This window comes from Ahaetulla prasina, chromosome 4 (genome assembly GCF_028640845.1).
Source record: "Ahaetulla prasina isolate Xishuangbanna chromosome 4, ASM2864084v1, whole genome shotgun sequence".
In the NCBI taxonomy this organism is placed as follows: Eukaryota; Metazoa; Chordata; class Lepidosauria; order Squamata; family Colubridae; genus Ahaetulla; species Ahaetulla prasina.
The window spans coordinates 33869720-34125950 of NC_080542.1; the positions used below are offsets into that span (position 1 = coordinate 33869720).

The window sequence follows — 256231 nt, forward strand, 5'->3', positions numbered from 1 at the left end:
CAGCGAAGCACCTAAGGATTTTCTGTAAGTCAAGGTTGCTTGAGTGTAATATAGGAGGAACGATTTGTGTATTGCCCTTAGTGATCCAATTGGGATTGGGCAGGAGCATGAAGATTTGGGCTTGAATTCACATGTGATTGTCCTTAGTCCTTCATTGGCCTTTTGTCCATGAAAATAAAGCATCTGAATTGGCAGGAGACTAAAACTGCCTCAGTGGGATTTTCCTCTGCAGCATAGTAAAAATATCTTTCCAATGGTGTACAGCTGTGTCCATGGCATTTGCAAAGGGGCAAAGAGAAGTAAATAATACGTGGTGCAAATGATGCAACATATACTTTATAAGACATCATGATGCAAGTATATCATCTGTATGTCACATGACACATGTTTCAACATCATGACCCAGTGGATAGTGCTGGCTATATCATTGTTAAGAGGAGAGGTTACTTCAGCTTCTTTGTTTGTAGATGGTATCAGGCACAGTTAGCTGTAGTTCCAGGGATCAAAGTATAATTCTTTGAATGGAAATAATCTCTGTTCTGGCAGAGCTGCAAGGTCACTTGGAGACACTGTCCAAAAAGTATTATTTCAGTCCATAAGTCTCTGTACTGCTGTTGGCTAAATGGTTGAAATGGTCAGCATTTATATGATTTGCTACTCCTGGACTTGCTGCTCGCAGGGTCATTCATAAGTATCCTTGGTTTGGAAATAAATATTTTGAAGATACATAGGATAAAAAGTAACATAGGATGGGAGGGTGCTGTTGGTTGGTTTTTTTTTTGGTTTTTTTTTGCTATGATCTCTTCTCCCCTTTTCCCTTTTTTGTTATTTTTAAATGAAAGGATAAAAATTTAATTAATTCAAACCCTGCCTTTCAGAATGGAGGGATTTTTTTTTAGCATTGTCTAGCAAAACCAATAAAAACCCAGAATTTTTTTAACCATCAATCAAGCATTTGTGTTGGTGGGTTTGTGTCTTTAAGCGTCCAGGCAGAAGATGTCGGGGGGAGGGTTCTACAGAGAATTGGAAAACAACATACCATATTGTTTGCTGAAATTGGAGGACACATGAGGATACACGGTTGCACATTATGTGCACACTGGCATGCCAACTTGTGCACTCTCATATGTTCTGTTGAGTGTGCCTATTTTACGTATTCCTACGTCAGTTCTATATTTCTATGAAAGATAAATTGCTGGATATTTTTGTAAAATGTGTGAATATTTTTGATGTTTTGAAGACAGTGCAATTTTAATGTAATATGGATGGAAAGCAGAAAAGAAAAGCTTTATGAAACAAACCAAGCCCTATGCATTTGTTCTCTAGAACAGGCAATATAATATGGTGGAGTTGTATACATTTCTCTGTACATCATATAGGTGACTTCCCATGTTGACAAAATACTTCAAGACATTCTAGTTAGGAAATTAGAATGAAGTATCTGCATAGCTAGCTCAAAAAGTGTTCATGAATAGTTCCTTATTAAACGGGTGTAAAGTGGCAGAATTCAGCTTTTATTAGCCACTTGAGTGAAGAGGTGTAGAGAGGGCTAACTGATGTTACAGATGACACAAAAAACAAAATCCCTCAAAGCAAAATGTTTTTGACAGGTTAGAGGAAGCATGGTAGATATAATAAAATGAGAGAATCACAGACTTCTTAGAAAATAAATGCAAAGTGGAATACTCATTAGGTAGTGATACTTAACTGCAAAGTGAACAGGAATCCATGCTATAATAATGACTGCAAAGAAATGTGTTTTTACATTGTATCAGAAATAATTCCTAATCATAACAGGTAATTGATTCATTTTACTCTGGCTGAACTTCACCTTGAGTACTAAGAATTAGTACCTTGAATTAATACTAATTTTTGGCACCCTATTTTAAGGATTCAGAGAAATTGGCACATATTTACAGAAGGACATTTGTAATCAGATTTAGAAAGTAAATCCAATGAGATAAGTTGAAGAAATGTTTGCCCCAAGAAAGATGGAAGCAATAAAATAGCCCTCTTTACAATTGAAAAGATGCCACCCAGAAAAAGGTCAAGATCTGTTTTCTGTCATTCTAGAGTGCCATTATATAATGGAATCACCTTACAGGAAACACATTCCAACCATTCTTTTTTTAAAAATACTAGCGGTTAGAGAGTAGAGTGAATTATCCAGAATAGTAGTGTGTTCCACTGGTGATTAGGCAGATATTTTTCTGGGAAGTTTTAATTTGGATTCCTGTGTAAAGCAGGGAGGGCCTGGATTCAATTGCCTCGCTGGTCTCTTCCAGCTGTATTGGGGCCTGCACATGTAGTGCATAATAGTTTTATCTCCTTTCCAGTCTTTACACTGCTTTTTGGCTGACAGACCATCAATACATTTTTTAAAATAATAATAGTTTTTACACCCATGTAAATAACTTGAGCCTGCTTGTGTAGGGCATAGTTGGTCTTAGCTCTCCAAATGCGGACTTGGTTCAGTTTAACTTTTATGAAAAAGATGTTCTATCTGGGGAAAAACAGTAGCCTGAATTAATTGTAAAATCGTGGGATTGGCCTACCTTCGTTTAGCTCTCCTGCTGCTTTACTGATTTTGGCATCCTATTTTAAGGATTCAGAGAAATTGGCACATATTTACAGAAGGACATTTGTAATCAGATTTAGAAAGTAAATCCAATGAGATAAGTTGAAGAAATGTTTGCCCCAAGAAAGATGGAAGCAATAAAATAGCCCTCTTTACAATTGAAAAGATGCCACCCAGAAAAAGGTCAAGATCTGTTTTCTGTCATTCTAGAGTGCCATTATATAATGGAATCACCTTACAGGAAACACATTCCAACCATTCTTTTTTTAAAAATACTAGCGGTTAGAGAGTAGAGTGAATTATCCAGAATAGTAGTGTGTTCCACTGGTGATTAGGCAGATATTTTTCTGGGAAGTTTTAATTTGGATTCCTGTGTAAAGCAGGGAGGGCCTGGATTCAATTGCCTCGCTGGTCTCTTCCAGCTGTATTGGGGCCTGCACATGTAGTGCATAATAGTTTTATCTCCTTTCCAGTCTTTACACTGCTTTTTGGCTGACAGACCATCAATACATTTTTTAAAATAATAATAGTTTTTACACCCATGTAAATAACTTGAGCCTGCTTGTGTAGGGCATAGTTGGTCTTAGCTCTCCAAATGCGGACTTGGTTCAGTTTAACTTTTATGAAAAAGATGTTCTATCTGGGGAAAAACAGTAGCCTGAATTAATTGTAAAATCGTGGGATTGGCCTACCTTCGTTTAGCTCTCCTGCTGCTTTACTGATTTTGGCATCCTGTATTGCTACTTGCATACAGATCTGGAAGAATGTGTCAACAGAAAAATACACAAATACAGGGTTTAATTTCTAATATAGCAATGCTAATTGAAATGGTGTATACACTGTAAACATGTGAGTAATAACAACATTGTTACCATATACGAAATTGAAGTAAGCAAGAAATGCCCAACAATTTATAAGACAACCATAAGCCAGAGACTTGATTGTTTGTGGTAGGTATTCAATGTGATATTTGCACTCTCCCAATCAGAAACAGCAAGAATACTAGATAGCCATACACACATGTCCTAGCATTTGAGTGTAGGCAACATGTATTTTTAAATTTTATAATACCCAGAAATCTGATCTCTTACAGATAACAATTGAGACTGATCCTTGAGCTGTTAAAAGGAAGGCAGCAGACAAATCTAACACCTAACAAATCTAAATCCAGTTTGTTGGCCATTGAGCTATAATTTTATAAGACATTTTCGTAGATGTTTGCAGTTTAAAAATAAAAGTTAATTTTAAATTGTGTATAGTTAGAAGAAGTGGCTATTTAGTAGTAAAAATAGAATAAGGTAAGAAGACAATCCTACCATGAATTTTATTTTTAAAAGCAATTTTAACATGAGTTTTGATTATTTTTTTCCCCAAGGTAAACTGCTTACAGGATTTTCCCAAACTGACCTCTTTAGTAGAGCCTGAAAAGCAAAATTTTTCATAGTCTGATAGATTGCAGTCCTTCTTTGTTTTTTCCTTTGTGAGTTAAATATATTTTCCCCTGAACTTTAACATTATTATAAAATGGCGCACGTAAACTGTCACCATTTCAAAATAAAAATAGGTTAAGTCTTATCATTTGGGATGGTGTAACACCTCAACTGAACTGACCCAAAATGCATCTTGCAAGTCAGCTTGTTTTCATTTGCCTCTTAAATACCCCCTACGAGTCAGAGGGAACCCAGTCTATGCCTCTTTCTAATACGATCTCTTCCCAATTCTTAAGGACATTTTTTCCTTGCTTTGTAATGGCTTCTGAATATTTCCTTCAAAGTCATCCCCAGGCTCTCTACACTAACAGCAAAATGAAAGACTAATAATATGTAAAATAAAACATGGAATAATAAAGCGACATGTATTGAGGACATTTAAAAGTGACCAAATTGAGTTGCTGATGGGGATGGGAATCTGTCAGTTCGCCTTGGATCATGACTTCTCACAAGATAAGACTGTTGGACCAAGCTGAAATACAAATGTTACAGGAGGAAGACTTTGCAGTAGACTGAAAAAAGGTATGGAGAATAAATAGACAGACTGGAATAAGAGCTTAATCATTGTTGGAATGATTAAGATGCTGCCCTAAAAAAAAGAATTAAGCTCTAAACTTCCAATAGGCATGAAAGCCTACTTGATTTCAGCCCTAACCAACTCAGAGTGGTGGTTGTGCTGAAAATAGGTGGTAGAAGTGTTATGCTTTGTTGCCTTGAATCCTATATAAAAACTGAATGCTAAAAATAATTTGACAAAGTAGTTTGTACCAAAAGAGCTGCCATTGCAAACCTGAGCATAAGGAAGTTCTCACCGTGACAAAGACAAGGAAGGCCTCGGAAAAAACCAGAGATTTAGTGGATGGATTAAGTGCAGGGCTAGTCTAGAGCTAATCAATCAGAACAAGGATTTTATTTCAATTTTAACAGTACAGTACAACTTTTGATATGTATTGAGGGACAGTCCAGAAACTGTTTTCTTAGGTTTCTCACTGTAGGAATTTAGAGAATATAAACAGGCAGTGCCATTTACCAATGAGTGTGTAAAACAAAACGAGAATTGGTTAACAGAAAAAAATATTCCTGAAGCAAAGGGGCTGTATTTGAATCCAGGGACATTCAAGTTGTCAATTGGCCTTCACAGTTTTAGACAGCCATCAGTTTGTAATGGTATTGCTTTTGAGTTACAATATTTAGTCCTAAATTTGTTATACCAAGATAATGGAAAGCAAGTCATGCCTGCCATGAGCCAGTCTAATCAGAATTTTGCCATGTATGAGGTTGCCTAAAATTACCAGCCTTTGCAACTTTGTTCCTGCTATGTTGGAGTGGGATTATATCCTCAATGTCTTGATGGGATGATGGTAGAATTACTGTAACCTAACTTTCCTGGAAGGCTCTAGACTAGACTAGACTCCAGCATAAGGAAAATTCAGCTTTTGTTATTTCTATTTAATTCCTGCAATATGACCTATAGATTACAGCTAAATGTCACAGAAATTCAAATGTGCACTTTTTTTTTTTTAAACAATGGCTTTTTGGCAGACTTCTGTATACAGTTCTGTAGCATGTTCAGCCAAATAAATGATTGGATCTCTTGTTGGGGCCTAAAGACAGGGAACAGAATATCCAAGTTGTCTTGAGCAATATATCAGTTTCTTCATTTTAAGTTTGGTTCAAGTGTAGCTGCAAACAACTGTTATGAAGCATTTGAGCACAGTAAAAATAATAATCCAAAAACACTCAGATGAGAAAATAATGCTTTTGGGGAACTTGGATCCTAGGAAAAGGAGATTTCCTGCATTTCTTTCTGAGTCCTATGACAGCCTCCCACCAAAACCTCTGCTGAATAGTAAGGTTTTAAGTCTTCCGAAATATTAACAGGAGGGGCATCCTGAACTTGAGAGTCCAATTGTTCCAGAGATAGGGTTGCTACCACAATTCAAGTTCCTGAATTTTAAGAGTTGAACACCTACATTTTCTTCCTGTTGGCACATTTTATGTGAACAGTTTCAGCCAGAGAATATGGTCCCAAAGATAACAATGATCTTAGCATTTATAGGTAGAAGTAAAGGTTCCCCTTACACATATCTGCTAGTCGTTCCTAACTCTAGGGGACGGTGCTCATCTCCATTTCAAAGCTGAAGAGCCAACGCTGTCCGAAGACGTCTCCATGGTCATGTGGCTGGCATGACTAAATGCCAAAGGCACACGGAATGCTGTTATCTTCCCAACAAAGGTGGTCGCTATGTTTCTACTTGCATTTTTTACATGCTTTTGAACTGCTATGTTAGCAGGAACTGGAACAAGTAAAGGAGTTCACCTCGTTATGCGGCACTAGGGATTCGAACGGCTGAACTGCCGATCTTTTGATCGACAAGCTCAGCATCTTAGCCACTGAGCCACCATGTCCCTCTAGCATTTATGAATGCCGCTTATTTATAATAATACAGTTAATTAGTTAATAATGCAGGGTTATTAATGAAGCCCCTTTCAGACTTAACATACATTGCTTTGCTAAGTACAAGATGTGATGTTGGCCTGGTGCTCCTTCTTACTAAATATGGTAGGCTAAAGTTAGTTCTCACTTTATCTTAAAGTGCAACAAGTGTTTCTTCCCATATTTCTCTCTTATCTGTAAACAAATCCATAAAGCCTTGTCATTTGAGTCCTGATGTCAACAAAAGTCCATTAAGATTTACCATAGACAACAACATATCTAATTTTACCTTGACCAGCTAAACCAACTTTATATTCCTTTTACTTTTAACAATCTTAAACATTAATTCTTCAAATAATGTCCTAAAACTTGATTTTATTTTTTTTGTCCTTACAAAATTCTTCAAACTTTTAACAAGCCTCTTTTGTAAATCCAAAATAAAAAGATTATCCAGATCACCCTCTTTTTTTGTATATTTCTTTTAATTCCTAAGATATCAGCTGCTGCTTTTGTATGTCCAGTCCAGCATCTTTTTCCATATCGTTCTTATAGTTTGACATTTTTAAATCCACTTTCAGATCTATCTCAGTCTTGTCTGGTAAAATTTACTCCTTTTCCGTAACATCAGTTAAACACAGTCTATCTATAAAGGTAGGTCTTTTAAAAATTAATTTTTGGATCTATTTAAAAATACCTTTCAACATATTGAATGTTAAAATATTTTGCTACATTCTGTATTAATAGTGAATAGTCGAATTTAAGCAATTTCCTTTAAAAATAATTTTTATTTCCTTCCGGTTCTCTCTACTGTCCAATCTTCAAACTCCCATGCAATCATGTTTTTTAAGATTCAAATCAAAGGTATTTTCCCATGAGGAGGATTCTCAAAGTTAATTCCAAATCTTATTTCAAGTTTTGATCGTTAGTCAAGGATCAAAAGAGAAAAAAATACCTTTAAATTTGTATTTAAAAGGTATTTTTAATTTGTATTCTTTAATTTGTATTCTTAATTTGCTAAGAATGAAAGGAAACTTATCTTATTTCAAAAAACCTGTTGATCCATGGGTTTCTAAAGCTGAAAAGTAATTAAGAAGCAACATCTGAAAGCAGATAGAAAGAGAAATATATGAACCCAATGTTCTTATAGGCACTGATCATGGGTTGAGCAAGACAACTCCTTTGTCTCCCAGAGCTCTAAAGTTGCTGGAGACCTTTGTCTTCCAGATCTCCTCATGAGGAGCAGCTGTAAGGAGCACTGGTGAGCTACCTTGTCTGGAAAAAAAATTACAAGCAGCTGGTCTATTCATTGGTTGTTCATTCCACCAGGTTTGCTGGATCCGTTTTTAACAGAGAAGTCTTCAGTTCTCCATTTCTTCTGCAAAAGTCTTGCAGAGAGATTTCCTCTGATGTAAATGTAGACCCAGGCACAGTGCCCCCCCCTCAGCATCTAGTTCTGGGCTACTCTCTCTCTCTCTTAAACTCTTTGCACAGGGTAGTCTCACCTACCTGTTACTTGTTACTAGAAGGTGGGGAAAATAGGAGGAAGGATACTTGGTATGTTTGCCAATTTGAGTTATTTATAAAAATAATATAGATGGTTTACAAAAAAAAAAGAAAAATAAAACTCATAAAGTGGGACGCCATCACTGCAGAGTTTTTCATCCTGGAGATGCAATCTCCACTGAAAGTCATCAAATATTCTTGATAGGGCTGGTTAGAAATTAGTGTGGCTTCGTACCTCAATCCACAATCCAAGGAAGAGGTAAAGCTTCTTATATTTAAACTTGTCAGCTCAAATATTGGAATGAACTCAGAATAAATTTCTCTAAAAAGGTGTTGGAAGAAATATCCATCTGGGTTCAGTTCCAAGTGGGGACAAAGACACTGGAAACATGGAGGCTGCTTGGAAAGATGGTTTAATGGTGGCCAGGATCACATGGCTTGAGATCCTGAACAGAAAAGGGCTGAGATCCTGTGTGCTCCCTGGCTTTATGCTTTTTCTGAGCTTTGAACTTTCTGGGGCACAGGAAGAGTATCCTGATTGGTTGTCAAACTCCCAGGTGGTCTAGGGGTCTTAGTTAACATTGTAGGTTGTCCCTCAAGCTTGCCTGAGCCTTGCCATGTGGTGAGTTTCTGTTCTATTGTGTTGCAGATGATGGTCCATTGACAAAGGTGGGGGAAATTGAGTGAGCTGGGCTGAAGCCTTAATTGCCCATTGACAAAGGTGGGGAGAATGAGTTTCTACCTCTGACCCATTGACAAAGGTGGGGGGGAGTCAGGAAGCTGCTTTGTCTTTAAAACATGTTTCTCCATTTCTCATCCAGGGAAATATATTCTGCCTTTTAAATATTTTCTAAAATATTTCATTCTTCTAGGAGGGGGGTGGGTGCTAAACTCATACAAAGGATAGAATACATAGCCTGGAATAGGTGATTATTTCCCCATTTTGGTACCATAGAGTTTATTCATACCTTATCAATATGATCAGTTTCTGTTCTATTTCTTCACATAATAAATCAGTTGTATGCAATAATATTGTGTGACCCAATTTCATTGTTGCCTTGATACTCATTGATTGTTGGGCAATCAGTCCATTTCCATTTTAATCTATCTACTATATAGTAATACATGTATATATATTTAGACTCAAAATTACAGAGCATGTGAAAACAAGTGCTTCTGCAGAAATAGCTTGCTGGCCTCTCTGTTTCTAGTAGACATTAATGCATCCATGTGGTAAACTGAGCTGACACTCTGCTTATAGATACACCCTGCATATAATTCACATCTTTCCTTTCCTTACCCTACAGGACCGAGGCAAGGGAATCCATATAACAAATCTTTATCTCTTTTTTTGCTCTGATGAATGGCCTTTCTTATTTTCTCCCCCAATGACAGGGAGACTGACATAATAGTGGCATTGTTGTGCATTCTCTTGTCAGATACCACAAAATTCATCAAATGTGTCAATTCTGAATGGAGACAGTTTTGACAATAGATCACCCCCTCTTGTTAAGATTCATAAAATTGACAGTCCTGGAATGTCTTCCAGGAACATTGGACGTTGCCTAAAGAGAAGTAAATTAGATACTACAGTTAAAAATTAGCAAGGTTTTGTTATGGTCTTTTCCCCCACCTCCATTTCTTTATTGAAAATTTAATGCATATGTTATATAACTTTTCCTGGGATTTGCAACTGGCAGCTGCTTTATCTGGAGTCAAACCATTAGGCTAAAATAGATGCTTTGTGGTTCAATGCTTGTGAGAATCCAACCATTATCCTTGTAGGGTGTGTCAATCAGCCTATCAGCTTGGCTGACAGATTCAGCATCACAAACATTTTTCCCTCTGTCTTCAAGAATCTTTGGAAAGTATTAAAATTCCAAGCGAAAGAGCAGCATTTTTCTGTAGAGTAACTAAATGCTTAAAGAGTGGCAGAAAATGTGTCCTTCCCTGTAAAGTTAAATGAAGAGTGATGGGGACTGTGATCTAAGAAGGTATATACTGGTTAAGTGGGGAATAAGAGAGAAAGGTATCGCTATGTTCAAAAGAAAGAAGTCAAAGAAAAATAAAAAAGTGCAAGAAAAGAAAAAAACAGTAAAGAAAAATAGACAAGAAAGGGAAAAAGATAAAAAGAAAGTGGCTTCCAATATTCCTCTCAGCAGGTATAAGTACCTACAAAACACATGTTAATCTCTCTCTAACATCACATTACTCTTCTTTCTTTATCCTAGCTAATAATCAAAACCATATTTTTTTAATTTTTAAATAAAAAAGGTTTCTGAGGTTTATACAGTTTACTAAGCCAATTTTCCATTATTATGCTAATGCTTAAGCAACCAAACAAACTGGATTCATAAATCTTGATGTGGCTCAAAACAAAACTTAATAATACGTTTATAATGTGTGCGGATCTTAAACTGACTTGATTAAGCATGACTGAATCCAATCAGAAAGCCCTAGAATGGGGGAAATGAAGATAAGGGGGTACAGGAGAGTGGATCCCCTAGAAGCATTTTGTTCCAATTCCTGTTGAGATTACTCCATAGGAAGGGATTTGCCATTTCAGGAAACTAATTACTGCAATAACCTCAGGTTTTCTGATAAAGTGCACTGTTAGGATATGTCCTGGAGCAGCATGTAACATATCTGTTTGTTCCAGGATCCTTCTCAGTGTTCTTCCTTAAATGAACAACACCAATATTAACTGGGCATCAAGGAGCTTTTAATAATAGACACGGGATGATTTTATCTTTCTGGCATAGGGACTCAGGTGTTGAATGACTGAAATATGATGCTCTCCCATGGAGAGTGGCAGCTTCATGAATTAGAAAACAGGTATAAGTTGCTCAATTGGCAGGAGGGGAGGCATTTGTGTGAGCAGAAAGTAGGGACCCCAAAAGTTGAATTCTTCTGCAGGCTAGCATTGTAGATTTTGTTGACTACTTGCATATTTTTGAGTTCATAAGAATACCAAAGCTCTCCCTACCCCCAAATTATAAAACTACATTTTTGTCAATAATTTCTGCATGTGTATGGTAATAACAGTTGGGAGACATTTCCAGTTCCAAAGTGGGAGAAAGGCTCTGAAATAAAATGAAAGCTGGAGGCTGATTGGAAAGAAAGGTTCCGTTTATTGATGAAGCAGAACCACCAAACACATGTGATTCTGGGATAGCTGATAAAATGGAGTTTAGAGTGGGTGGGTTTTATACCTTCTGGATTCCTATGGGGTCATGTAGGGGTCATGGCTGACAGTATAGGACAAAGGAGAAATGCAAATCCTAGGTATTGTCTGTGCTAATTTTGTCAACCTTTGGCTTGATGGTGTTGGTTTATTGTGTTGCATATCTGAAGTTTCTGCCTGACCCAGTCTTACTGAATGGATTACCAAATCTGCATTTCTATAAACTGGCCTCCTCAGTTTTCGCTTGGGCAGGTTTTGCTTGGCTGGTTTCTGCCTCCCTTAAGGTACTTCCCACCCCCCCTCCCCAATTTCTCCTGTAGGAGAAATATTCTGTCTTGCCTTTTTAATATTCCCCAAAATATTTCATTCTTCTGGGGTGGGAGGTCTTTCCACATAACAATGACAATTAATTCTCTTTGGCAGAATGGGATTGGAATATCTGGATCTTTCTCTTGCAGTTGGGTGGTGCTGAATTCCATTTTTTAATATTTAGAACAGGGGCCTGATTAGATTTTGGACAATATCCCTAAGTATCTTAACTACTGGTACTAGAGGCCTAATAAACCAATCTTCTCCAATCTGGCATATTTCAATTGTATTTAAACTGCAATTGCATACTCATAGCTGGAGATGTTACTTAGGGAATTATGAGGGTTAAAATCCAATCTCTGTTGTCAGCACTATACAAGGGAGACTGGGCTAGGAAACCAACTCCTCAGGAAGAATAATATTATACTGTAGGTTATGTAGTAATTACAGAATCATACAAATCTCTCATGTCTCAGTGAATCAGGAAGAGGATGGTCCAAGACTCCCCTGAACTCCTCTCTCAGGACTTAAGGAATGCATTTGTCCTTATTGTTTATTTAACAGATTCTGGATATTTGCTCCAAGGTCATCTCCTGGCTTTGGGTAGCAGAATAGGACAACTCACCATGGCCAACTTGTCATAGAACAACTTGCCGTGAGGAGAGTTATCAATTCAATTTAATTATTTAAAATAAATTTAAAACATTTTTTAATTTTTGCCATTCACATTTCATTCTGTTCCTCCTTTTGCATTCTTTCTTTAATGATTCTTTTCCACCATTTCTTTGATACTAATGTAATTCTTATCCATTTGATACCATCGACCATGGTATCCTGCTGCGCCGGTTGGAGGGGTTGGGAGTGGGAGGCACCGTTTATCGGTGGTTCTCCTCCTACCTCTCTGATCGGACGCAGACGGTGTTGACAGGGGGGCAGAGATCGACTCCAAGGTGCCTCATGTGTGGGGTGCCGCAGGGGTCGATTCTCTCACCCCTCCTGTTCAACATCTATATGAAGCCGCTGGGTGAGATCATCAGTGGCTTTGGGGTGAGATACCAACTGTACGCTGATGACACCCAGCTGTACTTTTCCACCCCGGGCCACCCCAGTGAAGCTGTCGAAGTGTTGTCCCGGTGTCTGGAAGCGGTACGGGTCTGGATGGGGAGGAACAGGCTCAAACTTAATCCCTCCAAGACGGAGTGGCTGTGGATGCCGGCACCTCGGTACAGTCAGCTGCAGATGCGGCTGTCTGTCGGGGGTGAATCATTGGCCCCGATGGAGAAGGTACGCAACTTGGGCGTGCTCCTGGATGGCCGGTTGTCCTTTGGAGACCATTTGGCGACCGTCTCCAGGAGAGCATTTTATCAGGTTCGCCTGATCCGCCAGTTGCGGCCCTTCCTGGACCGGGATGCCTTATGCACAGTCACTCATGCCCTTGTTACCTCTCGCCTGGACTACTGCAATGCTCTCTACATGGGGCTCCCTTGAAGAGCACCGGAGACTTCAGCTAGTTCAGAACGCGGCTGCGCGGGTTATTGAGGGAGCGCCTCGAGCTCCCACATAACACCTATCCTCGCAGACTGCACTGGCTACCTGTTGCTTTCCGGGTGCGCTTCAAGGTATTGGTTACCACCTTTAAAGCGCCCATGGCTTAGGACCGGCTATCTACGGGACCGCCTACTGCCGGCTTCTATCTCCCATCGTCGATGCGCTCCCACAGAGAGGACTCCTCAGGGTGCCGTCAGCCAAACAGTGTCGACTGGCGGCCCCAGGGGAGGGCCTTCTGTGGGAGCTCCAACCTGTGGAACGAACTTCCCTCGGACTTCGACAATTACCTGACCTTAGGACCTTTCGCATGAACTTAAAACTTATTTATTTCATATGGCTGGACTAGCCTGATTTTTATTTTTATTGGATGGGTTTTTAAAATTGTGTTATTTTACAGGGGAGTATGTTTTTTAACATTTTGGGCATTTAAATTAGTTTTTTAAGGGTTGTTTTAAATTATTGTGTGTATTTATATTTTATCTGCCTGTTCACCGCCCTGAGTCCTTCGGGAGAAGGGCGGTATACAAATTAAAATATTATTATTATTATTATTATTATCCTGCACTGGGTTTTCCCTCAGCATGTTGGCCACAGCAATTTGGCTGCGGCAAGTTGGGTATGGCAACTTGGCCATGGTGAGTTGGGTGTGGTTGTGTTGAATTGTCATAGATCCATCTGTAGTGGAAATGGATGGTTGTGGAACCCTGTACTATCAACTAAATGAACTTGGCAATCCTATAAACTCTGATACCTAACATTATTACCTTTTAATTTTATAACACACGTGCTAGTCAGCTATGTAACTGGCTGAGGCCTCACAAGTGTGGTTAGGAGCAGGCCCAGCATCACACATCTCTGCATATGCTAATAGGCCAAGTGGACAACTGAGACAGGAGGAAGAGATAGATGCACTGCAATCGATTGTAAGGATGGGCAGACTGCTAAGCACCCACATTTTCATCATATGATCGTAGGAGCACCTGCAATTGACATAATTTCATGTAAATCCTTTCATTCATCACGATCGTAATTTCAAAAAGTCGTTGAATAAACGTTCGTTAAGCAAGAACTACCTGCTGTTTAATCTTGTTTAACTTTTCACATTAATTTCATCTAGAAAACTTTCCCTGATTGGCATCTTCCAGGGAAACCTGCCACTTGGGGATGTGGGGATTTGTATTCCCAAACTTTCTGAAGTTTGGTGGTCTGAGATTGACTAATCTAGAGTCATCCATATTTTAAAATTTATCAAAATTTATTTCAGTTTGTCACAACAGTATACACAAACATTGTCATAAGTAAAAAAACATATAATGAAGAATATATATATATATATATATAAGTAAAGAATATGCATCAGCTATATTAATTTGATATAATGAAGGGAACAATAGGACAGGAACGGTAGGCACTTTTGTGCTCTTATGCATGCCCCTTAATTTTAACCTCCTCCTGATTTTTCAACATTCTTCATTAACAGTTTGCTTTCCATTGCATGCTGCCTTCACATCACATGCCTGTCTGTTTACAAAATTATTTCGTTTTCTGCTTTTGTAAAATGCACTGAACTATAAAATAACCAGGCAGATTGGACCCACAAAGCATGCTATGTCACAAACACATCTAACCTAAGATAACAGGTTTAATTAAAATTAGTCAATCATGTGAGTACATCTGTTAGATCTTTATCTGACCTGGTGGCGCATTTTGTGAACATAGCTAGCACTGGGAATCAAAGTTTCAGCAGCAATCTAATTCAGAACCAAAGTACAAATTACACAAACATTTTTGTGATAAACCCACTGCATTTATGCCAGGAAAGTGGTGCGTTTAGAAATGATTCAGTAGCTGCTTCAACCATCTGCTTTTTGACTTTCAGCTGCTTTCTTCCAGAGTTATTATTCTAAATAAATTAGATTTGAGGTGTCTTGACTACAAAAATTTAGAGACAAATATGAGATAGCAGCAAAGACAGAAAAAAAAAAGTGATATAATTTGAGAGAATTTCTGTCAGTGACTAAAATCACTCTTAGCATTAAGCCATGGCTTGTTCAATGAACCATAACTGCTTAACTTTATATAGAATAGAATAGAATAGAATAGAATAGAATAGAATAGAATAGAATAGAATAGAATAGAATAGAATAGAATTTTATTGGCCAAGTGTGATTGGACACACAAGGAATTTGTCTTGGTGCATATGCTCTCAGTGTACATAAAAGAAAAGATACCTTCATCAAGGTACAACATTTACAACACAATTGATGATCAATATATCAATATAAATCATAAGGATTGCCAGCAACAAGTTATAGTCATACAGTCATAAGTGGAAAGAGATTGGTGATGGGAACTATGAAACGATTAATAGTAGTGCAGATTCAGTAAATAGTCTGACAGTGTTGAGGGAATTATTTGTTTAGCAGAGTGATGGCCTTCGGGAAAAAACTGTTCTTGTGTCTAGTTGTTCTGGTGTGCAGTGCTCTATAGCGTCATTTTGAGGGTAGGAGTTGAAACAGTTTATGTCCAGGATGCGAGGGATCTGCAAATATTTTCACGGCCCTCTTCTTGATTCGTGCAGTATACAGGTCCTCAATGGAAGGCAGGTTGGTAGCAATTATTTTTCTGCAGTTCTAATTATCCTCTGAAGTCTGTGTTTTTCTTGTTGGGTTGCAGAACCGAACCAGACAGTTATAGAGGTGCAAATGACAGACTCAATAATTCCTCTGTAGAATTGGATCAGCAGCTCCTTGGGCAGTTTGAGCTTACTGAGTTGGCGAGAAAGAACATTCTTTGTTGTCCTTTTTAATGATGTTTTGATGTTAGCTGTCCATTTGAGATCTTGCGATATGATAGAACCCAGAAATTTGAAGGTTTCTACTGTTGATACTGTGTTGTCAAGTATTGTGAGAGGTGGAAGTATGGAAGGGTTTTTCCTAAAGTCTACCACCATTTCTACGGTTTTGAGTGTGTTCAGTTCCAGATTGTTTTGGTTGCACCACAAGGCTAGTCGTTCGACCTCTCGTCTATATGCGGATTCGTCATTGTCTCGAATGAGACCAACCACTGTTGTGTCATCTGCGAACTTCAGTAGCTTAACAGATGGATCATTGGAGATGCAGTCATTGGTATACAGAGAGAAGAGAAGTGGGGAGAGCCCACAGCCTTGGGGGGGCCCTGTACTAATTGTACAGGTATTTGATGTGATCTTGCTTAGCTTCACCTGCTGCTTCCTGTTTGTTAGGAAGCTTGTGATCCACTTACAAGTCTGTTCCGGTACCTGTAGCTGGTTTAGCTTAGTTAGAAGAATGTCTGGAATGATGGTATTGAATGCTGAACTAAAGTCTACAAAAAGGACCCTTGCATAGGTCTTTGGAGTTTGGAGTTTTATAGTTTGCTAAGCCATAAAACATACCTTGTAAAATAATAACTGAGTTTGGAAAATACACACAAAAAACCTACTGTGGTACAGTGTCATATGATACTTTATTTTAAAATATTCTAAACTGTCTAAACTAAAGGCTTTTCTCCTATAAATTCATGCAAAGGATTAATCCTTAAAAATTAATACCACTGGTGTTGGTCAAAATGCAAAGATGCTCATTTGCAAGGTGATCTGGTATCTGACCCCTAACTTTTCATTTCTGATACATTCTGCTTTGAACTGGTTTCACTCATGCTATTGATCATAATTTACCATTGGTTTCTTACTGCAATGCAATGCAATGCAATTGCCATTCCATGCCACACCACGCCACACAATATTATACGATACATTTTTGTAGATTAGTCATCTGACAAGATAAAAAATACAAAAATAATACAGCAAAACCAATAGGACATAGTCATAATTAACTCTGGATAAACCATAACTGTCTATGTGTACGCACTCATTAAATACTAATCATGGCTGACAAATCCTAGCCTGGTTGGCATAATATGAATCAAATCAAATTACATTGTAACTGAGCCATAGGTATATGGCACAAATAAAAAGATGCCAAGGTAACATCATGCAAAGGACAGAGATTTTGGAATATGCATAATTTGTGGAATGTTATCATGGTGCTTGTTAGTCAGCCACCCCCTACCTTTTCTTCTATAGATCCTATAGACTAAGCATAAAGTATAAACCAATGTTTCATTTTATTTATTAAATTTTTATCCTGCCTTTATTTATTGCAACTCAAGGCAGTGTGAGTATTGCTCCTGCTCCTCCTCTTTTTCCCATAATAACTAACATGTGGATTAAGATAAGAAACCGTGATATTCTTCTTAAAAGCAGTACCTCTACCACTGAAGGCCAACTTTGGGCGATTAGTGGACTTCCTTGTGTACATGGTTGGTTCTGTAAGAACAGGATACTGGAACAAGTGAGCCAGGACGCAATCCATCAAGGCACTGACTGTGTTCTTCTGATTGGCTCAGAGTCACTTAGCTAGCTTCCATGCCTAAAATTAGAACTCACAACCGAATCCAGTACGTTAATTGCTGCCTCACACTGGCTCTCGACAATATACTGTATACTTGTCAATTATATACCATTGCCCCTTAATTTATAATGAATTATATAGGTACAATCATTTCACGGTTAAGAAAGTTAATTTCCATGGAAATATCTGCTTAAGATTGCATACTTCGTAAGGAGTATCCTCTATTGAAATTAATTGGGCAAATTTTACTACACAATGTCCCTTTTGATCGTTTGTTTTAATATTATCCTATCTAAACTTTTAAGGGAAACTGGTCTTTGTCATGTTCCATGTTCTGCTGCAAAAGTATGAGACATTTTTAGAATTAAAAGTGTTCCAACAACCTAAATATAGCAGAACAAAGATAAGTGGCTTTAACTGCGTCTGTGATTAGTCTACTCCTACTCCCTGGATTAATCCAAGGACCAGTTGCTAAACTACAAGTGTTAAATATAAATAAAACCAATAGATTTCCCATGGGCATTCATTGAGGAAGGGGGCTAAATGCATTTTTAAATCTATTTCTTGATTTTGGAACAGGAAATTGACAGAACAGACAGGTAGGGTCTGATTTCATAACAAATAGATATTACTTTGAGGGTCAGACTGCAGGCTGCTATAATCATGCTTCTAAAATAAGTATAGCTTTTCTTTTTATTTTAAATACTTATTTGAATCACTACCTTGTTCCTCTTTTGTTCTTTCACAAATGTTTCCAATAAACAGTTTTTCCGTCAAAATAAAAGTTTATTATCCAGATTTACAATCCTTTTCCATCCCCCCTGATCTCCTTTTTCAAAAATAATACTTTACAGCAGAGTTTTTATGTCTCAAGCACTTTAAGATGTGTGGACATCTCCTGGAAATCGCATTTTGAAGTTAGTGAAGTTGAGAAATATCGCTTTATACTATCATATGACGTAATAAATGCAAAGTGATTCATTCATCCAGGCTGATATTCTTTTATCACCATACATACTCAATATGAGAATAGGTATCCGTGATCCATTATATCAAACATGGGTTGAACAGGATTGCCTCCGTTGCGATGAGAAATTTAATGAAAATGAAAACAGTTGGTCACAAAGTATCTGTCTGGAACCCTTTCTAGAATCCTATTAATTTAAATAAGATGCTAACTAAAGAAAGTGATACAATAGCTTTCCTCTGCCTGGTTTCTTCCATAGGTGCCCCTATTCATGCTCAGTTCCATGTGAACAATGTAGGATGATCCTGTACATCTACAGTTGGAGATCTACAGGACAGTGCTGTAAGAATAGGCCACCAGGCAGGCACAAAATGAAGGCACAAGTATCAACAAACTTGGACGAATGTGAATTGGGGAGAAGTAAAAAACAAATAAACATTAGTAACAGTCCAATGAAGACAGTGATTGAGGTTTCCAAGGTCAAAATTGCTGTCTCATTGCAATCAGCAACTAAGGCCTTAATCAAACCAGGCATTAGAATCCTAGGAAGACAAGTTATACCTGAAACCGATAGGGTCCGTCAGGTATCTGGGGTGGACCTGTGGGAAGAAATAACTCCAAAGGGATCAAAGAACGATTGGTCCATGGCAAAGAACTAATAGGAATAGCCACCAATTCCTAATCACACCACTATTGCCAAGAGATGTTTGTTTGTTTAATTTATTTAGCCAGCTAGCTAGCAAGCAGAGACCAGGTCTAACGTGTGGCCTCCATTGTGAGTCAGGCCAGAGATAATTTGAGTCAGGTCCATGGTTGCCATGGTTCCATGAACTCTCAAGCTGCCTCGGAGTCTGTGCTCAAAGATAATTGAAATCCCCCAGGACCAAATCCCCAGGGTACTCCATCTCCAAATTGGCCATGGATTCCAGCAGCTTTGATAGGAAAGTTGACTTGCATCAAAGAAGTTCTGATTTTTGCAGCCCCATTTCACAAACAATGCTTCTTCGTACCTGGCAATCTGCCCATGAAAGCTACTAAAGTTTCTTGGATCATGATTGCTACATCTTCAACTTGAGCCTGGCTCATGGTTAATGCACAATACCCAGCTGAATCCATATGCAAGAGAGGAACATCTCCTTCCCTTCTAGGCCGAGCCAGATTTTGCTAATCTAGACAAGGTCAGCCCTCTGATTCCCAGTTAAATTGGGAATCAAGTTTTACTGAAGGCTGACTGTGCATTTAAGCAGCAGAGCTAAAAACCAGGATCTCTGGAATGCTGATGGCCAGGTAGTCCATAAGGGACTGGACACATCGAGGCCACCTGCCATACCTGCTTCTACCTGTCGTTACTAATAACCTGACTACTGTTTCTCCTCCAGCCATCCAGTCTCCCGCTCCAACCAAACTACACACCATACCATCAGAAAGGTACATACCGGCCACAGACATGATTCTGCCTTACACACAGCACTTCGTTATCTAGGCACTAGATAAACCACTCACATTCAACTATCCAGCCACTCATTGCCTCTCACTCAGATGAAGGAAAAGTTACCCACAACCCACTGCTACAATCCTTGCTCTCACCCAAGAGGAAACAGAAGCATCCCAAGGTAACAATCTCCCTCCAATCATAATGTTGCCTAGGATTTGCAGAATCCCTTCATTTTACATTTTCAAGAAATATTCTTACAGTTTACATAGGAATCTTAAGTGATATAAGAGTCTAAAGAGTCGTAGGCCAAATATCTGGAATTATACTGCACAGTCTGATTTTTTTAAAGTTTCCCCTCTGTTCACAAAAAGCAGCTATATTTCTGTCTCCTTGACATCTTATAGAATACAATCAAAGTGAGTGAGTACAGAGAGAAAGTTGGGCATATATGTGAAAGAAAAATATATGGAGCGTGGAGAGAGAATGGAGAGATAAGAAACAGAACAGTTTTATATATCTCTGTGTTGTGGACATTTGCAGCAACGTTCATTGTCTTCCTTTCTTAAGCTATTTTAACGACCACCTGATTTTTCTGCTTATGAGCTATTGATGGGTCTTTGATTTCTCTGCTTTTTGATCTTTCTTTGATCTTCATACTAGGTCTTATGGGACAATTTTTCAAAATTGCTTTGAAGTAGAAGACTAACCTCTGACCATCATCCGTAACAAGATAACCGTAGAAGCTAGCAGGAACCTTGTTCCTGAATAGGATACCTCCAGGAAATATATATGGTTGTATACTGGATTGGGAAGCTGGAAACTGTACCAGGAGACAATGCCAACTCACATTTGTAAGAATGTGAAGAAAATTGCATTGATGTAAACCTGAAGTCACCAATAATCAAACTTTCTAAGCTATACTTTGTGCACAAGTGCGCCTTATTGCAAATATTAGGATACTTAGACAATTTATTAAAAAAACAGTTTCATCATTTTACTGGCCAAATGCATTTAATGTCAAGGCCAGTAGAATGTTAACTGACAGCTGAATCTCAGAAGCAGGAACATTTTCTAGCATATCAACATTGCTAAATGAATTTGTGGCTTCATTTAGTGCTCTAGAGTTCATGCACAATGCAGGAGGGCAGCATGAAAAATTCCTTAATATTTGATTGATTATGTGCCATCCAGTCATTTTTGACTCCTAGCAACCAGATAGATAGATTTTCTCCATGGCGATTTATCCCTAGCATGTTTTTTCATGTCTCCTTGTGTGTTCTATGCCTGGCATAAATATGCATGGTTCAGAGATGGAAGATTTTTTGTTTGTTTGCCCAAACCTATATGCAACTAATGCTAACAATCATATTTACTTCTATTACAAATATACCAATCAATGCCTCTTCCCTCTTTTTTTGCCTAATATTTTGCTATTGAAAAAGAGCCATTTTTTTTGCCCTGGATTTAGTCTATCAAAGATCAACCAGTGAGTGCTGAAAACAGAGAAACCAAGGTATAAATACGTTTCTAATCTTACAGAAAATGCCACTGCTCCAGTTACAGGTCTCTGATTCCTTCCTCCTCTCTTGTTCACTCAAGTTGCCTGTTGTTCTTCTTCAAGGCTAAAGTCCAAGGAAGCTCTTAGCTAATCACTTGACAAAGAGCTCTTTGTGATGGGTTCCTCTGGGGAAATCTGACTCTCTTCTCCCATCTATAGAAGCTGACAAGGATCTGGAGCGCAGGAGCATAGATCTCCATTTCTTTTCTGTGGGCTTTGCAAGTGCGCAGCAAGAATAATTTCTGTTGCAGGCCTCTTAGAAATGTACCTCTTGTTTATACCTGCTCTTTTCTTCTCTGTTCATGGGGCTGAAACATCCAAGATTTGCCCCCATCTATGCTTCTGCTATGAATCCTCCAATTTTGTGGACTGTCACAATCGGCACTTGGCCCATGTTCCTCACGGCATCCCTCACAATACATGGATGCTGAACTTGAGACACAACAACTTGAGTGTGCTAGAGGTAGGCTACTTTGATGCTTTGTGGTCTTTGAAGATCCTTCTTCTGTCCCACAATTCCATTGCAAAGATTTGGCCCCAGACATTCACGTCCCTGAGTTTCCTGGAGAAGATGGACCTCAGCTACAACCTGCTTGCTCGCTTACCACATGACTTCTCAAATGAGTTGACCTCCCTGAAGGATCTTAAGGTGGCCCACAACTGTTTGATAGCTTTGGGTTTTGAAAGCTTGCAGTATATGGAGAACTTGGAGAAGCTGGACTTGAGCCACAATCTGGTCTCTTCGATTGAGAAAGGGACTTTCCGAGGACTCTCCAGGCTCCGACATCTCTACCTTCAGTCTAACAGGCTTACAGTTATCTATAATGGCTTCTTTTTTATGCTGCAGAACCTGGAAGTTCTTTTGCTTAACAGGAACAACATCAGCTTCATTGAAGTGGAGGCTTTCACTTCCTTACATAACATGAATTTTCTGGCTTTGACTGGCAACCGGCTCATCCACCTAAAATTTAAGACTTTCCTGAATATCCAAACAGTCAGCACCCACATCCAGCTGGCTGGTAACCCATGGGCCTGCGACTGTGATCTCCAAAGGGTTTTTGGCAAAATCACGAGTGTTCGGCACCTTCATGTGGATGATTATGAGAACCTCACCTGTTTCAGCCCTTGGCAATTAGCTGGCTTGCCTCTTGTTTCTGTGGACAGTCAGCTCTGCATGGCAGAGACAGCCACTGTCTTGGTGATCACAGTCACTGTCCTGGTGACAGTGATCGCTGCCATTGTGATGGCAGAAAGGAACAGGAAGAAGAATCAGGAGAAGAACTGGAATGAATTGGAAGGGCCTTTTGACTCGCAGGAGAAATAAGACAAGGGGCAAGAAATAGTCTTTTGGTGGTTTTCAAATGTTGTTTTACTATGATTCTTTAAACCTGATCTAAAATTCCAAATTCTGCTTGGTTTGTTTTTTTGTTTTTTTTTAAGTCAACTTGGCTAAAATTCCAGATGTGCTGGAATTGCTCATGGCTCCATGGGCATCCACAGCAGGGGCAAGAGATGTCGCGTGCATGACGACATCATTGCACAAATCGTGTACTTTGCATCAGTCATGTTGTGCCTATTACATAATATTTTTTGTGCTTTCTATTTATGTATTTATTTGATTTATATTCTGCCTTTCATTCAAGGTGACAAACAGATGTGTTTTCTTCTCCTATTCCCTCCCCAACAATAATCCTATGTGCTAGAGCTAAATGAGAGAACAGCTGGCCCAAAGACACCTGATAGGGAATGGCTTTGAAGGACAGGAGGAAGACCTTCCGCCAAGGCAGCAATCAGACAAGTGGGTCTTGAGTTTATCCCCAGAAACTAATTTGAGAAAATGTCTCATAGAAGCTTCTTTCTGATTTACACCAAGATAAATGAAGGGGAGGGAAGCACATGCAGAGTTGCAAGTTTTTGTTGCTATTGCTGTTCCAATGAAAGTAGTTTTAGACCTATGGAGCACTGGTTTCTTGGTCTGCTCTACCTTATAGGCTCTCACCCAGAGATCTTCCCTGATAAGGGTGGAGTAGAGCCCGGGTTTGTTTTCTTCCGTACCTTCCCTAGTATATCACCCTTATTTCTCTGTGATGCGAATTGTGCTAATATGACGACATATCATGTCATCATGGCTTGTACTGGATAATTGGTTTTGGATTCAATGAACGAATGAACGAACACATCAAACGTTTGTTAATTATGGCACTTCCTGGAGAGAAGGAGTCTTACAACAATTATTTGTGCATTGGCAACCTCTGGTGGAGAATTCAGCAATAATGTAAGTATATTATGGAGCTGCCTTGAAAATGCTCTCAGAATTTCAGTCAGCTACAGACGGTGTTGGGGAAGGGACAGCTAATAGCAACCATTTTTTACTCTGTAGTCGCTTGACACTAGTGCTCTGCAATCAGCACTGCTGGCCCTTGCCACATTTTTTGCCACAAGCTAAACTCAAAAGTGCTGCTTAGCCTTCAAAGCATTTTAAGGCTTAGGCCCAGGTTATCTGAAGAAGCATCTCTTTCCCCCTGTTCTCCTACATGGGCTCTTCTACCATTAGGCAAAATCTCTGGCAGTTGCCCATTTAAAGATATGAAGTGAGCGGCACCTAGTGGGGAAGAAGAGTTAGTGCAAGGTTAAGGTTTTGGACTAGGAGTAGAAAGCCTCAGTTTCTAATCTTCCTTCAGCCACTGAGGCCCTTTCTAGATGATTTTGGCTGAGTCACTCTCAGCCACCTCACTTCACAGGATTGTTGTAATAGCAAGAAATAGGAAGAAAGGCTATGCATGTTGCCTTGAGGAATGACTAGTATCATGATAGTTCTCATGATCAACTTCTTTTCTCTGAATCAGTTATTCCTGGGTATATTGGAATATTAGTCCAACATACGCGAAGAGTAAAAAGTTGGGAAATTTTGACTGGGAGCTAATGATATATTATTATTTAGCTCCTGATATGAACACACCAGCACCTATTTGATCTTCCCTAATGTAGGGTGGGCTGAGAAGTCCAGTGTCACCTCACAAATTGGGAGTCAACTATGGTCTTGCTGAACCCTTGGCTAAAGCGGACAGTACTCGCAAAAAGTATAATATAGATGACTCAGGGCTGTTCTTGTACCTACCCTGGCAACAGGGTCTAAATCTTCATTGCTAAACTTCCCCATCTGTTTCACAGGACCTCAAGACCTCAAGCCCCTGTTTTCCTTCCCCCATCTCTTCCATCACTGCAAAACACTGGCCACACATTGAAGCAGATTTCCCCCCCCAGCGCTTCACTGATCACAAGCACTGTGTTTCTGGAAACCTCAATTTTCATTTCCAATCGTCTTTTGGAGGAAATTGGAAACTGAAGAGGCACTCAAGCTCTCCCTGCCGATAATTGGAATTTGTAGATATACAAAAAGGTCAGTGACCTGGTTCCTGAAATTAAATGCAAAATATATTCTAAATTGTGCTGGCTAGAAGATGTACTTCAGGGACCCGGTGATGAAAATAGGAAGGGCTTGATTGATGGGATGACAAACACTGGCCAAGTTACAGTAGAAATATTTCTACAGGTTTTCTTATTAAAACCAACGTTCTGAAGGGTTGTTTTTGGTTTGGTTCAGTGTTTTTCAAACTTGGCAATTTTAAAATGTATGGCCTTGAACTCTTAGAATTCCCTAAATACCTTTGCTGGCCAAGGAATTCTGGGAGTTGAAGCCCATCTTAAAAGTTGCTGTGTTTGAAAAACTTTTTTAGTGTGTTGAGTGAACCTGACCATTTGTGACTCCTTAATTATGAAATTAAGGAAGGGACTTAATTATGAAATTATGAAACTTCTTAATTATTAATTAAGTCTTAATTAATTAATTAATTAATTCTTAATTAAGTCCTTAATTATGAAATTATGGAAGAGACGCGGTGGCTCAGGGGCTAGGTCGGCAGCTCAGCGGTTCGAATCCCTAGTGCCGCCGTGTAACGGGGTGAGCTCCCAGCTTCTGCCAACCTAGCAGTTTCAAAAGCACGTAAAAATGCAAATAGAAAAAATAGGGACCACTTTGGTGGGAAGGTAACAGTGTTCCATGTGCCTTTGGTGTTGAGTCATGCCGGCCACATGATCACGGAGACATCTTCGGACAGCGCTGGCTCTTCGGCTTTGAAACGGAGATGAGCACCACCCCCCAGAGTCGGCAACAACTAGCACGTATGTGCGAGGGGAACCTTTATCCTTACCTTTAATTATGAAATAAACCATAGTAAAATATCCATGGCTTAGTATATTAGGAGAACCCAGCCGATGTCTATGAAATCTGCGCAAAACTGCAGAACAAGCCCTGATCCACAGAGTCTTAGCTAGCATGTGTGTGCCTCTTCCAAGGCTTGCCAAGAAAGAAATCTGGATAGAGGCTTCGCTTGTTGATATGCGTAGAAACTCTGCAAAGGTGTAGATTGCAAAAATTTATTGCAAAACATATGTCATCTGTGGCCTGATGTTCTTTTAAGAGTGCACCATTGAAAATAAGTAGCAAGTCACGGAAAGTGAGTGGTTTTGGGGAGCAAAAAGAAATAGTGGCTACATTTAATGAACAGCTAACATATCCTTAGTTAGAAGGGCCATCTTTTCCCAGTCACATTTACCCGACCCAGCAGAGCAGAGAGGAGAAAATACTATGGGCCTCCTCTCCTAAGGAGGTACATCTAGCAGGGCCAAGAAGAAGGGCCTTTCCATGGTGCCTCCCTCCCTATGGCTCTCTCCCCGTGGAGCATCATGTCCCCCACTTTGTCATTCTTTTGCAAGGGCGTGAAGACCTCCTGGCTTTGCCAATAGGCCTGGGGAACCCGAAGTGGGATGGAGCCCATCAAGTGGCTTATTTGATTGACTGATTGTCAGGGGAAGTCGAGGTTTATTGCTTTTTATTGTTTTTATATTGGGTTTTCATCTTTGTAAGCCATCAAGAGTCATGGAGAATGGGCTGGGCGGCCATAAAACTTTAAGAAAGTAAATAAATACATGAAAGAAAAAGCAATAAATAAATAAATAATAAAATCCTCCACTCCTTCCATTGCTGCCTCCAGATACCAGGAAGTGAAATGATGGAAAAATACAGCCAGATAAAACATTGTCTGCATCTCTTTAATGGATGCCTGCCTGTTTGCATGGCAGAAAAGCTGATACTCCCACCTCCTATCTTTTACAGTGACCCTTTTGGAATCTGCTTTACAGGTGGTCTTTGACTGAAAACCATTTGTTTAGTGACTGTTGGAAGTTGCAATCTCATTGGAAAAAGGGATTCAATGACTATTTTTCAGACTTACAACGTTTGTAGCATTCCCATGGTCACGTGATTAAAATTCAGACACTTGGCAACTGGTATGTATAACAACTGTCCTGCCGTCACAGGATCCCACTCTGCAACTTTCTGACAAGCAAAGTCAATGGGGAAGCCAGATTCACTTAACAAACATGTTACTAATGCAACTGCAGTGATTCACTTAATAACTATGGTGAAAAAGATTGTAAAATGGGGTGAAGCTCACTTAACAACTGTCTTCCTTAGTAATGGAAATTTTGGGCTCAGTTGGGATTGTAATTCGAGGCCAACCTGCATAAGGACTAAAAAGGAGATTTGAATCTCCATTTCTTCCTTGAAGAAGGAAGAATCCAATCCAACAGTATCGCCCTATTTATTATTTATGGTTTATTTCCTTGGTGACTAGATGAGTAACACACTCTGATCTCCACACACATTATATCTTGCCAGATTATCAATCCGCATCCTGGCCTCTCTCTTTTTCAGTTTGTGTTGATCTCCGAGTTCCTCTTCTGGAGAGCTATAGGGGATGTGACTTAATATTGCTTAGTTGCAGAAATTGATGAAGTTAGCCAAAATGGTAAAATTGACCACCTTGATTAAAGAAAAGAACATAAGCGCTTTTGTTTCCACATGGAGACAGCTTCTGAACTTCGTGCTTGATGTGGAGAAGAACTAAACTTTGACTTTGGGTTTTACTGATTAGACTGATTGGTCTTAATAGAAATCACTTGTTTATACTATTAGGAAAAAGTAAAAAAATGTGATTTGATGTCAATGCCTTATTTTACTGTAACAGAGAGAGTCGGAAGTCAATGCTTCTTTTTCTTTTTTTTTCTTATCTTTCCTCCTTCCCCTTTCCCTGCCCACTTCTTTCCTATTTGCTTTGTACTTTGTATTTTATATTACTTTATAACTCAATAAAAATGTTATCTGAACTTAATATTGTTTGAAAGCAAGGAGTATGTCTTATGGAATACATCTATGGGCACTGTATCTTGCTCTATAAATTCAAGATCAGAGGCACACTTGATAAAGATATTTGTGTCATTTGGTTATCATCCAGATTTTTCTTTTATGTACCAACAAGAGCATCTGAGTGGATCTCAGTGTAAATATAGTGCTCAAGGGCTTGCATTACAATGGCTGGATTTTTAAAAATATCCTTGATTGATTGATTGACATGAAGTCAGAGTTGACTTTTAGTACTCCCATACTGCAGGTAGATTTTCTCCACGATGATCTATCTCTAACCTGAACTTTTAGGTCTTCTAACAGTGCATCCATTGCCACTGTAACTGAATCCTTCCATCTTGCAGCTGGTCTTCTTCTATTTCCTTCCACCTTTCCCAGAATTATAGATCTATCTCAAATAGGCTGGGTTTTGCGTACTGTGCCCAAAGTACAAACTGAGGCCTTGAATAAGAGGAAGTATCCTTACCTGAGGAATAATCCAGTCCAAATCTCACTGAAAGTGGAACATCAGAAAGGAGAGCAAAAGTCTTGACAAAGATCTCTCCCAATTAATATCTGGGCAGCAGACTAAGCAGGAGGGCCATAGATCACAAATGTGTTGTCCCAGAAAACCGGTTCTGCCCAGTGTGCAATGCCCAATGAAACTACACATCAAAATGGAGATTTTCAAAAGCTTTATTTTGCGCAAAAGAAAGAACACATAGGGATCACTACCACTAGGCCTGTGCAAAGGCCACTCCTTCAACAGTACAATTTTTATATCTATTTCTCCATAAGCCCTCCTTAAGACAACTCCTGTTAAGTTATCCAGCCATTTTTTAACATTGCTTAACTTGCATTTGAATTATCTGGCAATAATCAGCACTTTTGCCCCGACTTTTTCCAGTAACAAATAGCATACCATGCCATAATTAGTACATTGCCCCCTTCAAGGTCCTCCTTTCAAAAGTCATTGCCTTTGACATGTCTGCAAAACCTATGCATATATATATTTCAATATAATAACCTATTCCCTGTACTTGTGACCCTCAATTTCCCTATTCAGGTAGTCACCTTGTTCCACAACTACATTAAGAGCAAGCATGTTCTGAGATTTTTTTTTTACTAATTAAGCTGTTTCCATTACTTCTTATGCACTAGCAATTAATTGGAAAATGTCTGCAAATAATAATTTCCTACAGAGATTAGGTTTTTAAGGGAGGGGTTCTCATGGCCTTTCTTTCAACTGGCCAATTATTCATTGTGTCAAACTAAAGAAGAAATTAAAAACTTGGTTAGGGTGGCTGGATTGGAAAAAAACAAAGAAATTCCAAATTCCTAGTGCTAGCTATAAAAGGTATATTATTCTACCCAGAAGTTTCTAGACTTTCTTTTTCAGCTTCCCTGACCACATTCATTTTAATGCTTGCTTCTGAAGCAACATTGTCAAATGTTATTAACACTTTGCATTACAATTACTTAAAACACTGTGAAAAACAAGGATCATTATGAAAGAACATTTCAGCTGAGTAGAATGGGGTACTCAAGGGTCTCTTCTTAATAGAGCTAATTCTTCTCCAGCTTCCATTCGCAGCATCCTTCCCACAGTGATGGCATGTTTGATGTTCGATCTAAGATTCAAATTTTATCCTGGTTTAATTTCTTCTTTTTTTCTCCCTGCCTTCTTATACCTTTAACTTGAAAGCTAGGACTAGGGGAGACAAAGATTCAAATTCAACCCAGTTAAATTTGGATGCTGTTCAACCAATCTGTTTCATAGCTTAGCCTATAAAATTGCTGGAAACCTGAAATAGGAAGTGAAGAAGCAACTTTGCTGTCTGGAGATTCTCTGGGTAAAAATGAAAGAAATATCCACCGAACAGGAGACAGCATAATATCCGCTTTTTTCATGATTTCTCACATTTTGAAAGCAAGTTGTAAGACCTGTCACAAATGGTTGTAATGATGATCAAGTCCATCTAACCACAAAGTACCAATTGACCAGAAAGTAAATGAAGATGCAACTTCCCCTCCCCCTTCTTATGGAGAATTATATTTTCAAACAAAGCAATGCCTCTCACATCATTTAATTGTATTACTCTATTTTACTAGGTGTTCAAGAATATTCAAGAATAAAACTATAGCTGGCAGAGGGGGCTGCAATCTTCCCAGAAAAAAATGTTCCAGGAAAAAAATTATAACTCCATACAAAAGTATACTGGGAGGAACGATAGGGAGGAACCATAGGGTACTGTCTTTTGTAAAGTTCCTGCAGACTTTCACTTCAATCGTGTTCACTCTTAATAACTTTGCTTTTGGAAAGAGTAAAAGCATAGAATAACATTCATATTACTCATGGTTTATTTATTTATTTATTTATTTATTATTTATTAATCAAACTTATATACCGCACCATCTCCCGTAGGACTCAGGGCGGTTCACAGGCATATTAAAAGCAATATAATAAATAAACATTTAAAAACCCAATTAAAACTAAATATTATAATAGCCAGATCACTAAAAACGGTAAAAACCGATTAAAAACCCCATTAAAATTTAGCTAAAACATTTTATTCTTAGGCTAGTCCAGCGCGCTGAAATAATAAAGTCTTCAGTTCACGTCTGAAGGTCCGGAGGTCGGGGAGTTGTCGTAATCCCGGAGGGAGCTCGTTCCACAGGGCAGGTGCCGCCACAGAGAAGGCCCTCCCCCTGGGGATCGCCAACCTACATTGTTTGGTCGACGGCACCCTGAGGAGGCCCACTCTGTGGGAGCGCACGGGTCGTTGGGAGGCAATCGGCGGCAGAAGGCGGTCTTGAAGGTATCCCGGTCCTAAGCCATGGAGCGCTTTGAAGATGGTAACCAAAACCTTGAATTGCACCCAGAAGGCTACCGGTTTTGCCTTTCCATGCTTCATTTTCTCATTCTCTTTCTCTGGCTCCTTAAAGACACCAACAATAAGCTAATTCCTTCCACTGGTGAATTGTTGGCCAAATCAATTAATCAGAATAGAGCTGGAAGGGACATTGAGGTCTTCTATTCCAACCCTTTGCTCAAGCAGGAGACCCTATCCCATTTCAGATAAGTGACTATCCAGTCTCCTCTTAAAAACCTCCAGTGATGAAGCACCCACAACTTCTGGTGGCAAGCTGTTCCACTGGTTAATTGTCCTCACTGTCATGAAGTTTCCCCTTAATTTCAGGTTGCTTCTTTCCTTGATCAGTTTCTATCCATTATTTCTTGTCTTGCCTTCTGGTGCTTTGAAAAAGTCATCCCCCTCCTCTTTGTGGTAATCTCTCAAATATTGGAATACTGCTATCATGTCCCATCCCCTCCACCCAGTCCTTCTTTTCTCTAGACTAGCCAAACTCAAATCCTGCAACCATTCTTCATATGTTTTTGTCTCCAGGCCTTTAATCATCTTAGCTGATCTTCTTTGCACTTTTTCCAAAATCTCAACATCTTTTTTGTAATGGCGGTGACCAAAACTGGATGCAATATTCCAGGTGTGGCCTTACTACTTTTTTAATGTGATTTTAGGCTATTTTATTCTTAACTTCTGGGTAAAATATAATTAAACACAAAATAAGGCAGTAGTTTTCAGAATGGTAACGCTGCTACTCTTCTCAAGCTTTTAATTGTTCGCTTATGGATATTCCTAACTCTAACCTTAATTTTTAATAGATTTTTACAGATTAAGCCACTGTGCCAGATGCATGCAGTTGGTTCTTGTGAGAGAAACTTTGTAAATACACAATTACAAGTTGTTTTCAATTTACAACCATTTGTTTAGTGATCATTTAATATAATATAACAACAGAGTTGGAAGGGACCTTGGAGGCCTTCTAGTCCAACCCCCTGCCCAGGCAAGAAACCCTACACCATCTCAGCCAGATGGTTATCCAACATTTTCTTAAAAATTTCCAGTGCTGGAGCATTCACAACTTCTGCAGGCAAGTCATTCCACTTATTAATTGTTCTAACTGTCAGGAAATTTCTCCTTAGTTCTAAGTTGCTTCTTTCTTTGATCAGTTTCCACCCATTGCTTCTTGTTCTACCCTCAGGTGCTTTGGAGAACAGCCCAACTCCCTCTTCTTTGTGGCAACCCCTGAGATATTGGAACACAGCTATCATGTCTCCCCCAGTCCTTCTTTTCATTAAACTAGACATACCCAGTTCCTGCAACCGTTCTTCATGTTTTAGCCTCCAGTCCCCTAATCATCTTTGTTGCTCTTCTCTGCACTCTTTCTAGAGTCTCAGCATCTTTTTTACATCGTGGCGACCAAAACTGGATGCAATATTCCAATATTCCATTTAGTTACAATGGGACTGAAAAAAGTGACTTACGATTGTTTTTCACACTTATGATTGCAGCAGCATCCCCAATGTCACATGATCAAAATTCAGACCCTTGGGAATGGATAACTCTCAGATATAGAAGATTATTGTTTTTGGAAAGTCATGATCTCCAATTAGGATGGCATGCCTTTCTATGGTTTGATAAAAATAAAACTTATAGATATTTTCAAAGACATTATGTAAGAAACACCCTGTATCTAGTATGGGAAAAAGGGAAAGCAAATATTTATATGAAAATACCAGTCTGGCTTTCAACAATGAAGTATTTATACATCCAAATGTAGTAAATCTGGAAAAAATCTTAACATATAAAGATGTTTTGAATGTGGAAGCGGAACTTAAAACTAAACAAGGGTCCTTGAGTGGCTCAGACTGCTAAGACAGTCTGTTATTAACAGCAGCTGCTTGCAATTACTGCAGGTTCAAGTCCCACCAGGCCCAAGATTGACTCAGCCTTCCATCCTTTATAAGGTAGGTAAAATGAGGACCCAGATTGTTGGGGGCAATAAGTTGACTTTGTATATAATATACAAATGGATGAAGACTATTGCTTAACATAGTGTAAGCCGCCCTGAGTCTTCGGAGAAGGGCAGGATATAAATGCAAATAATAAAAAAAAACCAAGAATTGCAGAATCAAGGTGTTGACTTAATATGGTGGCCGCATATGCAAATACGATCGAGATATGAGAAAGATATCAAGACAAGGCTTTTATAAAGAGAAAACAACTTTTGATCAAATAATATTAGTGGTAGATGAAAAGTTAATAAAGAAAATATACAACTTCTTATTAAGCTTAAAAATGGAAGATGAACAGGTAAAAGAGACAAGGATAGTATGGGCAAAAACTTTTGGATACGCTATAGAATTAGACAAATGGCAAAAAAATTGGGAAAGAAACTATAAGTAGACAATGGCAACTTCTTACAAGGAAAACCTATATAAAATGTCCTACAGATGGCACTGATCGCCGGCGAGATTAGCAAAGATGTTTAAAAACGTGTCTGCCAAATGTTGGAAATATAATCAGGCACAAATTATCGAATGTGGTGGATGTGTGCAAAAGTAAAAACATTTTGGACAAAAATACATACATGATTAGAAAAAATGTTAAAGCAGTATATATCCAGGGATATTTTTTGTTAGGTATAGTACCAGAAAAGTAAGATAAAGGGAATATATATTTAATATTACATGTTTTGACAGCAGTAAGAATTGTATTTGCACAGCACTGGAAAAATGAAGAAAGAAAGAAACCTACTGAAGAAGATGCAATTAGAAAAATACTAGACTGTGCAGAAATGGACAGATTGACATTAAAGATAAAAGAAAAAGAAGATACAGAATATTTTCAAACATGGGACTTGTTTTATCAATGGTTGAATAGAGATAGAAATTAGGAACTGGAAAAGTTCTATTAGGTAAGCAAACTGATCCAGACAATACACTGTTCACAAAGCACTTATGTATGTAAAGAGAATATGTATAAACTGTTTAAAAAAAACCAGACATTTGGCAACTGGCATTTATTTATGATGGTTGCAGGGTCCCGGAGTCATGTAATCACCTTTTGCAACCTTCGGACAAGCAAATTCAATGAGAAAGCCACATTCACTTAAGAATCATATTACTAACTTAACAACTGCAGTGATTCACTTAACAACTGTGGCAAGAAATGTCATAAAATGGGAAAAACCTCAACAACTGTGTTGCTTAGCAGCAAAAATTTTGGGCTCAATTGTGGTCATAAGTGAAGGTCTATCTGTTTAGAAGGCGATAAAACAGAAGGACGGGGAAGTCTCCATAGATGTGAGAATAGTTAGACTTATTTGAGGAAATAGGTGATAAAACAAAAATTTCCCTATAGCTGCCTGAAACACTACAGGAAGAAAGTTTCCCAATCTTTGTGTTTTTGTTCTTTTAGTTCAAAGAACATCAGAATGTTGAAAATAAACATAATTTGGCAATATTCAGGTAGTACTTCTGTAGATTCTAATGTTTTATGTTTATGGGAAAGGCCTTACATGGTTTTATTGTTGCCAGAAACAGAACAGTGTTTTTTCCTATCAGGTCTTTGGTCTTGGACTACACACACACACACACACACACACACACATACACACACACACACACACGTGTATATATAAAAGTAAAGGTTCCCCTCGCACATATGTGCTAGTCGTTCCCCGACTCTAGGGGGCGGTGCTCATCTCAGTTTCAAAGCCGAAGAACCAGCGCTGTCCGAAGAACCAGCGCTGTCCGAAGACGTCTCCGTGGTCATGTGGCTATATATATAATAATCAGAAAATATATATAATAATATATATATATATATATATATATATATATATATATATATATATATATATATATATATATATATATATATATATATATATATATATATATATATATATATATATATATATATATATATGCTAAGGATCCATGGAAGTGGGGGGGAGGGAGAAAGGATTAAAAAAAATATTATGGTCTCTCATAAACCGACAGATTTATTATGACAAAAACCTTGATAGCATATTGCAATAAATCTGTTGTTGTTGTTGTTTTACATGGCTCAAATCTCTGTGTTATTTTGCCACAACAGACTTGCCTTGCAACCCCTCTGGAATTTGTCATATTAAACACACACACACACCCCACAAATGGGAAAATTTCAGGCTGACGGCTGAATGGATGAGAAGCTACCAAGGTGTGAATAGGAGAATATCTCAGTGTTTTGTATTAAAAAATTCAGATAGATTTAGCTCCATCCAGATAATAATCTCTTCCTCAAGAGATTATTTTTCAGTTTGGAAACTCCTCAGAGATTGTAATTCCACTACATTTGAGAGAGAACCAAAAGAGGAGTTTTAAATACTCAGGTTTACATAACTTGGTACACTTATCTTCTCCACCCTACAGTGTCCCCCAAATACAACAGCCACCAAACATCCTGAAGAACAACACACTTTATAAAGACATAAACACGGATTGATTAGGACACATTTCCTTAAATGCTTAGAGTGGGCTGCAGTCATCTGCTTATACTGAAAAACAGCAAGAGCAACAAAAATTGGGAAAGGGCAGAACAAGGGTGGAATGACAAAAAGGAAGGTCTGAAACATTTCAGTTGGAGTTTAAAATTATTGTTCCCATGTAGAGACATTCCTGACACATATTTAAGCCTAAATTAAATTGCTTCAGACTGCACTTTTTGCATGTCATTGACACTGAATCCAAGTATTTATATTTTTTTATTCCTTTCCATCCAATTTTTTAAAAACTTATTATTGGTCTGGTTTCACACACCTTAGCTGTCTGTGTCTCTGAGGCTAGAGTTTCTTCCTTCCCTCCATCCCTCTCCATCTCTCTCTCTCTCTCTCTCTCTCTCTCTCTCTCTCTCTCTCTCTCGTCAAGATGACCTGACTGCATAATCAAAACTCTGGCTTTGTTTTTTTTTACATGCATGTGCCCTCTTGACCTTTCTGATTCCCCTATAGATGCACTTGTTTCTTCAAGCTAGCCTCATGCCCATCAGTTAAATGTACAATTATTTATCTCTTGATTTTCCTTGTTTTTGCAAAGAAAAGGACTGGGCTTCAAACATACAGGCACTTTTTGATCTTTCTACCTGATCCGTGGCACTTTTGCTGGTGCCTCTAATGAAATGATCCAGTTTAATCCAAATGATGCTCCTCAAAGTACCAGCTCCCATCATTTACAATCAGCAAAGCTTGCTGGCTAAAGATGGCGAGACTTAACACTTAGCTTAATCCAGTTGAAAGGCATAAAATTGGAAGTTCTTGTCATGGACATTATTTTCTTTTGAGGGAGGCAAAATTATACCCCCAATCTACCAGTGATTTTTGAGGGGCATTTAGGACCCACATTTCTCTTCCCTCATCTACCTCAACCAATTTTCATGAGAATGGAAGAGACATGCAGTAGGAACAGGTGTAGAGGTTGAAGTTGGCCTGGAAACAAGACAATGGAGGCTCACATCCTCCCTTGACTCATCAGATGGCTTTACAGATGGGATAATTCTAAGTATATATATAAAAGTCATGGGCAAACATTATGTTTCCCAAGGGAATGCTGCAGAGACTTCTCTGGTAGTCTGTGAAAAATTCCCTCCCCACTGCTTCATTTACTGTGATTTTGTGTGGCCTTTGGCTGAAATTGTTTTTGGTTTTTTGGGTTGGATGGATCCCAAAATCTTTTCATTCTACCAAACGGATAAATAGGGATACGTCAATTCTGGAAGCAGAGTATTTTCCCTTGTATTAGTAGTAATGGAATAGAAAAGTTAAATAGCATTAAATGCAAGAAAGAATGGAATGCAATGGAATGAAAAATTCACTTCTAATTCAAGAATTTAGAAGCATTTTCAGCTCTCTTTTGGGTGGCATATGAAAAAAGGAGTCCCAGACTGAGTGGAGTTTAAATTGAATTTAAGTTGAATGGAAATTAAATTAATTCAGTACAGATAGTATGTTGAGTTTCATTCATGTACTAACTTTTCCATTCTGACACAATCAAAATCATTTAACATTAGACGTTCAGGAGGCATTTTTGCCTAAAAGGATTACTTGCTGGCAGGGTTGTAAGAGAAACAACTTCTCCCCCACCAGCCTTCCTGGGATTCCACATTGTTTATTTTACACTGATTCAGACAAACAGGGTTACACTTTATGAAAACCATTTGTCCCTTTGGGGAGGGATTAAAAACTGACTTTTTTTGACATCACCAGAGTCTCCCATGCAATTCTCACCATGAGGAAAGACTTTCTGTGAGATAACCTTAGCTGCTGCTGCTGCCTGATTCAGCAAGGCTCAGACGTCTGCCTTTGGGAGAACAAAATACCGTCAAGTGATTCTTATGTTACCTCACCACTGGAATCCTTTATGAGGTTTATATCCACTTAGCCCTTAGCAGATGGCAGCTTATCCCAGGAAAGCTACGCAGGGTGAGACTGGTCCATGGTTGGATGAAATATCATGAGGGATGGCCAAGACTGGAAAGGCTAGACTAGGAAGTCCAAAAAATCCCAGTTGGAAGCAATAGCTAAACCACTTCCATATGAGGTCAAAGATGATTCCACACAGTCACTAGGAACTGAGACACCATTCGAAGGAATCTTCACACTTTCCTAATTTAACCTGAACACCCAAACCAGCCCATTACCTCTGAAAAGTTCAAAGGCTGAAATTGTGAGGAATCTCCCAAAGGAAGAAACTTTACACCCAGGAAAAAGTTCACACAGTCATTCCCAAATCCAACTTTTTTCAGCTCAGCATCTTCAGAACACCCATGAAAATAACGACAGGAATCTCATCTCACCCATCTCAAGGGCACCTCTCGGAGGAGACGGGCTTATTCCCCAGCTGTGGAAACCTGCATACACTGTTAGGAAGATGGAAAAGGAAAAGTGAGGAAAAGAAGACATCAGAAAGGAAAAAGAAATCTGCAACAGTTAGGCTGACACTGCTGCAAAAGGGAAACGTTTGATCGTAGTTTCATCTGTAGCTATAGTGATCGCCATGAGGCATAGATGAGGCTACCTGTTTCATCTACATTGAGCATATTTAGGTGCAGGAATCAGATGTTATTCCATGCTGTGATTCTTTGTGACTGTCTGAACAAGTCCCTGCATTTTTCTTGGCAAGATTTCAGAAGAGATGTGCCATTGCCTGAGACTGAAAGAGCGCAACTGGCCCAAGGTCACCCAGCTGACTTTATACTTAAGGTTGGGGGGGGGACTAGAATTCATGGTCTCTTGGTCTCCAGCCTGATGCCTTAGCCACTACACCAAACTGGTTCTTGGTGTGCTATGGGGTAGTAATAAAAAGTGAAAACAGTAAGTCTTCTGTCACCTTCAAGTCTGAATTAGACCTAAGCCAAGTATAAGTAGCAGGCATTGATAACCCTTCACCCCAGTAGGCTTGTCTGGCAACCTCCGGTAGCCATTCCATTTCCCACAATGCTCCAACATAGACTTAGCTCTTGGCGTTGGCAAACCCAGTTGTCTTGTAAATTCAAATGGCCACCTTCTCTTTGATGGTCTCCTTTTCTAGGGCAGATGAACAGAGGCCATGGGTTGGTCTCCAAATCCACAGTGGGATTAGGGACATCTAAGTGCTAAGTCAGCCCTGACTACATTTGGATCCAGAGGCTTTAGGTTTGAAGAACACTCCCTATCTTCATTGCCTACAACAGGAATGTGTGTTGAAATGGCAGCTACTAAGTGTAAAGAAAAAGATCAAAAAAATCAAATAACCAGGACTCAAAATTCAGGCCAAAGCACCAAGCAGATGATGATCCTGATAGTTTTAAAGACAAAAATGGGGGCAGAGACATATGTTTTGAGAGGATCCTGAACCAGAAGTGCCCATGGAAGAGGGCTAGTATCAAAAAAGTCAAGAAGGTGGCTTCAGTAACATGAAAACCTTCACTTTTGATTTCCAACACCATTGGTCAATATAGCCAACAGCAAGAGATGCAGGGAGATATAGCTTAGCCGTCAATGGAGAGCTCATCTTACTCAACCCAGGCACATCCCACATACCCAATTCTGTAACTTTGCCAAGTAAAATAGCAGAACTCAAACTTGACTCAGGACAACATTTCCCAACCCTTCTGGCTTTGCAGACAGGGGAGTGGTGGGAGAGAGGATGGTTCTGTATGAGTGACAGGCACACTCAGCGCAACTCAGTTCCATTAGAGCAAGCGTGCCCATCACTTGCACAAATGGAGCTTCATGTGTGTGTTCACGCCGCTTCCACAGCCTGGTTCCAAATGAACCACGGCTCAGTAGTGGGTCACAGACCAAGGATTAGGGACCCCAAGGATTAAGGACTCTTATCTTTTTATATAACCCCAATAATTATCTTTGCTGCAAGAAAGTTAAGAAGGTATCCTTCTCAATATTGAAAGGCTGTTTTTGCAGAAACATGTCTGTACCATCATAGTTTATGAGTTCCTTGCTTTTAGCACTGATTCTTGAAAAATAAAGGATCCAAATTTCTGAAGCCCAACAGTAATCCTGCTGCATGCCTGAATCCCAGAAATGTTTCCAGGACCCAATGCTTTAGTTAAAACAATGAAAGCAACAGTACACCATCATGTTGCAAGGACCTCTATTTTCATATTTGTTTTTTTCAAACCTGCCTCCCTGCTTTTGCCTGCTTCCTGATGTGCGTAAAATTTGCGCAGCTGTTCAGATGGAGACAGAATGACATCCAGAATACACATGGAAGTATTTTTGCTTTATAATACCTGTTTCCAGTCAATTTTTCCAAAGAGGAAATCCCGAAAGGAACACTAATAAACAAGCATGCTTCAAAAGGAGGAAGGATAGAACTTAAAAAGAAAAACAAAACGAATAATCTATACGTAACAGAATATAGTTTTCACCTGACTTTCACCCACTATATATCCCTTCTTACCACACCACTTTATTACCAAGTATTCTTGATTGAAATTATTTTGGTTTTTAAACTGTAGTTATGAAATCAAATTGGCATAGCAGCACAGATCAGTTTTGTCAGAATCTTCTTCCTAACAACATTGTGAAAATTTTAGAAGTTTAAAATGCAACCTGTTGTCTGTCTGCTCTTTTAAGAGAAAAGCCCTGAATTCATTTTTCGTAACTTGGCAGGTAAATGATCCTCCAATCTTGCCCCTAGGGTATGCAAGAGTTGAGGTCTCTGTTGGAATTCGAGGTTCCCAGTGGACCGAGCCAGGAGCTCTGATTTGGTTTTGAAGGCGGCCAACTTCAGCTTTTCACCTTCCTCCTCCATGTTGCAGACAGAACTGATCTGCTGGATTTTCAAGAGGTCACCAGTGCTGCAAGCTTTCTCAACACTGGTGGAGCAAAGGCTTGGAATACCTCTCTGGAGATCCCCCTTCCCAGTACAAAGCTTCTGAAATTTGCTGGGAAGACGGTTGCTTTTCTCTTCAAAAAATTCGAGACAGTCAAGAGACGATATCTTTTCCCGTCGACTCCTATGACTCCCAGTAGGGGTGTTCAGAGGTGATGGGAGAGCCAAATTCTCTTCTTGCTCTTTCACACTATAGGGAGGAGTTGGAACTTCAAAGGTGCCATGAAATTGGGAATAATCCACACGGAAAAAGCCATCTTCCAGTGACATTACAGGGAGGAACCTGTGGCCCCAGAGGACTTCATCCTCGGTATAGGAGGTTCTGGCTTGGCATGTCATTCCTAAGAGAGGAAAATAGTAAAGGAATCAAAGTTAACTTTGTAAATTACAATGCCATTCAGACTGGTTTTTCAAAGGACTTTTGTTATAACCCCAACTCTGCTTTGTGGGAAGACACAATTATCCTTGTGGATCCACCTAAAATGGACGGAGCTAAGTAGGGTCTACTTGGACATATCTATATTCATATTTCTTTGTTACCCATCTTAAAAGTGTGACTCTGGGCATCGTACAATAAAACCATAAAATCAGTAATTACAAAAATCACTCTATAATTAAAACATTAATAATATTATAAAAAGTTTTTTATTTATTTATTTTATTTATTTCATCAAGCATGTATTTTATGACAGACTGGGAAAGAGCTTTAGATATTACATGTAATTAAACCCATATATTTAATATATGAACTTCCTTCTATATTCTGTACTGAGTGGAAATGATAGTACAACCTGGGCAGGAATTTTTCCACAGCTCTTCCATAAGACTACCTGGCCAACTTCAGGAGCCAACTCAGTCCACCACTTCCCAAACATTTTCCTTTAAAATGGGGAGAAACTTGTGGCTTTCTACATCCTGCTAATCTGCATTTGCTTCCCTAGTGCAATTTGTGTTCAGTTCTGGAGCCACTGATCCACCTGTCTACCCTTTCCAGAGGGGCTAAATAGCTATTATTTTCCTGACTGCTTTTTCCTCCCTAACTTCTTGCAAAATTGCTGTTTACACAAGACACAGACATACAAGGTCATACTATTTCATATATTGATTAGGACATCACATTCTCATTAAAATAGCCATTCTCTTTTTTAAAAAGTCAAATTTGAGATTTCCTACATCTGCACAGAGAACTGACATTTCTTTTTTCTTCTCCTCTGGCATTACAGAAGACAACAAGATTGTGATTTTCTAGTGCCAAGGAAGCCACATCTAAAAAAGTAAGATGGGTGTTGCAATTTGCCTTGGCCAGAAATAATGTAAAGTCTTGGGGAACTATTTTTAAGACTCTTTGAATTTGGGGGAAAGGAAAACTCATTGTATTTGTTACAAGGACTCTTCCTGGAGCTCCTTCTTGGCTTTGTTCTTTCCTTGTTCTCTGCTCAGATGTGATATAGCCTGCTTAGCTGGATGTGACTTGTGTAATGTACAACCCCCCAAAAGCCTTGAGCAAGGGACCCCATCAAATTGTTACTAAATTGTACTGATTTAACCTAAAACTGGGTGGACAGCCATGAGTTTGATTGCTTGTTTCAAAGGCAATCAGGCAGAAAACAAACACATTACTCTGCCTCAGCTACTCCATTTTTGCTGAATCTAAGATGTCCTTCCAGTTTGAAAGATGTATTTTCTGGAGAGGAAAAAAAAATAATACAGTAAGTTTTAATGCAACAGAAGGGGAAAATCATTAAATAAATTACTGAAGAAGAACATGTGCTAACTGAACATAATTAAGCAAGCTGAAATGAAATGAAATGTAGCTTTTCGTCCGAGCACCAGACATGATTTTCTAGTGGGGAGGCCCAGGCCCACAACTGTGTTGCCTTCAACCGAAAAAAATGCTGCATGCCACTAATCTAGTCATTCTGGCAGTTTTGCTGTATTGTTTGGCTCTATATAAGCTTTCTCCTGCCTGACCTGGAGCTGGGCTCCCTTTGTGCTTACCTAGAGAAGACACAGCTTTGTGCAACCTTAATCTGGTCAGGAGATTCATTTGGTTTGGATGAAACTGGGGAAAAGCTTCATCTCTTACCCATTGTACTTGCTTCTATTATTTGAACAGAATCACTGCACTGCATGATATTAGCACTGGAATTCTTTTTTCTAAAAAGAAGTAGCTATTAATACGCCTTAGGCTGTTCACAGTTTAGCAAGTAACAATGAAGGCAGATTTAGGAATATATGCCATGATTCTGTGACAGCAGTTTGTGACTCTGTTCAAACAATATACAATTTGTTTGTAACCACACACAGGTAATCCTCGACTTACGATCACAGTGGAGCCCAAAATTTATGTTGCTAAGAAAGGCAATTGATAAGTGAGTTTTGCACCATTTTACAACCTTTCTTGCCACAGTTGTTAAGTGAATCATTGCAGTTGTTAAGTTAGCAACACGGGTGTTAAGTGAATCTGGCTTCCCCATTGACTTTGCTTGTCAAGAAGGTTGCAAAAGGAGATCACATGATCCCAGAACATTGCAACCATAATAAATGTGAGTCAGTTGACGTCCAAAATGTCAGAATTTTGATCACATGACCATGGGGATGCTGCAGTGTTGTGAAAAACAGTCATAAAACACTTTTTCAGTGCCACTGTAATTTTGAACGGTCACTAAATGAACTGTTGTAAGTCAAGAACTACCTGAACACATTCAGCAGTTGAGGGCAACCTACATGCATCAATGCAATTTCCATTTGGATCCAGCTGTGAAGGATTACACCAGATCACAAAGATATGCAAACACTTTTATTTCTTCCATGATTCGCTTTGGATGTGAATGAGAAAAGTTTTATTAGCGCCAGTTGTTCAATGCCTAGCAGCCTTTGTGGCTAGTGCATCCCCTGAGCTTCATGTATTCCAAACTTAAAATAACCAAATAAATAATAATTACACACAAGGGCCATATAGATTCTCAGCCAAGAAAAGTTAAACCAGGCAATCTGTACAAATTATGCAAATTAAACACTGTAGCATCTTCCATTATTTTGCATAATATACTGTACTATGGTTCCATTTTTTATCACAGGTTCTTTTATTTTTTAACCGTTTATAAGGAGGTTTTTTAAAAACACAATTATGACATAATGTGTTCCACTCTGTCAATTGTAAGGAAAAGAAACAGCAAAGCACTGTTTTAAGTGAAGAAACTCACCCTGCACTGCTGCAGATTTTATTACACTGCTTCTCCTGCTTTTGAGATCATGACACATTTTTAGGTGGATTTCAACAGCTTCAGGACTAGAAATTTGTGTTATAAATAATGGAAATGTGTTGACTGCTCTGATAGCTGGATTCTGAACTCGATTCTCTGCTCTATATACCTTCCTACATTAAAGCATTGGCGAATCCTGAGTCCTTTCCAAACATCACTGGTGGCAAACTCAACACAATGCTCTGCAAAAGAATAACCATGAAGATAATCTAAAGAAAGTTAATTGCTATATCCCACCTTTATTATGTACAATTTCAGGCAGTGTACATAATGTTCCACCTCCAATTTTCCCCACCACAACCCTATGAGATAATCCAGAAAGGAAGCATACCCAGATGAACTAATTCTACTTTTATTATAAGGCTGCATTATTTATAATTTTGCAAATCTGAAAGCACATTTCTCCTTGATTATCGTTACAGCCCGAAAAATTAGAAAGGGGGTTCCTTCTGGAATGCTTGCTGGGCCCACATTCCTTCTGTGGGTTAATGCTGCCTCTTAGCTGCCCATACCTTTTCCTTTTCCCCATTGCTCAAGGTCTCACCATTACAGATGGGTTAGGCTGAGGGAGAATGCCTGGCCCAAAGTCACCCAAGCCAGTTTTTATGGTATAATGGCATTATGGAAATGATCTTGGGAGACAGGGGGAAGAGCTGCAGATGATTAGGCAATGATCGGACAAATGACAGCTGAATCTACAAAAGGAATGGAAGCATCTCTTAGAAGGGACCTTCCTTCCTTAGTTTTTTGGACTGCAAAGATGAAAAGGAAGGATGTACTTTCGGATTTCCAAGATTGATGTCAATATTGTGAGGTAGTCCAGACAAGAAACAGACCCAGAAATGCTAGCTTTACTCTAAGTTTTACATTAATAGAATCCTGTAAGTCTGAACATACAGATTTAAGACCTCCCTCATATTTACAGTCCAATAAACTAGGGATGATCTCTTCTGACATATTAGCCTTGCTCTCTTTCCTTCTGTAGGCTCAGCTGCCCCTTATCCGACAATTGCCTTGGATCTGCCAAAGTTGCTTTTTTCAGGAGGCAACTGGACTTTCTTGTTTTTTTCTTTTGAAGATGTTTCACTTCTCATCCAAGAAGTTTCTTCAGTTCTGACAGGATAGTGGGGAATGAAAGGATTTATATTCCTTGCAGACAGCTGGTCATTTGCATCTTTTTAGAGGGTCGTTGAAGTACTTGGAGATTTATCTGTGTCTTCAGGGTCACCTGAGTAGGTGCTCCTGGTTCCTGTAGTCTGCATTTTTTTCTTCTGGAAATCCATTCCTACTTCCACACCACTCAAGGGTATTCATCCCAAATTGTATAGCTAAAAGGCTGTAGAAATTCTCAGTCATCCAGATCATGGTTGTCCCCACATACCATTAATAAACCTAAAGAAGGCCTAGTTCCTGTTTTTCTAATCCAATACTTTAACCCTTACACCAAAAGTGGGTTTTTACTGGTTTGCCCTGGTTCGGGAGAACTGGTAGTGGCGGTGGCAGGAGGCTCCACCCACCCACCCAGATGTCAACAAAAATGCTCTGCGCATGCGCAGAAGTGCCGCACGATAGTGAAGTGAGTATGTGCACCCCCATGCTACCGATAGGGAATCGGCAGCCGGGATTTGAATCCCATTTCAGCCTTATACCAAACAGTTTCTGTGTCAGTTCTGTTTCAGTTCAACCTTTTCCATTCCCAAGATGGTCCAGGACTGCAACTCCCTGAATCCTCTGAGTCTACACACATTGGCTAGGAATTGTTGTGCCTCGTCCGCTTTCCCTGCAGCCGGGGCCTTCTTATCTGCTTCCAAACGCTGAGGAATGTCCTAGCATGCCTCCCGGCCCCAGCCCTGGCTCCATGCCCAGACAGGCTGAGGAAGAAGAAGACCTCCAGCCCCCAGCCCTGGCTCCATGCCCAGGCAAACGGAGCAGCTAGACCCCTCCCCTCCCCCACAGCATGTGAGCCTGAGGAAGGTCAATTACCAACAGCAGCAGACTGGAGTGACCCTCGCTTCATGAGAATTGATAAGCGGCGTCAACAGAAGGAAGGGAGGGGCAGGCCTGGATAAGTGCTGAGTCATGGAGCCACACCCCATGGCTTATATAAAGGATCTGCTTTCTGGCATTCTCTGAGTCAGGCAAAGTCTACCTTATCTTGCTGAAATCACTTTCTGGTCTCCTGCCTGCCTTGAGAACTTTGCTAGGACTTTGGCAGAGCTGCAGAGGCACGCCTGATTCAGATTTCCCTGACCCGGTCGTCAGCGGAGGAGTGGGACACGACAGGAATTCTGGATGTTGCCACATTGAGAAAAGTGGCTTTAGTCCTATTTCTTTCAGGAGAGTTAAAGCATAACTAATCGTCTAACCTACAGAAAGGTCAGGAGAACACCATATGGCAATCTAGGAGTGGGGAGGGCAGAGAATTCATGCAAGCATTGTGTTTGTACCATTCATCCATCAATTCTAGTTTGTGCAAAGGTAAGTAACAACCTGTGTCTCCATTTGTTGATGATCAATCCCTCAGTAGTTATTGACTTAGCTCAGTTTATTTAAGTATGTTTCACTAGCCCTGTCTTCTGTGCTTAGGAAGTGCTGAAGGTAAAATACACAAATGGATACAGAATGTATATTCAGAGAAGTGATTAAGAAACCCTTTTAAACTCCTGGGGTAGCAAAATCCTTTATCTCAGTATTTTGTTCCAAGCAGAGCATGGACCCAATGCCTGCTCACTCTGAGAATTCTGGGAGTTGTAGTCCTAGATCAGAGTTGGCAGGAGAACAACAGTGTCCAAGGATTTCTACCATTTCTTGACTAGAAACAGCTAGAATCACACTGATAAACTCACAAGAAAATCCAAGATCCGAGAATAAGTAATACTTACTAAAGAAAGCAGGAAGCCAATACTAAAGAATGGTAGCAATTAAAGGTACAGGTAGTCCTTAGTTTATAACAGAGCCTGCTAATTATGGTCATAAGTCATAACTGTCATAAAGGAAGCCACCACATGAATGACCTGATTTTACAACCTTTTTTATGGTGATTGTTAAGTGAACACCACAGTCCTTAAGCAAACCTATTGTTCACCATGGGCATTTTTGCTAAAAACAGAATTAAACACTGTTTTTTTTGCCAAAAACATTGTACATTGCGATAACATAAATAAGTAATGTGAGTATAGCTACAAATAGTTGTAAATGCAAGGTGGTTGCCAAGCACCTAAGATGCAGTCATGTGACTGCGAGGGCAGATATCCAGCCATGGGAACTTTGGAGCCAAGTTGTAAGTATCTTTGAAGGGAAAGCGTTGAAACTTGAAACAGTTGCTAAGTGAACAATCTTGTCAAGGGCTATCCATGTGGAAAAATTATCCTTTTTTTTTAAATAAAAGGAGGTTCCTATGATTAGTTTTTCATTCCACCTTAGCTTGGCTTCCTTTTTTTGAGTGGGTTGGCTTGTTTAAATCTGGCCTTTGCTTGTGATAGACTCTAATTCATTCCTGTTTTTGCCTGGCCCTATGAGAATTAACACAGTTTTGGAACAACTCCAAGTGCCACAAAAGCCACATGTTCATGATATATCCAACTATAGATAGTCCTCGAATTATGACCACAATGGAGTCATAATTCTTAGCAATTTCCATTGCTAAGACAGGCAATTGATAAGTTGAGTTTTGTCCGATTTTACCTTTTTTTGCCCCAGTTGTTAATCACTGCACTTGTTAAGTGAATCATACCATTGTTAAGCAAATCTAGTTCCCCCCACTGATTTTGCTTGTCAAAAGCTGGCTGGGAAGACTACAAATTGTGATCACATGACCTCAGGATGCTGCAACCATTGTAAATATTGTAAATTTTAAATTAAATTAAATTAAATTGTAAACATTGTAAATATTGTAAATATTCCATTGAGGACCTGTATACTGCACGAATCAAGAAGAGGGCCGTGAAAATATTTACAGGCCCCTCGCATCCTGGATATAAACTGTTTCAATTCCTACCCTCAAAATGATGCTATAGAGCACTGCACACCAGAACAACTAGACACAAGAACAGTTTTTTCCCGAAGGCCATCACTCTGCTAAACAAATAATTCCATCAACACTGTCAAACTATTTACTGAATCTGCACTACTATTAATCTTCTCATAGTTCCCATCACCAATCTCTTTCCACTTATGACTGTATGACTGTAACTTGTTGCTGGCAATCCTTATGATTTATATTGATATATTGACCATCAATTGTTTGTAAATGTTGTACCTTGATGAACGTATCTTTTCTTTTATGTACACTGAGAGCATATGCACCAAGACAAATTCCTTGTGTGTCCAATCACACTTGGCCAATAAAATTCTATTCTATTCTATTCTATTCTATTCTATTCTATTCTATTCTATTCTATTCTATTCTATTCTATTCTAAATACATATCCATTGCCAAGCAACTGAGTGATCATGTGATCATGGAGATGCTGTAACTGTTCTAAAGTGTGCAAATTGGTCACTTTTTTTCCAATGCCATTGTTTGAATGGTCACTGAATGGAATAATTGTAAATTGCAAACTACCTGCAGTCATAATTTCCTATCGTTGCTCTGCATTTCCTTCTGACAACTCCTAAGATTCCTTGCTTCCTGGCCATATTGAATGGAGTTGATTGGAGTTGGTTCAAAATATCTGGAGGGCAACATCTGCCTTCTCAGAATTTAGGGCAAAATGGCCTTTCAGACAGAGTTAAATCTATAGTATTTGGCCTCTCTCTTTTTAGGAATGTGTAAAACATCTCAGAAGTTTTTGTCCTAAAGGCTGTAATAAAGAATTGTTGAAAATCTCAGAATAGTTGAAAAACATTTATATTTTATTATACCTTTATATTCAATATTTAAAATAATATTTATATTGCCCAGAGTCACTCTGTGAGGAAAATAGGCAGTTTCAAAATATGATAAATAAAAAAATATGATATATAAATCATAAGAAATCCTGAAGGAAAATTTATGCACAATTTTAAGTCACACAATCATTGACGGGGGTGGGGGGGAATTATGAGTGTACCTTGTGTCAGGAAAACTGTGGGTTTTTTTTGAATTTGCCCTGTTTTCTTGATAGGTTCACTACTCCTGAAGAAGAATATGGTATATTAGTATGCTGTACTTAGAGAAAAGTTCAAACCACACCTAACCAAAACCTATTTATTTTCTAAGATAATATTCAGACAAAAAGTATTGAGTAATTATTCTATCTTGTCTTCATTAAGGACAAAGTTCAGTAAGAAAGCATTGGAAAACAACAACAAAAAAATGATTGTAACCATGTGGTTACAATTGGAAGATGATAATAAACCAGCATAAAATCCTGGAAATGCTAAAATGGTAATCAAGAATCACTAGTACACCCCAGCATCTTTCCCCATCTGATCCTCTCTACATGGGCTGATTGGAAGTCTTCTATTCCAACCCCCTGCTCCAGCAGGAAGCCCTATGCCCATTTCAGACAAATAGTTGTCCAAACTATTCTTAAAAACCTCCAGTGTTGGAGTACTCATAAATTCTGGATGCAAGTCTTTTCTAATGATTAATTGTTCTAACAGTCAGGAAATTTCTCCTTAGTTTTAGGTTGGTTCTGTCATTGATTAGTTTCCATCCATTGCTTCTTGCTCTGCCCTCAGGGGCTTTGGAGAATAGGTTGACCTCCTCTTTTTTGGGGCAGCCCCTTAGATATTAGAACATTGCTATCATGTCACCCTTATTTCTTCTTCTCATTAAATTAGACACAACCAATTCCTGGAACTGTTCTTTGTATGCTTTAGCTTGAAATCCCCTAATCAATTTTGTTGCTCTTCTTTGCATCATTTCTAGAATCTCAATATCTTTTTCTAGTTGCTTACTTTCTAGGCAGTTGGCCAAAAGTCCTGGGTTACAAGAATTACAGGAATTGTGGACCTTTTACCCATTAGGGCGCCAGGTTGATGAAGGCTCTCATTGAGTCATCAGCTGCCAAGAATGACTTCTCATAGGGAACATCTCGTCCTCCAGCAAGGACAAAAACATGCAATAATAGAGAAGGCAATCTTTTCCCAGCAGTTTTGCTACCAAGAGAGTAATAAATAAAAAAAATGGGAATGTACAGTAATCAGCAAAAGAGCTTTCTTGTGTCTATCCACTCATTTTAGAGGTACTCTATCTTTTAATAGGAGCCATTCCAAAGAACAATCATTCCTGCACAGATTCTGCAGAATTTGAAGGCAGGTACTGCAGCTGAGCTGGCAGCTGACATCTGGAGGCAGCTGACATCTGGAGGACATCTAGAGTAAGCCCTAGAATAATTTACAACCCAGTGGGGAGGGAGTTTCTTCCCCTTCTTGTCTTCAAAGGCAAAAGGTCCCTTCTATTTTAACAATGGTAAATATGTCAGAAATTAAAAAGCATCTACACACTTTTAACGTTGCTTCATTAAATAGGTGCCCCTGAATCAGAATGGCTGTACTCAGTGGTGGGATTCAAATAATTTAACAACCAGTTCTCTGCCGTAATGATTTCTTCCAATAACCAGTTCACCAAACTGCTCAGAAAGTTAACAACTGGTTCTCCCAAAGTGGTGCGAACTGGCTGAATCCCACCACTGGCCGTACTTCAGGTCACATAATTAACTTTCAGTACCAGCTGTGCTTGTTATTTGAGTCTTGGGGCTCAGCACAAAGGACAAAGGTTCTCCACTATTCTTAAATGGTGAGTATAGGATGGATGGGGAAGGGTCATCCATGACCTGCATTTGTCATAAGGCATGTAAAAGAAGGGAGGGGGCTTTCATTCCATAGACATGGCCACCTTTTTGACTTTTAAAAAAATATTTCATTCACTCACTGCAAATGAATAGATTGCCTATCCCACTTGTCATTTAAGGCTGAACTAAGGGAGGACTAATACAGGGCAGCAGGCAACCGGCATCAAAAATGCTTAGGGTTGATCAAGGTATCATGCATAATGAAGCAGCTCCCTAAAGCAGAATGTAGCTGGTTTAAAGACTGTAATAAGGCCTTAAATTTTTCTCATTCATTTGTTCAGCTAATTTTCAATGGTGGCGTTTCTGATGATGTTACTTAGTTCGGTAAAGAAATGTCAGGAAGAAATCCACCAAGCTCAAAGAACACCAATCATCCCACAGTTTAACCTTGAGCTACAAATTCTCTTTTATTGGTAACTTAGAATTCCCTGTCTTATAATTGAGAAACTACAATTATGCTATATGGGGGAGGAGGGAAAAGAGAGATAAATCTGAGCCAGAATTCAATAATAAGATGAATGTACTTCTAATATAGGGCATGTCTTAAAGCAGGTGAAAGTTTTCATATAAAAAATACTATTTTGGGGCAAGTGGCAATAGCTTTCTTTCTCAGTACTGAAGAAATTACCATAGTCACAGATAATGCTAAATAGTTTCCAAGATCAAAGGTTGATTTCCAAGCATGTTGGAATCCACATGAGGAATCTTAACTAGCTCATAGGTAAAATATATAAACGGTATTCACATAATAGTTCTCCACACTAAACTGAACTGTGATTTATTTAATTAATTGAATTTTAATGGTCTACCCAAGACTCTTAACTATGAATTGTTATCAGGGCTGCTTTGATATTTCTTTTCCAGATACACCAAATGGACCATTGCCTATTAATGTGAATAGCCTTGGGCTAGATGTCCCAATGTTCACTGAGCTTTGTAATAATAAACAGTAAGAATAAAAAAGGAAGAAGAAATAAGAATGTTTCTTATATACTTCCCCACTTGACAAATTAATTATTGGGGATGTGCATCAGATTTGCATTGAAGAAATGCTAAGAATGTGGTTCCCATTTCACCTCTGCCCTAACACACAAATAATTGCATTAGGGAAGTGTTAGCTCTTTGAAGTAGTCCAAATAAGAAGCGCAACTATGAATACTAACTTTACCATTATTGTAAGATTACATTTAGAGAATGCTGCAAGTCTGAAAGTATTTCTCTCGTCTTTTACTTTTACTTCCCATAAAACTAGAGAGAATCTCTTCTGAAATCCTACTATGGGCTGAGATACCTTTTGCATGACCGTTATCTACTTTGCATTCTTCCTGTTGTTTCTCACAGTTGTTCTCACATACCATTCCAGAAGTCACATCTGTCTCCCTCTTTCCATATCTACAATAACTTTGCATTTACTTTCAAGGTATCATAAATAGAAAACGCAACATGCTTGGAAGTAATACCCCCAATATTAAATTTACATAGGTAGGCACCTGACTGCATCACTTACCCGTGGTTTCAACAATGCCTTCAAGGATTACGACAATTTCAAACTGCTCACTCCTTAGGGATCTTTGCGAGAGGGCAAAAAAAGGACTCTTATCACTGATTTCATGACAGATGGTTAGAGGAGAAACGAGGAACAGTTGGTCGGCCCCAGTTCCAAATCCAACATCAAGCTCACATTGGTCTAGTGGCAAGAATTCACCTTCTGGTGTCTGTCGTGACTAAAGATAAATGGAATGAAAGAGAAATAATTTCAGCAAATTAAGAACTAATTTTGCAGCAGCAAAAGGGAGGGAACTCTTTTCAGTAATATTCAGAGCACTTTGCAGAGTGCAGAAGCTTGATAAAAATTAACTTGAGAAATGTTAAGGTAGAACTTAATGGAAAAATGGATTTTATTGGGACAGATTTAAAGTCAGCCCCCTTCTACAATTTACTAAGCAGTTGGGATTAGATTTCCCATGATTCAAGACAGGATCCATTCCTCCAACCACAAGTGATAGGGCACATCATCGTCATCATCATCATCATCATCGTCAGCCATTCAGTAATATCAGACTCTTGGCCACTCTATGGATAAGCAATCTCCATGCTCCTCAGTCTTGCACCACCTTGTTTAGATTTGCCATGGTCATTCTGGCATTATCCTTTATAGTGTCTAGGCAGAAGATATGAGGCCGGCCCTTCTCCTTTTTCCTCTGATCACTCCCAGCATGACTGACTTTTCGAGTGAATCAGCTCACATAAAATGGCCAAAGTATGACAGCTTCTGTTTGCCGATCTTGGCTTTGTGATATTTTTGGTGAGGTAAAGTGATAAGCAGATCACCTATAAACAGGCATTCCTGTGGATTGCCTAATTTGGTCGCCAGTGCTCTATGCCCCCTATTTGTTACATGGATTAAAAAATAATGGTTTCCAAAATAATTTAATTCAAGTGCTCTGAGAAAAAAAAATCTATCTCTACATCTATTCCAGCCTTCTCAATTTCAAATGCCCTCTAACTGAATTCCCAGCTCGAAATTCCCAGCAAGGACACATACCAAAAATACATAAAGATCCTCAAGTTTGGGGGAAAATGAGTTAGATACATTCATCTCTGAAGTTACCAAGCTCATTAGACCTCAGCTGAGTAGGTCATGACAGTTTATCCTTTCTTCAGATTTGAAAGAACCTAACATAACATAACATCAGAGTTGGAAGGGACCTTGGAGGCCTTCTAGTCCAACCCCCTGCCCAGGCAGGAAACCCTACACCATCTCAGTCAGATGGTTATCCAACATTTTCTTAAAAATTTCCAGTGTTGGACCATTCACAACTTCTGAAGGCAAGTCGTTCCACTTATTAATTGTTCTAACTGTCAGGAAATTTCTCCTTAGTTCTAAGTTGCTTCTTTCTTTGACCAGTTTCCACCCATTGCTTCTTGTTCTACCCTCAGGTACTTTGGTGAACAGCCTGACTCCCTCTTCTTTGTGGCAACCCCTAAGATATTGGAACACAGCTATCATGTCTCCCCCAGTCCTTCTTTTTGTTAAACTAGACATACCCAGTTCCTGCAACCGTTCTTCATATGTTTTATCCTCCAGTCCCCTAATCATCTTTGTTGCTCTTCTCTGCACTCTTTCTAGAGTCTCAATATCTTTTTTACATCGTGGCGACCAAAACTGGATGCAATATTCCAAGTGTGGCCTTACCAAGGCATTATAAAGTGGCACTAACACTTCACGTGATCTTGATTCTATCCCTCTGTTTATGCAGCCCAGAACTGTGTTGGCTTTTTTAACAGCTGCTGCACACTGCTGGCTCATATCTAAATGGTCCCTGCCTTGTAGAAGGTAAATGCTGACATTACATGTAGGGGTAATTATGAGAATTAGCAGCAGCAAAGTTGAGATGATTGATTTTAGGCAGGAATTTAGGATGGTAACCCCAACCCAGTCATTAGATGAGCCACTTCCAGCAACATGAGCTTTAAAGCATTGCCTTAAGTACAATTAAAGGCAATAAGAACAGTTGGGGAGTGTAGTCAGGGGTGAAATCCAACAGGTTCTGACAGGTTCTGGAGAACTGGTAGCGGAAATTTTGAGCAGTCGGAGAACTGGTAGCAGAAATTTTGAGTAATTTGGAGAACCAGCAAATACCACTTCTGGCTGGCCCCAGAGTGGGGTGGGAATGGAGATTTTGTAATATCCTTCCCCCAGGAGTGGGGTGGGAATGGAGATTTTGCAGTATCCTTCCCCTGCCATGCTCACCAAGTAAGACCATGCCCACCAAGCCACGCCCACAGAACCGGTAGTAAAAAAAAAATTGGATTTCACCACTGACTGTAGTTTAGTAGCAATACCCAGGGTGGGCTGACAAAAGATATTCTGCACCATCTCATTAAAAACAAGAGCAAGTTAGCTGAATGAATAACTTCTGACTGAGGGCATGATCGTAACAGCCAATAATGTGTAGGTTACATCTTAGGGATGGTCCAATAAATGAGCCCAGATATTTGCAACCCAGATCTGATAGCCCTCACTTAGAAAAATTCAAGAGGACAAAGAAGTGGAAGATTTAGTTATAGCAATATTTCTCAATGGCAGCAACTTTGAGATATGTGGACTTCAGCTCCCAGAATTCCAGCATGCTGGCTGGGAATTATGAGAGTTGAAGTCCACACATCTGAAATGGCTGAGGTTGAGAAACATTGAGTTACAGCAAAACTTTATGTGTTCATCTGATTGTAAATTCTGGGTTTTAAATGGGATTACAAACTGGGTATAGCATTCACTGGCCCTGTGCTCATTAGTAGGACTAAGCAAAGGTTACTTTCAGACTAATCTTGGAAAAATGCCTTTTTTGATAACAGGGCAAGCATAGCAATAGCCTTTCCCTCCTAGACAAGTAGACATGTTTTTGCTCAACCATGATTTAACCATACCGCCTGAATTCACACAGCAAATTAAAGAAAAACCACAATAATACAGACCACATGGATTGGATTACCACAACTTGCACATTTGTACATGTTTTTCTATGGCATGCTAAGAAAGATTGAATTAATCTTATTTGCACAACATTGAAAAAGCGAGGAAACACCTACGGAAGAAGACATAATTTAAAAAATATTGGACTGTGCAGAAATGGACAGATTAACACTGAAGATAAAAGAAAAAGAAGATACAGAATACTTTCATACTTGGGACTTATTTTATCAACAGTTGGACAACAGAGGTTGGACAACAGAGGTTGTGTGTGTGTGTGTGTAGGATTGAATTAATCTGTATTCATAGATATGACTGCAATTTTAAATAGAGCAGCTAATGCTTCATACCCAACAGTTCTTTTTTCATCTGTTTAAATAAAAGGACTAGGCTTACATTTTATGCTAAACTATTTTATGCTTTTATTACTGTTGAGTCACTCATTTGTGCCACACAAATCCAGACACCTATTGGAAACGATGTCTGCTATCTGTGAGTGTCTGGATTTTTGTAACCCAGAACCAGCAAGCCTATTCGTTACATAAACCACAGCAGGCTACATTCACAGACCATACATTACAGTTACAAACCATAATGGATGTATTTACAATACATTGCAAAGCTAAATATAATTTCCTGATACGTTGCGTGAACCCTCTTTTGAGTATTTTGATGACCTCATAAGTTTTCTTTTTCTTCATTGATATATTTTCCAAGCATCTAAGGAAAATTCTCCTTTGGGCTCCCTCCTTCCCAACTCCTTTTTGCCACTCCACTGAGTAGAAAAATCAATCACAGTAAGCCATAATGTGTTTCTGTCTGCTTTTGACTTAGTGCAATGAGTAAGCCCAGCCATTCTGGCTATGAATCAGGGTATATTGCTTATTTCTAAATACGCATAGGAGAATGGCATAGCACTAGGTGCATCCCCTTCAAACCCACCAGAACTTCAGGTGAAGCTATAAATTATTGGAATCTAATGCATGCCTCCTAAGAGTTAGATATTATTTCTTGTTTTTACAACAATTTTTATTGTTATTGTTGGCTGCCTTGTTTAATAATGTTTTGCCAGTCTTATGAACAGTGAACAGCTCAGTAGCTCATCTAATCTATAGGCAGGAGCTTGCTTGGTATTGTTTTTTTTGCTCCTAACGCAAAAAAATATTACTGAACAGATGTGAGATCTGCCTGCTTTGTTTTATGATCTCTGATTAATACCACAACCCATGGTTTAATGCAATTTATGAATGTAGCCTTCTTTGGAAAGATCCAGCTTCTCCATGAGAACAATTGAAGAATTTGGGTGGAAAGTGCTCTCTGACACCTGACCATCAAAAGCCTAACCTCAGAGCCTTTTCAAGATATGATAAGACATCCCAGGTTACTACTAAACAGAACAAGGAGGAACAACTCTGAGTTGCTACGTATTTAGGAAATGCAGGATTGGGAGGCTGAAAGAAAGCATTAAATCCTAAAATAATTTAAGGCCAAAATCTGAAATGATTAATTCTTATTTTCTCCATACTGTTATGGAGCATATGCTGAAGTGAGCTACTGTTATTTAGCTGGTTGCAGAAATCTAGAATGCCATGAAATATCAGCAGGGTTACTGTGCCTATTTGCCACCATTGGTGATCTTATGGGTTTTTTTGCCTAACCTGCAAACTAATTTCTTTACAGGATCTGAAATATAAGATAGGAGAGCTAGCTGAAAGATGTGTCTTGCTTGAAACTCAACATTTCACTTTCTTTTAGAATCATTTATTTGAGATAGATAAGCTACAGCATTGCTTCTCAAATTTGGCAATTTTAAGAAACATAGACTTCCAACTCGCAGAAATGATGGTTGGCTAAAGAGCTCTCTTCATACATCTTAAAATTGCCATGTTTGGGAAACACTGAACTGTAGTTAGCTTGAGCTGACAGAATGGCAGCCAGTACAATATCAAAACCATACTTTTAAATATATTCTAGAGCAGAACATTAACCTTGATCTAACTGGCACGAATGCCTATGCCACCTTAACTTTTCCTTAAAAGGTAAAGGTTCCCCTCGCAAATATGTGCTAGTCGTTCCCGACTCTAGGGGGCGGTGCTCATCTCTGTTTCAAAGCCAAAGAGCCAGCACTGTCTGAAGATATCTCCGTGGTCATGTGCCCGGCATGAGTAAACACCAAAGGCGCATGGAAAGCTGTTTCCTTCCCACCAAAAATAGGTGGTCCCTATTTTTCTACTTGCATTTTTTATGTGCTTTCGAACTGCTAGGTTGGCAGAAGCTGGGACAAGTAACGGCAGCTCACCCCGTTATGCAGCACTAGGGATTTGAACTACTGAACTGCCAACCTTTCGATCGACAAGCTCAGCGTCTTAGCCAATTAGCCACCGTGTTCCTTAAACTTTTCCTTACGAACTGTTAAAGACACAGGAAAGAAAAGATTCCAGATCTTTTTCATTTTCTCTGGAATGCTGGGTATTAGAAACTTGATCCTTACATTTACTCTGGCATGTTAGGAACTAGAAACTTGACTTCTAAACACTGAAATGCTCAGATTGCTCAGTTCAGCTGGGAAGGAAGAAATGCACCCCCTGTCTTGCATTTGACCTTCAAATGCCACCATTGGAATCCAGCTCTAGGAAGTGCTGAGATGCCTGCTGGTGCCAACTGCCACAACTTGCCTGCTGTCAAAAGTCTCCAGCACTCACCAGGGATTGCATTTGATAGTCAAAGCACTTGGTTTGGACTGGGGCCACAAGTCAGAGAACAACCCGTTCCAACACGAGTGACAGCTTGAGGCACTTCCTACTCTTATGCCATGGCTACAGCAGGATAGGGAGGAAACACTTCTTGCCAGGAGGAACAAGGGCTGGCTAGCTGCAGATTTCCTTCAAATGCCACCCTCCAATAAGAGCAGACTTTGGAATTCATCCTGAGTTTTGTGTGGCTGGTTCAGTTTGCAAAAAGAAGAAGAAGAAGAAGAAGAAGAAGAAGAAGAAGAAGAAGAAGAAGAAGAAGAAGAAGAAGAGGAAGAGGAAGAGGAAGAGGAAGAAGAAGAAGAAGAAGAAGAAGAAGAAGAAGAAGAAGAAGAAGAAGAAGAAGAAGAAGAAGAAGAAGAAGGAAGGAAGAAAGGAAGAAAGAAAGAAAGAAAGAAAGAAAGAAAGAAAGAAAGAAAGAAACCATGTTCAGTTTCACACCTTGAAAGGTGTGACCCGGGCAAGATAATTCTTGTCATGGGGAAGGATGAGATAAAAACGTTATACACTGCTACAAGTATCTTGTATGTCAAAACAAAAAGATAAACAGCAACACAATATTATTAGCATTACCCTTTATAATAATTGGCATACTTTTATTACAGGACATAGACCAGCACAATGCTTTTGAGAATGCCAGTTTTCTTCCAAATCCATTAAATGTTTTTATGGCGGGGTGCTATTTGTTATTCTATGGGATGCATTTTATGACCAAAATTTGATGCGAAATGAGTATGGACTGAAACAGAGGGTCAGATTATTGCCATTGAAAGTAATAGGATGTCATCACTAACTGATCTTATTGGTTTCAGTAGGGCTTAATTACAGCTAACTATTTAAAATGCAAATATATACATGTGTAGTGAAGAGTGATGAGCCGGTCTGGTGTAGAAACTGGGAGACTGTGAGTTCTAATTCTGCCTGAGATTAAAGCCAGTTACTCTCTCTTAGCCCTAGGGCATAGGCAAGGGCAAACTATTTATGGAAACCTTGTCAGGACAACTGCAGGCCCTAGTCCAACGGTCTCTAAGAGTCAAGACAGACTCAAAGGAATAAACAAACAAACAAAAAAGTCAAGAAGGAACCCCAGGTAGTTCACCAGGATTCATCATGGAATTTAGTATGTCAAAAATTAACTTGCAATGAACAAGAAATGGGTAACCATTAGGGCCTATTAGAGCATGTGAAGAGATAGTCCTCAACATATGACCAGAAGTAGTGGTGAAATGAGTTGCACCCAATTTTATGACTTTTTTTTTTGCCATGGTTGCTTAGCAAATCACTGCAATCATTAAGTGAATTATATGGTCATTAAGTGAATCCAACTTCACCATAGACTTTCCTTGTTGGAAGCCACATGGGAAGTTTGCAAATGGCGATCACATGACCCTGGCATGTTGCAACCTTTGTAAATGCATTCCCCTGGTCAAAGGCCTGAATTTTGGTCAAGTGACCATGGGGATGCTACAATGGTCATAAGGGCAAGCATTGATTGTAAGTCACTTTTTTCAATGCCATTGTAACTTTGAATAGTCATTAAATAAATGGTTGCAAGTCAAAGATTATGGGGGAAAGGATACTTAATTTTGTGTGTGGGTGTATGTAGTATCCATATATTATTACAATTTCTGCAAATATGGATTATTAATATCATGCATGGGAATTAACGTCCAGATTTTTCTGTGTCACTGTGGTTTCAGAGTATTCAAAATTCAGTATTTATTGGCTTGCACTAGGCTCTGGAAAGATATTATACACAAGTTGAAAGCTTGAGAGTGTAATTAGTGTTATACTATTATCATTAAAAGAAAACTCTAAACTCCCTTGAATTGTCAAAGGTCAACGTTTCTACTGATGCTTTCATTTAAATAGGGTTATTTTTATTACAATCAACAATCAATTTATATGCTTTCTTTTAAAATGTTATCTGTCTTTTTTTCATCTGGGAATAAAATGTACTCGGCTTGATTTTCTGAAAAATATTGAAGCAGCAGAAAGTGCATCCAGATTATTATAAGAACAAAAGCAGCCATTTCTGTAATGCTAAAAATTCCATTTAGCAAGAACTGCCCACCATTATATTTATCATATATACCTCATTTGTACATCAGTTGTAAAAACAGTGAGACGCTTAAAAACAGACCATCTTTTTACAGGTTGGATGAGAGACCCAAACGATAGGAAAATAAGACACAAGAAGTACTTACGTTGCTGTCTGAGGAAATTAAAAAAAAATCAAAATGGAGAGAGGCATGATTTGTACCTAATTGTTTTTGGTTAATTGGAAGTCATCCTGCTGAAGATTTCAAGTCTTGCTGGCTTCTGAAATGGTGACTATTATAACTTCTTGTGTCCATGCATGTTTGCTTTGTACAGCATTGCACAGGGCACGAAAAGATTAAATCGATATAGCTGCAGATTTTTTTTCCTTTCTGTTTCTTTCTCTGGGGGCTCCTCTTTGTTTTCCAAAAGCAGCAGTTCTAGACACCCTTGTCTTCACTGTAGGGGCAATAAATTGCTTACAAATATCAGAATTGTTTTAGTTCTTTTCTTCTTTTTGGGTTGGAAAGAAGTGCATTGCACTGAATTGTTATATTGCTGTACAAGTAAATAATAGTTACCCTACAACTTGCTATGATAATGATCTGTTTGGCAGGTTCTGCCATAAGGGTAATTTGGTAATCTAATTCTATCTTCATTTGATTTCTCAGGTACTGTAGATTTATAATTGACTGACTTGGATGTAGTTTTAGACTCTGGATGTTTAACACCTTCTTCTTCTTTAGATGGTATTGTGTGGAAGGCTACGTTTCTACCCCAAAGCCCCAGCCTAATGTTAGTTCAAATAGGAAAGTTGTTTCTTTCATGCTACATGAAATTATGGCAAGGAGGAAGTATATTTTGAATTCCTCACCGCCAAGGACAGACCTGCCTGTAGAGGTAAGAAGGTATTCATAAGTAGAAATATTCAATTCCAGAGAATACTGAAAGGTATTCACTGTGTTTGGTTCCACAGTGTTTTCAGTGTTATTTTTTCTCCTGGCTGCTGTTCTGAATAGTGTTTGCTCCTGCTGTTGTAGAATGCTCCTGACCTGGAAGAGAGTGGGTTGGGTGTAAATTGGTTTGGGTGAGGGCTTCTATGTTGAACAGATTGTCAGGGATGGCAGTTCTGGCAATAGCACCAGTCGCCTGCAGGAACGGAAAGGGCTAGAATTTATTCTCTCCAACTGGTGGGGTCAAAGCAGAAAGCACTGGCCATTTATTGGCACTGCAGATGTGCACCAGCCAAGGCAGCAGAGGAAACGTGGAAAAGCATACTGCATGTGCTTAAAGACATTCTTCTTTTTAGCATGTTTTCTCTGTCTTTTAGAGCTGGCTTTATAAACATTTTGGACTAAGCCTTTGGTTAAATCAAGCAACCCAAATTCAAAAGCATAGGGCATTTGTGATAGAACCTTAGCACGTTCTCCTAATTTTTATTTGTATATTAGCAAAACTGATAGGCTACTCAGTAGCAAAGTTCATCAATGACTTATGGCAGCTCAGATGTACTTGCAAAAATTCAATGAAATTTTCTAACTTGATTGCTTATTGAATGTTTGCTGGGTTCTAAAGTTCGTTGGTTTTTAAAGAGAGAAGTTGTGAAAAGCTGCAGTTATTGAAATTTATAAAATATACCCTGATCCAATGAACGTTACTGGAAACAGTTCCCTAATAAGTGCAAAAGGCCACAATTGTAAGCCTGTAGTCTCTAGTTATATCCTCAAAATTAAATATCCAGAGCAAGATCTGGAAATGTGTGTGTTTTACCAAATATCACAAAGCGTATATTTTAGTAACAGTGAACATTTATTATCCTTGGGGCGTCTGCTACAACTCCCTAAGCCTATTTCAGCATCTTTTTTAGAACCCATTTATTCTTGGTTTAATATCTACTGATGTGTATTATTTATAAAGCAGCTTTCCTTTGCCACCCACTATTATGTATGAAATACGCTTGCCTTCTCCGACAGTTCTTTGTTTCTCTTTTGCAGAGAAGGAAAAAAATAAATAGCCTTAGAACAGGAAGATAGATCTGAAGCTTAAAGACAGGGCTTTGCTATACCCTAGAGCAGAGCTGCCAAGATCTGCATGCAAGAAGATAGGAAGAATCTTACCCACCATGAGCCTCCCTCCCTTCCAGGGAATCCTTTCACCCACCTTAATGAGTTTGCAACGGATCTGGGCTGAGACCATGTGGCTGTTGCGGAGGTTGCCCACCCGAAACATAAGGCAGAGTTTTCCATCTCGCTGTGAGATGACAGCAGCCCGGCTAAACATTAGTGTTTCAGCACGTTTCTTGGGTTGAGACATTTTGATGAACATGCATCCGATGAGGAAGGCATCTACCACAGAGCCCAGCAGTGACTGGAACAGAAAAAGCACAATTCCTTCTGGGCAGCGCTCAGTAATGTAGCGATGACCGTAACCAATGGTGGCTTCTGTCTCAATGAAGAAGAGAAAGGCTGAGGGAAAGTTGTAGACATTAGCCACACATGGGCTGTGTCCTGAACTGGGGCTCTGGTGTATATCTAGGTCCCCACGCAAATAAGCAATACCCCACCACATGGAGGCCATCACCAGCCAAGCAACAGTGTAGGTCAGTAAGAAAATGAGAAGGTTCCAACGCCACTTGAGGTCCACCAGAGTAGTGAAGAGGTCGGAAAGGTAGCGACTGTTCTCACTGCCTAGGTTGCCATGCTGGACATTACAGCGGCCATTCTTGTCTACAAAGCGCTGCCGTTTCCGATGGGATGGTGCAGCCACCACTGCCTGATAGTCATCTCCAAACTTTCTTCGCACAACTGACATCCTGACGAGAAGGAGATTTCCTTACACTCCGTGTGGTTAGTAGTAGAACGAAGGCTGGTCTCAGTGTGGAAACTCTGTTGTTTCATGCAAGGGGCCCAACATAGGCAATCATTAGCAAAGCAGACGGAAATGGTGGTCTCTTCCACTTGGCCTGGGCAGTTGTTGAAGATCAGTGGAGTTGAATCTAGAGAGGTCTTTTCTGTGCCGCTGCCTTGGGTAATTGCCAGATACCAGCGCAAATAAAATCCAGATGATTGTACAATCTTTATTCAATTATTGAAAACATTGTCTTAGGAGAAGATGATGCCAGGGGCACAGAACAAGTAAGGGACCCAACTGGTTTGGCTGCTACTCTCTTATGATGCCAGTGGACTGGCACAAGAGCAGGATAAGGTCAGCTAATTGGGGACCTCCCATTTGCACATTTTGAGTTGTCGCTAGCCAGCTGTCTTGCAAGGGGTGGCTTCCTTCTGGAACGGCACAGGCTATCTAGCACAGTCTTTATAAACACTAAGTCTGCAGGCAACCCCAGCAGGAAGCCAGGCTTTGCAGATATGAGTATGATGGTGTAGATAGATGCTTTGGTGGTGCCCTCTTGGGTTAAGCTCTCTAGCCCCGGGATCAAACTCAGCCAGATTCATTCGCCTTATCGGTAACCGGAACTGGGATGCGGTAACCAGCCTGCGCTCGGGTGCTTGGCCGCGGCAACGTCCTGGATAGAGCCGACGGGGTACTCCCCAGTTGCAAGAGTAACTGCTGCTCCGGTTGCTTCTTTTCTTCGGTGGTTCTCTGCCCGGAATTCCTGAGGGACGCGTGTCCCCGTCTCGCGGATGGAAGTTCCCTTCAGGCGGCACTTGGTGAAGCACGGGGCTTCCCAGTCGAGTCCCGCGGATTTGAGCCCCGCGACAGCACAGCAAGAGGAAGGACGGCGGCTGGGTGGATGAGCGAGCGAGGAGAAAACCTCGTCTCCTGACTTACCCGAATCCTGCTTCCCCTCCTTCAGCCGCTGTCGCGGCGCGCTTGGAGTACCTCTCTGAAAAACTTCACCTTTGTGGTCTTGCCCAGCTGCGGCGGTGGCGGCTGCAGCGAGCGACAGGTCTTGGGCAGGCAAGAAATTGGGAGGCAGGCGCTGAACGAATCTCAGGTTGTGGTCGGAAGCTCCGAGAGAGCCCACGCCGCCGCCTAGCGTCCGCTGTCACCGCCATCCACCCGGGACGCCCCTTCTTGCCCCTTCTGGCCGCTGTTGGGTCTCCGCGCCGCGATCATTCTTCCCCCACCGGCAAGGCGCGTCCGCAGCTGTCGGCGGCCTCCAGTGGACGTTGATGGTAGACGGGCAAGGGGATCCAATTTTTCCGCCCGATCCCCGTGGCTCTCGCTGCTGCTAGTGTTGAAGGGAGCCCGTAGCTGAGACGGGGGGGCGGCGAAGAGCGAGATCCGTGGAGCAGCGGTGAGTCATGCGACAGAACGACACAATGGCTCAAGCCCCGTGCAAGAACGAGAATGGAGAAGTGGAAGGAATCCGAATTACTGTCCGGTTCTCTTTTTTCCCTACCCAATTCTGAATTGGAAAGCGCAGCGGGAGATTCCTTGAACGGGCTGTTTCTGGGGCGGGGCGAGGGGGGGGGGAAATGAAAGATGGCTAGGACTCTTCCTTCCATCCGAAGAGTTCAGCTTGCCAGGATCGTGGCCGAAAGCTTCGGAGCATGAGCAGAGCAAAAAAAGTAGTGGCACTAGAGCTGCCACCTGTCTGAACTTAAGAGGTCTGTGTATTGTCAGTATGTGGATGGGACTGGAGGAGATACTGTCCTACCAGAGAGAAATGCAGCTGACATAACACACCCCTGTCCAGTTCCTGATCTTAACTGTGGTCTCCTGTATTATTTTCTTCTGCCAATCTTTGGTGAAGAGCATCTGCTCTACATCTCCAGCTCTCTAAACATCATTTTGCATCCCACAATTCCACAAATGCAAGCATCTTTATGCATTTTACAAGCAAAACAAACTGCCATTTCAACAATGCGTTGAGAGCCACTATATCTTTCTATAAGAGAGAGGATTATAACATTTGGCAATCTAGTTTTGCTTTTAAGTCACTCAAGTAAAAAGGGCATTAATCCTCTGATCCAATTAAGCTGCTGCTTGAAGAAATGCTTCAGTTCCATTATTTATTCCGTTTTATTCCCTTAAGCATTATAGTTGGATACAATGTAAAATTATTTGGGGGGGGGGATTCAGCCATTTTTAGAGGAAAATGATATTTTGGAGGGAAAAAAACTGTTTTGGTCCACGAAGTGTGCAAGATGTCTTCTAAAGTATAAGAATAATTTTGCCCATATTAAAGGAACATCTCTAGATTGGAACTTCAAATGAACAATCTAACATTTGTGCAAATATTTATATCCACAAACTTATGACTGCTGGGCTAAGGGCCACTTACAGAGGAAGATTGGCTAGAAGTCTTTAACTCTTTCTCCATTTAATTTTCCTGGCCAACATTATTTCCGTAGCCTGTTTCCGTCAATCTCATATTCCAATTTTAAACACGGATAGGTCTTTGATGCTAGATGTATAAAATTCTTAGATTCTACTTTTGCTGGGCAGAATCCATGAGGATAGGGGGAGCTTAAGCATTTACAGGGTGGGGAAATGATGTGTAATAGGGGTCAAACAGTTGCTTAGGAATACAATGAAATGGGACTCTGGCAGGTTAAATAACCTGTTTAAGCATCTGATGCTCCTCACAAGAGGATCATGCCATATTTCTCTGACATATTTTTTTTTAAATAGAGAGAAGACTGGGCTTAAGAGACGAGAATGAATTGGTAGTAAGAACTGAAGGCCTTGTTTAGTGATTCTACAGTAGTCCTTGATTGCAACCCTTTGTTTAGCTACTGTTTGAAGTTACAACAGTATTGAAAAAGGTGACTTGAACTGGTCCTCATACTTACAGCTATTTCCCTGTGATCAGAATTCTGATGCTTGGCAACCAGCACATATTTACAATGGCTATAGCATCCCAGACTGATGTGATCTTCATTTGAAACCTTCCCAGTCAGCTGCCAACAAGCAATGGGGGAAAGTGGATTCGCTTAATGACTGTGTGAATCACTTAACAACTGCAATGGTTCACATTAACAAGCACGGCAAAAAGGATCATAAAGTTAGGTGTGACTCAACCACCTCGCTTAGCAATGGAAATTCTGGTCCCAATTGTAGTTATAAGTTGAAGACTACCTATATAAATGTTAAAAAATGGATTGTACAGTGAGTCTGCCATCGATCATGTTCAATGGTTTTTTAAAATATAGTTTAATATATCTTTGTTGTTTTTATTTGCATTTTGTTTATTGTGTTTTGGGGTTATTTTAATTATTGTGAGCAACCAAGATTCACATGCGTAAGAGGGGTTGCTACTTAAATTAATTAATTAAATAAATAAATAAATAAATAAATAATGACTATGAAAATTAAGTGTTGGGCCCTTTTTATGGTTCCGACTATTGCTTATTCATAGCGCTCTTTGGAATGCAAATTGCTCTGAATGTTGCCAACAGAAAATTGGCCCAAATATGGTATTGCAAACTGAATAATGGGTATATCTTCTGCTATGCTGGAGTGATTCTTGTCAATTACTGTTTATTCCTTTTCTGTTTTTTATTTTACCCTCAAAATAGTTAAAGTACAAATTTCAAATTTCAAAAAATTTGTTGTCTTTCAATAAACAACAACAAACAGAAAAAAGCACAAAACAAGACATAAAAAGTGCATTAAAAAAAAACCTAATACATTATCCACCCTAATTGAATACTGATTAATATACTTAATTATACTTTATATACTTAAATATACTTAATTAATATTAGTTTCCCAGTCATGTGAAACAGGTTCCCCCCCATATTTTTAAACTACTAAATCTATTTGCAAGTTATTAGCCTGTTATCTACAGTATATACTATTTTAATGACCAAATAGTTAACAAGAACAATAATAATAAAAAATAAGATTAAAGTTTCAAAACCCTTTGATATTGAAACTGTTATTGCAATCAATTCACAAAATTTACTATAGCCAAGTCATCCCAAAAAACAACATAGTTTCTTATGAGCATTACTTATCTATTGTTGTCTGGTTAAATATCATAGGACCAGTTTCCAAAATCTGTCTACCTTCCAAAAAAAGGTCCAGATGAAATTGTTTTCCAATTAAATGTTATAAATCCATTCCTCAATTTCCTTCAGACTTCTCAAGGAAAGCGAATTTATTGCTTCTGCACTCAATTATTGTTTATTTATTTACGACAATTGAGGAAATTATGACTTATCACAATGCATGAGCAATGGATCAAGTCTCACATACTGCTTTGGGGCATAGAACAAGGATTATCAGTATCACAACTGGCTATTAAAGATATGAAAATATCTCACTTAGAACTGAATTAATTTTTCAAAATTCCCTTAGCTTTAACCGAAAAATACATTTTAATTATAATTATGTCATGTCATGTTTATTTTTTGCTGGTTTTTTTCACTTTTTATGGTGTTCTTTTATGTATTCTTTTTTGTTCTCTTTGACAATGTATGTATTACCATCACTATATTTTTTTTGATTATCAATTAAAAAGAGAGATGAAAACGTCTGACTCTAAATTAATTAGTTTTTCAAAACTTGTCTTGGCTTTAACTATAAAATGCATTATAACTATTTTCCAGCTTAAAACGTCTGAAGGAATCACATTCACATTTTCTCCCACCATCTACTTCCAAAATGTATTAGTTTCTTGCTTGCCAGCAGGGGTCCCAGGAGTATGGAATGAACCAGGATCCCTAGCTCAATCTAATTTCTTTGCAAATCAAGCCAGCTTTTCCCTGGAGGAAACAAGATCAGCAAAAGATCAGAAGAACTGAAGGAAACTGAACCTGCTGAGACATTAACTTTCTCTTGTTAACCCTTTGGAGTCACCTGGGTATTCTAGAACCTTTATAGTATATTTGATTCAATTCTAGAATATGTGGTGGTTCTGTTAAAGTAGGGAGAAACCTAAGCGACACATCTAGCATTAGCTAGGAAGTGCACTGCGACTTCTACCTATCTGATTATCTTTTATTTTATTCTCTTATTTCCAAGATTCTTCTCCATAATCCTGTTCATTGATAAATCAGCTAGAAATATAGACTAAATAGTGGCCAGGGAGATCATCAGTAGAAAAAAATTGTCTCGCATTTGCTATTTGTTCCTCTACTTCATGTTTCTTCTTGCCTGAAGGGACTGTTTTTCTTCCTCTCCTACTTCATATATCCTAAACTCTCCAAATCACCTTTGTCCCTTCATTTTGCCAGTTTAATTTCATATTTAAAAATTGGGCTCTTATTTATGCCCTTATCCAGTAAAATGTAATCAGTTCTGTTTATTTTATCATACAGTAATGTAGGCATTTTTATTATTCTACAAAGTATGTCAGTCTATCATTATGGTTCATCTCATAGTCAGCCAGATGTTCAGAGTGGATTTGGCATTTTGTTCAGCTGTTGAGTCCTTCCCAAGGACCTGGAATGGATAGATCTGGATGTTTGATGAAGTTACAAATATCATTGCAGGATGCAAGCTGATCCAGGTAAAGCTGTCTTTTGCAATTGATGGTGAATTTGTCAGTGCCGATGGTATTCAAGTGGTGCTCCAATTGTTTTGGGATTGTACCCAAAGTACCTATTACTATTGGTTCTACCTTTGCTTTCTTTTGTCACAGTCGTTCTATTTCTATTTTCTGATCTTTGTATTTTTAAAAAAAATTTCTTCAGTTCCTTCTCTTCTCCTGTCTCCAGGTACTGTCATATTCACTATCCAGTTATCATTATTATCATCATATTCTAAATTGAGGTCTGGCATTAAAAAGCAAGGCTATGGATGCATTGTTATTTTGATTATAGTACATTAAAGGAATAGACTTCATAAAATTTGAGTAATGACTCAGAAACCCTATTCTAAATGGACCAGTTTGTGAAAGAGAAGGGGAAGATGAGTAGCATCTTAGAAAGCTTCCAAATTGGATCAAAGATATCAATTCATAATGAGACAAAATAGATATCAATAACATGACTTAAGATTATGGGCAAGATCACCAAAAGTATCAGCTGCAAACCAAGTTCTGTTGTTCGGACTTAAGAGGTATTTAGTGACATGGCCTTTTGAATTATGATTTTAAAATTGGGGGTGGGGGGTGGAGAACCAATTTAAAAACACAGATCTGGAAACCTCCATACTTAAAAAGCATGCGAGTGAGAAGCACCTCCCTGCTCACACAAACAGGGACTTTGTGTGAGCAAACTCTCTCTCTCTCCCTCCCCCCCCCCCGTCTCCCTCTCCCCCTCTCTTTAAAAAGGAGAGGGTGAATGGACTGTTTGAAAAAGACTGAAGTAAAAGTCTTTGCTAAGAATGTTATTACTCTAAACAATTTTCTAATTGAGATTCTTAAATTACAAGTAAATAATAGATACAAACTCAAGGTAAACCGCTCCAAACTCAATTGCAGAAAATATGACTTCAGTAATAGAGTGGTCAATGCCTGGAATGCACTACCTGACTCTGTAGTTTCTTCCCCAAACCCCCAAAACTTTACGCTTAAACTGTCTACTGTTGACCACACCCCATTCTTTAAGAGATCTGTAAGGGGCGTGCATAAGTGCACCTGCATGCCTACCATCCCTGCCCTAATATTCCTTTTTACTTACTCTTTTCATGTATCCAAATCATGTTTATACTTGTTATCTTATATATGATTGACAAATAAATAAATAAAAAATAAAATCAATTATAGGATGATGATGATCTTAAGACACAGTATGTTTGGGCATATTTTGAGGGTAGCTTCTACCCTGCCCACAATAATTTCTACCAACAGCCCCACTCCTCTTTGTAGATCAGGGCAACATAGGCATGTGTTATAAGCCACAATGACTTAAAAGCGTAAGGATGCAATAATGAAAATTTATTTTACATCATTCGACTAACAATGTTATGGTACCCATGATGATACTGTCCTCTTATCCCCCCCCCCCTCATCTTGCCTGATAAATTCCCTCTGAGAGGAGGTGCCCTTTAAGAGAACTATGTTACTTATTCCCAAATTAAATGTAGCCACACTGATTATGGATTCAGGGACTAGAGGCAGGCTTAGAAAATTAGTTTTAATTCTGGTGTCACATCCCCCTTGGTTTTGAATGTTTATATATTTTGTTCTGTTGTCTTTATTATATTGCAAGCCTACCTGGAAAAGGCCTCGGCCTGGAAAACATTTAGTGAAATAATAGCAGTCATTATCTCGAGATCAGGTTTGAAGCTCAAAGCCGTATGTCTTGGGGAAAAAAACTCAATAAAGTGCCCTCTTTCACAAATACTCAAAATATACACTTCAAATGTAGTCCAGTGAATAAGAAGCACAAATCCATCTAATGGAGCCACAGAGACTGACTTCTTTTATGTAACTGCCTTCTTTTTTAGGCTTAGACGATTCCCTAAAAAACAGACCAGAATGGCAAGATATTGATACACAGTTCCACATAACAAAATATTACCTGGCTGGTCATGCTTGACATTTTTCTAAAAAGTCTTTTGAAGAGACTTTTATGGGGAAGTCATTTCAATCTATTTCCCTGCAATCTCTTAGGTGCAAAGGATATGAAAGTTTGTGCATGATATATCTGTACTGACTGATGAAAGATTAGCTTGAGATTGCTGTGAGATTTCTGTGTGCTTGCATTTTGCTTTTATTCCCAATTTTGGTTTCCCTGTTTCAGCTAAAGGAGAAAAAAAAAAGAAAAAAAATGTGTTTTGAGTTTTGTTAGCATTTTTCAGCTTTGTTTGAGTCTGAAGATTTTGATTAGGTTGAGCCAAGCTTATTACATTTCTTATTCTTCAAACATCCCAAAATATTCCTGCTGGATTTATTTGTTGCAACAGGCCACGTTTCTGGAAAGTGCCACCCTGATTTCACTCTTGCTGGCTTCATCCATTATACCAAACCATAATGTAATGTTTTGGTTTGGGTATAGCTGCATTATGTGTGAAGATAGCTACTGTATTTGAAAGCCAAGGCATATGTTCCAGCTTTGCTGGCTGAGGAATACTGGGAGTTGCAGTCCACAAGTCTTAATGTTGCCAAGGTTGGAGACCTCTGTTTCAAGCTATTGTAACTTGTTCTGCAAATCAGAATTAAAACTAACTAGAGCTTTGCACAATCAGGAACTCAGCTTCTGTTTTTGTGCTAATGAAGTTATTCTCTGTCAAGGAAACGAAATAAATTACTTTATTGATTAACCACATTTTCTTTGCTATCTTATAACTGTTTCCATAAGCTAAAGATTTTAAAATTGAATCTGAGTTCCATTATTGTCCTTAATGTGTGGTGCAATAATGGCAAGTTGTCAATAATATATATTTGGCATGCATGTGTGTATTAGTTCCATGAATTTAGTAAATAAATTTCATTAGAAAAACCTTCCATTTTATGAATTCTGATCTTTGAGGTATGCTGCACTGTGATGGAGTTGTTATTGTTGTTAGTCGCAAAGTCATGTCCGACCCATCGTGACTCCATGGACAACATTCCTCTAGGCCTTCCTGTCCTCTACCATCTCCAGGAGACCATTTAAGCTCACGCCTATTGCTTCAGTGACTCCATCCAGCCACCTCATTCTTTGTCGTCCCGTTCTTCTTTTGCCCTCAATTGTTCCCAGCATTAGGCTCTTCTCCAGTAACTGTGATGGAGAGGCAGCCCTAAAAAGACTCTGCTAGGAGTAGAAAGTATTCTCAAATCTGAGAAAATGGGTTTTTGGAGGAAAAGCACTGCTGGCAGATATTTAAATTGTGAGCCCCCATATAGGAAAAAAAAACATATTATGAATTATAGTGCTAAGCCACACAAACTGTTAGGAGTCGAAAGAAGCACGTGATCTACTCAGGAAACAAATCTAGTAACCATTACCAGCATTGAAAATTGGTCTGTAATTGGAATGGCTTTTTACAGAGTTCATATCATGTTTTGGAGTGTTTTTAGGCAGTTTTTCAAATTTGACAACTTTAAGAAAAGTGGACTTCACTCCAGAATTCCCAAGCCAGCATGCTTCAATTCTGGAAGTTTAAGACCACACCTCTTAAGGTTCCCAAGTTTGAAAAACATTGTTTTACTGTAAAGGCATCTCCTTATGCAGAGAACAATTTACTAATCTAATCTGGCAGTCATTGGAGCATGAATGGCTGTGACAACAGCATTTAAAAAAACTGTGACAGGGATTTTGGAGTCCTAGTGGACAACCATTTAGATATGAGCCAGCAGTGTGCAGCAGCTGCCAAAAAAGCCAACACAGTTCTGGGCTGCATAAACAGAGGGATAGAATCAAGATCATGTGAAGTGTTAATACCACTTTATAATGCCTTGGTAAAGCCACACTTGGAATATTGCATTCAGTTTTGGTTGCCATGATGTAAAAAAGATGTTGAGACTCTAGAAAGAGTGCAGAGAAGAGCAACAAAGATGATTAGGGGACTGGAGGCTAAAACATATGAAGAACGATTGCAGGAAATCGGTATGCCTAGTTTAATGAAAAGAAGGACTAGGGGAGACATGATAGCAGTGTTCCAATATCTCAGGGGCTGCCACAAAGAAGAGGGAGTCAAACTATTCTCCAAAGCACCTGAGGGTAGAACAAGAAGCAATGGGTGGAAACTAATCAAGGAGAGAAGCAACTTAGAATTAAGGATAAATTTCCTGACAGTTAGAACAATTAATCAGTGGAACAACTTGCCTCCAGAAGTTGTGAATGCTCCAACACAAGAAGTTTTAAAGAAGGGATTGGATAACCATTTGTCTGAAGTGGTGTAGGGTTTCCTGCCTGGGCAGGGGATTGGACTAGAAGACCTCCAAGGTCCCTTCCAACTGTTTTTGTTGTTATTATTGTTATTATTATTATTAAAAGTGGAAAATGCAAAAACATTTTGGACTATAGAAGGATTTCTTTTCAGAATTTTAAGTAACCAAGTATGCTGCTGCATGAACCTAAAAAAACCCTATGTTTTCCAAAATAATTGGCTGTGAAAGACAGGGTCATCTTAGAATGAATGAGACATATTACTATAAACCCAACAATTGGCTTTTCTAATCTTCCTGAAAAGTGGGGCCCAGTATTGTTTAAATTCAGGATTACCTAATTGTCTTTTGGGTAAATACAATACTGTCCAAGACACACTGTTTTAGGCATTTCTGATTTTTTTACTTCCAATTCACATTAACATACAACACTGTGTTGTCGTTGAGCATGGTGTTCTTTGCTAGGATGTGGGTGTTTGTCTGTTGTTCCCTTATATCTTCCCCTATTGTCCCCCTAAGACATACTGATTCGTCTATTTTGTTTCCAAGGGGATATTTAGTTCATAATCCCATTGGCACTCATCTGCTGAGTCTGCAACAGTAGGGATTAATGAGGCTTTTCAAGGAGTGTGTTATAAATCTGCATCAAGCACTCTATGGAAGGAATTGTCAAAACAAATGGGATCTTACCATGACCGGATGTTAACATTTTGCATTTGGTTGTCAAATTCATGATAGATAAGCAGGTCCTGATGGAATGAGGCAATTTGTTATTTCCTCCTGCAGACTCAGATGCGCTTGTGATTAGATAAGTTCAAGAGGAACTTATAACGAAGTCCTAGATCAGATGATTCTCTTGTGTAGATGATTCTCTTTTGGAAATACATAAACTGAACAATCAAGTAATGACAATAAAACTAATTACCCCCCCAAGAAAGTGATCAGTGATTAAAACAGATTGGTTGAGAAACACGTTGATATACCAATAGTCCTTGGCCAATTTAACAAATCCAATATATCTGGAGGGCAGAGTGTTAGTGAAGGCTGCTCTAAGATTATACACACAATATACTCAAGGTTTTATCCATATGTTCCCTTAAAGATTCCACTCCTTTGGCAGTACAGAATATAAAGATATTGTCTTGCTTTGACTAGAATGGAGCTTTGCAGGGGAAAAGAATTTAACCAATTGGATGGAAGTTGCAGGACCCTGGAGAGCTCCATACATTCTTGCTTCAACTAGCATTAAGACTTTTTATCGTTAGACTTCTATGCTGCCCATCTTGCCAAGGCGGCTGGACTTTTGCCCCCTTTTCAACTGCCAATTGGTAAAGGATGAGTGTTCTTAAAAGAGTTAGTCTCTGCCTGTGGCCTAGGGCTTTTTTTCCTGCCTGCTGGCAAACATTTGCAACTACTGAATATGAGATCTATAAAGCCTATAAAGAATGGAAAATTTAGTGAGGACTGGCCAAACCTTTAGTGGCTGGGAATTGCTTGTAACAATTTTGGGGAAAGTAGGCACACAGTTGATGGAGTCCATGCAAAATGGGTGGTGCTTGGATTCCCATTTTCTTTTTCATTTTGGAGAAGCATTTAAGGGTGTTTTTAACTTTATTTTCAGTATACTCCGTAGTTGCTGTATTTGTCAAAATGAAAGGACACTGTTAGTTTCTTAATTATTGTGTTCAGAGGAGAGATAAAAAGACACTAAACCAACATTCACAGGTTGTCCCTCTCTGACTTAAGGAAATCTGATTGAAATCATGCTGTCTTATATTGATTCCAGGTCAAAGGTTTTAAGCAGTAGTCAACTGACTAGCTATGGGTATATCTGTTTGTGTTATGGAAAGAGACACTCAGAGAAGGAAGTTCCATAGCAAAAATGGGCAGAGGAATAGAAATACCTGCTTCTCTTATTTTTTTCCTAAGAAGCCAGTAGTGCATATCATTGATTTTAGTCTTCCTCTTAAAAATCAAAGTGTAAAATCTCAGGCATTTTTCCAGGCATTTGTCAAGTTTGACACTCAAGCAAAAAAAAAAAAGAAAGCATTTTGTCATTGTTTTAGAGGAAAGAAATGCAAAAAAGTTGGACTTGATAGTGGAAAGAAAAAAATTGTTGTGGCCATGAACTGGCAACTAATCTCCCAATAAATTCAGACTAGTCACTTTGGGTAGATTAATGCTGTTACTTGCAAATGGGGAAAAAATGACAGTTGCATATTTCTTTGTGAGTCATCTTAGGAGAGACTTTTTAAATGGATAATTCAACCTGCCATTTACAAGGACATGCTACTTAGATTGTACAATTGCAGCAGTTGATAGAAACTAAGGACTGGAATTTCTTGAAGAAATCTGATGAAAGAATATGATCATTATTTCCTGTTGCTAAAGACTTCAGTGCAGAAACGGAGATCAGAGAGTTGCTCTGTAGCCTAGAAATTCCCAGATAAAGAGAGAAACAAGACCAGCAAATTGATAGTTGCTGTGGAAGAACTCTGAGTTGTCCTTTCCGCCAAATCTTTGACTATATCTCTCTTGTAACTAATCATGAAAGTACATTCCAAGAGACCAGATTGGGAAAAAGAATAAAACCATGAAAATTTACTCCCATCCCCCAGTAGAAGGGATCCCTGGTATGGTAACCATTCCAGAAACTGAGGCAATTTGACGCATTGTTCCTCTATCCCTCCCCCACTCAAAACCCAACCAGAATGCTTTCATTGCTGTAATTTGATTTCTGTTTCTTTATTGAAGTTTTGCCCTCTCAGAGAAATTAACCATGTAGCTTTAAATTAAAATATTCTGGAAATTGCTGAACCCAAATGAAATTGTGTTACTCATGCAATGTATACAGTGCTGACCAGGCAGTAACATGATCATCAAGTTAATTCTGCAATTTTTAAAGGGATTGCAAAAAAACAACAACAAACCTTGCCAAATAGAAACAGAATAAACTACTGTATACTTATACGCATACAGTATAAGGTATCATTCCTGGAAGAATTAATTAATTAATTAATTAATTAATTTCCATGGTAGAACAAAAACCAGATTTTTTTAAAAAAAGTATTATTTTCTGCCAGCTGATTTGAAACAGAAAAAAATTCACAATGAATCCACAATGAAGTTAATACATGTTTATTTGCAGAGCAAATATAAAACAAGCTAGCAAAATTCATGCATGAAAGACGAAGCACAGTGTAAAATATTTTAATGTTATAAAAGAAAAAGGGCAACTTACAATGGAACAATTGCTGCTGGGAAGACACCGAGGCCACTGATGTTCTTATCTTATCAGCCAGCTGTAACAAAACAATTGCAAAGATATAAGAGGAGGGTAAAATAAATACAACAAAACACTATCCTTAAAAACAGTATTCAAAGTCAAAGATTGCTTTGAGACAAGCTCAATTCCATGTGATTCCATAGCAGAAACAGACAAATGATTTGTCCTTGTTCGATTTTTTTTTTAAAAAAAATCCAAATCTAGAATATCGTAGTGGTCTCCTATCTAAGCACTAGTCCAAGCGGACCCTGTTTTTCTTCTTTTGGATCAACTGAATTTGGCTACTTCTGTTTGCTGCCATTTGATCCAATATGTTGCATCATGCATTCCATATCATGATATATCTATATCACTATGCATTTGGGTCCTCATACAACAACCCAGGATATAAATTTACGGTACATTAATATCCTCAGTGAAGACCCCTTCGATATAATCCCAAGCAATTATTATATATTTAGCCATAAATTTATTTTTAAAAAGTATGGGGACATCACACGTCTTATTCCTGTCATTGTTGGACCGTTCTTTAAGAATCCCATTTATTCTCATGTATATATACTTCCATCATATCTCAATCAGCATCCAATTTTCAGTTTGAGAAGAATACAATATTATTTTTTAGAAGTAGACAAGGATGCTTCAGATCTAGCAGTTCTTGGCAGTTCCTTAAAACATCCTGCATCATTTCCTGTCCTATCATAGTTGCTACCCAGATCTAGGAAAATACATGTTCAGGAAATGTTACAGAGGTAGCAACAGAGTGCAACCACATCTCCTTGTGTTCTTTCCAGATCAGCTCTGAGCAATTTCATAGGCCAATGATGGGGACATGCCATACTATTTTTGGTGACATGCCAGGGTTCGCCATCACTTTCCTAGACACTCTAATTCACATGCATGGTTTACCTCTATTATGATGTTCTTATTGCAGTCAATAGCCAACTTTCCATTCTGTATTTCTGTAAAACACCCCATAATTCATGCCTATTCATTTTATTAAGCTACTTCAATAAGGATATTAAAAACTCCATTTTGTGCATATATATATTTCTCAAAGCAAAAACGGGATCTTTATTTATTTTATTTATAGAGAGGGACTCCTCAGGGTGCCGTCAGCTAGGCAGTGTCGTCTGGCGACGCCCAGGAGAAGGGCCTTCTCTGTGGGGGCTCCCGCCCTCTGGAACGAACTCCCCCCAGGACTCCGTCAACTTCCGGACCTTCGAACCTTCCGTCGCGAGCTCAAGACACATTTATTCATCTGTGCAGGACTGGCTTAGATTTTAAATTTAGAGGGGTTTTAAACTGATTTTAATATTAATATTTTTAGTTTTAATAACTGGGCATTAGAATAAGTTTTTTAATGATTATTTTAATTTGTATATTGATGTTTTATATGCCTGTGAACCGCCCTGAGTCCTTTGGGAGATAGGGCGGTATATAAATTTGAACAATAAATAAATAAATAAATAAATAAATAAATTATTTATTATTTAAATTTTTATACCGCCCTTCTCCCGAAGGACTCAGGGCGGTTCACAGCCAGATAAAATAAACAATAATATTACAATATAAATACTATTAAAATACAATTAAAAGACTTATTCAATTGGCCGAGATTAAAAATTTAGAATAAATGATAAAAACCCATTAAAAAACCCACAAATTTAAAAACTAATCCAGTCCTGCGCAGATGAATAAGTGTGTTTTAAGCTCGCGACGGAAGGTTCGGAGGTCCGGAAGTTGATGAAGTCTTGGGGGGAGTTCGTTCCAGAGGGCGGGAGCCCCCACAGAGAAGGCCCTTCCCCTGGGTGTCGCCAGACGACACTGTCTCGCTGACGGCACCCTGAGGAGTCCCTCTCTGTGAGAGCGCACGGGTCGGTGAGAGGTATTCGGTAGCAGTAGGCGGTCCCGTAAATAGCCCGGCCCTATGCCATGGAGCGCTTTGAAGACGTTCACCAAAACCTTGAAGCGCACCCGGAAGGCCACAGGTAGCCAGTGCAGCCTGCGCAGGATAGGTGTCACACGGGAGCCACGAGGGGCTCGCTCTATCACCTGCACAGCCTCATTCTGGACTAACTGAAGCCTCTGGATGCCCCTCAAGGGGAGCCCCATGTAGAGAGCATTGCAGTAATCCAGACGAGACGTCACGAGGGCGTGAGTGACTGTGCACAAGGCATCCCGGTCTAGAAAGGGGCGCAACTGGCGCACCAGGCGAACCTGGTGGAAAGCTCTCCTGGAGACGGCCGTCAGGTGGTCTTCAAAAGACAGCCGTTCATCCAGGAGAACGCCCAAGTTGCGCACCCTCTCCATCGGGGCCAATGATTCGCTCCCAACAGTCAGCCGTGGACTCAGCTGACTGTACCGGGATGCCGGCATCCACAGCCACTCCATCTTGGAGGGATTGAGCTTGAGCCTGTTTCTCCCCATCCAGACCCGTACGGCTTCTAAACACCGGGACAGCACTTCAACGGCTTCGTTGGGGTGGGGTTATACCCTTTGTCCAGCCTTATTGCATTTCCTAAATTTTGCTTCTTGCTATTTCTTATTCCCTTTCAGTCAGAATACTACCAAACATCTTCCCAAGCCCATTTAACTGGCTAATTCCTCTACGGTTTCTGCATTCACTCTTGATACCTTTTCATTGCTTTCCATTTTTCCAGTCCTCAGGCCATCTTCGTGAATATGCTAAAGAAACTGTCCACGCCATAAGCAAACCTATTTATATTTTAATATTTGTTTAGTTATGCCGTTTATATTTGCAGCCCTGCCATTTTTAGCTTTCCCACAACATCTATTACTTCATTTTCATATTTTTTTCTCTTAACATTTATGGCATTCATTTTAGTTCTACTCTTTGCTATACTACTACTATTACCATACCGATCTCTAAAATACACCTTCCAGCATATCCTTACTTATTTCATTCTAAGTTATTTTATCTTTTCTATTTTTAATTCCATTGCCTCTGCTGGAGGCTATTTCTTAGCATCCTAAATGTGCACCAATTCAATACTATTCTCCATCATGTTTTCTCTTGTCATTGTGATCTTTCCTTCCAAAAGGTTAATGTGGTTTCCTCCATTATAAGCTATTTCAGGAGAGAAGAAAATAATGGATTTCAGATTGGGCCATTAGCTTTAGAGTTGTTTACAATGGATACGAAGTTGACCAAAACTTTATAATCCTGGAAATGAGAACCAGGGACCTTTCCAGGTGTGTCAATACTACAACTCCTGGCATCCCTCATGTATTGGCCCTTTTGAGACTATATCTGGAAAGTCATGATTCTTCACATTTCTTTGGACCCCTGGATGATGCTGGCCTTTGCTACTACAGGGTAAAGTAAGGGTGATATAATGCACAAGAATGGAATATGTGTTCAGTCCAGACACATATACCGATAGTGACATTTTTGTCTCTTCTGTCAAATGTGATGTGATAAGGAAATTCAGCGAGCCTGAAGTGTAACAAGTTTCATTTTTCATGAATGATCTGAAGGTAAACTTTCCCTTCAGGTAAGCCTGGCTCCACATACCGTTTTTGGACAACTCTTGCAGATTTTCAGAGAAATAAACATTTATGTAAAGAGAAAATAATGAAAGAAACAGGGACATTATTGGTCACATAAAGAAGTAATATCAAACAGTAATGATGTTCAAAGATAATTTCTGGACACGCTACAGCAGTGGGATTCTCTGTTCTTTAGATACAATAATCACTCCTTAGTAAAGGAAGGAAGTAGGGTTCCATGGTTATTAGATAGTTGATTTAGTTGTGTTGCTGTAGAATGATCATATATTTTTGAAGTGTTAAGGGAACAAAGGCAGTTGCAATTCTTGCAGATTTTGGCTTTTTTGAAGAATGTATAGCCTTGATGCATGTGTGATTGGTGACCCAGACTATTCGAAAAAAAATTATCACTGATGTTGCTTTTTGATTATTGGTATTCACTTTTCTTACTTGCAATCAGAAATATTCTGCTCTAGTGAACCTATAGTTTGCTCTTCCCACTAACTCACAGTGGTGTGTAAATTTTATTTATTCAATTTCCCTTTATATCTTAACCTGCTGTTTTGCTTAGATCTCACTATTAATGCAAGAACAGAAATTGTAAGATATGAATCTGTTTTGGCACAGTTTTCATGATATCATACTGATGTTTCTGCTTTTTTCTGAAAAGCAAACTTTTCTCTGAAAAGAGCTTTGATGTTGTTAATTATTTCTGATTATGCTGTGGCATCACAAACCAAGTCAACCAACTAATGCCTGAGGCAGCAGAGGCATCACTGCACAAATTCAATGAGTATAAGTTGTACAGTGGGTTCAGTTCATTTGTTAATTTTCCATACATAGTATGGAATTCCAGGACTACACCTTTCCCCAGTAACCCAGAAAAATCTTTAAAGCTACTTTTTAAAATACATTTACTAATGAAGTTGTGATTATTTTTAGTGGAAAAAGGAGAAAAATCACAGTCTATTAATATTAAGTTGCTGGAATTTTTTTAACTGGAGATCAAATAAATATAGTTTTAAACAAGTCTGTGTCTCTCTCTCTCTCTCTGTGTACATAGATAAAATATCAATTACACATCAACTTTAACATCAATACTATGATATAAGAACAAAAACTAATCTCCAGCCTTCTTATCACAACTGGGTTGTGGAGGGAACCATACTAAACATACCTGGAGGATATCAGATTGTTGAGGATTGTTGAGCTTGTCTTGAAAGGAAAAATGCTATAGGTTTTTCTTGTTTTCATGTCAAGGGGATTCCTCATTAAGTCATTTAGTTTGAATGGCTAGACAAACCTCTTTCTGTTGAGAATGATACACTGAGTGGGAAGACAAGACATCCCATCTCTCTATCCTTCATCTTGGCCTGAGAATTCAGTCTATTTTATAAAGAGGAGAAAGTGAAATGCAGAAATGAAGGAGCAGAAAGCCGGGAAGGAAGGAAAGAAGAATTGAAACGGAAGGAAGAAAACAATTAGCCTCCAAACACTAAATCAGAACCGTAAATCGCAATCTTATGTGGGCTTGACTCGGAAGTATATCCCATCGTATTCAATGAGGGTGATTCCCAGGTAAGCGTGCGTGGGATTGCCGCTAAAGAATACAGTATTTCCAGGGATATCGCCCTCCCCCAGAGGAAGGCGCTTGCTTGGCGAGCGGCGGCTCTGTTTTGACCGATTGGAGGCGCGACTCCCGAGGGCAGGGAGACCGAGAAAGGTCGAGCAGAGGCTGCGTGACCGGCGCTCTCCACCCGGCGTAGAACAAAAGGGGAAGGGCCATACCCGGGAGGGGGGGGGGCTGCCTATTCTTCCACGCACACAGCGCGCAAGTACCGCCACCTCCGCGAAGCGCATGAGCGAGACGCGCCCCACGAGACGAGAAGCCCAGCAAGAGCCGGCAGGGGCCGGCCGCCACCCAAAGTGACACGGAGGAAGGGGGCCCCAAGCAAGCGAGTGTGGATCGTCGCTCCTCCTACGGGTAACATTATAGTGGGGTCGGGGCGGGTGTGCAGGCAAGTGAGGCTGCCAGGCGACGGCCGCGGCCAAGCGCCCAAAAACTGACCAGGCCGGAGTTGGCCTGGGGAGGGGGGGATGCGCGCGCGCATCTTCTGGCGCTCTTGGACCTCCTTCTCCCTCGGGCTTCGCTTTTGCGTGAATCACAAAGGCAACCCGCTTCCTCCTGGCTACGACCTCTTTCCTGTTGCTTTGCCTAGCAAGGGAGACTTAATTTGTCAAGCTGGGAAAGGAAGAGAGGAGAAGAGAGGATGTTCGTGGCGGTGGGAACATCTCTGCTTCACTTTAGAGATGCTATACTTGCCGCGGATCGCGTTTTCTGCTTTGGCCGGGAAGCTCCTATTGTCATGTAGAGGCGAGGGGGTTACAAGGGAAGCTTGCTTCCTTAGTGAAGCGAAAGACTACAGCCACTTCCTCGGAGGTGCTTCCTGGTCCTGATGCGCTTTTAGGGCGCACTCTCCCGTCCAGCTGGGCGAGCAGTGTCCGCGCTCTGGTTCAGATAAACATTCGCGTTTCCGGGATGGTGTGAACTCTGAAACGAAACGGGTCCCGGGCGAGGGCTGCAAACATCCGGCCAACCACTAAACAGCAACGAATAGATAGAAATAAATATTTGTTTCTTAACTGCCTTCCGCTGGTTATCCCGGTTTCTACAATGCAAAACCAAAGGCTACACTGAAATCAGCTTTTAATTTGATTATAAGCGTGTGCTGTTTGTTTTATGTCAGATCTATTATGGTTTCCTGCTCACCGTTCAGGAAATGCACTCTGCACCTGCTCATATGTATTATTTCACCATGACTTAAGGTGGTGTTTTTCATCTTCAACAGTTTTAGATGTGGGTACTTGGTGGCTTAAACTTCTCCATACATCATGCTTGGCTCCTTGCATGCTGGCTGGGGAATTGAAGTCCACACATCTTGAAATTGCTGAGATTAGGAAACACTGACTAAGGGAAAAGCTTTGAAGTTCTGGAAAGATAAAGTTAAGCCTTTGAACAAAGATAGCATTCATATTTTTCTGCCTTTCTTCATCCAGGTTGGATTATAGCTCTCATCATTCCCAGATAGGCATCCTATCTACTGTTCAGCATATATACAGGGACCTAAATTGAGGAAAATGTGTTTCATTGAAAACATTTTAACCAAGTAAACCACAATAAATGAAGAGGCAAAGAAAGGAAAAAAATATATCTCCTTGTTGTAGTTTCCATGTATTGCTTTTGTGCAGTTTGATTATAGATTCATTCCATACTGTGGTTTGCACAAAACAAGAATCCTTCCTTCCTTCCTTCCTTCTTTCTTCCTTCGTATGCTATCTGACTCCCAGCAACCCTGGTTCTGAAACTGGTTGGGTTTATAAATTCCCCGTTCATAAAATAGAGTGACGACTCATCCCAATTTTATATATTTGGCAAAGTCAGCCAGTAGGCCTTTAATTGATCTGGTTAAACCTGTCATACAAACACTGCTCTTGTATACCTACATTGCCCACTCTGAACATTATAAAATTAGAGAGAAAACCATGCTTTCACATAGCACTTCTGAATAACGGTATGGAGTAACTCACAGCTTCTAGCAGAGTGAATGGAATTAAACATTAAAAAGTAATGATTAAGAATGAAACAGAAGTGAGGAAATGCTAGAAGGAGAACTTTAGAGAATAATATTGATACATCAACAAGTGCAATTGAAATAAATACTACAAATGCTAATGCCCCCCACCCAAATGATAAGGCTGCAGGTATAGATGCTGTAATTGAAGAAAGGTTAAAAGATTAATGTCGCTTGCTCATGGAATAGCTGTATTTATTTAATGTGTGCAGACTGAATTTATTAAGGATTGGGGGGAAATGCATTATTGTTCCCTGTAAAAAAAGAAAGATAGCAAGAGTGAATACAAAAACTATTAGACTTTATTTTATTAAGGGTTTGGGAAATATTTCGGAACTTTGACCAAAAGCATATAAGATATGATGGTAATAAAATCTGAGAAGTATAATTATGGTGGCCAGGAGGCTTAAAGAGCAGATTTTTGCTACTCTGCAAAACATTGAGATAAGAAATAGAGTTTATTGTACACCCAAAAAGCTTATGATAATGTGAATAGGCATGAGCTATGGAAATTTTTGCATTAATACGGAGCTGATGGTTTCTTGCTGAAAGTGGTAGAAAAAATATATGATGGAACTAAACCAATATTTTTCAAATTTGGTTATTTTATGGGATATGGAGTTTGCCTCCCAGAATTCCCCAGCCAGCATGAATAAAACTTAATGAACAACTGAACCATGAAAAAGTGGAATCCTCAGGAAATGGTTCAACACTGAGTTGGAAGTCAGACAATGATCTGAAATGTCCAGTTGGTTTACTACATTTATGAATAAATGTACTTTATGATTGTGAACTTTTGAATGCAGATAATGTAGTGCTCTTGGCTGAACCTGAATTACCTCCCATGAGTATTAAGTAAATTGTAAAATGCCACAAGGAATGTGTGGGGTGGAGATAGGCACAGTGTGTGTGGCAAATCTACCTTAATTTTGTGAATGTGACCGCAAGGGTACAACATTGGCCATAACTAAAACTGAGTTGTAAGTAGCTATTTTGGGCGCTGGGAGTGTCCATCATCATTTTGAATGTTAACTTCAAGTGGTCACTAAGCAAATGGTTGTAAGTCAGGAACTACCATTAAATGAAGCAGTGTACGGTTATGACAAAGAGGTGGATAGTTTTACAGGGCAGAAAGGTATTGTAAGGTACAGAGAAATATAGTGGTGGAAATGAGGTGTTTTTCCATTTTTCTGTTTCCGCTTGTTCTCTTCTTTCTGCTGGTTAGTTTACTTGCCCTTTCTCTTTAAACCTGTCCCTCTAGATAGCTTGTATTGCCCATTCAGCTTCTCATTTTCTCAATCTTGTTTGGTTTATAACTAACTTTGTTTAGAAGCTCAAGCCTAGACTCATCTTGAGAAGATGGGCACCTTAGAAGTTTAATAGTACATTATGCTTGGTACTCTATCTCAAACTTTTCTATCATAAAGGCAACACTTTTCGAGAGTTGAACTTCTCTCTCTCAGTCAGAGACAGTCTTACTCCTGTCTCTGATTGAGACAGAGAAGTTCAATTCTCCAAAAGTGTTGCCTTAATGAGAGAAAAGATGGAGATTAGAGTACCAAGCATAATATTATAGTGTCATTTCCAGCTCTCCCCATTGCCTTTCTCAGGAGCCAATTTTATTTTTTGAGCTGGTCCTTAAATAGAGCATGAGACTAACAGAGATTGGAGATGGGGAATATTGGCCCAACCTTGTCTTGTGGCATCTTGGGCTTCTCTGTGGGGGTTTCCCCATTTTGGAATGCTCCCCATACCGCAAATGTGTAAATTGGTATAAATTATATCTTTTTTTTATATCTCTTGAAAGTTCTAACTCTTTATCCAGGACACTCTTGGATAAATGGTTTTTTTTGCCCTACCAAATGATTTTCAGTTTTTATTTATGTATACAATAATTTGTGCACTTGCAAGATTTCTTGGCCACCCTCCCTGAACCAGTCTCCCTAAATTGCAGGGTATGGTAATCTGAAGCATTTCTGTCCTGCCAATATATATTGGATGGACATTTTCCAACCGATGCAGATATTCTCAAAGATAGCCAAGACTCAAACTGTAAAAGACCCTTTAGGTGGTGGCCAGCACCTTGAATTGAGCTGGTTGTTGCTGAAATTGAATATTGTTTAATTTGTTGTATACGTGCTTACATTGTTATTTTAAACTGCAAAACATTTTAGGATGAGATTGCAGGGGAGATAATGCATCAATATATTCAAATACTGTACCAACACAGCAGGACGATAAAGATATCTGAGCTGCATCTGTAAACCCATTAAAGAAGCATAAGCAAATAGTGTTGTACACATCATTTGAGTTGTACTTGCATCTGAGTCATGCTGCTTCAAAGCTTTCCTTAACTGTCCCGCTTGTGCATTGCTTTTTTTTCTGCTTATAGTACAACATTTGAAGGGAAAGTGTGATTGCATTATTTTGCTAAACTATGGATTAGTTAACCAGGGATTTCTAGATAAGTTGCAACTGGCCAAATTCATAAAGCTGCAAAGCATAATTGTTAACTGGCTTCAACACACAATAAAGCAGGAGTCCCCAACCCCTTGTGGGTCTGTGCACCCACATCGATCCGCAGCATGTCAGCAACTGGGCCATGCAAACAAGTGAAGCCTCATCCATGGGATGCAGGCAGCATGTCCTCTTCGGTCCGTGAAAAAACCTTTCTCTGCCTTGGTGCCCAAAAGGTTGTGGGCACTGCAACAAAGGCTTGAAAGGAGAATTATTTCTGAGGTCAGGGGTTACATTTTTTGTTTTTAAAATGTGTGTGGGGGGATGTCTTTAAGGGCTGTATGGAGTATTAGTAACACAGAGTTGTCTCTAAGGAGAGCATAGGTCTGATCTTTTTTTAACAGCTTGTGGTTTAGTAAATTAAATCTATTCAGCTAATTAAAAGCTTAACTGGTTTTTTTTAAAAAAGGCTTCTAATTGTACCATTTCATTTTTGAATTTTTGAATTTTGGGATGGATTAGCTAAAATAGATGAGGTAGATTGCATTGATACCCTGGTTAATTAGAGCATAAGAAACAGCCTTCTCCCAAGTCAGCCTATTAGTTCATCCTACCCCTTATTACTTACTCAGTTGGCTGCAGCTTTCTACAGTCTGAACAGAGGTCATTCATTTAATAGGCTATCTAGTTTTTAATGAGATGGCCAATAAGACCTTCTGCCTGCAAGGCATGTGTGTTACTCTTAGTTCCTCATCCACTGTTCTTGTTGCTTGCAATTTCATTTCAGCCAATGCTTTATAAAGAGGCCATGTCATTTGCAGTAACCTGTAAGGGTGCTCCCAAATCTTGGCTGCCAAAATCCAGGATGACCAGTAGATAGCAGAGGAGATCTCTTTGATAGGATTTAGCGGATGGCTTGAGTCTTAAACCTCAGATCTGATAGCTATAGTCTTAATAAAAAACAGCATGGAAATTATGTGTGTCAAACCCAGGACCTTTTAAAATTAGAACTCTCCATCATAATGGAAAGAGTGAGACTACAAAAATTCCTGGATATCTAGTTATATATTATAAATTTAACTCTGGTGGCCATGAATATTTACGTAGGTGTGGCCTATTATGCACATATTTGATTGTTCTTTGAAATTAAGTTTGCAGTCACTTTTTTCTGTAGCAATGTGCCTGATGGATTTGTTAGATCAAGATATATGTTGAGTATTTTACATATTCCAGGAAGGGAGTTCCATGGACCCTGTGATGGAATGAAATTAAAATTTACAGAGGAATAATTTCTCCAAAGGTCTTCCCACTGTCACCCTGAATTGCAATGAGCTCTTCTCCCTTCCCATATCTGGAGAGCTTGGATTGTTGGCCAAAAACATGGCCTTTTCCACAAACACTTCACTTATCATCCTTCCCAGTTAGGTAGAGGTGAAATAAGTAGATGGAAGAGAGGGTTGTAAAAAGCAACCCTCCCTACCTTTATTTTTCACACAGGATGATGAATATTAGAAGGTACAGTTCAGTGACTAATGGCAGAGGAATTATGCCTAAAACTGCTGCATTTGCAGCAGCTATAAGAAGAAGTGCTTATTTTAACAATGCTGGGATTTTTTTCTCCCTGTGCAACATCCTAATTTTCAGAATAGGATCAAACTAGGATGATATTATCTGAGCATGGGGTGGAATCCAGCTGAGCGTTCTGGTCTTTGAAGTGAAGTAGGGCTTACTTGAATGGGGTGCCACTTGGGAGTTCTAGGGTTAAAGTTTCAAAGGAAAGATAAAACATTATTGGCAGTGGTGCACTCCTTCCACATTGTGGGAAAAATAATAATAATCTAAAACCTATGTGAATATATTCATAAAGTCACTAGAGATCAAGTTTGAATCAAAAGAAATTTTAAGATGGTCATCCTATCTCAAGCAGAATGTTAGTATGGATAGCAAGTATCTTGCTCAGCTTCAAAACCTTGTTAATGCAACAGTAAAAGATAATACAGGTAGTCTTGACTTACGTTTAGTTGCTTAGCAACCAGTTGAAGTTATGACAGATCCCCTCCCCCTGCAGAGGGCCCAGCTTTGAGGATCCAATGTTGGGATCCTGCCAGGATCATGTGACCACATTTTGGAGCTCGGCAGAAAGGCCCCATATGTATGGCTGTTTGCAGCACTCTAGGGTCACGAGACTGGTTTATGACCTTTTTGCTAGAAACCAGCATTTACTTCTGATTTCTAGAAAAAAACATCCCATAATAAACAGTGGGCTCATTTAATGACCAAGATGTTTGCTTTATGACTGTCATAACTTAAGTCAGCATTTGCCTGGTTCAGTTATGGTTGTAACTATGTGTAATGCTGGCAATTTAACTACGGGTACAGTGGTGGGTTGCTCCCGGTTCTGTCTGGTTCTATAGAACCGGTAGTAAAACTGCGGGAGGCTCAGCCCACCATCCCCAACATCATCAAGGGGCTTCTGTGCATGCGCAGAAGCATTCGCAAACAAAGCAAGCACTGGTAGTAAAGGTAAGTAGAACCCACCCCTCATTTAGCAACCACAACTGGGACTGGCAACTTGATTGTGAAGTGGTTGCTAAGTGAAACTGTAACCATGTTTATGATCTTACTTCAGCTTTCCTTTGTTTTACAGACTGGCAAAGATCATGAATGTGAGGATTGATTGCAAAGATACTTTTTCAACACCATTATAACTGAATGGTCTATAAATGGGGCTGTTGCTAAACAAAAAATACCTATATGAATGATTATCAGCCTTTCTTGACTTGGCACCCTCCCAATGTGTGGGGAGAATAAATCACAATAAGATTGGGAGAGGCCAGATTAAAATGAAAATTGTCTCTCATGGAGTAAAACGTAGATTTACCTGAAATCCCTGATGCTCTTGAATTATATACTCTATGGCTCTAGCAGAGAAAATTCAGAGAAATACACTAAGTTATTGAACTTTCCTACATGAGTTGCTTACAATTACCTGATAAATATCTCAGGTTGACAGTCAGTGCTGGTGGTGTTGTCTTGTCACAAGATAGTCATCAGTGCAATGACTCATGGACAACAGTGTTATTGCTATTCAAACTCTGTTCACAACTGCACATTTTACATGTCCAGCTGTAGTGCATACAGCATTCTAAACTGAAAACCAGGGTAAACAGAATTTAGTTACTGTGTTCCCATAAGCATGCTATAGCCAAACCAAAGGAATTTTATATTATGACTCACAATCAAATTCACACACTATGTTAATACAGCGAGTGGCCAACAACATGATGATTCATAGACTACCTAATCCCATTTTCATATAGTTTACAGTAATGTGTTGTGCAGATTTAACTGATGAGAAGGCTGAGACATGAAAACAAACGTGCAGAACTTTCTTGCTTCACTTCATAAACTTCTGCACAGCATGTGGATTTCTTAAAGTTCTGGCTAATTATCGCAAATGGGTTTAACCAGCTATAGGAAGTAGTAGAGTTTTTTTTTCTTTTCCAACAACTGTGGTAAGCACTCGTGACACCCCACCCTGTGCGCCCTATAGTGAAATGGGTGAAGAACACCCTACTGAAAATAATATTAAGCAGATGGGGGGATTAGGCTTTTCAAGATGGTCAGGATCAATAGTCAATCCAGGGGCATGGCTGGCACAGCAGAAAAAAATAAAGTGATGCAGAAGCATAGAGGCCGACAAATGGTACAGTTCTTTCATACTATGCAGAATGGACAGCTCAACATCCTTTGAGTTACAACTATTTCTTGGTGAACAGATAAGAAACTGAATCTTGAAGACAAGGACTTAAGAAGCAAATATTTATATGGGCGTGTTTCTGCAAGGGGTGCTTGTCCTTACCCAGAGATGGATTATCCAAGGTTCTTCAACGCCCCTTTTGTAGTCCAAAACACCATCATGTCAACATCTTGATGAGATGTCATGAATTTGGATAGCATTTTCCAGGACAACATGATGCCTTAACATTTGCAGAGGGTCAAGGCTGTCATTTCATACTCCCCCCTCCCAAATCTTATATCCCTCCCTAATGGGCTGATTTTTCCCATCAGGGAAAGTTAACGAACAAAACTCTTAAATATTCCCCTACCTGCATCCCCAAAATAGTTTAAAAAAATGGTCCTGCTTATGCCAATCAGATCATTACAGGACTAGTGGTTAAATCACCAGACTATATGCCAGGAGACTTGTGAATTCTAGTTTCACTTTAGACATGACAGCCAGGTAGGTTACCTCGGATCAGTCAATTCCTCTCAGACCAACTCATCTCACAGGGTTGTTGTGGGAAAAATAGGAAGGGGAATGAGTATCTGTGTGCTGCCTTGAGTTATTTATATAAATAAAGGGAAATATATATTAATTTACATCCCCTGTGGACCTCCAAAGCCAAAGGATTAAAAAGACAGCCAGCCTCTAAGTGCAACAAGTCATTTATTTCTGCACACAGTGGTTTGCAAGTGACAAGGCTGACTTTACTTAAGATGATAAATCAAAATGAAACCAATCTCATTATGGCTTAACGTAGTTGGTGTACCCAGCCTGGGATAGCTTTAAATCCAGCAGAGCTTATTTCCACTTGCTGGGTGTGCATTGAATGTAGCCTACTTATTAGACAGTATGTCTATTGCAATTTGCATTGCTTTCATCAGATTGTTCAGTAAATATATACTGAGAGTAGAAAATGTCTTTTGGATCAATAGATGATGCTTAACTTACCAAATTGCAGGGGTCCCACATTGAAAAGGAAACAATTTTTCCCCTCAATGATAAAAAAGTGCAGTTTTTGGAAAGTATGCTCATGATAGCTGAGGAACACAGCTTGATCAATAATGGCTGCACGTGTTTAGTGCAGAGCAAAACGTTGCCTGCCAGTGTGCTTTGTTTAAAGATCTGTGGACTACCCTGTTTTCCAATTTGGCTAGAGGAAAACTGGGATATTTCATTGTTTTATTTTAAATTAACAGCATTTTTTTTTACTAACACATACATTAAAATTAACTCTGCTGTGTTTTGTTGCACAAGCCAATCCATGAAGTGGGCTTGTTATGATATTGATAATACTAAATGAAGAATAGAAAGGTTGTGATAGGTAGGAATGCAGGAGGAGACTTTCACAATAGTTTAGACTAATACTTCTCAAACTCAGCAGCTTTAAAAAGCAGAATTCTGAGAGCTGAAATCCACACTTCTTAAACTTGCTCAGGGTTGAGAACCTCTGCTTAAGAGGAAAGCCGCATTGGGCCAGGATTCCTTTACATGATAGGACTGAGATGCTCCTGGGAAGGTCGTGAAATTGCATGTTTGCATTAAGCTTTTTGATACCTGCAAATGTGGAATGTATTTATGTAGTTGTGAATTCAGATGAATTCACCCATTTTTAATGCAGATCTCTCTCTCTCCACAATTATGTGAGTGTCTTCTGATCACTTCTATCCTTTCTTTCAGTTTGGATCAATTTGTCTTTTTCTACCAATCATAATTAATAATTGCTCCAAACAGCAGAGGCAATGAAGCCATACAATAACCAAATTACAGATAATTCTCTCTGAAATTTACTATAGAAAGCACATATTTTAACATACTTTCAAACTGTCAAAAAAACAGTGCTGTCTTTTCTTTGATTCCAGGCATTCTGTTGGTGTAGAAATTATAGCTGTTGGAAGGTGGATTGAACACGTGGATCTGTAGGTAGTGAGCAAGAAACATACCATGCCCGTCCTATCTGAAGATTCAGGTATTAGAATTTCTGCTACCTTAATCATGATATCATTCTTGGTTTATGTTTTAGAAAATGTGCTTTTCTATAACGATCCTACATGGAACTGGAGGTCCAGAAGGCTTTAAAGATAAGCCAGTTTCTAGTGCTATTTATTTACTGATCTAAACTCATGCAATGGTTTATAATAAGCTGATAATAAAAAACCAAAGCTAATGTATTAACAACAAAGGAAACCTAATCTCAGTAAACCAATATAAAATGTGAAAAAGGAAACAAAAAGCAGTACCCTTTGGCCATTTTTTTTTCAGATTATAAATCAGTTTCCCCTGATCTGGTATGGCTAGTACAACTAAATTGGGACAGAATTCCCAGTGGATGTTTGGAAGATGTAGTTGCTCAAAATATATTAGATTTAGAGTTGTTATAGTCTTGGAAAGTGGGGGTTATAGTAATGGACAAGGTGGCCACATCTACTGTGCCACTGGTGTTTTTCAAACTTGGCACTTTAAAATGTGTGAACTTCAACCCCCAGAATTTTGCAGCCAGCCAAACTGATTTGGGAATTCTGGGAGTTGAAGTCCACAGATCTTGAAATTCTCAGGTTTGGAAAACTCTGCACCAGATATTGACTTCCAATGTAAAATAAATACAATCAATTGATTTTTGTTTTATATGCTTCACTTTTTTATACCATATTTTAAGATTTTTATATTTTGGGAGCTATGGCATTGCATAGGATCAGTGATGGCCACAGCCCAGAAGTTACTAATACCTATTCTAAGAACAGTAAAGTTCTGCTTTTCTCTGACTCCAGTTTGCTTTTCCAGCTGATGTCCAGCATTCAAGGAGTACACGGTGCTTAAAGCTGGTTCTATTTGAGATAAGTCACTCCCATTGTAAGAAGCCATTTGCACATATTTGGAATAGTTTTCAACTAATCCTTTTTTCCCCCTTATCTGTCTCATTTTGATTCTGATCCTTCTGGTGTGGAGCTCTGAATTTACATATACAAAAAATGGTGTAAAAATGATGATAATCAGATAAGTGGTTGCTAAAAGCAGTCTTATATTCTGTGGAATAGATAAAAGATGCACAATCTATGAAGAAAAGGATTCTTGAAAGCCTTGGTACCAAAATAATAGCAGAACATGCTAAGCAATTTTCCTGAAGAGATGGAATTCTATGAATAGGCCTCAGGATGCAAAGTACCTTTTTTATTGTAAGTGTTGTTGTTTGGCTGATGGGAAAGAGAAAAAAAAGACAGAGAACAACCTAGCACCAGACGTGGACAGTCTTGTCCAATAAATTAAAATTTGGATTTGGAACTGGAACTGGAATCTCTATCAGAAATGTGAAAAGTAAACTTTAAGGAATTCTGGGAGTTGAAGTCCAGACTTTTTAAAGTTGCAAATTTGAGAGACACTGCTTTAAGGGATTTCTTTCTTACAATTTTCTGGCTTTAAGCTGATATTTCAGAGTAATATTGTAAAGTCCTTCTTTGGGACAGATTAAACTTCTGTAAAATGCTATTTTACAATTTGATCATGGGCATTCTGACCAGTCCCTTTTATATTGATCCTTTAGGTTTGCATGAGACGCTTGCCCTCCTGACCTCACAGCTGAGGCCTGACTCCAATCATAAGGAGGAGATGGTATTCCTGAGAGACATTTTTAGTGAGAGAAGCCTCAGCTGCTTAATGAAAGTAAATATTTTTCTGTAGAGAAAATCTTTCTGTTAGCTTCCTAGTTTTCCTCTTTGCCTGATATTCAAACTTGGAGCTCAAAACTGAACATCGTGATGTGTGAATATGCTGCAGAACATGTTTCTGAGCACACATAAAGTTATGTGAACACCCACAACATACATTCCATAGTTCCTCAAAGACTTGGCATGTTTTGAGTTTTCACCCAGGCTGTGGCCTTTTGTTGGCTGTGGTATAATAAGAAAGTGGGTGGAAACTAAGATTGCCAGAATCTATCAGACTTTTAGAATATGGTGTTGTATTTTCTTTGTTGTCTATTGACCATAATAAGCAGAATCTGGGATAGTGGAGATAGGAATCAAGATGGCAGTGGGGACTGTGCAATTAAAGCCCTCATATGATGCTCAAGCACTCAATTTGAGCATCATGTGAGTGCACATACAGAAGAGCTGGGCCTCAATTACACTGTTGTCACTATTTGTGGGTTTTTTAAAAAAATTATTATTATCCCATCCCATCCCTGTGGAAGCTTCTGATGACCCCTGGAGAAACAGATTTAGTTAGTCTAAAGCTTTTCTGATGTTCTTAGGATGTAATCAGTGAAAGATGAATAATGCAAACCTTTCCACTTCACAACATACAATTTCCTGCTTGAATGCACAAGTGATTATATGCATTGGATCTGGAAATATTTGGAAAACAAAACGTGATAATTCTTTGGTTTCTTATGACCATGAATGGGAAATAACATTTTCTAAAGAGACGAGAAATTGAAATCATTTACAACAGCATGGATAAGTTACCCCCCCAAAAAATGATGATGGGGAAGAAACCAATTTGGAAAATTCTGCTTAAGTAAAAGGCTATGGCTGTTTAACTTTTCTTGTAAAATAAGAATAGTTAAACCAATCTGATTGAAACTTGACAACCTCGATACTTGCTGGTGTTTTTTATGCCACACGCATGATAGAATTGCTGAAAATAACCTGTCAATTGGATGGAAAACATTGTTGTAGGCATAGAAAGCTTGGTTTTAATTGAAAATAGTGAAACTTGAGCTCCTGAAAACAAATGCATAATTCATGAATGAAAAGGAAAATGCAATTGAGAGGAATGAAACATTAAGAGAAACTAGTCAATTGCTTTTTTTCTTATCATTCCTCTGGTTCTAATCGCATAGATGTTTTTTTAGCATATCAGATAGAATGAATGAAAGTTTGTCAGTGAAATAATTTCTGATTTAAAGGTGCTAATTAAATGGATGGTTTAATGGTTAATGCGAGGAGGGGATGTCTATTAAGTGAGAGTGTCTGTTAAATCCAGGTAGACCTTTATGCATGTGTGTTTTATGTATTTTATGCATCTTACACATATGTAAACTGACATGTGTATAGATAATCCTCAACTAGAATTTACAATTACGGTTGAAAGTCATCATGTTTGTTAATTGTGCCATCACATGACACACTCCATTTTACAAACTTTTTTGCAGCGGTGGTTAAATGAATGAGGTGGTGATAAAGAGAATCCTGTAAATGTAGGCCAGTTGTTGAGTTTTGAAAATCTGGGCATGTGACTGTAGGGGATGGGTGGCCATCGGAACTTTTTCAGGATCTGTCATAATTTTGTAAGGTGACTAAGCCACCAGTCGTAAACCAAGGAATATCTGTATATAAAATGACTACCAGGATTTTATGCACATGCACCAGCATACCGTATGCCTAGAGTTTTTCTGTTTTGGCCAAGTTTGCTAAACAAGCTCTGTAAAATCAAAAGTTCACTGAAGTTGTTTATAAGGCTTTTCCATGAACTGTTTCATGGAAATGAATTTGTGAAAATGTTTTTTTTAAAAAAACAAACACATGGAATCTCTTTGAAATAAGCTTGATAATAAAGCTTGCATTCAGGGTCTTTGCTCATACTTTGAAAGGAAAGAAACACTAGAATATATAGATTTTGTTTGTTAACGTTATTTTTTGATAACATGGTCTATAAAGCTCTCTGCAGAACTTGAGAGACTGCATTTTCAGTTAATTACAATGGACAGAAACACTTTTGGAGGGAACATTGAATTCAGAAGAAATACAAGTACACTAATTCTGTTTCTGAAGCATCAATGCCTAGTGTTGATATTTATACTGTACCAACAATGCATAGTTCTCCTTTAAGAAATTTAATTCTTTGGGATGGGTCAGGGGTCTTCAAACTTGGCTCTTTTAAGACTCTGGGAGTTGAAGTCCACAAGTCTTAAAAGAGCCAAGTTTGCAGACCCCTGGGATGGGTTATGGGTGATGTATTGTTACAGGATGTCAATTTTTTTCAAACGGTTAGTCAAATTTGGAACTGGAAAGTATGCTGTGGGTTTCCTGCAAAACAGTTGTCATTGCATGGAATCCAGTCCATTCCCAAGGTGATTGCCATAGTGTAGTTTGTGGTCAATCAGAATACCCAGAAGGCAACTTGTTGTGTCTCAACAATGATCAGTTTGGCTAAGAAATTTTGTGCAACCTTCTGGGGACTATTCTAACCAATACCAACAGTGCACAGTTTTTATAATTCTTTGTATAGTTCTCAGAAGCCAAATTATGTATTTGTTCCTCCATAAAACAAAATATTAATTTCATGGCATGGCCAAGAAATGCCCAGGGAAAAGACTGAGGGATTCGTGAGAAATCAACTAGTGTAGTATGTGGAGTTCAAGGAATGTAATCAATATTCAAAGAATAAAACTAAAATGGGATTGGCAAAATGCTTGATCAAATGTTTAGCTCCCTGATTAGCATATATAAAAGATTACAGTCTGGTAGAAATTCTGGGAACTTTGACACACAATCCTTTTAATGAGGAGTTGAGATACCCAATCTTTTGTATCGATGTTTTCAGGTGGTTATAGTTCAGGAAATGGTCACAGCCTGGAATGAGAATTTCATTTGAGTGAATTTTAAGTGGATGCAACATTTATTTAAGCCTAACTAAAACAGGGAGAAAGCAGATCTACTTAACTCATATTTTGCATCTGTCTTTACACAAAAGGAAAAAACAATCCAACCTATCAAAAACAGCACTACAAAAAACAGATTAGAAACACAAGTTAAAATAGGGAAGAAAATGGTAAGTGAACACCTGTCTACCCTAGACGAGTTCAAATCACCAGGACCGGATGGATTACACCCCAAGGTTCTGAAGGAACTGGCAGACGTGATCTCAGAACCACTGAACTATATCTTTCAAAGATCCTGGAGCACAGGGGAGCTGCCAGAGGACTGGAAAAGAGCTGATGTAGTTCCCATCTTCAAAAAAGGAAAAAAAACAGATCCAGGAAACTACAGACCTATCAGTCTGACCTCAATACCGGGGAAGATTCTGGAAAAGATAATCAAGCAACGAATCACCGAACACCTAGAAGCAAACAAAGTAATAACCAAAAGCCAACATGGGTTTGTCAAAAACAGATCATGCCAGACTAATCTTATCGCATTCTTTGACAAAATGACAAAATTAGTAGACCAGAGGAATGCTGTCAATATAATTTACTTGGACTTCAGTAAAGCATTTGATAAAGTAGACCATAACCTACTACTAGATAAAGTAGAAAAATGTGGGTTAGACAGCACCACCACCAGATGGATCCGTAACTGGCTGACCAACCGCACTCAACGTGTAGTCCTCAACGGAACTACATCCACATGGAGGGAAGTATGCAGTGGAGTACCCCAAGGCTCTGTTTTAGGCCCAGTACTCTTCAACATCTTCATCAATGATTTGGACGAGGGGATAGATGGGGAACTCATCAAATTTGCAGATGACACCAAGCTGGCAGGAATAGCCAACACTCCAGAAGATAGGCTCAAGTTACAGAAAGATCTTGACAGACTTGAACATTGGGCGCTATCTAACAAAATGAAATTCAACAGTGAAAAAAGTAAGGTTCTACATTTAGGCCAAAAACAAACACATGGAATCTCTTTGAAATAAGCTTGATAATAAAGCTTGTATTCAGGGTCTTTGCTCACACTTTGAAAGGAAAGAAACACTAGAATATATAGATTTTGTTTGTTAACGTTATTTTTTGATAACATGGTCTATAAAGCTCTCTGCAGAACTTGAGAGACTGCATTTTCAGTTAATTACAATGGACAGAAACACTTTTGGAGGGAACATTGAATTCAGAAGAAATACAAGTACACTAATTCTGTTTCTGAAGCATCAATGCCTAGTGTTGATATTTATACTGTACCAACAATGCATAGTTCTCCTTTAAGAAATTTAATTCTTTGGGATGGGTCAGGGGTCTTCAAACTTGGCTCTTTTAAGACTCTGGGAGTTGAAGTCCACAAGTCTTAAAAGAGCCAAGTTTGCAGACCCCTGGGATGGGTTATGGGTGATGTATTGTTACAGGATGTCAATTTTTTTCAAACGGTTAGTCAAATTTGGAACTGGAAAGTATGCTGTGGGTTTCCTGCAAAACAGTTGTCATTGCATGGAATCCAGTCCATTCCCAAGGTGATTGCCATAGTGTAGGTTGTGGTCAATCAGAATACCCAGAAGGCAACTTGTTGTGTCTCAACAATGATCAGTTTGGCTAAGAAATTTTGTGCAACCTTCTGGGGACTATTCTAACCAATACCAACAGTGCACAGTTTTTATAATTCTTTGTATAGTTCTCAGAAGCCAAAGTATGTATTTGTTCCTCCATAAAACAAAATATTAATTTCATGGCATGGCCAAGAAATGCCCAGGGAAAAGACTGAGGGATTCGTGAGAAATCAACTAGTGTAGTATGTGGAGTTCAAGGAATGTAATCAATATTCAAAGAATAAAACTAAAATGGGATTGGCAAAATGCTTGATCAAATATTTAGCTCCCTGATTAGCATATATAAAAGATTACAGTCTGGTAGAAATTCTGGGAACTTTGACACACAATCCTTTTAATGAGGAGTTGAGATACCCAATCTTTTGTATCGATGTTTTCAGGTGGTTATAGTTCAGGAAATGGTCACAGCCTGGAATGAGAATTTCATTTGAGTGAATTTTAAGTGGATGCAACATTTATTTAAGCCTAACTAAAACAGGGAGAAAGCAGATCTACTTAACTCATATTTTGCATCTGTCTTTACACAAAAGGAAAAAACAATCCAACCTATCAAAAACAGCACTACAAAAAACAGATTAGAAACACAAGTTAAAATAGGGAAGAAAATGGTAAGTGAACACCTGTCTACCCTAGACGAGTTCAAATCACCAGGACTGGATGGATTACACCCCAAGGTTTTGAAGGAACTGGCAGACGTGATCTCAGAACCACTGAACTATATCTTTCAAAGATCCTGGAGCACAAGGGAGCTGCCAGAGGACTGGAAAAGAGCTGATGTAGTTCCCATCTTCAAAAAAGGAAAAAAAAACAGATCCAGGAAACTACAGACCTATCAGTCTGACCTCAATACCGGGGAAGATTCTGGAAAAGATAATCAAGCAACGAATCACCGAACACCTAGAAGCAAACAAAGTAATAACCAAAAGCCAACATGGGTTTGTCAGGGACAGATCATGCCAGACTAGTCTTATCGCATTCTTTGACAAAATGACAAAATTAGTAGACCAGAGGAATGCTGTCAATATAATTTACTTGGACTTCAGTAAAGCATTTGATAAAGTAGACCATAAGCTACTACTAGATAAAGTAGAAAAATGTGGGTTAGACAGCACCACCACCAGATGGATTCGTAACTGGCTGACCAACCGCACTCAACGTGTAGTCCTCAACGGAACTACATCCACATGGAGGGAAGTATGCAGTGGAGTACCCCAAGGCTCTGTTTTAGGCCCAGTACTCTTCAACATCTTCATCAATGACTTGGATGAAGGGATAGATGGGGAACTCATCAAATTTGCAGATGACACCAAGCTGGCAGGAATAGCCAACACTCCAGAAGATAGGCTCAAGTTACAGAAAGATCTTGACAGACTTGAACATTGGGCGCTATCTAACAAAATGAAATTCAACAGTGAAAAAAGTAAGGTTCTACATTTAGGCCAAAAACAAAATGCACCAGTACCGTATCGTGGTACCTTGCTCAATAGTAGTACCTGTGAGAGGGATCTTGGAGTCCTAGTGGATAACCATTTAGATATGAGCCAGCAGTGTGCAGCAGCTGTTAAAAAGCCAACACAGTTCTGGGCTGCATAAACAGAGGATAGAATCAAGATCACGTGAAGTGTTAGTACCACTTTATAATGCCTTGGTAAGGCCACACTTGGAATATTGCATCCAGTTTTGGTGCCACGATGTAAAAAGATGTTGAGACTCTAGAAAGAGTGCAGAGAAGAGCAACAAAGATGATTAGGGGACTGGAGGATAAAACATATGAAGAACGGTTGCAGGAACTGGGTATGTCTAGTTTAACAAAAAGAAGGACTAGGGGAGACATGATAGCTGTGTTCCAATATCTCAGGGGCTGCCACAAAGAAGAGGGAGTTGGGCTGTTCTCCAAAGCACCTGAGGGTAGAACAAGAAGCAATGGGTGGAAACTGATCAAAGAAAGAAGCAACTTAGAACTAAGGAGAAATTTCCTGACAGTTAGAACAATTAATAAGTGGAACGACTTGCCTTCAGAAGTTGTGAATGCTCCAACACTGGAAATTTTTAAGAAAACGTTGGATAACCATCTGACTGAGATGGTGTAGGGTTTCCTGCCTGGGCAGGGGGTTGGACTAGAAGGCCTCCAAGGTCCCTTCCAACTCTGATGTTATGTTATGTTATGTTAAAACTAAATACAATTAATTAACCAATTAGTATTAAATATTACATTATAATTCTACATTATGTTTTAATTACAGTTATATACCGTGTTTCCCCGAAAACAAGACCCTGACTTAGATTTTTTTTGAACCCTGAAATAAGTACTTGGCCTTATTGCCATGCGCTCAATGGGGCTTATTATCAGGGGATGTCCTACTTGGGGGAAACAGGGTATTACTATATATACAGTATTACTATTATTAGTCCATATTATTTATCGGCCTAAACTGAATTAATAAAAAATTTAAAACCATTAATATGCAATTCCTTATATGTTACTAATTTTTCTGTATTACTTTTAAAAATCACAAATAAATAAATACATGGTAACTCCTAACTCATGAAGAAATTCTGGGGCACTGGAGGATTGTTCACACCACAAAATCTTTGGCTTTGGGGACAGAATATGATTTTTCTTATTTTCAAAGAGGCACTGAGTTGTAGAGAGGGGATCCCTTCTCCCTCTCCCATAACTTTTGGCCAGGCTGGCATCTGCTGCTTTCCCACCTAAAGAGTTTTCGGTCCTGCCATCTTATCCCTCAAGCATCCTGTGCTATGAAAATAAAAATTGCAAGAGCCATTAGGCAGCAGATGCTGCTGGAGCCACGCAGATTTTTTTTTTAATTTAAAAAAAAACTGTTATGTTCTAGCCAGCCTATAGATTCTCAAAACTGATTGTCTGAGATTAAAATGAGAAATTGGAGCAAGCTTTTCTTTTTCACAGTCTCACATGTTGGATATTTCATTTGATTGAAATAAATCATTGTCTTGAAAGGATCTGTTTCTTAGATAGCTCCAACCACTGGATATTTTGTACTTTTGTACATGTGTATATTGTCTCTTCTCTGTTTCAGATTCATGAAAAATTGTGCCATTATGAACAACACAGTCCGGTCCCAGTACTGCATAGTGCCTCTGCTCTCGCTGAAGATGTAAGTTCATCTGGGAAAGGGCAAAAGGACAGAAACAGAATGAAGAGTTGTCTTTAATTTGCCATTTTTTCTCTGAACTCCGATTTTCATTGCCGTGTTAAACTCACCGAGGCTGAAAAACATCGCTTTAGAGGATAGCTGTGGGGTTTCAGGATGAAAGATTTGTTGGGGATCCTTTTCACATCAAATGGGAGAAGGGCTTCTCTGGATCACGTTGCCTTAATATTAGGCCTGGAGGAAATTGCTGGATTGCACAATTTAGAATTGAGGAAGTGATGCATAGATAGGTTTGGGCTCACTCTCTCTGCCGTTTGTCAGTTTTGAACTGCTTCCACAAAATGGCCTCTTCTGAATTGTTAGTGAAATAGCATTGGCTGTGGAGGAATTCTCAGAAATTACATTACATCGATTATATTCTTCTTCGCTCTTTCTTTGTGAGGGATCTTAACTCAGCATTAGAAAATACTTTGCATTTTTCAGAAAATATCAGCATGCTGCTTTCTTCAGCAAGGCTGGACATGATGTTGCCAGTCAGGAAGTAAATCCAGACAATGCCATTTTCTTTCTTTTTTTGACTGGATGACTATCTTGAAATTCTAAGACCATTTTGTGGGTGGAAGTATGGAAGACTTTGTCTCCCCGCAGAAAAAGGTTTTCCTAGGGGAAGTGATTAGTTTAAACAAACATGACTCAAAAGACAAACTAGTGAGACTGCTCTCACTTGTCCTTTATGGATCTCAAGGATGAACTCAACCACCTTCAGTTCACTTAGCCTTTTTCTTTTTTCTTTTTTCTTTTATTGAAAAAGTTTTACAATAATTTTTTTTAACAATTATCTCCCCCCTCCCCTTCACCCTCCCCCCTTCCCCCCGGAGACTTCCCAGAGCAAATACAGGGAAATATAACATCTAACAAGCATACGCTAGAATACTACAAAAACCATAACCCATGATTTCTTCTCTCTCTTCACTTCGCCTTTTTCTAGGCAGAGGAGCATCACCCACCCATGAAACAAAGCGCTGGGCTACAGTATCACCCAACAGTTTAATGGTGGAATGTAGTCTGGATTCCCAGGAAGGAAGGAGGACATTCCAGAGGAGCAAAAGACAGAGAAGTTTAGATAGTTTGTGTGGGAGAGAGTTAAAATAGCTTTTCCTTAGGTGCTCTCAGAATATATGTTTAATGGAGTAGGTAATCTTCTTTAGTTTGGCAAGATTTCTTTCTGTAGATGAGGGACAATAAAGGAAACTGCTTAGAACAAGGGTGTCAAATTCAAGGTGCTTAGATGTTGCCTGTGGAGCCACCCTGGAAACAGTGAAGGGCTGGCCTGTGATGCCTCTGCCAGCGAAAACGGAGCTTGGAAGGGCTGCGTGTGGCCCACCGCACTTCGTTTTCACTGGCAGAGAACTGCAGGAGACTGTTGCGGTTGAAAACTGATGTCGAGCTGATCACACCCACCCTGGCCACACACCCCAGCCCCCACCCCACCCCGGTCAAACACAATCCTGATGTGGCCTTCAATGAAATCGAGTTTGACACCCCTGGCCAATAGTGGGTTGCTACTGGTTCACCCTGGATTGGGCGAACTGGTAGCGGTGGTGGCGGGAGGCTCTGCCCACCTGCACGGATGCTTCTGTGCATGCGCAGAAGCATCACACATGCACATGCAAGCACACCCGCGAACAAACTGGTAGTGACGGGTTTTGAAACCCATCCCTGCCCCTGGCTTAGAAGAACCCCAGTATGTCTCTGGTGGCTCAGACTGCTAAGACAGTCTGTTATTAACACAGCTGCTTGCAATTACTGCAGGTTCAAGTTCCACCAGGCCCAAGGTTGACTCAGCTTTCCATCCTTTATAAGGTAGGTAAAATGAGGACCCAGATTGTTGGGGGCAATAAGTTGACTTTGTATATAAGATACAAATGGATGAAGACTATTGCTTAACATAGTGTAAGCCGCCCCGAGTCTTCGGAGAAGGGCGGAATATAAATGCAAATAAAAAATTAAAAAATGTCATCCTTGGTTTTTGGACTTTGGCATTCTTAGAATATCAATGAAACATTTATAAATGGAGATTGCTAGAAGTAATTGCTTTATTGCAGTAGGCCTGCTTACAATATTTGGTACAAGTTTGAGACTCTAGAAAGAGTGCAGAGAAGAGCAACAAAGATGATTAGGGGACTGGAGGCTAAAACATATGAAGAACGGTTGCAGGAACTAGGTATGTCTAGTTTAATGAAAAGAAGGACTGGGGGAGACATGATAGCAGTGTTCCAATATCTCAGGGATTGCCACAAAGGAGAGGGAGTCAAACTATTCTCCAATGCACCTGAGGGTAGAACAAGAAGCAATGGGTGGAAACTAATCACGGAGAGAAGCAACTTAGAACAAAGGAGAAATTTCCTGACAGTTAGAACAATTAATCAATGGAACAAGTTGCCTGCAGAAGTTGTGAATGCTCCAACACTAGAAATCTTTAAGAAAATGTTGGATAACCATTTTTCTGAAATGGTGTAGGGTTTCCTGCCTGGGCAGGGGGTTGGACTAGAAGACCTCCAAGGTCCCTTCCAACTCTGTTATTATGAAATCAGCTCCATTGTGTTTCTCTGGTCCTTTTTAATTCTACGTATGTTTATAGGATGATACAAGGATTGGACTGGAACACCTTCCAGGTCCTTTCAGCTCTATTTTTCTGTAATTCTGATGCATTCTAGGACTCCTGCTCTGGACATATGTCCTTTTCTAGAGTGTGATCCTAAAATTAGGAAACAAATCATTGGATGTATGATGAGAAAAGCATTTGTTGTCTTGTCTATTTTGTTTGTGTGTGAATTTCTCTCTTTTCCTCTCTTTTCTTTTTCTTTTTCGTAAGGTGATGGAAGAATTGCAGACTGCGCCGATGAATAATGATGAAAAGGAACTGCTTCAGCTGCTCTCAACTCCTCATCTCAGGGTAAAAGGCTTTTCTTATCTGTAGCTCAAGGAAGGGCTGCTGGTACAAGCATTCGGGTCCTCTGGGTATTACGAGTGGGAACTGTGGCTTTAGTCATCTTTTTATTGCTGTTAGACATTTGCCATCACTTAACATATAGCAGGCTAAAAAATCCAATTTCACAGGATTTTCAGAAGATTTTTTTTTTATCCTCTGCCTGCTGTGAGGATGGGATTGCTAGTCAGTGAGAATGGATTAAGAATAAAATGTTTACAGAATTCAGCCGTAAAGAAATCGATTGGGATTAATATTTGGCCCATAGTATGGGCATGAGAGGACTGGTTGAGAATGATCATGGCCTATTTTGTTAGGAATATCAGATCTGGGGCTGCAAAAGTAACCACAAGAAGGCAGCAAAGAGACAGTGAAACATCTAATTCTTTGCTGATAACTATTGTCTATCCAGATTTTTGCAGCCTAGGTTGATCAATCTCTCTGTCCATCTGTCCGTCCATTCATCCATCCGTCCGTCAAATAGATCAGAGGTCCCCAACCCCTGGTACATGGCCCGATTCTAGCAAGCAGTGAGCAAGTGTGCAAAATCATCACCTCTCACCACCACCACTACTTGTGGTCAACAGAGCCAGAAAGGTTGGAGACCGCTGAAATAAGCCAGATGTGGAAACCAAAGACATGCAAGCTAATATTACTTTTATTATAAAGTTTTAATAACAGTCTGAATGCAAGTCTGAATGCGCTTCCCCTTTCCTTCCTCCCTGCTTCCCCTTTTCTTCATGAGAAGTAGGCTGCTTCATGTCTGAGTTGCTTACTCAAATTACATTTCTGGGCCTGGACTCCGATTTCTTTTATCTTGCTGTTGTCTTGGTTGCAGTTCTTTCTCTTGTTCCTCCAGATCAGGGGGTCACCAACCTTTCGGACCTTTACTTGTATCAATTTTTTCCATGAAAAGGAAGGATCTACAGAGGAGATGCTTGATCTTGTTTACTCCAGGTATCCCTTCGACCCCTATATGGGGCTGCAGGAGCCATGTCAGAGAAAGCTACTTCTTTTTTCAAAGAAGTAGAGAGCGAGAGAGTCCTTTAGAGGGAGAAATTGCCCCCTTAAACTTTGAGGTTTAAATTGTGTGGATTCAAGTGGGAGCCAGTGATAGTAGTTGTGTTAATGTGTAATAATTACTCAATTTCAGGGCCAAAAATCATCATGCCAGGAAGCCATGAATTTGTAGTAGAGGGTGTGAGAAAGAGACTGAGTTTTAAATACCAGATTACAGGTAGTCCTCAACTTACAACCATTCATTTAGTGACTGGTTCAAGGTTGCAATAGCACTGAAAAAAGTGACTTATGACCATTTTTCACACTTACGACCATTGCAGATCACGTGACCCAAATTCTGACCCTTGGTAACTAACATATATTAGTTAGTCATGTGATTGGGACCCTCTGACAAGCAAAATCAATGGGGAGGCCAGTTTCACTTAACAACCATGAACAACTGCAGTGATTCACTTAACAACTGTGGCAAGAAGTCATAAAATGGGGCAAAACTTACTTAACCATTGTCTTGCTTAGCAACAGAAATTTTGAGTTCAGTTGCGGTCGTACGTTGAGGACTACCTCATCTGCATCTTTTTATGACAGCAGCAAATCAACTGATTTGTATGGTTTCATTCTTAATTTGCTGCCGCGCTCTCTGTGAGCTTATTGCCCAGTTTAGTTTAGGCGGATCTAAAAAGTGAAGTATCAGGACATCTTGGATTTACAGTCAAATCCCAGGTAAAAGTAATCCATTTTGTATGTTAACACCCCTACCTCAGCAACATTTGGCTTAATTTTAAGGGGTTCAAGGTTTTTAAGGATGCTTTTTGCTTTTGTAAGCCGTAAGGCGTCAGTTGCATTGCCCAAACACCCTTTCCAAAATTGTTGTGTCTCGTCCGATCTCACCACCACAGCCGGGGTCTGCTTATCTGCTTCCGAATGCTGAAGAATGTCCTAGCATGCCTCCCGGCCCCAGCCCTGGCTCCATGCCCAGACAGGCTGAGGAGGGGGCATCTCCCGGCCCCAGCCCTGGCTCCATGCCCAGACAGGCTGAAGAAGAGCAAGTATCTCCAGCCCCCAGCTCTGGCTCCATGCCCAGGCAAACGGAGCAACTAGACCCCTCCCCCTCCTCCACAGCATGTGAGCCTGAGGAAGGTCTATTACCAACAGCTGCCGATTGGAGTGACCCTCGCTTCAGAAGGATTGATAGGCGGTGGCATCAGAAGGAAGGGAGGGGCAGGCCTGGATAAGTGCTGAGTCATGGAGCCACACCCCATGGCCTATATAAAGGATCTGCTTTCTGGCAGTCTCTGAGTCAGGCAAAGTCTAAACATATCTTGCTGAAGTCACTTTCTGGTCTCCTGCCTGCCCTGAGGACTTTGCTAGGACTTTGGCAGAGCTGCAGAGGCACACCTGATTCGAATTTCCCTGACCCGGCCATCAGCGGAGGAGTGGGACACGACAAAAATAAAGATGGGTCTGAAATGTTCAACTATAGTTACTTTTGGAACATGCAAATGCTGCAATGGGATGGATGATGGATGTGCCAGTAGGTTCAGGTTGACCATCCTTCCCCAAGGAAATCAAGACACATGCTGGCTAGGAAATTTGGGATGTTGAAGTCATACATGTTACAGTGGCTCAGGTTCTAGCTGCGGTTGCCTGAAATAGCTGCTTCACTTTGGCTAATAGTAGGGCTAGCCATAAGAAGAGGGGAGTAGAGAGCAACCTGTGACTCTGGGCCTGTAGGCCATAGGAGGTTTGTATTGGGGGAAATACAATTGATAGTGCCTGAGATGACAACATTTATGCCAGGCAAACATTCAGGAGGATGTTCCAGAGAGGAGGTTGGCCTTGTCATCATAAGATCTTTCTCCAGCCAGCCAGCTATGGGAAGCTCCACACCATGGACAGGGAGTCATGCACTGGGAGCCTTCTCAGAATTCCCAGATACCAGAATCCATGTGTGGGGCTTAAATGGTTTCCCTTTTTATGGCACATGACAATGCTTACCAAATAGGCAGGACTGAATTGCGACACTGCGTCTGCTACCTTTCTTTTTGACATCCCCCACCCATGGTTGCTCCCAAATTTTGGAGGTCTGCCCTACAAATCCATTTATTTACATTCCTGCTGATTCTCTAGTCGTGAGCAAGATAGTATTTAGGAATGTAGGACTCCATGCTCAGGCAATATCTTGCTACTCATTTTAAAGCCATTCTGCCTCGGATTTCAACCCCCCCCTCAAAAAATGCTTTTTAATGCTCCTGAAGGTTAATGGGTAAGTCTATCCTGAATTCTGCAATATAGTTATCCCCTAGGGTTTTTATTCTGTGTCTTTAATATCTTGCATGGTAGAAAAGTAGAATAAAGCTTTTAATAATTTACCCTACTTCAGAAGATGAATAGGGAAAGGAGGGATGACGGATATGAAAGCTTTTTAAAAAAAGCATAAAATGCACTTTGCATGTGCTCAGATGATAGGAACTGAAAGCTGCTAAGCTTTGGTTTTTTTCATCCTTCACTAACCTGCAATTTTACTTACCTTCCCCTGCAGCCTTGTTGATGTTTATTTAACACTTTGCTTCTTAGGTCCAGATTCTTTCTCTGTATCAGAAATAGTTGTTCCCACTTGTAAGCGTATCAGAACTTCATTCTCCCACTCTGGAAGGGAATGTCCTTCACATTAGATTTGAATATTCAGATAATAAACAGGGTTTTAATGAGAGTGTTTTAATAACTTTTACTGACTAAGAAACTGAAGACAAAGCATTCAAATTGCAGAGGTCTATTATAAATTCAGAATATACTAGTTTAAAAGAAAGCCTGTGCACAAAAGAATTGAAAATTAAAAGAGATTACATTTAATACACCCAATGAAGACAACTTCTCCACTTGGCTGGGGATGGGAGTGGGTGGCAGACATATGTAATTATGCAGCTGTATTTATCTAAAATATAAAAAGTATATGTTTACATAAGACTCATAAACTGCAAAAATGGGTGTCCTGGGGTTCATGACCCACAGGCAGTCCATGGGTCCTGGGGTGGTGGTAGTGGTGGGGCAGGACCAGCTCCTTTGACCCTTCTCTTTGGCTTTTTAAGAGAAAGGAGGTATTTAAGCCAACCAGTCAGGGAATAGAGAACTATTTCAGGTCATGACAATAGAAAAATTTGAGAAGTCCTGTTAACCAATCTGCTAAAAATAAATGTGGGTTTAAAACCTTGGAACTTGCATACTGAATAGAGAGGGGAAAGTACTTAGATTTTGTAGGGGGAAGAACTTCATCCTGAATGGGGATTATTGCATTTGTAATGAACTTTGCTTAGATATCTAAGCCTGGTTCTAGTTTAACCCTCACAGTGGTGAAATCCTTTTTTTTTTTTTACTACCGGTTCTGTGGGCATGGCTTCGTGGGTGTGGTGTAGCTTGGTGGGCGTGGCTTGGTGGACATGGTAGGGGGAGGTTACTGCAAAATCTCCATTCCCGCCCACTCCTAGGGGAAGGATACTGCAAAATCTCCATTCCCTCCCCACTCCTAGGGGAAGGATACTGCAAAATCCCCATTCCCTTCCCACTCTGGGGCCAGCCAGAGGTGGTATTTGCCGGTTCTTTGAACTACTCAAAATTTCTGCTACCGGTTCTCCAAACTGCACAAAAGTTCCACTACCGGTTCTCCAGAACCTGTCAGAACCTGCTGGATTTCACCCCGAACCCTCATGAAGGTGCTTTTTCCACCCTCCCTGAGACAGAAGGACACTATATCACTTCCGAAAATCACTGCCCGTAAATGGCAGTCTGTTTACTGTACCTCTGCCGTGAGGCTGAAAGAGCTACTGCAACACATGTTATTTTCTATGCAGTGAATGAATCTATGAGCTGAAGAAAAGCTGTGCTTTGGGGCAGACAAGGAGGTACAAAGTTCTGTGCTGTAAAAACACAGAAAACAACAAGAGCCGAGGTGGCACAGTGGTTAGAGTGCACCACTGCAGTCTACTTCAGCTGACTGCTAGCTGCAGTTTAGCAGATTGAATCTCACCGGCTCAAGGTTGACTCAGCCTTCCATCCATCCGATGTGGGTAAAATGAGGACCCAGATTGTTGGAGGCAATAGGCTGATTCTGTAAACCGCTTAGAGAAGGCTGTAAAAGCACTGTGAAGCGGTATTTAAGTCTATATAAGTGCTATTGCTATTGCTATCTCTCATTGCAAGTACTGGGAGCCCTCTCATTGCCCTTTTCCTTGCATGTTTCTCAGTTCTGTGACCAAAGGCTGTCTAATGCTTTGGCCTGGGATGAGGCACTGAGAATATTTGCCTTCTCCTTCCCTTCCCCATCATTCCTTATTTTGCAGCAGCTAGTCTGCACCGAACAGACTGGCTTCCAGCAGTTAGCTTATTTGGTGCAGTGCCTCTGCCTTTCAAGGATCACAGTCCTCTCTTTCCCAATCATTTTCTTTCCAAATGTCTATTGTCAGCAAGTGATACTCATGGGAATGAAATCCTGTGAAAACACAGGGGATGTAACATGGGTGAATGCATTCAGGTGTGCTGACTACGTTCTGTGCAGACTTAGCCAACCCTGACAGACAGCCTCCCTTCTCCTCCTAAGATGTTCTTCCTCTCTGCCTTTGATCTCCCACGGGATTCCTACAGAGCCCTTTGATTCGTATACTGATGGGAATATCAGTTCCTTATATATGCACTGTTGATCTTTCATGAGATCAGTATTCCTCTGGGCAAAACTAAGAAAAGGAAAAGAACAGCCTAGTATGATGTGGTTTAGTTCTCTCTGGCAGCCAGAACAGAAATGACCAAAGAAGAGAAGAACCTGCAGCTGGGTGAAGGGACAGTCCTGCTCCAGGCCAATTACAGGAGTCCTCAACTTATGATCACAATTGGGATGGAACTTTTGTCATTAAGTGAGCTGCATCAATTTTATCCACCTTTTTTTCCTTTTTAAGTAAATCACCCTGGCTTTTCCCATTGATTTTGCTTGTCTGAAGCTGCCTGGGAAGTCTCAAATGGTGATCATGTGACCCTGAGACCATCAGAAACATACGCCCGTTAACAAGTGCCCGAATTTTGATCATGTGGCCATGGTGACGCTCCAACGGTTGTTAAGTATGAGGGCTGATTGTAATTCACCTTTTCCAGCACTGTTGTGACTTTGAATAATCATTAAATGAGTGGTCATAAGTGAAGGTCTATAGAGACCATCAGGTGGCCAATTGTCCACAGAATTCTCTATGCAACATTGAATGTCTGGCATGGAAAGTTTTCTTCCAGCTTCCTATGAAAACACTGCTTCCTTGCCTGGATCACTTTGCTCCTGCTTCAGCCACACATTGGCAAGCTGCAGAAGTTGCCTTATGAGGAAAAGTCTTCAACATTTGGTAGGTAAACCATCTTAAAGAAAGGAAGATGTGTGGATGAACCGTAGAGAGAGGTGCATTGCAACAGCTTGGGTGAAATGCAATGGATGAAAAATCTAGCTGAGATTTAAGATATCCATGCAGTCCAAAACCAAGCTTTTTCCCCCCCAAATGAATATAGTTTATAGGGAGCAAGAATGCTCCTTATAGGTACAGAACACAGAATAAAACAGAGTTGAAGAGTCTTTGGAAGTCTTCCAGTCCAAACTCCCATGCCATTCTAGACAAATGGCTATCCAGTCTCTTCTTCAAAATCTCTAGTGATAGAGCATCCACAAATTCTGAAGTCAAGCCGTTTCAGTGGTTAATTGTTCTCACTGACAGCAAATTTCTGCTTAATTCTAGATTGGATCACTCCTTGATAAGTTTTCATTTGTTACTTCTTGTCGTGCCTGCAGGTGCTTCAGAGAATAGGTTGACTCTCTCTTCTCTGTGACATCCGCTCAGATATTGGAAGACTGCTATCATGTCACCCCTTGTCCTTCTCTTTGTTTGATTAGACATACCCATTTCCTGCAACCGTTCATCATATGTTTTAGCCTGCACCCCTTAATCATCCTTTTTGCTCTTCTCTGCACTCTTTCTAGAGTTTCAACATTTTTTTTTGTATCATAGTGACCAAAAGTGGATGCAGGTGTGGTCTTACTGAAGTGATATAAAATGGAACTAATACTTCATGTGACCATGATACTATTAAATATTAATTAATGGCTCTTCAGTATTACCCTAAACAAGAGGAGCATTTGGCCCTACCTTTTCCTATGACATCATCAGATCACAAACCAAGCCTCTACAACCCCGACAGGACAAAAAGCAAAGGTTGGCACTGAATGCTAGAAAATTGCCCTCTGTTGAGACACAGTGCAGAATGTGTTTTGAGTTTGCCAGCAAGTACATAGTAACTGGATTTCCACAATACATTAAAAATGGGGTTGGGTGGATTTTGGTTAGCATCTTGCAGAAAACCACCCATTATCTTAGTGTGTTGTGTAAACTAAGCCATCACATTAACCTGCTTATTTGTTTAGGCATTGTATCTTAAGTGAATACAGCAATTATATTTTTGTTACCCTGGATTTAAGGTTAGTGTGATGTGCCAACCTAGCTGCTGAAATCCCAAGGAAGAGAACAGAAATGTATGGAATTGTTTGAGGGCTACTTTGGAAAAAAGAGAACAGGGAACGAATGGGTAAAGCTTCCTCTTTCTCCAGTTGTTTCTTTCTATTATATCCAGCGGAAGTGGGTTTTTCTATTCAGAAATGGCCAGAGAACTACAATACATTCTGCTGAGCAGAAGGTGGAATGGATAAAAATAAGCACATAGCCTTTTTAAGAGAAGTTATTACCTTTTTAAAAAAATTACTCTTTGGCAAAAAGGATGAGTAGGATTTCCATGATTGCTTGGCATGTAGACATTCACACATATAGTGCCTAATATCTCAAATTTAAAATATTTAGGAAGTAGATGGGGAAATGATTTCTCTGTCTAGAATTCTGAAAAGCCATTTCCCCTTGAAGTAGACAACCTTGTATTTAGCTTTTCTTTTCTCCTTTTGTGTTCCTTATCCACCAGTATTGTCAACTTTTAGATTGTAATGTTTTTGGAATAACTTTGAAACCTTGACTAAACTGAAGCGCATGCAAAATTTTGTGATGGTGCAGCTTGCTCAGTCTGTGAGACTCCTATTAATATAACCTAAAATACTATTGATATTGGAGTTTTGATATTTCTTGACAGAAATTTACTAGCTTATTCATTTTTAGCATTCGTTCTTGTATTTTTTTAATAGTGTGCACCTGCATGGTTGCTGTCTAGTCTATCTCTTTCTTCCAGTCATCACTGTATATTTATTTGTTCTGAGATTGCTGTATTTTCCTGAAATGTGGAAAAATGCTTCCATGGGCTCCATTGTAGCTCTGTGGCTGACTGCCAGCTTGGATCCATTGTATGAAATATTTAATACTGCTCTGCAAGCAGAAGGATTGTGTTCTTTTTAGATTTATCTCGGATCTTATAAAACATGCAAGAAGAACAGGAGGAAAAAACAATTTAAGAGGAATGAAGAAGAGTATTTGAATTCAAAGACAGTCGAGTTTTTTCTTGCACACATATCATGCAAATCAGAAAGTTATCTCTTCAAGTATCCGGTAGAGAAATGATTTTTAATGTGATTCCAGATATCTGTATTGCCTTCTTTTGCTAAAGATTGTGGAGGATTAGAAATACTCGATTAGAAAGAGTTTAGGTTTTAGTGTTTCTTTGTGAAAGCAAAGATAAGAATGTGCTTCTTATCCGTCTGATCCAGTATTCTATTCTTATAATGGCCAGCCAGATGAAAACACTTATTCACATGTGGGTCTGTTATACAGTTATGGTAAATAACGATATTCAAAAAATGGACTGGTTTGTACATGTTTTGTGTAACACCTTGGATAACCCTAGGATACTTGTAATAGTTAGTATTTATTCTTGTGTTTTCAGCAATAATAGATTGTTGTTGGGTTTGATATAAAGCAGAGCTATCATTGTTTTAGTTAAACAAACTATAATGTTTTGCTATTTTTGAATATGAGATTGCCCAGCAACCAACTTAAATGACTAACTATGATTAGAGACCTTAATTTGAAACTCATCTGCAACCATTATGCCCCAATTAGCTGGTTGTGGTATCTGAGTGATCAAACTTGTCAGTTTATAATTAAGTGATTATGTCATCCGAACAACTGTTGCAGGCAGTGAATTAATACTGGGGTTGAATACTAAAATCAGAATATGGCTTAATTTCTTAACCAGGGCAGGCAAATTCAAAAGACAGGTCTTGCCATTTCTTAACTCTTCTAAATATACTTAAAGCGCAGTGAAGATTATTCTAGATTATCTTGCTTATTGTTAAGTCACTTTAGATTAGTGTTTTTCAACTTGACAATTTTACACTGGATGGATTTCAACTCTGGAAATTCTTTGCTGGCTGGGGAATTCTGCGAGTTGGACTTCACACATTTAAAGATATCAAGTTTGAGAAACACCACTATTTTTCAGAATAGGAAGTTACAAGCACTGACATGTATATTTATGTGTGAGTTCGATAGTTTACAGGTATTGTAGCCCACTAGTGATTGCCATTTTTGGCAAGGGTGGTAGCTTATCTTGTTAATTAAGATTCTATTGATGACACATACCAACAATTTGGTATTTGAGTTAATTATTGATTTGATTTGATACGCATGGCTGCTCACTTCACTCAATGCCAGAAAGCTAACAATGGATAACAATTAAAATGCCATCAAAGCAGCATAAGAAAAACTGTAAGGACAGTTGAGGTTAAAAACCCAATTGACAATAGTTGAAAACCACAGCCCACAAGGGCCTACTAACTAGCTGACTCTCAAGCCCATGAGGTTTCCTAATCACGCCAACAAATTGCTAGGATCAGATACGAGGTGCTAGAAAGCAGAGTGAGTTAAGATTCTCCAGCGAAAACAGATTTTGACATTAGCACAATGTAGCATTAACACTGTACAGGCAGGTTGCAATTAGTACAAGTTTGAATAATGCAATACTTGATTTAGTGCAAATTCTAAGTTGATAGCAGTTGACATTTGCACTTCCCGGGGGGAAGTATGTCAAACTGAAGATGGTTCTGTAAAAGCAAAGCCAACAACTGTGTCAAAATAATAATAATAATAATAATAATAATAATAATAATAATAATAATAATAATAATAATAATAATAATAATAATATTTTAATTTGTATACTGCCCTTCTCCCGAAGGACTCAGGGCGGTGAACAGGCAGATAAAATATACATACACACAATAATTAAAAACATCCCTTAAAAAACTAATTTAAATGCCCAAAATATTAAAAAACGTACTTCCCCGTAAAATCACAGAATTTTAAAAACCCATCCAATAAAAATAAGAATCAGGCTAGTCCAGCCATACGGAATAAATAAGTTTTAAGTTCGCGGCGAAAGGTCCTAAGGTCCGGTAATTGTCGAAGTCCGAGGGGAAGTTCGTTCCACAGGGTCGGAGCCCCCACAGAGAAGGCCCTCCTGGGGCCGCCAGTCGACACTGTTTGGCTGACGGCACCCTGAGGAGTCCCTCTCTGTGGGAACATACCGGACGATGGGAGATAGAAGCCGGCAGTAGACGGCCCCGTAGATAGCCCGGTCCTAAGCCATGGAGCACTTTAAAGGTGGTAACCAATACCTTGAAGCGCACCCGGAAAACAACAGGTAGCCAGTGCAGTCTGCGCAGGATAGGTGTTATATGGGAGCTCCGAGACGCTCCCTCAATAACCCGCGCAGCCGCATTCTGAACTAGCTGAAGTCTCCGGGTGCTCTTCAAGGGGAGCCCCACGTAGAGAGCATTGCAGTAGTCCAGGCGAGAGGAAATGAGAGTATGAGTGACTGTGCATAAGGCATCCCGGTCCAGGAAGGGATGCAACTGGCGGATCAGGCGAACCTGGTAAAATGCTCTCCTGGAGACGGTCGCCAAATGGTCTTCAAAGGACAACCGACCATCCAGGAGCACGCCCAAGTTGCGTACCTTCTCCATCGGGGCCAATGATTCACCCCCGACAGACAGCCGCATCTGCAGCTGACTGTACCGAGGTGCCGGCATCCACAGCCACTCCGTCTTGGAGGGATTAAGTTTGAGCCTGTTCCTCCCCATCCAGACCCGTACGGCCTCCAGACACCGGGACAGCACTTCGACAGCTTCACTGGGGTGGCCCGGGGTGGAAAAGTACAGCTGGGTATCATCAGCGTACAGTTGGTATCTCACCCCAAAGCCACTGATGATCTCACCCAGCGGCTTCATATAGATGTTGAACAGGAGGGTGAGAGAATCGACCCTGCGGCACCCCACATGAGGCACCTTGGGTCGATCTCTGCCCCCTGTCAACACCGTCTGCGTCCGATCAGAGAGGTAGGAGGAGAACCACCGATAAGCGGTGCCTCCACTCCCAACCCCTCCAACCGGCGCAGCAGGATACCATGGTCGATGGTATCAAAAGCCCCTGAGAGGTCTAATAGGACCAGGGCAGAGGAATAACCCCTATCCCTGGCCCTCCAGAGATCATCCACCAGTGCGACCAAAGCTGTCTCCGTACTGTATCCGGGCGGGCCGGACTGGAGCAGGTCTAGATAGACAGCTTCATCCAGGTACTGGGGTAGCTGACATGCCACCACACTCTCAACAACCTTCGCCGTGGCGAAGATTGGAGACTGGCGGTAGTTCCTAAAACAGCTGGGTCCAGGAAGGCTTCTTGAGGAGGGTCTCACCACTGCCTCTTTCAAGGCCGCGGAAAGACCCCTCCGCAAAGAAGCATTTGTGATCCCCTGGAGCCAGCCTCGTGTCACCTCCTGAGTAGCCAGTACTAACCAGGAGGGACACGGATCCAGTAAACATGTGGTGGCGTTCAGCCTACCCAGTAACCTGTCCATGTCCTCGGGAGTCACAGGATCAAAGTCATCCCAAACCACCTCAACAAGACGGGCCTCAGAACCCTCGCCTGGATCAACCCAATTTTGATCCAATCCGTCCGAAGCTGAGCGATTTTGTCGTATAGATAACCGTTAAACTCCTCGGCACGCCCTTGTAGGGGTCCTCCGCCCCTCCTGTTGAAGGAGAGCGGGTCACCCAAACAGGGCGGCCAGGCGGTTATCTGCCGGCGCAATGAGGAGGAAGCGTGGGAACGCGCAACCCTCATTGCCACTAGGTAGGTCCTACTATAGGACCTAACTAGTGTCGGTCAGCCTCAGGCGGCTGGATCTCCAGGCACTCTCTAGGCGTCTTCTCCGGCGCTTCATCTCCCTCAGCTCCTCGGAGAACCAAGGAGCTGGTTGAGACCGACGCCGGGTCAGAGGCCGCAAAGGCACGACACGGTCCAAAGCTCCAGCCGCGGCCCGTTCCCAGGCCGCAACTAGCTCTTCAGTCGAGTCGTGGGCCAGGTGCTCGGGGAACGGCCCAAGCTCCGTCAGGAACCTCTCCGGGTCCATCAGGCGCCTGGGACGGAACCAGCGCATTGGTTCCGTCTCCCTGCGGTGGTGGGTAGCGGTCAGAAAGTCTAGACGAAGGAGAAAATGATCTGACCATGACAAAGGTTCAACAACTAAATCATTTAAAACCAGATCATTAGACCACTGGCCAGAGATAAAAATCAGATCTAGGGTACCTCCCCCGACGTGGGTAGGGCCGTCAATTAACTGAATCAAGTCCATGGCCGTCATGGAAGCCATGAACTCCTGAGCTGCCGAAGATGCTACGCCGGCTGATGGCAAATTGAAATCCCCCATGACCAACAGTCTGGGGGTTTCAACTGCCAACCCGGTGAGAAGACCTGTTCCTTGGATCATCTCTGGAAAAGAAGAGGGTGGGTCATGTCTACATGTGATCTGGACAGCTGCTTCTCGCAAGAAGACCAAAGGAGGAGTTTTCCATTTTCTGTGGGTTTGAGCATTAGGAGGGGACAGGATCAACAATATTGGTTGCAACTGGGAAAGAACTTCTTAAACGACATTAAGTTCGCAAACCTCACTTTCTAATCATTTTCAGAAATTGCGTATTAACCATTGTAAAGCTTTTAGAGAATTTTCAAACAACAAATTTGAAAAAATTGAAAAATTGGGTTAGCTTATCTTCAATTCTGAACAAAAGGAATATTAATTATAAAACTAAATATATTTTTAAAAAATCTGAAATAAACAGCCAAATAAGATTTTGATCTTAGATAGTTATACTGATAAATGGAATGTATCCAAGTAGCTTTGAAATATTGAAACTACAATAAGACTTTGGAATTAAGCATAAAAAATAAGCAGCTTCTTGTGGGGAATAGATCTGTTTTGGTTTTTGGAAAGCATAACATTTTTGGCAAGGGTAGTAAAGCAAAAATTGGATACTAGAAGAGTCAATAGATTAGTTCAGAGGATAAATGCAAGCCTATAAAATATAAAAGGGATGTGGTGGCTCAGTGGCTAAGACGCTAAGCTTGTTGATCGAAAGGTCAGCAGTTCAGCGGTTCAAATCCCTAGTGCCTTGTAACGGGATGAGGTCCCATTAATTGCCCCAGCTTCTGCCAACCTAGCAGTTTGAAAACACGTAAAAAATGCAAGTAGAATAATAGGGACCACCTTTGGTAGGACGGTAACAGTGTTCCATGCGCTTTTGGCATTGAGTCATGCTGGCCACATGACGATGGAGACATCTTCGGACAGTGCTGGCTCTTTGGCTTTGAAACAGAAATGAGCACCACTCCCTAGAGTCAGGAAGGACTAACACATATGTGTGAGGAGAACCTTATAAAATATAAAACTTTATAAAATTGAAAATACTGAAGGTATTCAGTTTTCAAAATACTTTTGATTTAATAGCTACAGTATCAAAAAAATGAATAATGAGGTCTGCTTCAATGGACTGATTATGTCCAAAAAATGTTATTGAATAAACAACAGATGTAGGACAGATTTTATTGGACGAGATGATAAGGCAAGAGAATGGCTTGGAAAAAGGAATGAGCATCTTTATTAAACAAATTCCTGAATCAAAAAACAGTGTACAAAATATCAAATTGTTAAACAAAAAACTTAGTATCTGTGTTTTAATGGAATAACACAGTCTGGCACTAATATCATGAAGAACTGAGGTCTGGATTACATTATTCCTAAAAAGCATTAAAGATACTTGTTTAAATCATTGATTTTGACTGCAGACTTCCTTGATGGTAGGCAGTGGGATTTCTCGTGTTTGGATTTGAAATGAACCTTATGGGGCTTGATTTATAGTATTTGTAACAAATGTTTTAATTAAATATGTTTGGAATATCAGGTGACTCAGGTGAATACCAAGTAAAAAATATTATCCTGTCAGTCTAAGGGCATCAGATAAATATTCCATCATCTGATTTTTAACGAATGGAAACAAAGATGGACAAATTTCTGGGGAAACGTTAGGAATGTTCCAAGTGAAGCAAACCATTGTCTTGAAATGTTTCCCCACTTCCCAAATTTTGTGTTTGGGGCAAGATAATTATCAAAGCCTGTAGAAGTTTCCTTCCTAATTATACATTATGTAACAGTTAGGTTTTGCAAATAAATAAGAACTTTAAAATGATTTCTTGGATAATGGGCTGACAAGTTTACTTGAAATACTTCGAAGTTACATATTTGTAAAAATTGGATTTTGTTGCCAAATTGGGTTTAATTGAACAGTCCCAGTTTTATTGTGAAAGCCTGCTCACTGCCCTGCGTAGATACAGATGACAAACAGAAAAGTTGGAGCTATAATGACCCAGAATAAACCTACCTGTTTTAACCTGTTTATCTCATAAAGCTTTATTACAAAACTGTTGGACTGTAGTTCCCCTCATCTTCTATAAAGAGACTCATGTTGGCTGTTGATTATGAAGATTGGGCACTGTTATTTTGAGAAAGCCTGGTGAAATAGCTTGGTCAGTGATGAAACGGAGCCCGCTGTAAAGAAAGCATCTGCATGTTGCTTTACTTTTGAACCTAATGTAACTATTTTGCTTGGAAATAACAAGCGAGGAAACCCAACCAATGAATCAATCAATCAAATCTTTATTATGGTTATAGACCAACACGATGAAGGTGGGATACAAGCAATACTTTTTAAACACCTAAAATGTTAAAACAAAAAAAAATCACAAAATTAAGAAACATAAAAAATGCATTTTAAAAAGACTAGAAAATATAAAAAAATCTATAGGCGGGGATAGAAACATTAGATAAATACAAGAAAACATTAAACTAGTTTAAGGCACAGGGCCTCTGATGAACTTTAAATGCTGCTGCGCAGAACCTGGTAACATATGTTTGTAACAGGTTAGTATCTGCAAGCAGCAGAAAAATATAAAATTTTCCTGTGCACCCTGGATATTTATATTGTGGTGGTGAAATGAGGCTAGCACAAATTTCTCTGTAAAACAGACGCTGGAAAAGCAGTGTTGTTTCTATATCTCCACAGTCACAGGGGCATTGAAGAAAACTCTGATCTGTTTCTGTTTTCACTTGCCTTTTTATTTTATTGTTCTCTGTTTCCTGTCTCCCTTTGTCCCAAGGCGATGCTTGTTGTGCATGATACTGTTGCTCAGAAGAATTTTGACCCTGTTCTTCCTCCATTGTTGGATAATATTGATGATGATTTTGATGAAGAATCAGTGAAAATAGTTCGTCTAGTAAAGAATAAAGAACCTTTGGTATGTATCATTGATGCTGGTAAGAACAAAAAGTTATTAATAATTCCATTGCGATTAAAATAACTACTGTATGCATGAAGTACGGGACATTTTTTAGATATAAAAATGATTCCAGATGAAAACAGAAAAGGAACGGAGAAGCAAAGATGGTTCTTTGTAGGGATGAATCTCCTTGGCAGTGTTGACTACTTCCAGCATGATTAACAGCTTCTCTCCTACCCATAAAATGTCCATATTTTCATATTTGGATGACACAGTAAGCCAAACACCATCTGATTTAGTATGTTGTGTAAACATGGTTATTCTGTGAAGAAGTATTTTGACTCTTGTGCTCTAAACTGGCTGCCAATCAGGTTCATTAGTGATTTCATGCTATTTTTTTGGAATCCAAAGCTGGTAGATTCTCATTCTTACTATGGCTAACCCAAGCCAACATAGCCAATGGCAGAGCATTGTAGGAATTGTGATCCAATTCGTGTTAGAACCTTATTCAGCAACAGTTGTTTTGATTTTCTGTTAATATATAGATGTAAGTAAAGATGTATTGGACTTTAAAGTCCTTAAATATTTGGAACTTATCTGATAAACTGTTTGTCTGAGCTTTAAGCTCAGTGAATGTAACTCTGAGTTTTGCTCCAATGTTATATGTGAATAAAGAAGAAATCTATCAGTTTCTTAGTCTTCTTTGTTAAATTAATTTGAACTCATTTCTACATGTTTTCCATATTTTAAATCTAAGAATATATTCACACTTTCTTGAACTTTTTCTATTAATATACATATTTTCTGTATCTCATATACATATTTTGCCAACCATGTTCCTGATTTATTTTAAATTGCATGGGTGTTCCCATAATTAAAATATGTCATTGCTGAGATGTGAATTCAGTTTCAGAATCTATAAAAGTAATTTCCCTATAAGTAATGCATGAATTGCATTTATGTTTAAGAATGGGATAAGCACATAGGAATTGATCATATAGGTAGTCCTTGCCTAGTAACCACAGATGGGACTGATAACTCTGTTGCTAAGCAACATGGTCATTAAATGAGACATGATGTGACCATGATCCGTGATTTTACTGCCAGCTTCTCTATTGACTCTGCTTGTTGGGATTAAACTATGAAGTATGCAAATGGCAATTATGTGAACAAGGGATGCTATAATGATATACTTGCCAGTTATGAAGTGCCCAAATCTCAATCATGTGATTGAGGAAGCATCCATGATCACAAATGTCAAGACTAGTTTGATTTGGGAATGATTTACAGCCCTCTCTTTATGGATTTCTAGAACTACATATTGCAGCTTGCACTAGTTCATTTTAGTGCAAGCTGCAATTTAAAGTATTTTAAAGTACAATGCTTCAATCTGCTGATATTTTATTTATTAAATCTCAGTGAATGGTATATTGAATATTGTTATAGTATGATTATTCTTAAAAAAGGATATAATTAACCATGTGAGGACTTTTATCCTGAAAAAATGTAATATTCCTATTAATAAACAATACTGTTATTAATAAGAGGAAGTATTCGGGGATCAGCTGGAATTGCAGCAGATGTAGCAGGATAGATCAAAGAAAACATTTCTTCATGCATCTTATAATTAATAGAATTCACTTCTATTGATCTTGGTTTAGGTTGTATTTAAAGTGGACCCAGTTAAATTCACAGGATAGAACTAGCCATAGCTATTAACCGTGACAGCTACATAGAATTTCCAGAGGCAATGTCATAATGAATATTAATTGCTGAGTGGGATCAAAAAGTGAGAGGAGACTGTTGTTTTCATATCTTGCTCTAGGTTCCCCTCCAGCTTGTATTCAACCACTATATATACACGGAGGTTTTTCTTTTAGGCTTAATCGATCAAGCCTGTTCTGATGTGCCAAGCCTAGAGCTGTGCACTGATGAATCTTTTGTTTCTCCTTTAGGGTGCAACAATCAGGCGGGATGAGCAGACAGGGGCTGTGATTGTTGCCCGCATCATGAGGGGAGGGGCAGCTGATCGCAGTGGTATGTTTCCCTAAGTTGCAAAATTCCCTTTTTTAAAATTTCACAGGAGAGAGGACAAGCTTTCTCTGAGTTAGCTTAGGATTTTTATTTTTCCTGAAAAAGACATGAGGTTTTGATTCTCTTCGGCAAAGTCAGGCAGGTCATAGCACCAATGATGGAAATTTTAGACATTTTTTGAATTGGAAGAATAACACCTTTATTTATGGTTTCCTGTTCCTGAATTATATCCAGATTGATTTGCCAACACAAGCCTGCCAAATTAACTTCTAACAGATATATGTGGCTCCAAACATGGAAAAGGTGTATTTTTTGGTAGCCTGCAGAATTCAAGGTGAAGTTGTAGGTTATAAAGAACTTAATTCTGAAAAATCCTGTGATTCCTTCCTTATGGATTATTGCCACAGGAGTATCCGGAATTGTGTAGGTTTCCCAAAGATTATTCAAAATGATATTTCTTGAAGGGTTACCAGAGCACTACCTTCCATGCTTTGTAAAATAAAGCTTTAGTGAAAGCTGAGAGAGATGATGAGTATTATTGATTAAATTGTTTGAAAATTTAGCCAAGGGCTGAGTAAGTACAGTAAAGCAATTTCAATTTTTGATGAAGGGGGACGCAAAGTTCCTTTGATCTATAAAAGACATATTAATATTTTAACTAAATCTGTATTAGATAAAAAAAGAAGATGGAGTAGCGAGAAATGATTCATCTTTCATAATTATATCAAAGTTGTAAAAGCTGTAGCTCCATCGATGCTCTTTGACTACCATCAAGCTCAGCCAGGAAGGCCAAGTTATAGGGATGTAGTTCAGGGATAGGAAACCAAGACATATTTTCTTTTCACATTGTGCAGTGGAGAAGCCGACTCAGTAATTAGGGATTAGTAATTAGGATAAGGAACCTTTTATATAAGATTATGATTTTATAATCTGTACCCCAGCTTCCTTCTAAAGCAGGACAGGATTGTTATTTTAAGTTGTTTTTAGGGAATGCAGAGTTGCTTGGTGGCAAACTGTATTTTAAATTTTTTAGTTCAGATTTAAAAACATACAAAAAAAATACGTATGAAATTCTGCTGTGGGCTCAATGCATGTAGTTACTGCCAAAACAGGATAAGGTTGGGAGAGATTGTGTCTACAAATCTCCATTTTGCTGCCAATTTCTGGTGGCTTATTCCTAGGCTTCCTGGAACTGTCAGAACTGGAGACACATATGGTTGCTGGCTTCTGCTCAAGACCATCCCATTTCTTCACCAAGCACTTTTCTTCTTAGAACAACATGCAGACATGAGAGAATGGCTGTTTTAAGATCATTCGATGAGCTTCACAGATGAGTAGGGATTAATTTCTGTTTCTTCTGGTCCCAGGCCTGGAAATGGGCTTTTAGTAACATTTTCTTACTTGGGATGGGACTTGCTTCTCTATTGTGAGCCACCAGAGTTGCTACATTCCATATATGGAGGTTTTGCTATCTAGAATGGATGGTTGACCTCATATTTTTCTTGTTTCCTTCCTAGGTCTTGTCCATGTTGGAGATGAATTGCGGGAAGTTAATGGAATTGCTGTACTTCACAAACGACCGGAAGAAATTAGCCAGATTCTGGTTTGTTTTGCCTTTTCCACACATAAGTATAGTTCACAAAAACACACTCAGCCATAAATAGCCAACTGCATTTTAGCTAAGTACTCTGGGCAAAAATCAGGATACTGTGGTTAGATAATGGTTCAATGGGTCATGTGAAATCAGAAAATATAAGCTATAATTAATGATGGGCAAATTGGTAATGGCAGTTTGCTTAAGACTGCAGTTACATACAAACTTGCCTGAAAATAATTCTTTTTTTATTCCTTGGGACTTTTGTTTGAATAGATTCTGATAAGTAAAACTATTTCTCCACATAGTTGAGAAAAGTTGAATTAGTTGAATGATCAACTAAGTAAGAAGATAACATGATTATTTGAGCATTGTATTTCTAAAGGAAGACTGTTGATTTGCTACAAGTCCTCCTTTGTTTGAGGTCTTCAACCAGAGACTAGAGCAACCAGAGATGCTCTCGTGCAAAGTTTCTGAACCTTGGCAAATTTGAGATCTATGGACTTCAACGCCCAGAATTCACCAGCCAGCTTGGCCAGCTGAAGTCTACATCCCTAAAAGGTTGAGAAACACTAGTGTTTTCAGCTCTGAGCAGATGGTTGGTTTAGGTGATTTAATGATATCTTCCCATTCTGATTCTGCTTATAAAAGCTGCTGCTAGTAGACATTACTTTCTTTGTCTCTTATTCACTCATAGGATGCATAATGAACATCGGGATCGTGCGTTTGTGTATGCACATACACAAACAATCCAAATATACAAGTTTTGATTTCCATACTGTCAATTTAAAAGGATGAAATATCAATGAATCCATAAAACTTATTCTACTTGAAATCTTGGAGAAAATTACTAGTAAGAGTAGGCAATGTTGGGATACATGGAGAAATACTCTTGTTTTGATGTTAAGTTTTGCTGATAGGTTCCCAATGCTTCTAAAGAAAAAAGTTACTGTTATTCTTGTTAGAGATAGAAATGTGGGGGCCTAATGGGTAGGTTTGTAATTTTAAGAATATGTGATAAATGCTTTCACAGAATGACTGCGAAGGGGAGTGCAGCCAGGAACAAGCCTTGCATTTACTGAAAGGGAAGCAAACAGGAGAACTTTCTGCATAGAGCTTCCACCTCTGGACTGCAGAAACATTGATAAGCAGCAGATGGCAGGAGAAAGTTACCTTTTCTCTGTGTGTCTCAATTTCCATTTAGTAGTTTTGCAGGTTTTTGCACCATAGATCTGGTTGCATCTCAGCCATTAACATTGATCTGGACTACTACATATTGTAGGTAGTTCTGGATAACTACAAAAAAGTAGCAGCCAATTTTATTTTGATACCAAGTAATGGTTGTTCAAATGTTTGTGGCCCCAAATTTAGTAGTCTTTTCTACTAAATAGAGAATATTGGTAACACCATTGCCATTCAATATTTATTTTTTAAGGTAGCTTTTGGAATTCAGAAACAATCTAGAAAATAAAGAAAATGTTGGATGCTGATGTGAGACTAGATCAGCTTCTCATTCAATTTTATTATATGAAAACTGAAAGGACAAAGCATCTAGTGACTTGCAGTGAAAAAAGTCTGTGTGGGTACATAGTTGTGAATATGGCATATTCACATATGGCATATTCACAACATATGACAACTCCTAGCATTCCTCCATACTGAACATAATTGGTTATGGGTTAATTCACCAACAAGTAGTAAGAAACCAAATGCCAAATAGCCATTGACTTTCCATAACTGATATTTGTGTTTTCCAAAAAAGTCTTAAAGCTGGAAATATACTCTCCAGTCATCCTAGTTGACATCTGTTTACTCTCTTCATGCTTTAATTATGGAGTCACAAGCCATACCTCTTCCATGCCAGAGAGGAAATGACATGCTTGATGACTCCTACACAGAGGGGCTCAAAATAAGATACACGTAGCTGTTGCACTTGCCAATGACATTCTCAAGGTCTCTTCCAAATTAAGCAAACAGTGGGTGGGCAAGAATATAGAGTCACCAAGGGCACCTGAATCATCAGCATTGCTTTCCTTTCTTTCTTTTTTTTAAAGGAAATAAGGGGAAAAAACAACAAATATCATTGATTCCTCCATTGTAATTACAATGAAAAGCAGGATGTTCTAAAGAGGGTCACGAAGAAGTGTTTTTCCTTGAACCAATGTGTTCTACAATTAAGTGTGGGCGTTTGTGCTGGGACTGTATTGTGTTCCAATTTCTTGGAAGAATTAATGGAAGTTCGTTAATTTGATGGAGAAACAGAGAAGTTGCTAGCCAAGAATTTCAAGTTCAGCTCTTGGCATTTCCATCTAATGGACTTGAAATCTCTACAATTCCCATTAAAAGGGATTCAGAAGGCTCAGTGAATATGCTTGCCCAAACACTATTAATTGGCTTATGCTACCAACCAATTTCTTTATATCACTCAATAAGCTGATCAATCAGGTTTAGCAAGTTGTTTGAACAACTTGCTAAACCTCATGGATACAACCTTCCCCACATAACCAAGGTTAAAAATAACCAAGGTACCAACTATCTTGTGTAAATGTAGCTGATAGGTATATAACTGATCTGATTAAGTACTATACGATCAGATCTAAGGACTCAATCAGAGTATTTAATACTGGGCAAGAGAAAAATCAACATAACTATATAGACTAAGACCAACTTGGCACAAAGCAACTATGTGCAGTAGGGTCTCTTCAACCAACAAGGTTTTTCTGAGTAAAACATGCAAACAAGTATTACATTCCAGTCCACCCTCTCCAACCCCATTAACCTGGAATTATTGGTGAGATTTCAAAGCGCCTACATTTTGCATTTCAGAATAAAATCAAATCCGTTCAAGTTGGTGGAGGGAAAAGGCTTCTTTCAGTGGATCTAACTATGCCTGTCTCCTTTCATGCTGTGTAGTGGCAAGATTAGGGTTAATAATTGCCATAGACTTAAGGAAATTCAATGCGTTTGGGTCGTTCCTGAACATTTAGGAATGAGTATAACTGACCATTTTCTTCATCTTAGCTGTGAAAATGTTTTGCTGGTTATCATTAAGAATTTGACATTCAGTTTTAAGCCTGGATTTAAGGACACAGCCAAGAGAGTACAAGCCTTTTTTAATAACTAGAATTGAGTTTCAATATATTTTAAAATAATGTTAAAAAAATGGTTTGGGCATTTTATAAAGCTCCAGTTCTAGAGTGTCTTTCTCCTTATGTGGGAGTAAAGCTGTAATAAGCTGATTATTTTCAGTTCTTGTCTATTTTGTATATGCTTATTTGTCTGTTCATTCTGTCCTGCTTATGTAGAAATCTGTTTATTTTGGGGGGGGAATCTACATGAAGATTTTTCGATTTATGCCTTTTATAGTAATATACACATTTTAGCGCGCTAATACAAAATATGCATTCTTACAAATATTTTGCTCTGTTTTCCAAATAAAGAATGGTTACGATGCTAGGGACAGTACAGAACTGAGGACACAAAATACCCTTTCATGCATACATTAGATTCAGAAGCAGAAATAAACTCCAAAATTCTTAAAATCCCTTTTTAGTAATAAGCCCAACAGATAGCTTTGGGTTTTACAGTATTTTGAAGGAGATACATACATGATTGCACTGTTACATTTTAGTTTGAGGGGGGGAGATTTCACTTTCATTTGTTGAAATTATAATTCCCTAAATTCTCAGCTATTGTCTTGGCTATGTTGGTACGGATTCTAGGAGCTGAGATTGCTTCTGGAAAGGAACATATTGTGGAAAATGGCTGTGGAAATTGTATTGCACTTTATTTTATGCAGTTGCGGTTAAACTTAAACTGTTAAACTGTTAATCTGTTTATTTGTTAATGTTAAAATTATCCTGTAGTTAATGTAATTGTTGGTCAGAGTCGAACTGAAAAGAATGTGGACAGTCACTTGATGACAGAAAAGATATAGAAACCTCTTTGGTGAACCCTAGATTTATGGTGGTTTGGAGTTTGCACCCCACTTCTCTCTACAAAAGAAGAAAATATGGTGGGGTTTAGCTGTTCCTGCAGGGGAATAAGTTCAAAGATACCTGTGATTTAGGTTTTTTTTCCTGGGGACTAGAACAAGAGAATGTTCTGTGAGAATGTTTTAAAAAGAATTTAAGGAGGGGTGCAATTTACAGCACCTTAAAGAAATTGGCAGCTGCATTAGCAAAGCTGAATGTATTTGTGTGGGAGAGAAAAAAAGAGTGGGAGGGGGAAGATTGAAAGGATCATGTAAAAGAGAAGGCAAAGGAGCAGTTTTACCCGTTTCAGTCTTTTGTCCTACTCACTTTGATACCTAGCTCTACCCACTGCTAATATAAGTCCCTGAAAATAGGGGTGGGAAACCTGCGACTCCTCTAGTGTTATTGAATAGTAATTCACAGGATTCCTTACTGAGGCCGAGCTCCTTGTCAAAGCTTAACATATTTTCAAGTGACTGAATTGTCAATCTTGACAGTTCTGGATTTTGACATTGTAGAGGCTGCATTTGTTCTAGAACTAGAACTAATTAATGCCCACTTTTGCCTAGAGAACCTTCCCCTCCTCCATGAAAAGCAGGAAATGTAACCTTAAAATAGCTCCTATTCTTGCTATGGAACATATTTGGGGGTAAATCTTGGTTGAATTCAGTGGAGCTTCTATCTTGCTATACATGCATAAGAGTGCATTACACACTTAAAGAAAAAGTAATTCACTAGTTGCTCAAAACAAAATCCTATAGTTCTGTACAGTTGTTGTTGTTGTAGTTCGTTGTGGAGTCATGTCTGACCCATCGCGACCCCATGGACAACATTCCTCCAGGCCTTCCTGTCCTCTACTTTCCTTGGAGTCCATTTAAGCTTACGCCGACTGCTTCAGTGACTCCATCCAGCCAACTCATTCTCTGTCGTCCTATTCTTCTTTTGCCCTCAATCTTTCCCAGTATTTGGACTCTTCTCCAGTGAGTCCTTTCTTTTCATTAGGTGGCCAAAGTATTTCAGTTTCATCTTCTGTACAGTTAGTCCTCGACTTACAATCACAGTTGGGACAGGAATGTTCATTTCTAAGCAAGGCGGTTCTTAAATTAGCTGTGCCTGATAATCATGACCTTTATTGGTACCATTATTAAGTGAATCATGCAGTTTTAGGTGAGTCTGGCCTTTCCCATTAATTTTGCTTATTGGAATCTGCTGTGACAGCGCTAAACAGTGGTCATATGACCCTAGGACACTGCTACTACATCCTGGATGCCAAGCGCCTGAATCATGTGACCATTGGAATGTTGCAACATTCGTAAGTGCAAGTGCTGGTTGTCAGGTGCTTTGAACAGTCACTAAAGAATGGCTGTAATTTTAGGACTACCTGTAATGTGATATGCCATCAGTCTATGTTGCTGTATTTATTATCATCTCATCAGTAATGTGCATGCTTATGAGAAGATGCAGGTCCTATTATACTTAGTGTACAGTGAAAATGAGCTAGAAGGGAAGCGTCCTTCAGGTGTGTGGGGTTCTTTTTTTACACTTCATTTAGAAGCTAGAAATCCAAATTGTCCAAATGTGACCAACACTGTAGGCAATCAATACCAGTCATTCAAAAGGGTTCTTTGTAGGAAGAGGAGATGTTGTCCCCATTCTTCTACTTTGACTGTAGACACTTATACAACAGAGAAATTCAGATCTGTCAAGATTTACAATGCAATCACTGGAAAATCTTTTAAGCTTTGTCGTTGAGAGTTTTGGGACTACAAAGAAGCCATCTTTTGCTGCCTGGGAAAGTGTCTGTCTGTTTAGCATTACATGTTGTGTGTGCAAACTGCTACTTTTGTTCTGACATTTTTTTTGAGCCAAACAGAAGAAAAGCATTATGTGAAATGGTGTTATTTTCTTTTAGAATAGACAAATTAGAATGACTCTAACCTGAAAGGCTTGCATTCTTCAGGTTTATGCAACATGTTCAAAGTTATTATTCTGTTACCCATTTTAATACTTAAAGTATTAATTCACTGTATATGTATCCTGCTCAGCATGCGATCCAGCACAGAATTAAAAGCATACAACTAAAAGTAACCCAGAAAGAATGAACTATAATTGCAGATTCTGGGTTTTAATCTCACCTTAGCCATGAAAGCCAGCTGGGTGACTTTGGCCCATCACTCTCTCAGTCTAGCTCACCTCACAGGGTGGTTGTTGTGGGGAACAAAGAAGGCAGGAGTACTGTGATTTATGACCATATCTGAGCACAAGCTTATTGTCATAAATCATGTCCCAACTTACTTTTATGACATTTTTTGCATAAGCAAATCCATGATCATGAAACAAATTCATTGTCTGCAATGGACTTTTTTTAACTAGAAGTTAGAAATAAATGCTGCTACCAGCCAAACAGTTGTATGTTGCAATCAGATGATTGTGGGATGCTGGAAACTGCTGTAAAGGTGGTCAGTTCTAAGTGCCCAAAATGTGATGGGATGGGGATGGGGGGCACTGGAACTTCAAATTCGGATCATAAGCACACTTTTTAGTATCTATCATAACTTCAAATTTCCAGGCATAAGTTGCCCAGTATGTCAAGGAACTGTAAGTCAATATCTACCTATATTCATTATGCTTATTACCATATATAAAATATGGTAATAAATCATATATATAAAATATATAAAAAGGTAAGATAAAAATCTAATAAGAAAGCAAAGGTAGTACCAATATTAATAGGCACCTTCATAGTAATCCCAAAACAACTCGAGCACCAATTGAACACCATTGGCATTGACAAATTTACCATCAATCAATTGCAAAAGGCAGCTTTACTCATAACAGCTTATATCCAGTCACAATATCTGAAACATCATAAAACAACTCCACCTGTATATCCCAGGTCCTTGGAAAGGACCTGAAAGGTAGACAAAAAAGCCAAATCCAGTTTGAACATCCGGTTGATTGTGCAATGAACAATAACAACAACAACAACAACAATAATACCTAGGACGCTGGCAGCAACCCATATCTACCATTAGCACCAGTCAATGGTATTTTTGATGCCTTTTTGAATGTTCAGTTGACTGAATTTCATGTTTAATGAATAAAGATGATAATAATGATGATGATGATGATGTAGGACACTAGATTGCCTGGGCTTCACAATATTTTGTGCAGTACATTGAACTATTGAATTATAAACTAATCTAAAGGGTTTACAGTAATTTATACCATATGCTAAGCCAGCCCTTTCCTCAAAACTAAGCAAGATTAACCAAGCTTTGCATATGTATTATACAAATGCAGTTTATTTAAACATGTTGTATGAGTTTAGCCATAGCTGAATGGCACTTTGGCTAGCACAAACTCCCACCTTCTATTTGATGCAGGATTTGCGGTAGAGAAGGCAGGTATCTTTTAATAAGCAGTTATTCAGTTTCTTCCAACATGCCCTAGCAAAAGAGAACAAGGGAAAAGTGACTATTCACTAATGTTCCAAATGGTGAATTTATAAAACATGGATAAATAATGCAAATCCCATGGGATTAATTTGCATATTTTCTATTCATATGTGCAGACTGTGATCACATTATGATTGGGGAAAAAAACACTTGCTGAATAATTGCTGTCCCACTCTGGTTGCTCTGTCAGGTTTTTAATATCATTAAGACAAAATAAAGGCTGTCTTCCCAGGACATGTTTTGTGGGTTTAGAAGAGTGTGTTCATGCCTTGTGAACACTGTGTTTCAGTACTTTGGTGAGATTGTTTCATTCAGCACAGTGTTTTGGACTATAAACTGAATTTTCTAATCAGCCACGTAGTCCACCCATGGAAAAGAAGGTTCATAGAAATCCTGTACACATTTCCTGCTGTTCACATGCAGGGTGATTCCTAAAACAACTGACCTCTAATTTGGGTTTCTCTGCAAATGTAGTCTCTTTCCAACCATATTGAAAAAATAGCTCTTTATTTTGTCCTTCAAGTAAGAAAGTAATGGCAGACTAAAGTCAGTTTGGTTTAGTGCTGGCTTAGAAACTGGAAGAGCTCTAGTCATCCCTTAGGCATGGAAACTGTGCAATGTATGTTTAAGAATGGGGCCTCTGGTGGCTCAATGGACTAAGTCTGTGTTATTAACACAGCTGCTTGCAATTACTGCAAGTTCAAGTCTCACCAGGCCCAAGGTTGACTCAGCCTTCCATCCTTTATAAGGTAGGTAAAATGAGGACCCAGATTGTTGGGGGTATTAAAGTTGACTTTGTATATAATATACAAATGGATGAAGACTATTGCTAACATAGTGTAAGCCACCCTGAGTCTTCGGAGAAGGGCGGGATATAAATTCAAATAAAAATAAAAATAAAAATAAAATAAATGTAGTGTGATCATAAATGTGCTTATTCAGAGATGAGTCCCTGGGCATTCGATCTGAGGGTAACCATAGGTTGTTTTTTGCAAGAAAAAATTGTAAGACTTACACTTTCTGTTTTCTGCAGTCTATAAGTTTACATTATGCAGAATTACGGTATGTAGGAAGCTATTGCCATACATTGACTTGATTGCAGGTTTTTTTTCCTCTCTTTAAGAAAAGAACCTTTATCAGCCCCGCCTAGGTATGCTGGGTATTGAATCTCAGACCTTTTATATGTAAAATATATGCAAAGCTCAGTTTTACAAAAAGAAGAGAATTGCAGGATACAAATCCTAGAGACAAATTGCCAGTGCTTGAGATTCATATTAGGCAGAGGAAGATAAAAAAAAAGAAAAGACCTAAATTTATTCATAATGTTCACTGTGGTAAACTTTAAGAGCAGAAAATAATTCAAGACCAAATCAGATTACGGTATATTATTGAATAGATAGCTTTTGCAGTTCCCAAATTAAAGTTATCTCCTCAAACTGGTAAAAACCTAGACAAAATCCATGTTTCCCCCCTCCATCCAACTTCCCATTGGTCCCAAGCATTTTTGATTAAAAATATTAGGGTGGTGTCTTCTTACTGATTTCTCAGAACCTCTCCAGACTAAGACTGAAGTATAAATAGTTTCTCTAAGAAAATAAATTAGTAAAATTCTTTTTTCCTAAGAACATTTAGGGTATCTTATATTAAGGGTTTCATTTTAACACCAACCTTCAGAACTGTCTGGCCTAATATGTTTTATTGGTCTCAAAGCTGAACTAATCATGTTGATTATAGAACTTTGGTTTATTTTTGTCATTCCACTAGAATGTCTGTAAGTAGCAACTTAGAGCACTTGGTTTGTTTTGTATAAGTCCTTTGCTACTTAGAAAAGACATCCATCTAGAGGAATGTTTGTAACTTCCTCCAGATTGTTCTAGTCACTGTACAAAGCCAAATGAGTTTTTGAAATCCAACTATATTAGATTTTCTGGGGCTGACTCAGTTATTTTGTACACACAGTGTACTAGATATAGTCCCCAGCATTTCCAGATAGGGCTGGAAAACAAAAACTACTTTGGAGAACCAATGGCAATGGGACTAAATATTTATTAAGCGATTTGGTCTTGCTTAGTGTGCAGTAAATGCCTAGAATCATCTGTACTTAGAGTCAAGTACCGAAGATAAGACCCTGCCTTACATTTTTTTTGAACCCTGAAATAAGCCTTTGGCCTTATTGCCATGCGCTCAAAAGCCCGATTGGGCTTATTATCAGGGGATGTCTTATTTTGGGGGAAACAGGGTATAGATCTCAGTGGTTTTTGTAGATGTAAAGAGATTTCGTGAAGAGAGCAATACAGAGTTATTTTTCTTGCAGGCTCAATCCCAGGGATCAATAACACTAAAAATTATTCCAGGCATCAAAGAAGAAGATCGTCTGAAGGATAGCAAAGTAAGAGAATCTGTTTACATGTGAAAATATTACAATTTACCTAAATATTCTTCTGAACATTCTTCCTGTACTAAGCATGTTTCAAGGGATTGAGTAGCCTAGTATTTCCCATGTGTATGGAAATTCCAAAGACTTTTTAGCCTCCATAGCTTTTGTCTAAGTTGGCAGGAATGGTGGGGGGTGTCAAATATATTGGGTGTGGGTGTGGTTCTCTTAGGAATGGCAGATGTAGGCTACCCTGGAACCTTTAGTTCAGTGTTTTTCAAACTTCCCAATTTTAATATGTGTGGACTTCAACTCCCAGCATGCCACCTGAAAAATTCTGGGAAATTCATAAATCTTACAATTACAAAATCACTGATCATTGATTTCAAGCAATTCACAAAATCTTAAAATTCAACAAAACTTAAAGATGCTAAGTTTGAAAAAAAACTTGTTTTAGTCAAATATCCTTGAAGGTCAAGCAGGAATCATTTGCATGTTCATACTTAATTGAATAGTATTCCCAGCTTGTTAAATACACTGAGATCTGCCTTTTGTCTGAGGAAAATTCTTGTGTTTTCAGACTAGAGATGCATTTTACAGTGTTGGAAGAAATATCCATCTGGGTTCAGTTCCAAGTGGGGACAAAGACACTGGAAACATGGAGGCTGCTTGGAAAGATGGTTTAATGGTGGCTAGGATCACATTGCTTGAGATCCTGAACAGAAAAGGGATGAGATCCTGTGTGCTCCCTGGCTTTATGCTTTTTCTGAGCTTTGAACTTTCTGGGGCACAGGAAGAGTATCCTGATTGGTTGTCAGACTCCCAGGGGGTGGGGGTCTTAGCTAGCCTTGCTGGTTGATGTAATCTTCCCAGGTGTCATGTGGTGAGTTTCAGTTGCTAGATGGGTCCTATTATGTTGCAGATGATGGCCCATTGACAAAGGTGGGGAGAATGAGTTTCTACCTCTGACCCATTGGCAAAGGTGGGGGGAGTCAGGAAGCTGCTTTGTCTTTAAAACATGCTTCTCCATTTCTCATCCAGGGAAATATATTCTGCCTTTTAAATATTTTCTAAAATATTTCATTCTTCTAGGAGGGGGGTGGGTGCTAACTTCCTACAACAGTACTCTAAAAAATTTGGTTTCAAATAGTTGCCTCCAGAAGTTGTAAGTGCTCCAACACTGGAGATTTTTAAGAAGAGATTGATCAATCATTTGCCTGAAATGGGTATAGGGTTTTCTGCCTGAGCAGGGGATTGGACTAGAATCCTGTCACATCTACCTGCTCTGTTATTCTGTGTTAATGTTTTGGGTTAAACTGGAACTGGATTTTGCATGAAGACACCATGGCAATCTTAACTGGTTTGAAACTAATTTTGTCTTCCAGCGTAGATTTGAAAAATTTAGTGGAAAGGACACAATTTGGATAGGTGGGGAGCTGAGGCAATTCAAATGATTTCTGGGCTTTGGAAAGAACAGAAGTGTTGTGAGGAGATGATAAAAATGGTGGCAGTGACTGTTTTTCCTTCCTCTTCCCCCCCACCTTTCTTCTTAGCGTTTAGAAAGTGTCAATGGCAGTGGCAGCACATATAATTTTTCTTCTTGCTTAAAAGCACCAGTGGAACACCAGCTGTCATTTATTCCCCCTCCACCTTTTTCAAGAATGGGCCTGGGATAAAGCTAGCAATAAATTTGCTAGCTAATTGGTTTTATAGGTGGTAGGAATTTTTTTCCAGTCTGCCACCACTCAAATCTTGCCTTTCTAAAAAGTGTAAAAGGGTGGGGATTGGGGGAGAGGATGAAGCTATTCTCCAGATCTACCTAAAATTATGGCTGTTAACCGCCCTGAGTCCTTTGGGAGAAGGGCGGTATAAAAATTAAAATATTATTATTATTATTATTATTATTATTATTATTATTATTATTATTATTATTATTATTATTATTTAACTATCTATATAAATCTGTGAATGGGGGTGGTGATTGGGGAAGGAACAGTTTGTTTTAGTCATATTTGCATATATCTCTCTTTTACTCTGCTTCATTTCAAATATCATTATTTTTTCATCTTTGTATTTGTGGATTTGTTTTCATATCCCCAAAACTCTCCAATCCATGGGTTTGGAAGACAATCTATATAAGTTTCTGCAGTTTTTTTCCCCCATCTGCATGAAATTCTAGGAACTGTAATTATGGTCATGGTAATCTTTCTTTCATCTGTTAGGTATTCATGAGAGCACTCTTCTCCTACAATCCAAAAGAGGATAAAGCTATCCCATGTCAGGAGGCAGGGCTACCTTTTCAGAGAAGGCACATCTTGGAAGTGGTTAGTCAAGATGACCCAACATGGTGGCAGGCCAAACGTGTGGGTGACACAAACCTTCGGGCTGGTCTGATTCCTTCTAAGCAGTTCCAAGAAAGGTGAGTTTGGAAAAGCAATGGCTTCAGGTGCAAGACTTGATTACTAATACAGTGAATAAAGCTGTGTCTCAGGTTGAAAAGTAAAGCAGATTATGTTTTATTTTTATGACAGCACCTCATGAGTATTGTTGGACTTGTACATTCTTCCTTCTTTTAGGGGACAAAAAGAAATCTGTGTTTCTTGCAACTGCTAGCAGTAGTTTTTATTTTCTCCCCAGTGAAGCAATCAAGGATTTGCACAAACCATAGTTGATTCTATTTTTAGGCAGAATGGTGATGACAAAGGGTTGGGCTGTTTTTTACTTTTCTTTCTCAGCTCTCCACCCATTTCTCTTTCTTGGAGGATAAATGTGTATCCTGGACTGTCTATTTAGGTTGTTGATTAGAACTGAAGTAAAATTCAACTGTCATCTTGCTTTCTATGCTCAGACTTCAGAGTGTAGATGGCTTCTTGCTCTTAGTCTAAGCCACAATATATTTTGGACCAGTTCTGATATAAAACAAAGTTTTGTTGCAGACTAGGATTCCTAACAAATTTTAAATAATTTTTGGGCTCCAGATTTGAAGAGAAAGTAGTTATGCTGAGGTGGTGAAACTGACTATGGTTTTTAATGGCTCAATATGAAATATTTTGATCATTTCCCTGGTCCTTGTTTAGCATCTTTGAGACTACAGAGGCAAAGATTACTCTGGATTAGACATGCAAATACTTCATTATGATACAACTGGGGAAAAGGCTTGTCTAATGTATCACAAGGCTTAGGAAAGTTACTATAGGGGAAAGTAGTATTTTAGAGTTTACAGGAAATGACTAAAATTGTGAATTGACCACTGAAACCTCTGGGGAAAAAGTGCTTTCTAAATGAGCTTCATTCAGCATAAAATATAGCTACAGTTTTTTGAATTTAATTTTCAAATGGCAAATTTAACATTTCTTTTAGTGTGATCAACTTTTCTCCCATCTTAACTCTCTGCAACTGCACTGGACTAACAAGCAATTTTATCTTCTCTGAGAAGCAAAATGCAACTTGCCACTTGGAATTTTTCTTTTCTTAAAAATTGATTTTCATTATTAAGGAGGGAACAGATCAATGGTAATAGAAATGAATGTTCTGCATATTGCCAACTGGCTGACTTCCATTTTTAATCACAGCATTTTCTTTGAACGTTCATCTTTGAATGGCTTCTCTCCCCCCTCCACCTGCAGCAACTCTGTAGTAATAAAACTTGCAAGGACAGTATCAAATACTTCTTTAAAATCTTTGTCCTTTTTATAGATAGTCACATACACAGATTTAGCAAAAAAGGGAAGAAAGGAAACAGTGCTTCCTTCCCTTCCTCCTTTTGTATGAACCATTAATAATAGCCACCTGCACCTTAACTCCCACTCAGACTTCTTAAACAATGAAATGCAAGATGAGTGTATTACTCAGATCTGACCAGCTTGAATCTCATATAGTATCTGTCTTTTCAGACTTGCTTACAGGTAGTCCTCGCTTAATGACTGGTTGCTTAATGACTGGTGACCATTCAATTGTGATGCACCTTCCCCCAAAGGTACTTAAAACCTGATTCCAGAGTTTCACACCTCTCCCCCACAGTCAAATGATCACAATGTGGGTATTTCACAACTGGTGTGCATTTATGGCAGTTGCAGGATCCCGCAGTCACAGGATAATGATTTTTGGTGTTTTTTTGTTGATTTCTATTTTCACTTCCAGTTTCCAGCAAAAAATGTCCATTGGATAAAATTGTTAAATGACCATTCCATTTGCTTAATGACCATAACGTTCACTTCATGACTGCTACGTGAAAAGGCATAAAATTGGGTGTGGTCATGTGGTGATGCACTTAACAACTGCCATGACTTAATTTCTAGCTCAATTACAGTCATAAATCAAGGATTACCTCTATGTCTTTGTTCTAAAGCAGACTGTGAAGGTGGGTTGAGTATTCAAGACAGGAAGCAGCACCATGGACAGTTGTGAGTGAGTTGAACCAAATTCAGACTGTAAAGTCATCAAAACCCAGCTGTTAAAGTCTCCAGAACAGTATCAGAAAACTGACTGAAGGGTTAAACTAGTGTCAAGCAGTATATTTTCCTGAATGGTTCATACTCCGTTTGAGTACAAATAATCTGTGTTGCAAATGAAGAAAAGAATATTTCAAATAAGTTTTCATGAGTGAGGTATGGTCCTTTTGTATTTATTTAGTTACAAGTTGACTAAAAGGCATGTGTGAATACACTCTACAGTCCAGGTATAGTTCTCCATCTGGTAGGCTTGTGCATCAATTATTGTACGTTCCCTTGAAAAAAATTGAATGGGTACATTTAGAAACCTTGCCTTTCCTGCAGTCCATTTAAAGAGTTATGTAACATATTCTGCTTTTAAAAATTGCAAATAAATGCTACATTTATGTTTCTGCATGCTCTGAAGGAACCTTTCAAATTTATTTGTGAAGTCTGCTGTCTTCTTAGTTTCCAAGACTTCAGTTAAAGTTCCAGGAAATAATTTCTCCGAGTGTGTGTGTGTGTGTGTGTGTGTGTGTGTGTTCAGTAACGATGCTTTTGTCACTACTGAGGAGAAATTCTGCCCTTGAAAATTGTTGGAGAATGTCTCTGTCTTAGTTACTTGAACTTAGTTCCAGTTAAAATCAGTCAAACTTCAGAATGAAACTTTGTGTTAGTTTTCTAAAAAACAAGCTTGAACTGCCAATGATATAGTACATGCTCCTCATCTGGACTGCGTCCTGTATTTGTTTCCAAACTCCTTCTCCTTTCCGTTTTGCTTCCAAGGGGGTTGCTTTCAACTAATAGCTGAGTTAGAGCAAAGAGTAACCAGTATCTTCATATATTTAAGTATACTGAAGTATACTTCAGATTCAATTGCAACAATACACAAACACACAATAGATTTAAACAATGTTAACCGCTCCAATCTTGATTGCAGAAAATATGACTTCAGTAACAGAGTTGTAAATACTTGGAACACACTATCTGACTCTGTGGTCTCTTCCCAAAATCCCCATAGCTTTAACTAAAGACTGTCTACTATTGACCTCACCCCATTCCTAAGAGGTCTGTAAGGGGCGTGCATAAGAGCATAAGTGTGCCTACATTCCTGTCCTATTGTTTCCTTTCATTATATCCAATTAACTTAGTTATTACATACTTATGCTTATATATATGCTTATATATAGTATAGTTATTTCGTGCTTATGCTTATATATACTGTTGTGACAAATCAATCAATCAATCTGTTGGGTCCAAAGTAGTCCTTCAGGGACACAGTTTGGATTCAGTGCTTCATCCATAAAATAAATATTTGGGTTTTTTAAATGAGATTAAAGTAATCTCAAATTATCTTAAATCAAAATCTATTTATTTTGTCCTTAAATTAACATGATATGTGAATTTACCTGTTATGGCCTAGCATTTTGTTTGGACTAAACTACTGTGGCTTGTTCAATGACATAGCTTTATGGATGAACTAGGCCAATCTATAATTGAGGTCTTAAACTTACTGTGTTTCCCCCAAAATAAGACCGGGTCTTATATTAATTTTTGCTCTAAAAGATGCATTATGGCTTAGGTCTTATTTTGGGGAAAATACAGTACTAAAGGCCTCTGTCTGCTGACTATCTTAACTGGGGCTTATTTTTGGGGTGGGGATTATATTATGAGCATCCTGAAAAATCATACTAGGGCTTATTTTCCTGTTGGGTCTTATTGTCAGGGAAACAGGGTATGTATTCCAAATGAGTCTGAATCAAAGCTATTTTTGTTGTTGCTTAAAAGATCTTAGTATTTTCTTGCATCCTCCCCTATCTCAGAATTGTAAATCTTGTTGTTTTATCTAGGCGCTTAATGTATAGAAGGACCATCGGTGCATTGCACAATTCCAGAAGTGTTACAAAGCCATACTGTGAGTTACTACAAACCTTTTCCTTGTTTGTTCAAGGCGCATTTATCTCACTATCTATAAATTTATAATGTTTCTCCTTTGATGGATAGGTATTCTCAGCCCACAAGGACTTTGTAGCATTGCTGTGTCATATGGAAAGACAATAAACAGTGCCAGAATTGAAAGAATTAGGAATAATGCACAGAAGACCACTCTAGGGGAAAAAACACTTCATGTTTTAGGTTAATAGCCAGCTCTGTAGGGATAATGACATTCAGTGGAGCTAACTGATTGTTGTTTGGTCATGCAGTCCAGGATAGAGAGAGGCAGATCAGAGAGGACAGACTTTGAAGTGTGCACTGTTAATTGTAAGCTATTGTTCTCAGCTCCTATGTAAAGCAGTCTGCTGATAAAGTATTAAAATAAATAGGTAGCAATTCTTCAATTAGTTTTCCACAATTAAGAATCATATTGGCAGTTGTGGAGTAAGGCCTCTAGAAATAACATTGCCTGGTCTATTAATCGATTAGATAGATTAAGCCATTTCAATCTCTAAAATATTAATTGGTTAGCAGATTTTTAATTGTAATTAAATTATAAATTAAATATTATATTCCTTTTAGTGGCTTTGATCAGAGGATTAGGACTGCCAGGTCTAGGATGCAAAATCAAGACTAGCAGTAGATGGCTCTAAAAATATTTTCTTGATCTCTTTTCAGCCATCTAGTAGTTCTGAGTTTTTGCATCACAGATTCAATAATCTGCAATTTAGCCTTCCTTATCAATAGTTTTGGCAACACACAGTCAAAAATAAGGAATTCCCTTTGGGAAATACAGAATTCTGCATATATTCTACCAAAAAAACAAAAACAAAACTATGATTCTTTGCTTCAAAGAACATGAGTCCCTTTACCACTGGCCAGGCTGGCAACACTGGTGTAGGAAGGGAAAGTGATTAAAAAGAGCAAAAAGACAACCACAGATACTAGTTCTGGTGCTGTAATGGTATGTGGGAATAACCTTGGGAGATGGGAGGAAAAGCCACAGATGGGACAACTATAAAAGGTATCTCAGCCTACAGAAAGAGAGGAGGCATAGAGAGCATTTCAGAAAGAACCCTTCCTAATTTTCTGGAGAGTGAAATGGGAGAAGGGAGAAATACATTAGGTCTTGCAAGATTCTGCTGGTGCAACCTTACTATAAAGGAAGAGCTAGAATTCATTGTTCTGCTCCTTGCCTGGACTACTTGAACAGCAAATAGATATATACGGACCAACCTTTGCTCTACTGTCCCTGCTTACATTTTTCTTGTCAACAATATCCTTTTTCTGGGACCTTACTTATATTTTTTTATCCTGCTTTTATTATTTTTTATAAATAACTCAAGGCAACAAACATACCAAACACTCCTTCCTTTTCTATTATATTATATTATCACACAACCTCCACTTTCCTGATCCCTGGCTAGCATAATTTCCTCCCCATCATAGCCAAGCATGCAGAAGACAAACTGTCCGAGGGAGGATTGGAAATTGCTACCCTCCCACTTCTCCCCTGTAATTGTCAGATCAGTCCCACTGAAATGGTCCATAAGAGGAAGACCTTTTTCCCTTCCAAGGAAAACAAAGCTTTTAATGAGGAAATGAAACAAAAATAAAGAAGATGGCCATCCTCAATCACAACAAAGCCCGTAAGGAGGCATAAAGAAACCCAAGAGGAGAGAAATAGTTATGAGAGGATCATAAATATTTAGAACATACAGATAGAAGTAGCAGGGCATGGAAAGAGGAGCAACAAGCATATTCCATCCCACCCCCCCATATCAGACATGCAAAGAGATGTTGTTTATTTACATTTGGGTACATATGTGTGAATATTTCAAGACCTTATGTGTGAGAAATTGCTGAGGAGTTTTCCTCATTTGAATCACTGTTGCCTATAAGTGCTTACAAGAATTTTCTGCAAGAAATCTGACTGGGGTGTGTGGTTTGATTGCTCCTGCAATCACTGTTGGGAAGCCATATTCAGTGGCTGCCTGAGCCTTGGCTAAAAGCTCTGCAATGGAAAGAGCTTTAGCAGGGGTTTCAAATTCGATTTCATTGAGGGCCACATCAGGGTTGTGCTTGACTTGGGGGTGGTCATGAGCAGCTCGATGTCACTTATTTCAGAGGCCCCCGTGGTGGCCCGAGTGCTCTGCCAGCTAAAACGGCCATCCAAGCCTCATTTTCAGCTGCCACATCCTCCTGCAACCCTCTGCAAGTGAAAATGGAGCTTGAGCTCCATTTTTTCTGACAAAAGCACTGCGGGCTGATCCTTCACTGTTTCCAGAGCGGCCAGATCTAAGTACCCTGCAGGACAGATCCAGGCCTTGCATTTGACATCCCTGAGCTTTAGAGTGGCTCAATCAATCCAATTCTTTTTCCTGGAAGATTTAATGGACAGACAAAAATGGGCAACTATTCCATTTTTTACTGGATTAGAGTTTTCTCATGATATGAATGCCCAGGGGAAGATACTTTGAATGGATCTGGAACTGGCTGTAAAAGTAAAATCCATAACTGACAGAATTTTTAGATGCTTGTCAAAATGATCTTACTCGTGTTGCTATACCAAATGTATAATACCATATAAAGCAGTCTGTAATATAAATCCTAGCTACTATTTAACCATCAATTAAATATATACAAAATTAACATACATTAAAGTAATATAGCCTGATACCATTAATGACTACATTAATCTTAAAAAGAAAAAGAAAAAAGAAAGTAAGGCCTTGAACAAATGATCTCATTCTTTGTATTTTATTTTACATTTTATTGCAGTTAGCCCATAAATGCCATTTCGATGGAAAGCCAAAATACAAATCTAAGAAACCAGCTAAGTTATAGTTTAATGACAACGATAGATCTCTTATTACCCCAGGAAATTTGCCATGAAAATTCTACCCTGTTCTGTATTGTGCTCTGTGAGATCATTTTGTTTGGGGATGGAGGGGTGGGAGGGGGTGGGTTGCCCTTTAAATTTGCCCTGAATTGATAGAAGGAAGTACGGACTCAAAGCATGGCAAAAGAAAATGGCTAGTAGATGGACATCCTATCTTTATATTGTTGTTTTCTGTCAAAATATCAAACACACACTCACCCATGCAACTAGTTTTGTGAGGGTCTCTCCTGCTCCTATTATTGATCCTTTGTTTTTATATGCATCAAAATATGTTGTTGTCTGGAGCCTATGTACCATGATATGGTCAATTGGTAATTATAAAGAAAAAGGGGAAAAAAGAAAAAGGAAGTTAGCAATAACAAATTTTCTTGCACAACTAGAGAGGAGTAAGGGCACAGTTTTGAAGTTTTACAAAGTCTCTATACAATAATCTCTACTCACTTATTTAGGTTTTGTTCCTAAACTCTGAGTTGTGCCTTCTCCATTCAAACTGGGGGAAAAGGAGATTAAAATCCTGCTTCTCTCCCTCCCTCCCTCCCGATCTCTCTCCCCTTCCCTCCCTCCCTCCCTCCCTCCGTCCCTCCCTCCCTCCCTCCCTCTCTCTCTCTGCATCTACATCCACCGTATTTACCTACATACCTGTTATATCTATCTATCTATCTATCTATCTATCTATCTATCTATCTATCTATCTATCTATCTATCTATCTATAAAAATGCAGTTAAAGGGTAAATAGAAGAAAAGATTTGAAAGAAGAAGAAATTCAAACCAAAGTGAAAGTGCAAAAAATAGAATGTTTTTTCTATAACATACCAATTTTCTTTGCTATACATGTAAGTTAAAAAACCTACATCAAACACTTACTGTAAGGTTTACATTTGTCTATATTTTTCCATAATTTCATAAAATTTTAATTCTCAAATTCCAAAATTAACTTTTTATTTCTCTCAGTTTCTCGCAAAAAAATCCAAGTGGTTTCCAAGTAGAAGTAAAATTTGCCACATCCCCCAATTCTACTAGTTTCACCATCCATTCTTCGTTTGTAGATATTTGTAAATCCTTCCGTCTTTGAGTCTCGCTGCTATCCTATTATAAAAACAAGTGCCATAAGATGTCTCAATTATTTATCCATTACCCCCAAAAGAAAGGCCTGTGTTTTCAATTCTACGTTCACTTTTAAAATCTTCTGCATCAGATACAAACGTGATCCCAATATTTTCTAGCTTTATTAATTGTCCATCAAAGATGAAAAAATGTTCCCTCAGTTTGATTGCATTTCCACCATACTTTGAAATTCCCTTACATATTTTTGACAATGTATCCAGTGCCATGTAACAATGAGACATCATTTTATAGAAGCTTTTGTATAATTATAATTTAATGTAAATTACAACCCTTTTTTTCCTCATACTATTCCCACTGGTCCAAATATATCTTTTTTTTCTTTAGTTTTGAGAAAAATCAAATTCTCCTTAGATACTTAATTTGTTTCTCAGTTAGGTCTCTGTGTATACCTATAGCCTTTTTAGCACAAGTCATAAATCATAAGCAGAACATAACATCTCGTTATTATTATCCCTGTCAAGATAATATGGGGTGCTTTCCTTACACCTAAGCAATTGGACTGAATAAAGAATCCCTTGAGACATTTTTCCTGGCTTTCTTTTAACAATCTTACTTCTGTCTTTTCATGCTAACCGCAGATGATCAATCTTCTGAGAAAGGTAGGTTCTCCAGCTACTCTGGAGTGACAGCACCAGCAGAGTCATTTTCTGGCTGCTCAAACCATCCTGCAGTGAACCAAATTAAGATGCCGATGCAGAGAGCTTAGATTGTTCAGCTGGAACAGATGGTGCAATTGTGCATTTGTTTTTCACAATTGATTCTGCATCAAAGATGCTTTTTAAAAAGTAATCTGAATATAATTTGACAAAACAGCGTGGCACTTAAATGGAAAGAAAATTTTGGAGGGAATTTTGAGACAAATCTGAGGATTTGAAACCTTTCTGTTAAAAAAAACAAGAAAGAGGTTTGGGGCAGCTTTATACATCATTGCTTTGTGGGTGCTATAAGCATTTTTAGGTCAATGGATGCTCATTTAGTCATAAACTTCACATAATGGGGTTTATTACATAATATCTGATCCCATTTTATTCCTCCTTGCTAGAAAAAAATGTGAATAAACAAGGCAATGTTCATAAATCTAAATATATTATTTCAATGTGATTATGTTTAAATATTACCTTACTGCCTTGGTGTAATATAAAATGCATATTCAGAACATACAATATAGATAACTTGTTTCCAAATTAAAGAAAAGGATGGATTGCTTGGTGCTTAACCTAAGTGGGAATTGAGGGGGAGCAAGCTGAAGGGCAGAGAAGAAGAGGAGAAGAGAAGGGAGAAGTGATTTCAAGAGAAAGTGAACTGAGAAGAGGGAATGTACAATACAAAAGCAATTTCATGATCAATATGTGTGGAAATGCTGAAATCATAATGGATTTTTTGAATATTGAGATTAGAATGCTAAGATGCTTATTTATTTATCATATTTGTATAGTCATCCATCACATGACACTGGGTGGGGTACAACATCCAATCACTGGTTGATTCAAAATTCAATTTCCTGTGTTATCCCTTTCCAGCCCAGAAGAAGGATCATTTACCTAACATTAGCAGTACTTGGATTTTTCCCCCTTCCGTTCAGTCTTGTCCAATTATCAGAAACTGCTAGGACAAGCTTGTGCAGTTCTCTTGGCAAGTGTTTTTTATCAGGTCAACCTGGTCTATCCAATTATGGGAAGGAGCATACTGCTTCGCTTCTCTTGGCAAGGTTTTTCAGAAGTGGCTTGCCACCTCATTCCTAGGAATGAGAGAAAATGACTGGCCCAGAGTCATCCACCTTGCTTTGTGCCCATGACTAGAACACATGATCTTCTGATTATTAGTCTGATACATTAACCACTACATCAAATTGGCTCTTAGTCCTTGGATTACAGTTGGATTATTCTGTCTGCAGTGGAAATCAATCTTTTATAGCCTCATAAAAGAGGAAAAATAAACTTTTCTCATATACACTCAGAGCCTCTTGTGTCAATCTCATTTAATTTTCCTTAGCTATTAATTTGCCCCGTGTTTTACTGTGTAATTTATTTTTTTGTACGTGCTAATCACACAGATTAAACTCCTGCTGTTTCTTAAAAAGCTATTGTGCTGTTTCTAGGAGCTTTTGTTAACACAGCAGGTAATTTCCTGTTGAACCACAATGTGTAGCTATTTTTCCTTCTCCTTTTTCCTTTTGATTTGGCCCTGCACCTTCCAAAAAAAATGTACTGGGGAGATGGGTTCCTTTTTTAACTTAACAATTGCCTCAAATAAGAAAAGCTGCTCAGTTTATAAATAAAGTCTTACTAGCAGTATTAATAACGCAGGAGTTTAAATTTAATTGCCTTGATTTAACTCTTGGGACAGTCCCCTAGTGTAGCTGTTGCTACTAGAGTGGAATCCCATCTAGTGGAACCTTGGAAAGGTGCCTTTTCCATAGCTGCCCCACTATACAAGAACACTCTCCAATTGGTGATTTGACAGCCTTCCTACTTCTAACCTTACACAGAGACCTGACTTCACACTGAGGACTGGGATAAAGATTGTGTAGGCAGATAGCGTGGAAGGAGGGCAGCTGAGCCTGCAGTGGGCATCCCAAAGGGACAACTGTAGTGTTTTTCTTTATTGTTTTACTGTTTTTTACTGCTTTATTTCTGTTTTGCTTATTGGTTTTATTTTTGTGAGCCACTCAGAATTACTTAAGATGGGAGGACACATAAATCCTTCACATAAATAAATAAGGAACTCAATCCAGTTAAGGGGCAAAGTAATAAAGAAAAACACTTTTCTTCTAATGATAAATATTGTGCTTTTTATATTAGTTTAAAGGGACCGAGGTCATTTGCTGCTCATTTGGCCAGAGTGATTAGAGGAGCTGTCTCTAACATGGCAGTTTCCAGATAATTGTTTATACAATTTATATAGCCACCCATCTCAAAACAATCACTCTTGATGGTACATAGAAGGCTAAAAGCAAAAAAGAGAAATATATACAGTAAATATCAAGCAGACCAATACAATGCATGAGAGGGCTTAACAATCATTCTGTTTCTCATCAATGAAAACTAAAAGCAGACAAACCAGTTGTCAGGCCTGGCCTGTCTATGTGACCAAATACCTGAGGGAAGTTTTTTTTACTCCTTAAGAAAGGCCAACAGAGTTGGGGTTACCCAGATTTGTGAACTGACAGGAGATTATGGAAATTCAGTCTGACCAGTTGGGAAAGGATTTGTTAAAAAATTTACACACAACAGTAACAGTTGCCAATTCCTATTTGAATTCTTCAGTTGAGTGTGCTGCTTATTTTGTCACTTTGAAACAGCCACTGGATGGTTTCCCATATCATAGTCATCTAAAATTAATTGTATAGTTTATTATAGAATAAGTCAGAATAGCTTGGTTTATCTCACAAATCACACATAACTGTCATGGTTATAAACCCAAATTACTGGTTTTATACATGCATTAAGCTAAAATCAAAGCATGCTGGATGGAGAATTATGGGAATTGAAGATATCTTAAAGGTTGCCAACGTTCAAACACTGTTGTAAAAGACTGAGTTCTTTTCAAGAGTAATCACACAGTCCTAAAACTGTTTAAAACTTGGTCCCCCTCCTGAGTTCAGTGAGCCAAAAACTCAGAATCTAAACATTATCAGAAGTGAACCATGCACAGAAGTGAAGGGCAAGTAGATCTTCTATGTGCACTCACTATTTCAATTCCCCCATTGAAAAACACTCTCTTCACCCAGTTTTCACTATGCTAACGTTAGATGAATGATCTGGGCCTTCTATCCTAGCCCTAAAGAGGCATCTCTTGGAGGAGGTCAAAAACTTGAGTTGCAGCCACACATTTGAAGCCCTGCCTCTTTTCATGTATTATGTGTGTGAGAGATTCTTGCAAAAAAAGGGGTAAATACCTCTATGCTTTGAAAACTCTCTGGGGGTAACTTTCAAGTATGTCTAAGGCTCATGAGAGACTGCTTGTCTGCTGTTTCTATATCTCCACTGCTTGTTGTCTGTATATCTTATACTCTTGAACTCAGCCTTTGAATTATAATTACTTTAAAAAAAGCACTCTATTTATGGTATATCAAATTCACGAGATGTTTTCCTTGCTTTGAAACCCTAGAAAGCTACCTTACTCCATAAATCTACATTTTTCAGTATTGCTGGCCAGAATTAAACAATTTCAACTTTTTATTATGATATTAGTTGAAAAAAAATAATACGCAAAGCAGTCAAGCAAACATTGGCCTTGCTCAACCAGTGAGACTTCAAATGTATAATTCCCATCACTCTGTGCCAGGATTTCTTGGCTCAGAATTAAAGACATCTGAGATGTTTGAAGACTGCCAGACTGGACTGGCATAGCCTGGCATCAGCCCACACTTCTCCAGAGCTTCAAACAGAATTGTTTGACTGTGGATGCTTGGAGCCAATCCCTCTATACAACACACATTGCTTTACTTACTGAATGTGCCTAGCCTTTGTTCTTTATTTCCCATATTTGTGCTTAAAGATGGATGATGACCTTCTTATTTCCAGAATGCATGACCTGCAATTTATAACATATTTGTACCTATTCTCTCACTCTTCTTTCTATACAGAAGACTGTGACTGTGAGGGTTACTTCAATGGACAATACATAGGTGGGTACCAGTCTTTGTAATGAATGATACATATCCAGATTTTGCCTTAGAACCTGGAAGGTATATAGTTCAATTGTTCTGCAAATAGTTCTGCAACACCTAATGCATTTGTATAAAGTTGCTTTATAACTAATGATGTTGACTTACACCAGATTGAAATGTGGTAGATTAGAGAGGGCTGGAGGAATCCTTCTGAAACTTTGTTCTCAAAGATGTTCTTTATTTAGGGGAGAATAAGAGCTGCCACTATGGGAGAAAGAAAAATGTCTATGGCTGCAGCCATGGGACATGATTGAAAAATGGGCTGAACTTAATGGATGAATAAGTAATAGAAATGGTTCTTTCTTGGTACTTCATTTTAGTTCTAGTTATGCTCTTGATCCCCTTCCCTGGTTTATTTTTGACATTCAAATAGGCAGTCCTCAGCTTATGGCCAAAATGGAGCCTACCCTTTACTTTGTAATGTCGTACTTTGTGATGGTCATAAAGTGAGTCATCATGTGACTGACTTGATTTTTAGGAATTTTTTTTGTGGCAGTTGTTAAGCAAAGGCTATGATTGTTAAGCAAACCATTCAGCAAAAACAATGTAAATAATAAATCATGGTCTGGTGACTCTGGGGTGCTGGGAACAGCCATAAATGTGGGCCAAGTGCTGAGCACCTAAAATGCTCTCTTGTAACTCTGTGTGTGTGTGTGTGTGTGTGTGTGTGTGTGTGTGTGTAGGGGGGTGTTGGAACTTTGAAACCAAGTTGTAAGTACCTTTTGGGAGATAATTCAAATTGGTGCTAAGCCATCAGTTGTTAGCTGAGGACTAGCTGTTATATACATATCATAATGGATATTTTTACTTTTGGAAATTTGACAACAACTTAGTAAGAAGGGGAGGATATAATCTTTTGAAGTTTGAGAATCACCAGATGATTGGATAGCAGACTAAATGGTGTTGCTTAAGCCTTTTATAACACTTTGAACAACACAGAGAAGAAAAACATTACTTTTGGTCTTTTAGCTGGCTTGCGACGAAGTTTCCGACTGAGCCGAAAGGAGAAGCAGAGTGATCCAAATGAAGCCAAACAAACTGAACAAAGCTCCATTCCAGAATTTCTCACATATGAGGAAGTCATCAAATACCAGCAGCAGCCTGGTGAAAGGAAGAGACTGGTGGTTTTAATTGGTGAGTTGCTGTGTGTAAAAAGAGCACCATTTTGTTACTGGGAACTGATGGTTGACATGCTGCAGATCAGTTTCTCAACCTTGGCAACTTTAAGACACGCGAACTTCAACTCCCCAAATTCCCCAGCCAGCCCATGCTTTAAAGTTGCCAAGATTGAGAAACACTGACATAGATAGTGGAGATCAATATTTTCAAATGTTTGTGAACTCAAAAGATGCACCCTGAAGTTCTCATCTTTTTAGGAAGATATGGATGTGGTAGAGCTTAGCAGTCAGTATCCAGGAAAAGCGAGTTTTGGATCCATCAGCAAATCATCAAAATTCAGGTAGTTCCCAATTAAGTAGTCATTTATTCTACTATATATAAAATAGATAATTCAAAGGATCATACCTCTTGTAATTGGTTCTGGGTAGCTTTGGGATTAATAATTTTCTCTTCATGTTCACTAAATTCATGAATCATTTCAAAACTGATGGAATTTGAATAAAGTTATGAGAGATGGTACTTTCAGAGGGTGAGCTGGTGTGAGGGGAATTCAGTGGAGCAGCAGTTTCCCAGCAAGGAAGGAGCATATTCCAGAAAAGGGAAAGGGGATACAAAAGGCAGCGTAGCCCTGACCTGGATAAGTGACAGAGAGAAAGCGGATCTACTCCCTGGAATCTCCCTGGGCATATCCATTATGGTGAGAGTAGTAAGGGTTTAATCTGTCAAGATTCTGTCTATGTCACTCTTAGCTTGATAAGCATACTTCTTTGAAGGTACATTGAGGTTGTACGTGCAGGTTGTATCTAGTATCCCATTGAAGGCTCCAGATTTTAAGAATATAAAACTCATGCTGGATGAGAATCAAGTTCTTTTGGTCTAGAATCCCATTTCCTCAAAGGCTCATCTGATAACTCTGAGAAGCTCAGATCAGGATACAGGGATATCAGCCTGTTCCTGCTGTTCATTTGGCGCACAGGGATTTTGTTTCCTATTTTGGAAGTTGTAAACATTAGCACCTGGTTGTTGGATGATGCAGAGTACCATCACCTCCTTGAAGGAAACAAAAAGATAAACATGTAATAAAAATAAATATTTTAAAATTGTTTATATGAGTGTTTCTGAATCTTGGTAACTTTAAGACATGTGGCCTCAACTCCTGGAATTTCTCATCAGCCATGTCTTAAATTTGCCGGGGTTGAGAAGAACTGGTTTATATGTAAAATAAACATGCATGAGGAATCTTACTCATCTTCCTTTCTGCAATTTAGCATTTTCCCACTGTGTTTTACTTCTTCCACTGAGCAGGTTATAGGTTGCTACCCAATTCCTTAACCTGGAATGGGAAAGCAGCAGGTTAAACTGGCCTTGCCAGCTTGGTCCTCTAAAGACAAAGCTCTTCAGAGGTCCAAACTATCTCTGTGGGATGCCTTTCCCTTCTGACTTAAATTGAGAAGGAAGGCCAGTTGCTTGAAAAGATAAAGCTAATAAGTAGGAAAGTTGAGCAAAACCTTCATTTAGTGCTTTCAAAGTACTAGAATTGACTTATATGGCTATTTAAAAAGTAAAGTGGCTTTGGGCTGTGTGTGGGATCTAGATGGGGGTCATTAGACAGGAGGAGATGATGAATTTAGGATTGCTAACTTTTCATTCCATGCCTGCTGTTTGCAATGGAAAACTAGAAATGCCCACTAGAATAAATAGAAGTTTTGCACTCTGATCTGGAGAGGAATCATATCAGAGGCCATGAGCTTATTGGGACACGGAAGTTTGTTATTAAAAAGTTTTTAAGACTGTTGCTAACAGTTCACGTATCTTATTTGATTCACTTATAAGGGCAGAACCAACATAGATAAAGCTGCCAATCAAATGTTGGCCTGTATCTTTTTATGGTTGGCTTCTGCTGCATATGCCTTGTGTTTTGTCACTCACTTCTTCCTCTGATCTGTCAGGTTCTTTGGGGTCTCGGTTAAATGAACTCAAGCAGAAAGTAGTGGCAGAAAATCCACAAGAATATGGAGTTGCTGTGCCACGTAAGTTGCTGTGCCACATCCCCCCCAAAGATGTATCTAGTCACCTATCCCCTTCCCATGAAATGCAAAGTTGTTTATTTCTTTATTTATGTTATTTTATTAATACCAATATCAAACTGCTCAATGGTAAGGTTCTCTAGATGACTTACTGTTGTTTAGTAATTCAGTCATTACCATTTTTTCACATCCTAATGGACATCAATTTGCCAGAATTATCTATGAATAAATGCTTGGATTTTTGTAAAGTTATGCTTATTTTATCAGTAAAAGCATGTGGCCATCACATGTTCTGCTGTCAACTTTTCTATTCCATCTATGTTTCCAACCATCAGAGTCTTCTCCAGAGATTCATGTTTACATTATATGGCTAAAGTAGTTAAACATTAGCTTTATTATCTAAGATTGAATGATTACTTCTTGCTGTTCATTGTACTCAACAGTTTCCACCGCAACAGGGAAAACATATTAATTTTAATTCATTCAGACTTTCCTAATGTCTAGCTTTCATAACCATAACTTAAACAGTTGCTTTTTATTTGGATAAATTTTCTTACATTGCTGATGTCTTTTGCCTGTACTTTTCTCATTTATTTTCAACAAACCAACAGACAGCCGTTTCTCCTCATTTTGCTGTTTACCATGTAGAATATTTTTGTTTCACCTTTGATGATATCACAGATTTGGTCCAGAGCGCTCTCCAAACATTCTGTTTATTCAGTCTAATATATTAAATCTGTTATTTACCAGTACCTTCACTGCTTACTCATATGAAATATTGCTGAGATTGTATCTTGTTGGTCTGATTATTTTGTTGCTTTCTAAATTGGAATTCATAAAATGTTCCTGATTTAAACCTCAGTCAGGTCTTGTTTTTGTTGGCAAAGCTGAACACCTCCATTTTAACTTGCAAAGTATATAGTTTTAGTCAATGTGTTTTTGATGTTGTCTGTCCAGCAATTAAATCTAGCAGCTTATTAGAAGTAGGTATTTACTGCAAATAATAAATGATCTTGGGAGAATTCTATTAATCAATCACCTGCTTCGTTTCAATACCAAATTCATTTGTTCCCATGATTCCAAATGCTTTTTTATTTTAATGTTTTAGTACACACATTGCCTATTATGACTGTGACATGTTTTAGTTTGTGAAGTGGGACAACAGGTTACTCTAGGAACTTTTAAATATAATCTTCCTCTAGATCTGTGCTTTAAGCAAAAAATGGGATCTTTGTAACATAGGAAATCTCACCTTGAACTTGGATTGAGACAATTCTGCCATTTTGTGTGTGTGTGTGTGTGTGTGTGTGTGTATCTAAGCATTGACTTTTGCACTCTTGGTAAAAATGATGACTTCTCTATTTGTTCTGTGAATTTCCTGTCCACAGAAGAAGATTTGTGTAAAGATGAATTCTCATCCATTTTATTTAACTCCATCTGAGAAAGTCAGTACTGTATTCCACTGTGACATTTCTGCTCTGATAATATTATGTTCCTGATATTTCACGCATGGATGTGGTGTTTGTGTATGTGAATACACAGAAACACACATCCTACTGCACTTTTTGATTTTGTCTGTGGATACAGTGGATATCGTAAGCACCAATGTTATCCGTATTTGTTCTCTGCCCTTACCCATTAGCTTACTGAATACTTTCCAGTTTGAAGAATTCATTTACCGAGGCCATGCAAATATTTGTTCTGATTGTGAGTATTGTCTGGTTTTCTTGGTTGCCTTTTCCTTCTTCACTGAATCATGATTGACCCCATCTTTTCTCTCTGATCTGGCCATTTCTGGGTCAGTGTTCTGAGAAAGTGCAGTTTCAAAAATATACTCGCAGAGCCACTGGGATGTGGAATCCAACTCACTTTATAAGATAATGATCCATGAATTGGGACTTATAAGACACCAGGATAAAATATAGCAAAAAACAATCACTTGATAAACAGTCAGCATATAAACAACCTAACATAAGGTAAACATGCTGGTTAGGATACTGGAAGATGTGAAATTGTGTGCGAGACACCTTGACCTAAAAAGTACATATATATATAACTGAAAAGGTATAACATACCTCAAAAGAAGATTAAGCTTTTCTTTTGTCTATTATTCCCTCCTCCTTTTACAGGCTGCCTCTCTTGGGCCACTTTGGGCCAGATCAGGGGTGAAATCTAAAAATTTTCCATACCGATTCTGTGGGCGTGGCTTAATTGGTGGCCGTGGCTTGGTGGTCAGATGACTGGGTGGGCATGGCCAATAACAATAAATAATAAAAATAATAAACAAAGTATAAAAAACAATAAGAGGTACCAAAAACCAACTTTTACACTTTACACACACACACATCACAACACAACACAACTGACTCACACACAACGTAAAAGCAGCTGCACTTCACACTTCACACAGCCACAAAAAGCTCAAAACCAACTTTCAAACTTTATACACACACACACCACAACTGCCACACACACACACTCACACAAAATGCCACATACAGCTTTCTGAGATTTTGTGTGTTTGTGTAGAGTGAAACACTACAGAAACATACCAAATCTCAGAAAGCTGCACAAATATTTTATTTTATTATTTTATTTTATTTTATTGTGGACTTCAGTTCCCAGAGTTGCTCAGCCAGCAAAGCCAGCCAGCATTAGTCGATCACTGAGGAAATAGATTAGCTAAGCAATTGATTCTGTCTGGCTGAAAGTGAAACTAGTGCTTTCGGGCTGGAAAAAGAGCCATGCGTTCATCAGTAATCAGGTAAATGCCTTATAATCTCTATTCTTACTTGTAGAAAACATGTTTTCTACAAGTAAGAGTACAAGTAAGGTTCTGCTGATGAGGAACTCAGGTGAAATCGCCAGAGGAGACTTAAATTTTTTTTTAAGTTTAAAGGCTCTGCCGATCTCAGCTGAGGGGCGGGATCCTCAAAGGCTTTTTTTTACTTTTAAAGGCATGTTTCGGCTGAAGAAAAGCCGGCTTTTAAAAGTAAAAAAAAACAACCACCTCTGCTGATGGTGCGGCTCAGCAGAGGCATTGGGGGCGGGACCAGGGATTTTTGCTACCGGTCCTCTGAACCAGCAGCCGCCATCGCTAGCTGGTCCAAACTGGGAGCATTTCACCCCTGGGCCAGATAATCCCTCTTCTCTCCTTTTTAAAAACTGCCTTCAGAGCAATCCAGTGGTGAAATCTGAACTGGTTTACTACCGATTTGTTGGCTGCGCATGTGCGCTGTGCGCGCAAATGCAGTGCATACCATGCACCAAATACAAGGTGCACGCATGCAGTGCACGTCAAAAGGAGGCACGGGGTAAATAGAACACTGCGGTGTGTGATCAGCTATGGCGCGCAATCTTTTTTTTTACTTTTAAAAGCATTTTTTTACAACCTCTTCAGCCGAAGAGATCGTAGAAAAAATGCTTTTAAAAGTAAAAAAAAAAGCCTCTGATGATCGTGCGGCTCAGCTGTGATCGTCAGAGCCTTTTAAAAGCAAAGAGGTTGTAAAAAAATGCTTTTAAAAGTAAAAAAAAGGCTCTGACAATCACGTGGCTCAGCTGGGCATGGGCGGGGGGGACAGGGATTTTTGCTACTGGTTCTCTGAACCACTGCTATTGCTACCAGATCAGTCAATCCGGTCCGAACCGGGAGCATTTCATCCCTGAAGCAATCCCACAGTGTGTGTGTAAATTTTTAACGCAAGGAGTATGTTAAGTCTTTTCATCTTTTCGCATCTTAAAATCAACCCCTCTCCTTTGGCTAATGTGTAGTCCACTGCTGTAAAATATGACTAGTTTTGCAAATTAACCTGAAGGTTAGCTGTTGATTGGGAGAGTTTGTTTCCCTGGTAAATATCTATCTGTCTGTCTGTCTATCTCCTTGGCTTCTCAGGCAACCAATGACTCCAGTAGGGTGGCAAAATGCAGCCATCTAAATTATTCTACCTTAGTTAATTCTTGAATTATATCTTCCCAAGAGTATCACAAATCAACAAACCTTAAAAAAAAACCAAGCAGAAAACTTGCAGAACGCAAACACAAATAATTTGAAGCTTTTATTATTATTCACACCCAACTTGCTGCATTTATTATAAGTGCTAAACTATTGAAAAGGTCTGCAGTATGTGGACGATGGTTGAATTGGCAGCCTGTCCATCTGGAACATGTGATAGAAATAATTATCCTAGCGTATCTTAAATAATTGCTGTCTGTGACCATATGTCGCATAACCTAATCCTCTGTTCATTTTTTCTGTCCATTTCTCATGTCGTGAGAACAGCACAGATGGACCTTTTCTCCAGTGGGATCATCATAAATGTAGACATTGCTTTCTATCTCTATGGGACCATTTGTGTCAGATGTGTGTTTTTGCACGTGCAGCAATTGGCTTGAACAGGAGTAAATTGTGGGTGGAGATTGTTTGTCCAAGGGATTCTCTTTGGTTTGCTTGCTAAGCTTTGTAGCATATTCCCAAGAGCTTTATAAACATAGCTTGGAATGGTGTTTCAGCTGTCACATATTTGGCTCATTGGAGTTCTAGCTGTATCCTTCCTCTAATAGTCAGATTCCTGTATCTACAATATCTAATATAAAACAGGAAAAGCTCTGTTGGATCAGATTGAAGATTGTCCTGAACTAGGTCTTCCTTGTTTTAATTTTCACAGTAACCAAAGATGTCCATAGGAAGTCCACAATATAAGACCGTGTTTTTGTTTCTAAAGCTTCTGTTTCTTTTTTGGTAGGGAAAGTGCCAGTAGTGTGTGTGTGTGTGTGTGTGTGTTTTAGAATCATGGTATTTGAGAAGTTCTTTTTATTTTTACAACAGCTTCTCCACATGCCATAAGTCTAATCTTAATTGGTCCCTTTCAGATATTTAATATGGTTTGTGTTCACACAATATTGCTTGTTTTTCCTTAGCTTGATTTGTGAACCTATATATTGTGTCTTAGCATTATATATGAATCAAGCAATGTTTTCTGAAATTCTTGTGTTGCCTGTTAATCTAGAATTTGTAAAATGGATACTGAAGTTGAAAAATGTAAAGCGAAGCGAGGACTGAAACAAACAGCATCATATTTACTTAATTTGTCTCCATTAATTACTTACAGTTTTTTTTTAAAATTTGCATTTATATCCCGCCCTTCTCCGAAGACTCAGGGCGGCTTACACTATGTTAAACAATAGTCTTCATCCATTTGTATATTATATACAAAGTCAATTTATTGACTTTTATCAGGGGATCTTCCTCCATGTATCATGGTGAGCCCCAGTTGCAAGGATGGTCTCCAGAATTCAGCTCACAAAATGGCTGCTTTGTATGGGCAAGCTCTATAGTTCTGAGATCTCTCATTTCCCCTCCCCAAGAGTTGCTCAGTTTAGGCATCAACAAAGGAAGATTAGGATTAAGTATCTAGCTGGGACTGAGTGCTTGCTTCAACAAAAGAAAGAAATAATGATCTGATTGGTGTTGGAACTGGAAATTTATTATCTCACAGCTTGCAAGAGTAAATAGGAGGACCTAGCTTGTCTAAGCAGTCTTTCTTCCAGTATTAATTGAAAAATGCAGGTCAATCATAGGACACGCAGTTATGGTTATTCATCAGGTCATGGGTTAAAAATCCTGTCTTAAACATTACTGAAGGAACAACAATTGCAGGAAGAAAAAATACTGTAAAACAAATTAATCTCATGACACTATGAATAAAAAGCGGATATGGAAGTTGCTTGGATTAGAGTGAAAAAGAAAGTTACCTTAACAAGTGCCACACAAGTGTATGAAGTTATAGTGGAAAGTATGAAAGAGCATGCATAATGAAATGATGAAGTGAAAGAAGCTGTGGATGATGAAAAACAAATTTAAAGGTTTCTTTAAATATAGTATGAATTGGATGTCAATATTTTCAGTTTGTTTAATTTTTTAAAGATAAATCACCTATAAGAAAAAAATGCAAAACTATTATTGAGTAAGGTACAATTGCACTTCATTGTACTTTGATATACAATACTCATAAACATTTACTGTTTTCATATATTTCTAACTTCATTCTTTAATCAGTCATTTCCCCCCTTTAAAGCTATACCATAAATGTTTAAATTTGGCTTGCTGTGTAACATATAAAATTTAAGGAAGCCTTTTCAGGTTTGAATTTGGTCAAATTTCTATTATACTGATAATTTTGCCGTTGATGCATGTTTTCCAAGTTTAAGTTTCCTATCTGATATTATTGATAATGTCTCTTTTTCAATGTTTATCCTTGTGGCTGTCAACATGTCTCTTAATAAATTGTGATGATGAGGAGGAGGAGGGGGAGGATGAGCTGATATGTCCTGGAATTATGCCTAATTAAAAATATGACTTCAATTCAAATTTGGTTTCTAAAATTCTCCAGATGTTGCTGTTTGTTTTTGATACTTTTGAATTTTCTTGCATGTCCATCACACATGATGAAATGTATTGTGACATTTACAGTATGTATTAATATACAATTTGTCTACCTTAGCAATTATTGATGAAATTGTAACCCATCTGTAAAACATTTTACATCCTTATTGTTTTGTTTTGTTTTAAACTGTAACTTGTTGATTTGTTTCTTTCCATTGTTGTATTGTATTTGTTCCTTTGCATCTGCTTGCTATACAATTTTGATTACTTCTATCTTTGAGTCATATCCAAATAATAGTTTGTGTATATACCACATAGTTGGTTCTAATTCTGTGTATTTCAAATTCTGTCATTTTTCAGGGACATTTTTATTCTTCCAATCCTATTAAATGTCTCATTTAATGACCCTGTACCATAAATATCTATAAAGTTCCTTACCTAGGTCAGCTGTTTCCAATTTTGACATTTTGCTATCTGGGGATTGTATCCATTTGGTTAACCATGACATCAGGTTCTGTATATATAATTTGAAACGTTGCAGAGCAAGGCCCCTTCTGTATTGTTTTGTTTTTTTTTAATTGAAAAAGTTTTAAAAAAACAAAAACATTTTCCCCCCTTTTTCCCCCCTCCCTCCCAGAAAACTCCATTCAATTAAATATCTTTCCTGCATATTGTCTTTTAAAAAAGCTGAGATTTTAGCCATCTCAGCCATAGAGTATTAACCTTATAATCTTTCAAATAATCATAAATGTCCCTATTCGATATTTTATCTTTTGCATATAGAGCAGTATAAAATTCTGAGAAGGCCTTTTTAATTTTATTCTGTTGATATATCTCTTTACCTTTATATTCTATTTTTTGTATGACACGTGCTTTCTGTTTTTTCCTTAAGTTATATGCCAGCCATCTCCCAGGTTTATTTGCGTTACAGAAGGTATTATGTTTAGCATATTGTATATTCGTTGCCACCTGGTCTGCCATTAACATATTAAATTGACTCTGTAATATTCTTATAGCCTCTTTAAGTTTGTGATCTTGTGGGTTTTGAATTAATAACTGTTGCTTCTTTTGAATTTCTTCTTCCAAGTACCTACGCTGCCTTTGTTTATTATTCCTCTGCCTATTGTCCAAATATATCAATATACCTCTAATAAAAGTTTTACTCGCCTCCCACACAGTTCCTATAGGTATCCCCTTATGCATATTAAAATCAAAAAATTCTTTCAGCTGTTTCTTACAATGATTTACATTATCCTCATATCTAAACAGATTTTCATTCAGCCTCCATGTTCTACCACCTTTTTTCCCTTGTAATAATTCCATCCATACTGGGCTATGGTCAGTTAAACACCTCGGAAATATCTTCATCTTCTTCACCCTAGAAAGCAAGTCATTAGAAATTAAGATAAAATCAATATGTGAGAAAGATTGATGCCTATTGGAGAAAAAAGTAAAATCTCTCTCATCTGGATTCCGCAACCTCCATATATCTCTAAACTCAAAGTCTTCCATCATTTCAAAGAAGGATTTTGGTAGTTTTGCATGTATAGGTATCTTCTTAGAAGAGGTTCTCTTATCACTTCTTGTATCAATTACTCCATTCCAGTCTCCTAATAAAATAAACGAACTATAATCCCAGAGGATCAACCTCTCGTGTAACATTCTATAAAACTTTTCTTGTTGCTGATTAGGTGCATAAATACCTATCAGCAAAGTCTTTTTTGCATCTATCACCAGTTCAATAGCAATAAATCTTCCTTGAATATCTGCCTCAATTAACTTAGCTGGTATATCCTTCCTGATATATACAACAATTCCATGCTTCTTTTCCAAAGCTGATGCAACAAAATGTTTACCTAATTTTGAGTTAATTAAGTATTTTTGGTCTGATAATTTTATATGTGTCTCTTGCAGGCAAATCACATCATTTTTAAATTGTTTCAAGTAGTGAAATATTTTCCTTCTTTTCTGAGCTGAATTCAAACTATTAACATTCCATGACAAAATTCTATTTGCCATTACTGGCCTCCTGAAGCTTTGAAGCAAACAACGGAAGATCCTCCTCCGGTATCTTCTGTCTAGCTTCTCCCACAGCTTCCATACTGGGGTCTTGACTTTTACTTTGAAACTGTTGCTCTTCTTTACGCTTAAGAGCTCCTCTTGTCACCCTTTGCTCTTGTGGTTCCTCTGATGCTGGCAGCAATAAAGCCTCTTGGATCACCACACCTTCTTGGATCTCTTGAAGTTTTTCTATCACTTCTATTTCGACTTTCAAAACTGTAGAAAGAAAATCCTTTGCCTTTAAAACAGTGTCAATTCTATATCTCCTTCCTTGATAAAATACTGTCAGTCCAACTGGCACCTCCCATCTAAATTGAATCTGATGTTTTTTAAGTTCTTGTGTAAAAAAAACAAATTCCTTCCTATCTCTTAACATCTTGGAAGGAATCTCTTTCAGCACCTTCAGCTCCTGTTCTCCAATTTTTAAAGTTGTCTGATATGAAACTTGCAAATCTGATTTCTCATAGTTCTTTTCACAAAATAAACCACAATGTCCCAAGGAAGCTTTCTCTGTCTTGCGATCCAGGAATTAGCTCTATATATTTTATCAATTTGGTAAGCTACCTCTTGGGATTCCACTTCAATAAATTCAGCCAATGCTTCTGATATAATTTTTCTTAAGTCCTCTCCTCGCTGTTCTTGCATACCACGGAATCTAAGAGCTCCTTCCATAAGTTTATATTGTAATATCACAACCTGATCTTCATTTTGATCCACTTTTTTCTGAACACCTTGCATTTTGTCTTCTAAATGCTTATTTGACTGAGAGATCTGTTGCATTTCTTCTTCCAATCCCTCAATTTTTTTACTCAATCTTTGAACAGCCATAAGAATATCTTCTCTTATTTTTGCATTAAAATTCTCCATCATCTCTTTTTGCCTATCTTCAGAAAGTTTTAATTGTTCTTTCAATATATCCTCAAGATTTGGTTCTGATCCCCTTCTTCCAGAAGGCTTTAAAGGTTTAGCTGCCATTCTGTCTTCAAAAGAATCAGGAATTTAAACTTAAAAACTTTTCTTTACTCCTTTCAGTATAAGAGAACTCCGTTTGTAACAATCCACAAATAACGCTACTTTGTTGTACTAAAAAAAATCACTTTCACTTTCAGACGCCATTTTAAAAGTCAATTAATCAGAGACAAAGAGAAGTTTCAAATTTCAAATGGGGAGTCGGTATACTTGCTGTGTTGTTTCTACTTCAAAGATCGAACGCTTGTGAAATTCCCGTCTGCTTAGAAAATCAATCAATTTAACAAGTCCTTTTGAGCAGAAGTGACTCCTACTCCTTATTCCTGAAAAAAACAGGAGCACGTTTGAAGTTGGAGATAGTGAAGTTCGGTGGGACCATAAATCCAGAAAAATTTGCTCTTAAGAGCAAACCCCCTGGCTAGATCTACCACTCCCCCACAGCTCTGCGTAAACCCCCCTATGCCCGAGGGGTATGCTAAGGTCAGTGAACAGTGATTTATACTGTTTCACTGACTTTTACAATCTTCTAACGCGGAGTGCCCCTTCTGTATTGTGAGTCTTGTAACATTTTAAATTTTACTGTAGGTTTTTTTCCTTTATTCATATACATTTATTAACATTTTTTTGCCATTCTCATAAAATATTTTCTGGGATCTGAATTGACACCATTTGAAACAAGTATGTTCATCTTAATAGTTTAGTTGCAGTTCAACTTAACCAAGGAAGCTTTAAGTTTTTTCACTTTTCAAGATCTATTATAAATTCTTTCTATAGCTTTCTAGAGTTTTGATATATTTTTTCATTGTTGCATGTCACATATTTCACTTAAATCTATTATCTGACAGCCAGATAATACCTGACACTGACAGCTAGGATATCTTCTTGGGTTAAGTATATTGTAAACATTTTTGTTGTTTGAACAGTGATTTCTTTTATGCAAAAAATTCACCGAAGCTTTGGTTTATTTTTCTTAGATGTCTTATTGTAAAGGTTAATACTATATCAGCTGCATAACATTTGGTTTATATTCTTCTCTATGGAATTTGAGACCAGATATTTGTTTGCTGTCTCAAATCTTTTCTGCCAATATTGGCAATGATAAATAATAGGAGGAAAAAGTGGATTCTCTGTGCCCGATAGCTTTGTTGATCTGAATATTTGCAGAAAGTGCACTTTTGGCTATGATCTTAATGTTTACTGTTGATACACAGTTTTGGCTCATGCTTTAAACCAAGCTTGGGTAAATTATTGAAAAATTGGTAAGTCTTCTCCAGGGTCTATTTTGTTCAGTAGTGCAAATAAAAACATCCCTATGAGTTATCAAAGGCTTTTCTGTAACTTGCAAAATTAGTGGTGTCCTTTTTCTGTTAAAAAATAATATATTCTGTTGTATTAATTAATAAATCTGGTTTATTAATTATAAATTTCATTTATGTTTGTCCTCAGTACATAGCCTGTTTGGTTAATATGTACTATTTTGGAAATTCATTTCTTTAGTTTTATGAAAATTTTATAGTCAACATTCAGCGGAGAACTTTGTCTGCATTGCTGGGGTTTTTACTAGGCTATTCATTTCATTGTAAATCAAAATTATGTGTTCTTTTCCTATTTACAATACTGCCATTGCCTCTTGACTTCATTCAATGGGTTTGTCAGTGGTTCCAGCAATTCCTCAAAGTTTCTCATAGTCAAATTGTTGCTTGACTTCTTGAAATTCTTTCATAGTGGTCTTGTTATTATTATTTATTTATTTATTTATTTTATTTATTCATATTTTTATACCGCCCTATCTCCCTAGGAACTCAGGGCGGTGTACAGCCATATAAAAACAACATAAATATACAAAGTAAAACATTAATCTAAAAAACTTATTAAATAGGCCAAATATTTAAAATAGACATATAAATAATAAAACCCAATTTAAAACCAAATCTAAAATTTAAACAATTAAAATTTAAAAATCTAGTCCAGTCCTGCGCAAATAAATAGATGTGTCTTAAGCTCGCGGGGGAAGGTCCGAAGGTCAGGAAGTTGACGAAGTCCTGGGGGAAGCTCGTTCCAGAGGGTGGGAGCCCCCACAGAAAAGGCCCTTCCCCTGGGCGTCGCCAGTCGGCACTGCCTAGCTGACGGCACCCTGAGGAGTCCCTCCCTGTGAGAGCGCATGGGCCGGTGGGAGGCATTCGGAGGCAGCAGACGGTCCCGTAAGTAACCCGGCCCTATGCCATGGAGCGCTTTAAAGATCATTACCAAAATCTTGAAGCGCACCCGGAAAACCACAGGCAGCCAGTGCAGTCTGCGCAGGAGAGGTGTTACATGGGAGCCACGAGGGGCTCCCTCTATCACCTGCGCAGCCGCATTCTGAACTACCTGGAGTCTCTGGGTGCTCCTCAAGGGGAGCCCCATGTAGAGAGCATTGCAGTAGTCCAGACGAGATGTCACGAGTGCATAAGGCATCCCGGTGTAGAAAGGGGCGCAACTGGCGAACCAGGCAAACCTGGTGAAAAGCTCTCCTGGAGACGGCCGTCAAATGATCTTTGAAAGACAGCCGTCCATCTAGGAGAACGCCCAAGTTGCGTACCCTCTCCATTGGGGCCAATGACTCGCCCCCAACAGTCAGCCGAGGCTGCAGCTGACTGTACCGGGATGCCGGCATCCACAGCCACTCCGTCTTGGAGGGATTGAGCGTGAGCCTGTTTCTCCCCATCCAGACCCGTACGGCTTCCAGACACTGGGACAACACCTCGATAGCTTCGCTGGGGTGGTCCGGTGTGGAAAAGTACAGCTGAGTGTCATCAGCGTACAGCTGGTACCTCACACCAAAGCCACTGATGATCTCACCCAGCGGCTTCATATAGATGTTGAACAAGAGGGGCGAGAGGATCGACCCCTGAGGCACCCCACAAGTGAGGCGCCTCGGGGCCGACCTCTGCCCCCCCGTCAACACTGTCTGCGACCGATCGGAGAGATAGGAGGAGAACCACCATAAACGGTTCCTCCCACTCCCAATCCCTCCAACCGGTGCAGCAGGATACCATGGTCGATGGTATCAAAAGCCGCTGAGAGGTCTAATAGGACCAAGGCAGAGGAATAACCCCTATCCCTGGCCCTCCAGAGATCATCCACCAACGCGACCAAAGCCGTCTCAGTGCTGTAACCGGGCCGGAAACCGGACTGGAATGGGTCTAGATAGACGGTTTCCTCCAGGTACTGGGGTAGCTGACATGCCACCACACTCTCTACAACCTTCGCTGCGAAGCGAAGGTTGGAGACCGGACGATAGTTACCTAACACAGCTGGGTCCAGGGAAGGCTTCTTGAGGAGAGGCCTCACCACCGCCTCTTTCAAGGCGGCCGGAAAGACCCCCTCCTGCAAAGAAGCATTTGTAAGCCCCTGGAGCCAGCCTCGTGTCACATCCTGTGCGGCCAGCACCAACCAGGAGGGACACGGGTCCAGTAAACATGTGGTGGCATTCAACCTACCCAGTAACCTGTCCATGTCCTCGGGAGCCACAGGGTCAAACTCATCCCAAACAATCTCAACAAGATGGCTCTCAGACATCCCAATTTTGGTCCAGACCGTCCCGAAGCTGAACGATTTTGTCGTATAGATAACCACTAAACTCCTCAGCACGTCCCTGCAATGGGTCATCCCGCTCTCCCTGTTGAAGGAGAGAGCGAGTTACCCGAAACAAGGCGGCCGGGCGGTTATCTGCCGACGCAATGAGGGAGGAGACGTAGCAACGTCTCGCTTCCCTCATTGCCACTAGGTAGGTCCTAGTATAGGACCTAACTAGTGTCCGATCAGCCTCTGAACGACTAGACCTCCAGGAACTCTCTAGGCGTCTTCTCCGGCGTTTCATCTCCCTCAGCTCCCCGGAGTACCAGGGAGCTGGTTGAGACCTGCGCCGGGTCAGAGGCCGCAAAGGCACGACATGATCCAAGGTCCCCGCTGCGGCTCGTTCCCAAGCCGCGACAAGTTCCTCGGCCGTGCCGTGAGCCAGACCCTCAGGAAACGGCCCAAGCTCCGTCTGGAACCTCTCCGGGTCCATCAGGCGCCTGGGACGGAACCAACGTATTGGTTCCGTCTCCCTGCGGTGTTGAGTGGTGGTCAGAAAGTCTAGGCGAAGGAGGAAGTGATCTGACCATGACAAAGGCTCAATGACTAAATCCCTCCAGTCCAGATCCTTCAACCACTGACCAGAGATGAAAATCAAATCCAGAGTGCCACCCCCACTGTGAGTAGGGCCATCAACTACTTGAGTCAGGTCCAAGGCCGTCATGGAAGCCGTGAACTCCCGAGCAGCTGAAGATGACAGGCCGGTCGATGGCAAGTTAAAGTCCCCCATGACAATAAGTCTGGGGGTCTCCACCGCCACTCCAGCAAGCACCTCCAGGAGCTCGGGCAGGGCTGCTGCCACGCCGCAAGGAGCCAGGTACATGACAAACAAGCCCATCTGACATCTATGACCCCACCTCACAAAGAGGGATTCACACCCGGCAATCTGAGGTACAGTGGTCTCCCTCGGCTCCAGACTCTCTCTAATCACAACCGCCACCCCTCCACCCCTACCCTGGGCCCTTGGCTGATGGAGTGCTCGGAAACCCCGCGGGCACATTTGCACCAGGGGCACGCCCGCTTCCGCCCAACCAGGTCTCCATGCGCCCATAAAGTCCGCGGCACCCCCCTGGATAAGGTCATAAATTAGGGGGGCCTTATTGGCCACGGACCGTGCGTTGCACAACATCAGCCGAAGGCCCGGGCTCTGAGGGTCTTGACCATCCGGGGAACGGGAGAAGTCTGAGGGCTCAGGGCACGCGATCACCTGCAAGCATCGAGCGCACACCCCCTTAGAACGATCTGAGCCCCCACTTCTGCCATATCTGCCCCTCCCCCATACTGTGCAAATAGGACCACCCTCAACCGGTGGAACACAAACTCCCCCCATGACCCTCGGACCTATTAACTTACCGCCACGAGCATACGCAGGAACTGGACCCCCACCCGACGGGTTTCCCCCAACACTCTCCCACCCCTTAAAAATGCCCTATCTAAAAAACCCCAAAGGCTCTTCCTCTTCGCATGCCACCTCTGTGGGTCCCAAGACCCGTCATTGAGGCCGGCCCTTGGTAATAAAATGGGCCATTCCTGCGAGGCGGGAGTACCTCGCAGGCGCAAGAGTTCCTGTACCAAATAGCGTTGTTGGGTTAGTTCTATGCATTTGTTATAATTATCTTGTTTGATTTCTAGTTCTTTTTTCCGTCTGTTATGTTCTTTTGCATTTTCTAACTTGTTTAATAAAAAGACTTCAGATATGCTTTACTTTCTTCCCATATGGCAGGAGCAAAGTTCTTAATGTTCTATTTATTTGGAATGATATTTTCAAAAATAGGTAAAAATGAGGACCCAGATTGTTGGGGGGGCAATAAGTTGACTTTGTAAAAATATACAAATAGAATGAGACTATTGCCTTATACACTGTAAGCCGCCCTGAGTCTTCGGAGAAGGGCGGGGTATAAATGTAAACAAAAAAAAAAAAAAAAAAAAATCTTTTTAATTTTTGTAGAATATTGTCACAAATTAGCTGTAAATGGTTAGGTGTTGAGCAGGAAATATGACAATATATTTTACATGATGTCTCCTTGGATATTCTGGATAAGACATGTTTGTGGTAATGTTAGAATTGAAGATGTGAATGCATGTGTACCTTTGCATGCAGATGATGTTAGATGAGAATGTGAATGATTTGTACCAAATGTCAGATTGATTTTATGTTCATAAATGTGGAAAAAGTAGAGTAGATAGATGAATTTGTGTATCTCAGGAGAATATTTACTAAGGATAAGTAAACAAATGGAAACATTTAAGTTTTCAAATACAGACGTGATAGCTGATAGTATATAATCTATTGTGAGAAAGTAATATTTATCAAAATAAACTAAAATAGTTGAGTATATTTATGCTTCTACCCACTTTGTTATATAGAGATGAGAATTGTGTAGGAAAAATATAAAAATAGGTAGAATGCCAGGTAAATGGAGTATAAAAAGAGTCTAAGAAGAAGAAAATATGGTCCCAAAAATGAACAGCTACTGAATGAATGTGGACTGAGTAAAAATTAAATAGGTATAAAACAATATGTTGAAGTATTTATTTGAGAGACTGAATAAAGACCACTCTATTTAATTGGAGTGGGTAGGGTGTGGTGGGGGATAATTTTCATGGGGGCGGAAGAGGGACTTGGCACCAAAGGCTTCACTCTCGAGATGCCCCATCTTCCTACCTAGCACTTCAGTCCTCCTGGATGCTACCATCACGTAAACACAGTGCCGGGCTTCCCAGCAAGCTCCCTGCACCTTTGCTGCCTTGGTCGGACCCTGATTCTGGAAGCGGCCTGGGGAAGCATGGAGGTCGAGACTTGCTTGGCGAAGCAGGCGCTGCGCAAGGGGCAAACGGCAAGGCACTGCCACCCAAGAACACTGTTGCCACGATCTCCGCTGCCTAGAGATCTCCGCTGCCTCCCCAGTTCCAAAAATGGGGTGTGCAGAGGCAAAGAAAGAGCATCACATTTTCGGGCAGTTCCAGGCAGCAGAGATCATGGCAACAGTTTTCGGGTGGCAGCACCTTGCCTTACACCTCCTGTGCAGTGCCCAGCAAACCACCAGCAGAAGCTGACTTCAGAAAAGGAAGAGGAGGTCACACGGCTTTGCGAATTGCTTCAGGCAATCAGGGAGGAAAAAGAGCGTTGCCTCCTTGCATTGCATTTTCCAGTGTTTTTTTCCTCAATTCTCTGAAGCAATTTGTAGAAAAGGAGGAGGAGGGCGTGCAGCTCTGCAGATTGCTTCGGGCAATCGGGGAGGAAAAAGAGCATTGCCTCCATGCATTGCGTTTTCCGGCATTTTCCTCCTCAATTCCCCAAAACAATTTGCAGAGTCGTGCACCCTCCTCCTCTCCTTTTCCACAGTCTCACTTTCTCTTTCCTCCTGGCCAGATTGTGTGTGTGTGGGGGGGCAGGTGGATGGGGCTATATTCAGCATATAAGATGCACCCAGATTTTCACCCTCTTTTTGGGGGTAAAAAGATGCATCTTATACACCAAAAAATACGGTAATTTTGCTCAGTACAAGGAGATTCTTTGTAGTGTCATGACCCCTCAGAATAATAAATGATTGTATTTGAATCCCATTCCCCTGAATAAAACAAAATAATGAGTAAAAATGCTGCAATTGGATAGAAAGCTAGGTCCTGGATTTATCCATATCTTTTACATCTCTGGGAGTTTTGTTCCCCACTTTATCCTAGGGAAGTCCACTGCAGAATTGCTGTAAAGTGAAATTGAATTTTCACATTGTCCAATTTTGTTTTGAAAGACAAAAAGGACAACTATAAAAAGTGGAAACGGGCAAATAACTAAGGCAGAATATCAGCAAATAGCCTGAGCCTGCAAAGATGAAGTGAGGAAAGCTAAGGCTCACAATGAACAAAGGCTTGCGACAAAAGTAAAAAATAACGAAGAAAGCTTCTTCCAACATGTTAAAAACAAGAAAAAAGTCAAGGAAACAATTGGTCCATTGCTGGGAGAAAGTGGCAAGAAGGTGACAAGCAACAGGGAGAAAGCAGATCTACTTAAGCGGAACTACTTAACTCGTTTTTTGCATCTGTCTTTACACAAAGGGGAAAAACAGTCCGATCAATAAAAAATAGACTAAGAATACAAATTAAAATAGGGAAGAAAATGGTAAGTGAGCACCTGTTTACCCTAGATGAGTTCAAATCACCAGGACCAGATGGACTACACCCCAAGGTTTGAAGGAACTGGCAGACGAGATCTCAGAACCATTGAACTATATCTTTCAAAGATCCTGGAGCACACGGGAACTACCAGAGGACTGGAAAAGAGTTAATGTAGTTCCCATCTTCAAAAAAGGGGAAAAAGTAGATCCAGGGAACTACAGACCTATCAGCCTGACCTCAATAAAGATAATCAAGCAACAAATCAGCGAACATCTAGAAGCAAACAAAGTAATAACCAAAAGCCAAAATGGGTTTGTCAAAAACAGATCATGCCAGACTAATCTTATTGCATTCTTTGACAAAGTGACAAAATTAGTGGACCAGAGGAATGCTGTCAATATAATTTATTTGGACTTCAGTAAGGCATTTGATAAAGTAGACCATAACTTATTAGATAAAATAGAAAAATGTGGACAGCGTCACTACCAGATGGTTTCGTAACTGGCTGACCAACCACACTCAACGTGTAGTCCTAAATGGAACTGTATGTACATGGAGGGAAGTATGCAGTGTGGTACCCCAAAGCTCTGTTTTAGGCCCAGTACTCTTCAACATCTCCATCAATGATTTGGATGAGGGGATAGATGGGGAACTCATCAAATTTGCAGACGACACCAAGCTAGCAGGAATAGCCAACACTCCAGAAGATAAGCTTAAGATACGGAAGGATCTTGACAGATTTGAACATTGGGTGCTACCTAACAAAATGAAATTCAATGGTTCAAGAAAAACAAAATGTACAGCTACAGTAGTACCTCGCTCAGTAGTAGTAATTGTGAGAGGGATCTTGGAGTCCTAGTGGACAAACATTTAAATATGAGCCAGCAGTGTGCAGCAGATGGCAAAAAAGCCAACACAGTTCTAGGCTGCATAAACAGAGGGATAGAATCAAGATCACGTCAGGGGTGAAATTCAGGCGTTTCTCTCTGGATCGCACGATCCGGTAGGGCTGACTGTGTAAAACCCTGCCCACCCATGCGGACATCATGACGTCCCTTTTTTGTGACAATTATCAGCCTCTGCCCATGTGCAGAAGGCTTTGCAGATGCACGGATGACAGCGCGCACACATTTGTGAACCGGTAGGGAAGGTAAATGAATTTCACCCCTGCATAACATGCACTGTTAATACCACTTTATAATGCCTTGGTAACGCCACACTTGGAATACTGCATCCAGTTTTGGTTGCCACAATGTTTAATAAGATGTGGAGCAGAGGTGAAATCTAAAAATGTCACCTACCGGTTCTGTGGGTGTGGCTTAATTGGTGGGCGTGGCTTGGTGGTCAGATGACTGGGTGGGTGTGGCCAATAACAATAAATTATAAAAATAATAAAGTATACAAAACAATAAGAGGTACCAAAAACCAACTTTCACACTTTACACACACACAACACAAGCAATGGGTGGAAACTAATCAAGGAGAGAAGCAATCTAGAATTAAGGAGAAATTTCCTGACAGAACAATTAATCAATAGAACAACTTGCCCCCAAACGTTGTGCATGCTCCAACATTGGAAGTTTTAAAGAAGATATTGGATAACCATTTGAAGTGGTGTAGGGTTTCCTGCCTAAGCAGGGAGTTGGGCTAGAAGACCTCCAAGGTCCCTTCCAACTCTGTTATTCTATTATTCTGTTTTCTTAAACCAGATTAGCCTTACAAAAAATTTTGCAACTCCCTCCACCCCAAACTACTTGCAGTTGAATCACAAGCAACTGATTCTGGAACTCCTAACTTGAATGCAGTTCTTCTCCCTAATAAACCATGTTTTATATAAGGGCAGATAGTACGATCTGCAGAAATATTTAAATAGGAAAATAAGAGCTTCTCTTCCTTTATTTCTGTTTCTAGTTTCCTCCACTGGCCATTAGGAGAGAACTTGATTTCATCCCTGTTCCTTCTCTATGTGCAATTATTCTTTTAAAAACTTTATTTATTTTACATAAAACTTACTGCTTTTAGAGAGTTCTGGCAAATAAAAAAGGCTTTAAAAATGAAACATTTCATAATGTGTGGACTGGAAATAGGTTGTTTGTGTCCTAAATGCATTAAGAAATGAAATAATCTGTTTTATAGCAGTGGACTGAGAATAAGGGTATGGGATGGGGATGGTTTGAACTCTGTGTTGAAATTTTAAAATTGCCAAAATGAAATAAGAGCTAGAACACTAGAAGAAATGGAAAGTATTGAATAATTGAAATGCAAGTCAGGCAAACGGGTTGTCCACTGAAAGGGAAAACCTGCTTTCAGGAACTAATTAGGAGATTATATAAATGCTAACAGTCAGACCAGATGTAAAAAGTAATTTCTGGCGTTAATAAAAAGCACATAGGGAAATCCACATAGGGATGGTGAAAGCAGGACTTTTGCAGCACATTATCTTAGACAAACAAGCAACATATGTATGGTGAAGGAGATCTGTGTACAGTCTTGGTGCTGTAAAAACATTTCAGTAATATCTGAAATCTATGGCCACATAAAGGCTAAATTCTATAATACTTGACGGTGTTTCTGAATAAGTCTCTGAGTAAAAAATGGGAAAATGAGCTTGTAGCAAAGAATAGCTAGTGCAGGGAGCAGATGTTAGCTCTATTTAGACTGATCATCTGTGTACCTGCAGACACTTCAAAGTTCTCAGGTATCAATTTTTTAAATGTTTTAATTAATAAACGAGAAATATGTCTACTACACAGCTAACTACCATCTTCCAAGATGATCTTTATTTCCAGTAATGCTTGGTTATTTAGTAGCTCTTAGTTTTTCCAAAGAACAATTTTAATATGAGCATGAGTTCCAGGATTGGAGACAACATAGATGCCCACAGATTGTGGTCAAAAAAGTTAGATTGTAGCCAAGACAGTATGATTGTATTCTAACAGGCAAGATTTTGATTTCACCTATCATGGATGCTATCTCAATTTTTTTTTTAACTATATGCTGTAGTAGACACTTCTGGCATTGGCTGAGCATTTGATGTATTGGGAGCTTCTGAACCTTCCCGACAACATCTTTAATCCTGCAGCAAATGTTTTTGAATTGAAATAATTATTGAGAAGTAACTGAGAAAGATGGTTGGATCCCAGTATTGTGTTAGTGTGTATATTTCTACAAGGATTGTATTCGCATGGTTACAATCCACATTCAGTGAAAATAGAGCATCATGCATTAGATGTAGAAATCGGATGACACATCTCCCACCAGAGGCATTATATTCTAAATAGATAAGGCACATCAGAAGCAATGGTGGGTTTCAAATTTTTTTACTACCTATTCTGTGGGTGTGGCTTGGTAGGCATGGCAGGGGAAGGATACTGTAAAATCTCCATTCCCACCCCACTCCAGAGGAAGGTTACTGCAAAATCCCCATTTCCTCCTGATCAGCTGGGACTTGGGAGGCAGAGAATAGATGGGATCAGTCAGAATTTTTACTACTGGTTCTCCAAACTACTTAAAATTTCCACTACTGGTTCTCCAGAACTGGTCAGAACCTGCTGAAACCCACCTCTGATCAGAAGGAACCTTGGAAGCAGTGGATCATCATATCTGAAAGAACCTTGGAAGTCATCTGTTCCAATCACAACTGAACTCATGATTTATAATGCATGAAATGACTACAATATTCTTGATAGATGGCTGTCATCCCCTGTTTAGGAGTTGTTAATAAAACTATATATAACTGACTTATTAAGCCACAGTTCATTCCAGCTGAAAAAAAAATACTTTGACCCTTATAACCTTTCAGTTTGTGTTTGTAACTTTATTTACTTTCAAAAAAACAAGTCTGCGTTCACTGATACAAAGCAGGGATAGGCACTTAAAAAAAATCTCTTCAGTATTTTAAGCAAGTAATTTCAACTGTAAGAAATATTGTTAAGAAATGGAAGTTAGATGGAATTGGAAGAGTCTAGAAAAATCTACAGTTGCCATAAAACTGGTCAGATCTGTAAAGCAGAACTGACAGATCGCTGTAAATCAGCTGTTGAGAAGTTTAGCTGACACCAGAGTATTCATCCACTGATTTACAATAGATCACTGCTTATGCAAGAATTATCTGCATGGGAAAGCTGTTGGAAGGAAATCTTTTCTGAAACCTAGTCTCAAAAGGCAGTCTAGGGTATGCAAAAGGAAACTTTGATAAGCCTAAAAATATTTTGGAAATAAATACTTTGAGTGGATGAAACAAAAATTGAATTGTTCCACAATAACACAAGACATATTTGAAGACAAAAAGGTGAGTCATTTATAAGAAAATAATACCTTGCAGGTTGTTATGCTCTAGTGTAAATTTGCTAAGTTTTGGGCTTATGTGTCAACTTCAATGACAAAGAAGTTGGATACTGTAGCAAGTCAGTCTCCATTTGGAGAAATATACCTCCAAATTAATCATTCTGTAAAATTAATATTTACAGAAAAGGAAGATAATGGTTTTGAAATGGCCTTCATAGTCCCAATACTTGATATTATTGCAAATCTGTGGGGAAATCTCAAACATGCAGTACATACAGGTGAAACTCAAAAAATTAGAATATCGTGCAAAAGTTCATTTATTTCAGTAATGCAACTTAAAAGGTGAAACTAATATATGAGATAGACTCATTACATGCAAAGCTAGTTCACACCTTGATTTGTCATAATTTTGATGATTATGGCTGATAGCTTATGAAAACCCCAAATTCACAATCTCAGAAAATTAGAATATTACATGAAATCAATAAAACAAGGATTGTACATAGAACAATACTGGACTTCTGAAAAGTATAAGCATGCACTCAGTACTTGGTTTGGGCCCCTTTTGCATCTCAGTGCAGCGTGGCATGGATGCTATCAGCCTGTGGCACTGCTGAGGTGTTATGGAAGACCAGGATTCTTCAATAGCGGCCTTCAGCTCTTCTGCATTGTTCGGTCTCATATCTCTCATCTTTCTCTTGGCAATACCCATAGATTATGGGGTTCAGGTCAGGCGAGTTTGCTGGCCAATCAAGCACAGTAATCCCATGGGCATTGAACCAAGTTTTGGTACTTTTGGCAGTGTGGGTAGGTGCCAAGTCCTGCTGGAAAATGAAGTCAGCATCTCCATAAAGCTCGTCTGCGGAAGGAAGCATGAAATGCTCCAAAATCTCCTGGTAGATGGCTGCGTTGACCCTGGACTTAATGAAGCACAGTTGACCAACACCAGCAGATGACATGGCTCCCCAAATCAACACAGACTGTGGAAATTTTATTTAGTTTATGGACTACAAATAAAAGAACCCTTTTCCAACAGCGACCACAGCATGATAGACTTTTGTCTCAATATACGCCCTTACATAAATCGTCATAATAATGGTATTCCAAACTACAATTTCAAAAAAGCCAACTATGACCTTATTAACAATGACCTCTCATCTCTTGACTGGCAAAATCTGTTTTCAACCTGTATCACTGCTGAAGACCACTATAGAGTTTTCCTACTTGAAGTCAATAGAGTCATTAAACTGTACATACCACAAACCACCACCAAAATCAGAAAAAACAAATTACCCATATCAATAAAAAAGCTTCAATCCAAAAAAAAATCCCTCTGGAGAAGAAACAAAAAGGGCTATGTAGCAAATTTCAAAAACCTCTACAGAAATATATGCAACCAAATAAAAACTGAAGGCACCAATTATCATAACAAGCAAGAAGAAGACCTTCTGCGCACAAATTCCAATCGTGCCTTTTACAATTTTGTGAAAAAACAAACTTAGACTCGAGATCCATCCCACCACTAAAAGAATCTAACGGCAAAGAATATAATGATGAAACAGTTAAAGCAAACCTCTTTAACACATTCTTTGGCTCAGTCTTTGTTAACAGTAATGGCTCATATCCGTCATTCCCCAATCGTACCGACAATGAGTACAACGACCTAATACATATAGATTTCACAGAAGATAATGTTGAAAAATCTCTTTGCAAACTGAAACCATCCCTATCTATTGGACCTGATGGACTATGTGCATACTTCTTAAAAAAGCTTTCCACTAATATAGCAGAACCCCTAAGCATAATATTTGAAAAAGCTTTCACGACCAGTTCCCTTTCCAAACTTTTGTCACTAGCCACGGTCATCCCTGTCTTCAAAAAAGGAGACCCCAGCCTAGTTGAAAATTACAGACCAATCTCTCTGTGCTGTGTCACCTGCAAAGTAATGGAATCTATCATCAACCAATCCATTACCCTCCACCTAGAAACAAACAACCTACTCTCTAATAAACAATTTGGTTTCAGAAAAAAATTATCATGTAATTTACAACTTCTTCACTGTAAAAACATATGGACTACAAATCTTGATCAGGACAAAACAATAGATGCAATCTACATAGACTTCTGTAAAGCTTTTGACTCAGTAGTACATGATAAACTTCTCCTAAAACTAAAATCCTATGGCATCTCAGGACCCCTCCACAACTGGATAACAGCTTTTCTGTCAAACAGACAATAAGTGGTCAAAATTGACAATGCTCTATCAAATCCTGTTCCTGTCAAAAGTGGCATTCCCCAAGGCAGCATTCTTGGACCAACACTCTTCATATTATACATTAATGATTTCTGTGACCATATTACAAGTAATTGTGTTCTCTTTGCTGACGATGTCAAACTATTTAACACCACCAGCAATAAACCTTCCCTTCAAAAAGACCTTAACTTTGTATCTGAATGGTCTAAAACTTGGAAACTCCAAATCTCAACCAGCAAATGCTCAGTCTTACATATTGGAAAAAAGAACCTAAACACTAAATACAAGCTTGATGGACATTACCTTACAGATGACCCCCACTCTGTTAAAGACCTTGGAGTTTTCATATCAAATGATCTAAGTGCCAAAGCTCACTGCAACTACATCGCAAAAAAGACTTTAAGAATTGTAAACCTAATCTTGCGTAGCTTCTTCTCCAAAACACTACACTACTAACCAGAGCATATAAAACATTTGCTAGACCAATTCTTGAATACAGCTTGACTGTCTGGAACCCATACCACATTTCTGACATCAATACAATTGAACGTGTCCAAAAATATTTTACAAGAAGAGTTCTCCACTCCTCTGAATACAACAAAATACCTTATGCCACCAGACTTGAAATCCTGGGTTTAGAAAATTTAGAACTATGTCACCTTCGACATGACCTGAGTTTAACTCATAGAATCATCTATTACAATGTCCTTCCTGTTGAAGACTACTTCAGCTTCAATTGCAACAATATCATGAGCACACAATAGATTTAAGCTTAATGTTAACCACTCCAATCTTGATTGCAGAAAATATGACTTCAATAACAAGAGTTGTTAATACTTGGAATGCACTACCTGACTCTGTGGTCTCTTCCCAAAATCCCCAAAGCTTCAATCAAAAACTGTCTACTATTGACCTCACCCCATTCCCAAGAGGTCTGTAAGGGGCGTGCATAAGAGCATAAGCATGCCTACCGGTCCTGTCCTATTGTTTCCTTTTGTTATATCCAATTAATATAGTTATTACATACTCATGCTTATATATATGCTTATATATTGTATAGTTATTTCATGCTTATGCTTATATATATTGTGTGACAAAATAAATAAATAAATAAAATAAAACTTCACACTGGACTTCAAGCATCTTGCAGTGTGTGCCTCCATTCTTCCTCCAGAGTCTGGGTCCTTGGTTTCCAAATGAGATGCAAAAGTTGCTCTCGTCAGAAAAGAGGACTTTGAACCACTGAACAACAGACCAGTTCTTTTTTTCTTTAGCCCAGGTAAGAGGCTTCTGATGTTGTTTGTTGTTCAGGAGCGGCTTGACAAGAGGAATACGACATTTGAAGCCCATGTCCAGGATCTGTATGTGGTGGCTCTTGATGCACTGACTCCAGCCTCAGTCCACTCCTTGTGAAAGTCCCCAAGACTTTTGAATGGCCTTTTCCTGACAATCCACTCCAGGCTGCGGTCATCCCTACTGCTTGTGCACCTTTTTCTTCCACCTTTTTCCCTTCCACATGACTTTCTATTAATGTGCTTTGATACAGCATTTTGGGAACATCCAACTTCTTTTGTAATTACCTTTTGTAGCTTTCCCTCCTTATGGAGTATGTCAATGATGGTTTTCTGCACAACTGTCAGGTCAGCGGTCTTTCCCATGATTGTGATTCCTACTGAACCACACTGGGAGAAACCATTTAAAGGCTTAAGAACCCTTTGCAAGTGTTATGGATTAATTAGCTGATTAGAGTGGGACATTTTGAGCCTAGAATATTGAACCTTTTCACAATATTCTAATTTTCTGAGATTGTGGATTCGGGCTTTTCATGAGCTGTAAGCCATAATCATCAAAATTATGACAAATCAAAGCGTGAACTATCTTACTTTCCATGTAATGAGTCTATCTCATATATTAGTTTCACCTTTTAAGTTGCATTACTGAAATAAATGAACTTTTGCACGATATTCTAATTTTTTGAGTTTCACCTGTACAAGGAAACTTAAGAAAAGTTCTGAGCTAGATTTCTGCAAGGAACAGTGAGAAAAATTATTAGTAGAAAGACGCTTACCTAGAAACAGAAAACATGGAAACTATTGTTTCTATCAAAGGAGGTGTTGCAAAGTACTGATTGAAACAGTATGCAAATACTTCACCATAGTAGAAACACTGAGGATTAGGGTTAGGGGCAGGGGTGAAATCTAAAAATTTTCCCTACCGGTTCTGTGGGTGTGGCTTAATTGGTGGGCATGACTTGGTGGTCAGATGACTGGGTGGGCGTGGCCAATAACAATAAATAATAAAAATATAAAGTATAAAAAACAATAAGGTACCAAAAACCAACGTTTACACTTTACACACACACAACACAACACAACTGACTCACACACAATGTAAAAGCAGCTGCACTTCACACTTCACACAGCCACAAAAAGCTCAAAAACCAACTTTCATGCTTTACACACACAACACAACATAACACAACTGACACACACACACACAAAATACCACATACAGCTTTCTGAGATTTTGTGTGTTTGTGCAGTTAGAATGAAACACTACAGAAACACACCAAATCTCAGAAAGCTGCACAACTATTTTATTTTATTATTAAGGTTTGTGGACTTCAATTCCCAGAGTTCCTCAGCCAGCAAAGCCAGCCAGCATTAGTTGCTCAGTGATGAAATAGATTAGCTAAGTTTAGATTAGTTCTGTCTGGTGCTGAAAGTGAAACTGGGGCTTTTGGGCGGGGAAAAAAGCCATGTGGTGGATCAGTAATCAGGTAAGTGCCTTAGAATCTCTTAAAAGGAGGTTTTCTACATGTTTTCTACAGAAAACATGTTTTTTTAAGCTTCTGCTGATGAGGAACGCAGGTGAGATCGCCAGAGGAGCCTTAAAAAAAATTTTTTTTAAAGTTTAAAGGCTCTGCTGATCTCAGCTGAGGGGTGGGATCCTCAAAGGCTTTTTTTTACTTTTAAAGGCATGTTTCGGCTGAAGAAAAACCTGCTTTTAAAGAAAAAAAAACACTCTGCTGATGGTGTGGCTCAGCAGACGTGGGGTGGGGGGCGGGGGCAGGGATTTTTGCTACCCGTCCTCCGAACCAGCAGCTGCCATTGCTACCAGATCGTGCGAGCCAGTCCAAACCGGGAGCATTTCACCCCTGGTTTGGGGAGCCAGTTAAATTGATAAAGAAGTCAAGGAATGTCATTACGATCCACATATTTATGAGCATCTATGGATATAGGCATATAGTTACAACTATATGTTTGGTATTTAAGGTACTTGTTAGAATATTCTATTCAGAGAGAATAGAATAGAATAGAATAGAATTTTTTTATTGGCCAAGTGTGATTAGACACATAAGGAATTAGTCTTGGTGCATATGCTCTCAGCGTACATAAGATATGTTCATCAAGAATCATAAGGTACAACACTTAATTATAGTTATAGGGTACTAATAATTGGGAAACGATATCAATATAAATCGTAAGGATACAAGGAACAAAATTACAGTCATACAGTCATAAGTGGAAGGAGATGGGTAATGGGAACGATGAGAAGATTAATAGTAGTGCAGATTTAGTAATCAACAGTGTTGAGGGAATTATTTGTTTAGCAGAGTGATGGCGTTCGGGAAGAAACTGTTCTTGTGTCTAGTTGTTCTGGTATGTAGTGCTGTGTAGCGTCGTTTTGAGGGTAGGAGTTGAGACAGTTTATGTCCAGGATGTGAGGGGTCTGAAATATTTTCACAGCCCTCTTTTTGACTTGTGCAGTATACAGGTCCTCAATGGAAGGCAGATTGATAGCAATTATTTTTCTGCAGTTCTAATTATCCTCTGAAGTCTGTGTCTGTCTTGTTGGGTTACAGAACTAAACCAGACAGTTATAGAGGTGCAGATGACAGACTCAATAATTCCTCTGTAGAGAACTGTATCAGCAGCTTCTTGGGCAGTTTGAGCTTTCTGAGTTGGCGCAGAAAGAACATTCTCTGTTGTGCTTTTTTGATGACTTTTTTTAAATAATTTTTTTTAACAACAAACAAACATAAAAAACTCATCAAACCAGTTACAATGTGCTGGGTTGGGTGTTTACATATCTTCTTGTGCAATCTCAAAATAGACATCTCTTTCGTACATATATCTTATATTATCTAGGTCTCTTATTCAATCTGGGTCTTTTCTAACATATCTTTCCTTCTAACCAGTAATAAAATAAATCCCATATTTTGTAATATTGCTTATCTTCTTGTTCTCTAATTTCAAATGTCAATTTACTCATCTCTGGATATTCCATCATCTTCCTAATAATTTCGTTTTGGGAAGGTAATTTCTTGTTTTTCCAATTTTTAGCAAACACAATCCTGGCTGCTGTTATGATATTCACAATCAAGTATTTTACATCTTAGTATATATTTCAGGTATAATTCCCAACAAAAAAATTTCTGGCTTAAAGTCAATATGTTTTTGATCATTTTCTCCAACCACATGTGTATTTTAGTCCAATATCTTTTCGCTTCAACACATGTCCACCACATATGGTAATATGATCCAAGTGTCTGATGACACTTCCAACATTTTTCGGATTTATCCTTGAACATTCTAGTAATTCTTGTCGGGGCTAGATGCCACCTGTAAAACATGTTATACAAATTCTCTTTATATACTGTAGACATTGTCATTTTATAGTTATACATCCATAATTTCTGCCATGCCTCTAAATCTATCCCATAACCAAAGTTCTTCCCCCAAGCAATCATTGTTTCTTTTACTTGTTCTTCCTCCAATTTAACCTCTAGTAAATATCCATGCAATTTCCTAATCAAGTTGTCATCTGAACCTGTTAAAATCTTATCAAAACTCATTATATTGTTATAGAAGCCTTCTGTTTTAGAATCATATCTGGATTGTATTTGCAAATAAGAAAACCAATTCATTGTTATGCCCTCTACCTCTAATTCTAGCTTAGTTTTTAACTCACCCTTTTCATTCAACAATTCATTGTACCTAACAATTTGTTCCTTTCTAAATTTATTTATTTTTATTTTATTTATTTTGTCACAACATCATACAAAAAGATTATATAGTATATACACATATAAACATATATAGGAAGAAGAAAAGAAAAACAATAGGACAGGAACGGTAGGCACGTTTGTGCGCTTATGCACGCCCCTTATGGTCCTCTTAGGAATGGGGTGAGGTCAATAGTAGAAAGTTTTTGGTTAAAGCTTTTAGGATTATGGGAAGAGACCACAGAGTCAGGTAAAGTATTCCAAGCACTGATGATTCTGTTGCAGAAGTCATATTTTCTGCAATCTAGATTAAAGCGGTTTACATTAAGTTTAAATCTATTGGTTGCCCTTGTATTATTGCAATTAAAGTTGAAGTAGTCTTTGACAGGAAGGACATTACAATAGATGATTCTGTGAGTTAAACTTAGGTCTTGTCGAAGGCGACGGAGTTCCAAGTTTTCTAAGCCTAGGATTTCAAGTCTAGTGGGATAAGGTATTTTGTTGTTTTCAGAGGAATGGAGAACTCTTCTTGTAAAATATTTCTGGACACGTTCAATTGTATTTTTATTTATTTATTTATTTATTTATTTTTTAGTTTATTTATTTAGTTTTTTAGTTTATTTATTTATTTATTTTTTGATGTCAGAGATGTGGTGAGGGTTCCAAACAGGTGAGCTGTATTCTAGAATTGGTCTAGCAAATGTTTTATATGCTCTGGTTAGTAGTGTGGTGTTTTTGGAAAAGAAGCTACGCAAAATTAGGTTTACAACTCTTAGAGCTTTTTTTGCTATGTAGTTGCAGTGGGCTTTGGCACTTAGATCATTTGACATGAAGACTCCAAGGTCTTTAATGGGATGGGGGTCGTCTGTAAGGTAATGTCCATCTAGTATGTACTTAGTTTTAGGGTTCTTTTTTCCTATATGTAAGACTGAGCATTTGCTGGTTGAAATTTGGAGCTGCCAATTTTTAGACCAAGCGGTTAGATGGTCAAGGTCGTTTTGAATTATAGAAGTGTTATCTGTGGTGTTAAATAGTTTTACATCGTCAGCAAAGAGAACACAATTACTTGAGATATGGTCACAAAGATCATTAATGTATAGAATAAAGAGTGTTGGTCCAAGGACGCTGCCTTGAGGAACGCCACTCTTGACAGGAACAGGATTTGATAAAGCATTGCCGATTTTGACCACTTGTTGTCTGTTAGACAGAAAAGCAGATATCCATTTGTGGAGGAGTCCTGAGATGCCATAGGATGGTAGTTTAAGGAGAAGTTTATCGTGTACTACTGAGTCAAAAGCTTTGCAGAAGTCTATGTAGATTGCATCTATTGATTTGCCTTGATCTAGATTTGAAGTCCATATGTTTTTGCAGTGGAGAAGTTGTAAGTTACATGATAACTGTTTCCTGAAACCAAATTGTTTGTTGGAGAGTAGGTTGTTAGTTTCTAAGTGTGAGGTAATGGATTGGTTGATGATAGATTCCATGACTTTGCAGGTGACGCAGCAAAGGGAGATCGGTCTGTAGTTTTCGACTAAGCTGGGGTCTCCTTTTTTGAAGATGGGGATGACTGTGGCTAGTGACCATAGTTTGGGAAGAGAACTGGTAGTGAAAGCTTTATCAAAGATAATACTTAGGGGTTCAGCTATATTAATGGAAAGTTTTTTTAAGAAATATGCACATAGTCCATCAGGTCCAATAGAAAGCGATGGTTTTAAGTTGTGAAGAGCTTTACCAACATTGTCTTCTGTGAAATCTATATGAGTTAAATCATCATAGTCATTGCTGGTTCGTTTGTGGAATGTTGGATATGTGTTATCGGAGTTAACAAAAACTGAGCCAAAGAAAATGTTGAAGAGGTTTGCTTTTTTTTTTTTTTTTGTTTACATTTATACCCCGCCCTTCTCCGAAGACTCAGGGCAGCTTACAGTGTATAAGGCAATAGTCTCATTCTATTTGTATATTTTTACAAAGTCAACTTATTGCCCCCCCAACAATCTGGGTCCTCATTTTACCTACCTTATAAAGGATGGAAGGCTGAGTCAACCTTGGGCCGGGCTCGAACCTGCAGTAATTGCAGGCTACTGTGTTCTTAATAAGCCTTAATAACAGGCTTTACCAGCGTGAGCTAAACCGGCCCCTTTGACTGTTTCATCATTGCATTCTTTGTTGTTAGAATCTTTTAGTGGTGGGATGGATCTTGAGTCTTTAAGTTTATTGTTGACAAAATTAAATTTGTTAAATGTTATTGGATATGAGAATGCCTCAATAGATGATACCCAAATTGGAATTTTTTAAAAATAAACTTTCTTTATCTTCTCCCAATTTAATAACAACGCCTCTCTAATTAAATGTCTTCTAAAATATCCCTGTGTTTTAGCTTGCCCATACCATAAAAAAGCATGCCATCCCAACAACCAATCATGTCCTTCCAAGGTCAATATTCTATTATTTCTTAGAGTTATCCATTCTTTAATCCACATCAAGTTTGCTGCTTGATAATACAATTCCCAGTTAGGTAACCCAAAGCCCCCTCTCATTCTCGCATCTTGTAACAATTTTTGTTTTATCCTCGCTTTTTTCCCTTGCCAAACATATTTCAACATCATTTTATTCAGTTCCACAAAATATCCTTTCCCCAGTTTAATTGGAATGGTCTGGAACAAATACAAAATTCTAGGTAGTATATTCATCTTAACTGTTGATATTCTTCCAAGCAGTGACAATTGTAAATGTTCCCATTTTGCCAAATCTGTCACAATCTGCTGTTTGAGTTTACTATAATTATTCTCTTTCAATGTGCTACACCTTGCAGTCAAATATATCCCCAAATATTTAACTTTGTTTGTAACCGGCATCTCTGAGCATTCTACCAGTTCAATTTTTTGCTTCATTAACATATTTTTGTCAAAATCTTCGTTTTATCCTTATTAATTTTCAAACCTGCCACTTTCCCAAATTCACCTATTTTATCTATCAAGCAAGTTATAGATTCTAATGGATCCTCAATAATGAAAACCAAATCGGACTTCCTGTTTGGCACCGTAGGTGATGGCGGTGATCTTTATGATCACCAACCTCTGGATTATGTGGAATCGCTAGGACAGCTTAAATCTGCTGCCCAGCGGTTCGAAAAACCCTCTCTTCGGGAGAAGAAGAGATGGTGAGCTGAGGGCAGAGGTTGAATTTCCCTAAAGCCCCTGAGAAAAAAGGGGTTTGAAGGGTTAAGTTCCCTCCAGTAACCCGAAGTGCTCCAGATCTGAGGATTTTTCTGCTTTGGCGGAACCAATCACCACGACCAAACATCGAGATTTATTTTGGACAATAAAGGATTATACCGGACAGAACGAAAGTGGGAGAACTTTATGCAAGTAGCCAAGCCAATTCCCCGTTATTTTGTAACAAGCTTGAAAACAGCAAGAAAATGGAGGCGAATTGTTAACGAGTTAACGAGTGGAAAGCGAAAGTGATACTTTTAGCGTTTGCCGTCTGCCCCTGGTAAATTGCATGTTATTTGCTACTTCAACTCTTTAACCCTTTGCTGCCTAGAATCTAGGGGAGATTTTCTTTTTAAATATTGCTTTAAAAGACTGTGTTTCTCAGAGGTTAAGAAGATTTAAAGTGAATATTAAGTTGGAAATAAATAAATAATTTTATAGAAGATGGCAGCCAAACAATTAAAGTCTACTGTAACAAAGGGCTCTGGAATTTCATCAGCTGGTGCCTCTCCAGCTCATACAGCAGAGACTAGAACATTGAACTTAGAGGCGGTACAAGAGAATTTAAAAGACTTTATGCAAGAAAAATTTAAAGTAATAACTGATGAGATGTCTGAAATGAAAGAGCAGATATTAGAAATTCAAGTGGGAAATAAAGAAGTTAAGGAAGGATTTGTAACTGCAGTACAAAGTTTGGCAACAAATGTGATTTTATTAGAAGAGGAAGTTGAAGAAATTAAGCAACATAATTCAAAATTAGAAAATAAAATGGCTGAATTTCAAAGTAAAATGGAAAAGACAGATGATGAAATAGTTTTGATACAATATAGAAATACGGAATTTGCTCTAAGAATCCGTGGTTTGAAAGAGAATAAAGAAGAGAATTTAAGGGAAATTTTTTCTGAAGTATTTGCTGAGATATTAGCAGCTCGTCCAGCAGATGTGGCTTATCAAATTGATAAAATATATCGTGTGAATTCTTGGATAGCAAGGCAAAAAAAGTTGCCAAGGGATGTTGTTATTTATTTTACAAATAGAACAGTGAGAAATCAGATTTTGCAAGCCTCATATAAGGGGGAGAAGATTCAGATTGCTGGTCAAGATATTTTAATATTAAAGGAAATTCCACCAAAAATGTTAAGGGCTAGGAAGGAATTTGCCTTCCTGGTGAATGAACTTAAAAATCGTCAGATTGAATATAGATGGGATATTCCAACTGGTATAATAGTATATTATGCAGGGAAAGTACATCGTCTCAATACAGTTGGAAAAGCAAGAGAATTTTATGCTGAGGTATTAAAAGTTGGAAGTCTTCCTCCATTGGAAGCTAGAAGAAGGGAGACGGAAGTGAAGGAAAGAGAAGTGAAGCAGGTACAAGAACAGATTGTGATGGAAGAAGATTTATTACAAGTGTTGGAAATACCTACGATGGGTTCAGACTCAAAAGAACAAAGGCTAACAAGAGCTGCTGCTAAACGCAAGGAACAAGAGATGAAGGCACAACAACAACTGGCAACTACTACAATGGAAACAGTGGGAGGAGCAAGGCCTAAAGTAAAATGTGATCTCCGGCTAGTGTTCCAAAAGTTTCCTTTGGCCGATAATGGCAATTAAACTATTATCTTGGAATGTTAATGGTTTGAATTCACCGCAAAAGAGAAGGAAAGTATTTCACTATTTGAAACAATTTAAAAATGACATTACCTATTTACAAGAAACACATATTAGATCTTTAGACCAGAAATATTTGATAAATTCAAAACTGGGAGTACATTTTGTTGCCTCCTCTTTGGAAAAAAAATGGTTTAGTTATATATATAAAGAAGAATTTTGCCGATATATATATATATATCGGCAAAATTAATTGAGGTGGATAAGCAAGGAAGATACATTGCTATCGGACTTTTGTTGGAGGGAAAGAAGACATTATTAATAGGAGTTTATGCTCCGAATCAACAACAAGAAATTTTTTTCAAGTTTTTACATAAAAGAATAGTATTTTGGGATTATAAATCATATATATTAATGGGTGACTGGAATGGTGTGTTGGATACTCAGAAAGACAAAAAAAGTTTAAGGAAGATATCAAGCCGGGCGAAATTACCAAAGGCTTTTTTTGAAATGATGGAGGACTTGGAATTAAGAGATATTTGGAGAGAACGTAATACAGAAGAGAGGGATTTTACCTTCTTTTCTGACAGGCACCAATCATTTTCGAGGATTGATTTTATTTTGATTACTAATGATTTGTATTCTAGAGTGAAGAAGACTAAGATTTGTTCAAGAACTCTATCTGATCATAGTCCGGTTTGGATTGAATTTGATCGGGAAAAGGAGGCTAGGAGATCATGGAGGTTGAATGAGAATTTGTTTAAATATGAACAAAATGTAAATGAATGTAAAAAGCAAATGAAAGAATTTTTTATTATGAATATGAAAAAAGAAACATCTATAGAGATGATTTGGGATGCTAGCAAGGCCTATATGAGAGGAAATCTTATACAAATGAATATTAAATACAAAAATAAATTGCAGAAAAAGAAAAAGGAATTGGAAGAGGAAATTAAAAAGAAAGAACAATTATTGATAAATAGCCCAGGAAATAGTAAAATAAAAGAATCAATAAATATATTAAGAGGTCAGTTTAATATGTTGATGGCAGATCAAGTAGCAATTAATTTACAATATGTAAAACATAATACATAATACATTTAATAATGCCAATAAGCCAGGAAGATGGCTTGCCTATTTAATAAGGAAAAAACAGAAATCACGAATGATTGATAAAATAGAATATAGGGGTAAGGAAGTTTACCAAAAGAACTTGATTAAAAAAGCATTTTTAGAGTATTATAGTAAGTTATATTCTAGGGACATGATTGATGATACAGAGATAGAAAGATATTTACAACAACAAAATATTTGTGAGCTTACAGAAAATCAAAGAGAAGAACTGAATCAATTAATTACTTCAGAGGAAATTTTGTTAGCAATTAAGAAACTTAAAATCGGTAAAGCACCAGGTACAGATGGTTTAACAGCTGTTTATTATAAAAATTTACAAAATGAGATGGTTGAACCACTTAAAGAGTTATTTAATAAAATTCAAATGGGAGGAGATGTTCCCCCTTCATGGAGGACAGCCTTTATTTCGTTAATACCGAAGGAAGATCGAGATGGTATTAAAGCAGAGAATTATAGGCCTATATCACTTTTAAATACTGATTACAAGATATTAACCAAGATACTTGCTAATAGATTAATGCCAGTGATGAATCAAATAATTCATAATGATCAGTCAGGATTTATTAAAGGTAGGCAGATGAGATATAATGTGAGGCAAATCGTAAATTTACTTGAATATTTGGAACGAAACAACCAAGTCTCAGTGGCATTACTTTTTTTGGATGCTGAAAAAGTTTTTGATAGATTGGATTGGCAGTTTTTGTTCAAAGTAATAGAAAAAATGCAATTTGGGGATTATTTTATCCATGCAATCAAAGCAATATATCAGAAGCAAACAGCACAAATAATAGTAAATGGTGGGTTAACAGAAACTTTTAAAATTGGGAAAGGGACGAGACAGGGATGTCCCTTGTCCCCATTACTTTTTATTTTAACTTTAGAAATTCTTCTGAATAAAATACGTGGTTCCGATCGAATAAAGGGAATTAGAGTTAAACATCAAGATTACAGATTAAGAGCTTTTGCAGATGACCTGGTTGTTACTGTATCTCAACCAATATACTCAGTTACTGGTTTAAAAGATATAATTGGTCAGTATGGCAAAGTATCTGGATTTAAGGTGAATCAACAAAAGACAAAGATGATAACTAAAAATATGAATATACAACAAAAAGAAGAGTTAGAAAGAACTACAGGTTTTGAAATTGTTAAAAAGGTTAAATATTTAGGAATATATATTACAACTTCAAATGTTAAATTATATAAAAATAATTATGAGGTATTATGGCAGAAGGTATGGAAAGAAATGGAGAGTTGGAAGAAGTTACAACTATCTTTGCTGGGAAGAATAGCGGCTATAAAAATGAATGTTTTGCCCAGGTTTTTATTTTTGTTTCAAATGATACCGGTGCTTAAGAATGATATTAAATTACAGGAATGGCAAAAGGGGATTAATAAATTTGTATGGATGGGCAAAAAACCAAGAATAAAATTAAAAATAATGCAGGATACAAGGGAAAGGGGGGTCTTAAAATGCCTAACTTAAAATTGTATTATGAAGCAGTTGTCTTATCATTAATTACTGATTGGATTAATTTAACTGAGGAAAGAGTTTTGAATATAGAAGGTTATGGTTTGTTATATGGGTGGCATGCCTATTTATTATATGATAAGAAAGTAGATAAAATATTTAAAAATAATATAATTAGAAATGCATTATTGAGGGTTTGGAGGAAATATCAATATAAATTAGATGGAAAGATTCCAATATGGGCAATCCCGAGACACATGATAGAAAATATAAATATATATCAAAAGATGGAGGTAGTTACCTATAAAGAACTTCTTTGGATGGAAAAGGGGGATTAAAATCTAGAGAAAAGATGGGGGAAGAAGGGAAAAATTATACATGGTTCCAATATGGACAATTACAAGCTAGATGGAAATTAGATCAAAAAATAGGTGTTAGGCAAATTGAGGATAATTTGTTAAAACAAATGAGAGATCAAGGCCAACAGCATATTAAGAGGTTGTATAATGTATTAGTAGAAATAAACTCAGAGACTGAATTGGTTAAGGATTGTATGATTAAGTGGGCACAAAATTTTCAGCAACCAATAATGTTGGAAACTTGGGAAAGAATTTGGGTGAGGAATGTTAAATTTACACAAGCGTAAAATATGAGAGAAAATTTTTATAAGATGTTTTATAGATGGCATAGACCCAAAAAATTGTCATGTATGTATCCTAATGTACAGGCTAAATGTTGGAGATGCGATTGTGAAGATGCCACTTATTACCATATATGGTGGACTTGTAAAAAAGTTAAAGTATTTTGGATTAAAGTATGGTGGATTATGCAGAATATTTTGAAAAAGAAGATTAAGTTTACTCCGCAGTTCTTTTTACTAGGAATAATTATGGACTGTACAGTTTTTTATCTATCAAGCAAGTTATAGATTCTAATGGATCCTCAATAATGAAAACCAAATCATCAGCAAAAGGTTGGATTTATATTCTTCCTTTTGGATTTTCATACTTTTTATCTTTCTTTCCCCTCTAACATTTCTATTTAATACTTCCAGTGTCAGCCCAAACAGCAGTGGTGACAGTGGGAACCTTGTCTTGTGCCTTTTTCAATTTGGATCGCTTCAGTCAGTTCACCATTTATCATAACCTTAGCTGATTGTTTATGGTATATAGTTTCTATTGCCTTAATAAACATTTCACCAAAACCCATTTGTTTCAGTTGTAGAAGAATAAAACACCAATTAATGTTATCAAAAGCTTTTTGTGCATCCAGAAAGATCAACGCCATCTGTTTTTCAGGATGGGCCTCATAATATAATACTGGACAATCATAAGTGTCCAGTATTATTCTCATATTGTTTTTAATATGTCTTTTGGGCAGAAATTCATTTTGATCAGAAAGTATAAACTCATTCAAGTATCGTTTAAGTCGTTCTGCCAATATTAAAGCAAAGATTTTATAATCCGAATTTTCAGAGATATTGGTCTATAGTTTTTAACTTGTTTTAAGTCGGTATCCTCTTTTGGGATAAGCGTGATATAAGCCTCTGTCCAGGTCTCAGATATTTTCCCTTTTTGCATCACTTCATTCATAACCTCTAATAGCGGAAGGCCCAATTGTTCTTGAAAAGTCACATAATATTTGACTGGCAGTCCGTCTGGGCCTGGTGTTTTTCCACTTTTCTGTTTTTTAAGTGCTTGCATTAGTTCCATCATTGTTATGTTTCCCTCCAAATCATTTCCATGTCTTTAGGAATCTGGGGTAAATTTGCTTTATATAGATAATGTTTCACATTTTCCTCATCAATTTGCTCTTTTCCATATAATTGCCTATAAAAATTTTGAACTTTTTTCTTCTCTTCATTCATATATTGGATCTGGCCTTTATTATCCATTAATTGTACTATCCTACGATTTTCTTTCTCTTTTTTGAGTTTGTAAGCTAACAATCTACCTGGCTTATTAACATTTTCAAAATAGTTCTGTTTTGCCCCTTTGATTTTTTGTGCTAGCTCTTCTTTTTCAATCAGAGCCATTTTATGTTTAATTATGTCCATTCTCATTTTAATATCTTTTCTCTCTGGAAATCTTTGTAAATATAGCTCCCATTTCCTATAGTCATTTTCTAGTATTTTAAAAGTTTGCTTTTTCATACGGTTCCTTCTCCCTACATAATCTATCATCAAACCTCTTACATATGCTTTCATTATATCCCAACAATTTTGAGTTGAGGTGCCTTCCTTTTTATTTTCCTTAAAGAAAAAAATCAGCAGGGCACAGGCTGATAAAATTCTGTCAAGACAACACGATGGTCATAGCAAACACTCTTTTCCAACAACCTAAGAGATGACTCTACACATGGACATCACCAGATGGTCAACACAAAAATCAGATTGACTATGTGCTCTGCAGCCAAAGATGGAGAAGCTCTATACAGTCAGTAAAAACAAGACCAGGAGCTGACTGTGGCTCAGATCATGAGCTTCTTCTTGCAAAATTTAGGCTTAAACTAAAGAAAATAGGGAAAAGCACCAGGCCACTCAGGTATGAACTAAATCATATCCCTGATGAATATACAGTAGAGGTGACAAATAGATTTAAGGAATTAGATCTGATAGACAGAGTGCCTGAAGAACTATGGACGGAGGTTCGCAATATTGTACAATAGGTAGCAACTAAAACCATTCCAAAGAAAAAGAAATGCAAGAAAGCAAAATGGCTGTCTGAGGAAGCTCTGTAAATAGCTGAGGAAAGAAGGGAAGCGAAAAGCAAGGGAGAAAGAGAAAGATACACCCAGTTGAATGCAGAATTCCAGAGAATAGCTAGAAGAGATAAGAATGCATTGTTAAATGAACAGTGCAAAGAAACAGAAAAAACAATAGAATAGGGAGGACCAGAGATCTATTCAAGAAAATTGGAGATATGAAGGGAACGTTTCATGCAAAGATGGGCATGATAAAGGACCAAAATGGCAGGGACCTAACAGAGGCAGAAGAGATTAAGAAGAGGTGGCAAAGTTACACAGAAAAACTATACAAGAATGAGCTTAACATCCCTGATAATGATAGGGTGGTCACTAACCTTGAGCCAGACATCCTAGAATGTGAACTCAAATGGGCCTTAGGAAATCTGAGCAACAACAAAGCTAGTGGAGGAGACAGTATTCCAGCTGAGCTATTCAAAATCTTAAAAGACGACGCAGTAAAAGTGCTACATCCAATTTGCCAGCAAATTTGGAAAATTCAACAATGGCCAAAGGATTGGAAAAGGTCAATTTACATTCCAATTCCAAAGAAAGGCAATGCCAAAGAATGTTCAAACTATCGCACCATTGCACTCATTTCACATGCTAGTAAGGTTATGCTTAAAATCCTACAAGCTAGGATCCAGCAATATGTGGATCGAGAACTACCAGAAGTACAGGCAGGATTTCGTAGAGGCAGAGGAACTAGAGATCAAATTGCCAACATACGCTGGATCATGGAAAAAGCTTGGGAGTTCCAGAAAAACATCTACTTCTGCTTCATTGACTATGCTAAAGCCTTTGATTGTGTGGATCACAACAAATTGTGGCAAGTTCTTAAAGAAACGGGAGTACCAGACCATCTTATTTGTCTCTTGAGAAACCTGTATGCGGGTCAAGAAGCCACAGTGAGATCTGGACACGGAACCACTGATTGGTTCAAAATTGGGAAAGGAGTCCGGCAAGGCTGTATACTATCACCCTGCCTATTTAACTTATATGCAGAACACATCATGAGAAAGGCGGGGCTAGATGAATCAAAAACTGGAATTAAGATTGCCGGAAGAAATATCAACAACCTCAGATATGCAGATGATACCATTCTAATGGCAGAAAGCAAAGAGGAACTAAAGAGTCTCTTGATGCAGGTGAAGGAGGAGAGTTTAAAAGTTGGCTTGAAACTCAACACTAAGAAAACTAAAATCATGGCATCCGTCCCTTTCAATTCCTGGCAGATAGATGGTGAAGAAATGGAGGTAGTGACAGATTTTATTTTCCTGGTCTCCAAGATCACCGCAGATGGAGACTGCAGCCAAGAAATTAAAAGACACTTGCTCCTGGGGAGGAAAGCTATGGCAAATCTAGACAGCGTACTAAAAAGCAGAGACATCACCCTGCCAACAAAAGTGCGTAAAGTCAAAGCTATGGTTTTCCCATTTGCAATGTATGGCTGTGAAGGTTGGACCATAAGAAAGGCTGAGCGCCAAAGAATTGAGGCCTTTGAACTCTGGTGCTGGAGAAGACTCCTGCGAGTCCCCTGGACTGCAAGGCAAACAAACAAGTCAGTTCTAGAGGAGATCAACCCTGACTGCTCTTTAGAAGGTCAGATCCTGAAGATGAAATTGAAATACTTTGGCCACCTAATGAGAAAGAAGGACTCATTGGAGAAGAGCCTAATGCTGGGAAAGATTGAGGGCAAAAGAAGAATGGGACGACAGAGAACGAGGTGGCTCGATGGAGTCACTGAAGCAGTAGGCATGAGTTTAAATGGACTCCAGAGGATGGTAGAGGACAGGAAGGCCTGGAGGAATGTTGTCCATGGGGTCGTGATGGGTCGGACACGACTTCGCAACTAACAACAACAACAACATATTGTCTGTTCTCTTGAATCCTTTCTCTCCACACATCCTTTAAGTTCATTTCCTCTACCATTTTAAAAAAAGACTTCAGGAGGGTCTTTCTATTTTGCCTGGTTGTTTTTTGTGTTTTATAGTCCAACTTCACAATTTGATGACGTTTTTGATGTTAGCTGTCCATTTTAGATCTTGCGATATGGTAGAACCTAGAAATTTGAAGATCTCTACTGTTGATACTGTGTGTTTAGTATTGTAAAGTTGGAAGTATGGAAGGGTGTCTCCTAAAATCTACCACCATTTCTACCGTTTTGAGTGTGTTCAGTTCCAGATTGTTCCGGTCGCACCACAAGGCTAGTTGTTCAACCTCCTGTCTGTATGCGGATTCGTCATTGTCTTGAATGAGACCGATCAGTGTTGTGTCATCTGCAAACTTCAGTAGTTTAACAGATGGATCATTAGAGATGCAGTCATTGGTATACAGAGAGAAGAGAAGTGGGGAGAGCACACAGCCTTGGGGGTCCTGGTGCTAATTGTGATTCTGCTTAGCTTCACCTGCTGCTTCTTGTTTGTTAGGAAGCATATGATCCACTTACAAGTGTATAAGCTGTAAGCTGTAGCTGGTTTAGCTTAATTAGAAGAGTGTCTGGAATTATGGTATTGAATGCTGAGCTAAAGTCTACAAAGAGGACCCTTGCATAGGTCTTTGGAGATTCAAGATATTGTAGGATGTAGTGCAGAGCCATATGTTGATCTATTTGCTTGGTATGCAAATTGCAAGGGATCCATGATGGTTTTCAAGTGGGACAGCACTAGCCTTTCAGAGGTGTTCATGACTACAGATGTTAGAGCAACTGGTCTGTAGTCATTCAGTTCCTTGATGGTGGGCTTCTTCGGCACTGGGATGATGGTAGAGCGTTTGAAGCAAGAAGGAACATAGCACATCTCTAGTGATTTATTGAAGATATTGGTGAAGATGGGGGCCAATTGGTCAGCACAGACTTTTAAGCAAGAAAGAGTTATCTTGTCTGGGCCTGAAGCTATTCCTGGCTTTTGTCTGTGAAATAGGTCTTACACTTCCTTTTCTCTGATCATTAGGGATTGTGAACCCAATGGGATGGGGTCAGTTGTAGGAGGCTTGGCTGTTGTTGGTATGTCTGAGATGGGGGTTGTGGAGATAGGTGGTTGTAGTTTCCTTTCAAACCTGCAGTAAAACACGTTCAGGTCATCTTCCACCTTGATTTCCTTCAACCTGGGAAGGAGGTTTGCCGTAGCCGGTTATATTTTTAAGAGTTTTTCACATGTTTGCTGGTTCATTTGTTGAGAACTGATTCTTTAGTTGAATTCTAATCCTGCATCTAATCAGAATGAATTCTAATCCTGCCTCAGACAGAAAGCTAGCTGGATATTCTTAGGTCATTGATTTTCCCTCAGCCCTAGGAAGGAGGTAATGGCAAACCATTTCTGAAATTTTGCCAAGAAAACTGCGGGAACTTGTTTGGGCACAGTGTCTCAAAGATAGTTATTTAACTATTAAAATATCCTGTTAGGGCAGACTTTGCAAATCATTACAAGATAATACGTTGATTGAGAATTGGTGAAGTTGTAATTCAACATTTTGGGAGGGGACTGAATTGATAAAATGTTCTGTGACAAGGGAAAGTTGGCTCCTGTGCCTTTGCACATCTACGTACTCTTAAATTCTGTTGCTTCTGGCATAGTACATTCTTCTAAGTAGTTATTGAGAGATGTGACAGGTGATAAAAGAGCAAGCATGGATTACTCTACTCTTCTGAATTATTCTAAGATCTCTAGTCACTAGTCGCATACCCTCTACTATAACATCACTGATGTTCTGCTGGGGGAAGTATAGATGATACATTGATGTCACATGTACAAAATTACTAGAGGTGTGGTTGAGAGGCATGTTGTTGGATTGAAGTAAGAGATAGTGGGTTTTTCTTTTTCTTTTTCTTTTTGGTAGACTGCTCTCTTTTCTCTGAGATTTATAAAAAATGCGGGAAAATTAATATTATGGCATTATAGCAAGCATAAGAGATATATCTCTTCTCTGGATTATTGCAGCCAAAGATCCCTTCTGATGAGTTAGAGAAATCTTTCTGACAGCAGTGCTGTTTTCTTATAACTTTTCTTTTGCGTCTGATTTGCCTTATTTTGTCACCAGTGTCATTCCTATCCCTGTTCACTCTGCCATGCAAAGCAAAATATTCTACAGTGACGTCATCTAAACTTGACTTCTCCTCTCTTCCAGATACCACAAGGACCAAGAAGAGTCATGAAAAGGAGGGCGTGGAATACAACTTTGTTTCAAAACAATCATTTGAGATTGATATACAGCACAACAAGTAAGCTTTGCTCTGAAGTACTTTCAGTACCTCTGAGATACTTTCTTTGCTCTGAAAGTATGTCATTTTTTGTATTAAATTCCATTCATGTCATGTATCCTCTGAGAGTCTAATTAGAGTAGCTCTCCTTTGCTGATGGAGACTTTAATTTCATGGGTAGTAAAACTTTGACAAGCATATTTTATCTAAGTTTGGGGCTATAGTAATGGGGAAGTTCTGTTTGGCTGTAAATGTTCTCCAGATTGGGATGGAACCAAAGAGATCTTATTAAGTCTGGGTTTGTTTATTTAATATCTTGAACAACCATATTTTTCGGATTATAAGACACACCTTAATTTTTGGGGAGGAAAACAAGAAAACAAGAATTCTACCTCTGCCTACCAGCATCAGGATCAGCAGCATTCTCACTTCCATGCGGATTTTGATAATGAGTAGCACAGATCTTTTTATCCGTTTAAAACAAATCCTGTCACTCTACATGCATTTAACTGGAGTGGGTCGTGGGGGATGATTTTCATGGGGGCAGAAGAGGGACTTGGCATGGAAGGCTCCACTCTTGGCTCTTCACCAACTGAGTCAGGACTCAGTTGGTGAAGCAGGCGCTACGCAGGAGGTGTAAAGCAAGGCGCTGCCACCCAAGAACACTGTTGCCGTGATCGATGCTGGTGAACCGCACAAAAATGCAATGCTCTTTTTTTTGCCTCCATACACTGTTTTTGGAATCAGGGAGGAAAGTATTTTCAGGCGGCAGCGCCTGCCACACATTCCATTTTTGGAATTGGGAAGAAAGTGTTTACGGGTGGCAGCGCCTTGCCTTATGCCCCCTGTGCTTCTGCCCGAAAACACTTTCCTCCCCAATTCCAAAAACGGGGTGTGTGGAGGGGAAAAAAGAGCATCACATTTTCAGGCGGTTCCAGGTGGCGGAGATTGCGGCAACATTGTTTTCAAGTGGCAGCGCCTTGCCTTACGCTCCCTGTGCAGTGCTTGCTTTGCCAAATGAGTCCTGACCTCTGTGCTTCCCTGGGCTGCTTCCAGAATCAGGCTCCGACTGAGGCAGCAAAGGCACAGAGGGCTTGCCGGGAAGCCTGCACCATGTTTACGAGATGGCGGCGTTCAGGAGGACTGAAGTCCTGCGTCTCTATCGGGCCTTGTTGCAAGAAAGCCAGGCTTTCAATGCCTACGGCTATAGGTAGGAAGATGGGGGTGTCTTGAGAGTGGAGCCTTCGGTGCCAAGTCCCTCTTCTGCCCCCATGAAAATCATCCCCCACCCCATTCCACCCACTCCAGTTAAATGCATGTAGAGTGACAGGGTTTGTTTTAAATGGATAAAAAGATCAGTGCTGCTTGTTATCAAAATCCGAAAGGAAGTGAGGATCCCCGGCCACTTAGAACTGCCGGAAAATGCGACATATGGAAGCTGACAATCTCCGAAGGGTGGGGGCTGGTGGATGGGCAAGGCTATATTTGGTGTATAATTTGTACCCAGATTTTCACCCTCTTTTTTGGGGGGAAAAGGTGCATTTTATACTCCGAAAAATACAGTAATTGTATGCACTCCTATGCTGCATTTCTCTCAGTTTCTCAACACTTCACAAAATTAGACAGTGTTCTGTGTCTGATTCAAGATCTCTTCTTGCCTGAACTTTCCTAGTTTACCTTTGCTCGGAAGGGGAAGGTGAGGAAACTGAACAATCCTTTTAGTACACAAAATTGAAGATCTGTGCAGTGTGCTCCATGTGCCATACTTTTTTTGGTACTCCAAATATGATGGAATTGAATTTCCCCAAGAGACATATGCTAAATAAACATTCTGGGATTTAAGTTGCAACATATCCAGACTGCTGGGGATCACTGCTTAGTGGTGCATACATCACTGCACCACTACCATAGGCTGAGGGTATTAAACCCCATGCTAATGCGGAAGAGATCCTAAATTAATTTTACATTAGTTTTGACTTCAGAATGCTATGTTTGTGTTGTGTTTGGGAGAGTGACTAGATATCTCAAGGTATAAGATTTATATACATACATACATACATACATACATACATACATACATACATACATATATATATATATATATATAATATATATAATATATATATATATATTGCTTTCTAAACATTTGCTCTTTTCTTGATGAAAGTGAAATGTTCAGAAAGAGTCATCCCTTTTAAATCTTGCGGCCTGGAGCAAATTACTAAAAATAGAAAAGAGAAAGACAAAGTAAACAATTTTACACTATAATAAACATTTGACACATTTACATGCTATCTTCTCTTTTGAGGTTGTTTTTGCTTTTTCTCACTTAATTCCCTCATAATTTTCAGGTTTGTAGAACATGGAGAATATAAGGAAAATCTTTATGGGACAAGCCTGGAGGCGATACAGTCTGTCATGTCTAAAAATAAAGTTTGCCTTGTGGATGTTGTGCCTGAGGTAAATTAACATTTTAAAAAAAACTGTGCTCCAGATTTGCTTTTCAGTTTAGGGTCCATCGTAACCAGGGACAACATATGGGCCTTTTAGAAAGAAATTAGCAGTGTGTAGCAAGAACTGTAACAAATAACAGAGGCATTACAAGTTAATTTCCTTGTGGAAATATGCTGTGTTATTTTCAGATGTACCTTGTATCATATATTTTTATGAAGTTTTTGTCATTTGGCACTGCTACATCTATCACTGTCTCCTGGTCCTTGGTCAACCATCCAAGATGTCTGGTTGATACCTGTCTATCCATCTGGATCTGGAAGTCTCACGGAATTTTAGCCCTATTATTCTCCTCAACCTTCTGTGGTATCTGTCATTTGAACTTGGGAGTGTTCAGCCCATACTGTCCAGATGTTCCTGTTCATAATGCTAATTACCTGGTTGTGCTGTTCAGTGTAGGTTGTTCCTGCCTGCAACTTATACATGACACTGTATGTTGAATTGTCTCTAAGGCCTGTCTACATAGTCTTCACCCATAATACCTAAGAGAAATATAAATAAATAAGATATATATTTTCTTGGGTTCTACATTATTTTCTTTTCCATATTAATCTTTTATTACTTTTAATAACTGGTGCATTTGGTCAGAAATGCAGAATTAGCCACATTTTCAAGCAAATAGCATTCACTTGACTATCAGTTGACTAATTATCATTAAATATTTAAGTGGAACAATTAAAAATACTTCAGATGGTTTCAAAAAATATTTCATAAGAACTAGGCTTTTCTCCCAGATATTTTTAACTTTTATTAATTTATAGTCCTTTTTATCCTGGTGTGCATTTTTGGTACTATTTATCAATTGATTGCCACTTTTATTATATTTACGGTTATATTATAAAGCAATACAACAAAATTCAAGATTCCTTCAAAGATTCCTTTAGGCCATCAAATCAAGATAAATATTGACAATTCCTTTCCTTTAAGAAATTGCGGCCACAGATTTCTGTTTTGCATATTTTTGCTTCCAGGCAGTGAAGCACTTAAGGACAGCTGAATTCAAGCCCCATGTGGTCTTTGTAAAGCCTCTTGTCTCTGAAAAGAAAAAGAACACACCAGCCACTCTGCTGACAGAGGACATCTTTGTCCCACTTGTAAGTATTTTGTATTGAAAGGATATTTTTATGCAAAGAGCTTATAATGGGATGGGCAACTTTTGCCTCTGCTGAAGGCTGCCTTCCCTGGAAGGTCATCTGTGTACAACACCAGAATTTGATGTGGTAGCTATGCAGATCAAAGTGATTGTAGGATCACCCATTTTTCATTTTCTTTCTAATTTACTTGGTCTAAAACTTGGCAACTTGGCAACTCCAGATCTTGGCAACTTGCAACTCCAGATCTCAACCAGCAAATGCTCAATCTTACATATTGGAAAAAAGAACCCAAACACTAAGTACATACTTGATGGACATTACCTTACAGATGACCCCCACCCCGTTAAAGACCTTGGAGTTTTCATGTCAAATGATCTAAGTGTCAAAGCCCACTGTAACTACATAGCAAAAAAGGCTCTAAGAGTTGTAAACCTAATCCTGCGTAGCTTCTTTTCCAAAAACACTACACTACTAACCAGAGCATATAAAACATTTGCTAGACCAATTCTAGAATACAGCTCACCTGTTTGGAACCCTCACCACATCTCTGACATCAATACAATTGAGCGAGTCCAGAAATATTTTACAAGAAGAGTTCTCCACTCCTCTGAAAACAACAAAATACCTTATCCCACCAGACTTGAAATCCTAGGCTTAGAAAACTTGGAACTCCGTCGCCTTCGACAAGACCTAAGTTTAACTCATAGAATCATCTATTGTAATGTCCTTCCTGTTAAAGACTACTTCAGCTTTAATTGCAACAATACAAGAGCAACCAACAGATTTAAACTTAATGTTAACCGCTTTAATCTAGATTGCAGAAAATATGACTTCTGTAACAGAATCATCAGTGCTTGGAATACTTTACCTGACTCCCATAATCCTAAAAGCTTCAACCAAAAACTTTCTACTATTGACCTCATCCCATTCCTAAGAGGACCATAAGGGGCGTGCATAAGCGCACAAACGTGCCTACCGTTCCTGTCCTATTGTTTTTTTTTCTTTTCTTTTCTTCTTCCTATATATATATTGGTGCTTATACCTCCTAATATTTACTCATATATATGTTTATAAACTATATAATCCTTTTTATATGATGTTGTGACAGATAAAAATACTTCCTTGGATCCTCCTTTTCTCTCTTCTGTTACCCTTGATTTATGCATTCCAAAATTTGTTTTTATAGTATCCCCAGCAGTGTTTGCCTGTAGGGAGTCAGTGTCTACAAGATGGTGGGCACAGTATCATAATCCAAATTCCAGACCTTTCATACATGTGGCAGTATCCCATGCACATACAAAACGGATGTGACTTCACTCTTCATCTTGAGACTTTGATGCATGTACTCCATGGATATCTCTGACTATATCTTCCCCATTGTTGTTTAGATATTTCATTTTAAAGTTTTTGTTGTTGGAAAATTATACTCTGGTGATTAGATCCAGATTCATATTATATACACTCATTAAGCTAAGCTATAGTTTACTTGTTATGGATTCAATAAATCACTGTTCGGTGAATTTGCATATGGCTGTAAGCCATAAATCTAATTTTCAAATCACAATGACTAGATTCATACAACACATTAAATGCAAACCAGACAAACCTCATAATGGCTTAATGTAATGGGTGAAGCTGATATTGGTGCAAAGAATAAAGCCATTGTAATCAGTGGGTCATAAATCCATCATGACCTAAATATCTTTGATTTCTTTGATCTTCTAAACTATGATTACGGTAGGTCTACTGATTGAATATTTAATAAATTCTTAAGTGAGTGGCAAATAAATGTACAGCCAAAGAAAAATGCCTTAAATTTTTATACCTGTAACTTGACATATTCAGGTTATTACAAATAATCCTTGACTTATAACCACTCATTTTGTGACCAAAGGTATAACAGCACTGAAAAAAAGTGACATGACTGGTCCTTGCACTTATGATCATTTCAATATCCCCACAGTCACTTGATAAAAATTCATGTTCTTGGCAACTGGCATGTATTGATGATAGTTGTAGTGTCCTCAGGTCATGTGATTGCCATTTGGGACTTTCCCAACCTGCTTCTGCCATGCAAAATCAATGGAGAAAGCTGGATATGTTTATGATAGTGTGATTCACCTAACAACTGCACTGATTCGCTTAATTGTGGCAAAAAAAAAAGTTGTAAAATTGTGTAAGACTTAGTTAACAACCACTTTCTTTTTGCAACAGAAATTCTGATCCCACTTGTGGTCAGAAATCAAGAACTACCTGTACTAAATTTCACTAACCAAATCTGCTTGCTGTAGCAGAATTACCCAATGGGACTTTTTCCCCCTTAGGAAGTGCCAAGAGGATGTTGCAGCTCAAAACCAAATTTTAAAGAACCATCCTGAAAGGCCCCAAGAGTCATTTCCTATTGTCTTTCTGTTTCATTTTGCAGGATGAGGAGCAGCAAGAGATGGTGAACTCAGCAGCCTTCATTGAGGAGCAATATGGCCACTTAATTGATAGTGTTCTGGTGAAGGAAGATCTCCAGAGTGCCTGCAGCCAATTGAAAACCATATTGGAGAAACTGAACACAGACTGCTTTTGGGTGCCTGTCTCTTGGGTTAAGTTGTAGTCAGCCATGTTATGCCAAAAATGATGGTTTATTCCTGTTTGATAATAATAATTTGTAAATAGAATGGATGGTTAAAAAGGGAAAATGCAGCAGCAGCAGCCAGCTTATTTGAAAAGCTGGAAAGAGAATCTGTCTGCAACTAAAACCATATTCTGATTAATCGCTTCCTCTACAAGAATGGAATGAAAAATTGCACGATACAATCCAGGGTATGTGTGAGTCCTTTTAGACAGCAGTTCTAAAGACTGAGATTCAAACTGTGGTCATCTTGACAAAGATTAAATAGCTGGGAAACATTACAGAGCAAAATATGCCAACTCTGAAACTTCCACAATCAATAATAAATAAGAGAGTCCTTCAATTAAGGGTTATAATATCAGATAATACAATAATAAACCTTCCCCACTCCTCCTGTTGGTTGGCCAAGCAGAATCAAAAGAGCAATTAGAAGTGACAGTTGATACTTTACTAGAAGATTAGTCTTCCTAGCCACCTGCAAAGGCTTTTATAATTTTGTGTGAAAATTAGCTATGCTGTATATTCTCTCTACATAACTATATTTTGAGACATCAATGACTGGGATTTTCTCCTGGGATTATCTTAATAAACTGCCTAAGTAATGTGTTAAATTATGAAGTTAAGGCATTGGAAAGTGTCTCAGTTCTAATCAAAGGACCACAAATTCCTCACGAGAAAAGCTGAAGAAGCATTTCTCCTCTATTTCTACACTGTTATGGGTGTAAATGCTGAGGTATCTGTTTTGTAGGCCAACCAGTTACCCATTTTAGGTCAGCTTTAACTTAGGCAAGTGGTCCGAATTTTTAAAAGTGCAAAGGATATTTGACCTGAGCTCAACCTTGCAGAATGATAGCTGAAGATCTTTGGGAATCAGGAGTATCCAATGTCCAAGCCTGTCCATGACTAGCATAATACTGGATTTGCTGTGCAAACATAAAATTGGATGCAGAGTTCAGCATCCAGAAATTCACTTTAAAGGCCAAGCAAAATTTCAGTTCTTCCAATGATTGAAAAGTTTTTGTTTGCTTTTCTGGACTTGGTAAACATCTGAAGTGGAACATCTTTCAATTCTAAGAATTGAAGTGAAGGAACATCAGAACTCTGAAGCACCACAGCTAGCCTTTTCCAGACTCCATATTCAGTATGATTGGGACATCATAAACACATACAAGTCATCTACCATGCTTTGCTTTATTTAATTCTTCTTGTAGAATGATAATTTTTTGCAGATAATGTTGTTTTAGTGATTAAAAGGGAGGGCTAGTTCTTGTGAGAAAGGGCTTGACTTTTCTGTATTTTTCTTTTGTTCTCTGTACTGGTTTTTCTGTTCCACTATGGTTTTTTTGTGCATGTCTTTGTAAAAAAAATATTTCCCATTGGAAAAAATAATCATCAATCTTCCTAGAACTCTTCTATCACTTAACCACAGCATTTATCACCAGTCTTTTGAAGCAGAAATTATTGATCTACTTATTTAATTCTGTAGTTTTAAAATTGTAAAGAAAGTTAGGGCTTTGTTTTAAAAAAATTATCATTGATATTGACTGATAATGGGTCATCAAGTTGGTGTCAGTTCTTAGCAACCATATAGATAATTTCTCCAGATGAATCTGTTCCCAGGATACTGTAGTTCTTCAGATCTTCCAATGGTGTAATGTAATCCATCTCTGCAGTACCTGAATCCATCTCCTTGTTGCTGGTCATTGTCTTTCTTTTCATCGTTCTCAACATTACAGCTTCTCCAAGAGCCAGATGTCTTCATATGTCCAAAGTAGCATAATTTGAGCTTGGTCATTTGTGCTTTGAGTGATTTAAGATTGATATTATTACGTCAGGGGTGTCAAACTCGTGTCGTCATATTGTCACGTGATGTATCGTGGCTTTCCCCCCCTTCGCTAAAATGGGAGTGGGCATGGCCAGCGCATGAGGTATCCAGCCTACGGGCCACGAGTTTGACACCCATGTACTAGGTGAACATCTCTAGAAAACAGCTGGCTCACCATTATTAATCTTTCTGTGAATGAAACAAGGTTCTAGGATACACTGTCAATTGATGTGAAAGGCTGGTAGAGTCTGAGAGATCTAGCTAGCACCTGACAAAAGGTGAAGGTATATGTTCACTTTATATATTGTATGTATGTGGTATAATATGGTAATTGCATTTATCCTTTACAAGTGTGGGAGAGAGACATATAGCTTGGAATGCAAGGAATTCCCCCCTCCCCTCCCAATTTCTCTCTGAACCTCTCATGCCTAAAATAAAATTTCCCCTTTGGTATCAAATACATAGTTTGGTTCATAGAATGTGTCAACAAGCTGGTAGGAATTGTGTAATAAGAATTCAAGTTTCCTAAAAATGTTAGTCTTTTGCAAGAAAAAAATAATAGCTAAAAGGCTAACCAGTTCATTATTGCATATGATTTATGTATGCAATAGGTATTCCCTAGTGTCCTTCAGAAGACAAATTGGTGCAGAAGATGCTCCTTGAAGAGAAAAAAAAAATGTTCAATCTTTGATATCAAACCACCACAACCCATTTTGCAAATTGGGTGTGTGGGAGGATGGGTGCCAGTAGCAAGGCAGAATAATTCTTTTTAACTGTGCATGAATGCAGCTAGAATAATCAAAACTCTTTTTAACAGTGTGTGCAACTAGAATATTTTTTAAATTGTTTTTATGCAGAAGAGCTGCTTGTATGCTAGCAATGCCTCTGACTGATGAGTTGCTTCTTTAAATAATTCACTTTGTTGTATCTGGGATAATACAATGAATTTATGCATTTGATACATGCAGTTTTTCAGAGAAATTTTTAGGATGAGAACTGCTTGCTTTAATTTACCTGCACTCCCTTGATATCTCATCCAAAGCTAGTTTCCATTCCTATTGAATATACAATTCACACACACACACACACACACACACACACACGTAGTTTTTTTTTTTCTAATTCTTCTGTACCATTGCAAGAAAGTACAACTTTAAAGGTGAGTTTGTTTTAGTATTCATTGCTATGCCAACTTTGCCTTCCATGAAAACAACTACCTTATATATATTTTTTCCTTGGAAAATATTTGTTTGAAGCAAAGAAGCTACTGGAGAATACAGCCAATCTCACAGAAAGGATTTACAACGAAGAAAACCCTCCACGCTATTCCAACATGCGGGATTTCAATTGTATATACTTAAAATACAAAAGCCTAGCTCTCTGGTGTACAAATGTAAATTCCTCTCTACTTTAGGTATCCTTTTTTCACTTCTAAGTTTTAGGCTGGCATAGAGAGGAAAAAAGTTTGGGGGAACTTATATTGGAAAACTGAAGTCAGGGAATGAGTGTGGATAAATGATTGTACAGAAGTTAATTTTGCTTTAATCTGTGGAAGTCAACGAAACCTTCACTGGTCTTCTGTGATTTGGCACTCTCCAAACATCTTTTAAAACTCTCAGTCACCAGCTAACAAGTGTGCTACTACTATTACTATTACTACTATTACTACTACTACGACTACTACTACTACTACTACTACTAGCTGTAGCCATTGGGAAGTAGTGAATTTCCACCTTTCTCTTGTTTCCATTTTGGTCATCTTACTTGGACTATCCTCTCTACCTCTTCATGCCAACTTACCTACTTAGCATGCATTATGCCAACTCAATATTTCTTTAAAAATGTTTAATGTTTGCCCTCCCCAATTTTTCCTTGTTTTCATTTTCCCTGATCTGTGCATTAAGACTGCATATCCCAGTCTATACAACGCAGCTAAATAACTTTGGTTGCTTAATAATTGGATAACACATACTTAGACTGTTATGTGTCTTATTTGGAAATAAAATTTTACTCCCCTCACAAATAAGTATCTATAGCAATGCACACATTCAGTTATCTGCTAATGCCACTACTATAAAATACATTCTAAAAGAAAAGTGCTTTAAACAGGGTTAGCCTGAATTGCCCATGGCATTGTTCTCTGTTTACTATTTGCACAAATCATTTTCTGTTCATGTATTTGTGTGTGGAGGAACTTCTATCTCTTCTGGCTGTAATTCTTTTGATTTGTCCCTAGTTTCACCTCTATAAGAATAAAACTAGTGTAAATGTGCAGGTAAGTAGAACAAGTAGGAGTATTGACTACTATTATTAGAAGTGGGTTGAAAAGAGGGATTATGTACTCAGCCTCAAAGGTTAAAAGCCCCTCAAAAACCCCACAACGAATTTATATCTTGCTGAACATCCTGAAAAAAGCAGCCTATTTCAAAACCATATCATATGGGAAATTCATTGCAATCTTTTTGATGAGAATTGAGCTTTCCACAGTTTCCATGTTGGTTTCTTAAAATTTGGACAGCTCCTGTGTTTGATATATATGTGTATGGAATGCACCTTGATGCTTGCAAACATTTCATAATAGATATGCCTTTTCACCGCCACTTGTTTTATTCTAAAACCTAAATGAAGTTCCCAGCTAGTGTTGATGTTACCATCAGCTAGACTGTGTGTTTCGAGTAGTCCTAAGTGGCTTGCTATTCCTCACATTGTCTTGTTTCCTGAAATAAATTTAAGAGAGACATGTTAGGTTATTTAGGCAGTCTAGAAACTCACATTTTAAAGGAGCAACTGGAGGATTGTATTAACTGAGCTACACAGATTGATTTCCCTCCCAAACAGACTCGATATAAATCAAATCCAGACAAAGAAACACCACTTTAGGCAGAAAACCACTTTAAAGTTAGTGCACTAGGAAGTTCAATCAATTCGGTTAGACTGCTGATCTCTAAGCTTTCCTGAGGGTCCTTCAGTGATGGTTCCTAAGGTTCTTTTGGCTGAAGAATGTATTTAGACCTTTAGAATGTTCATTAATTCATCCTACCTTTATTATTTTTATAAATAATTCAAGGCAGCAAGCCTGTTTTCCCCCAGTAACAATGCAGTGAGATGAATTGGATTGAGAGTGACTAGCCCAAAGTGACCCAGCTGGATTTCATACCTAAGGGAAGACTAGAACTCATAGTCTCCTGGTTTCTAGCCTTGTACCTTAACTATTAGACCAAACTGGCTCTCATACGTTGTATATGACGTATCAGAAGTACTAGCAATAATATGGATGTGCTTCTTCCATTTAGGTGCACTGGGACTGTAATCCTCAGAATTCCATCAAGCAGGTAGGCAGAGAGTAGCACTCCTAACAGATTTGGAGGTCACTAGTTCAGTAGTGCAAGCCTACTTATGCAAGTTGGTTTAAAGTTTTTGCAGTAAAATACTTTTATATATGCACAATATGATAGGCTTATTTAGGGTTTGGTTGATTTGTCAGATATGTAAACCCAGCTCTTTATATGGATTAGTTTACATTTCAGTGTATTGTGTGAGCCCAGAAAAAGGTTAATACGAACAGAATTAAGATGGTGATATGAATATGGCCATGCAATATTCTAAACCGGGCTTTCTCAATCACAGTAACTTTAAGATGTATGGACTTAAACTGCCAACATTCCCCAGCCAGCATGCTGAGGTTAAGAAGCACTGTCCTATGCCATTAAGGCACTCTTTTTTTTTTTGTTCTGGGCATACTTAGTGGTCAGAGCAAAAATTGGTCTAAGGCAACCTTTCTCCAAATTGTCATTTCTAGAATGTTAGCTGCAAACTCCAGAGTGTTCAAGGGCTATAGCAAGAACTGAGACGTTACTAGGATCAGGACTCGGGTGAAATCTAAAAATTTTCCCTACCAGTTCTGTGGGCGTGGCTTAATTGGTGGGCGTGGCCAATAACAATAAATAATAAAAAAGGTATACAAAACGATAAGAGGTACAAAAAACCAACTTTCATACTTCACACACACACAATACAACACAACTGACTCGCACACAATGTAAAAGCAGCTGCACTTCACCCAAAATGGCCCCTGCAACAAGCAGGAACCTCACACTTTACACACATACAACACAACTGACACACACACACACACATACACAATGCCACATACAGCTTTGTGAGATTTTGTGTGTTTGTGTAGTTAGAGTGAAACACAACAGAAACACACCAAATCTCAGAAAGCTGCACAAATATTTTATTTTATTATTTTTATTTATTTTTTTAGAACAGGGGTCTCCAACCTTAGTAACTTAGTTTGTGGACTTCAACACCCAGAGTTCTTCATTCAGCAAAGCAGGAAGTCAAAGCAAGCTTTTTTTTTCTTCAGTAGCTGAAGAAAGCATGGCGTTGCCAGCCCAAAAGAGCAGTAATTATAGGTAAGTGTGGAGGGGGAATTGGCTGGGCATGGGTGAGGGCTCTTGTAAGTGGGGGCTGTAAAAAGTGAGTTTAAAAGCCTGTGAGGATCAGGAAACTCCTCTGGGATCTCCAGAGGAGGCTTTTAAAACCCCAGGTTTTTTTCTTGTTTTTTTCCCCTTCGGCTGAAGAGGGTTTTTTAAAAAAAACTTTTAAAGGGTTTTGATGATCTCTGCTCAGCTCCGCGATCATCAGAGGGTTTTATTTTTACTTTTAAAGGCATGTTTCGGCTGAAGAAAAACTTTTAAAAGTAAAAAAAAAAACCTCTGCTGATGGTGCGGCTCAGCAGAGGCAGGGAGGGTGGGGCCAGGGATTTTTGCTACCGGTCCTCCGAACCAGCAGCTGCCATCACTACATAATTGGGCGAGCCGGTGTGAACTGGGAGCATTTCACCCGTCAGGACTCCAAAAAGGTGCCAGATTGTAGAAGACGAATCTACTAAATTCAATTCCCAATTAACAAATAGGTTTCAATCAAAGCCATGGTAGATCCACAAGGAGTTTTATGAAGAAGCCAATTTGACAGATTCAGAAGCCTTTATTGGGGGATGGGGGACAGCACCTTGAATATGAATACACTCACTCTTCTAGAATGAAGGCAGTCTTTGGGGAAAACAAGGTTGGTGATAGAGGGCTCATTCTTTGGCTGCCTGATTCTGAGCATTGCTGGACTTCTCCCCTCTACAAGAGCAACTTTTGCTTGTTAAGTAGTGCAGGCCAGCTCTCTCTATAGAGCTTCAGAAACTCTATGAAGATTCATCTCCTGTGGAGTTTCTGAAGAGGGGAAGTGCTAAAAAACATCATCCTAGTCTATAGTGAATATAACTTAAGCTCTGACCACCTCCCATTTTTGCAACAAAAAAGCAAACCACAGATATCTGTTGTGCCATCAGGGATCTGTGGGCACACACCCTCCCACTATACCTATGGCACATCATATAAAATCATAAATGGGGACAGGAAAAACTGAGGTTCTATTAAATTCCCTCTTAATTTTATAATCCTCTCTATAGAGGTTTTGTTTATTTACTTACTGGATTAATAAAGCCACTAGACTTGGAGAAAAGTGACTCTAGGTTGCATGCATTATTAAGAAGAAGCAAAATACTCAAAGGAAAAGTAACAAATACTATAGTTAATAAATGAGCAGGACTCCACAATATGCGTTACATTTCTCTAGGTTGCAAATCCCATCATCGTGATCCCAATGCCTATGAAACAACAAAATATTTCTAAAGGTCAACAGGGTTGAAGTCAGCTGCATGTTGAGGTGGGACAGAGAATCATTCCAGAAAGGTGCAATAAAAAAGGCCCACCTTTAGGGCCCCATTAGGTGACATTACTATAAGGAAAGGATCTGAACTGTTCCAGTCACAGTCCAGCATGCAGAACAGGTGGAAACAATTGGAGAAAAATGGTCTTGCAGATAACCCAGTTCTATGCCATGATGGGTGATAACCAGCACTTTGAAATGTACGTGGAAACTATTGGGAGTCAATGTGATTCAGAAAGTACTGATATTGCTTAGGCATACTAAGCTGTGCCATGCTGTGCCCTACCATGCACTGGTAGGTTTTGAACCGCTTGAAGCTTCTGGATATTTTTTAAGGGCACACATTATAATAGCACAACTGGGAGGTGACAAAGGCAAGACTGATTGCTAATAGGATTCCCCAATCCAGGAACAGGTAGAATTGGCAAACAAGATGAAGCTCCTGACCACAGTAATCACTTGCACTTTGAGGAAGAGCTGAAAACAGGAAAATATCAAAATTGCACACTGGTTCTGAGCAGGGAAGTACAGCAGCCCCTCTTGCCAGAGATAAGCATGTTTCCAGGTCCAGGACACACACACACACACACACACACACACTTGTGTTGTACCTTAGAATTCTTGATGAATATTTCTTTTATGTACATTGAGAGCATATGCACCAAGACAAATTCTTTATGTGTCCAATCACACTTGGCCAATGAAGTTTTCTTTTCTTTTCTTTTCTATTCTATTCTATTCTATTCTATTCTATTCTATTCTATTCTATTCTATTCTATTCTATTCTATTCTATTATTTCTATTTCTATTTCTATTTCTCTCTCTCTTTCTGTGCCCCCTCTCATTTATTATTCTATTCTATTTATTTATTATTTATTATTCTATTCTATTCCCCCCCCTCTCCTTCATATAATTGGGTATCATCAACATCCTGTTCCTGATGATACTGCATTCCACGCCAGAGGATGACTTCCTCCATGGTTTCAGGTAGAAGTTAAACAAAAGGGGAGAAAGCCCTTCAAAATAGGAGACTAGGATTAGACAACTCCCTTCCCAATGTCAACTAGAGCTTCCTGGAGGAAGGAGGAGAATCATTGCAATATTGCTTCTCTTACTCGCAGCTCCATAGCCGGTCCAGAAGGAAACCATGCTCAATGGTATAAAAAACGGCTGACAGATCAATGATGACTAGGATGGATGCATTCCCTTCACAATCCTGATTCCTCCCAAAGGCAATCATTTAAGTGTAACTAATGCTGTCTTTATGACCTGGTCTGAATGCAGATTAAAAAAGGGTCCAGATAATCTGCTTCCCCCAGGATCCTTTGAACCATATTAAAAGTTTGGGGACAGGATGCAAATCAACATGTTAATTCCAGCAACAAATTCTTGAGGAGGAGGCAGACTATGTATGAGCTGGATGTTGATTTTCAAGAATTCACTCTGGCATTGTAAATACTAGTTGTTTTCTTATTCAGGGATAGTCAACCATATACTTAACTCACAAATTTAAGTGTTTAAATATAACCACATGGCCACATAAAAATATTCAATTTCAAAGAGTTAATGAATTCATGGACAATGAAGTTACTGCAGGTTCAAGCCCCACCAGGCCCAAAGTTGACTCAGCCTTCCATCCTTTATAAGGTAGGTAAAATGAGGACCTAGATTGTTGGGGGGGCAATAAGTTGACTTTTTATATAAATATACAAATAGAATGAGACTATTGCCTTACACACTGTAAGCCGCCCTGAGTCTTCGGAGAAGGGCGGGATATAAATGTAAATAAATAAATAAATAAAAAAGTGTAAAGCTTCCACTATGGCACAATAGTCGCCTCTGAATAAGCCATTGAATTGAAGCATCCTGGGACAAGACCTTTGGTTCCAGATGCAACGTCCCAACTCAGGTCACCATTTTAAAGCTCCTGCAACATAATCCTGAGAGCCCCAATAAGTCATCACAAACTCTTATCTTGCTAATCATGGATTTTCTTTATCATCTGATTTTGCATAATTTTTGTATATACAGCAGAAACTGATTTCTGCTGAGCAAAGCACTACCATATTTCCTCTTTATTTGCAGTAATACCATTGACTCCCATGAACGCTACAATTTTTTTCCCCAAAAATAAAAATCCTAGATGGTTGGAGGGCAGAACTTAGTTTGGAAATGTGCTGCCCCGCCCAGAAAAAGAAGAAAAGAAATCTGGAACTGTAGAAAAGTGGAAGCATATATATTATAGGAAGGGAGAATCAAGAGAGTTGAAGGTAGTTTTTTGGTAAATCAATGATTCGCAGGGTTCTCCATGGGGGACATCATGAAAGCCAAGATGGTCTCAATAGCAATATAATCAAAGATACCCACCACCACCACATTTTATACATGGGTAAAATTTTGATTAAGTGGGCATGGCCCCTATCTTGACTTTTTAAAAAAATCCCTCCCTGGACATGTCTGATGAGTTTAGATTTTAGACATTTTGGCACTCAAGGCACCAAATGGCTTGACTCATCTTCCAATTCTGTTATGAATTTCAAATGCCATCTTATTTCTCTTTTTTCTCCAACTTTTTGAGCTTTATAGTTATAATTTCCAGCCCTGGCAAATTCTTTTTTGTTTTCTTGGATATTTTCCCTCTATTTATACAGTAATTGTAATTACATCATATAGTTCATGTCATATAGCAACAATTATATTCTATTCTATTCTATTCTAATTCTATTCTATTCTATTCTATTCTACTCTATTCCATTCTATTCTATTCTATTCTATTATTCTATTCTAATTCTATTCTAATTCTATTCTATTCTCTATTCTACACTATTCTTTATTCTATTCTATTCTATTCTATTCTATTCTATTCTATTCTATTCTATTCTATTCTATTCTATTCTATTCTATTCTATTCATCTAATCTAATCTAATTCTATTCTATTCTATTCTATTCTATTCTATTCTATTCTATTCTATTTTCTATTCTATTCTATTCTATTCTATTCTATTCTATTCTATTCTATTCTATTCTATTCTATTCTATTCTATTCTATTCTATTCTATTCTATTCTATTCTATTCTATTCTATTCTATTCTATTCTATTCTATTCTATTCTATTCTATTCTATTCTATTCTATTCTATTCTATTCTATTCTATTCTATTCTATTCTATTCTATTCTATTCTATTCTATTCTATTCTATTCTATTCTATTCTATTCTATTCTATTCTATTCTATTCTATTCTATTCTATTCTATTCTATTCTATTCTATTCTATTCTATTCTATTCTATTCTATTCTATTCTATTCTATTCTATTCTATTCTATTCTATTCTATTCTATTCTATTCTATTCTATTCTATTCTATTCTATTCTATTCTATTCTATTCTATTCTATTCTATTCTATTCTATTCTATTCTATTCTATTCTATTCTATTCTATTCTATTCTATTCTATTCTATTCTATTCTATTCTATTCTATTCTATTCTATTCTATTCTATTCTATTCTATTCTATTCTATTCTATTCTATTCTATTCTATTCTATTCTATTCTATTCTATTCTATTCTATTCTATTCTATTCTATTCTATTCTATTCTATTCTATTCTATTCTATTCTATTCTATTCTATTCTATTCTATTCTATTCTATTCTATTCTATTCTATTCTATTCTATTCTATTCTATTCTATTCTATTCTATTCTATTCTATTCTATTCTATTCTATTCTATTCTATTCTATTCTATTCTATTCTATTCTATTCTATTCTATTCTATTCTATTCTATTCTATTCTATTCTATTCTATTCTATTCTATTCTATTCTATTCTATTCTATTCTATTCTATTCTATTCTATTCTATTCTATTCTATTCTATTCTATTCTATTCTATTCTATTCTATTCTATTCTATTCTATTCTATTCTATTCTATTCTATTCTATTCTATTCTATTCTATTCTATTCTATTCTATTCTATTCTATTCTATTCTATTCTATTCTATTCTATTCTATTCTATTCTATTCTATTCTATTCTATTCTATTCTATTCTATTCTATTCTATTCTATTCTATTCTATTCTATTCTATTCTATTCTATTCTATTCTATTCTATTCTATTCTATTCTATTCTATTCTATTCTATTCTATTCTATTCTATTCTATTCTATTCTATTCTATTCTATTCTATTCTATTCTATTCTATTCTATTCTATTCTATTCTATTCTATTCTATTCTATTCTATTCTATTCTATTCTATTCTATTCTATTCTATTCTATTCTATTCTATTCTATTCTATTCTATTCTATTCTATTCTATTCTATTCTATTCTATTCTATTCTATTCTATTCTATTCTATTCTATTCTATTCTATTCTATTCTATTCTATTCTATTCTATTCTATTCTATTCTATTCTATTCTATTCTATTCTATTCTATTCTATTCTATTCTATTCTATTCTATTCTATTCTATTCTATTCTATTCTATTCTATTCTATTCTATTCTATTCTATTCTATTCTATTCTATTCTATTCTATTCTATTCTATTCTATTCTATTCTATTCTATTCTATTCTATTCTATTCTATTCTATTCTATTCTATTCTATTCTATTCTATTCTATTCTATTCTATTCTATTCTATTCTATTCTATTCTATTCTATTCTATTCTATTCTATTCTATTCTATTCTATTCTATTCTATTCTATTCTATTCTATTCTATTCTATTCTATTCTATTCTATTCTATTCTATTCTATTCTATTCTATTCTATTCTATTCTATTCTATTCTATTCTATTCTATTCTATTCTATTCTATTCTATTCTATTCTATTCTATTCTATTCTATTCTATTCTATTCTATTCTATTCTATTCTATTCTATTCTATTCTATTCTATTCTATTCTATTCTATTCTATTCTATTCTATTCTATTCTATTCTATTCTATTCTATTCTATTCTATTCTATTCTATTCTATTCTATTCTATTCTATTCTATTCTATTCTATTCTATTCTATTCTATTCTATTCTATTCTATTCTATTCTATTCTATTCTATTCTATTCTATTCTATTCTATTCTATTCTATTCTATTCTATTCTATTCTATTCTATTCTATTCTATTCTATTCTATTCTATTCTATTCTATTCTATTCTATTCTATTCTATTCTATTCTATTCTATTCTATTCTATTCTATTCTATTCTATTCTATTCTATTCTATTCTATTCTATTCTATTCTATTCTATTCTATTCTATTCTATTCTATTCTATTCTATTCTATTCTATTCTATTCTATTCTATTCTATTCTATTCTATTCTATTCTATTCTATTCTATTCTATTCTATTCTATTCTATTCTATTCTATTCTATTCTATTCTATTCTATTCTATTCTATTCTATTCTATTCTATTCTATTCTATTCTATTCTATTCTATTCTATTCTATTCTATTCTATTCTATTCTATTCTATTCTATTCTATTCTATTCTATTCTATTCTATTCTATTCTATTCTATTCTATTCTATTCTATTCTATTCTATTCTATTCTATTCTATTCTATTCTATTCTATTCTATTCTATTCTATTCTATTCTATTCTATTCTATTCTATTCTATTCTATTCTATTCTATTCTATTCTATTCTATTCTATTCTATTCTATTCTATTCTATTCTATTCTATTCTATTCTATTCTATTCTATTCTATTCTATTCTATTCTATTCTATTCTATTCTATTCTATTCTATTCTATTCTATTCTATTCTATTCTATTCTATTCTATTCTATTCTATTCTATTCTATTCTATTCTATTCTATTCTATTCTATTCTATTCTATTCTATTCTATTTGGTGTACCTAAGCCAGTGCTTACTTGACCTACAACCTACAATTGGCCCTGTTTGTAAGTAACCATGTCATTGTATAAATCCATTCAACTCAATGTTTTTCAATCTCAGCAACTTCTGGGACCTCAACTCCTGGAATTCCCCAGCCAGTATGTTCAAAGTTAAATTTCACTTTTTAAAAAAATTGCTGAGGTTGAGAAACTCTAGTAATTGTTTTGCAGGAGCATCCACAACATGTTCTTAAAACTTTTATTATACATCTGGGCAAGAAAATCTACACAACATAGAGATTTTGCCCCTCCCCACTCATCATTCTAACTATTTTCTGTAAGATCAGCAATTTCAGATCTGGATTTTTGTTAGAAAATATTCATAAAAGTGACATTTGTATGCCTCTGTCTGGTTTGGGAGGAAAAAAAAGTGGACAATGTATCATTTGAATTTGTACATTTGTATCAATGTATCATCAATTGAATTTAACTATCTATTCTTTTAGCTGTTTTTTATCTATTATATGTTTTCTATTGTTTTTTGACTGTGAACCGCCCTGAGTCCTTTGGGAGATGGGCGGTATACAAATATAATAAATAATAATAATTTGAGTGGATGTTGTAGATGCATCCCAAATATTATTGTTGTAGAGGACAGCAAAGGGTCAAGCCTGAATGTGTGAGCAGGTAGACATATTCAAACATTAGCAACTGAATGGGTGGCTGGTTCTTAGCTACCTTCATTCTCCATCCAGATGCCCCTATCATCCTCTACATTCACTCAATGGAAGGGGCACACTGAAGAAGTCCTGCCAGCAGCTTCCCACCACCACTTTCCTTTTTCGAGATGTAAGTGGCATGCAGCATTCTAGGAAATAAAGGGATGCTAGAGGGCTAGCCCCCCCCCTTTAGCAATTCACCCATTTTGTTGTTTTTATTGATATTATTTGAGAAAAGGACTGATGCAGGGAAACTAGCAAGAGCCCAGAAAAATATCTTTGGCACAAATTAACCTGTGTATCCCACAGTATCCATAAAACAAATGCAAAGCCACATCCCTATCCAAAGGATCTTGGTCTAGATAGTGTTTTATACTTACTCTTGATTTGGTACTGGAAAACGAGAAGTGTTTCTCATATAATTCCTGGAAGTCTGCAGAAGAAAATACAATAAAAAAAGGTGACTGTGATGCCACAGTAGCCTGGGAGAACAGCTGAAACACCTTATAATATCTTACTACCTTGCATCAGTTTTAGCCATTTTCTTCATGGCTACTTCAAGACTGCTGACTGCCTGAACCAGTTCCTGCAGTTTTCTTGTCAATATTTAGAAGTGGTTTGGCATGCTTCCTGTTTCCTAGGCCTAAGGAGTGTATTTGGCTGACGACCACCCAGCTGTTTTGTTTCTAAGGCAGGAGTAGACTAGCCTGATGCCTTAATCACTATGCCAAATTTCTCTCTCCTTTGCAAATAGCACCTGTTTAAGTGAGAAGGATCTTCATTTGCATTTCTACTGACCATAAATTAATCCCTTTCAGCTTGTCCTTGCTGTGAAACAATGACTTTATTTTTGATTGTTGTGAAATGCCATCCCAAAGAGCTGCATGTTAAATGGGAATTGGATGTATTTTCATAGATACATGGGATAATTGTACTGAGTGATTCACCAGAACCTTTACATACTAACACCTTATCACATTGTTTCCGTCCCTGTAATGAATTGCAATCATTGACCAAAAGTCTTCTCTTAGAGGAGAAAAGATGCTTAATGATTTCCCATAGAGGTTTCTTTTTGAGGGTTGGGCTTTCAGGATTTTGGGTAGCAGTTAAGTTACCCACTGAAGAATGGAAGGTCTGACTATTGATTTTCAATGATTTTTTTAAAACAAATCAGCAAAGACGTATCAAGCATAAGTGCTTAAATCAGATATAGAATGTCCTACACAGGGAAGAAAGACTAAAATTGGGCTGTGTTTATACAATACATCTTTCATAAATTGGTCAATCACATTTTAGTTTAGTATGACATCCCAAGTCAGAAAATTGGGTCAAACAAGTAAACCGTGTTTAAAATAACCATTGGGAAGTATGTCATGCAAACACTGCCTTGAAGTTCCAGCGGAAAATCTGTGATAATAAAGAATCTCTACAGTCTCTGTTTCTCATATAATTCCTGGAAGTCTGCAGAAGAAAATACAATAAAAAGGTGACTGTGATGCCACAGTAGCCTGGGAGAACAGCTGAAACACCTTATAATATCTTACTACCTTGCATCAGTTTTAGCCATTTTCTTCATGGCTACTTCAAGACTGCTGACTGCCTGAACCAGTTCCTGCAGTTTTCTTGTCAATATTTAGAAGTGGTTTGGCATGCTTCCTGTTTCCTAGGCCTAAGGAGTGTATTTGGCTGACGACCACCCAGCTGTTTTGTTTCTAAGGCAGGAGTAGACTAGCCTGATGCCTTAATCACTATGCCAAATTTCTCTCTCCTTTGCAAATAGCACCTGTTTAAGTGAGAAGGATCTTCATTTGCATTTCTACTGACCATAAATTAATCCCTTTCAGCTTGTCCTTGCTGTGAAACAATGACTTTATTTTTGATTGTTGTGAAATGCCATCCCAAAGAGCTGCATGTTAAATGGGAATTGGATGTATTTTCATAGATACATGGGATAATTGTACTGAGTGATTCACCAGAACCTTTACATACTAACACCTTATCACATTGTTTCCGTCCCTGTAATGAATTGCAATCGTTGACCGAAAGTCTTCTCTTAGAGGAGAAAAGTTGCTTAATGATTTCCCACAGAGGTTTCTTTTTGAGGGTTGGGCTTTCAGGATTTTGGGTAGCAGTTAAGTTACCCATTGAAGAATGGAAGGTCTGACTATTGATTTTCCATGATTTTTTTAAAACAAATCAGCTTCAAAAAGAAGAAAAACAAATCAGCAAAGACGTATCAAGCATAAGTGCTTAAATCAGATATAGAATGTCCTACACAGGGAAGAAAGACTAAAATTGGGCTGTGTTTATACAATACATCTTTCATAAATTGGTCAATCACATTTTAGTTTAGTATGACATCCCAAGTCAGAAAATTGGGTCAAACAAGTAAACCGTGTTTAAAATAACCGTTGGGAAGTATGTCATGCAAACACTGCCTTGAAGTTCCAGCGGAAAATCTGTGATAATAAAGAATCTCTACAGTCTCTGTTTCTCATATGAGAAACAAAGAAACACATTTTTTCCTCTTTTTCCCTAAGACAAAAGTTGCAGCTGGGCCATCTGCCTTCTTCTCGGTCTGTGGGAGGCTTGTTGACATTAAGGAGATGCTGCTTGACTCTGGGAAGCAATTTTAATTCCTGCAAAGAAATTTAGGCTGGCAGCATTTTACCCTAACAAGACTAAGGGGGAGGGGAGAAGGTTCCAAGGTGACACGGAGGATGCAAACCCTGTACCTCCCTTGCTGCTAATAACAGAGTAAGAACATTTGCCTCCTACATAAGAACATCAGAAACTGGCTCTCCCTACCTCTCCTTCTTCCCCCATCCCAAATGATGGCATTCTCAAGTGCTAGAAGGGGAATTGCAGTGCTGATGAGGTTAGAAGAAATCTATTTTTATTGCTTGGATATGTAGAGATGAAACAACTTTTAATCAAAGTCCTAGGCTCAACTTATTTTCTAGTTTCAGTGTGATTACTTTTAGAATGGGGGAATTTAATGCTTCTTCAGCTTGCACCAATGTCCTCATATAGGGGCATGTTTACAACTCTATTGTTCCATCCCCCAATTTTTATTTTTTATTTTGTCACAACAGTATACGCAAACATTGATATAAAACAACAACACATCATAAAAACATATATATAAGTAAAAGTATGCAACAACTATATTAATTGGATATAATGAAAGGGGCGTGCATAAGACGCCTAGAGAGTTCCTGGAGGTCCAGCCATTCAGAGGCTGATCGGACACTAGTTAGATCCTATACTAGGACCTACCTAGTGGCACTGAGGCGGCGTGCTCGCCTCCTCCCTCATTGCGTCGGCAGATAACCGCCCAGCTGCCCTGTTTGGTGACCCGCTCCCTCCTTCACCAGGGGGCGGGATGACCCGTGCAGGGGCGTGCTGAGAGTTTAGTTATCTATACAATAAAATCGTTCAGCTGAAGGACGGTCTGGACCAAGATTGTAGTGATTCAGGCGTGGCGTCTGAGGCGGTCTTGGTGATGTTGTGTGGGATGAGTTTGACCCTGTGACTCCGAGGACATGGACAGGTTGCTGGGTAGATTGAATGCCACCACATGTTTACTGGACCCGTGCCCCTCCTGGCTGGTGCTGGCCACTCAGGAGGTGACACGAGGCTGGCTCAGGGATTACGAGTGCTTCCTTGTTGGAGGAGTCTTTCCGGCCGCCTTGAAAGAGGCGGTGGTGAGGCCCTCCTCAAGAAGCCTTCCTGGACCCGGCTGTTTTAGGTAATTATCGTCCAGTCTCCAACCCGCCCGCGGCGAAGGTTGTAGAGTATGGTGGCATATCAGTTCCCCTGCACCTGGAGGAAACTGTCTATCTGGACCCGTTCAGTCCGGCTTCCGGCCCGGTTACAGCACTGAGGCGGCTTTGGTCGCGTTGGTGGATGATCTCTGGAGGGCCAGGGATAGGGTTATTCCTCTGCCCTGGTCCTATTAGACCTCTCAGCGGCTTTGATACCATCGACCATGGTATCCTGCTGCGCGGTTGGGGGATTGGGAGTGGGAGGCACCGTTTATCGGTGGTTCTCCTCCTATCTCTCCGACCGGTCGCAGGCGGTGTTGACGGGCAGAGGTCGGCCCGCGGCGCCTCACTTGTGGGGTGCCGCAGGTGATTCTCTCGCCTTCTGTTCAACATCTATATGAAGCCGCTGGGTGAGATCATCAGTGGCTTCGTGTGAGGTACCAGCTGTCGCTGACGCCCCCCAGCTGTCCTCTTCCCCACCGGGCCACCCCAATGAAGCCATCGAAGTGCTGTCCCGGTGTTTGGAAGCCGTACGGGTCTGGATGGGGAGGAACAGGCTCAAGCTCAATCCCTCCAAGACGGAGTGGCTGTGGATGCCGGCATCTCGGTACAGTCAGCTGAGTCCGCGGCTGACTGTTGGGAGCGAGTCATTGGCCCCGATGGAGAGGGTGCGCAATTTGGGCGTTCTCCTGGATGAACGGCTGTCTTTGGCACAAATTAACCTGTATCCACAGTATCCATAAAACAAATGCAAAGCCACATCCCTATCCAAAGGATCTTGGTCTAGATAGTGTTTTATACTTACTCTTGATTTGGTACTGGAAAACGAGAAGTGTTTCTCATATAATTCCTGGAAGTCTGCAGAAGAAAATACAATAAAAAAAGGTGACTGTGATGCCACAGTAGCCTGGGAGAACAGCTGAAACACCTTATAATATCTTACTACCTTGCATCAGTTTTAGCCATTTTCTTCATGGCTACTTCAAGACTGCTGACTGCCTGAACCAGTTCCTGCAGTTTTCTTGTCAATATTTAGAAGTGGTTTGGCATGCTTCCTGTTTCCTAGGCCTAAGGAGTGTATTTGGCTGACGACCACCCAGCTGTTTTGTTTCTAAGGCAGGAGTAGACTAGCCTGATGCCTTAATCACTATGCCAAATTTCTCTCTCCTTTGCAAATAGCACCTGTTTAAGTGAGAAGGATCTTCATTTGCATTTCTACTGACCATAAATTAATCCCTTTCAGCTTGTCCTTGCTGTGAAACAATGACTTTATTTTTGATTGTTGTGAAATGCCATCCCAAAGAGCTGCATGTTAAATGGGAATTGGATGTATTTTCATAGATACATGGGATAATTGTACTGAGTGATTCACCAGAACCTTTACATACTAACACCTTATCACATTGTTTCCGTCCCTGTAATGAATTGCAATCGTTGACCAAAAGTCTTCTCTTAGAGGAGAAAAGTTGCTTAATGATTTCCCACAGAGGTTTCTTTTTGAGGGTTGGGCTTTCAGGATTTTGGGTAGCAGTTAAGTTACCCATTGAAGAATGGAAGGTCTGACTATTGATTTTCCATGATTTTTTTAAAACAAATCAGCTTCAAAAAGAAGAAAAACAAATCAGCAAAGTATCAAGCATAAGTGCTTAAATCAGATATAGAATGTCCTACACAGGGAAGAAAGACTAAAATTGGGCTGTGTTTATACAATACATCTTTCATAAATTGGTCAATCACATTTTAGTTTAGTATGACATCCCAAGTCAGAAAATTGGGTCAAACAAGTAAACCGTGTTTAAAATAACCATTGGGAAGTATGTCATGCAAACACTGCCTTGAAGTTCCAGCGGAAAATCTGTGATAATAAAGAATCTCTACAGTCTCTGTTTCTCATATGAGAAACAAAGAAACACATTTTTTCCTCTTTTTCCCTAAGACAAAAGTTGCAGCTGGGCCATCTGCCTTCTTCTCGGTCTGTGGGAGGCTTGTTGACATTAAGGAGATGCTGCTTGACTCTGGGAAGCAATTTTAATTCCTGCAAAGAAATTTAGGCTGGCAGCATTTTACCCTAACAAGACTAAGGGGGAGGGGAGAAGGTTCCAAGGTGACACAGAGGATGCAAACCCTGTACCTCCCTTGCTGCTAATAACAGAGTAAGAACATTTGCCTCCTACATAAGAACATCAGAAACTGGCTCTCCCTACCTCTCCTTCTTCCCCCATCCCAAATGATGGCATTCTCAAGTGCTAGAAGGGGAATTGCAGTGCTGATGAGGTTAGAAGAAATCTATTTTTATTGCTTGGATATGTAGAGATGAAACAACTTTTAATCAAAGTCCTAGGCTCAACTTATTTTCTAGTTTCAGTGTGATTACTTTTAGAATGGGGGAATTTAATGCTTCTTCAGCTTGCAATTGGGGGATGGAACAATAGAGTTGTAAACATGCCCCAATTTTATTTTTATTTTGTCACAACAGTATACGCAAACATTGATATAAAACAACAACACATCATAAAAACATATATATAAGTAAAAGTATGCAACAACTATATTAATTGGATATAATGAAAGGGGCGTGCATAAGAGCACAAACGTGCCTACCGTTCCTGTCCTATTGTTTTCTTTCATTATATCCAATTAATATAGTTATTACATGCTTATGCTTATATATATATGCTTATATATTATATAGTTACTTTCATACTTATGCTTATATATACTGTTGTGACAAAATAAATAAATAAAAATAAATAAAAACAATAGGACAGGAACGGTAGGCACTTTTGTGCTCTTATGCACGCCCCTTATAGTCCTCTTAGGAATTGATCAAAAGCAGTGTGAAGGCACTTCAGCCAGTTTCAGAATCTTAAGAGCAAAGGAGTCACCGAATCACTGCTCTGCCCTCCTAATTTTAATTGTGGGCATTTGTCTAGAACCGTTTCAAAATGATCTGTGTTTATGATGTGGTTCTGCAAAGCCATCAAGTCACACTTCCCCTTGAAAGGCCTGCTAGGACCTGCTTACTCTTCCTGTCCAGAAGTTAGATGGTGAGGTGAAGCAAATATTCTTGCAAACTGACAGATTGCCCACAAGTCCTACTCAGCCACAGTATTTCAAAGAAAAGATTAGTTTTACTTCGGTTTCAAAGACCTCCTCAGATGAACCAGAAATAAATTGGTTCAGCTGCCAAACAGAGATCACAGCATGAGGTTACAGCCTGTCTTTTATCTCTGTGTTGTTACTGTTCAGACTGGGGTGGGTGGAAGAAGCAAACTGGGTGAGTACAGTGGCGCAGAGAGAAAAGACTATATTTTGCCCTCTTTAAAAACTTTTTAGTTTTATGTATTAAACTTGCTCTATTGCTGACTTGTTTCACTTGTGAGATTCTTAGATCTCTGTAGTTTGTAACATGGCATCCTCCAGAGAGTTGGGGATGACGGAAATTGAGCTGAGTTAGCAACAGCAATAGTGCTTGTATACCACTTCAGGGTGCTTTTTTACAGCCCTCTCTAAGCGTTTTACAGACTCAGCATATTGCCCCCAACAATCTGGGGTCGGAAGGATGGAAGGCTGAGTTAACCTTGAGCCAGTGAGATTTGAACTGCTGAACTGCAGCTAGCAGTCAGCTGAAGTAGCCTGCAGTGCTGTACTCTTAACACTGCACCACCTTGGTGCAGTTGAGCTCCTCAACTTTGGTAAGTAACTTTAAGATGTATGGACTTCAATTCTCAGAATTCTGGAAGCTGAAGTCCACAGATATTGCCAATATTAAGAAATAACTGATATATAGATGGTACCAGGTTGGAGAAGGCTTCTGTTAACACTAATTTAAGAGCCTTCAAATTCTTAAATTGCTCTACTGGTGAAACACAGAAAGCTGACCCTTTGAAACCATGGGGAAGAATGCACTTGCCTGCCAATCCTTTTCATACTGCTTCCTGTCATAAGTTGCCTTTCTGTCACGGAGTCTTTTAAGAATTGCCTGGTTCTCCAGAGTAAGCCTTACAAGTTCTATATTCTGCTTCTGTCGGAATGCACTGCAAAATCCCAAAAAGCTTGTGTAAGATATGAGGATTAACACTGTAGTTCTCCAAAGTGGTTATAAATATTGACCCCTAAGGCTTAATGGGACTAATTATTATATGTTTCATTGCAGTCAGCCAGATATTCAGACTGGATTTGGCATTTTTATCCACCTACTGAGTCCTTCCCAAGGACCTTGGGATAGGCAGAAGTTGATGGTTTTAGAAGTGTCACTGTAGAATGTAAGATGTTCTGCTTTTTGCAATTGGCTAATGATGATTTTGTCAATGCTAATGGTTCAAGTGGTGTGCCAGTTGTTTTGGGATTGTAATCTAAGGTGCCTATTACTATTGATTTCTTATGGTTTTCTTTTGCCACAAGAATTCTATTTCTTTTTGCAGGTTTTTGAATTTTGTTATTTTCTCCAGTTCCTTCTCTTTTACTCTGTCATTTCAAAGTGCTGCCACATTCATTATCAGACTTCTTTGTCTTTCTTATTGACAATTGTTAACTTGGGGTGCTATGTGGTAGATGTCTGTTTAAATTATGAAATCTCAGAGCAATTTTGCTTCTTCATTTTCTATTACTTCCTCAATTTTTTTTTTGCATCAAAACAAATTCCTTGCGTGTCCAGTCACACTTGGCCAATAAATTCTATTCTATTCTATTCTATTCTATTCTATTCTATTCTATTCTATTCTATTCTATTCTATTCTATTCTATTCTATTCTATTTTATAGTCCCACCAGTTCTTGCTAGCAGGCAAATGGTATTTTTTCCAATGCTCTATTGTTGTTACTTTGTCATGCCATTGCCTGCAGTCAGTCTATGTGATCTTCTTGCAGCAGCTAACCAAGTGGTTCCCTGTTTCTTTAGTTTCATTGCAGAGGTAGCACTTGTTGTCTATTGCTATCTCTTCAGTACTGGCTTTGTATGCATTTGTTAAGGCTTGGTCTTGTGCAGCCAGGATTAGCCTTATGCCTTTCCCCCCTCCCCCACTTTTCCTGCTTCAAAGCCATTGTGGGATCTTGTTATTATCTGCTTTGGCTGTTATTTTTTTTTAATATACTGGCCATGTAATACTTTGTATCCCTATGTCTCTTTCTTGTTCTTCATTTGGCCTTTCTTGTGAGCCAGTTTGGTCCTTCCTGTAGTCAGTAAACCTATCTGGGTAAACTAGAGTCAGTGCAACTTCTTCATGTCCTTCAGATATTCTTCTAATGTCCTTTTTTCTTCTTCTTCAAAGACCTGATGTTGCAACATTCCATGCTCACCTATTTTCCTTGGTAAGTAGTCTGCCAATGTCATTGTAAGGATGAAAGGTAGGATTCATTGTCATTATTTTTCTGGTCTTCCTATCCAGGGCTTTTAATTCTGAGCTGGTCCACTATTCCAACTGTGTATTTAATGACTGGAATTGCTCAGTTGTTAATTGCCTAGATGGTGTTTCCTCCACTGAATTTGGACTTTAAGATCTTTTTTCACTCTCTTGATGTATTCATTTCTAATGTATTTCTTGACTTCAGTGTGCTTGATGTTGTTAACTTGAAAGATGCGCTGGTATTTGCAGTGATCATCTTCATCCAGACTTGACATTATTTCCGTAGGGTATCTTGATTCCTTCAGTTTTCACTGTTTTCCCCCACTTAATGCTATGGCACATTTATCCAGTCCAAACCCCACTGCAATATTTTGACTATATATAGGGACAGTGTACTCAGTGATTCTGTTTCAGATGGTGTTTTTCCATATAGCTTGTGGTCATCCATTTATAGGAGTTGGGATAGTCTGGCAGATATTTTTGATGCTTGATAGCCATGGCCTGACTTGTTCAGTATTGTTGACAGAGGAATCAGTGCAACAAAAAAATAGTAGTAGTGAATCTCCTTGAAAGATTTCTGTTTTGATATTAACCTCCCCCTATCTATCACCATTGACCAGTAACCATGTCTTCCATTGTGCCATTGATGTTTGTTTCTGATGTTGTTATTGAATCCTGTTGTTTCTAGGCACTTGATTATCTATCCAGGAAGTATAATCAATCCATGCTACTTTCAAACCGATCTTCTTTCTCTTACGGTTTTCCAAAAATCATCTTGTCAATTAGGAATTGATCTTTCATTCCTCTGCTGTTTGGGTGGTTTCTTTTATGCTCAGGTGCCAAGCGTTCCTGTCCTATTGTTTCCTTTCATTATATCATGCTTATATATATATACTTATATATTTTATAGTTATTTCATGTTTATGCTTATATATACTGTGTGACAAAATAAATAAATAAATAAACAAATAAAATAAATGTATGAGCTTCCACACCAGTTAGCAATTTGAAGGTTGTTGATAAGCAGGTAATCAATCTATAGTTGCCTGGTGCTGCTCCTTTTGCTGGGTCTTTCATTTTCAGGTAGGTTTTGCCAGATGTTAACCATTCTTCAACTTCACCTCCTTGCAGTATGTTGTTAAATTACTTGGCAATGAGTGAGTATTAGACTAGTCAAATGTTTCAACCAAAATCCATACAGTTCATATTCACCTGGTGCTGATAAATTCCTGATCTTCCTTGCTCTTTTCTCTAACATTTATATTATTGTTACAAGTTTTTTTCATTTCAGCTTCTTTTTTATTTGTATCTATTTCCTTTAACTAACTGTGTTCTTGTTGTATTTCTATGAGTTATCCCATATCTGTGCCCAGAACTGCACTGTTTCTTCCTTGTCAGGAATTGACTGATCCACTGCAGTCTCTTCATTGATGGATTGGCAAAAACCTTTCTGATTGGATTGAAATTGGAGACTCTGTGTATAATTTGCAATTTCAGTTTTGTATCCGCTGTTATTCTTGACTATAGATACTATTTGCTGCTTTATTGCTTTACTATTTCCAGTGCTTCCTTGATCTTCTTCATTTCTAGGTGATATTTCCTAATCAAATCTTCTTGGTTTTCTTGTTCTTCAACTTCTTTTCTTTCATCTGTTCTACCTTTCTTATTTGTGATCTCAGCTTGTGTGTCTCATTTTCCAACTTGATCTTTCATTTTGGTGTTTCGCTATTTGGTTTTTCTTCTTCTTTATTGATTATTATATGGTTTGTTGCACAGTCAGCTAGCTGAGTATCATGCATTAAATCATTTTCATATAATAACTGTTGAAATTTTGTGAAGGTATTGATGAGCTGAAGAATTCTGGGATCCCTGATTTAGAGAGTTCTTCGCTAAAATGGAGGAGGTGGTTGGTTTTGCTTAAGTAACATATTTTCCTTACCCTTTGAACAAAGAAAGGAACAAGCATTCCTTATATTTTGGCTGATTTTCTTTTATATTTAAATTTTACATTTGACTTTTTTCTTTCTTAATTTTTGAAAAATATTGCTGATGATAATATAGGTAGTTTTCGCTAAACAACCGCTCACTTGATTTTAAAATATTTAATGAGAAATGTTTCTTATTTCTTTCTACATGAAAGTAAAAAAGAAGAAAGTAAAAAAGTGCATAATGGATGGAAGATAAAATATTTGCGATTAAACCGAGATTTTAAAATTATAAGTTTTAAAATGGATTTCATTCAATAATTATTGAAGAAATAATTATAAAATACTAGGCATTAGTATTTATATTGATATTACCACTTTTGTCATTATAAATGAACACACTCTTGTAAAAAAGAAGCAAAAAGGGAGAGGAAAAAAGAAAAATTAATAATAAAACAAAAAATTATTTTAAATATGAGTAAAAGAGTATTTTTCTAAATTCTCTCCAGTTGTACACAACATCAAAATATGCACTTAAGATTGCTTTTAATTTCTATCTTTACCTCATAGTTCCCTCATTTAAAAATAATTCACTTAGTATTAAATTTGCCTTATTATGTGGCATTAATATGTAGGGTAGCCATTCTTGCATAAATTTAGTTAGACTTTTGGATGTATTGACTGTTAATTTTGCTATTGCTGAGCATTCCCCAACTTTGGTTTCCAGTCTGACATTGTTGGCAAAGTTTCTCATTTCCAAAGTTAGATCCATAATTACTTTTTTAAAAATTGTGATTATACCCACACACATACACTCTCCACATCAGGATCACAAATGCATGTCTATAAGATGAAAGGTGTCTGGTGATAGGAATTATTCCAGAACTAAATAACACCCCCTGCCATTTCTTTACCTGATGTTCCTCATTCCTTATGCATTTCTGTTGCATCGTCTGACAACATATTATGCTGCTTGATTCATCTTTAAAAACTCTTCATGCCTATTCAATTCTACATCCTCAGTCTCTCTTCCTTCTTCCTCTTTTCTCCTTCTTGCTTTCTGCATTTCTTTCTGTCTCTCAGCCCCAAACTCCTCTGCTAGGATTTTATAACCTCAGTTGCCAGACTTGATAAACTCTTTGGTGGTCCTGAAAACTAAGGCTCAGTTCCCTCAAAATAGGGGTGGGCAATCTGTGGCTCTAGGTCTACAACAATCTCACTTTTCCCCTTCATTCTGACTATATAGGGCCATGATAAAGCTCCTTATGCATAGTTTAACCTTTTGGGAATAATATAATGTCTTGCTTGGATAGAGTTACAGCAGTTTGATTGCCCTTGCTTCAGTTGATTAATATCAGTCATCACTGATAGTAAAATAGAAAAATATTTTAAGCATTTTGATTGAGTGGCAAATAACTAATGGATAAAATCACAAAACTGCATCTTGCTTACTTTGGCCATGTCATGCAAGGAAATTTACTGAAGACAGAAATTATGTGTGGAAGAGTTAGTGATAAAAAGAAATCAGGCTATCAAAGAACACAGTGGCTAGACACCATCAAAGCTGACACAAAGCCGGGGCATAGAAAAACTTAAAGAAATAGTGCAAGATGGGGAGAGACTTGGCCCATAGATCCAACTGAATGGATATCATCATCATTGTCATGTGTTTGACATGTGCTCGCCTACACTTCTGCTGGGATCTAGCAACGATTGCTCTAGCAGGTCTGGTCACCCTAACACTTGCCTATGAAATGTGCAGTGGGGAAGTGGAATAAAATTTATACATCATGGCTTTTTGTCAAATTAAGTAGAAAAAGGGTGTTCTTCAGTGCAAAAAGGATCAGTATAAGACTGCTTTAGTCTTGGACTGGGGGCATAAGTCCATAAGAGCAGTATTGTATGATTAAAGAGGAAACCCAGCATTATCGCACTAGTTTGGTACTGATCTTCAATGGAAGTGACCAAAAGGCTTCAGTCTACTGGTGAACTTTGATGGATGAAAATTAGCAGCCCAAAATAGTTCTTTCATTTTTAGGAAGAGCATATGAACGTTATAGCATAATCCAATTTAAAAGCCAAACAAATTTGTCTAATCCCTGTAATGCAGTGTCTTTCAACTTTAATAACTTTAAGATGGTTGACGTCAACTCCAAGAATTCTCCAGGTCATTCTGGAAGTTGAAGTCCACTTATCTTAAAGTCGCGAAGGTTGAGAAATATTGCTGTAATGAACTTGTTTGCTATGGTGTCACAGGCTGTCTGTTATTACTCAGCTACTACAGCTCTTTCCCAAATCCAATGAAATGTGAAAGGTTTTCAGCCTCAGCGTGATGGAATAGTCAAGATGGAATGGCCAAGATGGAAACTGCAATTGTGCAATCAGAACCTCATCTTTTTTTTTGTTTTGCATTTGCTTTTGCATTTGTCAGCATTAGAAAGGGGGCACGGATTCAATTGTGTAGATGCAGCTGCTCTCTTGACTTTTTTGACAGCCTCCTCTCCCAGATGCTCCTAAGTTTTTCAGGCATCCAGGAGAACTATTTTTCAACATAACCTTGTACCAGAATATGAGCCCTGTTTGACAGGTAGCTTAAATCCTGCAAGGGTAGCTGTTGCATTAAAACATTGCTAGGTCACTCCTGCTCACCTCTTTTGTTGGTACTCATTCCAGCAATCGACCATACCTGAACCACGATATATATTAGCTAGACGTACACATAGAGACTTATTTTCTTGTTCAAGCTGCCCTATCCTCCGCTGGGCATCCTGTGGAAAGAGAGGTCAGCTGATTGTAACCATGTTTATGTTTTGTTTCTTTTGTGACTTCATCCCATGTTCCTAGCCCTGGGCCAAGTTTTTCTTACCCCATGTTTTTCCAATCATTCTCATTTAGTTTGATGGGAAGATCAAACCTAGGATCCTTTCCCCCAACAAACACATGGCAAAGGGTGCGGCTTTCTATATTTCTCTTAATGACAAGAGGATTGGAGCTAATTTTTAAAAATTAAATGCAAACTTCTCAATCTCTTTCCCCAATTTAACTGGGATCTTGGAACTAAGAAGTGTTAATATTCCTCCACCCTCAAATACTTTTAATTAATATTCCTCTATATCCCCTATTTCTATTTTTGCTGCAAAGAATTGCAGCTCTCTCTTTCTCTATTATCCAGGTGATTTCTAGATAGCAACTAACTACTACAAAAACACTAATTCTTTGCTGCCACTTAGTGATTTTTTGGATTTGTACTGGATGAACAGACAGACAGACAAATAGAAGTGTAATGGCACCAACTGGTTATTTTGATTTCTGTATCAATACAAGTAATGATGCAATAACAAGAACAAAAGTAATTCATTTTATTTCATTTAAATTACTTCAAAAATATAAAATGATACAAGCAAAATAAAATAAAATAAAGAGAAAACAATTAAAAACAAGAGAAAATGAAAGGGGTAAATGGGAAAAAGCAGCCACTATGAATCATGAAAAAGAAAAGCTAATTGATACAGTGCAATTGACATTTTTAATTTGTTTCACTTCTGTTGCTTTTCTGTGATATTGCAGTAGTATTATATCTACATAAATTATTAAAATTCAATTTTCCAATGCTGAGTGGAAATATGTAGAATCCCAGGTCTCTCTCAAACCTATTAACCCCAAAATCATACAGCTTTGTCTTCCCCAATCTGATGGAGTCCAGTTATGAATATTCATGACAGCTTTCTGGCAGTTGGCAGCTTTCTAACACATCTGGAGGGCAACCACTTGGGAGGGCTACTACAGATTTAATCATAACTAAGAAGAGAAAGAAAATTACATGGATCCCTTGAGTTAGGCCAAGGGCAGGAGGTCATGTGATGCTCTCAGAAGAGTGAAAGTGTCATCAGCCTCCACCATCTTGATCAGAGATCAGTAAAGATAGAAGTAGAAGCGTAGAGCTTTCAAAAAACACTTGCACAATTTTTCCTTCTCTATGGAATGAAATCTATCTTTTCTTCTCTTATACTTCCTGCATGTAATAATTTCATTTATAACTTTGGGCAATCATTCTGCTAGCACTGGAGAGAATGTTTTGTAAAATTCTAGAAAGAGAAATAATTTACAGAGATTTTTTCCCCCTCCCAATTTAATCTGTTAATTACATTGCTTCCTTTTTGAGGATCATTTGGCTTCTCTGTCCTATCTTACTTTACAATCTTGGGAGTTTTAACATCTGAACAAAAGGGAGCATTTGATTAGCCTTGCCAGAAGAGTATAAATCTAAATAATAAGCTTTTTCAGTAGTTTATTAAAAAGAAAAATGTTCCTATTTTTTAATCACAGTTCTGAACAATACTTCTTTTTTAAAGTGATGATTTATTTTTAGGATGAATATATTTGATATTGCTTCTGTAATAAGAAATCCAGAAATAATTGTATCTTGAGAAAAGCTGAAGATGTCTCCAATATTGTCAAGCTTTTGGGATCTGGTTTACTTCTAAATAAATATGGATCAAATTGGGATGGAAAATTTTGAATTCTGACCTAACATTAGATGAAGATGATCTGTCTTGGCTCTTGGTTATGATTTGCTAACTGTGGTTTTATAGGTAAACCACACTATCTAGTTCTCTTGAAGAACATCACATCTTTTTAGAGTTTCTGATAGGAGCAGTGGCCACCTCTGCTAGTTTGAAATGGAAGCTTTCTGCATATAAATAATGGATTTATTGTTTGAGTTATTATTTTTCCTCACTTTTGAAGTTTCAAGCTGTTTACAGGTCTTCCCACAGACATCTAGGTAGGGTACCAGTCTTTATTGCCATCTAATGGTAATCTGAACATTTGTATCTCATATATGGTAGCTTTATGCTAGGCCAAACTAACATCTTCTTAATTCTGCTGATTATACAATAACCCAACTTTATAGGAAATGAAACTTAGAACAAGCATGTATTGCTATCCAACAATCTTTGCCAGATCTATTCTTGAATACAGCTCATCCGTCTGGAACCCATACCACATCTCTGACATAAATACAATAGAACGCGTCGAGAAATATTTATTTATTTATTTATTTTTATTTGATTTCTATACCGCCCTTCTCCCGAAGGACTCAGGGCGGTGTACAGGCAAAAATAAAACAAACAGTGCAATATATAATTTAAAATGCAATTAAAAAACTTATTTTAAAATTGGCCTGAAAATTAAAATATACAGTGAGCTAAAAACCCCATTTAAAATTAGTTAATAAGAATTTTAAAAATTTGATAAAATTCAATTTAAACCAGCCCCGCACGAATAAAAAGATGTGTCTTCAGTTCGCGACGGAATGTCCGAAGGTCAGGTATTTGGCGTAAACCCGGGGGAAGTTTGTTCCAGAGTGTGGAGCCCCACAGAAGGACCTTCCTGGGGCCGCCAGCCGACATTACTTGGCGGACGGCACCCTGAGAAGTCCCTCTCTGTGAGAGCGTATGGGTCGGTGGGAGGCATGTGGTAACAGCAGGCGGTCCCGTAAGTACCCAGGCCCTAAGCCATGGAGCGCTTTAAAGGTAGTAACCAGCACCTTAAAGTGCACTCGAAAGGCCACAGGCAGCCAGTGCAGTCTGCGCAGGAGCGGTGTTATATGGGAGCTACACGGAGCTCCCTCTATCACCCGCGCAGCTGCATTCTGGACTAACTGAAGCCTCCGAGTGCACTTCAAGGCCCATGTAGAGAGCATTACAATAATCCAAGCGAGAGGTAACGAGCGCATGAGTGACTGTGCACAAGGCATCCCGATCAAGGAAGGGGCGCAACTGCCGAACCAGGCGAACCTGGTGGAAGGCCCTCCTGAAGACGGCCGTCAAATGATCTTCAAACGACAGGCGTTCATCCAGGAGAACACCTAAGTTGCGCACCCTATCCTTTGGGGCCAATAACTCGCCTCCAACAGCGGCTGCAGCTGACTGAATCGGGGTGCCGGCATCCACAGCCACTCCATCTTGGAGGGATTAAGCTTGAGCCTGTTTCTCCCCATCCAGACCCGTACGGCATGCCCGCACCGGGGCAGCAATTCAACAGCTTCATTGGGGTGGCCTGGGGTGGAGAAGTACAGCTGGGTGTCATCAGTGTACAGCTGGTATCTCACCCCAAAGCCACTGATGATCTCACCCAACGGCTTCATATAGATGTTGAACAGAAGGGGCGAGAGAATCAACCCCTGCGGCACCCCACAAGTGAGGTCCCTCGCGGTCGACCTCTGCCCCCCTGTCAACACCGTCTGCAACCGGTCAGAGAGATAGGAGGAGAACCACCGATACACGGTGCCTCCCACTCCCAATCCCCCCAACCGGCGCAGCAGGATACCATGGTCGATGGTATCAAAAGCCGCTGAGAGGTCTAATAGGACCAGGGCAGAGGAATAACCCCTGTCCCTGTCCCTCCAGAGATCATCCACCAATGCGACCAAAGCTGTCTCCGTGCTGTACCCGGGTCGGAAGCCGGACTGGAACAGGTCTAGATAGACGGCTTCATCCAGGTATTGGGGTAGCTGTCGCGCCACAGCACTCTCTACAACCTTCGCAACAAAGCAAAGGTTGGAGACTGGACGATAATTACCCAAAATAGCTGGGTCCAGGGAGGGCTTCTTGAGGAGGGGTCTCACCACCGCCTCTTTCAAGGCGGCAGGAAAACCCTTCCAACAAAGCGTTGATAATCTCCTGGAGCCAGCCTCGTGTCACCTCCTGAGTGGCCAGTACCAGCCAGGAAGGACACGGGTCCAGTAAACATGTAGTGGCGTGAAGCCTCCCCAACAACCTGTCCACGTCCTCGGAGCCACAGGGTCAAACTCATCCCAAATGGACTCAACAAGGCGTGTCTCCTCTCCCTCGCTTGGATCATCCCAATTTCGGTCCAGACCATCCCGGAGCTGAGCGATTTTATCGTATAGATAACCACTAAACTCCTCAGCACGTCCCTGCAACGGGTCATCCCGCACCTCCTGATGAAGGAGGAGCGGTCACCAAACAGGGCGGCCGGGCGGTTATCTGCCGACGCAATGAGGGTGGAGGCGAGAACGCCGCCTCCCTCATTGCCACTAGGTAGGTCCTAGAATAGGACCTAACTAGTGTCGATCAACCGGAACGGCTGGACCTCCAGGTGCTCTCTAGGCGTCTTCTCCGGCGTTTCATCTCCCTCAGCCCCTCGGAGAACCAAGGGCCAAACGAGATCTGCGCCGGGTCAGAGGTCGCAAAGGCACGACACGGTCCAAGGCCCCAGCCGCGCCCGCTCCCAGGCCGCAACTAGTTCCTCAGTCGTGCCGTGGGCCAGATCCTCAGGAATGGCCCAAGCTCCGTCAGGAACCTCTCAGGGTCCATCAGGCGCCTGGGGCGGAACCACCGTATAGGTTCCGTCTCCCTGCGATGGTGGATGGCGGTTCGAAGTCTAGTCGAAGGAGGAAATGATCGGACCATGACATCGGTTCTGTTACTAAATCATCTAATTCCAGATCATTTAACCACTGTCCAGAGATATAAATCAGGTCCAGTGTGCCTCCCCATGTGCGTGGGGCCATCATTTACCGAATCAGGTCCAAGGCCGTCATGGAAGCCTGGAACTCCCGAGCTGCAGTCGATAGCAAGCCAGCCGATGGCAGTTGAAATCCCCATGACTATAAGTCTGGGGTCTCAACCGCCACAGAGGCAAGTACCTCCAACAGCTCGGGCAGGGCTGTGGTCACGCAGCAGGAGCCAGGTACGCGATCAACAAGCCCAACTGATTCCTATGGCCCCACCTCACATAGAGGATTCACAACCGGCAATCTGAGGAACAGTGGCCTCCTCGGCTCTAGATCTTCCTTAATGACAACCGCCACCCCCCCACCCCTACCTTGGGCCCTCGGCTGATGAAATGCTCGGGAACCTGGAGGGCTGCTCAACGAGGGGGACCCCCCCTCCGGGCCCAACCAGGTCTCCGTAATGCCCATAAGGGCCGCGGACTTCCCCTGAGTAAGATCACAAATCAGGGGCTTTATTAGCCACGGACCGGGCATTACATAACATCAACCAGATCCAGGCTCTGAGGATCATGGCCGCCTGAGGAACGGTAGGGACTGAGGGGCGGAGCACGTGATCGCTGTCAAACATCCAGCACGTGCTCCCGACACTCGATACGGCCCCCCCCTCCGCCATATCTGCCTCTCCCACTTACCGTACAGATTGAACAACCCTCTAGTCCTGGAACAGAACCCTCCCCCCTCTGCCTTCAGACCAGATGTAATAATGTCGCGAACAAGCACAGGGGCTGGATCCCTCCCCGACGGGTTCTCTCCCCTACCCGTCAAATCCCTCCCCCCCTCCCAACCCTTAAAATCCCCTTTAAAACTCCCCTTAAAAAATCTATTAAAACTACTAATTAAAAAACCCCTAAGCCTCCTATTTTTCGCATGCCACCTCTCGGGACTCCAAAGCCCGTCCTCAAGGTGGGCCCTCGATAATCTGGAGGGCCAAACCCGCAAGAGAGGGGCATCTCGCAGGGCAAGTAGGTCAGCCGCAGTAAATGTTCGCATCACAGAGAAGGTCCGGCAAAAGGCCCATCCTGGGCTGGTCAATATTTTACTAGAAGAGTTCTTCGCTCCTCCGAAAACAACAAAACACCTTATACCACCAGGCTTGAAATCCTGGGATTAGAAAATTTACAACTCCGTCGACTTCGACATGACCTGTGTTTAACACACAAAATCATCTATTGCAATATCCTTCCTGTAAAAGATTACTTCAGCTTCAATCGCAATATTACAAGAGCAAAAAATAGATTTAAACTTAATGTCAACCACTTCAAACTTGATTGCAGAAAATATGACTTCTGTAACAGAATCATCAGTGCTTGGAATACTTTACCTGACTCTGTGGTCTCTTCCCATAATCCCAAAAGCTTTAACCAAAACCTGTCTACTATTGACCTCACCCCATTCCTAAGGGGACTATAAGGGGCGTGCATAAGAGCCCAAAAGTGCCTACCGTTCCTGTCCTATTGTTCCCTTCATTATATCAAATTAATATAGCTAATGCATATTCTTTACTTATATATATATATTTTCTTCATGATATGTTTTTTTTACTTATGACAATGTTTGTGTATACTGTTGTGACAAAATGAAATAAAAAAAATCTTCATGTTTTTTTTTTCTTTTCTAAGAAAAACAGCTTCAGTCTAGAAGTATTGTGGGAAGAATATATCCACACTGCTGATTACTTGACCCTCAGCACTTGCTGCTATGGATTTTAACCCTGTGCTTGTACTATAAGACCAAATGTAGAATTTACTCCAAAAAAAACCCCCAAATTCTTGATTTAAGATGTTCCACTATTACTCTATAACAATAAAATATTAGACTGAAAAATGTGAGGTGCCTCAATGGTTGTATTCTCAGTAAATATTAGATAATGTCCTGCTTTAATCTATTCAGGGGAAGGGGAAACTAGTTTTTCCAAGAAAAGTCAATAAACCATACTTGGTATCTGGAATAAGGAGTGCAGAGAAAAATTAAGGATTCTATATGCTGCCTCATTTTTGTGTGGCAGAAAAGAAAAAGAAAGTGAGAAATACCAATATTTAAATATAAAAGATCCTCTAGGTAGAATCCATAACAAAAGGAGTGCACGCCTTACCTGAATCTTAGAGACCTTGAAATAATGATGAGTCTGTGCATCTGGACAACTATTATCTACCTTGCTCCTGGCTGGACAAAGCAGATAAAAGAAACATTAGCAGCTCCACTAATAGACCAGACCAGAAAATCAACTCTGCAGGAAGACTAGAGGTGCACTTCATTAAGACAGGCTACACAAATAGAATCTTGAAGGTTTGATTGTGCTATCCCTCACCCCAGTTTGCCTGAGACACTGCCAAATATTATCTTGCTTCCAGAATCTAAAGAATGTTTTAGCTTTCTTTGTCTTGGTGATAGTTCCTTTATATTTCATCAAGAGCATCTCCTTTACTCTCTACAAATATAGCATCCTCCAATCAAGCTGGAGATATTTCCAGCTACCAGACCCAAAGGGAAAGATAGTATAGTCTAAGAGTAGAGATTGACAGAGTGAAAAATTTTGCAATATCTTGCCTTCCAAGTACAGGTTGGAAAGCTCTGCCAATCTGTAAAGCATCGGCTTGCTGAAGTCACCTGCCCCATGGCAAGGTGCAAAGTGTAAAGTTGTTCAATCTATTAATAGTCTTGTGTCTAAATATCAGGGTACCCATCGGTATTCTGGGATATGGTGAATAGAATGTGTTTGACAGGATGGGGTTTGAATGGGCTACTCCCGTGATGGCAAACCTGTGGCATAGGTGGCACACAGAGCCTTCTCTGCAACCATGTCAGCTGTCACCACAGCCCAGCTCCACCATGCATGTGCATGTGCCTTCCGCTGGCCAGCTAGTCTTCGGGTCTCTGCCGCTTATGCCCAGGGGGCAGGATACATGCGGGGGACGTGCATGTGCATCTGTGCAGGGGGTGGGACACATGCACGTGTGCTCCCCCTCGCAGCCTGTTTTGGGCCTGGAAGTTCCTCCTGCACCAACCTGGAAGCCAAAACGGGGTGCAGGAGTGCCGCACGCAGCTCCCTCACTTTGGGCCTTGAAGGCCTCCTGCACCAACCTGGAAGCCAAAAAATGGGTGAAGTGGGATGTGCGCACATGAGCAGGGGGCAGGCCGCATGCACGGGAAGCGCTTGCATTGCATGTTGAGGGTGCATGTGCACATTTTGGGATCTTGGCACCAAAAAGGTTAGCCATCACTGGGCTACTCTCTGATCTGTGACAATTGGACTGAAAGTGTTGCTGTCTCCCTGTTTAAATATCATTACTTTCTTTTCCAGAATATCAAATTGCCATTTGATTTTGTTCTTAGATAATACTTTTTAGTGACACAGAATATTTTTCTATTTCTGACCTGATCTGCCACTCAGATTGTACTTCTGACTTTATACTGTATGTATCTGAATTTATAGCAATGCACCATTGTTATTATTGGATGATTTCCTATCAATTCCATCTGAAATCATTGAATACTAGCATCTTTTCATTGAATAATAGCATCTTTTCACCAGTTGCAGTACAAGCATTTTTTGTTGGGGTTTTTTTGGGGGGGGGATTTAGTTTCCATGCTCCACCTGTGAGGAATTGCCTCAAAGATTATACTTTTGGCTGTTTTCCCATCCTGTGTATTCTGCTTATGTGCGGAACAGTTTCCAGAATTCTAAGCAAGACTGAGGGATTCTGGGAAAGGAAATCCACATATTTGAATTATAGCATAATTGTGGGTAAGTCCTTCTCAGCTACTATAGTCTGACTCATTTACATTTCTGTGATATCAGAGGAAGGTTTACCATATCATGCAACCTCTAGGCTAACTTAATTATGGTAATGTCAGTTAACCAAATGTTTTAGGTTTGCATGACAAAGCAATCTAAGACTGTGTTCAAACAACATACGAATTAAAATACAGTTAAGCTATTATTATTCTGCATGATTCCATATGGTGTGGAAACATTGTGAGTATAAGCCTTGCAAGCTAAGTACGATTAACACATGCAAGAACTACATGAACAGAATCCAATAGAACAGTGGCTTGGAGGCCTGACTTGGAAGGGAGAGGGGAACTGGGCCGCAGAAGCAGTGGGCTGGCACACACATGCAGCTTGACTAATTGAGCTACATGCACATGTGTGGGTCTGTCGGCCCGCCAGTTGACCATAGGGTTGTAACAGAATAGCAGAGTTGGAAGGGACCTTGGAAGTCTTCTAGTCCAATCCCCTGCTTAAGCAGGAAACCCTACACCACTTTAGACAAATGGTTATCCAATAACTTTTTAAAAACTTCCAGCGTTGGAGCATTCACAACTTTTGGAGGCAAGTTGTTCCATTGATTAATTGTTCTGTCAGGAAATTTCTCCTTAGTTCTAGGTTGCTTCTTTCCTTGATTAGTTTCTACCCACTGCTTCTTGTCCTACCCTCAGGTGCTTTGGCAAATAGCTTGACTCCCTCTTCTTTGTAGCAGCCCCTGAGATATTGGAACACTGCTATCATGTCACCCCTAGTTGTTCTTTTCATTAAATTAGACATACCCAGTTCCTGCAACTATTCTTCATATGTTTTAGCCTCCAGTCCCCTAATCATCTTTGTTTCTCTTCTCTGCACTCTTTTTAGAGTCTCCACATCTTTTTTACATCATGGCAACCAAAACTGCAGTATTCCAAGCGTGGCCTTACCAAGGCATTATAAAGTGGTATTAACACTTCACGTGATTCTATCCCTCTGTTTATGCAGCCCAGAACTGTGTTGGCTTTTTTGGCAGCTGCTGCACACTGCTGGCTCATATCTAAATGGTTGTCCACTAGGACTCCAAGATCCCTCTCACAGGTACTACTATTGAGCGAGGTACCATATATATTGTACCTGTGCATTTTAGGTTTTTTTGCCTAAATGTAGAACCTTACTTTTTTCACCATTGAATTTCATTTTATTAGATAGTGCCCAATGTTCAAGTCTGTTGACTTGTGCGAGCTGAGCTGCACATGCTTGTGCACTGGCCCACTGCTTGTGTGGGTTGAGCTACACACCAGCCTGCCATTCACGGGGCCCAGTTGCAAATAGGCCACGTCCCAGTAGTGGGCCATGATCTGGGGGGCCTGGGAGGTTGGGGACCCCTGCAATAGAACACTAAGCAATGAAATATTAGGAAACCCACCCAATGGAAAGGTATGCAATACAGATAGTCCTTGATTTACAGCCATTCGTTTAGATACTTTTGAAGTTACAATGGCACTGAAAAAAAAAGATTTATGACCAGTCCTTACAATTGTGACTGTCACAGCATCCTTATGGTCATAGGATTAAAGTTTGGGTACTTTGACACCTGGCATATATTTACAATAGTTGCAGAGTCCTGGGATCATGTGATCGCCATCTGTGACCTTCCCAGCCAGTTTCTGACATGGGGGAAGCATGCTTCATTTAACCTCTGCAGTCAGTTCCTTAACTACCATGGCAAAAAGGTTTTAAAATCAGGCATGACTCATTTAATAACCACCTTCTTTAACAACAGAAATTATGTTCCCTCTTGTGGTTTGTAAGTCAAGGACGATCAGTAGTGATTGTTCAAAACCCTTCTTTTAGTCTGTTTTGTTCTATTTTTGACAAGATATATGTATACCAACACAGTTGGTCTAAATGGACCAACTTTTGGTCTTATTATTTTTTTTAAATTATTTAATTGAACAGTAATCCTTTGATTACTGTAGGAAATAGAGAAAGATAAGCTGTGGATATGGAATATCTTACCAGACATTCAACAATTGTTGAATATCCAACAATTGTTTGGATGCCTAAAGACAATTTCCTCCAGCTGCTCTTTGCATAGAGTTTAATGTGATGGTTTTTATGAGGTTTTGGACTGCTACAGTGATTTTAAAATAGAGTTCCTTTAGTGCTTTCTTGTATTTTAATTTTGTGCTGCAAACCCCTTTGAACAGTAGAAATATGTATAAATAAAAGCTAATCGCAATAGGACAACCATGTTTGTGAGCAGCTATCAGGAGGTGATGGAATTGTAATAATGGGGAAGAGAAGCAACTGCAAAGTGGAGTAACCACTTGGGAAAGCATAGGAAATAATCAGGGGGTAGATGAAGATTTTTGCAATTATTAGAAGAAAGTTGATGTTGATGAATACATGGCAAGAGTAGCTTTTCTTCCTCTAGTAGAAAAATTTCCTTCCTCCCACATACATTGCCTTTCTATCATGCCATCTAAACTAGTTTTAAATTATACATATTTTTGGCCTCTGCTTTTTTCTTGCTCTGTTCTACTTTTAGTAAGTCTTCTACCAGGCTAAGTTCTAAATTCTGTCAAACAACCTCAAGAAGCGTAGTTTGAATAAGGCACTAAGGGGTGGACAGTCAATTTGCATGTCATACTAAGCTAAAATAAAACAGGCTGGATTATGGTGCAGTTTGGTAGGCAATCACTTCTGGGCAACTGCTTGTGTTTTGAACAATGACCCTTGTGGTTTATTTAGAACTAGCTGGATACTCGTGCTATGAAACTATGTGATCATGCTTGATAAATCAACATTTATGGTTTGAAAATTAATGAGTAGCTACCATTGGCCTCTCCTCTCCCCTTCTCTCCCTCAGCCTTACCCCACAGAACCCTATTTTATCCCCGTTCTCTCCCTCAACCATATCCTATCCCCGTTCTGTCCCTCAGCCTTGCCCCACAGAAGTCTCTCCTATCCTACTCCTTCTGTCCCTCAGCCTTGCCCCACAGAGGCCTCCCCTATCCTATCCTATCCTATCCTATCCTATCCTATCCTATCCTATCCACTTCTCTCCCTCAGCCTTGCCTCACAGAAGCCTCCCCTATCCTACCCCTTCTCTCCCTCAGGCTTGGAGCACAGAAGCCTCCCCTACCCTATCCGCTTCTCTCCCTCAGCCTTGCCCCACAGTGGCCTCTCTTATCCTACCCCCTTCTCTTCCTCAGCCTTGCCCCACAGAAGCCTCCCCTATCCTACCCTGTTCTCTCCCTCAGCTTTACCCCACAGAAGGTACCCCTATCCTACCCTGTTCTCTCCCTCAGCCTTACCCCACAGAAGCTACCCCTATCCTATCTCTTTCTTTCCCTCAAGCTTGCCCCAAGAAGCCTCCCCTATCCTATCCCCTGGCTGCTGCTGTAAAAGTAAAACTGAAAGTGAAACTCCTATCCTCTGCTTGTGTTTTGCATTTGGAACAGATTTATTTTCAGGTAGGGAGTAGTAGTGGAACTCCTAAGCATCAGAGTGTGTTAATCATAATATAGGAAATAGTAATGCTCTGATGGTCATTTCGAAAAATCCTTTCTTAGTGAGCACCTAGAAGCCAAGAGGAAGATAAGTGGCAAATTTCAAGTTTGTAGCTTTACAGTTCTGGAGATTTCGTGATTAGAGCGTTAGTCGTTTTATGTATATGAATGGGACCAAAAATGCTAGGTTACATTTTAAAAAAAAGTTCATAGAAGTTTAAGACCCACATTTTGCCCCTTAAAGCTCCACCTTCTACATGGTTTCAGACCCATCTACTTTCAAAATGTGGTGCTTGATTTGCTTTAAAGTAGACAAAAAAATCTGATTCAAAATAAGCACAGACCCTGTTACCTGGGTCATTTTCTTGAGTCTTCCATTCAGTGCAGTTTCTAACAAGCTGATCGTTGCTGATTGCTTGTAATTCCCTCCCTTCCATTTCTCATTTGCGCCAGTTGGTCTGTCAAAGGCTGATATATTATCAGTCTATGATTCTTTGCATTGAATACAGCCTCAAATGGACAGCCATAGGACTGACTTTGAAATAAATGTGCCTTAGTCCCTTCTGAAGATTTTACCACTAAGCAAAAGAAGGATTGGAAGAAGCCTACCCAATTCTAGTTTGCCTCGAAAAGTGAATTCTCCTGTGCGGGATTTATTCTTTCCCAAGTTGAATCTCTGCCTGGAACTGGCAACGACCACAGGGAATGTAATGACTTCTAAGCTGCTCATCTTCGCACAGCTGCTTTCTCTTCTCAGATCCCAAACGAAAAGGCAAAACTACGGGCTCAGCTTCTGCATCAACCCTCCCCTTTGGCCAAGGTTGCCATAGATGCTCCAGCTGTGACATCACGGACTGTGAAATGCCATAAGGAGCCAGCATTGTTTCCCCAACTCCCTGTCATGGTTGCATTCAGATCATCTCCCAGTTATTTGATGCGGTTTATTGGTCAGAGGCAAAAGCTTCAGCATAATCTCTGTGGGAAGAAATATTCTATATCAGTTTCGGAGAACCTATGGCATAGGTGGCAGAAGCGGCATGCGAAACCATCCTGCGAAGGATGTGCGGCCTCGCTGGCTCCTCTTCTGCATTCATGTGCCGGTCAGCTGGCCGTCACACATGGAGGCGGCGGAACCTGGAAAAGTGGCGTTCTAGCACACATGCGCAGACTGGCACCTGACCTTTGGGTTGATGTTGCACGCATGCACGAGGGCCAGCTATTTTGGGCCACTTCTCTGTGGCAGCCCTGAGATATTGGAACACTGCTATCATGTCACCCCTAGTTATTTCTTTTCAGGTAGGGAGTAGTAGTGGAACTCCTAAGCATCAGAGTGTGTTAATCATAATATAGAAATATGGAATTTGCTCTTAGAATCCGAGGTTTGAAAGAAAATAAGGAAGAGAATTTAAGGAAATTTTTCTGAAGTATTTGCTGAGATATTAGCAGCTCGTCCAGCAGATGTGGCTTATCAAATTGATAAAATATATCGTGTGAGTTCTTGGATAGCAAGGCAAAAAGTTGCCAAGGATGTTGTTATTTATTTTACAAACAGAACAGTGAGAAATCAGATTTTGCAAGCTTCATATAAGGGGAGAAGATTCAGATTGCTGGTCAAGATATTTTGATATTAAAGGAAATTCCACCAAAAGTGTTAAGGGCTAGGAAGGAATTTGCCTTCCTGGTGAATGAACTTAAAAAACGTCAGATTGAATATAGATGGGATATTCCAACTGGTATAATAGTATACTATGCAGGGAAAGTACATCGTCTCAATACAGTTGGAAAAGCAAGAGAATTTTATGTTGAGGTATTAAAAGTTGGAAGTCTTCCCCCATTGGAAGCTAGAAGAAGGGAGGCTGAAGTGAAGGAAAGAGAAGTGAAGCAGGTACAAGAACAGATTGTGATGGAAGAAGATTTATTACAAGTATTGGAAATACCTACGACGGGTTTAGATTCAAAAGAACAAAGGCTGACAAGAGCTGCTGCTAAACGCAAGGAACAAGAGATGAAGGCACAACAACAACTGGCAACTACTACAACGGAAACAGTGGAGGAGCAAGGCCTAAAGTAAAATGTGATCTGCGGCTGGTGTTCCAAAAGTTTCCTTTGGCCGATAATGGCAATTAAACTATTATCTTGGAATGTTAATGGCCTGAATTCACCGCAGAAGAGAAGGAAAGTATTTCATTATTTGAAACAATTTAAAAATGACATTACCTGTTTACAAGAAACACATATTAGATCTTTAGACCAGAAATATTTGATAAACTCCAAACTGGGGTACATTTTGTTGCCTCCTCTTTGGAAAAAAAATGGTTTAGTTATATATATAAAGAAGGATTGGAAGAAGCCTACCCAATTCTAGTTTGCCTCGAAAAGTGAATTCTCCTGTGCGGGATTTATTCTTTCCCAAGTTGAATCTCTGCCTGGAACTGGCAACGACCACAGGGAATGTAATGACTTCTAAGCTGCTCATCTTCGCACAGCTGCTTTCTCTTCTCAGATCCCAAACGAAAAGGCAAAACTACGGGCTCAGCTTCTGCATCAACCCTCCCCTTTGGCCAAGGTTGCCATAGATGCTCCAGCTGTGACATCACGGACTGTGAAATGCCATAAGGAGCCAGCATTGTTTCCCCAACTCCCTGTCATGGTTGCATTCAGATCATCTCCCAGTTATTTGATGCGGTTTATTGGTCAGAGGCAAAAGCTTCAGCATAATCTCTGTGGGAAGAAATATTCTATATCAGTTTCGGAGAACCTATGGCATAGGTGGCAGAAGCGGCATGCGAAACCATCCTGCGAAGGATGTGCGGCCTCGCTGGCTCCTCTTCTGCATTCATGTGCCGGTCAGCTGGCCGTCACACACATGGAGGCGGCGGAACCTGGAAAAGTGGTGTTCTAGCACACATGCGCAGACCGGCACCTGACCTTTCGGGTTGATGTTGCATGCATGCACGAGGGCCAGCTATTTGTTGGGTGCCCTTCTAGGCTGTTATCTGGGTGTTTGGGTGCCGGCTCATGCATGCGTGATGGACCATCGCTCTTCTGGGTATTGCTGCTCGTCCGGGTATTGCTGCTCGTCCGGGTATTGCTGCTCGTCCGGGTATTGCTGCTCGTCCGGGTATTGCTGCTCGTCCGGGTATTGCTGCTCGTCCGGGTATTGCTGCTCGTCCGGGTATTGCTGCTCGTCCGGGTATTGCTGCTCGTCCGGGTATTGCTGCTCGTCCGGGTATTGCTGCTCGTCCGGGTATTGCTGCTCGTCCGGGTATTGCTGCTCGTCCGGGTATTGCTGCTCGTCCGGGTATTGCTGCTCGTCCGGGTACATTTTGTTGCCTCCTCTTTGGAAAAAAAATGGTTTAGTTATATATATAAATATATATTTAAAATATATAAAATATATAAAAATTCAAGAAACAAAATGGGAACTTAGCTGGGTTATGTACCTATGCCTCATAACTGAGCTACCTAAAGAAAAGAGCAGAATTGTCTGTGAGATGTCTATCTTGCTTTTCCTCCAGAAGCTTTTGATCAATGTTTCTAATCTGTTTTATTGTTTTGATCAAAAAAGCAAAAGTGGGCGATCTTTTATATCCTACCTTAAACAGAGCAGGCAGAGAGAGAAAAAGCCAAAGCCAAAGCTGCCACACGCAAAAACTTTTTCTCGAACTTCTTATAGTTTACACAGCTTGTACAGCTTGTCATAGTGTTAGAAACAGAATTTCATATTCATTAGTTCATGCAAACCTCATGATTTTCTCAGAATACACTTTCTGGCCTATAGCCCAGAGCTTTGTTAAGGGGTGCTCTCTCACATTAGGTTGCTGAGAATATACATTTTAAGTTACAAGTGAGGCTATTTGGCAATTAGCCTAGAGAGACTTTATATTTGCAGTTGGCAGTTGCAGGTTACAATGGACTTCAGCTCAGCAGGGAATCAAAAGTTGAGTTAGGTACACTGTGTATGTTCTAATCCAGGGGTAGTCAACCTTTATCTTGGAATTAAAATCAACAGGGAATGTACTTTGTGTCCATTGTCTGAAAGTATGTTCATCTGGTAAATGGAAGATTTCTAAGTAGCCATGCCAACCATGCTGGCTATTTTATAAAAATGATTATAGCACAGTAAGGGTCTATTGGGGCCACTGCCCCCAAAAGGCAAGGATCTCTGATTTAAGGTTCAAATAGAATCTTTAGCAAACATTTAAAAACATTTAGTTTGTATGGCATGGTAGGAGAAAGAGGGCCCACTCTCAGGACCTTTTTCAATTAACTCTTCCTGGATGGGTGCTCTTCAGAGAGACAGAGAGTGGGAGACCTGGACAGTTCAGGTATGAAAAAGCCCAAATCCTTGAGATTTTTTGCTTCTCAGCAAGAAATATCATGGGAAGCTCAAAACTCTCATGGTGGTTTGTCCAGAGTCCTCAGTTCTTCCCTCTCCCTTGCATTCAAGTCAAGATTTGATTCCTGGTTACTACATGGACAAGTCCCTGCCGTTTTCTAGACAGCAGTTTTGGAAGGAGTTCACTACTGAACTAGGGCTTCCTAGGGCTGAGGAGGAGTTCCTAGGGCTGAGGAGGAGTTCCTAGGGCTGAGGAGGAGTTCCTAGGGCTGAGGAGGAGTTCCTAGGGCTGAGGAGGAGTTCCTAGGGCTGAGGAGGAGTTCCTAGGGCTGAGGAGGAGTTCCTAGGGCTGAGGAGGAGTTCCTAGGGCTGAGGAGGAGTTCCTAGGGCTGAGGAGGAGTTCCTAGGGCTGAGGAGGAGTTCCTAGGGCTGAGGAGGAGTTCCTAGGGCTGAGGAGGAGTTCCTAGGGCTGAGGAGGAGTTCCTAGGGCTGAGGAGGAGTTCCTAGGGCTGAGGAGGAGTTCCTAGGGCTGAGGAGGAGTTCCTAGGGCTGAGGAGGAGTTCCTAGGGCTGAGGAGGAGTTCCTAGGGCTGAGGAGGAGTTCCTAGGGCTGAGGAGGAGTTCCTAGGGCTGAGGAGGAGTTCCTAGGGCTGAGGAGGAGTTCCTAGGGCTGAGGAGGAGTTCCTAGGGCTGAGGAGGAGTTCCTAGGGCTGAGGAGGAGTTCCTAGGGCTGAGGAGGAGTTCCTAGGGCTGAGGAGGAGTTCCTAGGGCTGAGGAGGAGTTCCTAGGGCTGAGGAGGAGTTCCTAGGGCTGAGGAGGAGTTCCTAGGGCTGAGGAGGAGTTCCTAGGGCTGAGGAGGAGTTCCTAGGGCTGAGGAGGAGTTCCTAGGGCTGAGGAGGAGTTCCTAGGGCTGAGGAGGAGTTCCTAGGGCTGAGGAGGAGTTCCTAGGGCTGAGGAGGAGTTCCTAGGGCTGAGGAGGAGTTCCTAGGGCTGAGGAGGAGTTCCTAGGGCTGAGGAGGAGTTCCTAGGGCTGAGGAGGAGTTCCTAGGGCTGAGGAGAAGATGATAACTAAAAATATGAATATACAACAAAAGAAGAGTTAGAAAGAACTACAGGTTTTGAAATCGTTAAAAGGTTAAATATTTAGGAATATATATTACAGCTTCAAATGTCAAATTATATAAAAATTCAAGAAACAAAATGGGAACTTAGCTGGGTTATGTACCTATGCCTCATAACTGAGCTACCTAAAGAAAAGAGCAGAATTGTCTGTGAGATGTCTATCTTGCTTTTCCTCCAGAAGCTTTTGATCAATGTTTCTAATCCTCAACAACTTTATGATATCCAAACATCAATGCTCAGAATTCTATTGGTTGGGAATTCTGGGAGTTGATGTTCAGACATTTTAAAGTTTCCGAGAATGAGAAAAACTGCTCTGTATGGCACACACAGGATACTTTCTTTATTTTACTCTCATAACAGTAATACTGTGTGGGAGGTAACAGGTAAGAAAGAAAATGATTGGCTGTAGTACTGGTAAGTTTCCACAAGTGAGGATGAACTTGAACCTGGATTGTCTCCCAAGTCAGTTCAACATGGAATGTGGAATGATGTGGAGAATGATGATGTCACAATAGAAAGGTTTCCCTTGTTAGTAAAGATACCAGAGGAAAAAGGAGAAATTTATGCGGAGAATAGCATCAACGGGAATGAGCAAGTAGATCTCCTTCTAATAAGGAGATCATTAAAAAAAAATAGAAGGGGTCAGGTGGAAAAGAACAGTGGGAACCTATCTCTAAGATCAGATGAACACGAATATTCATCCTTTGAATCACTTTATGCTCCATGTCCCAGTAGACACTTATTTTTGGTAAGAGTTTTTCCAATTAAATGAATAAATATGCGAGGAAGCTAGTGTGCTGCAAATCAGCGGTCTCAACCTTTATCTTGGAATTAAAATCAACAGGGAATGTACTTTGTGTCCATTGTCTGAAAGTATGTTCATCTGGTAAATGGAAGATTTCTAAGTAGCCATGCCAACCATGCTGGCTATTTTATAAAAATGATTATAGCACAGTAAGGGTCTATTGGGGCCACTGCCCCCAAAAGGCAAGGATCTCTGATTTAAGGTTCAAATAGAATCTTTAGCAAACATTTAAAAACATTTAGTTTGTATGGCATGGTAGGAGAAAGAGGGCCCACTCTCAGGACCTTTTTCAATTAACTCTTCCTGGATGGGTGCTCTTCAGAGAGACAGAGTGGGAGACCTAGACAGTTCAGGTATGAAAAAGCCCAAATCCTTGAGATTTTTTGCTTCTCAGCAAGAAATATCATGGGAAGCTCAAAACTCTCATGGTGGTTTGTCCAGAGTCCTCAGTTCTTCCCTCTCCCTTGCATTCAAGTCAAGATTTGATTCCTGGTTACTACATGGACAAGTCCCTGCCGTTTTCTAGACAGCAGTTTTGGAAGGAGTTCACTACTGAACTAGGGCTTCCTAGGGCTGAGGAGGAGTTCCTAGGGCTGAGGAGAAGTGACTGGCCCAAGACCACACAGCTGGTTTGCATGCTTGACTGGGCACCAAAACCCAGCTCTTAATCCATTCTCCTAACCACTGGACAAAACCGAGTCTCTATATGATATATAAATCACATAAACGGGACAATCTCCTTTGAATTGAACTTAATTTTCAGTGACTTCATAGACAAATCCATGCAGTTCTCTCAGTAGGAATAGAGAGAATGGCTGTCATTCTTTTCCAAGTCCCAACTGTTGGGAGCTCCTGATGGTCATCTTGTCAGGAAAGTTGGGAATGTTGGCAGCAGCACATAGGAAGAAGTGGGGCAAATAGAAAGGCACAGAGAGGTAAGGCTTTGATCTCCCAATTGCATTCATCATTTTGATATCCTTGGCTACAGATGACACTGATCCAATATTAACCAGATCTCATTCTGCTTAGCTTTTTAAAATCTGTCAAGATTGCCAAATGCTGCTTTTTAATCTATACAGTGTTGAAATTCTAGAGGTCAAGATATTCCTATGAATTTTCCCCTTTGTTCACTTTCTGAAAGTATTGTATGTCCCATATATGAAACTGACGGACATTTGTGAAGGATTTTTCTTGGATAGTTTCTCAGTAATTCAATTCCTTTCTGGGAGAGTTTTATTTGAAATTTTGCTACAAAAATGGATTTTTACTATGTTGGTCATGATTACAAATCCTTTTTAGTTTTAGTTGCAATGTTTGCATTTATCCACACTGATTTAGCTTCCCCTAGTTAATGTAAATAATTCTGATCTAAAGCTAAGCAGCAATTCAAAAATGTATTAATTAGATGTTTTAAAAGGCTTTTAATTCTTTAATAATATGCCATCACAATTTGGAGATGGTGACTGCCATCTGGAGGAAACAGCTAAAGAACTGTGTGTTATGTGTGCAACAGAGAAGCTGGCAGTCTGAAAGACAGAAAGAATACAAAGACTGTGAATTGGCAGAAGGTGAAAGGATCTTTGAGTGCAGAGTCTGTTATCAAGAATTTTGTAGCTTGCTTGAGGAACCTGCTCCCAAGCTACTTTAACATGCTTATTCGTGAGCAGAAATTAATGTGCGATGTTCCCTTATCTGAAGGAAATAAAATCTGCTGTACTCAGTTCAGTATAACAGAGAGGGTGGGCAACCTGTAATCCCAGGGGCACATGTGGGTTGCAAATCTCATTTGGTAGCTTTCAGAATTTCCTTGACTGTTCTTTGGCTGTTAAATGGTTTCCTGACTTGCAACTTCATGCTGCAGTTTCCTGCCCTTTTTAATTGAGAATCATGTGAAAATTGTAGTTATCTCTAATAATATTCTTATAAATGGGTATAATCTGAAAACTCCCAATGACTGGGGCTAAAGGAGGAGGGCAATGAAAAATCCTAGTTCTTTATTTTTATAATCATCCAGCTTGTTGTTGCTCTTGCCCACTCTAGGTTGTCCACCCAAGATGTTGTTTTCCTGACCGAATATGAGAAGGATTAATGTGATACCAGGGATGAGAGCCCATTTCTTAGAATCTTTGGCCTGGGTCTTTTTTATTTGAAATTTTGCTACAAAATGGATTTTACTATGTTGGTCATGATTACAAATCCTTTTTAGTTTTAGTTGCAATGTTTGCATTTATCCACACTGATTTAGCTTCCCTAGTTAATGTAAATAATTCTAATCTAAAGCTAAGCAGCAATTCAAAAATGTATTAATTAGATGTTTTAAAAGGCTTTTAATTCTTTAATAATATGCCATCACAATTTGGAGATGGTGACTGCCATCTGGAGGAAACAGCTAAAGAACTGTGTGTTATGTGTGCAACAGAGAAGCTGGCAGTCTGAAAGACAGAAAGAATACAAAGACTGTGAATTGGCAGAAGGTGAAAGGATCTTTGAGTGCAGAGTCTGTTATCAAGAATTTTGTAGCTTGCTTGAGGAACCTGCTCCCAAGCTACTTTAACATGCTTATTCGTGAGCAGAAATTAATGTGCGATGTTCCCTTATCTGAAGGAAATAAAATCTGCTGTACTCAGTTCAGTATAACAGAGAGGGTGGGCAACCTGTAATCCCAGGGGCACATGTGGGTTGCAAATCTCATTTGGTAGCTTTCAGAATTTCCTTGACTGTTCTTTGGCTGTTAAATGGTTTCCTGACTTGCAACTTCATGCTGCAGTTTCCTGCCCTTTTTAATTGAGAATCATGTGAAAATTGTAGTTATCTCTAATAATATTCTTATAAATGGGTATAATCTGAAAACTCCCAATGACTGGGGCTAAAGGAGGAGGCAATGAAAATCCTAGTTCTTTATTTTATACATATTTTTGGCCTCTGCTTTTTCTTGCTCTGTTCTACTTTTAGTAAGTCTTCTACCAGGCTAAGTTCTAAATTCTGTCAAACAACCTCAAGTAGTTTGAATAAGGCACTAAGGGTGGACAGTCAATTTGCATGTCATACTAAGCTAAAATAAAACAGGCTGGATTATGGTAGTTTGGTAGGCAATCACTTCTGGGCAACTGCTTGTGTTTTGAACAATGACCCTTGTGGTTTATTTAGAACTAGCTGGATACTCGTGCTATGAAACTATGTGATCATGCTTGATAAATCAACATTTATGGTTTGAAAATTAATGAGTAGCTACCATTGGCCTCTCCTCTCCCTTCTCTCCCTCAGCCTTGCCCCACAGAAGCCTCCCTATCCTATCCTATCCTATCCTATCCTATCCTATCCCGTTCTCTCCCTCAGCCTTGCCCCACAGAAGCCTCCCTATCCTACCCCTTCTCTCCCTCAGCCTTGCCCCACAGAAGCCTCCCTATCCTATCCTATCCTATCCTATCCTATCCTATCCTATCCTATCCTATCCTATCCACTTCTCTCCCTCAGCCTTGCCCCACAGAAGCCTCCCTATCCTACCCCTTCTCTCCCTCAGCCTTGCCCCACAGAAGCCTCCCCTATCCTATCCTATCCTATCCTATCCTATCCTATCCTATCCTATCCTATCCTATCCTATCCTATCCTATCCCACTTCTCTCCCTCAGCCTTGCCCCATGGAAGCCTCCCTATCCTACCCTGTTCTCTCCCTCAGCCTTGCCCCACAGAAGGTACCCCTATCCTACCCTGTTCTCTCCCTCAGCCTTGCCCCACAGAAGCCTCCCTATCCTATCCTATCCTATCCTATCCTATCCTATCCTATCCTATCCTATCCTATCCTATCCCCTGGCTGCTGTGAAAGTAAAACTGAAAGTGAAACTCCTATCCTCTGCTTGTGTTTTGCATTTGGAACAGATTTCTTTTCAGGTAGGGAGTAGTAGTGGAACTCCTAAGCATCAGAGTGTGTTAATCATAATATAGGAAATAGTAATGTTCTGATGGTCATTTCGAAAAATCCTTTCTTAGTGAGCACCTAGAAGCCAAGAGGAAGATAAGTGGCAAATTTCAAGTTTGTAGCTTTACAGTTCTGGAGATTTCGTGATTAGAGCGTTAGTGGTTTTATGTATATGAATGGGACCAAAAATGCTAGGTTACATTTTAAAAAAAAGTTCATAGAAGTTTAAGACCCACATTTTGCCCCTTAAAGCTCCACCTTCTACATGGTTTCAGACCCATCTACTTTCAAAATGTGGTGCTTGATTTGCTTTAAAGAAAGCATTCCTGCTAAGTGGCCTGAGCAACGCTCTTAGCTCCTCATCTACATTTAATGGGGGAAAATTGGGATAAAAAAGTGCTATGGGGAATAGTATTACAAGTAAGTATTATAGATCTTGAGCTACTACAACTCCAAATGCAATGCCAAGAAACTATCTGAAGAGGATACAGTTAAGCAGAAAACATGAGGCATCAAAGGACATCTGAGGACCATCGTCTGAAGAGTGGGGAGAGAGATGGGGATTTAACAGAGGAGCATTCATGGTAGGAAGACAGCCATAATGATTCTATTGTAGACAGAACTCAAATGGCATCTGATAGCACTTTTCCCCCTAACACATTAAAAGGAATAAATGTTAGCTGGAAAAGATACTGCCAGATTTATTCAGATGGAAAACTATTAAATGAAGTATCTTTATCACTAAAATCCTGTAATTGTTCTACTTTATCTATAGGATGAATCCCTAGTGCTGCCGTGTAACGGGGTGAGCTCCCGTTACTTGTCCCAGCTTCTGCCAATCTAGCAGTTTCGAAAGCACGTAAAAATGCAAGTAGAAAAAATAGGGACCACCTTTGGTGGGAAGGTAACAGCGTTCCATGCGCCTTTGGCGTTGAGTCATGCCAGCCACATGACCACGGAGACATCTTTGGACAGCGCTGGCTCTTCGGCTTTGAAACGGAGATGAGCACCGCCCCCTAAAGTCGGCAACGACTAGCACGTATGTGCGAGGGGAACCTTTATCTTTACCTTATCTATAGGATAAATATTCCTGCATATGGGTTTTATTGCAGCAACATTGACATGATTATTATATACCTCATGTACCTTGAAATGCTATTATTTGGAAGGAGGAATCTATAAATCAATACAAATACAATATATTTTAGAGTGATATAAATATTGGGTTGCATATGAGATCTTTCTAGCTTGTTGGTATCTAGCGGCCTTCCCCCATTAGGTTTCTCTTGATAGGCAATGTTATACTATCATTATTCTGGACCAGCATGCATGGTGAGAGATAGATTGGAAGACCCAGTTACGGAAAGCCTGATTTAAAGTTCTTGTGGCAGCAAATTTCCGTTTTAGGAAGGCTATAAAAATCTCCACTGGAATCACCACCAGAGCAATAATAGAAGGCTCTTGTTGCTCCCACCTAGGGATTGTCTGTATGTTTTTAATCCAAATTTTATACCTCTAGCGACTATCCCAATCATTTTTGATATGACTTTGAAGCATTCTGCTTGACCTTGCAAAAGACATTTTAACTGCTTATAAAACATGTCAAATAATTTCTATAGCCTCCCCCAATATAAGGTCTTTATTACTATCTCTGAAACACCAGAAAAAAAATCTGACAAAATTCAAAGCACATTGCTTAAAAGCTTGCCTTCCATTTCTTTTTGAACATTCTATTGAATCTTAAGGGGAAAGCGAGAAGGGTTTTAAAAAGTGTGGGCAAAAATAAGCACAGACCCTGTTACCTGGGTCATTTTCTTGAGTCTTCCATTCAGTGCAGTTTCTAACAAGCTGATCGTTGCTGATTGCTTGTAACCCTCTCCCTTCCATTTCTCATTTGCGCCAGTTGGTCTGTCAAAGGCTGATATATTATCAGTCTATGATTCTTTGCGTTGAATACAGCCTCAAATGGACAGCCATAGGATTGACTTTGAAATAAATGTGCCTTAGTCCCTTCTGGAGATTTTACCACTAAGCAAAAGAAGGATTGGAAGAAGCCTACCCAATTCTATTTTGCCTCGAAAAGTGAATTCTCCTGTGCGGGATTTATTCTTTCCCAAGTTGAATCTCTGCCTGGAACTGGCAACGACCACAGGGAATGTGATGACTTCTAAGCTGCTCATCTTCGCACAGCTGCTTTCTCTTCTCAGATCCCAAACGAAAAGGAAAAACTACGGGCTCAGCTTCTGCATCAACCCTCCCCTTTGGCCAAGGTTGCCATAGATGCTCCAGCTGTGACATCACAGACTGTGAAATGCCATAAGGAGCCAGCATTGTGTCCCCAACTCCCTGTCATGGTTGCATTCAGATCATCTCCCAGTTATTTGATGCAGTTTATTGCTCAGAGGCAAAAGCTTCAGCATAATCTCTGTGGGAAGAAACATTCTATATCAGTTTCGGAGAACCTATGGCATACGTGCCAGAAGCGGCATGCGAAACCATCCTGCGAAGGATGTGCGGCCTCGCTGGCTCCTCTTCTGCATTCATGTGCCGGTCAGCTGGCCGTCACACACATGGAGGCGGCGGAACCTGGAAAAGTGGCGTTCTAGCACACATGCGCAGACTGGCACCTGACCTTTTGGGTTGATGTTGCACGCATGCACGAGGGCCAGCTATTTTGGGCGCACTTCTAGGCTGTTATTCGGGTGTTTGGGTGCCGGCTCATGCATGGACCATCGCTCTTCCGGGTATTGCTGCTCGTCTGGGTATTGTCGCTTCCGTGCGTGCGAAGGCCAACGGGGCTGCGCATACCTTGCGGCATGGTTTTGTGTGCCACTTCCGGCAGACAGGCTGGCATGCGGGAACGTCAAAGGTTTGCCATCACAGGTCTATACCATCCTCTGCCTTTCATGTCATTCACCAACCCCATCCATCCCTGACCCGCCAATAAAACAAAAACAGCCTTTCTACCAATTCTGACACCTAGGCTGAAACTGATTAAGCACATCTAGAAATTACACCTAAAGAAAATTGCTTCAAGATATTGTAAGGTTTTTGAGTGCAGCTCAGAATCTGATAAATCCAATGAAACTCTGAACACGAGGCAACTGATAATCTGTTTTATTGCAGCAACATTGACATGATTATTATATACCTCATGTACCTGGAAATGCTATTATTTGGAAGGAGGAATCTATAAATCAATACAAATACAATATATTTTAGAGTGATATAAATATTGGGTTGCATATGAGATCTTTCTAGCTTGTTGGTATCTAGCGGCCTTCCCCCATTAGGTTTCTCTTGATAGGCAATGTTATACTATCATTATTCTGGACCAGCATGCATGGTGAGAGATAGATTGGAAGACCCAGTTACGGAAAGCCTGATTTAAAGTTCTTGTGGCAGCAAATTTCCGTTTTAGGAAGGCTATAAAAATCTCCACTGGAATCACCACCAGAGCAATAATAGAAGGCTCTTGTTGCTCCCACCTAGGGATTGTCTGTATGTTTTTAATCCAAATTTTATACCTCTAGCGACTATCCCAATCATTTTTGATATGACTTTGAAGCATTCGTTTGACCTTGCAAAAGACATTTTAACTGCTTATAAAACATGTCAAATAATTTCTATAGCCTCCCCCAATATAAGGTCTTTATTACTATCTCTGAAACACCAGAAAAAAAATCTGACAAAATTCAAAGCACATTGCTTAAAAGCTTGCCTTCCATTTCTTTTTGAACATTCTATTGAATCTTAAGGGGAAAGCGAGAAGGGTTTTAAAAAGTGTGGGCAAAAATAAGCACATTCCTTTTAAATCCTCTCATATCGTATTTTTCTGACTGCTAGTTTTCTTCCCCATCTCCGGTGAACCAAAGGGAATCTCTTCCCCACTGAAAGAAAGCACACGAAGCACAAAAGGGGTGAGAAAATTTCTTCTGTTAAAAATTGAGAAGGATAGCTGCTGGTACTTGATGCATCTGTCTCAGTGTGAATTCCCTAATGGAAAATAACTATTTAAATAAATCATACTTCTTCCAGGAAATTAAGGGTTACATTCCTTCTCCTCCCCCACACCTTTATCAACAGATGCTTTGCTGCCTCAGACCAAAAGGCCCACCTCTTTCAGCCATTCCTACAGAGGCCTACTTACCAAATGCCTCAGGTGAACCCAACAGCGAATTAAGAACTGAAGTGCACCATCCTGGTCCCGGGAGGCATGCTGTTATTGTTTGAATATATACATGCCTCTCAAGATCAGTATGGAGCTTTCCAGTTCTTATCCTGCTCTTGGGCTCGCCTGAGGCATTTAGAGAGGTGAATTTTATATGAACAGTAAACATTATGTTGCTACTGTTTTATGATAACTCAAGGATACAGGGACAGTGCTTTAACTCAGTGATGGGGAAAATAAAGTTTATGTTCATTTATGTCGAGAGACTATGGGATCCAACCCTCTCTCTGACACCAGCTTCTCTCCAGACTTCCAACAAGGGCAAAAGAGACAACAGAACTCGACAATGTCGGTTGGGGAAGAACAAGGGGCATGTTTGTGTTAGTTTATTTAATTGGCTTGTGAAATTTTTAATTATGCTGCAGCCTTGCTCTTCCAAATGAAGGATGCTGAACTCGACATTTGTTTATTATTGCCCAGTTTTCTATACTGTTCTTTCAGTTATTGCTTCCCCCCTCTACTGCCAAGAACAAGAGCCCATCAAGTTGAGTTAGGTACACTGTGTATGTTCTAATCCAGGGGTAGTCAACCTTTTTATACCTACCACCCACTTTTGTATCTCTGTTAGTAGTAACATTTTCTAACCGCCCACCGGTTCCACAGTAATGCACCGTGTATCATCCTCTGCACATGCCTCTTGCGCATCGTGGATTGGGTTTTGGGGGGAGGGCACCGGCTACCAGCTCTGCTTGTCTGTTACAGCTGGGTGGTGTGGGGGGAAATGCACGAGCTATTCTGGGACGAGGCTCTTTTGTTTGCGGTCGCACTATAGCGCCATTTAGTTTCATTTACATAACGTGAACTAAACTTATGCGCAAGCAATATATATTGTATATTTTCAGAAATTTAAATTGCCACGGGGAATTTTATGAAAACCTAATGAAAATGTTTTTAAATAATGCTATGAATTTTTTAAAAAAAAGTCAGTTAAATTAAAAAAAAGGAAAGTGCTTCAGTATCGGACAAAACTCCTACCGCCCACCATGAAAGCTGGAACGCCCACTAGTGGGTGGGAGGGACTAGGTTGTATCACTGTTCTAAATATATATAATATATATATATATAAATATATATTTAAAATATATAAAATATATAAAAATTCAAGAAACAAAATGGGAACTTAGCTGGGTTATGTACCTATGCCTCATAACTGAGCTACCTAAAGAAAAGAGCAGAATTGTCTGTGAGATGTCTATCTTGCTTTTCCTCCAGAAGCTTTTGATCAATGTTTCTAATCCTCAACAACTTTATGATATCCAAACATCAATGCTCAGAATTCTATTGGTTGGGAATTCTGGGAGTTGATGTTCAGACATTTTAAAGTTTCCGAGAATGAGAAAAACTGCTCTGTATGGCACACACAGGATACTTTCTTTATTTTACTCTCATAACAGTAATACTGTGTGGGAGGTAACAGGTAAGAAAGAAAATGATTGGCTGTAGTACCGGTAAGTTTCCACAAGTGAGGATGAACTTGAACCTGGATTGTCTCCCAAGTCAGTTCAACATGGAATGTGGAATGATGTGGAGAATGATGATGTCACAATAGAAAGGTTTCCCTTGTTAGTAAAGATACCAGAGGAAAAAGGAGAAATTTATGCGGAGAATAGCATCAACGGGAATGAGCAAGTAGATCTCCTTCTAATAAGGAGATCATTAAAAAAAAATAGAAGGGGTCAGGTGGAAAAGAACAGTGGGAACCTATCTCTAAGATCAGATGAACACAAATATTCATCCTTTGAATCACTTTATGCTCCATGTCCCAGTAGACACTTATTTTTGGTAAGAGTTTTTCCAATTAAATGAATAAATATGCGAGGAAGCTAGTGTGCTGCAAATCAGCGGTCTCAACCTTTATCTTGGAATTAAAATCAACAGGGAATGTACTTTGTGTCCATTGTCTGAAAGTATGTTCATCTGGTAAATGGAAGATTTCTAAGTAGCCATGCCAACCATGCTGGCTATTTTATAAAAATGATTATAGCACAGTAAGGGTCTATTGGGGCCACTGCCCCCAAAAGGCAAGGATCTCTGATTTAAGGTTCAAATAGAATCTTTAGCAAACATTTAAAAACATTTAGTTTGTATGGCATGGTAGGAGAAAGAGGGCCCACTCTCAGGACCTTTTTCAATTAACTCTTCCTGGATGGGTGCTCTTCAGAGAGACAGAGAGTGGGAGACCTGGACAGTTCAGGTATGAAAAAGCCCAAATCCTTGAGATTTTTTGCTTCTCAGCAAGAAATATCATGGGAAGCTCAAAACTCTCATGGTGGTTTGTCCAGAGTCCTCAGTTCTTCCCTCTCCCTTGCATTCAAGTCAAGATTTGATTCCTGGTTACTACATGGACAAG

The 256231-nt window shown here is 39.1% G+C and overlaps 5 protein-coding genes and 1 long non-coding RNA gene across 12 annotated transcripts in view; 3 read left to right on the forward strand and 3 right to left on the reverse strand.

Moving 5' to 3' along the window:
- LSM12 (LSM12 homolog) overlaps nt 1-947 on the forward strand; it is a 9432-nt gene extending 8485 nt beyond the window's left edge. The window contains exon 5 of the mRNA XM_058181834.1: nt 1-947. This exon is cut by the window's left edge and continues 1051 nt beyond it. The gene's annotated coding sequence lies outside the window, so the exon portion shown is untranslated.
- A 14940-nt stretch (nt 948-15887) lies between these two features.
- On the forward strand, nt 15888-27930 carry LOC131198664 (slit homolog 2 protein-like). Of its 2 annotated transcripts, none has more exons than XM_058183549.1 (2): nt 15888-24842; nt 26619-27930. In XM_058183549.1, exon 1 carries the CDS (start codon nt 21705-21707, stop codon nt 22764-22766), a length of 1062 nt encoding a protein of 353 aa, XP_058039532.1. In that variant the 5' UTR covers nt 15888-21704; the 3' UTR covers nt 22767-24842; nt 26619-27930. The 2 variants fall into 2 exon arrangements, with proteins under 2 accessions (XP_058039532.1, XP_058039533.1); XM_058183550.1 differs by having other exon boundaries at nt 26645-27930.
- A 7519-nt stretch (nt 27931-35449) lies between these two features.
- Nucleotides 35450-63612, reverse strand: LOC131197626 (G protein-activated inward rectifier potassium channel 1-like). 4 transcript variants are annotated; one of them, XM_058181921.1, is made up of 4 exons: nt 61394-63612; nt 51480-51696; nt 39645-40268; nt 35450-37450 (listed from the first exon to the last, which is right to left on the reverse strand). In XM_058181921.1, the coding sequence occupies exons 1-3, from the start codon at nt 62042-62044 to the stop codon at nt 39664-39666; spliced, it is 1473 nt and encodes a 490-aa protein (XP_058037904.1). In that variant the 5' UTR covers nt 62045-63612; the 3' UTR covers nt 35450-37450; nt 39645-39663. The 4 variants fall into 4 exon arrangements, with proteins under 4 accessions (XP_058037904.1, XP_058037903.1, XP_058037905.1 ...); XM_058181922.1 differs by lacking the exon at nt 35450-37450 and adding an exon at nt 48245-48309 and having other exon boundaries at nt 40168-40268; XM_058181923.1 differs by lacking the exons at nt 35450-37450; nt 39645-40268 and adding exons at nt 40276-41611; nt 48245-48309.
- A 6631-nt stretch (nt 63613-70243) lies between these two features.
- LOC131197627 (uncharacterized) lies at nt 70244-80225 on the reverse strand. Its single transcript, XR_009154998.1, has 4 exons — nt 79880-80225; nt 75145-75205; nt 72594-72793; nt 70244-70317 (listed from the first exon to the last, which is right to left on the reverse strand). It is a non-coding gene; the product is annotated as an uncharacterized LOC131197627 (long non-coding RNA).
- Nucleotides 80226-80534: 309 nt separating this feature from the next.
- On the forward strand, nt 80535-202389 carry MPP3 (MAGUK p55 scaffold protein 3). 3 transcript variants are annotated; one of them, XM_058181916.1, is made up of 19 exons: nt 80535-80686; nt 90438-90544; nt 92114-92232; nt 99888-99965; nt 101775-101825; nt 102838-102918; nt 118473-118610; nt 120548-120629; nt 122144-122229; nt 131967-132041; nt 134249-134445; nt 138307-138371; nt 147011-147049; nt 148061-148225; nt 150160-150240; nt 193228-193321; nt 195652-195760; nt 196783-196905; nt 199331-202389. In XM_058181916.1, exons 2-19 carry the CDS (start codon nt 90520-90522, stop codon nt 199508-199510), a joined length of 1788 nt encoding a protein of 595 aa, XP_058037899.1. In that variant the 5' UTR covers nt 80535-80686; nt 90438-90519; the 3' UTR covers nt 199511-202389. The 3 variants fall into 3 exon arrangements, with proteins under 3 accessions (XP_058037899.1, XP_058037900.1, XP_058037901.1); XM_058181917.1 differs by lacking the exon at nt 101775-101825; XM_058181918.1 differs by lacking the exons at nt 92114-92232; nt 101775-101825.
- Nucleotides 202390-221256: 18867 nt separating this feature from the next.
- Nucleotides 221257-241945, reverse strand: CFAP97D1 (CFAP97 domain containing 1). The gene is made up of 4 exons (XM_058182680.1): nt 241825-241945; nt 234302-234372; nt 227319-227437; nt 221257-221437 (listed from the first exon to the last, which is right to left on the reverse strand). Exons 1-4 carry the CDS (start codon nt 241943-241945, stop codon nt 221257-221259), a joined length of 492 nt encoding a protein of 163 aa, XP_058038663.1.
- Nucleotides 241946-256231: the final 14286 nt, after the last annotated feature.

Bases quoted from the DNA above. Each gene is read 5' to 3' on its own strand.
- LOC131198664 (XM_058183549.1), top strand. From the start codon at position 21,705: ATGTACCTCTTGTTTATACCTGCTCTTTTCTTCTCTGTTCATGGGGCT.
- LOC131197626 (XM_058181921.1), bottom strand. From the start codon at position 62,044: ATGTCAGTTGTGCGAAGAAAGTTTGGAGATGACTATCAGGCAGTGGTG. The intron at 51,697-61,393 runs GTGGGTGAAAGG...ATTTATCTTTAG, and splicing joins TCCGTTGCAAACTCATTAAG to TCACGACAGACACCAGAAGG. The intron at 40,269-51,479 runs GTAAGTGATGCA...TTCCTCTCTTAG, and splicing joins AGGCATTGTTGAAACCACGG to GAATGACATGCCAAGCCAGA.
- MPP3 (XM_058181916.1), top strand. From the start codon at position 90,520: ATGCCCGTCCTATCTGAAGATTCAG. The intron at 138,372-147,010 runs GTGAGTTACTAC...TCTATACAGAAG, and splicing joins AAGTGTTACAAAGCCATACT to ACTGTGACTGTGAGGGTTAC. The intron at 150,241-193,227 runs GTAAGTTGCTGT...CCTCTCTTCCAG, and splicing joins ATATGGAGTTGCTGTGCCAC to ATACCACAAGGACCAAGAAG.
- CFAP97D1 (XM_058182680.1), bottom strand. From the start codon at position 241,945: ATGAGCAGCTTAGAAGTCATTACATTCCCTGTGGTCGTTGCCAGTTCC. The intron at 234,373-241,824 runs GTAGGCTTCTTC...TGCTTTGTCCAG, and splicing joins TCGAGGCAAACTAGAATTGG to CCAGGAGCAAGGTAGATAAT. The intron at 221,438-227,318 runs GTGAGCAGGAGT...GGGATTTTGCAG, and splicing joins AATGAGTACCAACAAAAGAG to TGCATTCCGACAGAAGCAGA.